General features: G+C 47.3%; 1 protein-coding gene and 1 pseudogene across 5 annotated transcripts; both read left to right on the top strand.

Moving 5' to 3' along the window:
- Positions 1-103345: 103345 nt before the first annotated feature.
- PRR5 (proline rich 5) lies at positions 103346-276167 on the top strand. Of its 5 annotated transcripts, XM_063928908.1 has the most exons (11): positions 103346-103602; positions 170779-170896; positions 178163-178543; positions 178727-178840; positions 240746-240826; positions 252461-252509; positions 252767-252824; positions 253715-253806; positions 255817-255957; positions 262370-262508; positions 275511-276167. In XM_063928908.1, exons 4-11 carry the CDS (start codon positions 178737-178739, stop codon positions 276056-276058), a joined length of 1212 nt encoding a protein of 403 aa, XP_063784978.1. In that variant the 5' UTR covers positions 103346-103602; positions 170779-170896; positions 178163-178543; positions 178727-178736; the 3' UTR covers positions 276059-276167. The 5 variants fall into 5 exon arrangements, with proteins under 5 accessions (XP_063784978.1, XP_063784979.1, XP_063784975.1 ...); XM_063928909.1 differs by lacking the exon at positions 178163-178543; XM_063928905.1 differs by having other exon boundaries at positions 178163-178840.
- Positions 246043-250863, top strand: LOC134933923 (serine/threonine-protein kinase 31-like; annotated as a pseudogene).
- Positions 276168-288358: the final 12191 nt, after the last annotated feature.

Raw genomic sequence — 288358 nt, 5'->3', positions numbered from 1 at the left:
TTGCGCCACACAGTATGAGCCGAAATCCACATTGCGCCACACAGTATGAGCCGAAATTCAGATTGCGCCACACAGTATGAGCCGAAATCCACATTGCGCCACACAGTATGAGCCGAAATTCAGATTGCGCCACACAGTATGAGCCGAAATCCACATTGCGCCACACAGTATGAGCCGAAATCCACATTGCGCCACACAGTATGAGCCGAAATCCACATTGCGCTACACAGTATGAGCCGAAATTCAGATTGCACCACACAGTATGAGCCGAAATTCAGATTGCGCCACACAGTATGAGCAGAAATTCAGATTGCGCCACACAGTATGAGCCGAAATCCACATTGCGCCACACAGTATGAGCCGAAATTCAGATTGCGCCACACAGTATGAGCCGAAATCCACATTGCGCCACACAGTATGAGCCGAAATCCACATTGCGCCAAACAGTATGAGCCGAAATCCACATTGCGCCACACAGTATGAGCCGAAATTCACATTGCGCCACACAGTATGAGCCGAAATCCACATTGCGCCACACAGTATGAGCCGAAATTCAGATTGCGCCACACAGTATGAGCCGAAATCCACATTGCGCCACACAGTATGAGCCGAAATTCAGATTGCGCCACACAGTATGAGCCGAAATTCAGATTGCGCCACACAGTATGAGCCGAAATCCACATTGCGCCACAAAGTATGAGCCGAAATTCAGATTGCGCCACACAGTGTGAGCCGAAATCCACATTGCGCCACACAGTATGAGCCGAAATCCACATTGCGCCACACAGTATGAGCCGAAATCCACATTGCGCCACAAAGTATGAGCCGAAATTCAGATTGCGCCACACAGTATGAGCAGAAATTCAGATTGCGCCACACAGTATGAGCCGAAATTCAGATTGCGCCACACAGTATGAGCCGAAATCCACATTGCGCCACACAGTATGAGCCGAAATTCAGATTGCGCCACACAGTATGAGCCGAAATCCACATTGCGCCACACAGTATGAGCCGAAATTCAGATTGCACCACACAGTATGAGCAGAAATTCAGATTGCGCCACACAGTATGAGCAGAAATTCAGATTGCGCCACACAGTATGAGCCGAAATCCACATTGCGCCACACAGTATGAGCCGAAATTCAGATTGCGCCACACAGTATGAGCCGAAATCCACATTGCGCCACACAGTATGAGCCGAAATCCACATTGCGCCAAACAGTATGAGCCGAAATCCACATTGCGCCACACAGTATGAGCCGAAATTCAGATTGCGCCACACAGTATGAGCCGAAATCCACATTGCGCCACACAGTATGAGCCGAAATTCAGATTGCGCCACACAGTATGAGCCGAAATTCAGATTGCGCCACACAGTATGAGCCGAAATCCACATTGCGCCACACAGTATGAGCCGAAATCCACATTGCGCCACACAGTATGAGCCGAAATTCAGATTGCGCCACACAGTATGAGCCGAAATCCACATTGCGCCACACAGTATGAGCCGAAATCCACATTGCGCCAAACAGTATGAGCCGAAATTCAGATTGCGCCACACAGTATGAGCCGAAATCCACATTGCGCCACACAGTATGAGCCGAAATTCAGATTGCACCACACAGTATGAGCAGAAATTCAGATTGCGCCACACAGTATGAGCAGAAATTCAGATTGCGCCACACAGTATGAGCAGAAATTCAGATTGCGCCACACAGTATGAGCCGAAATCCACATTGCGCCACACAGTATTAGCCGAAATTCACATTGCGCCACACAGTATGAGCCGAAATTCAGATTGCGCCACACAGTATGAGCCGAAATCCACATTGCGCCACACAGTATGAGCCGAAATTCAGATTGCGCCACACAGTATGAGCCGAAATCCACATTGCGCCACATAGTATGAGCCGAAATCCACATTGCGCCACACAGTATGAGCCGAAATCCACATTGCGCCACACAGTATGAGCCGAAATTCAGATTGCGCCACACAGTATGAGCCGAAATCCACATTGCGCCACACAGTATGAGCCGAAATTCAGATTGCGCCACACAGTATGAGCCGAAAATCAGATTGCGCCACACAGTATGAGCCGAAATTCAGATTGCGCCACACAGTATGAGCCGAAATTCAGATTGCGCCACACAGTATGAGCCGAAATTCAGATTGCGCCACACAGTATGAGCCGAAATCCACATTGCGCCACAAAGTATGAGCCGAAATTCAGATTGCGCCACACAGTATGAGCCGAAATCCACATTGCGCCACACAGTATGAGCCGAAATCCACATTGCGCCACACAGTATGAGCCGAAATCCACATTGCGCCACAAAGTATGAGCCGAAATTCAGATTGCGCCACACAGTATGAGCAGAAATTCAGATTGCGCCACACAGTATGAGCCGAAATCCACATTGCGCCACACAGTATGAGCCGAAATTCAGATTGCGCCACACAGTATGAGCCGAAATCCACATTGCGCCACACAGTATGAGCCGAAATCCACATTGCGCCAAACAGTATGAGCCGAAATTCAGATTGCGCCAGACAGTATGAGCCGAAATCCACATTGCGCCACACAGTATGAGCCGAAATTCAGTTTGCACCACACAGTATGAGCAGAAATTCAGATTGCGCCACACAGTATGAGCAGAAATTCAGATTGCGCCACACAGTATGAGCCGAAATCCACATTGCGCCACACAGTATGAGCCGAAATTTAGATTGCGCCACACAGTATGAGCCGAAATCCACATTGTGCCACACAGTATGAGCCGAAATCCACATTGCGCCAAACAGTATGAGCCGAAATCCACATTGCGCCACACAGTATGAGCCGAAATTCACATTGCGCCACACAGTATGAGCCGAAATCCACATTGCGCCACACAGCATGAGCCGAAATTCAGATTGCGCCACACAGTATGAGCCGAAATTCAGATTGCGCCACACAGTATGAGCCGAAATTCAGATTGCGCCACACAGTATGAGCCGAAATCCACATTGCGCCACAAAGTATGAGCCGAAATTCAGATTGCGCCACACAGTATGAGCCGAAATCCACATTGCGCCACACAGTATGAGCCGAAAACCACATTGCGCCACACAGTATGAGCCGAAATCCACATTGCGCCACACAGTATGAGCCGAAATTCAGATTGTGCCACACAGTATGAGCCGAAATCCACATTGCGCCACACAGTATGAGCCGAAATTCAGATTGCGCCACACAGTATGAGCCGAAATTCAGATTGCGCCACACAGTATGAGCCGAAATCCACATTGCGCCACAAAGTATGAGCCGAAATTCAGATTGCGCCACACAGTATGAGCCGAAATCCACATTGCGCCACACAGTATGAGCCGAAATCCACATTGCGCCACACAGTATGAGCCGAAATCCACATTGCGCCACAAAGTATGAGCCGAAATTCAGATTGCGCCACACAGTATGAGCAGAAATTCAGATTGCGCCACACAGTATGAGCCGAAATCCACATTGCGCCACACAGTATGAGCCGAAATTCAGATTGCGCCACACAGTATGAGCCGAAATCCACATTGCGCCACACAGTATGAGCCGAAATCCACATTGCGCCACACAGTATGAGCCGAAATTCAGATTGCGCCACACAGTATGAGCCGAAATCCACATTGCGCCACACAGTATGAGCCGAAATCCACATTGCGCCAAACAGTATGAGCTGAAATTCAGATTGCGCCACACAGTATGAGCCGAAATCCACATTGCGCCACACAGTATGAGCCGAAATTCAGATTGCACCACACAGTATGAGCAGAAATTCAGATTGCGCCACACAGTATGAGCAGAAATTCAGATTGCGCCACACAGTATGAGCAGAAATTCAGATTGCGTCACACAGTATGAGCCGAAATCCACATTGCGCCACAAAGTATGAGCCGAAATTCAGATTGCGCCACACAGTATGAGCCGAAATCCACATTGCGCCACACAGTATGAGCCGAAATCCACATTGCGCCACACAGTATGAGCCGAAATTCAGATTGCGCCACACAGTATGAGCCGAAATTCAGATTGCGCCACACAGTATGAGCCGAAATTCAGATTGCGCCACACAGTATGAGCCGAAATCCACATTGCGCCACAAAGTATGAGCCGAAATTCAGATTGCGCCACACAGTATGAGCCGAAATCCACATTGCGCCACACAGTATGAGCCGAAATCCACATTGCGCCACACAGTATGAGCCGAAATCCACATTGCGCCACAAAGTATGAGCCGAAATTCAGATTGCGCCACACAGTATGAGCAGAAATTCAGATTGCGCCACACAGTATGAGCCGAAATCCATATTGCGCCACACAGTATGAGCCGAAATTCAGATTGCGCCACACAGTATGAGCCGAAATCCACATTGCGCCACACAGTATGAGCCGAAATCCACATTGCGCCAAACAGTATGAGCCGAAATTCAGATTGCGCCACACAGTATGAGCCGAAATCCACATTGCGCCACACAGTATGAGCCGAAATTCAGATTGCACCACACAGTATGAGCAGAAATTCAGATTGCGCCACACAGTATGAGCAGAAATTCAGATTGCGCCACACAGTATGAGCCGAAATCTACATTGCGCCACACAGTATGAGCCGAAATCCACATTGCGCCACACAGTATGAGCCGAAATTCAGATTGCGCCACACAGTATGAGCCGAAATCCACTTTGCGCCACACAGTATGAGCCGAAATTCAGATTGCGCCACACAGTATGAGCCGAAATCCACATTGCGCCACACAGTATGAGCCGAAATCCACATTGCGCCACACAGTATGAGCCGAAATCCACATTGCGCCACACAGTATGAGCCGAAATTCAGATTGCACCACACAGTATGAGCCGAAATTCAGATTGCGCCACACAGTATGAGCAGAAATCCACATTGCGCCACACAGTATGAGCCGAAATCCACATTGCGCCACACAGTATGAGCCGAAATTCAGATTGCGCCACACAGTATGAGCCGAAATCCACATTGCGCCACACAGTATGAGCCGAAATTCAGATTGCGCCACACAGTATGAGCCGAAATCCACATTGCGCCACACAGTATGAGCCGAAATTCAGATTGCGCCACACAGTATGAGCCGAAATTCAGATTGCGCCACACAGTATGAGCCGAAATCCACATTGCGCCACAAAGTATGAGCCGAAATTCAGATTGCGCCACACAGTATGAGCCGAAATCCACATTGCGCCACACAGTATGAGCCGAAATCCACATTGCGCCACACAGTATGAGCCGAAATCCACATTGCGCCACAAAGTATGAGCCGAAATTCAGATTGCGCCACACAGTATGAGCAGAAATTCAGATTGCGCCACACAGTATGAGCCGAAATTCAGATTGCGCCACACAGTATGTGCCGAAATCCACATTGCGCCACACAGTATGAGCCGAAATTCAGATTGCGCCACACAGTATGAGCCGAAATACACATTGCGCCACACAGTATGAGACGAAATTCAGATTGCGCCACACAGTATGAGCCGAAATTCAGATTGCGCCACACAGTATGAGCCGAAATCCACATTGCGCCACACAGTATGAGCCGAAATCCACATTGCGCCACACAGTATGAGCTGAAATTCAGATTGCGCCACACAGTATGAGCCGAAATCCACATTGCGCCACACAGTATGAGCCGAAATCCACATTGCGCCAAACAGTATGAGCCGAAATTCAGATTGCGCCACACAGTATGAGCCGAAATCCACATTGCGCCACACAGTATGAGCCGAAATTCAGATTGCACCACACAGTATGAGCAGAAATTCAGATTGCGCCACACAGTATGAGCAGAAATTCAGATTGCGCCACACAGTATGAGCAGAAATTCAGATTGCGCCACACAGTATGAGCCGAAATCCACATTGCGCCACACAGTATTAGCCGAAATTCACATTGCGCCACACAGTATGAGCCGAAATTCAGATTGCGCCACACAGTATGAGCCGAAATCCACATTGCGCCACACAGTATGAGCCGAAATTCAGATTGCGCCACACAGTATGAGCCGAAATCCACATTGCGCCACATAGTATGAGCCGAAATCCACATTGCGCCACACAGTATGAGCCGAAATCCACATTGCGCCACACAGTATGAGCCGAAATTCAGATTGCGCCACACAGTATGAGCCGAAATCCACATTGCGCCACACAGTATGAGCCGAAATCCACATTGCGCCACAAAGTATGAGCCGAAATTCAGATTGCGCCACACAGTATGAGCCGAAATCCACATTGCGCCACACAGTATGAGCCGAAATCCACATTGCGCCACACAGTATGAGCCGAAATTCAGATTGCGCCACACAGTATGAGCCGAAATTCAGATTGCGCCACACAGTATGAGCCGAAATTCAGATTGCGCCACACAGTATGAGCCGAAATCCACATTGCGCCACAAAGTATGAGCCGAAATTCAGATTGCGCCACACAGTATGAGCCGAAATCCACATTGCGCCACACAGTATGAGCCGAAATCCACATTGCGCCACACAGTATGAGCCGAAATCCACATTGCGCCACAAAGTATGAGCCGAAATTCAGATTGCGCCACACAGTATGAGCAGAAATTCAGATTGCGCCACACAGTATGAGCCGAAATCCATATTGCGCCACACAGTATGAGCCGAAATTCAGATTGCGCCACACAGTATGAGCCGAAATCCACATTGCGCCACACAGTATGAGCCGAAATCCACATTGCGCCAAACAGTATGAGCCGAAATTCAGATTGCGCCACACAGTATGAGCCGAAATCCACATTGCGCCACACAGTATGAGCCGAAATTCAGATTGCACCACACAGTATGAGCAGAAATTCAGATTGCGCCACACAGTATGAGCAGAAATTCAGATTGCGCCACACAGTATGAGCCGAAATCTACATTGCGCCACACAGTATGAGCCGAAATCCACATTGCGCCACACAGTATGAGCCGAAATTCAGATTGCGCCACACAGTATGAGCCGAAATCCACTTTGCGCCACACAGTATGAGCCGAAATTCAGATTGCGCCACACAGTATGAGCCGAAATCCACATTGCGCCACACAGTATGAGCCGAAATCCACATTGCGCCACACAGTATGAGCCGAAATCCACATTGCGCCACACAGTATGAGCCGAAATTCAGATTGCACCACACAGTATGAGCCGAAATTCAGATTGCGCCACACAGTATGAGCAGAAATCCACATTGCGCCACACAGTATGAGCCGAAATCCACATTGCGCCACACAGTATGAGCCGAAATTCAGATTGCGCCACACAGTATGAGCCGAAATCCACATTGCGCCACACAGTATGAGCCGAAATTCAGATTGCGCCACACAGTATGAGCCGAAATCCACATTGCGCCACACAGTATGAGCCGAAATTCAGATTGCGCCACACAGTATGAGCCGAAATTCAGATTGCGCCACACAGTATGAGCCGAAATCCACATTGCGCCACAAAGTATGAGCCGAAATTCAGATTGCGCCACACAGTATGAGCCGAAATCCACATTGCGCCACACAGTATGAGCCGAAATCCACATTGCGCCACACAGTATGAGCCGAAATCCACATTGCGCCACAAAGTATGAGCCGAAATTCAGATTGCGCCACACAGTATGAGCAGAAATTCAGATTGCGCCACACAGTATGAGCCGAAATTCAGATTGCGCCACACAGTATGTGCCGAAATCCACATTGCGCCACACAGTATGAGCCGAAATTCAGATTGCGCCACACAGTATGAGCCGAAATACACATTGCGCCACACAGTATGAGACGAAATTCAGATTGCGCCACACAGTATGAGCCGAAATTCAGATTGCGCCACACAGTATGAGCCGAAATCCACATTGCGCCACACAGTATGAGCCGAAATCCACATTGCGCCACACAGTATGAGCTGAAATTCAGATTGCGCCACACAGTATGAGCCGAAATCCACATTGCGCCACACAGTATGAGCCGAAATCCACATTGCGCCAAACAGTATGAGCCGAAATTCAGATTGCGCCACACAGTATGAGCCGAAATCCACATTGCGCCACACAGTATGAGCCGAAATTCAGATTGCACCACACAGTATGAGCAGAAATTCAGATTGCGCCACACAGTATGAGCAGAAATTCAGATTGCGCCACACAGTATGAGCAGAAATTCAGATTGCGCCACACAGTATGAGCCGAAATCCACATTGCGCCACACAGTATTAGCCGAAATTCACATTGCGCCACACAGTATGAGCCGAAATTCAGATTGCGCCACACAGTATGAGCCGAAATCCACATTGCGCCACACAGTATGAGCCGAAATTCAGATTGCGCCACACAGTATGAGCCGAAATCCACATTGCGCCACATAGTATGAGCCGAAATCCACATTGCGCCACACAGTATGAGCCGAAATCCACATTGCGCCACACAGTATGAGCCGAAATTCAGATTGCGCCACACAGTATGAGCCGAAATCCACATTGCGCCACACAGTATGAGCCGAAATTCAGATTGCGCCACACAGTATGAGCCGAAATTCAGATTGATCCACACAGTATGAGCCGAAATTCAGATTGCGCCACACAGTATGAGCCGAAATTCAGATTGCGCCACACAGTATGAGCCGAAATCCACATTGCGCCACAAAGTATGAGCCGAAATTCAGATTGCGCCACACAGTATGAGCCGAAATCCACATTGCGCCACACAGTATGAGCCGAAATCCACATTGCGCCACACAGTATGAGCCGAAATCCACATTGCGCCACAAAGTATGAGCCGAAATTCAGATTGCGCCACACAGTATGAGCAGAAATTCAGATTGCGCCACACAGTATGAGCCGAAATCCACATTGCGCCACACAGTATGAGCCGAAATTCAGATTGCGCCACACAGTATGAGCCGAAATCCACATTGCGCCACACAGTATGAGCCGAAATCCACATTGCGCCAAACAGTATGAGCCGAAATTCAGATTGCGCCACACAGTATGAGCCGAAATCCACATTGCGCCACACAGTATGAGCCGAAATTCAGATTGCACCACACAGTATGAGCAGAAATTCAGATTGCGCCACACAGTATGAGCAGAAATTCAGATTGCGCCACACAGTATGAGCCGAAATCCACATTGCGCCACACAGTATGAGCCGAAATTTAGATTGCGCCACATAGTATGAGCCGAAATCCACATTGCGCCACACAGTATGAGCCGAAATCCACATTGCGCCAAACAGTATGAGCCGAAATCCACATTGCGCCAAACAGTATGAGCCGAAATTCAGATTGCGCCACACAGTATGAGCCGAAATCCACATTGCGCCACACAGTATGAGCCGAAATTCAGATTGCGCCACACAGTATGAGCCGAAATTCAGATTGCGCCACACAGTATGAGCCGAAATTCAGATTGCGCCACACAGTATGAGCCGAAATCCACATTGCGCCACAAAGTATGAGCCGAAATTCAGATTGCGCCACACAGTGTGAGCCGAAATCCACATTGCGCCACACAGTATGAGCCGAAATCCACATTGCGCCACACAGTATGAGCCGAAATCCACATTGCGCCACACAGTATGAGCCGAAATTCAGATTGTGCCACACAGTATGTGCCGAAATCCACATTGCGCCACACAGTATGAGCCGAAATTCAGATTGCGCCACACAGTATGAGCCGAAATTCAGATTGCGCCACACAGTATGAGCCGAAATCCACATTGCGCCACAAAGTATGAGCCGAAATTCAGATTGCGCCACACAGTATGAGCCGAAATCCACATTGCGCCACACAGTATGAGCCGAAATCCACATTGCGCCACACAGTATGAGCCGAAATCCACATTGCGCCACAAAGTATGAGCCGAAATTCAGATTGCGCCACACAGTATGAGCAGAAATTCAGATTGCGCCACACAGTATGAGCCGAAATCCACATTGCGCCACACAGTATGAGCCGAAATTCAGATTGCGCCACACAGTATGAGCCGAAATCCACATTGCGCCACACAGTATGAGCCGAAATCCACATTGCGCCACACAGTATGAGCCGAAATTCAGATTGCGCCACACAGTATGAGCCGAAATCCACATTGCGCCACACAGTATGAGCCGAAATTCAGATTGCACCACACAGTATGAGCCGAAATTCAGATTGCGCCACACAGTATGAGCAGAAATTCAGATTGCGCCACACAGTATGAGCCGAAATCCACATTGCGCCACACAGTATGAGCCGAAATTCAGATTGCGCCACACAGTATGAGCCGAAATCCACATTGCGCCACACAGTATGAGCCGAAATCCACATTGCGCCAAACAGTATGAGCCGAAATCCACATTGCGCCACACAGTATGAGCAGAAATTCAGATTGCGCCACACAGTATGAGCCGAAATCCACATTGCGCCACACAGTATGAGCCGAAATTCAGATTGCGCCACACAGTATGAGCCGAAATTCAGATTGCGCCACACAGTATGAGCCGAAATCCACATTGCGCCACAAAATATGAGCTGAAATTCAGATTGCGCCACACAGTATGAGCCGAAATCCACATTGCGCCACACAGTATGAGCCGAAATCCACATTGCGCCACACAGTATGAGCCGAAATCCACATTGCGCCACAAAGTATGAGCCGAAATTCAGATTGCGCCACACAGTATGAGCAGAAATTCAGATTGCGCCACACAGTATGAGCCGAAATCCACATTGCGCCAAACAGTATGAGCCGAAATTCAGATTGCGCCACACAGTATGAGCCGAAATCCACATTGCGCCACACAGTATGAGCCGAAATTCAGATTGCACCACACAGTATGAGCAGAAATTCAGATTGCGCCACACAGTATGAGCAGAAATTCAGATTGCGCCACACAGTATGAGCCGAAATCCACATTGCGCCACACAGTATGAGCCGAAATTCAGATTGCGCCACACAGTATGAGCCGAAATCCACATTGCGCCACACAGTATGAGCCGAAATCCACATTGCGCCAAACAGTATGAGCCGAAATCCACATTGCGCCACACAGTATGAGCCGAAATCCACATTGCGCCACACAGTATGAGCCGAAATTCAGATTGCGCCACACAGTATGAGCCGAAATTCAGATTGCGCCACACAGTATGAGCCGAAATTCAGATTGCGCCACACAGTATGAGCCGAAATCCACATTGCGCCACAAAGTATGAGCCGAAATTCAGATTGCGCCACACAGTATGAGCCGAAATCCACATTGCGCCACACAGCATGAGCCGAAATCCACATTGCGCCACACAGTATGAGCCGAAATCCACATTGCGCCACACAGTATGAGCCGAAATTCAGATTGCGCCACACAGTATGAGCCGAAATCCACATTGCGCCACACAGTATGAGCCGAAATTCAGATTGCGCCACACAGTATGAGCCGAAATTCAGATTGCGCCACACAGTATGAGCCGAAATCCACTTTGCGCCACAAAGTATGAGCCGAAATTCAGATTGCGCCACACAGTATGAGCCGAAATCCACATTGCGCCACACAGTATGAGCCGAAATTCACATTGCGCCACACAGTATGAGCCGAAATCCACATTGCGCCACAAAGTATGAGCCGAAATTCAGATTGCGCCACACAGTATGAGCAGAAATTCAGATTGCGCCACACAGTATGAGCCGAAATCCACATTGCGCCACACAGTATGAGCCGAAATTCAGATTGCGCCACACAGTATGAGCCGAAATCCACATTGCGCCACACAGTATGAGCCGAAATCCACATTGCGCCACACAGTATGAGCCGAAATCCACATTGCGCCACACAGTATGAGCAGAAATTCAGATTGCGCCACACAGTATGAGCAGAAATTCAGATTGCGCCACACAGTATGAGCCGAAATTCAGATTGCGCCACACAGTATGAGCCGAAATTCAGATTGCGCCACACAGTATGAGCCGAAATCCACATTGCGCCACATAGTATGAGCCGAAATCCACATTGCGCCACACAGTATGAGCCGAAATTCAGATTGCGCCACACAGTATGAGCCGAAATCCACATTGCGCCACAAAGTATGAGCCGAAATTCAGATTGCGCCACACAGTATGAGCCGAAATCCACATTGCGCCACACAGTATGAGCCGAAATTCAGATTGCGCCACACAGTATGAGCCGAAATTCAGATTGCGCCACACAGTATGAGCACAAATTCAGATTGCGCCACACAGTATGAGCCGAAATCCACATTGCGCCACACAGTATGAGCCGAAATCCACATTGCGCCACACAGTATGAGCCGAAATTCAGATTGCGCCACACAGTATGAGCCGAAATCCACATTGCGCCACACAGTATGAGCCGAAAATCAGATTGCGCCACACAGTATGAGCCGAAATTCAGATTGCGCCACACAGTATGAGCACAAATTCAGATTACGCCACACAGTATGAGCCGAAATCCACATTGCGCCACACAGTATGAGCCGAAATCCACATTGCGCCACACAGTATGAGCCGAAATCCACATTGCGCCACACAGTATGAGCCGAAATCCACATTGCGCCACACAGTATGAGCCGAAATCCACATTGCGCCACACAGTATGAGCCGAAATCCACATTGCGCCACACAGTATGAGCCGAAATCCACATTGCGCCACACAGTATGAGCCGAAATTCAGATTGCGCCACACAGTATGAGCCGAAATTCAGATTGCGCCACACAGTATGAGCCGAAATCCACATTGCGCCAAACAGTATGAGCCGAAATTCAGATTGCGCCACACAGTATGAGCCGAAATTCAGATTGTGCCACACAGTATGAGCAGAAATTCAGATTGCGCCACACAGTATGAGCCGAAATCCACATTGCGCCACACAGTATGAGCCGAAATTCAGATTGCGCCACACAGTATGAGCCGAAATCCACATTGCGCCACACAGTATGAGCCGAAATCCACATTGCGCCAAACAGTATGAGCCGAAATCCACATTGCGCCACACAGTATGAGCCGAAATTCAGATTGCGCCACACAGTATGAGCCGAAATCCACATTGCGCCACACAGTATTGTTAGGGTCTCCTGCCCTGTGCTGCCACGTCGTCATGGCAACCGGGAGACAAGTGCTAGTGGAGTAACCTGAGCGCAGCTGATACTCCGGTTCGGGTCTTTTGCTGTGCAGTGGTTATAGGCTCTGTGCACGGCAGGGGATCCGGTGCTGGTTTTTGTGCTCACAGTCTGTGAGGTCTGAGTGGGGCGTGGACAGCACCTGCTTTATAAGGCCTCTTTTCAGGGTAAGCAGATGCTGCTGAATCTTTGTTGGTTAGTCAGTTCATGAAAGTTAGCCAGTACTGTGTAGCTTTGTATTTGTTTGTTGCTTACTGCAAATAGGCCTGGGAATTTGGTATTACACTCTGCCAATCCAGACCTAGCAGTAAGACTGGAGTCAGTCGTTTAGCTTGCTGGGGTTCTGTTACTACTCTGTGAACTTAGCAAGTTTGCGGCTGTATTCTAAGACTTGCCTGTCTAATCCTGTCTCACTGTGCTAGGTGTCAGGGGTCAGTTTAGTGGCAGTAAGCTAAAACCTGTGCACTGCAAGTGAGAATTAGGATTGTGGAGATTCTCCTTGTGTCTATCATTCCATCTCTGACCAAGGAGTTTACTGCCACACCCGTTGGTAACCCTTTAGGGTTTTGCTGTTGCCCTTAGCAACAGCATTTCGGGTTCTCTACGTATTAAAACACAACATCTTGCTTTTTCCATCTTAGCAGTTCTAATACAAGGGAGATACCCAGTTCCTTAGCCTCTGGGCTTCTCTATTCACTTTATGTGTATTTTGTTACCCTATCACCTTCTGTGTACGTTATGTCATATCCCCCAGTTTGTCTGTGAGTCCATCTGTTTTGCATAACAGTTCAAACACCAGTACATTCCTGCAGACACTGGAGTGCATAACAGTTCTGACACCAGTACTTTCCTGCTGGCACTGGTGTGCATAACATATTCAGCAGCCTAATACTCCTGTTGAAATTTTGTGGGAATATGGAGCATACCCCTCAAAATACGTTGCAACAGGTGGTCGATCAGGTGCAGGTCCTGACTCGACAATTTAATGATTTGTCCATTAAAATGCACACCTCCCAGGCTGCTGGCGGAGCTCCCGCAGCAGCAGCACCTGCAGGGGTTAAGGAGCCGAAAGTAAATCTCCCGGATCGTTTTTCTGGAGATCGCTCGCAGTTCTTTTGTTTCAAGGAGAGCTGCAAGCTATACTTCTGGCTTAGGCCTCAGTCTTCTGGGTCGGAGATTCAGCGGGTGGGCATAGTGATTTCCTTGCTACAAGGAGACCCACAGGTCTGGGCATATGGGTTGCAGCCTGACTGTCCGTCGCTTAAAAGTGTTGATGCTTTTTTTACGGCACTGGGCATGTTGTATGATGACCCTGACAAGACGGCCTCAGCCGAGGCTCAGATTTCGATCCTTAAGCAAGGGCGAAGGCCAGTTGAGGTTTACTGTACGGAGTTTCGGAGGTTGGCCCATGATACCCAGTGGAATGACCCAGCCCTGAGACACCAGTACCGAAGAGGTCTTTCTAACCAGATAAAGGACCAACTGGTACAATATCCCTTGCCTGATAGCTTGGATCAGCTCATGCAGTTATCCATCCGGGTGGATAGACGGCTGAGAGAGCGTAGGCTTGAAAGGGAGACTGAGATTTCCTTCCTTCCCAAGGGAACCTCAGACTCTGAGGAATTTTCTGAGGAGCCTATGCAGATTGGGGCTACCCGCCTCTCCTCGCGTGAGAAGACGCGGAGGAGACAGCAGGTGTTGTGTTTGTACTGTGGGAATAAAGGTCATGTGGTAGTATCATGCCCAGAAAAGCCGGAAAACTTCAGGGCCTGAGGGTGATGGGAAATATCCTGTCAGGCCAGAAGTCAGAATTTCCCAAGAAGACTTTTATCATTCCGGTGACCTTGAAGATCCTCGGTCAAACTGTCAAGACTGAGGCCTTTGTGGACAGTGGGGCCGACGGGGTTTTTATGGACCGCCAATTCGCCCTGAAACACTCTGTTCCCTTAGTACCCTTGGCATCGGAAATTGAGATTTGTGGGTTAAACGGGGAACCATTATCCCAAGGTAAAATTACCTCTTGCACTAGCCAGATTTCTTTGTTTATTGGAGCCACACACTCTGAAAAATTGTCCTTTTATGTGACTGTCTGTACTTTTGCCCCATTGGTGTTGGGGTTACCCTGGTTAAGGGCCCACAATCCTCAATTTGACTGGGTCTCTGGGGAGATTCTTAGTTGGGGTACTGATTGTTTCAGGAGTTGCTTGAGCCTTCCAGTCAGGCTCTCGCAGCTAAGTTTGCCAGGATTGCCAGGGTGTTATGCAGATTTTGCGGACGTGTTCTCCAAAAAAGTTGCAGAGATACTACCTCCCCATCGCCCCTATGACTGTGCCATTGATTTGTTGCCAAATGCTAAGCTTCCCAAGAGCAGGTTGTACTCCCTGTCACGTCCTGAGACTCAGGCTATGGCAGAGTACATTCAGGAGAACTTGGCTAAGGGATTTATCAGACCTTCACAGTCTCCAGTTGGGTCGGGGTTCTTCTTCGTGGGTAAAAAGGACGGTTCGTTGCGACCCTGCATCGACTTCAGGGAATTGAACCGTATCACGATTAAAAACTCATACCCACTGCTTCTCATTTCGGTCTTGTTTGACCAGCTTCGTACTGCCACCATTTTTTCTAAGATTGACCTACGCGGTGCGTACAATCTAATACGAATAAGAGAGGGGGATGAATGGAAGACTGCCTTTAATACCCACTCAGGGCATTATGAATATTTGGTGATGCCTTTTGGGCTCTGTAATGCCCCGGCAGTCTTCCAGGATTTCATGAATGATGTGCTCAGGGAATATTTGGATAGATTCTTAGTTGTATACTTAGATGACATCCTAATCTTCTCCCATTCCCTGGAGGAACATCGGAAGCATGTACGCTTAGTCCTCCAGAAACTCAGAGACCACCGGCTTGGGGCGAAGCTGGAGAAGTGCGAATTTGAAGTTCAGCAAATCGCATTTCTAGGATATATTATCTCCCCAGAAGGTTTCCAAATGGAGGGTTCCAAGGTACAGGCAGTCCTGGATTGGGTGCAGCCCACTAGTTTGAAGGCGCTTCAGCGTTTCCTGGGCTTTGCGAATTTTTATAAACGATTTATCGCTGGATTTTCGTCTATAGTGGCGCCCTTGGTGGCACTCACTAAGAAAGGGGCGGATGTTGCTCACTGGTCTTGTGAGGCTAAAGCGGCTTTTGCCCGTCTCAAAAGGGCATTTGTTTCGGCCAAGGAGCTGCGACACCCAGATCCATAGCGTCCTTTTGTGGTGGAGGTGGATGCCTCTGAGATGGGTATTGGGGCAGTGCTTTCTCAGATGGGAGTGTCTGATAATCGCCTTCATCCCTGTGCTTACTTTTCCCGTAAATTTTCGCCTGCCGAGATGAATTATGATGTGGGTAACCGGGAATTGTTGGCTATTAAGGATGCACTCGAGGAGTGGAGACACTGGCTTGAGGGGGCTAAGTTTGTGGTCTCAATTCTCACTGACCATAAGAATCTGGCATATTTAGAGTCAGCGAAGCGTCTCAATGCCAGGCAGGCACGATGGGCTTTGTTTTTTGCTCGCTTTAATTTTTTGATAACATATCGCCCTGGGTCAAAAAACATCAAGGCTGATGCGCTCTCGCGGAGTTTTGCTCCAATCCAGGAGACCACCGAGGAGCCGTTGCCCATTGTTTCCCCATCATGTATTAAAGTGGGCATTACCCAGGACCTCTTATCATTAGTCCTTAGAGCACAGGAGCAGGCTCCTCCAGACCTTCCGGTAGGTCTTTTGTTTGTGCCTCCTAGATTAAGACAGCGAGTGTTCCTGGAATTCCATGCCAAGAAGTCGGCAGGTCACCCGGGTATTGCCAGAACTCGGGAGTTGCTATCTAGGGCGGTGTGGTGGCCCTCGGTGGCTAAGGATGTGGATCAGTGGGTTCGGGCATGTGACATCTGTGCCCGAAATAAGACTCCTAGAGGGGTTCCTGTTGGCCCATTACATCCACTCTCTATCCCATCTAAGCCATGGACCCACATTTCAATGGATTTTGTGGTGGACTTGCCCAAATCCTCGGGGATGACAGCCATCTGGGTTGTCGTTGACAGGTTTTCGAAGATGGCGCACTTCGTTCCACTGGTTGGGCTGCCATCAGCCAGACGCCTGTCTGAATTATTTATGCTGCATGTTGTGCGTCTCCACGGGTTGCCACTTGATGTGGTCTCTGACCGCGGATCCCAGTTTGTGGCCAAATTCTGGAGGGCATTTTGTTCCGATCTCCAGATTTCTGTCAGCTTGTCGTCAGGCTACCATCCGCAGTCTAATGGGCAGACTGAAAGGGTGAACCAGTCCTTGGAGCAGTTCCTCAGGTGTTATGTCTCCAAGTGTCAGACTGACTGGGTTGCTCATCTGTCCATGGCGGAGTTTGCCTATAACAACGCGGCTCACTCTGCTACAGGGATCTCTCCCTTCCTTTGTGTGTATGGGCATCATCCTAAGGCCAATTCTTTTGACCCCCTGGACTCCACGCCTGGTGGTTCCTCTGTGGTTTCGGTCCTTAGAGGTATTTGGCGGAAAGTGAAGAAAGCCCTTGTGTCTGTGTCATTAGTGACTAAAAGGGTTTTTGATAAGCGGAAAAGACCCTGCAGCTTCAAATTAGGAGACTTCGTCTGGTTGTCTACCAAGAATTTGAAGTTGAGACAGCCATCTCATAAGTTAGGGCCCCGGTTCATCGGCCCTTATAAGATCACCAGGGTTATCAATCCGGTGGCATTTCAGTTAGATCTGCCCCGTTCTTTGGGTATCAATAAAACATTTAATTGTTCCCTTTTAAAACGGGCGATTAGTAATCCTTCTTCCAGTGGAAGACCTTCTCCTCTTCTGATACGTGGCCAGAGGGAGTTTGCTGTTGAAAGGATTCTTGACTCCAAGGTGGTTCGGGGTCGGCTGTCATTTTTGGTGCACTGGAAGGGGTATGGCCCGGAGGAGCGGTCGTGGGTGCGCAGTTGTGATCTTCATGCCCCCAGACTGATACGCTCTTTCTTCTCGCAGTTCCCCGATAAACCCGGTGGTAGGGGTTCTTTGACCCCTCGTCAGAGGGGGGGTACTGTTAGGGTCTCCTGCCCTGTGCTGCCACGTCGTCATGGCAACCGGGAGACAAGTGCTAGTGGAGTAACCTGAGCGCAGCTGATACTCCGGTTCGGGTCTTTTGCTGTGCAGTGGTTATAGGCTCTGTGCACGGCAGGGGATCCGGTGCTGGTTTTTGTGCTCACAGTCTGTGAGGTCTGAGTGGGGCGTGGACAGCACCTGCTTTATAAGGCCTCTTTTCAGGGTAAGCAGATGCTGCTGAATCTTTGTTGGTTAGTCAGTTCATGAAAGTTAGCCAGTACTGTGTAGCTTTGTATTTGTTTGTTGCTTACTGCAAATAGGCCTGGGAATTTGGTATTACACTCTGCCAATCCAGACCTAGCAGTAAGACTGGAGTCAGTCGTTTAGCTTGCTGGGGTTCTGTTACTACTCTGTGAACTTAGCAAGTTTGCGGCTGTATTCTAAGACTTGCCTGTCTAATCCTGTCTCACTGTGCTAGGTGTCAGGGGTCAGTTTAGTGGCAGTAAGCTAAAACCTGTGCACTGCAAGTGAGAATTAGGATTGTGGAGATTCTCCTTGTGTCTATCATTCCATCTCTGACCAAGGAGTTTACTGCCACACCCGTTGGTAACCCTTTAGGGTTTTGCTGTTGCCCTTAGCAACAGCATTTCGGGTTCTCTACGTATTAAAACACAACATCTTGCTTTTTCCATCTTAGCAGTTCTAATACAAGGGAGATACCCAGTTCCTTAGCCTCTGGGCTTCTCTGTTCACTTTATGTGTATTTTGTTACCCTATCACCTTCTGTGTACGTTATGTCATATCCCCCAGTTTGTCTGTGAGTCCATCTGTTTTGCATAACAGTTCAAACACCAGTACATTCCTGCAGACACTGGAGTGCATAACAGTTCTGACACCAGTACTTTCCTGCTGGCACTGGTGTGCATAACAAGTATGAGCCGAAATTCAGATTGCGCCACACAGTATGAGCCGAAATTCAGATTGCGCCACACAGTATGAGCCGAAATTCAGATTGCGCCACACAGTATGAGCCGAAATCCACATTGCGCCACAAAGTATGAGCCGAAATCCACATTGCGCCACACAGTATGAGCAGAAATTCAGATTACCCCACACAGTATGAGCCGAAATCCACATTGCGCCACACAGTATGAGCCGAAATTCACATTACCCCACACAGTATTAGCCAAATTCACATTGCGCACACAGTATGAGCCAAATTCACATTGTGCCACAGAATACAAGCCAAATTCACATTATGCCACATAGTATGAGCCGAAATGTATATTACCCCACGCAGTATTAGCCAAATTCACATTACCTCAGACCCCACAAGCTCCTTCCTAGTCTTCAGGCAGCAGGACAGGGGATGAATAGCTTCCGATTGTCACTTTTTGGGCCTGGATGGGTCCACTTCACGTCAGTCTGTGTGCTGGCAGTGTGGCTCACTCTGTGCTGGCAGCGTGTCTCAGTCTTTTTATGTTGCAGCAAAATAATAAAGGGATAATATAATAAGTGGCCGGCACGCCACACAGTATGAGCCAAATTCATATTACGCCACATAGTATGAGCCAAAATGTACATTACCCCACACAATATGAGCCGAAATCCACATTGCGCCACACAGTATGAGCCGAAATTCACATTGCGCCACACAGTATGAGCCGAAATTCACATTGCGCCACACAGTATGAGCCGAAATCCACATTGCGCCACACAGTATGAGCCGAAATCCACATTGCGCCACACAGTATGAGCCGAAATTCACATTGCGCCACACAGTATGAGCCGAAATCCACATTGCGCCACACAGTATGAGCCGAAATCCACATTGCGCCACACAGTATGAGCCGAAATTCACATTGCGCCACACAGTATGAGCCGAAATCCACATTGCGCCACACAGTATGAGCCGAAATCCGCATTGCGCCACACAGTATGAGCAGAAATTCAGATTGCGCCACACAGTATGAGCCGAAATTCACATTGCACCACACAGTATGAGCCGAAATCCACATTGCGCCACACAGTATGAGCCGAAATTCACATTGCGCCACACAGTATGAGCCGAAATTCACATTGCGCCACACAGTATGAGCCGAAATCCACATTGCGCCACACAGTATGAGCCGAAATTCACATTGCGCCACACAGTATGAGCCGAAATTCAGATTGCGCCACACAGTATGAGCCGAAATTCACATTGCGCCACACAGTATGAGCCGAAATTCAGATTGCGCCACACAGTATGAGCACAAATTCAGATTGCCCCACACAGTATGAGCCGAAATTCACATTGCGCCACACAGTATGAGCCGAAATTCAGATTGCGCCACACAGTATGAGCCGAAATCCACATTGCGCCACACAGTATGAGCCGAAATTCACATTGCGCCACACAGTATGAGCCGAAATCCACATTGCGCCACACAGTATGAGCCGAAATCCACATTGCGCCACACAGTATGAGCCGAAATTCACATTGCGCCACACAGTATGAGCCGAAATCCACATTGCGCCACACAGTATGAGCCGAAATCCGCATTGCGCCACACAGTATGAGCAGAAATTCAGATTGCGCCACACAGTATGAGCCGAAATTCACATTGCACCACACAGTATGAGCCGAAATCCACATTGCGCCACACAGTATGAGCCGAAATTCACATTGCGCCACACAGTATGAGCCGAAATTCACATTGCGCCACACAGTATGAGCCGAAATCCACATTGCGCCACACAGTATGAGCCGAAATTCACATTGCGCCACACAGTATGAGCCGAAATTCAGATTGCGCCACACAGTATGAGCCGAAATTCACATTGCGCCACACAGTATGAGCCGAAATTCAGATTGCGCCACACAGTATGAGCACAAATTCAGATTGCCCCACACAGTATGAGCCGAAATTCACATTGCGCCACACAGTATGAGCCGAAATTCAGATTGCGCCACACAGTATGAGCAGAAATTCACATTGCGCCACACAGTATGAGCCGAAATTCACATTGCGCCACACAGTATGAGCCGAAATTCAGATTGCGCCACACAGTATGAGCACAAATTCAGATTGCGCCACACAGTATGAGCCGAAATCCACATTGCGCCACACAGTATGAGCCGAAATCCACATTGCGCCACACAGTATGAGCCGAAATCCACATTGCGCCACACAGTATGAGCCGAAATCCACATTGCGCCACACAGTATGAGCCGAAATTCAGATTGCGCCACACAGTATGAGCCGAAATTCACATTGCGCCACACAGTATGAGCCGAAATCCACATTGCGCCACACAGTATGAGCCGAAATCCACATTGTGCCACACAGTATGAGCCGAAATTCAGATTGCGCCACACAGTATGAGCCGAAATTCACATTGCGCCACACAGTATGAGCCGAAATCCACATTGCGCCACACAGTATGAGCCGAAATCCACATTGCGCCACACAGTATGAGCCGAAATTCAGATTGCGCCACACAGTATGAGCCGAAATTCAGATTGCGCCACACAGTATGAGCAGAAATTCACATTGCGCCACACAGTATGAGCCGAAATCCACATTGCGCCACACAGTATGAGCCGAAATTCAGATTGCGTCACACAGTATGAGCCGAAATTCACATTGCGCCACAAAGTACCAAACATAGTATGATCCCCTGCATACCATCATCCCCCCTGTACATCAACATTATCTTGCTGCACATTAAAATGTCCCCTCTGCACAGCAGTATGATCCCCCTTGCACACCAACAGGCTCTCTCCCTCCAAACCCCCCCCCACAACAGCAGTTTAGTTCCCCAATATTTAATTTATTAACCTTTCAATGGTATTGGCAGTGGCTCTGCGCTCCAGCTCCCCGTAGTTCTCCCCCTCCGCTCTCTGCTCTCCACCTCCCTCCTCACCGCGGCCACAGCGCGTTGTCTCAGCCGCGCTCCCCCCCAATTCTCCTGCGCAGGAAGAGCGAGAAGAGATGAGTAGGCCGGGTGACGGCCTCTCATTGTCCCTCCTCCATGCGTCCTCTCGCCGCCGAACGTCTGCCCCCCCCCCCACCCCCCGCGCGCACGCATGCTGCGCGGTTGCCTAGTTACCCAGCGTTTGCTAAAATGCCAGGTCTCCCTCCTCACTCTTCTCCTGCGGCTGCGGTGCTATGAGCAGGCTCGGCGGGCCGGGGAAAGTGTCTTTGCGGGCCGTATACGGCCCGCGGGCCGGACGTTCCCCACCCCTGCTCTAGAAGATCTCCTTAAGAGTGAATCAAGAAATTGGTTAGATAGCACTAATTTACAGAACTATCTAGATAAGGGTATGGTTCCAAGGGGTCTTAGATTATTTAAAAACTCCATTCTTTCTGATTACCCTGAGTTCCAGAAAGAATGGGACAATACGCTGGATAATTGTTCGTTAGCACTTATGAAAATCATCATAAAATTTAGATTATTTAAGGTTCAACAAATAGAGAAAGAAATAGACTCCTTGAAAAAATCAATGGATAAATACATGTCTTTAACAGAATTTAAGGAGAAAGATAGACGTATTAATGAGAGAGTCATAAATTATGAAAAGAATCTGATGGATAATAAGTACAGAAAGTTTAAACGAGACTCCTTTGATTATAAGAACGACCAAATTAGAACCTATAGGAATAATTCTAAACAAACCCATAAACCAGGTACCCCCAGAAATAACCAGGGGAGGGAAAGGGAATATCCACACCAAATACAGGCCGCTAGACGGGAAACATTTGAGCACACCAATAGATATGAAGCTTTAAGCTACTCAGATAATCTGAGGAGGTCACCGAAACAACTGGGAGCTAGAAAGAAGGAATTCATTAATTCTTCGGGACACCACCCAGACCAGTCAGAATCCTCCATTACAGCCTCCTACAGAGGAAGAATAAGAAATAGGGAGGATCATTTTTTAGACAGGGAATACAGACACAACAGATGTTAATCACCACGAAGAGACAGAGAGCAGATTTTCGAAACAAAAGGGTCAGAAACCCAAGCGTAGAGGCACTAGAGGAGGACGTTTGAGACATAGACACCTTCCCAGGAGTAGAATAAATCACAGGGTAAATTCGGTTGTGACTTCTAAAAAAGTTTTCAATTTATCTTCAAAACAACTGACTGAATCAGAACTGTTACTCCTTGAGAAGGGCCTTAAATTCGCCCTTACAAGTGGACCCAATTTGTTTGATTTATATGTTGATTTGAATAAATTTGTTCGCACACTTTGTCACAAACGATATTTTGCGAACAAACGACTGAAAAGTATGCAGGACGCCTCTATCCCCATAGTTTTGGACAGTACAGACACTGTTCTTTTGAATACTTTGGAATGTCTATGGCAGGAAGGTAATATAGACCAAGAGGACCCCATCAGCACTGAAATTAAAATTTATGATATCAAAAACACAGACAGATTTAAGAAAAAATCTGAATTTTTTCCATTTAGTGCCAAAAGTAGTTCCATAGAAACCTTTTACCGTATTACCCTGGAAGATTTCAAGGATATGTGCCAAAAATACTATGATAGAAAACAACCATCAAATCTAACTAGGAAAGAGAAAGAAGCCCTCAAATCATTGGTAGACGATTCGACTATCATAATAAAAGAAGCAGATAAGGGGGGGAGATTGGTAATCCTCAACCGTAATGATTACATAGTGGAATCTCTTAGACAATTAAATAATCAGGAACATTATTGTATACTAAAGGGAGACCCGACATTAAAATTTTAGTCAGAATTAAAAAATCTACTTGAAGGAGCTTTAGACTCAGGTATTATTTCCAAAGACATATACTATGTTCTTTACCCCACACACCCCCACATTCCGGTTTTTTACTATCTTCCCAAAATCCACAAATCCATCACTGCACCTCCCCGGAGACCTATCATCTCAGGTATCGACTCTTTGACTTCAAATCTTTCTTTTTATGTGGATTCTTTTCTCCAATCCAGAGTGTCCTCACTGAGGTCTCATATCAAGGATACCACGCACTTCCTCAATTTAATTAACACTGTCACGTGGAAAGAAACATATGCATTTCTTACTTTAGATGTCTCTGCCTTATATACACACATTCCACATTTACTGGGCTGCGAAGTGATTAAAAGGAGACTTGATATGGATAATGACCTCAGTGAGGAACAAAAATCTTTTCTCACCACTTCGGTTTCTTTTATTTTGTCACATAATTATTTCATGTTTCTCAGTGTTTTTTATTTACAGGTAATGGGCACGGCCATGGGGACCAGATTCGCGCCCAGCTATGCCAACCTCTACATGGGGGAGTTTGAACAAACCCATGTGTGGGGCAGTGGCTGGGCGTCGAATCTGGTCCTCTATGGCCGCTACATCGATGACCTTTTTATTATTTGGGACGGGGACCTGCACTCTGCTACACAGTTTATTCAATCACTGGCCTGCAATAAATTTAACCTGACTTTCACTTCAACTTTTCACACCACCAAAATTAATTTTCTGGATGTTAATCTAGAGATTGTTAATAATAAAATAGTCACGTCTACATTTAGCAAAGAGACTAATACTAACTCTTATTTACACTTCACTAGTTCACACTTTAAACCCTGGAAGCAAAATATCCCCAAGGGACAACTTATTCGTCTCAGGAGAAACTGCTCCAGCTTTATCACTTTCACGGAACAGGCAGACACCCTTCTTACTTCTTTCAGGGAATGTGGGTACCCGGAAAATGTTTTACAAAAAGCCCTTATGGAGGTTTCTGAGTTAGATAGAGATAGCCTTCTACAATATCACTCCAAGAAAGATGAACATGTTGCTAATAAGGATAAGAGTTTTGCTTTTATATGTAAATTCAATAGTTGTGCGGGTCAGATCCGTAGCATAATAAACAGAAATTTCAAAATTCTGAAACAGGATCGAATCCTGGTGGAAACACTCCCCCAGGCTCCACAAATAATCTATAGAAAAAATAAGTCTTTAAAAACTCTTTTAGCTCCCAGCCTTTTGAAAAAAGTAGAGAATGAAGATACTAACAGTAAACAACAAAAATTAGGATCCGAGTGGCTGACAAATAAGCCACTAGGCTTCTTTCACTGTGGCAAGAATAAATGCCAAGTTTGTCTACATACACCTAGGAAAACAGTGTCGATAGAGTTACCAAATAAATTAGATGTTCATTCTATTAAATCATTCATGAATTGCGATTCCTCATATGTCATTTACCTCCTTTGGTGTAGTTGCCATTTATACTACGTGGGTCGAACCACTAGAAAATTACGCACTAGGTTCATGGAACACAAAAGAAATATTGTTAAAGGCTTCCTACAACATAGCGTGTCCTGTCATTTTTATTCCACACATCAAAAAGATCCTGGTTGTCTCTCTGTCCTGGCACTGGAACATGTGGCCCCAACTATAAGGGGGGGGGGGGGGATAGATTTTCACTATTATGTAAGAGAGAAATCTACTGGATGCTCCAGTTCAGCTCAGTACATCCCACCGGTCTAAATGAGACAATGGAATTGAATGTAGTGGTATAAAACTTGGAGGAGTCTCAATGAGACAAGGGAATTGACCATGGGGGTTTATAACCATTGAAAAGGGTCCTATAAATATTTGTCTGATCTCCCTGCATAACCAGCTCCTATTATTGACCCCTCCCCCCGCACCCAGATGGTACAGGTGACAACTCCGTGTCACCTGTGTGTGGTATGCGTGGCCCTGGAGGCTTCCACGTTTACCCGTGACGGGACAGTGGATCTCACTGTCAGCACGGCTAGGGTTATCGGTCACTCGGTGGTCATCCGAGTGTTCAGGCAACTCCTGCCAGCTGGAGTTCCTCCATAGCTGTGCAGCCACCCATTGGTGGCGGTGGGACTAATGCTAGATGGGTTTTGAATGTTTATTAGGTTTATTAATCATCATCTGCATGTAAATTCCTCTGTTTACTCTTCACTGTTACTTGTGTCATTATAAGACATGCTATACTTTTATCGTATATTAGTTAAATACAAACTGATCCCCATCCTGACTATCCAGTATAGGAGGAGGGCATATATAGTATGGTGGGGTTAATTAATAAATATTTCATTGCCCCTGTGAGGGGCCTGGGTGCTAGGATCTACCATGTACTCCAATTAAGATTTGCACTAAGTACAGTCCCGGTTCCTGTGGCTGTCTAACAATATCTGTTGATTGTCTGATTTTTAGTGATAATGTGTATATGGGTTCTATTATATTAAACCATATAGTGTGATTTTTAGTGCGTATTGATTTGCCCACGAGTGGGAATAAACACACTTTTCCATGTAACTGCAGCACTTCGGGCTCCCGGTCACGTGACTGGGGAATGACGCCATCACGCACCGCATTTGTGTGCGCCAAGGTTGCCTAGCAACCAGGGCGCCTCTGACGGGAAACTGCTATTGGCCCCCGCCTGTCACGTGACCCGGAAGGAGCGTCTAATGATCCACGGAGTCCCTTCGATCTGCCTGTCCCCCCACTTCTGATCAGGGGCACCTCTGTGAGTAATGTGGGCTGCGGAGGTATTATGCCCCCGTAAATGGGGAGGGGGGGGGAATATAAGTGAATAATAAATAAATAATATAAATCCCACTCTAGATGATGTATCTGGTGGCTGGGGGTGAGTCATGTGACTGCACTGGCCTTTGACCTCCTTTATTTCAAAATCATGTCTCATTGTTCTTCTGTATATATATGAAATGAATATCTTTTTTACTGTGGGTTTGCCTCCTACTAACTCCTGTATACATTTTAAGTAGATAGATTATATTGAATGCGTGTTTTTATTACTACTGTGGATAATTAAATGGTATTTTCATCACACCTGCTGGGCATCAAATGGGGTTTAAATAGATCCAACATTCAGATTGAGCTTTACTTCTGATGAAGCTAGTTGACCGAGCCTAGGGAAACGCGTTATAATAGCACAGCCTGCTTGCTGGCAATTCCAAACCTCTGGAAGTCTCCATCGTCACGGGTAACACCAGCTGTTTGTATTCCTTCTCCCCAGGGAACTCTGCATATTCTCTCAGTCCGGGATCCTTTGTGGACACTTATTAGCAGCCATTACCAATTATTTTCAAGCTCCATCAATGCCCTAAACTATATGTTTACATTGGAATTCATTCTTGTTTTTAGCATGTGATGTTTAGTTAATTAATAAACTACATGTTATTTTATTGAAATCTATCCACAGTTTTTATTATTGGAGAAACACGTAGCGCCAGTTCATATTTTCTTTTCACAATTTTCTACTGGGACTGACAATCCCTACTGGCAGCTGTGACAGCGCGTCTGGGCCTGCTTGCTTATGATTGGAGGTAATACTCCATATAATAAAAATATTTCAAGCCCCAAGTATTGCAGGTTCAGGTCTCCTCTGTATCAACCCCACTGAAAATAAGGACACATGGGCTCCTTATAAACTGAGGTGATAATCTGATAATTGTATTTGCAGTCGCTGAAGTGATGAAGTAAAAAAACTCAAATGGGGTATAGCATAATGTAGGCTGAATAGAATAATTCCAGTAAAGATTACCACCAAGGCTTCCACCTGTTTCCAGCGGCAATCCCCAGTCCTCAGCTCATGGGCGTGTGCAGGGTGTTCTTGTGGGTTGTGCATGGCATAGCCACACCTCTGCATAGCCACGCCTTCCAACACAGTCCGCTCACCCCTTCCTAGGTCCGGCTGATGATGTGGCAGCACTGGATTGGAGCACCCACCGAAGTCACTGCCAGTGCCACCCTGCCCCCTGGTACACAGTACAGTCTAAGTGGTGTGCGGGTCCACCGCCTGCAGACCTCATGCGCACACCTGTGCCTCAGCTGCACTCTACTTTTCTACATTTTAGTTATTTAGGGGTCTATTTACTAAGCATTGCGGAGAGATAAAGTGGAGAGAGATTTTGAAAAGGCCACACTGTCCTCTCTTAGCATTTTTTTCTATCTATTCATTGTAATCGTCTACATTTTAGATAGTATAGTCAACGTCAACTGTTGCCTGAATCAAAGCTGAATAATTCAGACCTGATTGCACACTAGCTTTATTCGCTGCACTGCGATCAGGTCAGAACTGCGCATGCGTATGCACCGCAATGCGCAGGCGCGTCGCTCGGGTACAAAGCGGATCGTTGCTGTGCAATAGGTTTTACGAAGAATCCATTCTCACAGCCGATCGCAAGGAGATTGACAGAAATAAGGCGTTTGTGGGTGTCAACTGACCGTTTTCTGGGAGTGGTAGGGAAAACGCAGGCGTGTCCAAGCGTTTGCAGGGCGGGTGTCTGACGTCAATTCTGGTCCCGGACAGGCTGAAGTGATCGCAGCGGCTGAGTAAGTCCTTGGCTACTCAGAAACTGCAAAAGATCTTTTTGTACTGCTTGGCTGCACATGCGTTCGCACACTTGCACAGCTAAAATACACTCCCCTATAGGCGGCGACTATCTGATCGCAGCGCTGCAAAAAACTGCTAGCGAGCGATCAGGTCTGAATTAGGCCCTTACTTGTTTATTAACACAGTTAACTATATATCGTCAGTGTATTTTGTGCACTTTACAATTGGGAACATAATAATACTGTAAATAGAAACTGGGGAATAATAGCCAGACAGAGAGGTAAGATGACCCTGCTCTTAAAATGCCCATACACTAAAAGATTTATCTTCCAATCTGGCTGGTTGGAACGAAAATCTGGTAATCTGGTAACTCTTCCTATAGAACCTAAACCAAAACCCCCACCCTTCCACAGCCTAACCCTAACCTTCCTGCCCCCCCCCACAGCCTAACCCTAACTGCTTCCTCTAGTACCTAAACCAACCCCCCCCCCTTCCAAAGCCTAACCCTAACCTTCCTGCCCCCCACACAGCCTAACCCTAACTCTTCCTCTAGTACCTAAACCAAAATCCCCACCCTTCCACAGCCTAACCCTAACCTTCCTGCCCCCCCACAGCCTAACCCTAACTGCTTCCTCTAGTACCTAAACCAACCCCCCCCCCCTTCCAAACCCTAACCCTAACCTTCCTGCCCCCCACACAGCCTAACCCTAACTCTTTCTCTAGTACCTAAACCAAACCCTCCCCTTCCAAAGCCTAACCCTAACCCGCCTGCCCCCCCCCACAGCCTAACCCTAACTCTTCCTCTAGTACCTAAACCAAAACCCCCACCCTTCCACAGCCGAACCCTAACCTTCCTGCCCCCCCCACAGCCTAACCCTAACTGCTTCCTCTAGTACCTAAACCAAACCCCCCCCCTTCCAAAGCCTAACCCTAACTTTCCTGCCCCCCACACAGCCTAACCCTAACTCTTTCTCTAGTACCTAAACCAAACCCTCCCCTTCCAAAGCCTAACCCTAACCCGCCTGCCCCCCACACAGCCTAACCCTAACTCTTCCTCTAGTACCTAAACCAAACCCTTCTCTTCCACGGCCTAGCCCTAACCTGCCCGCCCCCACACAGCATAACCCTAACTCTTCCTCTAGTACCTAAACCAAACCCTTCTCTTCCACGGCCTAACCCTAACCTTCCTGCCCCCCACACAGCCTAACCCTAACTCTTCCTCTAGTACCTAAACCAAACCCTTCTCTTCCACGGCCTAACCCTAACCTTCCTGCCCCCCACACAGCCTAACCCTAACTCTTCCTCTATTACCTAAACCAAACCCTTCTCTTCCACGGCCTAACCCTAACCTTCCTGCCCCCAACACAGCCTAACCCTAACTCTTTCTCTAGTACCTAAACCAAACCCTCCCCTTCCAAAGCCTAACCCTAACCTGCCCACCCCCCACACAGCCTAACCCTAACTCTTCCTCTAATACCTAAACCAAACCCTTCTCTTCCACGGCCTAACCCTAACCTTCCTGCCCCTCCCCCCCCAACACACACACACAGCCTAACCCTAACTCTTCCTATAGTACCTAAACCAACCCCCCCCCCCTTCCACAGCCCAATCCTAACCTTCCTGCCCCCCACACAGCCTAACCCTAACTCTTCCTCTGGTACCTAAACCAAACCCTTCTCTTCCATGGCCTAACCCTAACCTTCCTGCCCCCCACACAGCCTAACCCTAACTCTTCCTCTAGTACCTAAACCAAACCCTTCTCTTCCACGGCCTAACCCTAACCTTCCTGCCCCCCACACAGCCTAACCCTAACTCTTTCTCTAGTACCTAAACCAAACCCTCCCCTTCCAAAGCCTAACCCTAACCTGCCCACCCCCCACACAGCCTAACCCTAACTCTTCCTCTAATACCTAAACCAAACCCTTCTCTTCCACGGCCTAACCCTAACCTTCCTGCCCCCCCCCCCCCCCCCAACACACACACACAGCCTAACCCTAACTCTTCCTATAGTACCTAAACCAAACCCCCCCCCCCTTCCACAGCCAAATCCTAACCTTCCTGCCCCCCACACAGCCTAACCTTAACTCTTCCTCTGGTACCTAAACCAAACCCTTCTCTTCCACGGCCTAACCCTAACCTTCCTGCCCCCCCACACAGCCTAACTCTAACTCTTCCTCTAGTACCTAAACCAAACCCTTCTCTTCCACTGCCTAACCCTAACCTTCCTGCCCCCCACACAGCCTAACCCTAACTCTTTCTCTAGTACCTAAACCAAACCCTTCTCTTCCACGGCCTAACCCTAACCTTCCTGCCCCCCCCCCCCCCAACACACACACAGCCTAACCCTAACTCTTCCTATAGTACCTAAACCAAACCCCCCCCCCCCTTCCACAGCCCAATCCTAACCTTCCTGCCCCCCACACAGCCTAACCCTAACTCTTCCTCTGGTACCTAAACCAAACCCTTCTCTTCCACGGCCTAGCCCTAACCTTCCTGCCCCCCACACACACACACAGCCTAACCCTAACTCTTCCTCTAATACCTAAACCAAACCCTTCTCTTCCACGGCCTAACCCTAACCTTCCTGCCCCCCCCCCCCACACACACACACAGCCTAACCCTAACTCTTCCTATAGTACCTAAACCAACCATCCCCCCCCCCTTCCACAGCCTAATCCTAACCTTCCTGCCCCCCGCACAGCCTAACCCTAACTTTTCCTCTGGTACCTAAACCAATCCCTCCCCTTCCAAAGCCTAACCCTAACCCTCCCCAGCACACTTACGGTCGGGATGCCTGTAGTCAGGATTCCAGTGCCATCACTGTGATCTGTCGGCATCCCGATATCAGCCTTCTAACCAGTTTCGGGATTCCGGCATCAGGATTCCAACTGCTGGCATCCCAAATGCCAGTATGCTAACCGGATTCCATATGTTGTACATATATATATATATATATATATATATATATATATACAGTACATATGATAAAACTGTAAGGGTTGTGTCTGTACATAGCAATTTTTATTTGAGAAATATACTTCTATGGAGACAAAAAAATAATAATAATCGTTTTTGTCTGTTTGTTTGTTCGTTCCGGCATCACGCAAAAAATACTAGGTGAAGTTGGATTGCATTTTCACTGTTGTATAGCTTAGTGACCTAGAAAGAAACTGAGGTATGTATGATCTCGATGTGACATCAGGGAGAGGAGCAATAAAGAAAAAGATGCTTGACACTCGGCGCACTGAGAGTTGCTGTTCCGATCATGCTTCTGCGGAACTTCACTCCACACAAGTTATGCAACGGAACCCAACTTAAACTGACTGCTCTGCAGAGGAGCCAAATTGAGGCAGAGATTCTACCGGGATGTGGCACAAGTGAGACTGTGTCTATTTACCACGTATACCCCTTATCCCCAACTATTTTCCTTTTCAATTCAAGCACCTGCAGTTTCCGGTAAGTGTCTGCTTCGCTATGACATCAACAAGTCACAGGGACAAACAATCTTCAGATTGCAGTAGCCTGTTGTAGACTATGAGCTACACTTCGGGGGATGTAGTTCCGGCAGGGTTCCCCGGCGGCACAATGACCGCGCATGTGCAGCGGCCCCGACACTGCACTCTGTGAATCGCAGGGACTAGCTCCTTTCAGAGCCCCTGTCCCTGTGTATGCCGGGTGATATATTTGGCCGATGTGATTGCATTATGCAGTGTGATCTGGGTGCGGGGGTCATTGCAAATATGATCATTCATAAATGGGCCCCTAAGTATGAAAAGGCCAGAAAAACCCATTGTCCGATTCCAATCTGCCCACGGCACACAGCTTTACCAGAATTTTTTGGGTCATACACGCGTTTGTTGTTGCTTTGTTCTTGTTTTAAAGATTACATGGGAAGTTTCTCATTTCAATAACATTCATTTGAGACGTTGCAGCAACAACCCAACTTTTTCCCTGCTATTATATTCCATCCTCCCTATCTCTATCAGTCACCGCGTCATTAATCATCACTATTGCTTGACTTATCATCATCACCACAAAAACAGCGGCCAGTACTAAGGGAGCTGATCCATCACTGTCATCCATACTAGGGGTAGTGGCAGGCAAAGCAGCAGCAGCAGTTATATTATCACAATCATTATCTTCACGCCAAGCACCACTACTGTATATAGGGGGGTGAGGCGGGCAGAAGTGATGCATGCTGGGGAACGGGGTAGGGTCTTTGCCTTGGAGATACAGAGAGAGGGGGTTTGGAGAACATTATTGTGACAGGACGATACCGTACGGAAGCACTCGCAGCTTCCGCGTCCCGTTGACTGCGCACAGAATGGAAGGTCAAGCCGCACGAGGCCTGACCACATAGGGGATTCCCTGCTTACCGTCAGTAACCGCCTGTTACTGACTCCACCCACTGCGCTGTGGGCGGGTTCTCGCTGCCACCACCAAACTCCTAACCTGCCGTGGCGTTTGGAACCACGGTTCTGCTCTGTATGTGCCGACGCACTGCTTTACCACACCTGTGTGGTGTCGACGAATCCCCACTAGCCACTTGCTAGGCCTCTACCGGTAGCTGGCGGAAGGCGGAGCTTGGAGACGTCAGGTGCTTCCCTGGACAGCCGGAGGACGGGGCTAGGTTTGGCCTAACCCTGTTGGTCACAAGATGAAGCAGTCTTCTTGAGGCAAAGGTGTTTATTGCTCAAATAACCTTTAAAAAGGCTCCTCCCTATTGCTAGGGGCAACAGCATACAATTAAGATGTTTCAGCAGAAGAAGATGTTACAATACACCTCCTATGGGCCAACTGCCCTTCTTTTATCCCTCTCCAAGACCCCTTACCACAGGGGGTAAGCCCGCCCTGTGGTGCACAACCAATCAATGTTTACCCATGAGCTGTGCATGCTCTGGTCTCATGCACACCTTTATTTTGTTCCCTATGGACAGTGGGGAGTGGTCGGTCTCCTTTGACCCTCCTATCTGGGAGAGTCAGGGCACTCCCCGGTGCCGTTCAGTCTGGCTGGGGGGAAGTTTTTCCCTCCTAAACTGACTTCCAGAAACCTGCCCGGGACCCCTCTCACTGCCTGCAGCCTGGATTTGGGCTCCAGAGCTGGGCAGCCTGGCTCCCCGGTCCAGGTTTCCTGGCCACTACGGCTGATCTCCATGGAGCTCCAAGAAACCACTCAGCTTGTTTTATAGCTAAGCTGCTTCTCTTTCTCCCTGTGCCCATTGGAACTGTGAGGCTGGATGGGAAAGCATTCCGTTTTTAGGGAAAAGGTCTGGGAGAATCCATCAGCCTGCACAGCCATGGATTCCCCCCTCCTGGGACACACAATCAAGTAAGTGCAATTTCTCTTTAAATACATTACATTTTAAATCACACTGTACATTTCCCTGTAACTATACACTGAGCCTGTGCCCTGCACAGACTCTACATACTCAGGCACTGCAGTGCCTTCCCTAGCCCTGCAGCCTGGCTGCTAGGGCTCTCTGTGTGCTGGAGGTATGGGGCTGGCTTCCCCCACCCTCCAGCCTGTCTGCCTGCCACTGGGGTCCAGGGAGCTGGCTCCCCCTGTCCCCCCAGTGTGGCACTACCTTTGTGGCCTCGCCGCACGCAGCGGCGCACCCCCCTGTACCTAAGCCCGGCGGCCCGGGACACTTGTCCCGGCCGCCGTGACTCTGGCTTTGTTTCAGCGCTGAGGCGCCGGGAGCGTAGCTCCCGGACCCCAGCGCTCACCATCCTGCTGGGCAGCCTAATGTCCCCCACACCGCTAGGGAGCCGGCTAGCCCGGTCCCCCATGCGCGGCGCTGACTGGTGGCCTCGCCGCACAGGAAGCCGGCTAACTCGGTCCTCGTGTGCGGCGCACCCCCCTTGCTGCCCGGCAGCCCGGGACGTCCATCCCGGCTGCCGCGGCTGGCCGCTTCCAGTGTGCTGAGGCGCCGGGAGCGGAGCTCCCGTCCCCAGCACAGGCAGACCCAGAGCGCGCTGCAGCGGGAGCTGAGCTCCCAGCCGCAGCGGCTCACCCTTCTTCCCCCCCCGGCGCACACACAGCTCAGTGCGCCGGGGGGCTGTGCCCACCGCTGCCGGGAGCGGAGCTCCCGGACTCCGGCGGTGCCCATCTGAAGGCTGCAGCGGGAGCTGATCTCCGGCATGCAGCAGTCCCCGTCTCCCCCGGCGCGCACACTCCAGTGCGCCCGGGGGTGCACCGACCGCCGCCGGGAGCGGAGCTCCCGGACTCCGGCGGCCAGCGGCTGCCCTCTCCCCCGGCGCGCACACTCTGCTGAGCGCGCCGGGGGCTGCCCTCACTGCCGTGGTCTCCGGAGGGGTCCGGGACCACGGCACAGTTTAAAAAAAAGAATACAATTTTTTACATTAATAAAACACGGCGCCTAGCGCCCACAATACAATTCAAATTTGGCGCCAAGCGCCCCTTTGTCTTTAAAAATGGCGCCGGGCACTAGGGGTTAACCCCTTCAGTGCCGCAGGCGGCCATTTGCCTCGTGGCTGGGGCTCTCCGGCCACACTCCTCCCCCCCCATTCAAGCGGGTCAACCAGGGACCCATGTCCCAACGATTTGGGTCCTGGTCCCGCAGTCCGTTGGGGTGAAGGGGACGCTACCTGGGGGGTGTAGGCTCTGGCCTAGACAGTTCATCCATAGTGTAGTGGGCCTCTCTTCGTGGGTGCACAATGTTCAAATAGTCCACCTGAAGCCCAAGTTCAAGGCTCCACCACAAAAGTCTGTCCAATTCCCCCAAGGTCGGTTGCAGCCACCTAACAGGTAGGTGGTAAGTCACCACGGTGGGGGGCCGGTTACAAACAAGTGCCACCCACGGTGTCCCAACTGTGGCATACCCCACCTCCCACAATAGCAGTTTTCTGCTCAAACAGGCCACAGGGTGCTCCTGCCCATATGGCTCTTTCTGGCTCGGTACTGCTCCCAGTCCGTGCAGTGGCGCAATAGTTCGTAACACACAGTCCTGGTCAAGAATGTGCGCCATCAGCACTGGAGCGGGTACCCGAGCCTCCTTCAATGACTGGAATGCCAACTCGCAAGCAGGTGCAAAGTCCACTGACTTGGGAATGCCCTTCCTAGCCATCTCTGTCAAGGGGTTCACTACAGGACTAAAGTCAATGACAACATGTCCGTAGGGCCTTACAGGTTCTAAGGTCAGTACCGGTCTGGGTGATGTGGGTCGGGGACAGCCTCTGGTTGCCTCCACCCCCTCTGGGTTGGGCCTACCCCTGTCTCCTCCCACATGGTGCCCCAGGCACTGCACCTCCGTCATACCTATCTGGCAACTGTCTGCCCTAACTGTCAGACCTGCCCTCCAATCCTCTTCTGTCGACCTATGACTCGGGAAACCTACCCTGTCACCTAGGCCTACTCTTTCCTCCTCGTCCGCTACCTGTGCCGCAGTGATGGCGGCCAGACCACCAGCCTCTGGATCCTGTGTGGCAACCACTACAGTGAGGCTGCGTGTCTTCCCCGATCTACTGCGCACAGGCAGGGGACCTGCTATGTCCACAGCAACTTGCTGCAAGGGTTCTCCTATGGGCAGAGGCCCAGAGACAACACAACCGCGGGAGTGCCCCGGCTGCCAACGCATGGCACCAGCCTTACAGTTGGTCTGGGCGTCATCCGACATTCCAGACCAGGGTAAGCTCTGTGTCAGGCACTTCAGGGTACGGTCTGTCTCCGGGTTACTGTCCAAAGGGGTTTCGCTGGCAACCGACACCGGTTGCGCAGGAAAGTTCCCTGAGGGGACCAGTTGGACACATTCCCTATCTGGTCTATCCCCTCCCACTTTCCTGGCTACCCTGTACCTTAACCCTTCCCGCCAGGTCAAACTTCCCGCCCCAACCCGGTCAAGGCCGCTGCCAGAGTGGCGCCTCATGCCTTTCGGGGATGGGTCGGAGAGTTGAACCTCCCTAAACTCCTGCCTGTGGCCCTCAATCTCTCCTAAATTGGGACACTCTACAGGGGGATCTAGGTGGGGACTACTAGGGTCAGTCTGGTAGGGGTCAGTCATGGAAAAATCAGTGTGGTTTCTCATACTCACCGCCGGAGTTGGCAAACCACTTGGGTCAGGAGCATCATTGGGCACCCCCACAGGATCAAACGAGCTGGAACCGACATCCTCTGCGTTGCTAGTGGACGTGGGCATACCAGAGGCAAAAGGCATGCGGGGTAGATGTGCTGATCTAGCCGCTGTAATCTTTTCCTCTGGGCTGGTTGATGCTGTGGTTGGCTGTGCTGGCAGTTGTCTAGCAGCTGTAGTCTTTTCCTCTGGGCTGGGCGGTGCTGGAGTAGCTGATGTCAATGGTGGTTTTGGAACTTGACTCCGGGGAATGGCGCCAACAAACATAGTGACGATCCCACCACCCAGATCATTTCCTAGGACCACATCAGTTGGGAGACCATCCATGACGGCAACTTCTCGCAACTCGGGTCCAGCTCCCCAGTCCAGGTAGACTCTTGCCATGGGAACCGCTTTTTCTGTTCCTTCTGCCAGGGTGATCGTGGCAGTGCGACCCTGCAATACTGCAGCAGGATCTATAAGGTGGGGGCTCACCACAGTGATTGAGGCCCCAGAGTCTCTTAGGCCTTCTCCCTGCAGGGGTCCCACGTGGACTGGCTGCAGGTGCCTCCACAGGTTGTGTAGGGGCTGTTTGGCCATGCAGGTGACTCTCTCCGCAGAGTGCACCTGTCTCTCGCCACACTCCATCGGACTGACTGGAGGGGGAACAGTCTCTGTAGGCTCATCTCCTCTCGTCAAACAAGCGATCCGGGCTCCAGCACTCGGATTTGGGGCACGAGTCTGGGGTGCTTGGGATGCAGGACAGTTCATCCTCAGATGTCCGATTTTCCCACAGCCGTAGCACTTCTTCTCCAGTCGTGGCACCGATGATCTCTGATCAGTTGCAGGGACGCTGCGGTGCGGTTGCTGGCCAAGAGCACCCGGGTTGGAAGATGCTTGTCTTTGGGGGTGATGAGTTGAAGAGGGGGGTCCCCCTGGTGGTACAGTCTTTTGGAGCTGGCTGCTCGCTGGGCGCTTCTGGCCCCGTGGCCGAATTGCCACATATTTGTCGGCTAATTGGGCAGCCATTTTTAAGCTGGGTGGCTCCCGATCTAGCACCCACTCCTTCACTTCTTGGGCGCACCTGCGGTAGAACTGCTCCCTGCAGATCAGGTTGATCAGTGCGTCCCATGTAGTGGCTTCCGAATCCTTCACCCACTTCACCACGTACTGCCGCAGCTGGGTGGCGAACTGCTCATGGGTGCTGCTAGGATTCTTAGGCAAGTCTCTGAATTTCTTCCTGTAAGACTCGGGAGTGATGAAGAATCGCTGGAGGAGGGCCTTCTCGACTTCGTCATAGTTCCCACAGTCCTCCGTCGCCACTCCTCGATAGGCCTCCAAGGCCTCTCCATGCAGAGTGGGCACAAGGTGTCTCACCCACTCTGACTTGGGTAGATCATGTAGTTTACAAGTCCGTTCAAAAACTTGCAAATGTCCATCAATGTCCCCATCACTGTCTGCAAACTTGGCAAACTGAACTCGTCCTGATCTGTGTACAACAGCTGACAACGGCTCCCGGGGTACCACGGCCTGTGGTGCCCGCTCATCACGCCACATCTGGATGATGATCAAGCGTTCTTGCTCTGTTGCCCTTTCCCCCAATTCCGCTAGCCGATCTGCTAGGGTATCCGGGCCGCCCCCCCTGGGACGTTGGGATCCTGGCCCTGCTAGGGATTGTTGGGAGACATGGCTGTTGTGAGAGAGGGAGGGGCTTGTGGTTCTCACCGGTTCCTCATGAAGGTCCACTGCTGGGCCGTCCTCTGCGTTGCTGACGCCGTCAGTGCTTTCCACCTCCGCCCGATGAGACTCCTCCACGCTTCTGAGCGCCGCCTGCATGACGCTCCTGGACGCGTTGAAAGGGATTTCCACACCCTTCCCCTGGCATACGATCTCCAGATCCTCCTTGGACATTCCGCTGAATTCCGCCATCTTGTGCGTTCTCCTGCGCTGCAGTTACTCCTCTCCTGAGTAACTCGGCTTCTCCAATCAGGTGATGAAAAGCCGCCTGGGATAATCCCACCACTATGCCACCAATTTCTGTGACAGGACGATACCGTACGGAAGCACTCGCAGCTTCCGCGTCCCGTTGACTGCGCACAGAATGGAAGGTCAAGCCGCACGAGGCCTGACCACATAGGGGATTCCCTGCTTACCGTCAGTAACCGCCTGTTACTGACTCCACCCACTGCGCTGTGGGCGGGTTCTCGCTGCCACCACCAAACTCCTAACCTGCCGTGGCGTTTGGAACCACGGTTCTGCTCTGTATGTGCCGACGCACTGCTTTACCACACCTGTGTGGTGTCGACGAATCCCCACTAGCCACTTGCTAGGCCTCTACCGGTAGCTGGCGGAAGGCGGAGCTTGGAGACGTCAGGTGCTTCCCTGGACAGCCGGAGGACGGGGCTAGGTTTGGCCTAACCCTGTTGGTCACAAGATGAAGCAGTCTTCTTGAGGCAAAGGTGTTTATTGCTCAAATAACCTTTAAAAAGGCTCCTCCCTATTGCTAGGGGCAACAGCATACAATTAAGATGTTTCAGCAGAAGAAGATGTTACAATACACCTCCTATGGGCCAACTGCCCTTCTTTTATCCCTCTCCAAGACCCCTTACCACAGGGGGTAAGCCCGCCCTGTGGTGCACAACCAATCAATGTTTACCCATGAGCTGTGCATGCTCTGGTCTCATGCACACCTTTATTTTGTTCCCTATGGACAGTGGGGAGTGGTCGGTCTCCTTTGACCCTCCTATCTGGGAGAGTCAGGGCACTCCCCGGTGCCGTTCAGTCTGGCTGGGGGGAAGTTTTTCCCTCCTAAACTGACTTCCAGAAACCTGCCCGGGACCCCTCTCACTGCCTGCAGCCTGGATTTGGGCTCCAGAGCTGGGCAGCCTGGCTCCCCGGTCCAGGTTTCCTGGCCACTACGGCTGATCTCCATGGAGCTCCAAGAAACCACTCAGCTTGTTTTATAGCTAAGCTGCTTCTCTTTCTCCCTGTGCCCATTGGAACTGTGAGGCTGGATGGGAAAGCATTCCGTTTTTAGGGAAAAGGTCTGGGAGAATCCATCAGCCTGCACAGCCATGGATTCCCCCCTCCTGGGACACACAATCAAGTAAGTGCAATTTCTCTTTAAATACATTACATTTTAAATCACACTGTACATTTCCCTGTAACTATACACTGAGCCTGTGCCCTGCAAAGACTCTACATACTCAGGCACTGCAGTGCCTTCCCTAGCCCTGCAGCCTGGCTGCTAGGGCTCTCTGTGTGCTGGAGGTATGGGGCTGGCTTCCCCCACCCTCCAGCCTGTCTGCCTGCCACTGGGGTCCAGGGAGCTGGCTCCCCCTGTCCCCCCAGTGTGGCACTACCTTTGTGGCCTCGCCGCACGCAGCGGCGCACCCCCCTGTACCTAAGCCCGGCGGCCCGGGACACTTGTCCCGGCCGCCGTGACTCTGGCTTTGTTTCAGCGCTGAGGCGCCGGGAGCGTAGCTCCCGGACCCCAGCGCTCACCATCCTGCTGGGCAGCCTAATGTCCCCCACACCGCTAGGGAGCCGGCTAGCCCGGTCCCCCATGCGCGGCGCTGACTGGTGGCCTCGCCGCACAGGAAGCCGGCTAACTCGGTCCTCGTGTGCGGCGCACCCCCCTTGCTGCCCGGCAGCCCGAGTCGTCCATCCCGGCTGCCGCGGCTGGCCGCCTCCAGTGTGCTGAGGCGCCGGGAGCGGAGCTCCCGTCCCCAGCACAGGCAGACCCAGAGCGCGCTGCAGCGGGAGCTGAGCTCCCAGCCGCAGCGGCTCACCCTTCTCCCCCCCCCGGCGCACACACAGCTCAGTGCGCCGGGGGGCTGTGCCCACCGCTGCCGGGAGCGGAGCTCCCGGACTCCGGCGGTGCCCATCTGAAGGCTGCAGCGGGAGCTGATCTCCGGCATGCAGCAGTCCCCGTCTCCCCCGGCGCGCACACTCCAGTGCGCCCGGGGGTGCACCGACCGCCGCCGGGAGCGGAGCTCCCGGACTCCGGCGGCCAGCGGCTGCCCTCTCCCCCGGCGCGCACACTCTGCTGAGCGCGCCGGGGGCTGCCCTCACTGCCGTGGTCTCCGGAGGGGTCCGGGACCACGGCACAGTTTAAAAAAAAGAATACAATTTTTTACATTAATAAAACACGGCGCCTAGCGCCCACAATACAATTCAAATTTGGCGCCAAGCGCCCCTTTGTCTTTAAAAATGGCGCCGGGCACTAGGGGTTAACCCCTTCAGTGCCGCAGGCGGCCATTTGCCTCGTGGCTGGGGCTCTCCGGCCACAATTATCATATATCACCACCATGACCATCTTGTCAATGTGTAAAGCCTATTTGCAGCCTCCCTCTTAACTTATCATTGCAATTCTCTTCAGGATCAGGACATTGTATTACTTCTGGAGAATTAGATATCTGTCCACTTTCCTCTGACAAATGCTATGAGCTTATTTTGAATAATGGACACACTAGTCACCATCATCATCATCATCATCATCATCATCATCATCACTGTGAACTTGAATCTACCCTATACCAGGCACAAAAACTACAACGCCAAACTGGAGCATTGGGACAGATTTACACTGCTCAAAAAAATAAAGGGAACACTTAAACAACACAATGTAACTCCAAGTCAATCACACTTCTGTGAAATCAAACTGTCCACTTAGGAAGCAACACTGATTGACAATCAATTTCACATGCTGTTGTGCAAATGGAATAGACAACAGGTGGAAATTATAGGCAATTAGCAAGACACCCCCAATAAAGGAGTTGTTCTGCAGGTGGTGACCACAGACCACTTCTCAGCTACTATGCTTTCTGGCTGATGTTTTGGTCACTTTTGAAAGCTGGCGGTGCTTTCACTCTAGTGGTAGCATGAGACGGAGTCTACAACCCACACAAGTGGCTCAGGTAGTGCAGCTCATCCAGGATGGCACATCAATGCGAGCTGTTGCAAGAAGGTTTTCTGTGTCTGTCAGCGTAGTGTCCAGAGCATGGAGGCGCTACCAGGAGACAGGCCAGTACATCAGGAGACGTGGAGGAGGCCGTAGGAGGGCAACAACCCAGCAGCAGGACCGCTACCTCCGCCTTTGTGCAAGGAGGAACAGGAGGAGCACTGCCAGAGCCCTGCAAAATGACCTCCAGCAAGCCACAAATCTGCATGTGTCTACTCAAACGATCAGAAACAGACTCCATGAGGGTGGTATGAGGGCCCGACGTCCACAGGTGGGGGTTGTGCTTACAGCCCAACACCAAGCAGGACGTTTGGCATTTGCCAGAGAACACCAAGATTGGCAAATTCGCCACTAGCGCCCTGTGCTCTTCACAGATGAAAGCAGGTTCTCATTGAGCACATGTGACAGACGTGACAGAGTCTGGAGACGCCAAGGAGAACATTCTGCTGCCTCCAACATCCTCCAGCATGACCGGTTTGGCAGTGGGTCAGTAATGGTGTGGGGTGGCATTTCTTTGGGGAGCCGCACAGCCCTCCATGTGCTTACCAGAGGTAGCCTGACTGCCATTAGGTACCGAGATGAGATCCTCAGACCCCTTGTGAGACCATATGCTGGTGCGGTTGGCCCTGGGTTCCTCCTAATGCAAGACAATGCTAGACCTCATGTGGCTGGAGTGTGTCAGCAGTTCTTGCAAGACGAAGGCATTGATGCTATGGACTGGCCCGCCCGTTACCCAGACCTGACTCCAATTGAGCACATCTGGGACATCATGTCTCGCTCCATTGCACCACAGACTGTCCAGGAGTTGGCGGATGCTTTAGTCCAGGTCTGGGAGGAGATCCCTCAGGAGACCATCCGCCACCTCATCAGGAGCATGCCCAGGCATTGTAGGGAGGTCATACAGGCAGGTGGAGGCCACACACACTACTGAGCCTCATTTTGACTTGTTTTAAGGACATTACATCAAATTTTGATCAGCCTCTAGTGTGTTTTTACACTTTCATTTTGAGGGTGACTCCAAATCCAGACCTCCATGGGTTAATAAATTTGATTTCCATTGATAATTTTTGTGTGATTTTGTTGTTAGAACATTCAACTATGTAAAGAACAAAGTATTTAATAAGAATATTTCATTCATTCAGATCTAGGATGTGTTATTTTAGTGTTCCCTTTATTTTTTTGAGCAGTGTATTAAGCCTGGAGAAAGGCTAGAGCAGTGATAAGTGGAAGGTGATAACGCACCAGCCAATCATCTCCTGTCATTTTTCAAATCCGTAATGTCATCACCTTCCACTTATCACTGCTTTATCACTTCTCCAGGTTAATTAATCTGCTCATTTGTTTCCTATGTGCATGGACTCGCTCTCACTGTACCCACAAGTGTAGGTGCTACTGTATTGGAATGTGTATGATTCTGCATCGCCTTCACATCGTTCTTGTGATGCATTTGTTCTGTTGCACAAAAATGTTTTGTTTTGTTTCTCATTGAGTGCCCCAAATGTGTGAACGTCAAAAAAATAAATGTCCGCCTGATGGGAGGAGCCGCCATATGCAGGGGTCTGATGACATAATAGAGACATGTGTAGGGGTTTGATGGCATATGGGGCCTGTGGAGGAGTCACATGGCATATAAGGGGCGTGTGGAGGAGTCTCATGGTATATAAGGGGCATGTGGAGGAGTTTCTTGGTAAATAAATGACATATAAAAGACATTTTAAGGCATGTTAGGGGAATGTTGTTGGGAGTCTGATGGCAAGTAAGGAGCATGTGGTGGGTTCTGATGGCATCTAAGGGGCATTTGGAGGGATATGATGGAGTAGAGGGGCATGTGAAGTGGTCTGATGGCATACAAGGGGCATGTGGATGAGTTTTATGGCCTAGAAATGGCATATGGAAGATATCTGATGGACAGTAAGGGGCATGATGGGAGTCTGATGGCATGTAAGGAGCATGTGGCGGATTCTGATGCCATGTGGAGGGGCCTCATAGCATATAAGGGCTATTTGGAGGGGTCTGATGTCATATAAATGGCAAGTGGAGGGTGGAGTCTAAAAGCATATAAGGGGTATGTGGAGGGGTCTGATGGCAAATAAGTGTCAGACTTTCAATGGGAAGCCTCTGTCAGCCTTTAAGGGCCTTTTCCATGGGAAAGCAGGCTACTAGGCACAATCAAACCAATGTACGAAGGGCATCGTTAAAGTAATTTTCTCAATCAGGAAAGAATAATGAAAGATAGGGCAATTATGAAAATCATTTAAATTATTTACATACCTTTAAGCTACTTCTAAACTTAATCACCACTAAGATTTAAACACTTGCAACGTGATGCCAGTTTGTCAATACCCCTACTGTACACAAACATGACCTTGGAGACACGATTTCATCCCAGCCCTCTCCTTATCATCACAGTTGGAACCCTTGCTGCCACATTGTTCTTTGAGCGCTAGAAACAGATGAAAATTGCTCAGCGAGGTAGGAAAGTACGGTGGATAACCAAAAATTTCCCATCTCCTTGCTATACAGGAAGTGTTTGCTATACAGGAAGTGCCTCTCAAGCCATTGCTCAGCATCACTGTGTAAAGACACACTTGTGCAGCTCTCTAGAGTCCTGTGGGGATTTGCACACAGTCCGCTTTACAGTGACCCCACCCTCCCAATCCATGCCACAATTTGCGGCATGGGGCAGCAGGGTCATAGCTCTTAATACGCGATTATTTGTGTCATCGAGCTGAAGGACCGATAGATGATTACAAAACACTTAAGTCCGTTCGTTTGCTCTTACGCATCACATGTATTTTTATATTTACACAACCAGACTAATGTGGTTTGTGAAACGATTTGTCAAAAGACTCATGGTTCCCCAGGAATTAGTGTTCTGCTCATTATGCTGCACACTGTACGGATGATGGAGTGTGTTTACTATGCAGGAGATTACTCTTGTTGTTTAGAGGAATATTAATAGGTGCATTTTCCCATTTTTTTCCTGTCTCATTACAATCAGATAGTGGGTTATGAATTGTGGTTATAATATATTCTCACACAATCTGTATGAAAACCTCAGGCAGATTAACAGACATTTCAATCTGTAGACTGAAAATTAATTTTTACTGCACTATAATAAAAAATATACAAGTAATATTCCAGTTCCGAGTGAGTGAAACCCATCCTAAAAATCGCACAGGCTGCACGGTTCCCAGTACAGGCACACCTCCTCGGTTCACCTTAAACTACAGGTCATTTGGTGTCACATGGGTGTTTCAGAATTACGCACATCGCACAATAGGGGGCATTCCGATTTGTACGCTTGTTGCCGATTTTCGCAACGGAGCGATTAAGGCAAAAATGCGCATGGTACGCAGTGCGCATGCGCTAAGTAATTTAGCACAAAACTTAGTAGATTTACTCACGTCCGAACGAAGAATTTTCATCGTTGAAGTGATCGGAGTGTGATTGACAGGAAGTGGGTGTTTCTGGGCGGAAACTGACCGTTTTCTGGGAGTGTGCGGAAAAACGCAGGCGTGCCAGGATAAACCGCAGGGGTGTCTGGAGAAACGGGGGAGTGGCTGCCCGAACGCAGGGCGTGTTTGTGACGTCAAACCAGGAACGAAACGGGCTGAGCTGATCGCAGTGTAGGAGTAAGTCTCGAGCTACTCAGAAACTGCTAAGAATTATTTATTCGCAATTCTGCTACTCTTTCGTTCGCAATTCTGCTAAGCGAAGATACACTCCCAGAGGGCGGCGGCCTAGCGTGTGCAATGCTGCTAAAAGCAGCTAGCGAGCGAACAACTCGGAATGACCCCCAATGTACTACTTAGAGATTTACTAAATATTTTTGCGCATTTTGTAAAACAAAAAACGAGGCATTTACAATTCAATGGAACCACGCCACCATTCCACATAACTACATCCCAACTTTCTTCCACATACAGACTCCTCCCTTAGAAATAGGTTTTGTCTTGTAAAAAGATGGAAAATAAAAAAAAAAACACTCTGGGAAAGAGTTATCAAAGCTTGGAGAAAAATAAAGTGGGGAGAGATAAAGTACCAACCAATCGTCTCTTAACTGTCATTTTTCAAAAACAGCCTGTAACATGGCAGTAAGGAGCTGGCTGGCTGGTACTTATCTCCGGGATCCGGTCTGAAGGTCGACACTGTCTAGGTCGACAATGTTTAGGTCGACCACTATAGGTCGACAGTCACTAGGTCGACATGGATGGAAGGTCGACAGGGTTTCTAGGTCGACATGTGCTAGGTCGACAGGTCTAAAGGTCGACATGAGTTTTTCACATTTTTTTCTTTTTTTAAATTTTTTCATACTTAACGATCCACGTGGACTACGATTGGAAAGGTAATCTGTGCCGAGCGAAGCGGCAGCAGAGCGAAGGCACCATGCCCGAAGCATGGCGAGCGAAGCGAGCCATGCGAGGGGACGCGATGCACTAATTGGGGATCCCGGTCACTTTACGAAGAAAACTACACCAAAAAAAAAAATTAAACCTCATGTCGACCTTTAGACCTGTCGACCTAGCACATGTTGACCTACAAACCCCGTCGACCTTCCATCCATGTCGACCTAGTGACTGTCGACCTATAGTGGTCGACCTAAACATTGTCGACCTAGATACTGTTGATTTGATGAACCACACCCCTTATCTCCAGGGCTGCCATCAGACAACGTGGGGCCCGGGACTGATAAAATACATAGCCCCTCCTCAGTAAACTCACGCACACATATGCTCCCCGCAATAGTCACATTTCCCTCTGTCTCTGTGACACCCCCCCCCCCCAACACACACACACACACACACACACACACACACACACACACACACACACACACACACACACACACACACACACCACTCTGTCTATTAGTAATTCCCCACAGTCCTCTGTCTCTCAGTGACTCCACTCTCCACATTCCCCTGTCTTTCAGTGACCCCCCCACCAGGGGCGTTTTAAGAGAGGAGGGGTGGGCCCCCTCCTCTTCACAGCAAAGTAGGTTGCGGAATTGTGCCAGATGTTACTGCGCTTACACAGGTCTCCGGTAACATGGCGTCTGCCATGTTCTGGAAACTAAATTCTTTCTGCACATGCGCGGCAGCCATTTTGGCAGTAATGTTCATGGTGTTCATCTGCGACTTTCCCCAACCACAGCCATCCCCTCAGCGCGATCTGGCTGCTTGGCTCCCGAGCCGGGGCTGTACAGCAGTGTAGAAGTCAAATGAGTATCAGCCGGCGGGCACTCTTCTGCAGGGCTGTGGATGTCTACGGCACCTAGCAGATGCATGCTTCACATAGCGGGCCGCGGGGTGCACTGGGGACGGAAGAGAGGGCAGTCCCGGGTCACATCTGAGTTGGAAGATGGGTCAGAGGTTCAGTGCAGCCCTTACCTTAGGAGCCAGGGATAGGCCCTTCTCATGGTTCGGGCCCGGGACTCCTGTCCCTGCAGTCCCCCCCTTGATGGTGGCCCTGCTTATATCTGTACACTTTATCTATCCCCAAACTTGATAAATCTCCCCCATTAGTGACAGTAAGTGTCTGCATGTACATTCAGTATTACTAGAGGGGCCATAGTAAATGCAGCCAATTGGTGGGCTGAAGTAACATCCAGCCTATCAATTCACTAGGAAATGCTCAGTGATGTCATTAGTTCCTGGGGAATTAGTGGGCTGCATTCTCCTAAAATGGCGGTTTAGACTACAAAATGGCTGCCTCTACTGCCTCCGCTCTGTTCCCTGGTACAGATTACATTCCCAGTGCTTACATGTGTAACTCATACCTTCGCAGGGGACCCCATGATCATCTTTTCAAAACAGCAATGTTTGTCACAGAGAACATCAATATATTGACCTGATTCCAAGTACTGTCTACTTTATTGTATGGCGATTTATGGCGTTTACTGTACACTCCTTGCTAGGTGCATCTAAACACAGGAACAACATGGCCCCTTTGACATTGGGGTTTTTAGCTTTGACAATTTTAATCATATGTAATGACGTATTAAACCACATTATTCTTTAGTGATACGAGCCTCCAGACTAGCGCCCAATATCCATTTACACTGGGAAGGAGAAAATAACGGAATCTCAGTGTTGTAGTAGTGCTGGACAGGAGAAACTGTGTCTGTAGAAGATAATTGATAAGTCTACACAGCCCGCCTATCATACTTCAGCTGCTTCTTTTCTGGTTTATTTTATTGATCGATTAAATATTTATTGATTTTCTTATGCTTTATTTGTGTGTATAATGTGTTTTAGATTTATGTACATCCTGATATTTGGCTTGTGGGGTGAACAACGGAATACGTATGTTTTACCGGCAGCCGGGATCCCGGCTGTCATGAACTCGACAGCGGGATCCCGGCCCGCAGTATACCAGCAGCGGGGCGAGCGCTACAAAGCCCCTTGCGACGGGATTTCACTGCCTGTCGGGATTCTGGCGTCGGCATTGTGAACGCCGGGATCCCGACAGGCGGTCTCGTGATCAACTCCCATGTAAAAAATTTGACTGGATTCCCAGGGGCAAATGTACTAAGCCTTGGAGAGTGATAAAGTGGAGAGAGATATATGGGCTCATTTATCAATGAGTGATAAAACTTGTGAATGATAAAACTCATTGATAAATGGTGCTCCTGTCAGCTGCTCCCAACTGCCACTTTTCAAACACTGCCTGTAACATGGCAGTTAGGAGATGACTGGATGGTGCTTTATCTCTCTTCACTTTTATCTTTCTCCAAGCTGTAATACATCTCTCCCATTAATGCGCTATTTGAATACATCCTGAGAATGTATTAAAAATCGAATGCAAGGACAGAGCTTGCGAGAACTACCTCCCCGGCTACCCCTCTACTAAGCTAATTCTTACCTTCATTCAGGGGATTGGTGATCCAGTGAGTTCCTCAGTGATCCGGTCAGCTGATCGCTGTGCTCCTTCTCTGTGACCCTGGTCATGTGATCTGTTCTGTCTGCCAACTGAGATGCTGACTGGGACTTTCACTGCATCTCACAGCACAGATCAGATGACCGGGGTCACACAAGGAGCACAGCGATCAGCTGACTGGGTCACAGAGACACTCACCGGATCACCGATCCCTGAATAGATGGGCAGAGCAGGAGTAGGGGAAACAGAGGGAAGCCTCTAGAATGCTGTCTGAAGATGGCATTATTATCACAAGGCTCCCCTCTGGTATTCTTTCACAATTTATTTTAGTAAATATGAAACAGATCACATTGCATATTACAAGTATGAGAAATGCAATCTGCTTACTAAAAGAATAGGAATTTAAGTGTTTGGATGAGTAATTACGAAAACTCCTCCAAAAGCCCCTTTGATTCATTTAAAGGATACTGGAAAAATGTGAAATGGGTGTGAAAACACCCATTTTCACATTACATAGTAACATAGTTTTTGCGGTTGAAAAAAGACAATTTGTCCATCTAGTTCAACCTGTTAGTGATCTCCTACACCAGCGGTTCCGAACCTGTGGTACGCGTACCCCCGGGGGTACGCTACGGACTGCTCGGGGGTACTTAAAAACAAAGGCAGTAATGGCGGAAGTCTCCTGTGTCCCCCCGGCACATGCGCAGACGCGCTTGGAGGACGCCGAGCAGTCCTGAAAGTGTAGCGCCAAACATCGCCTCCATTTCCTGGCCTGTTGGGAGTGTGACTGTGATATAATCATGCTCCCACGGCTGGCACAGAGAGGACCCTGGGGGCTGGCTGGACATGTTGCATAGGTCGCAGCGTCTCTGTCACTGCCGTGTCTTGTTTTCTTCTTGCTGGCGGGGGGTCGGCAGGGACCAGGGCGGCAGGAGTCAGGACTCGGAGGTAATTGAAAGAATTTTAATCATTCAGCGTTGTAAATTCTGTGGCATTGAATATATATATATATATATAATATTTATAGCTAACAAAAACAAACCTTTCTGGCGAGGACGGATGGGTGGGGTGGATTTCTGAGACGAGGGTGTACTCATAAATGAAAAGCCTAATCAAGGGGTATGGGAGAGAAAAAAGGTTGGGAACCGCTGTCCTACACTATAATATTTTAAAACTAATTTTAACTGTGGTGAATGTTTAGCCGTTATGTCTATTCGCCTTTTTATTTTTATTTACTTTAGTGCATGATTCCCCCCATATCCCTGTATATCCTTATCTGTTAGGAATTTATCTAGCCCATTCTTAAAAGTAATGATCAAGTCCGCCATTACTACTCTCTCAGGCAGGGAATTCCAAATCAGGGTGCAAAATCTCCTCTACTCTAACCTAAGCGGGTGTCCGCGTGTCCTTTGTGTTGATTTTACCAAAAACAAATCCCCTGCTAGCTCTGTATATTGGGGGTCATTCCGAGTTGATCGCTCGCTAGCAACTTTTTGCAGCACTGTGATCAGGTTAAATCTCGCCAAAACTGCACATGCGTATGCACCGCAATGCACAGGCGCGTCGTACAGATACAAAGAGGATCGGTGCAGGGCAATGGATTTAACGAGGAATCCATTCGCACAGCCGATAGCCAGGTGATTGACAGAAAGAGGGCGTTTGTGGGTGTCAACTGAGCGTTTTCTGGGAGTGTTTGGAAAAACGCAGGCGTGTCCAAGCGTTTGCAGTGTGGGTGTCTGACGTCAATTCCGGGACCAAAAAGACTGGAGTGAACGCAGCGGCTGAGTAAGTCCAGAGCTACACAGAAACTGAAAAAACTTTTTTGTGCCGTCGGCTGCAAAAGCGTTCGCACACTTGCAAAGCGAATATACACTCCCCCATAGGCGGCGACTATTTGATTGCAGCACAGCTAAAAGTTGCTAGAGAGCGATCAACTCGGAATGACCCCCATTGTCCCCTTATATATTTGTAAATGTTAATTATGTCCCCTCTAGTAAAAAGGAAAAAATAAATAAATAAGATTTTACTCACCGGTAAATCTATTTCTCGTAGTCCGTAGTGGATGCTGGGACTCCGTAAGGACCATGGGGATTAGCGGCTCCGCAGGAGACTGGGCACAACTAAAGAAAGCTTTAGGACTACCTGGTGTGCACTGGCTCCTCCCACTAAGACCCTCCTCCAGACCTCAGTTAGGATACTGTGCCCGGAAGAGCTGACACAAATAGGAAGGATTTTGAATCCCGGGTAAGACTCATACCAGCCACACCAATCACACCGTATAACTCGTGATACTATACCCAGTTAACAGTATGAAATATAACTGAGCATCTCAACAGATGGCTCAACAATAACCCTTTAGTTAGGCAATAACTATAAACAAGTATTGCAGACAATCCGCACTTGGGATGGGCGCCCAGCATACACTACGGACTACGAGAAATAGATTTACCGGTGAGTAAAATCTTATTTTCTCTGACGTCCTAAGTGGATGCTGGGACTCCATAAGGATCATGGGGATTATACCAAAGCTCCCAAACGGGCGGGAGAGTGCGGATGACTCTGCAGCACCGAATGAGCAAACTCAAGGTCCTCCTCAGCCAGGGTATCAAACTTGTAGACTGTTGCAAAAATGTTTGAACCCGACCAAGTAACAGCTCGGCAAAGTTGTAAAGCCGAGACCCCTCGGGCAGCCGCCCAAGAAGAGCCCACTTTCCTCGTGGAATGGGCTTTAACAGATTTAGGGTGCGGCAGTCCAGCCGCAGCATGTGCAAGTTGAATCGTGCTACAGATCCAACGAGCAATAGTCTGCTTAGAAGCAGGAGCACCCAGCTTGTTGGGTGCATACAGGATAAATAGCGAGTCAGTTTTCCTGACTCCAGCCGTCCTGGAAACATATACTTTTCAGGGCCCTGACTACGTCCAGTAACTTGGAATCCTCCAAGTCCCAAGTATCCGCAGGCACCACAATAGGTTGGTTCACATGAAAAACTGATACCACCTTAGGAAGGAATTGGGAACGAGTCCTCAATTCCGCCTTATCCATATAAAATACAGATAAGGGCTTTTGTATGACAAAGCCGCCAATTCTGATACACGCCTGGCCGACGCCACGGCCCACAGCATGACCACTTTCCACGTGAGGTATTGTAGCTCCACGGATTTAAGTGGCTCAACCCAATGCGGCTTCAGGAAATCCAACACCACGTTGAGATCCCACGGTGCCACTTGAGGCACAAAACGGGGGCTGACTATGCAGCACTCCCTTAACAAAAGTCCGAACTTCAGGCAGTGAAGCCAGTTCTATTTTGGAAGAAAATCGATAGAGCCGAAATCTGGACCTTCATGGAACCCAATTTTAGGCCCATAGTCACCTCTGACTGTAGGAAGTGCAGAAATCGACCTAGCTGAAATTTCTCCTTTGGGGCCTTCCTGGCCTCACAGCACGCAACATATTTCCACCATATGCGGTGATAATGGTTTGCGTTCACTTCTTTCCTAGCTTTAAATAGCGTAGGGATAACTTCCTCCGGAATGCCCTTTTCCTTCAGGATCCGGCGTTCAACCGCCATGCCGTCAAACGCAGCCGCGGTACGTCTTGGAACAGACAGGCCCCCTGCTGCAGCAGGTCCTGTCTGAGCGGCAGAGGCCATGGGTCCTCTGAGATCATTTCTTGGAGTTCTGGTTACCAAGCTCTTCTTGGCCAACCCGGAACAATGAGTATAGTTCTTACTCCTCTCCTTCTTATTATTCTCATTACCCTGGGTAAGAGAGGCAGAGAAGGGAACACATACACCGACTGGTACACCCACGGTGTTACCAGAGCGTCCACAGCTATCGCCTGAGGGTCCCTTGACCTGGCGCAATATCTTTGTAGCTTTTTGTTGAGGCGGGACGCCATCATGTCCACCTGTGGCCTTTCCCAACGGTGTACAATCATTTGGAAAACTTCTGGATGAAGTCCCCACTCTCCCGGGTGGAGGTCGTGTCTTCTGAGAAAGTCTGCTTCTCAGTTGTCCACTCCGGGAATGAACACTGCTGACAGTGCTAACACATGATTTTCCGCCCATCGGAGAATCCTTGTGGCTTCTGCCATCGCCATCCTGCTTCTTGTGCCGCCCTGTCGGTTTACATGAGCGACCACCGTGATGTTGTCTGACTGGATCAGCACCGGCCGGTGTTGAAGCAGGGGTCTAGCCTGACTTAGGGCATTGTAAAAGGCCCTTAGTTCCAGGATATTTATGTGTAGGGAAGTCTCCTGACTTTTCCATAGCCTTGGAAGTTTCTTCCCTGTGTGACTGCCCCCCAGCCTCGAAGGCTGGTATCCGTGGTCACCAGGACCCAGTCCTGTATGCCGAATCTGCGGACCCCTAGAAGATGAGCACTCTGCAGCCACCACAACAGCGACACCCTGGCCCTTGGAGACAGGGTTATCCGCCGATGCATCTGAAGATGCGACCCGGTACCACTTGTCCAACAGATCCCACTGGAAAATCCTTGCATGGGACCTGGCGAATGGAATTTCTTCGTAAGAAGCTACCATCCTTCCCAGGGCTCGCGTTCATTGATGCACCAACACCTGTATACTGTCAAAGTCAAAAATATTACATAGAGAGAACATACAAACTACACACATTTAAGTCGCTATACTTGCAAATATGCGCAGCGAGCACAGCAATATATGGTAACACACGCATTTGCTCAGACATGGCACGGAGATGGATTCGGCGCTTGTTTCATACAGTACATGGTTATGATAATGTCGGGCACCAGACATCATGGAGATTTAGAATTGGCTGATGAATTGATGTCATGAATGTGTATTATTTGAACAGAACCAGATGCGCCCGTCATGTTTGGTATTGAAGCAAGCAGATTGATGTGTGGGTTAATTTGAGGCTTGTTGTGAAGTTGTGGGACATTGCAGCGGATAGATATGATTATATGTATAAAAGCTAAGATCATTTTGTTAGAACAATGAATGATCAAGCCAACCCTTTACTAAGATTTCAGGGCTGAACCTGATTCGCATATACAAAGCAAGAGAGACCCCTCCCCCAGGAACTAGGAAAACAGGCATGGCTAGAAAAGAAGTCAGTTTCAGTTTGCTTGGGGCCTCTGAGGACAGATATACTGTAGCTACTCACACAGCTACCTGGCACCCAGCAGCATGGCGGCTACATCCCCAGGACTGACCTCCAAACTAAAGGCTAAGTATTGAATTTACATGGCTAGATAAGGAAATATAGACAGATTGCTTTAAGGTCAATGGTGCTGGTTTAAATAGGATATTGTAACTTGTTTGTGTGATAGATCTGGGAATATGTGCTGGTAGCAATGGCAGGCTGATATGTGTGGTTACATTGTGATCTGGTCTTGTGATGAATATGCTCTGGTTATTGAGATACTGAAGTTGTTTGGAATGTGAAATTGAATAAGATGGTTCTAGGAAGTTGGATTGTAATTGTGAAAGGTGATTTAGATGGTTTGGAATTGTAAAATCAGAACATATGCATTGTTTTGAGGCTTGGACATTTTGGAATAAAATGGAGTCTTGTGTCTTCTGCTATGTGATTGTGGTGTAGCAGAGAGTGCCATGTGTTTGGACCTGCAAATCTAAAATGGCTGCTGCCGGGTATTTTCCCCTCCCCCTTTCAACCATGTGGTGCAGTCTTTGGAATCATGGGAGTTTTCCCAAAATGGAGTCTAGCTTCTGTCCCATGCGGTATTGTAGGGTTGTGTATATAGGGACAGCCAGTATGGGTAAGGTCAAGTATTTTCTCCACAAAGATTCTCAGCATTGACTAACTGCGCAGCGATTGTCTCTCACATGTGTAGTTTTATCTGCAATCATATTGTTCTTATTGTTATTGTGAGCCATATCTCTCTCTCTCTCTCTTCTCCTCTTTCTCCCTCATTTTCCCTTAAACGTAAATTGTATTGTATTGTATTGTATTTCCTGTGAAGTTATCTGGTTAGTTAGTCTATGTTATATTGGTAGTGTATAATTGTATTGTATTATTCTTTTGCAAGCATACCATCCATAATATATATATAAGGCGTTAGACCCTAAGCCCAGGTATCTGTGTATTTCTTATAGTGTTAAGTATTCTCAGAGCGTCGGTGACGCTCAAACAGCTTTTAAGTTAATAAGGTTACACTGCATTACATCTACACATTGTCACTGCACAAATGGTTACAGTATAAGTACATTCCTTAAGGTATAGTTAAGGGAGTACCCTTGCGGTACTTTTTGCGCCAATTGCGTACTGTGTTCTTTAACCTTTAACGTGTTTTTAATAGGACAAATATTATAGACATTGTCAATTGGCGGCTCCTCCGGTCTTCACATATCTGCACTAGGTAACTTCAGCAGACATTATCGGTCAGCAAAGAGTGGAAGGTAGTATCCCTCGTTAAACCGTTTGGAGGTCGGGGATACTGCAGTGCTGACCAGTTAATTGTCTGCTTCACTTGGTAAGGAGCGCTGAGGGAATTCGGGAACTGGAAGGTAGGAACAGTACGTTATTGTCTTTGAAAATCTGTTTTTTTTTTATTATTTCTATTTGGTGCCAACTACACACGCAGATTGGATGGTTTGTCTGTTTAAATAGGTTTAAAATTATTTTTAATCGCTCTGCATAGCCTTGATATAGTTTAAAAAAAAAAAAAAAAAACCTCAGGCCTAGAATAACTTTAGGAGTTTGAATGATGACTTTCTTTGTGACAAGAAGCAGCATGGTCTGTCCACCATTTTGTGTGACCCTCATGGAGGTGAAAGGGGGAGGAGCAGCGGCCATTTTGGGAAGGTCAAAAAAAAATTTCTTTCTCTCCCCTAAGCGGCTGATTTTCAGTTGACTCAGGAAATAATCAGCCATCCACTGTCAAAAAGAAATCATCATTTAATGAGTTTTTTTTAATGCTTTTATTTAATCTATATCATAGTCAATCATAAGTAATAGTGATTGGTACTTATATGTAAAATCTATATGCGTGTGCTTACATCAATGTATGTTATTAGATTAAATTTAGAATTGCATGTTCATTTGTGTAAGTTTCACATCTCACCTTCCTGTTTGTCATTTGCATTGATAACGTGCTAAGAAAGATTTGTTGCTATTAGTAGTTAAAAAAGATAAAAAGTAATATTTAAGGGTATAATTGTAAAAAGCACACACGCAGCTCTACCTAAAGGTACAAGGAGAGATTGGTGTGGTGCTCGGTAGACGATCGAGGATCATCTACATTGATAAACGTGTTAGTTGTGTTACGATGGATAAAAGACTGGTGTACACGTGTCTCTAACAAAGGGTGAGACTCGCGTGCGCAAAGGCCGACGCACGCAGCGTAAATTACGCAACGGAGCGTCTGGGTACGCCCAAGTAACTCAAGTCACACGATAGTGTTATTTTAGCAGGCGAAGAGGTGGCAACGCGATAAATAGCGCAAGTCGATTTTAGTGTCCGAAATTTAAATTAACAGATCCTTCTCCAAATTTACAACACATCTGGTGTAAAGGAAATTTCTGCGCAGAAATAGAAATAGAAACAAAAGTGTACATGTGTTGAGTGAGTGTTTGCATATAAGTTTTTTTACAATATTGGGGATTGAACCAAAGAAATCATCGAGTTCTCGTGAAGGTACATACGTATAAGTGACATACGTGGTGGCTAGGGAGGCATCTCTGGTTAAACATACAATTTGAGCATTAGAGTGTAGCGGACCAGGAGGTATAGCAGACCAGGAGGTCAGACCAGGAGGTCGTATAACAGACCAGGAGGTCTAGGTACAAAGAAGTCCGCTATAGAGACAAGGCACAACACCAAGAAGGGTTGGTGCAACACCCATATAGGCCAATAAAGCTCAGGCTGAAGGAATTCGCAGCTGCCGAATGTCGATTCCACTGGTCGCTCCGTACATAAGATTAGTTGCTTATGTACTGAACGATTGTACCGCACGTAATTGTGTGCATTAGTTAGTAACCTGACCAGTACCATTTGTGTACGAACCCGGTCACAAACGCTATTTGTACATTCTAACGTGATTTGTGTAATTTTTTATTTTTTTCAAAAAGGGAAGTTCGCTGGTCACTCAGGAATTATCCGACAACCCCACCTTTACTGGAAAGGGTTAGTGCTCTTCGGATCACACTCACATGTTCCAGTAAACTAAGGTTAATAGGGGCCCTGGGTCGAGTACGCCAGCACTATATCAGTGTGAACAGGTCGTATTGGTCGGCGTGGGCAGAGTGAGTAAGGTGCTCTGTAAACCTTACCGTCAACCTATCTTTGAATATTTTGGTTTTTTGTACGGGTTCGCTGAAGACCCTGATATAAAGGTCAGAGGTAGAGCAAGCAACACCTGCAAATTATGGGGGCCAGTTGTTCAGGAAGGGGGCGATCAACCTCGGTTCGGGTTGATTCAGTGAACCGACCAGTCGGGTCGGCAAGGTACGTAATGTGTGAAAAATACGGGTCACACACAGAAGTTTTATGTGATGAATGGGAGAGAATGACTGTACATGACGGGGAGAAATCCCCAAGAGTAGGCAGCTTTAGCCCAGAAGTGTTACAGAACCTAAGGAGAAGGATAGGTCTCATTAAATCAGTAAAGAGACGGATCAAACATTATGATTGTTTAAAATTGTGGCAACAGGAAAGTGAAATGCAAAGAGAGTTAACTGACATATCTGACCCTCATCTTGGGAGGAGAGACATGGCAATGGAGAGGATTATGGTTGCGGAGAAAGGCACAATGTTGTACAATAAAAATGCACTTAGCAACTGTATTATAGATGATAAGAATAATTGTAATAAACATAACAATGATAATTGTAATACTGTTAAATGTACAACTATTAACCTATGCAAGTTGCACCCCATGTTAAACTTCCCTCAGGAATACAAGCAAGAAAGTGAGCTCAGCATGATGTCGGCACCTCTTCCAGCAGCCATCACACAAGACATCCAGGTGGACGCGACCGAATCGGTAAAGGCAATACTCAAACCCCCTAACGGAGGGTCAGGTGAGGTCGCGTCCACAGGTACGTACGGTGTTATATATCACGCGCAAACAAATGTACCCTATATTGTAAGACCAACACAAGGTGATGTAATTGAATTTAGTCCTGTCAGGGTGATCACAGTCCCCAATGGGAAGACTGACGATCAGGGAACCATTCCCGTCAAGGACAGTGCAATGCGCCATCCCTGGTCCCGGACAGAATTGAGATCAATCATGTCTGATTTCCCAGATCCTAGGAAAGATCTAAGTGTATGATCAAAGATTCACAGAAGGTATATCAACTCCCTAGACAACGACATAATCATGGTATCCAAGGAATCAGGTAGGTACAGGGAAAGCGATTGATGGTGATGAGCATCCAAGCATTAGAGGAGGCATCAAATCAACCAAGACCCCATTTCACTGACACTTGGAGGAAGCCCAGGGTTTGTGATCTTTGCAAAAGAGAAGGGCATTATGCCAGTAACTGCAACAGCCCACATAAAGTCAGACCCCCTAGACATGAATATGAGCATGAATATGACACACCAAATTATAATCAGGGATCATATAGGAAGAATTTTGGGCCACACCCATAATATATAGTCAGGAAAGGGGATCACTAGGACTGATAGTAAGCCTGAGGTTACAGTTAATGAAATGGGAGGTCAGTTCCTTGCAGGCACAAGGACGGCCGGGTAGACGTTGTAATTTATCTGTAAATGTTCTTTTCCCCATCTCTGACGTTCATCGGCAGGACCCAAATATCACATAGCTATTTGGTCCTTGCAGAAGTCTACCTAACCCCAGTATGACCTGCCAGCATCGATGTATCCTGGCCAGATACAGTGTAGGTATGGAAATGCTGGTGGGAGAGACTATGCAAGGATACCATTGGACATGTAGATGTGACAGCCTGATGAACGGAAGATCTGACAATGTTTTTTTTTTCTTTCCTGAAGAAAAAAAAGAATGTTTGAAAAATGCTTTTTTCTGTTGTTGTTTATTGTTGATTTATGTGATGCACCTGCTGGAAGTACAGCTTGTGAATTGCCGCCAGTACTACCTTTCTCCGAGGGCAGCAGGCAAGGCTGATGTGAGGTAACGGCAAGGGGGAGTCGCCTCGAACTCCAGCCTGGATCCCTGTGATACTATTTGCAGAACCTAGGGATCCACCTGTGGGCAAGCCCACTGGTCCCTGAAGTTCCCGAGACGCGCCCCTACCGCACCTGTCTCCACCTGTGGAGCCCCAACGTCATGCGGTGGACTCAGAGGAAGCGGGGGAAGATTTTTGATCCTGGGAACTGGCTGCTGGTGCAGCTTTTTCCTTCTTCCCTTGTCTCTGTGCAGAAAGGAAGCGCCTTTGACCCGCTTGCTTTTCTGAAGCCGAAAGGACTGTACCTGAAAATACAGTGCTTTCTTAGGCTGTGAGGAAACCTGAGGTAAAAAATTTTCTTCCCAGCTGTTGCTGTGGATACGAGGTCCCAGAGACCATCCCCAAACAATTCCTCACCCTTATAAGGCAGAATCTCCATGTGCCTTTTATAGGCAGCATCACCTGTCCACTGCCGGGTTTCTAATACCCTCCTGGCAGAATGGACATTGCATTAATTCTGGATGCCAGCCGGCAAATATCCCTCTGTGCATCCTTTATATATAAGACGACGTCTTTAATATGCTCTATGTTAGCAAACTATTATCCCTGTCTTAGAGTATTAATATTATCTGACTGGGTATCAGACCACGCTGCAGCAGCACTATTTATGCTGAGGCAATTGCAGGTCTCAGTATATAACCTGAGTGTGTATATACAGACTTCAGGATAGCCTCCTGCTTTTTATCAGCAGGCTCCTTCAAGGTGGCCGTATCCTAAGACGGCAGTGCCACCTTTTTTGACAAACGTGTGAGCGCCTTATCCACCCTAAGGGATATCTCCCAACGTGACCTATCCTCTGGCGGGAAAGGGTACGCCATCAGTAACTTTTTAGAAATGACCAGTTTCTTATCGGGGGAACCCACGCTACTTTACACACTTCATTCATTCATCTGATGGGGGAACAAAACACTGGCTGCTTTTTCTCCCCAAAAATAAAACCCCTTTTATGTGGTACTTGGGTTCATGTCAGAAATGCGTAACACATTTTTCATTGCCGAGATCATGTAACGGATGTTCCTAGTGGATTGTGTATATGTCTCAACCTCGTCGACACTGGAGTCAGACTCCGTGTCGACATCTGTGTCTGCCATCTGAGGTAACGGGCGCATTTTTGAGCCCCTGATGGCCTTTGAGACGCCTGGGCAGGCGCGGGCTGAGAAGCCGGCTGTCCCACAGCTGTTTTACGTCATCCAGCCTTCTATGTAAGGAGTTGACATTGTCGGTTAATACCTTCCACCTATCCATCCACTCTGGTGTCGGCCCCACAGGGGGCGACATCCCATTTATCGGCCTCTGCTCCACCTCCACGTAACCTTCCTCATTCCACATGTCGACACAGCCGTACCGACACACAGCACACACACAGGGAATGCTCTGACTGAGGACAGGACACCACAAAGTCCTTTGGGGAGACAGAGAGAGAGTATGCCAGCACACACCAGAGCGCTATATAATGCAGGGATTAACACTATAACTGAGTGATTTTTCCCCCAATAGCTGCTTGTATAAACAATATTGCGCCTAAATTTAGTGCCCCCCCTCTCTTTTTAACCCTTTGAGCCTGAAAACTACAGGGGAGAGCCTGGGGAGCTGTCTTCCAGCTGCACTGTGAAGAGAAAATGGCGCCAGTGTGCTGAGGGAGATAGCTCCGCCCCTTTTTCGCTGACTTTTCTCCCGCTTTTTTATGGATTCTGGCAGGGGTATTTATCACATATATAGACTCTGGGGCTATATATTGTGATGATTTTGCCAGGCAAGGTGTTTATATTGCTGCTCAGGGCGCCCCCCCCAGCGCCCTGCACCCATCAGTGACCGGAGTGTGAGGTGTGCATGAGGAGCAATGGCCCAGTGCTGTGCGCTACCTTGGTGAAGACTGAAGTCTTCTGCCGCCGATTTTCCCGGAACACTTCTTGCTTCTGGCTCTGTAAGGGGGCCGGCGGCGCGGCTCCGGGACCGAACATCAATGGCCGGTTCCATGTAGTCGATCCCTCTGGAGCTAATGGTGTCCAGTAGCCTAAGAAGCCCAAGCTACCACCAGTTAGGTAGGTTCGCTTCTTTTCCCCTTAGTCCCTCGCTGCAGTGAGTCTGTTGCCAGCAGATCTCACTGTAAAATAAAAAAACCTAAAATATACTTTCTTTCTAGGAGCTCAGGAGAGCCCCTAGTGTGCATCCAGCTCAGCCGGGCACAAGAATCTAACTGAGGTCTGGAGGAGGGTCTTAGTGGGAGGAGCCAGTGCACACCAGGTAGTCCTAAAGCTTTCTTTAGTTGTGCCCAGTCTCCTGCGGAGCCGCTAATCCCCATGGTCCTTACGGAGTCCCAGCATCCACTTAGGACGTCAAAGAAAAAAGATTAATATGGCCCTTGGTCACAGATGTTAGTGGCTAAATAGGATAGAACAGGGCGTCTGGCAAAATAGATCCCTGATGGGCCTTTTTATCAACATTTGTTTTCTGTCCCCGAAAATGTACATTCCTTATCGATATGAACATTTTTGGGAGGGCTATTTGTGAAGGACCAGATGTAGGACACAGGCTCTGATAAAAGCCAATCCCAGCTATGAATAAAAAGTAAAATCCCAGGCCCCTTCTACATTTGAATCCCTTTGTCGGAATCTTCCCCCTCTACCAGAGGTACTCAAATGTGGTCCTCAAGGCAACCCAACGGTCCAGGTTTTAATTGTATCCATGATTGGCCATCGGTGACGAAATTAGCACCTCAGTCGTTTTGATTTAACCATCTGTGATGAACCATGGATAAACCTAAAACCTGGACTGTTGGGGTGCTTTGAGGACTACGTTTGAGAACCTCTGGCCTAGACATTTGGTTTCTCAGTTCTATCAACTCTGTCTTGCTATCCTAGCCCAGGCTATGCCACCCTATGTCTCAGCATGGAATAAACAGTAGCATGGAGAACTGACAGAAGACCAATGGTCCCACACATTTGCTAGCTATTCTTCACTCCAGGTAGTAGAAAAACTTTATCTAGGTGGTATCGGTGTTCCATTCATATCAACCTGATGTTTCTGAGTATTTCAGCTCTCTGCTGGCGGTGTGGCCGAGCACTGGGCACCCCATTTCATGTTTGGTGGCAATATCTAGTAGAGATGTGCACTTGAAATTTTTCGGGTTTTGTGTTTTGGTTTTGGGTTCGGTTCCGCGGCCGTGTTTTGGGTTCGACCGCGTTTTGGCAAAACCTCACCGAATTTTTTTTGTCGGATTCGGGTGTGTTTTGGATTCGGGTGTTTTTTTCAAAAAACACTAAAAAACAGCTTAAATCATAGAATTTGGGGGTCATTTTGATCCCAGAGTATTATTAACCTCAAAAACCATAATTTCCACTCATTTTCAGTCTATTCTGAATACCTCACACCTCACAATATTATTTTTAGTCCTAAAATTTGCACCGAGGTCGCTGGATGACTAAGCTAAGCGACCCTAGTGGCCGACACAAACACCTGGCCCATCTAGGAGTGGCACTGCAGTGTCACGCAGGATGGCCCTTCCAAAAAACACTCCCCAAACAGCACATGACGCAAAGAAAAAAAGAGGCGCAATGAGGTAGCTGTGTGAGTAAGATAAGCGACCCTAGTGGCCGACACAAACACCTGGCCCATCTAGGAGTGGCACTGCAGTGTCACGCAGGATGGCCCTTCCAAAAAACACTCCCCAAACAGCACATGACGCAAAGAAAAAAAGAGGCGCAATGAGGTAGCTGTGTGAGTAAGCTAAGCGACCCTAGTGGCCGACACAAACACCTGGCCCATCTAGGAGTGGCACTGCAGTGTCACGCAGGATGGCCCTTCCAAAAAACACTCCCCAAACAGCACATGACGCAAAGAAAAAAAGAGGCGCAATGAGGTAGCTGTGTGAGTAAGCTAAGCGACCCTAGTGGCCGACACAAACACCTGGCCCATCTAGGAGTGGCACTGCAGTGTCACGCAGGATGGCCCTTCCAAAAAACACTCCCCAAACAGCACATGACGCAAATAAAAATGAAAGAAAAAAGAGGTGCAAGATGGAATTGTCCTTGGGCCCTCCCACCCACCCTTATGTTGTATAAACAGGACATGCACACTTTAACCAACCCATCATTTCAGTGACAGGGTCTGCCACACGACTGTGACTGAAATGACGGGTTGGTTTGGACCCCCACCGAAAAAGAAGCAATTAATCTCTCCTTGCACAAACTGGCTCTACAGAGGCAAGATGTCCACCTCATCATCATCCTCCGATATATCACCGTGTACATCCCGCTCCTCACAGATTATCAATTCGTCCCCACTGGAATCCACCATCTCAGCTCCCTGTGTACTTTGTGGAGGCAATTGCTGCTGGTCAATGTCTCCACGGAGGAATTGATTATAATTCATTTTAATGAACATCATCTTCTCCACATTTTCTGGAAGTAACCTCGTAAGCCGATTGCTGACAAGGTGAGCGGCGGCACTAAACACTCTTTCGGAGTACACACTTGTGGGAGGGCAACTTAGGTAGAATAAAGCCAGTTTGTGCAAGGGCCTCCAAATTGCCTCTTTTTCCTGCCAGTATAAGTACGGACTGTCTGACGTGCCTACTTGGATGCGGTCACTCATATAATCCTCCACCATTCTTTCAATGGGGAGAGAATCATATGCAGTGACAGTAGACGACATGTCCGTAATCGTTGTCAGGTCCTTCAGTCCGGACCAGATGTCAGCATCAGCAGTCGCTCCAGACTGCCCTGCATCACCGCCAGCGGGTGGGCTCGGAATTCTGAGCCTTTTCCTCGCACCCCCAGTTGCGGGAGAATGTGAAGGAGGAGATGTTGACAGGTCGCGTTCCGCTTGACTTGACAATTTTGTCACCAGCAGGTCTTTGAACCCCAGCAGACTTGTGTCTGCCGGAAAGAGAGATCCAAGGTAGGTTTTAAATCTAGGATCGAGCACGGTGGCCAAAATGTAGTGCTCTGATTTCAACAGATTGACCACCCGTGAATCCTTGTTAAGCGAATTAAGGGCTCCAACCACAAGTCCCACATGCCTAGCGGAATCGCTCCCTTTTAGCTCCTCCTTCAATGCCTCCAGCTTCTTCTGCAAAAGCCTGATGAGGGGAATGACCTGACTCAGGCTGGCAGTGTCTGAACTGACTTCACGTGTGGCAAGTTCAAAAGGTTGCAGAACCTTGCACAACGTTGAAATCATTCTCCACTGCGCTTGAGACAGGTACATTCCACCTCCTATATCGTGCTCAATTGTATAGGCTTGAATGGCCTTTTGCTGCTCCTCCAACCTCTGAAGCATATATAGGGTTGAATTCCACCTCGTTACCACTTCTTGCTTCAGATGATGGCAGGGCAGGTTCAGGCGTTTTTGGTGGTGCTCCAGTCTTCTGTACGTGGTGCCTGTACGCCGAAAGTGTCCCGCAATTCTTCTGGCCACCGACAGCATCTCTTGCACGCCCCTGTCGTTTTTTAAAAAATTCTGCACCACCAAATTCAAGGTATGTGCAAAACATGGGACGTGCTGGAATTTGCCCATATTTAATGCACACACAATATTGCTGGCGTTGTCCGATGCCACAAATCCACAGGAGAGTCCAATTGGGGTAAGCCATTCCGCGATGATCTTCCTCAGTTGCCGTAAGAGGTTTTCAGCTGTGTGCGTATTCTGGAAACCGGTGATACAAAGCGTAGCCTGCCTAGGAAAGAGTTGGCGTTTGCGAGATGCTGCTACTGGTGCCGCCGCTGCTGTTCTTGCGGCGGGAGTCCATACATCTACCCAGTGGGCTGTCACAGTCATATAGTCCTGACCCTGCCCTGCTCCACTTGTCCACATGTCCGTGGTTAAGTGGACATTGGGTACAACTGCATTTTTTAGGACACTGGTGAGTCTTTTTCTGACGTCCGTGTACATTCTCGGTATCGCCTGCCTAGAGAAGTGGAACCTAGATGGTATTTGGTAACGGGGGCACACTACCTCAAGAAATTGTCTAGTTCCCTGTGAACTAACGGCGGATACCGGACGCACGTCTAACACCAACATAGTTGTCAAGGCCTCAGTTATCCGCTTTGCAACAGGATGACTGCTGTGATATTTCATCTTCCTCGCAAAGGACTGTTGGACAGTCAATTGCTTGGTGGAAGTAGTAAAAGTGGGCTTACGACTTCCCCTCTGGGATGACCATCGACTCCCAGCAGCAACAACAGCAGCGCCAGCAGCAGTAGGCGTTACACGCAAGGATGCATCGGAGGAATCCCACGCAGGAGAGGACTCGTCAGAATTGCCAGTGACATGGCCTGCAGGACTATTGGCATTCCTGGGGAAGGAGGAAATTGACACTGAGGGAGTTGGTGGGGTGGTTTGCATGAGCTTGGTTACAAGAGGAAGGGATTTACTGGTCAGTGGACTGCTTCCGCTGTCGCCCAAAGTTTTTGAACTTGTCACTGACTTATTATGAATGCGCTGCAGGTGACGTATAAGGGAGGATGTTCCGAGGTGGTTAACGTCCTTACCCCTACTTATTACAGCTTGACAAAGGCAACACACGGCTTGACAAATGTTGTCCGCATTTCTGGTGAAATACTTCCACACCGAAGAGCTGATTTTTTTGGTATTTTCACCAGGCATGTCAACGGCCCTATTCCTCCCACGGACAACAGGTGTCTCCCCGGGTGCCTGACTTAAACAAACCACCTCACCATCAGAATCCTCCTTGTCAATTTCCTCCCCAGCGACAGCAACACCCATATCCTCCTCATCCTGGTGTACTTCAACACTGACATCTTCAATCTGACTATCAGGAACTGGACTGCGGGTGCTCCTTCCAGCACTTGCAGGGGGCGTGCAAATGGTGGAAGGCGCATGCTCTTCACGTCCAGTGTTGGGAAGGTCAGGCATCGCAACCGACACAATTGGACTCGCCTTGTGGATTTGGGATTTCGAAGAACGCACAGTTCTTTGCTGTGCTTTTGCCAGCTTGAGTCTTTTCATTTTTCTAGCGAGAGGCTGAGTGCTTCCATCCTCATGTGAAGCTGAACCACTAGCCATGAACATAGGCCAGGGCCTCAGCCGTTCCTTGCCACTCCGTGTGGTAAATGGCATATTGGCAAGTTTACGCTTCTCCTCCGACAATTTTATTTTAGATTTTGGAGTCCTTTTTTTACTGATATTTGGTGTTTTGGATTTTACATGCTCTGTACTATGACATTGGGCATCGGCCTTGGCAGACGACGTTGCTGGCATTTCATCGTCTCGGCCATGACTAGTGGCAGCAGCTTCAGCACGAGGTGGAAGTGGATCTTGATCTTTCCCTAATTTTGGAACCTCAACATTTTTGTTCTCCATATTTTAATAGGCACAACTAAAAGGCACCTCAGGTAAACAATGGAGATGGATGGATACTAGTATACTTATGGATGGACCAGCGACTGCCGACACAGAGGTAGCTACAGCCGTGGACTACCGTACTGTGTCTGCTGCTAATATAGACTGGATGATAATGAGATGAAATTAATATATATATATATAATATCACTAGTACTGCAGCCGGACAGGTATATATATTTATTATGTAATGACTGATGACGGACCTGCTGGACACTGTCAGCTCAGCAGCACCGCAGACTGCTACAGTAAGCTACTATAGTAGTATGTATCAAGAAGAAAGAAAAAAAAAATACGGGTAGGTGGTATACAATTATGGATGGACGAGCGACTGCCGACACAGAGGTAGCTACAGCCGTGGACTACCGTACTGTGTCTGCTGCTAATATAGACTGGATGATAATGAGATGAAATCAATATATATTATATCACACTAGTACTGCAGCCGGACAGGTAGATATATTTATTATGTAATGACTGATGACGGACCTGCTGGACACTGTCAGCTCAGCAGCACCGCAGACTGCTACAGTAAGCTACTATAGTAGTATGTATAAAGAAGAAAAAAAAAAAAAAAACACGGGTAGGTGGTATACAATTATGGATGGACGAGCGACTGCCGACACAGAGGTAGCTACAGCCGTGGACTACCGTACTGTGTCTGCTGCTAATATAGACTGGATGATAATGAGATGAAATCAATATATATTATATCACACTAGTACTGCAGCCGGACAGGTAGATATATTTATTATGTAATGACTGATGACGGACCTGCTGGACACTGTCAGCTCAGCAGCACCGCAGACTGCTACAGTAAGCTACTATAGTAGTATGTATAAAGAAGAAAGAAAAAAAAAACACGAGTAGGTGGTATACAATTATGGATGGACGAGCGACTGCCGACACAGAGGTAGCTACAGCCGTGGACTACCGTACTGTGTCTGCTGCTAATATAGACTGGATGATAATGAGATGAAATCAATATATATTATATCACACTAGTACTGCAGCCGGACAGGTAGATATATTTATTATGTAATGACTGATGACGGACCTGCTGGACACTATCAGCTCAGCAGCACCGCAGACTGCTACAGTAAGCTACTATAGTAGTATGTATAAAGAGGAAAGAAAGAAAAAAAACCACGGGTAGGTGGTATACAATTATGGATGGACGAGCGACTGCAGACACAGAGGTAGCTACAGCCGTGGACTACCGTACTGTGTCTGCTGCTAATATAGACTGGATGATAATGAGATGAAATCAATATATATTATATCACACTAGTACTGCAGCCGGACAGGTAGATATATTTATTATGTAATGACTGATGACGGACCTGCTGGACACTGTCAGCTCAGCAGCACCGCAGACTGCTACAGTAAGCTACTATAGTAGTATGTATAAAGAAGAAAGAAAAAAAAACCCACGGGTAGGTGGTATACAATTATGGATGGACGAGCGACTGCCGACACAGAGGTAGCTACAGCCGTGGACTACCGTACTGTGTCTGCTGCTAATATAGACTGGATGATAATGAGATGAAATCAATATATATTATATCACACTAGTACTGCAGCCGGACAGGTAGATATATTTATTATGTAATGACTGATGACGGACCTGCTGGACACTGTCAGCTCAGCAGCACCGCAGACTGCTACAGTAAGCTACTATAGTAGTATGTATAAAGAAGAAAGAAAAGAAAAAAACCACGGGTAGGTGGTATACAATTATGGATGGACGAGCGACTGCCGACACAGAGGTAGCTACAGCCGTGGACTACCGTACTGTGTCTGCTGCTAATATAGACTGGATGATAATGAGATGAAATCAATATATATTATATCACACTAGTACTGCAGCCGGACAGGTAGATATATTTATTATGTAATGACTGATGACGGACCTGCTGGACACTGTCAGCTCAGCAGCACCGCAGACTGCTACAGTAAGCTACTATAGTAGTATGTATAAAGAAGAAAGAAAAAAAAACCACGGGTAGGTGGTATACAATTATGGATGGACGAGCGACTGCCGACACAGAGGTAGCTACAGCCGTGGACTACCGTACTGTGTCTGCTGCTAATATAGACTGGATGATAATGAGATGAAATCAATATATATTATATCACACTAGTACTGCAGCCGGACAGGTAGATATATTTATTATGTAATGACTGATGACGGACCTGCTGGACACTGTCAGCTCAGCAGCACCGCAGACTGCTACAGTAAGCTACTATAGTAGTATGTATAAAGAAGAAAGAAAAAAAAAACACGGGTAGGTGGTATACAATTATGGATGGACGAGCGACTGCCGACACAGAGGTAGCTACAGCCGTGGACTACCGTACTGTGTCTGCTGCTAATATAGACTGGATGATAATGAGATGAAATCAATATATATTATATCACACTAGTACTGCAGCCGGACAGGTAGATATATTTATTATGTAATGACTGATGACAGACCTGCTGGACACTGTCAGCTCAGCAGCACCGCAGACTGCTACAGTAAGCTACTATAGTAGTATGTATAAAGAAGAAAGAAAAGAAAAAAACCACGGGTAGGTGGTATACAATTATGGATGGACGAGCGACTGCCGACACAGAGGTAGCTACAGCCGTGGACTACCGTACTGTGTCTGCTGCTAATATAGACTGGATGATAATGAGATGAAATCAATATATATTATATCACACTAGTACTGCAGCCGGACAGGTAGATATATTTATTATGTAATGACTGATGACGGACCTGCTGGACACTGTCAGCTCAGCAGCACCGCAGACTGCTACAGTAAGCTACTATAGTAGTATGTATAAAGAAGAAAGAAAAAAAAAACCACGGGTAGGTGGTATACAATTATGGATGGACGAGCGACTGCCGACACAGAGGTAGCTACAGCCGTGGACTACCGTACTGTGTCTGCTGCTAATATAGACTGGATGATAATGAGATGAAATCAATATATATTATATCACACTAGTACTGCAGCCGGACAGGTAGATATATTTATTATGTAATGACTGATGACAGACCTGCTGGACACTGTCAGCTCAGCAGCACCGCAGACTGCTACAGTAAGCTACTATAGTAGTATGTATAAAGAAGAAAGAAAAAAAAAAAACCACGGGTAGGTGGTATACAATTATGGATGGACGAGCGACTGCAGACACAGAGGTAGCTACAGCCGTGGACTACCGTACTGTGTCTGCTGCTAATATAGACTGGATGATAATGAGATGAAATCAATATATATTATATCACACTAGTACTGCAGCCGGACAGGTAGATATATTTATTATGTAATGACTGATGACGGACCTGCTGGACACTGTCAGCTCAGCAGCACCACAGACTGCTACAGTAAGCTACTATAGTAGTATGTATAAAGAAGAAAGAAAAAAAAACCCACGGGTAGGTGGTATACAATTATGGATGGACGAGCGACTGCCGACACAGAGGTAGCTACAGCCGTGGACTACCGTACTGTGTCTGCTGCTAATATAGACTGGATGATAATGAGATGAAATCAATATATATTATATCACACTAGTACTGCAGCCGGACAGGTAGATATATTTATTATGTAATGACTGATGACGGACCTGCTGGACACTGTCAGCTCAGCAGCACCGCAGACTGCTACAGTAAGCTACTATAGTAGTATGTATAAAGAAGAAAGAAAAAAAAAACACGGGTAGGTGGTATACAATTATGGATGGACGAGCGACTGCCGACACAGAGGTAGCTACAGCCGTGGACTACCGTACTGTGTCTGCTGCTAATATAGACTGGATGATAATGAGATGAAATCAATATATATTATATCACACTAGTACTGCAGCCGGACAGGTAGATATATTTATTATGTAATGACTGATGACGGACCTGCTGGACACTGTCAGCTCAGCAGCACCGCAGACTGCTACAGTAAGCTACTATAGTAGTATGTATAAAGAAGAAAGAAAAAAAAAAACCACGGGTAGGTGGTATACAATTATGGATGGACGAGCGACTGCCGACACAGAGGTAGCTACAGCCGTGGACTACCATACTGTGTCTGCTGCTAATATAGACTGGATGATAATGAGATGAAATCAATATATATTATATCACACTAGTACTGCAGCCGGACAGGTAGATATATTTATTATGTAATGACTGATGACGGACCTGCTGGACACTGTCAGCTCAGCAGCACCGCAGACTGCTACAGTAAGCTACTATAGTAGTATGTATAAAGAAGAAAGAAGAAAAAAAAACCACGGGTAGGTGGTATACAATATTATATATATATTATATACAATTATATATATATATATATATATATATATATATATATATTAAACTGGTGGTGATTATTAAACTGGTGGTCAGGTCACTGGTCACACTATCAGCAACTTGCAAGTAGTACTCCTAAGCAGACAATCACAATATATATTATACTGGTGGTCAGTGTGGTCACAATGGCAGTGTGGCACTCTGGCAGCAAAAGTGTGCACTGTACGTTATATGTACTCCTGAGTCCTGCTCTCAGACTCTAACTGCTCCCCACTGTCAGTGTCTCCCCCACAAGTCAGATATACACGTCACACTATCTATCACTTCAGCAAGTAACTAGTCTAGTACTCCTCCTAATGCTCCCCAAAATTACTACTGTGTCTCTCTCTGTCTCACTCTCTTCTCTATAAACGGAGTGGACGCCAGCCACGTCCTCTCCCTATGAATCTCAATGCACGTGTGAAAATGGCGGCGACGCGCGGCTCCTTATATAGAATCCGAGTCTCGCGATAGAATCCGAGCCTCGCGAGAATCCGACAGCGGGATGATGACGTTCGGGCGCGCTCGGGTTAACCGAGCAAGGCGGGAAGATCCGAGTCGCTCGGACCCGTGTAAAAAAAAATGAAGTTCGGGCGGGTTCGGATTCCGAGGAACCGAACCCGCTCATCTCTAATATCTAGTTCTGGCTGACTTTTAGTGAACAGTTCAGAGATTTATCTAAAACAATAACAGGCTTGCCGTCTCCAGATACCCTTGTATATGCCGCTCTCCCAATTTAAAAAAAAAAATCACTACCTCGGCATCTCTTAAATGAGTGAAGGTAACCACCTCATATTTGTGGAGATCCCCTGTTTTGCCCCCTAACTCTCGGTGGTTCCAGAGGGTGGATCACTACACGTCCGTCGTCCATGATGATATACATTCTATCCTCTACCAGGCTGTCTTCAACTGTCTCACTGCCACCTAGTATGCTTGGTTGAGATTTAAAGAGTCCTGATCAGGCTGCCCATATTACACCTCCTTCTGCTGCTGTGCCTTAACAGATACAGTCGACACCACATCCCCCCTTCCTCCTCTTTTCCTTTCCCGGTCCACGTTATGATCATGTTCCTGCATCCCATTCCCAAGTGAAGCACCACGCCACAACTGTCGTTATCACTCCTAGTCGCACTGTGCACTATTCAGGGCCCTGCAGCAGGGGGTTAACCGAACCCCCCACCCAGCGGCTGCAGACAATGGCAGCTGCTGGGAAAGTGTAAAACAACTCCCCCATGCCACCCCAAGACCCCCCCCCCCCCCCCCCCCTGTGTACCAGGCAGCTGTCTTGGGTATAAAAAGTAATGTTGCGATGTTACTGATGTTACCTATTTCCCCAAACGATGTTCCGATGTTTGAGAAAAATGATTGAAAAAATAAAAATAAGAAATAAACTTTTTAAAAAAATTTTTAAACTAAAATAATTTGGGATAGGGTTAAATTCATGTTCTTCACCTATTTCACTCATATAAAAACCCGACAATTTCGGCGCAATTTTTTTGGGGAAAATCGTCAGTTAAGTAGCAACGGACGGACCCACTGTCATTATGTCAGCCTCTTCTCATTATATTGTTCCCCGGCAAAACTGGCTCACTGATAATGCCCTACCACTGCCACTGGCTATCACTGGGTGTTTCGGGGCCATGGGAATCTCGGAGCCTCATGGGCCGGATACAGGTGTCCCCTCCTGTCGCAAGGCCTGATCATGTACTATAGGGCAGGTGGGTGAGGTCACATTCATCGGGAAACTATGGCATTTCCCGGAGTATCTTGATGATGGTTAGAATGGCTGCACAGGTGCTGCGGCTCTCCGCCTTTGTGCCGGCGACAGCAGGTGGTTTTGCTGGCAATCTGTCTTTAATCACTACGCCCTATGAATGGTTTGTATCACTACCTGCTGCTCTGCGATATTGAGTATTATGTTGCATAACATATATCTCACTGTGGACCTAATTCAGATCTGATTGCAGCAGCAAATTTGTCAGCAAATGGGCAAAACCATGGGCACTGCAAGTGGGGCAGATGTAACATGTGCAGAGAGAGTTAGATTTGGGTGGGGTGTGTTCAAACTGAAATCTAAATTGCAGTGTAAAAATAAAGCAGCCAGTATTTACCCTGCACAGAAACAATATAACCCACCCAAATCTAACTCTCTCTACACATGTTACATCTGCCCCCCTGCAGTGCACATGGTTTTGCCCATTAGCTAACAAATTTGCTGCTGTGATCAGGTCTGAATTAGGCCCTGTATGCCTGTATGCAACATTCTGCAATTGGGAGGGGGGGGCAGTGACTGTCAGCAAATCCTCTGGCGGTCAGTGAGGGAATATATTTAAGGTTCCCCGGGAATGGATCACCCATACATACAGTGACTTCTCTTTCCTATGTCCTGTGGCTGCTCTGTACTGCACGGCTCCTTGCCCGGCCAGTGATATATACCAGAGATCTGGCCATGCATTTTAATACCCATTTAAACTGCACAATTTAAATCAAGAGTGCACATTGGAATAAATCAGCAGCACTTGAGGTTTTTATTTGAGAACAAAAATGCTGATTACGGAACTAAGCTCCGGAGATCTCCTGAGCCGTAAATCAGGCGCGGTACCAGGGCCGGCGTGTTATTCCACAGGTGTAAGAGGATCAGGCGCTTTCATTTCTTGCGCAATAAATTTTCAGGCGTGAAACCTAATAGTCTCTCCCGGAGTTGGTATGATTTCATGCCCCTGTAAAATGTGTCAGGAACGATTTTACACCTTGGGGATACTGGTATCCGGCAAACGGCATTGTAAAAATTTGCTTGTTAGTGATCGGGATCAATAACTGTTCATTATGACTGCGGACATATAATCATAACCTTTATTATCCCACAGTACATACACTTTTATATAGTGCTGCTCACAGTAGGGAGAGGCTTCTGAAAACTGCTGCGTGCCATCAGTCAGATTCTATCTAAGTCAAAATACAGACTTTTAAAATGACGACAGGACAAAAAGTTGACACAAGTTTTCCGTTGGTTTTTGTTGTGTATGTCGACATAGGTTGACATGGACACCGTATAAGTGTCCCGCGTCCCGTCGCATGCGGGCACGGTACCTCACTATTATGTTCTGCCTACAGGTCAACTGGGATGGTATGAAGTCGGTTTCAATGAAAAAATCATGAAAAACTCAAGCCGACTTTTTGAACTGCCGACATTTTAAATGTTGGTATTTTGACCTTGTCGGTATTTTAAATGCCGGTATTTTGACCATGTCGGGATTTTGATCATCGGTCAATGGTTGCCGGGATTTTGATTGTAGGTAAATTGACCGCATGCCGTACCTAGCGCTACAAGTGCTATATATTAAAGCAAGGATCGGCAATTGAATCACCCCCCCCCCCCCCAAAAAAAAAAAAAAATCCTTCTCTAGGCTTCCTAACTCTCACTGCATCGTTGGGTGTTACTGTTCGGTGATGCAGTTTGAGCATGAATATTCTTTGGTGAACCACACAGTGGGGGGAATTCAATTGTTTGAAAAGTCGGTTGGGTGTCTGTTTTTTTCCTGTCTATTAGATAAGAAAAAAACAGACACCCAACTGACTTTTCAAACAATTGAATGCCCCCCAGTATGTCAAGTGGTGCATTCATTTCCAGTGAGAAGAAACATTATTTCATGCAAAGCTTTTATCAACGTAGGAGTCACGTGCCTGAGGCAGAGGTTTCAAGTGGCAACAAAGAAAAGATTTAATGTACATTTATTTTTTCCCTTTTAATTACTTTCACTTATTTATTATTGACTACTCGGCCATCATATTTTTCCCAGTACAAATAGCAGAGGATTGGGTGTTGGGTAAAGAGAACTCTCTACAGTGGGGGATACAAAACTAATCATTTAGAGCGCAGTCACTGTAACGCCCTAGAGCAATGCTAGCTGTACATAGAGCTCTGTTCATACTGTAGGTAGGTACCGTGGCTTTGAGTCGCCTGCGTTTAATAAATTTCCAGTTTATATTTATTCTCATTTTAAAAGGTCAAACTGACCTTTAGTAAATGTGGTATTTTGGGCTTAGAAAGAACCCAACACCAATCCGTGTCGGGCCTCAGCGGTTTCTAAACTCCAGAAAGCCCATCCTTTAGTAAATTTAGCCCCTTGAGGTAAATTTTCTAAAGATCTGTTTTTAGATCGATTTAAAATCCGTCTAAGGGTGTGTACACACGGGGCGGGATGTACTAATGGGCCGCCCATCACCGCCCTGCGCTACGTTGCTGATCGCATATGTACTAACATATGCGATCAGCATTGCGGAGGACAGCTCTTCCGATAAGAGCTGTCCTCCGCGATACGCAGCGGCAGCCTGACTTCCGGGATTCGGCCCCAGAAGTCAGTCTGCGCATGCGCGGGGTGACGGGGGCGGCCGCAGGGCATGCTGGGAGGGATCCGATCGGATCCCTCACACAGCGCCGCGGAGAGAAGCCCATAGGCTTCTATGGACGTACGCCAGCTAAAGCTGGCGTACCCCACCGCGGCGCTGTCCTGCCGGCCGGGGGTTAGTACATCCGGAAAATGCGGTAAACAGGGAGTTTACCGCATTTTTCGTTTAGTACATCCCGCCCACGGTGAGATATTTTCTTTCGATTTTGACTAGTCAAAATCGCAAGAAAGTTAGTGCAGATCGCAAGGTGAAAGTCACCATGCGATTCCGATTCAATCCCGATGCGCGGTCCCGCCAGGTCGGCATCGCAAGAAAAGATAGACTGTGCAGCAAGTCAATCCTTGCTAGATCAGCGTACTATCTAGTTCATCTCACATGTCAATGACATCTCACATAAGCCAAAATCTCATATAAGCCAAAATCGTAAGCACACATAGTCCATATCTCAAGAAAAGTTAGTCAAAATCGGTGGTGCTGGGCTCCAGGGAGTTCAAGGGAAATCGCAAGTGAAAATCAGCCATAGCAAGGATCTCACCGTGTGTACACACCCTAAAAGTGGTCAACTTCGATAGAGCGTTTCATGGTCAAAATTCCATATTCACTATCAGCTGATTATAAGATCGATTTTATGCTTCAGTTTTTGTCAGTTCCATTCAAAATCGACTGCAGGTAGACGTAAAAATCGGTTAAAAACTGACAGGTAACTGTTTGGTTCCGGTCACGAGTCTGTGTTTTTTGTTGGTCAATTTTTGCCTTTAGTAACTCTCCAATTTGCAAAATTGACAAAAAATTGGTGGAATGTCTCAAAATCAGTCCAAATCGACCTTTAATTAATATACCTCCTTGTCTCTACACAGCAACATTATTATTGTAGATGTTATATAACGCATACTGTAATATAAAAAAGTCCTTATCCCCCCCCCCCCCTCCTTCACAAAAAAACAAACAAAAATGCAATCAAAATAAATATGTACAGTACTTGACAGTTTAAAACAGGTTTTCTTCCTTGGCACAGTTGTGTGCCCTTAGGACAGCATTGGGTTTATTTCCTGTTTCTTTTAAATATAAGTCAATATGCAGATTGAATCTGATTCCTTGACAATGCAATTCTGACAATTCTGCCAATGCTAAATTCCTTTGTCGTATAAACAACCCTTTATGAAGCTAAGAACACTGTACGCTGTTTACTTAAGAAGTACCGTAATGGTACGCTAGTTGCGTAACGATCGCTCAGCCGTAGGCGAGACGCTCAAGCGTCACGTTCGCTCACGGCCCAGGGATCACAGGACACGTTATTGGCTATGACTAGAGTAATGATTCGCTATGGCGTAGCTTACGCTCGAGACCACGAGGAGGTCACCAGCGGCGCAGACGCTCACAACGCTATACCTTAATGTTTAAACCTTATACCAAAGAAATACACAGAATACCTTAATGTGAGTACAGGGTGTAAGTGCAACCTTGTGTAACCTGACTAACTACAAAGCTGCTTGAGCGTCACCGACGCTCAAGTGAACACTTAACACTATAGGAAATACACAGATGCTGGTTTAGGTTCCAAAGCCTATTAACTGTATTATATCTAATATACTTGTAAAAGGGGATAACAGTACAAATGATACACTACAATATAACAGAGACTTCCTAACCACAGAACTAAACAATAAATACAAAAAGACAATACTACACTGACCTAAATGCAATACAATACAATACTATCTAATACAATACAATACTAGCCTAGTCTAGGGGAGATATGAGAGAACAGAACAGAGAGAGAGAGAGAGAGAGAGAGAGAGAGAGATGAGATGAGAGAAATTTGCTCACAGAAAGACAATGATTACGGAGAGAAACTTACGCACAAAGGGTATGATCGCCTGCGCCTCGATATCCAGCTCCCGGCTATCAGCAGATAACCGTTGATGAGAGAGTGAGAGCTGGATGTGGTCGGCCTGCCTATTTATGCCCCACACACAATGCAATCTCCTGGTCCTACAATCCCATTGTCCATTGGCCGAAGGAATTCGGCCCTGCATCATAACAAAAGGTCATAGGGTGATTCATACAGGTGGGCTGTGACGATTTCCAACAGCTCAGGTGGGTGGGAAACTGGGTTTCCCGCCGCATACCTGAGTATGTGTAAATAATAGAAATGGACATAAACTTCTTATGTCCATAACTATTCGCACGAGCGATTAATACGCTCCAAACCAACACCGGAATATTGCTAATTAAATACTCTTCCGATGGGTACCAAACACTGCTGTATGATTCCTGTTAGACCCTTCGTACGATATAAAGAGGGATTCCTCAGCTCTGGGACATTGTATTTTAACCAAACTTTCAGAATCTATCAAAGGGACCATGATCTATAAACTACATTAATTGTGAACATTTGTAACGAATGAGTCGCACGCTACGACTACATAAACTCTACCGTAAATGCGCATACCGCGCCTGCGAGTGCACGCTATTGCGGGTATGCGCCTCCACGGGAGAGCGTACGCACGCGCAGCGCGGACCAGTGTGCGGTGCAAATATGGCAACGTGCATTGAGACATTTTTCTGACTTTGACAGTCCACCCTTTGGCAGTCAATAATAACTGCCACAAAACATTTAAGGAGAAAAATGTAAGTCAGGGGTTAATTGATTTCCATGGTTGGGTAGGGGAGGAGAGAGGAGAAGGTGTGAAGAGGGTATGACCTAGTGAGATAGCAGAAGCATGTGTGTATGAATCCATGTTTGGGGGGGTCATGTATCATCGTGCCGTACGTGTTGTAAATCAAGCTTCGAGGTATTGCGAAGTATACATTTGAATTCCTTCTTATCCTGTGGTACAGGTCTGTGGATGGGCTGTCAAACTTTACCGAGCTCTTTTCGGATTTTGAACAAAATGGGGAGCACATTTTAGTTGATGATACATGAGTGGGGGAGGTATGTGGTTGCTGATATCTGTGCCTGTATTCCCTATCGTCTATGTGTGTCATTACCTGAGGGTTGTAGAGATGAAGATAAAGAACACTTACGAAAAATGCAATGATATTCTATGTCAGGGAAATGTACATCTGTTGTTGAAGTTGTGTTCGGTATCTGTTGAGAGTCGTCTTCTTTGCGCTGTTTTGCTCCTTAGGCATGAGCAACAAGCTTTGTCAGTGCCATCAGATTTACAAAAATGTTGGGCTAGCGTGAGTTTAAAAATACTAGGGAAACTGGGGATCCATGGCAAAGTTCATCAAGTGTCCATATTTAAAGTTGTCAAATCTTCTTCTTTGGTCAATCCGTTGTCTGTATACATCTCGTCTCGTCTCGTCAGCTTCCTCGTCCAAGGGGGTCTCTGTATCTGGGAGAAAAGCAGAAAAACAGGTGAAAGAAACGGACCGTATAATCGCATTTTCATCACATCCTGGTTTCTATCATTGGGTCATAAATCAAATCCAGGTTAATTACGGTTTCCTCACTCCTCAAGCTCATCACTTTTGTACTTTGTTTGCACCTCATTAAAGCCTGCCCGCATCTAAATATCAATCCAATCGAAATAACGACACCCAAGATACATAGTAGAAACTTTCCAACATCCATTATGACTCCTTGAGCCCAGTCTCCTAAACCGGAGAACCAATTTCGCGGGTTCAACCATGACACCCAACCAGTCAGCTCATTACCTACAGCAGCAAGGGTGAGATTGTGTTTTCGACGAAATTCCCACTTCAATTGGAGAATATCGTCCATCTTTTGGTCTATGACCTCTACCGGATCCTCGGTGCTATTTGTGATATACGTGCAACACTTTATGCCGTACTGTGTTGCCAATGTAACACAATATCCGCCTGTTACTGCTGTAAGATAATTAAGAACCATCCTATGCTGAACTAGTTCTGTTTTATAAGCTTGAAGTTCTCTTCCAGTGTATCTAAACGTGTCATCATACATTTCAGTGATATTATCTAACAAATTGGCGAGTGCGGAAATGTATTTATAATTCATCACACCTCGAGCGGTGCGAGTGAAATCTAACGCTACCAGAACCTGAATCCCGGTGGATTCATGGATAAGATCAGAGGCCGGATGCTCTAACCTTTCTGACAGTTGTCTTTTAACTCGGTGCTCGTAATGAGTGTGAGTATAAGGAGCTTGGGCACCACGGTGTATGTCCTTCATTTTGTCATGTGTAACAGTCATCACTTCAGGCAATACCTTTCCAATATAACACAATCCTTCAGAGTTTGGGGCAAGCCACTTGTACGCCTTTCTCCCGCATATGAAATATGCATCATCGGGGAGAACATATGGGACGGAGAAGGACATGACCATGTTACAAACCTTCCAGGTGAAATCTCCTGACCCTAATTCTTCCATCTGCCTAATGCACGTATCGGTTTGTACGATATGTGCACAGTATCCTGGTGATACCTCTCCAACTCTAGTAATCCTATTTCCTAAGGTATATCGATACCGGAAAGATTTTCCTCTACTGGCTATGTGGCGTACGAGCTCTGTATCTGTAGGCATTCTATCTGCTCGGTGTGAAAAGGTCATGGTAAGGTTGCTCCATGACACTTCCCAATTTCCCGGTTTTCTGGGGTTGGAGATGTTAAAACATATGAGGGACCTATCCACATGGTATTGGTGGAGCTTCAAACTAGGAGGGCTGGAGATATTAAACCTCCGGTCCACCGGTCTCCCACCACTTAGCTCAAGTACCTCCCCTAACGTTAAAGGAAATGGTACTAGCCCTGATTTGCTGTGACCCTGAGGTACTTGAGAGCATACCCAACAATCTGTTTGGTTTAACACGTTACCCACTAAGGAGTGATAGTCACTCAATGGATGCCGGTCTATATGGATATTAAAACTAGATTGGCATTTCTTTATGCATCCATCTTCAACCAGATTATCACAGAGCCTACAGATACAATTTTCTTCAGCTAACAATCCATCACAATTTCTTCTATCGGATCGTTTTCTGATACTCGCCTTTGCTTGTTGGTTTGGTTGATCTTGGAAAACTACGCCTCCATCATCATAATCGGAACCCATTCCAGAACCTCTCTCGACCTCTATGGTACTCTCGCCGGAACAGACTGCTCTGGTCAACATCATGGTTAACATCAAAATCCGGATCACAGTCTCTTGGGGCAAGTCCATCTTTGAGGAGGAAATAGAGAAGAATGAGAAGGGGGAAAAAGAAATTTTAAGGGAGAGGGGCTGGGAAGTGGAGAAAAACAATAAAAGGGAGAAGGGAGTCGACAACTGTTTTCGGTCTTCAAGGCTCAGGTGCCGCCTCAGTCCTCCTGGAACAGACACTCTAGTGATACAACCTCTACCGTCTGTTCCTTATCACGGGACTTCTCTGGATCAGCAACCTTTTTGCAGTGGGATGAATGGACCCAAGTCTCTCTCTCAGCAACCTTCAATGCTGTGGTGCTAGTCAATAAGACCTGGTATGGTCCTTCCCATCTATCAATAAGACAACCTGAGCGTAGAAAATTTCGTATCATTACATAATCCCCAGGTTCAATGTCATGACAATTACTATCTGGTAAATCAGGAATCACCAACTTCAGATTATCATTTTGATTCCTCAACTGCTTACTCATGTTAATCAAGTATTTTACAGTTACTTCATTGTTACATTTCAAATCATCCTGAGGGTTAATCATGACATGCAGTTGTCGACCAAACAGAATTTCAAAAGGGGACAGGTTAAGAGGGGACCTGGGAGTGGTTCTGATGCTATACAAAACAATGGGTAAAGCTTCTGGCCACGTCAATCCTGTCTCTGCCATTACTTTACTCAATTTATTTTTAATAGTGCTGTTCACTCTTTCGACCTTCGCACTCGCCTGTGGACGGTACGGAGTGTGCAGCTTGCTATCAATACCCATCAACTTACACATTCCTTGAAAGACATCACCTGTAAAATGGGTACCCCTATCACTTTCAATGATTCTAGGGATACCATATCTACATACAAATTCCTGCACAATTTTCTTAGCTGTAAACATAGCGGTATTTGTAGCTGCTGGAAAAGCTTCGACCCAATTCGAGAAAACATCTATACAGACAAGTACATATTTCAAATTTCTACATGGGGGTAATTGAATGAAGTCAATTTGTATTACCTGGAAAGGGCCGCCGGCAGGTGGGATATGGGATGGTTCTGTAGGTATTGCTTTTCCAATATTCTTTCTCAGACAGGTAAGGCATGACATTGCTCTTTTACCCGCATGAGAGGAGAATCCTGGGGCGCACCAGTATGCTCTTACCAATTTGCACATCCCCTCCTTGCCTAGATGAGTCAGCCCGTGAGCTGCTTCAGCCAGACATGGAAGGTATGCCCTGGGGGCCACTGGTTTACCATGTCCATCCGTCCAGAGCCCTGAGGACTCCTGGCCATATCCCTTTGCCTTCCAGACTGCTCTTTCCTGTGTGGAACACAAATTCTGCATCTCACACAACTTCTGTGTGTTGATGGTATTAAATACCATCAACTGTGTGGTGTCTGTCTGTATGGGGGTAGCAGCTGCAAGCTTTGCGGCTTCGTCTGCTCGGCTGTTACCAAGGGATACTGGGTCTTGGCTATATGTATGTGCTTTACATTTGATAACAGCCACTCTATCGGGTTCCTGTATCGCTGTTAGAAGCCTTTTTATATGAGCTGCATGCGCTATCGGTGTACCAGCTGCCGTCATGAAATTTCTGAGACGCCATAGCGCTCCGAAATCATGTACTACCCCGAACGCGTATCTAGAATCGGTGTAGATATTGGCAGACTTACCCTTAGCCAATTCACATGCTCTGGTTAGGGCGACCAGTTCAGCAACCTGGGCTGAGTGAGGTGGGCCTAGCGGTTCCGCTTCTATGGTGTCTTGGTCATCTACGACTGCGTATCCAGTACACAAGTCTCCCGAGTCTGACTGTCTATGACAACTACCGTCCGTGTAGAACGTGAGTTCTGCATCTTCCAGTGGATTGTCACTGATGTCAGGCCTTGCGGTAAAATTTTGGGTCAAATATTCCATACAATCATGTGTATCTTCCTTTGCATTAAATCCTCCTTTCCCATCACTCTCACCTCCCACCCTTTGTGCCTGACCAGGCACACCTGGGAGGAATGTTGCAGGGTTTAATGCGCTGCATCTCCTTATGGTGATGTTTACTGGGGCCATTAATGCCAATTCCCATCTCGTAAACCTTGCTGATGAGACGTGTCTGGTTTGGGCAGAATTCAATAAGGCAGATACCGCATGCGGTGTATGGATTGTGAGGTTGTGGCCTAGCACAACATCTTCGCTTTTTGTCACTAGCAATGCTATCGCCGCAACGCTACGCAAGCATGTGGGGAGGGATCGCGCTACCGTATCTAGCTGAGCGCTGTAGTATGCAATTGGCCTGCTGGCGTCACCGTGTTTTTGTGTTAGTACACCTGCTGCGCACCCAGCACTTTCTGTTCCGTATAGTTCAAAGGGTTTCCCATAGTCTGGCATACCTAGTGCTGGTGCCTGCGTTAGACACTGTTTGAGTCTCTCAAATGCTGTTTCGGATTCGTCTGTATGCGAAATCCGATCAGGTTTGTTTGAAGAGACCATTTCCTGCAAAGGTAGCGCCAATATGGAAAACCCTGGGATCCAATTACGGCAATACCCACACATTCCTAAAAACGTCCTGATCTGTTGTTGGGTTTGTGGCAGTGTCATGTCTCTAATGGCTTGGATTCTATCAGCGGTCAGGTGTCTCAGTCCTTGTGTTAGACAGTGTCCCAAATATTTTACCTTAGCTTGGCATAATTGCAACTTGTCTTTGGAAACCTTGTGACCTGTGTCTGAAAGATGAAACAGGAGCTGTTTCGTATCCTTCAGGGAAGCTTCCAATGAATCAGAACACAGTAGTAGATCATCCACGTACTGTATCAACACTGATCCACTCTCCGGTTGGAAAGACTGTAAACAATCATGCAAAGCCTGAGAAAATATACTTGGACTGTCTATGAAACCTTGGGGTAACCGAGTCCACGTGTATTGGACTCCTCTGTATGTGAATGCAAACAAATATTGGCTGTCAGGGTGCAGAGGTACCGAAAAGAAAGCGGAGCAGAGGTCAATAACAGTGAAAAATTTGGCAGTGGGAGGAATTTGCATTAGGATGACAGCTGGATTAGGCACTACGGGGAACTGACTCTCAACTATTTTGTTAATCCCCCTTAGATCCTGCACTAGCCTGTAACCCCTCCCCCCACTCTTTTTAACAGGGAAGATGGGACTATTTGCGGTGCTGGACGTTCTTACTAGAATGCCCTGTTGTAGCAAGCGCTCTATTACGGGAAAAACTCCTAGCTCCACCTCTGGCTTCAGAGGATACTGTGGGATTTTTGGAGCTATCCTACCATCTTTTACTTGCACAACTACTGGAGCTACGTTTGCCATTAATCCAGTGTCCTGTCCATCTTTTGTCCAAAGCGACTCTGGTATCTGAGATGTCATCTCTTCTACTTGGGATGGATTCCTATTTGTCATAATGGAATGTGACATTAATTTTGATGGGGAGTCTAGCATGTCTCGTACTTCCTGAGCGTGATTCTCAGGAATGTCCAAGAATACACCTTCAGGAGTACAATAAATGACGCAACCCATTTTACATAGTAAGTCTCTTCCCAGGAGATTAGTTGGTGCCGATGCAGCCAGCAAAAAGGAATGCTTGGTATGCAAAGGCCCTATTGTAATCTCGGCTGGTTTGCTAACAGGGTAGTGCTGGACTACTCCTGTTACTCCCATGGCTGGAATTGTCCTACCAGTGGTTCTCATGCCCACTGTCGAATTTATCACTGACTTGGCCGCCCCTGTGTCTACAAGAAAGTTTAAAGTTTTACCAGCTACATTGATTGCAATTTCTGGTTCGCTTCCAAGACTAGCAATCAACTTAACTGGGTGCAGATTACAGGTATGGCCACACCCCTATTGGGTATGCTGACCTCCCTGAATCCCGCTGGCAGCAACTACTTGTGCGGGGGTTAGCTGGGAACTACCAGAGGCATGCCAATCTCTGTTCGGGGGATATCTTTTTGTTTCCCCTGTATGTGGCTCAAAACTCCGCCTCTGTGGACCCTGCTCCCAATGTCGTGTGTTGTGTTGTTGTCTAGGGGGTTGAAAAGATCTTTGTACATTCTTTGTTCTACATTCTCGTGCATAGTGTCCCGGTCTGTTACAAGAAAAACATGTTATTACACTTGCCTTACCCACAGGATTCGGTGGTACATACGCAGGTTGCCTTGTGGTCAGCGCCTGTATACTTACGGACATCAACTTATCACTTTGCGACTCCCTGTGCCTAGTGATGTTTCTGTCGTGATCAATAGCAGCCTCTCTCAAGCCGGACACTGACAGACCTCGCCAGCATGGTTGCGTGGTCTGAACCCTAGTCTTTAATGTTTCCTTTAAACCATCCATCAGTACAGATACTGCTACTTCTCGATGGTTTGGGTTGGTCTTAATGTCTTCTATACCAGTGTACTTTGCCATTTCTAATAGTGCCCGGTGAAAATACTCTGTTGCCGTTTCGGACTCCTTTTGCTTAATGGAAAATATCTTGTTCCATTTAACAACGGCTGGGAAATACTCTTTTAGCTGTAAATTTATCCTTTTTACATTATCCTTGTTGTACACATCTGTAAGCGGTACATCTTTATCCAATGCACAATCAGCTAAAAATTGAGTTGCGTCGACATTGGAAGGTAAACAAGCTCTTAGCAGTATCTGCCAATCCTTGTTGTTGGGTTCTACAGTGTTACCTAGATCCCTGATGTATTTTTGGCTAGCAACTAAGTCCTTCCTGGGGTCAGGAAATTCGGACACTATTGTTCTTAATTCCATTCGGGAAAATGGAGTGTACATGGCAATGTTCCTTATGGGAGTGGCTCCAGACACATCTGTTTTTCCATTGGGAACTGCTATTACCCTTACAGGAGCAATTCTAACAGCCTCTTCCTGTGTAGATTCTACTGCTTGTTGTGGTACAATTGTTTCAGTGTAGTGCATGGTGCCGTACTTACCCGTTGACACGACCTCACCTATCCCTCCGCTAGGGGCTTTCACTAATCTCGTGGGTGTCGCTGTGCCTACTGTGGTCTCTGCTATGGTGGCTGCAAGAGAGAGAGCTGAAATTGTTGCTGAATCGTCTTCTTGATCACACTCCTGAGGAAGGTTCAAAACAGGGTACATCTTGCACGGGTTATTACTTGCATGAGTTATTTGGTTAACATCATTAACATTTACAGGGTTACTAAGAGTTTGTGTTTTACAACCCAGTGCGTTTCTCTCCGCAATCAACTTCTCTCCTGCAATGTATGGTGGAGGAGGAGCTGTGGCTATCAGCTTCCTGACTGCCCCAGATCCTGCCGCCAGAGCCAAACCTCTCTGTATCTCACCTTCCTGGTGCCATAACTGTAAATAATCATGATGTTGAATTCGTCTCTTTGCTGATTTTACGAGACATATCCTCCTCCTTAAATTTTGTAACACTTCTGGACTAAAGCTACCTATTCTTGGGAATTTGTCCCTGTCTTGTACAGTCATTCTCTCCCATTCATCACATAAAACCTCTGTGTGACTACCGTATTTTTCACACATTACATATCGTGCCGACCCAACTGGTCGGTTCTCTGAATCAACCCGAACCGAGGTTGATCGCCCCCTACCTGAACAAATGGCCCCCATAATCTGCAGGCGTTGCTTATTCCTCCTTGGATCTTTATCTCAAGGTTTTCAGCGAACCCTTACAAACAAACCAAGATGTCCTTGGGCAGGCCGGCGGTGGTGGTTTATCAAGTACCCCACTTACTTCTCGCCCACGTTGGCCAGTACTGCAATCACTGTAACCAGAGCTGCTGTACCCAACCTAGGGCCCCTGTGAACCTTTATTTACTGGGGCGCGTTCCCCAGCAAGTATCGGTTGTTAGATAGTTCCTGAGTGACCAGCGAACTTCCCTTCCAAAAATAAAAAATTACACAAATCACGTCAGAATGTACAAATAGCGTTTGTGACCACTTTACTCTAATGGTATTAGGTCAGATTACTAACTACTGCACACAATTACGTGCGGTCCAATCGTTCAGTACACGAGCACTACTTGTCATGTACTGAAAGATCAATGGAATCGATGTTTCCGGCCGCGATTCCTTCAGCAAGAGCTTGTATGGCCTATATGGGTTCTGCACCAACACCCCAGGCGTTGTGCCACTGGACTTTTATAGCGGACCTCTTTGTCTATTTTACCTGTTACCTTATGACCTCCTGGTCTGTTACCTTATGACCTCCTGGTCTGTTACCTTATGATCCGCTATACTCTAATGCTCAAATATTATTTAACCAGGGATGCCTCCCTAGCCACCGTATATGTCACTTACACGTGTGTCCCTTGACGAGTACCCGGCTTTCCTTTTGGTTCCACCTTAAAGTTATATAAACTTTTGTATACAAAACACACTCACTCAACACATGTACACTTTTGTTTCTATATCTATTTCTGCGCAGAAATTGTCTTTAGGCCAAAAGTGTTACCAATTAGGAGCAGGATCTGTTAAACTAAATTTCAGATTTTTCCAAAAATAGATTTGCGTTATTTACCGCGTCGCGTTATCTACCGCTGTGCGTTAATTATCGCCTTTGCGTTACTTCACTTTATCACAGCTTGAGCTACGTGGGCGTAACCGGACGCTACGTTGCGTAATGAACGCTGCGTGCGTCTGCCTTTGGATTGCGTACGCTAGTCTTTGTTAGCGACACGTGTACGCAATATAAGGATCCACCGTAACACAATTTCTATTTTTATCAATGTAAATGATCCCTGATCATCTACCGCAATCCACACTGACTGCCTTGTATCTCAGACAAACCGTGTGTTTGTTCTATACTTTAACTATCACCTCTACTATGAAATAACAGCAAATCTCTTTTTAGCACTTTCTATCAACTATAAAATTTGGCAAACAGGAATAGTGATATACGAAAATGAAACAGAAAATGCAGATATATGTATGCGTGCGTGTATACGCAAGACAGAAGAGAAATAAACAGTTTTAAAAGACACAAGCGTTTTGTTCTTACTTCCGGTTCCCGGATTCCTTCAGCACTCTTTATCTAAGCGAAGCAGACGCTTATCCCGTCAGCACTGTGAGACAACCTCCCACCCTTTGCTGGAGGGATAATGTCTGCTGATCTACCTAGTGCAGATATGAGAAGGATAGGACGAGTCCCCAATTGCCAATGCTAAATTCCTTTGTCGTATAAACAACCCTTTATGAAGCTAAGAACACTGTACGCTGTTTACTTAAGAAGTACCGTAATGGTACGCTAGTTGCGTAACGATCGCTCAGCCGTAGGCGAGACGCTCAAGCGTCACGTTCGCTCACGGCCCAGGGATCACAGGACACGTTATTGGCTATGACTAGAGTAATGATTCGCTATGGCGTAGCTTACGCTCGAGACCACGAGGAGGTCACCAGCGGCGCAGACGCTCACAACGCTATACCTTAATGTTTAAACCTTATACCAAAGAAATACACAGAATACCTTAATGTGAGTACAGGGTGTAAGTGCAACCTTGTGTAACCTGACTAACTACAAAGCTGCTTGAGCGTCACCGACGCTCAAGTGAACACTTAACACTATAGGAAATACACAGATGCTGGTTTAGGTTCCAAAGCCTATTAACTGTATTATATCTAATATACTTGTAAAAGGGGATAACAGTACAAATGATACACTACAATATAACAGAGACTTCCTAACCACAGAACTAAACAATAAATACAAAAAGACAATACTACACTGACCTAAATGCAATACAATACAATACTATCTAATACAATACAATACTAGCCTAGTCTAGGGGAGATATGAGAGAACAGAACAGAGAGAGAGAGAGAGAGAGAGAGAGAGAGAGATGAGATGAGAGAAATTTGCTCACAGAAAGACAATGATTACGGAGAGAAACTTACGCACAAAGGGTATGATCGCCTGCGCCTCGATATCCAGCTCCCGGCTATCAGCAGATAACCGTTGATGAGAGAGTGAGAGCTGGATGTGGTCGGCCTGCCTATTTATGCCCCACACACAATGCAATCTCCTGGTCCTACAATCCCATTGTCCATTGGCCGAAGGAATTCGGCCCTGCATCATAACAAAAGGTCATAGGGTGATTCATACAGGTGGGCTGTGACGATTTCCAACAGCTCAGGTGGGTGGGAAACTGGGTTTCCCGCCGCATACCTGAGTATGTGTAAATAATAGAAATGGACATAAACTTCTTATGTCCATAACTATTCGCACGAGCGATTAATACGCTCCAAACCAACACCGGAATATTGCTAATTAAATACTCTTCCGATGGGTACCAAACACTGCTGTATGATTCCTGTTAGACCCTTCGTACGATATAAAGAGGGATTCCTCAGCTCTGGGACATTGTATTTTAACCAAACTTTCAGAATCTATCAAAGGGACCATGATCTATAAACTACATTAATTGTGAACATTTGTAACGAATGAGTCGCACGCTACGACTACATAAACTCTACCGTAAATGCGCATACCGCGCCTGCGAGTGCACGCTATTGCGGGTATGCGCCTCCACGGGAGAGCGTACGCACGCGCAGCGCGGACCAGTGTGCGGTGCAAATATGGCAACGTGCATTGAGACATTTTTCTGACTTTGACAATTCTTAGTCTGGAAACACAATATGGCAGCCATCTTTCTGAGTAATGAGCACTGCAGTAGCGTTTCCCTAGTAACCAGATGGACAAACATACAGCCAGCTGCATGTGACTGTGGTATCCAATCATCTACTAACCCTCTGAGACATGATGGGGTAAATTTATTAAGATGGGAGTTCTATTTAAGATGGGATGTTGCCCATAGCAACCAATCAGATAATACTTCTCAATTATCTAGCACATTCTATAATATAATACCAGGATCCTGATTGGTTGCTATGGGCAACATCCCATCTCAAACAGAACTCCCATCTTAGTAAGTTTACCCCATCTGTTTGGTTTGTGCTTATCTACCAGTGAAGCCTATGGCTGCTCAGATTATCTGGCGGTATTTGGATGCCGGTGTCAGTGGAACTGCATCAAAACGACTCAGGGGTCTATTCATGAAGCAGTGAAAAGAGTGGAGAAGTGAGCCTGTGGAGAGGTTGCCCATGGCAACCAATCAGCTGTGCCGTACAATTGTATAGTATGCAAATTATAAATGCTACTTCAATGCTGATTGGTTGCCATGGGCAACTTCTCCACTGGCTCACTTCTCCACACTTTTCACTGCTTCATGAATAGACCTCTCCATCACTTACACCAGCATGCCCCCCCCCCCCCCCCCCCCACCGCAACTTCCCAACACAACTGCTGATACGCCTGCCAGCTTTGCAATCCACTGCCTCTTCCCCCGTTTCCATTACGGTCCAGAAACAACTATTGGAACTGCGTGGATCTCCATGCTGTTCCAGTATTAATCTGATGGCGTTAGCCACCGGGACATATGCATACTGCTCCTCGGACCCATGCGCATAAGTAAAACAGAGCAGCAGACAAGAGGGATGGAAAAGTGTGACTGTGCCCAAAAAGGGGGACTGTCACGCCAAAAATCGGGACGGTTGGGTGGTCTGCTGTATTGTATTGTATCATGCCATAGCAACTGTAGGAAGAATAATCTGTGTGTATGACCTACAGCATCAATGCTTTACTCTTACTTTCTAGCTTTAGGTTCTCCCTCTCTCTATCCCAGCTCTTACAATGTGTCCCACACACTGCAGTAATATTAATACGTATGAGGAGAACACAAGTGCTGCCAGGGAACACTGCGAGACAGGAAATCTGCTCCGAGCAGCTGCCATTTGGCTGCCATCTTGCACTCATAGCAAAAATGATCTGCATGACAAGCCCAAAAGCTGAACTTCCCAATGTGTCAGCCAGGAATATGCACGGCTCTGACCTGCCTGCAGGATTTCTGCATATTCCTAAACAGCACACATTTACTGCAGCGCTTTCTCAGTGTAACCTGCAGCAAACTGGATAGATTATATATACTGAATATATACAGTATATATACAATATTACAATTAAATAAAACACGATACTTGTATAAAACACACAGGCATCACCTTTATTTAGTGTCAGAAGAAACTAGATTTACTTTTACAAATAATTTGATAAATAAAGGCAAAGAGCTACAGTGGCACAGTGGCTACCATTGCTGAGCCACAGCTCTGAGCTCGTGGATACTAATAATACTAGGGCAATATAATGTTAGTAAAAGAGAAAAATCAAATTTAAGCACATCAGTTTTAAAGTAAATTCACATAGGATAATATTTAGGCAGAATATATAAAATATAGTCCAAAAAGAGTTCAGAAAACTGCCTAGCCCAGTGGCGGAACAATAGAGGCTGCAAGGGTGAATATATTAATGTTTCTTATCTAATATGTTATAGACTTAGAAACTCGAACAGACAATAATCCTTTGCGCTTTCTCACTGCTCATACTTAAGATGTATGACTGCCACAAACGTTTGCCTGCCAGTAAATCATCCATACAGTGCACCCAGAAAGTATTCACAACGCTTCACTTTTTCCACATTTTGTTATGTTACAGCCTTATTCCAAACTGGAATAAATTAATTTTTTTTCCCTCACAATTCTACGCACAATACCCCATAATGACAACGTAAAAAAAAGGTGTTTTTTTTGTAGATTTTTGCTAATTTATCAAAAATAAAAAACTAAGAAATCACATGTACATAAGTATTCACAGCCTTTGCTCAATACTTTGTTGATGCATTTTTGGCAACAGTTACAGCCTCAAGTCTTTTTGAATATGATGCCACAAGCTTGGCACACCTATCTTTGGCCAGTTTTGCCTATTCCTCTTTGCAGCACCTCTCAAGCTCCATCAGGTTGGATGGGAAGCGTTGGTGCACAGCCATTTTCAGATCTCTCCAGAGATGTTCAAAAGGACATTCACAGAGTTGTCCTGAAGCCACTCCTTTGATATCTTGGCTGTGTGCTTAGGGTCGTTGTTCTGCTGAAAGATGAACAGTTGCCCCAGTCTTAGGTCAAGAGCACTCTGGAGCAGGATTTCATCCAGGATGTCTCTGTACATTGCTGCATTCATCTTTCCCTCTATCCTGACTAGTCTCCCAGTTCCTGCTGCTAAAAAACATCCCCACAGCATGATGCTGCCACCACCATGCTTCACTGTAGGGATGGTATTGGTCTGGTGATAAGCGGTGCCTGGTTTCCTCCAAACATGATGCCTGGCATTCTCACCAAAGAGTTCAATCTTTGTCTCATCAGACCAGAGAATGTTGTTTCTCATGGTCTGAGAGTCCATCAAGTGCATTTTGGGAATCTCCAGGTGGGCTGCCATGTGCTTTTTACTAAGGAGTGGCTTTTGACTGGCCACTCTACCATACAGGCCTGATTGGTGGATTGCTGCAGAGATGGTTGTCCTTCTGGAAGGTTCTCCTCTCTCCACAGAGGAATGCTGTAGCTCTGACAGAGTGACCATTGGGTTCTTGGTCACCTCCCTGACTAGGGCCCTTCTCCCCCGATCGCTCAGTTTAGATGGCCAGCCAGCTCTAGGAAGAGTCCTGGTGACTCCTAACTTCTTCCATTTACGGAAGATGGAGGCCACTGTGCTCATTGGGACCTTCAAAGCAGCAGATATTTTTCTGTACCCTTCCCCAGATTTGTGCCTCAAGACAATCCTGTCTCGGAGGTCTATTCCTTTGACTTCATGCTTGGTTTGTGCTCAGACATGCACTGTCAAGTGTGGGACCTTATATAGACAGGTGTGTGCCTTTCCAAATCATGTCCAATCAACTGAATTTACCACAAGTGGACTCCAATTAAGCTGTAGGAACATCTCAAGGATGATCGGTGGAAACAGGATGCACCTGAACTAAATTTTGAGCTTCATGGCAAAGGCTGTGAATACTTATGTACATGTGATTTCTTAGTTTTTTTATTTTTTTATAAATTTGCAAAAATCACAATTTTTTTTTTTTTTTTCATGTTGTCATTATGGGGTGTTGTGTGTAAAATTTCTGAGGGAAAAAATGAATTTATTCCAGTTTGGAATAAGGCTGTAACATAACAAAAAGTGGAAAAAGTGAAGCGCTGTGAATACTTTCCGGATGCACTGTATATTACTTTTACGTTGTACTGATCTTGAGCATAAGTTCTTTCACTTACGTGTTTCATCACATTATGAGTTTACTTCCCGGAGGGAGACAAATGCTGCTCGTTCACTTCTATGACTCCTAATGTGCCATCATCGGCACAGGGCAGCCCTATCACATGTGGAAAAACCACTGGCCAATCAAAGCACTTAGATGTTTTGCAAGCCACGCAGCTGTAACGAGGGTGAGTATACCCTTAACATCAGGAGTCCCAGCCATTGTTGCTGAACAGATGCAACTAAACGCGTCATATATATTATCTACATAACATGGTTATAATGTAATTTTGCCTCTTTTAAAACAGTTCTCTTTAACCACTTAACTGACAATTTTTTCCTTCCAAAACCGCGCAGAAATTGTTAATAAAGTTTACAAAGTATTTTTAATAATATATTTTAATATTGTATTATTTTTCAAATATATCAAGGGGATGCTTTGCACCCACCATCCCCTCAGTGTCCATAAGCCCCCATTATAAAATAACTTCCCACCCACCCATTGGCAATAGGCCGCCCAGTGTTCTTAAATCCTAATAACAGTACCCCTCCCCCTACACCCCCTTAGCAGTTAATGAAAATTCCATGTTTTATTTACCAACCCCCCCGTGTAATAAGCCCCTCTTTTGCACAATAGTCCTCCTACCCTATGACCAATATATTTTGTAATTATTATTTTACCCCCCCCCCCCCAGCATTAATTATCAATCATTGACAGCCTGATGCTGGACTGCTTTGATCACCGCAGGTACCGTTTTGCGCATACGCAGGTGATAGCTGATATTAGCATTTGAATATTATCGCCGGCAACAGACGCAGAGCGTTTGTGTGATACCCTGAAACTGCAGCCCAAATCAACTGTGGCACTACAGGTGCCAGCATGACCTTAATAAAAGTAAAATGTTTGCTGGAGTTGCATAGCACTGTGCCAGCAGCCTACGGCTTGCAGCACAGAAGGAGTTAACAGCACAGCTCATAGCTATACAGATTAGTCTGCAAAATGCAAAGGGCATGACTCACTCATTTGCAGACTCAGAGCGGGAAACTGAGAGCGGGAAACACAGAGCGGGAACTCCCAGATAGAATGTGTACCTGGGAATGCAGGGTTATAAAAAGGTTGTCCTGCAGCAGCCTAGGGAGAGGACAGTCAGTGAGGAGAGGACAGTCAGTGAGGAGAGTGAGCAGACAGTGAGGTGAATTTAGCCAGAAAGATGTAGCCCCAGTGAGGGCTCCCCACATGTTTAGGTGGGGAGTGATGCCAGCCACAGCAAAGCACCTGATGACAGAGGGAGACATCGCAGTGTAAGAGCAGCAGTATGCAGAATCCAGTGAAAGGGTGATGCCAGGAGAAAAGTGTGCTAATGGTGTGAGTCTCAAGAGGTATCTGGGTGAAGTGGTCGGAAGCCACGCGGCGTGAGTAAGGGCCCCCATGGAAAAGTATCTCGAGAGGTATCTGGGTGAAGTGGTCGGAAAGCCACGCGGCGTGAGTAAGCGCCCCCAAGGAAAAGAATCCTCGCTAAGTAAGAGAGAGAGAGACGGTCACCTGATGTGTAGCACTACTGGTCACAGAATGCCCTGGTACGTAATGCTGTTTGCCATGTATATGCCGCTGCGACTAAGCGATGCGCTGGAGGAGGTGCCCTGATGTGTGATCCACTGTAACTTATGCTTTGTGCTGGAGGAGTGTTCACAAGTTATCCCTGCAATCTCCCTGTTTGATGTTTGAATAAACTTTATGCTGTTTATCTGAGATGGGCTGGCGCCCAATTCTTTATGCGCTGCACCGACACCTGTAGTCCACACCCACAATGTACTTGTAGTTAAAGACCTGATTCTCCAGGGGACCCTCTGGTAACTGTGCCTGAACCCATGACAAGCCGGGGCAAGGTAAGGGTGATGTACTATACACAGTGACTGCAGATCTTGCATACCTAATACTAGTGGGTTATCACATTTGGCGTCACGAACAGGATACGAGCAACCATGGTTACCAACGTGGGGCTCTAAGGGCAATATTTGTGGAGGTGGAACTCATGTAACAGGACATCGGGACTATGCAGTGCACCCGGTCGGAGCAACACCCTTGGGGGCACTGTGTTTGGCCATTTCTGAGTGTCCGAAAGAGCCAAGGATCGCAAGGGGAATGTAGTCCCCTATATCTATTTTCCTAAAGTTGGAGAAACTTGTTTAATGGGAGGGGCCCACGAGAGCCACCTGTCTCTTTTGACCCAGACGTGGGGGGAGACAAGGGCAGGCGAGGGCAGGTTCTCTGTGTTTGGCGCAATTGCCACAAGATGTCTGGAACATTTTACTATCACATGTGACTCTGGACTGTAACTCGTTTGAAAACCGCAACAGAATATGTGATGTATGTAATGTGATGTTTGACATGCCATGTTTTCCTGAATATGTGATTGTTGTTTTTTTGTCACATGTACTGTCATTATATGTTATGTTGAAAACTGCTGTTGCGTGAGGACACGCAAGATTTCAGCAGGGGTGCATGTGATACCCTGAAACTGCAGCCCAAATCAACTGTGGCACTACAGGTGCCAGCATGACCTTAATAAAAGTAAAATGTTTGCTGGAGTTGCATAGCACTGTGCCAGCAGCCTACGGCTTGCAGCACAGAAGGAGTTAACAGCACAGCTCATAGCTATACAGATTAGTCTGCAAAATGCAAAGGGCATGACTCACTCATTTGCAGACTCAGAGCGGGAAACTGAGAGCGGGAAACACAGAGCGGGAAATCCCAGATAGAATGTGTACCTGGGAATGCAGGGTTATAAAAAGGTTGTCCTGCAGCAGCCTAGGGAGAGGACAGTCAGTGAGGAGAGGACAGTCAGTGAGGAGAGTGAGCAGACAGTGAGGTGAATTTAGCCAGAAAGATGTAGCCCCAGTGAGGGCTCCCCACATGTTTAGGTGGGGAGTGATGCCAGCCACAGCAAAGCACCTGATGACAGAGGGAGACATCGCAGTGTAAGTGCAGCAGTATGCAGAATCCAGTGAAAGGGTGATGCCAGGAGAAAAGTGTGCTAATGGTGTGAGTCTCAAGAGGTATCTGGGTGAAGTGGTCGGAAGCCACGCGGCGTGAGTAAGCGCCCCCATGGAAGAGAGAGAGAGACGGTCACCTGATGTGTAGCACTACTGGTCACAGAATGCCCTGGTACGTAATGCTGTTTGCCATGTATATGCCGCTGCGACTAAGCGATGCGCTGGAGGAAGTGCCCTGATGTGTGATCCACTGTAACTTATGCTTTGTGCTGGATGAGTGTTCACAAGTTATCCCTGCAATATCCCTGTTTGATGTTTAAATAAACTTTATGCTGTTTTTCTGAGATGGCCTGGCGCCCAATTCTTTATGCGCTGCACCGACACCTGTAGTCCACACCCACAATGTACTTGTAGTTAAAGACCTGATTCTCCAGGGGACCCTCTGGTAACTGTGCCTGAACCCATGACAAGCCGGGGCAAGGTAAGGGTGATGTACTATACACAGTGACTGCAGATCTTGCATACCTAATACTAGTGGGTTATCACATTTGCAGTAGGGTCCGCCTCTTAATCAGGCCCAGTATCTTTATTTGCCTCTAATTCTTACACAGCCCCACAGGCAACATTGGGGGTAATTCCAAGTTGATCGCAGCAGGAATTTTTTTAGCAGTTGGGCAAAACCATGTGCACTGCAGGTGTGGCAGATATAACATTTTGCAGAGAGAGTTAGATTTGGGTGGGTTATTTTGTTTCTGTGCAGGGTAAATACTGGCTGCTTTATTTTTACACTGCAAATTAGATTGCAGATTGAACACACCCCACCAAATCTAACTCTCTCTGCACATGTTATATCTGCCTCCCCTGCAGTGCACATGGTTTTGCCCAATTGCTAACAGAATTCCTGCTGCGATCAACTTGGAATTACCCCCATTAATACTATATAAATTATCATTGGTATTCACACACTGCAATCACCAGTCTTCCAATTGTCCTGGAATGTTCTGCAGCTATATTGAGCTGCTAATTACCCTGCATAATGCTGAACTAATTATTGCCATAATTATACTAATTATAGTTATACTGTCTTATCATTAATGACTTAACCATTAATGCTTCTTCCAACCTGCTAGGAGGATTTATTAATAAGTTTTGAGAGAAAAAAAAAATCTTCTGAAATCAAAATAGTCAGATTATTATTGTATCTGGAAGGAAAGATGTTTCCTGCACATATGAAAGGGATTGTCCGTTTCTTAAGGTCCCTACACAATTAACGATCCGCCGCCGAGCTGCCCGACGGCGGATACGGCCGACGGGCGACCCGCCGGCGGGGGGGGGGGGCAGTGACTGGGGGAGTGAAGTTTCTTCACTCCCCCCGTCACACGGCTCCGTAGAAGTGCAGGCAAATATGGGCGAGATCGTCCATATTGGCCTGCATGCACAGGCGACGGGCACCAGCGATGAACGAGCGCGAGGTGCCTCCACACTCAAAGATATGAACGGTATCTCGTTCATTAATGAACGAGTTCGTTCATATCTTTGAGTGATATCGCCCAGTATGTAGGGCCTATTAGTTAAATCTCCAATTAAGGGACTAATTTAGACCTGATCGTAGATGTGCTAAATTTAGCACATCTACAATCAGTTACTCTGACATGCGGCGCAACGCCCAGCACAGGCCTAGTCCGCCCCGCATGTCAGGCCCCTCCACCCACCAAGGGTGCAAAAGCATCGCACGGCGGCGATGCTTTTGCACCCGCTGAGTAGCTACCTGCCAGCGCAGCTCCTGTGCAGCTTCACGTCGCGGTGGCTGCATGTGACATCACGCAGCCACCGCTGCCCACCCCCGCAACTGTCCGGGCACGCCTGCGTTGTCCGGACCGCGCCCTGCCAATGGCGTTCTAATGCCGCTGGCACGCCCAATCCCACCCCGCGACCCCCTAGGTGGACCCTACTGGATCCTAGGTGGACCCTACTGTAAATGCTCTGCATCAATCAGGCAGAGGCAATCGCAGACCTGAGATGCTCTCAGCATCTCAATGGGCCTCCCGGGGTGCGCACACAAAGGGCTTCAGACTGCGATCGCTGCCGCTGCAGCGATCCAGTCTGAATTACCCCCTTAGAGCGTAGCTTGAAGTCACAACAGCCCATTTATACCAATACGCTTTATGTAGTCTCTGTAACGTCATCTCTAAAGCTATCGACGGGAAGTAATGGAGTCTGAGATCACTGGAGGTGCAGGAAGCCTGCCGGCCTGGGACATTTGTTTAAAGTGGCAATCACTTACTTCCGGGGCCTTAAGTGTATCCAAAAATGTCGGAGGTCTGCAGGTTTGGGACTTTAAACAGCCACCACGAGTCACCTCTTCTGCAGCCATATAGGGGGTCTGCGGTCTGCAGCAGCACAGCAGGAATTGCAGCTTGGAGGAATCGCAGACCGGAGCAGTACCAAACTTTGCCACCTGCTGTGGCATGAACCGGCAACTAGGGGCAGTGGCATCAGCCCATGGTAGGCTGCAACCTGAAAATATAGGTAAGATGCATCTGGCCACAGGGAGTAACAGTCCCGGGTACAGCAGACAGTGAGAGGGCACTAAGGTAAGAGGGTTGGGGAAGGGGAAACCCCATATTAGTGCTCGAAAGTGGTCAAGCCGCAGGAGCTAAACTGAAGCAAGTCTGCTTCCCGTGCCAGCCAGGCCACACCCCCTGCTACTATTATATATTGCACAGTGGGCAGTACCTAGCAGCTGGCGGTGGCGCACACACTATGCGGCCAGTTCTGACCACATGGCAAATGCGCTATGTGCAGAGCACCGTCCACACCACCCTAGATATGGTCCTGCGTGTTCAGATGTAGCCATTCGTACAGATGTAGCCATTTGCATGAGTGGGAGTGTCTCTGCCTCGGCTAGCAGTGCCAAGAGTGCCTGCCTGCGATGTAGCCACGCTAGATCTATAGACCACAAATGTTAGACAGCTTTATTTTTACACTGCACTTTAGATTTCAGTTTGAACAGGGTGTGGTATGGAAGGTCGACCACACTTAGGTCGACAGTGTCTAGGTCGACCACTATTGGTCGACAGTAACTAGGTTTACAGGGATTCTAGGTCGACAGGGTTTCTAGGTTGGCATGTTCTAGATCGACAGGTCAAAAGGTCGACATGAGTTTTTTTATGTTTTTTGAGTGTCGTTTTCTCCGTACCGTGACCAGGAACCCCAATTAGTGCACCATGTCCCCTCGCATGGCTCGCTTCGCTCGTCATGCTTCCGGCAAGGTGCCTCACTCTGCTGCCGCTGCGCTCAGCACAGGTTACTATTCCCAATCGTAGTCCACGTGGATCATAAACTATGAAAAAGTTCATAAAAAGAAAAAAAATTGTGAAAAACTCATGTCAACCTTTTGACCTAGAACATGTCGACCTAGAGACCCTGTCGACATAGAAACCCTGTTGACCTAGTTACTGTCAACCAATAGTGGTCAACCTAGACTTTGTCGACCTAAGTGTGTCCGACCGGATACCACCCATATCTAAAGTGTAGCATGGGTTTGCCCAGTTGCTTGCTTTTTTGGTTTGCTTCCACATCTGAATAACTCCCTATGTGTATGTCTTGGACAAAACATGGATCATGTAGCCTAATCGTCTCACTTTCCAAACTAGGGATATATTAGCAGACGTGACCATTCATCTTCATTCTCTGCCCATCAATGTGGAGCAATGGGTTTTGGTAACCTCTTTGCTAACTTTTTTCCAACTTGTGGAACCCACACTACGCTACCCACACTTAAGGGGGGTAAACACGGAAAGATCCGTGTTTAAAATCTGACTAGATTGCTTAGATTTTGAGCACGGATCTGTCGTGTGTATGCCCCCCAGCGATAGCGATGCGCGGCTCCGCGCGTCACTATCGCTGGTGCTAGATTGGCCTGCGTGCAGGCTCAATCTAGCGGGTCGCTCACTTCAGCGCTGTGTGAAGTGAGCGCCCCCTCACTCAGCACTCATCGCGCTGTGCTGAGCGGGGGGAGAGATGTGTGCTGAGCGGTCTGTGTTAAGATCGCTCAGCACACATCTCTCCCGTCAGTACTGGCCTTTACTTTCGCTCACTCATATTAGCCTCCAGTTTATTGGAGAGCAATACGCCTGAACTGACAAGTTCCTTGGTTCTCCTCTATGAACCAGGGAAACCTGTGTAAGTTGTATACAGCTGATTAGTTACTACACTGTAAAACACCCCCTTTCTCCATCTCCCAGCCATGTGACCACTTCCGCAAAGCCCTCATGAGCGTCGCTGAAAGAGGAAGTGTAATGGCGTCATCACCCAGGTTTTCTACCACACAAGTTACTAGGTCAAATCACATGATCAAGCGTCAGAAGACAACTTTGCAGGACACTGAGAATAGCTATTGGTTATGCTCATCATATAAAGCAGGCATGTCCAAACTGCGGCCCTCCCAGCATGCCTTGACACAGTTTTGCTGTCAGAGAATGCTAAAGCTGTGTCAGGGCATGCTGGGATGTGTAGTTTCACAACAGCTGGAGGGCCGCAGTTTGGACATGCCTGATATAAAGTGACATTATAGCTTTCTGTCCTCTGTCCATGTGAGTATTAGCTCATTTATATAGGATAACTTGTATTTTGCATTTATTGGCCCTCAAAATCTGCGTATACGCCACAGTGCGCACCCAAAATCGGTGGCACTCCCGGACCCCCGGGGAAGTGGGCAAGCCTCCCACATCCCGCACCCCCCAGCTGCACCCCCGGCTCGCGCCACCCGCTCCCGGCCGACATCAGGTCACAGGAGAAGAGGGCAGGGCAATGATGTGATTTGCGTTAAATTGCATAATTGTTGCCCCACCCGCGCTTCACAATGCCGGTAATGTAGGCACTGTAAAGAGGAGGGCGGGGCTACGATGATGCAATCACATCATCACGCCCCCTTACTGCCTCCTCCACGCCCCCCTCCTGTGTGACTCGGCTGCTCCCGCCCGGAGGGAACAGCCAAAAAGTAGGAAAGTATGAATTGTAGTGACGGTCACAAAGTGGCACTCAGACTCTGTGACATGACCCCATTTGTAACGATGGTACTGATATATCAGCAATTATACGCCATCGGACGGAAATGATGCAACAGCAGTGGGTGTTTCCTATGCTCAGGTTAGCGTCTACCCATATAAGCATATAGTTGCAGTTGCGTACGGCAAAAGACAGTAACGGTGGCAGCAAGGACAACCGCACCTGAATTAGGCCCAAAAACGCCTGCTGACATCTTAACATTATATAGTCACGTTTATGGTAAACTAGTGTACTGTAATCACCTTCCAAGGGGCTCAACTGGAAAATCGGGATACACAAGGTCATATCCCCGACCCTACCACACCACAACACAACACGCAGACCGTCATTACTAGCTGTCTGCAATATATTATTATGTGAAAGGTCATGATAGGTTGCAGTGAAAACCATAGCTGGCTGGGAAATAAGAACCAAGGACATTATTGGTTAATACCTTACTATTAGGCATTCCTGGGATAGAGACAGAGGCGAGGAATAAATTGCATCCTTACAAACAGGCTTCTGGCCAGTAAAGCTTACCAGGGCGGGGTGTACTAAAGGGAAAATTCGGTAAATTCGGTGGGGGTTTCACCGCATTTTCATATGTACTAAGTTAACTCCCGGCCGCCGGGTTTTCAACGCCGATGGTATCGCCAGCTTTTTATGGCGATACCCTATAGAAGCCTATGGGCTTCTTACCACATCCCGCCGCCGCATCCCGACACCTCCGCCGCGACGCACCGCTCATGGTGAACCCCCTCCTGCGGATGTACGAAAATAAGCAAATGTCGCTGCCGTCTGAATTTGTAATGAGATGCCCACCGGCGGCTTCACAAATCCCAGTGGCTACATACAAAGAGCAATAAAACACTTTTCCCGGACTAGTCTAACTGTGGGGGCCTATACCTGGGCCTAGTGATGGCCTTTGATCATCGATGGTTAGGAAACATCAATGTTTGTCACAGAAGGGCAATGGTTTGGTCATCAATGGTTAATATCCGATATGCTGATGTTTTTCTTTTTCTGGAGTCACACAGCCTTTAGGGCCACCCTACTGTTCAATGGGCCTAATTCAGACCTGATAGCGGCTTATTATCGAATGACTGCGCATGCGTATTCGCCGCAATGCACAGGCGTGATGGCAAACAGCGACAGAATGGTGCAAAAATTTAGATAGCAAAGCGTTCGCAAGGTGATTGACGGGAAGCCGCAGTTTGGGGGTAGTAACTGTCCGTTTTCTGGGAGTGTCAGGAAAAACGCAGGCGTTCCCAAGTGTTTTCAGGTAGGGTGCGTGACGTCAGCTCCAGCCCCGATCAGCCTGATTCTATCACAGAGCGGGATGTACTAAAGGCAAAATACGATAAAGTCCCCGTTTTTGGGTGTTTTATCACATTTTTGTATGTACCATCACCCGACCGCCGCATTTTCACCGCACAGGATATCACCATCTATGGATGGCGATACCCTATAGAAGCCTATTGGCTTCTTATCACCAGTCGCCGCAACCCGCCGCAGACCCCCCTTCCCCCCCTCCCCCGGCATACCTTCCTCCAGGAAGCCTGGACCCGGAAGGTAATCTCCTCCTCCCCCTAGCAACGCAGCCTTCCAGCTGCAGGGGGGAAGAGGAGGCGCCGGGTACAGCGTGCTGCCTGCTTCCCGGCAGGGGAGCAGGTGAAGAGCCCAGGGAGGTGATGGAGACCCCCCGCACACCACCTCACAGGTATCGCGGGGGCCTCCGCCACCGCATTGCGATATTGATCTCATATGTTAGTACATATGCGATCAACATCGCTGCGAGGGCCGGCGATGTATGTTAATACATCCTGCCCTGGAGGAGTAAGTCCTGGGCTACGCACAGACTGCACAGAGTGGAAAAATCCTTCGCTGGTGAGTGAGCTGCGAACGGATTTGCAGATGTCCGCTGTCTGACGAAGTTTTCGCACGGCGTACGCATACAGTCTACACTTGCACGAGGCAGGTTTTCCCTCTCTATGGACGGCGACTATCTGATCGCAGAGGAGCAATTGGGTCTGAATTAGGCCCAATGTCAAAGCCGGCCCTAACCAATATGATGCCCTAGGCAAGATTTTGGCTGTTGCCCCCTAGGCACCGCCGCTAGTTCTGCAGGAGATGCCTGGCATGAGTCAGCTGGCAGCTCTGTTACGTCGGGCGCCTTTTTCATGAAAATGTGTCTTATTTGCATTACTATGTGGCTAGAATGCACAAGCAGCTTCTGCTGATTAAAATGATATGCAGCATGCCTATATTCTGTGTGCGACCGCGGCTGTATCTGCATACAAAATGCTACATTACAGTGATTTCCAGGAATACACTGCAACATAGCATTTCGTTTACAGATACAGCCGCAGTCACACACAGAATATAGGCATGCTGAATATCATTTTAATCAGCAGGCGCTGCTTGTGCCCCGAAGCATGCCAAATGCCCTAGGCATTTGCCTAGTTGGCATATGCCTAGGGCCGGCTCTGCCCAATGTCCCAAAGCCCTTTTCTCCAATTGGCTCCCCAATGCCAGCGCTACCGCTAGCCACATTCATCAGTGGTTTGAACCATCAATGATTTTCTGTTGATGGTTTCCTGTCATCGATGAAAATGTTAGATGTTGCCATAGATGGAGACCATCAGTGGTTGACCATTCAATGGCCATATTTGCCACATTCCAGATTGGGTCGGGCATGGGGCATCAAATTTAAATAGTGCAGATTTAAATGTTTATGATTTGATTTAGCGTATACAGCCAGGATATGCTGCAGAAAAGATAATAAATATCAGATGATTTATACAGACATACAAGGTTCTGAACTGGATTTAAGGAATACAAACCAGGTCTGATTTATAAAGAACTAGCGATAGCTGATAAATATTTCGGGCTGTGGGAGGAAGCTGGGGCACCTGCAGGAAACCACAGGAGCAGGGTACATGCATAGAGGACTGTATGCAGGGAGCCCCGGGGCTGCAAGCCATGTATCGCTTGTCCTGCCAGTCCTTGCCCTATAGGCATGCATGCAGTATTCAATGCATTTCTGCATGGATGCAAATACCACAGTTTGCAAGACTGTATCATGCATCCAGTGCTGGAGGAACATAAGTTGCAGCAAGCCTCCACTGTGAGGCAGAATTCCCTCATCACTGTGTATTATTATGATGTGTTGTTTATTTAACAAGTGCCCCAGATGCTGCTGTCCCGGTGCCCATAGGCTGAGCTGATATCCCCCCACACAGCCTGTGTGCTGTGCTGCTGAGTGGTACTGTGTGCATATGACAAGGAGGGAGGGGAGTCAGCCACTGGCCTGGGAGGAGGCAGGGGGAAGGGAGTAACCCACTCACAGCAATAGACTAGAGGAGGATGGCAGCAGCAATGCACAGAGAGCAGATCTGAGGCAGCTCTCTCCACCAGCACCTGGGGTGACTGTCCTGCCTGGTACACGTGGGTCTCTATGAGTGCCTACACCCATCTCTGCCACTGGATCCCTCTGACAGATCCCACAGATCTCCTGCTAACCTCCCCTCAGCCTGGGATAGACTGCTGGACTGTGCAAGCCTATTGAGCCAGGTGAGTGCCCCTCATGAGGGGGATCCCTTCTGCAAATGACCTGTCATTCTGCTATTGTATAGGAGGCTGCTGCTGCATCCTTGTGCCCTCCAGCACTGAAGAGGTTAAGTGCAATCTATTCCCCTAGGCTGGGTGTCTTCCATAGATACAGGGGTTTTCCTGTGCTCCCCCCTCCTGGCTTGTGCATAGGGCTGATATTTACAGACAATTTCACCACACACCAGCCCTGACATTTCCTAATAAGAGTCTAGGGCAGGGTGTGATCTAGGGCACATGGATATGGTGGTATTTGTAGTTCTTGGCGGTGCTGTGCATCCCCAGCCCAAACATCGCTTAATGCAGATCATTGCTGCCTACATAAATAAGAGGGGCTGTCGTGTTCATGCTGTGGCGTCTGATTTTTTTAAAATTTTATTTTGGCTGCTGTTACTTCCATGTGAGCCTGGTATAAATATTATAGGTATTACTGTATATTTGATTGGGTTACTAGTAGTACTAATGCCACAGTGAGTACAAATCAGTTTTGGCAAATCCCCATGTCACTAGTGTCATTTAAGCAAATTTCTGCATTTTTAGCCAAATACCAAATGAGTGATGCACTCTAGAGCCCCCCGAAATCACATTTTGGGGTCAGTTCTACCAGTCTGTCTCGCAGGTCCCAGGTAGCCAAAACTGCTGCAGAACTGCTTGGAAAAAAACATCAGTCCTCATACCTGTGTTATTTTTGTTCTCCCCTCTGGAAATATAGATTATAAATCATACAAGGTCAGACTTCAAAGCGGTTCTGCAGCAGCCAATTATATGTTTTTTTTTTGGGGGGGTGACAGGTGTCTTTGATGGACAGGTAAGCCCGCCCTGCCGTGTACATAGCACCTTGCCATCCCCAGGGCTCCGATTTAAGCTATTTCTTCTGGAAAAGACAAGAGCCGAAAGTTTATTCTCGCAAGAGCTGAGTCTGGAAGAATCTGCTGTTTAGTGCAACCTTGCACAGTGTGTTTGTTTTCCCCTAACCGCCGTGCAGGGCTTATGGTGTAAAATGAGAAGCTGTTTCGTATTGTGGTGAACATACTGTATGTGGCAGTTCTGGTTGGCAATTTGTCACCGTCCTGTCATTATGTTAGGAAGTGCTCAGCTGGTGTCTGTGCAGATATTAGAGAATTTATGATATCCGATGACATACAATGTTCAAGCTATTGTGGTGCTTCCTGATACTGTTTTAGGGAAATGTCCGATTGATTTATGGAAGCTACAGATAAAATTCCCTGCAGCATTGTTCCTCTCAGAATTTTATGTATTTTCCCGTAGTCTGTCAGGTAGAAATTAAACTTTACATTTAAAGTTCTTAGTTAGGAGTGACCACTGTCTGATAACATTAACACTTGTACAAGCAAGCTCTTAAACACATTTTGCGACTCCATAAATTTGTAAAATGACACCAGCACCCAGATGTTATAGCCTTCGAGTTGCGACATTTTGACCATCTACGCTTGAGGTTTACAGCGCCATGTATTATTATTTTTTGAAAGCCAAAATCTGCCTTAAAAAAAAAATTGCTGCTCTAAATTGTGAGGCTACTTCGCCAAAATCTCCTCGCGGCCCATAAGTTGCAGTGAGGCGTGATTGACCCACGAAGCTGACAATCTGTGGGCTGAACCGGCATTCAGCCTTTCTATTTGCTAGGAATTGAGGCATAAGACTGAAGTGTTATTTGTTAAACCAGCCTTCAGCCTATTCACTAAGAACTTGTAACATCTCTGAGAAGTGAGGTACAGAGTGCCTCGTGCCTCTCTGGCAACACCAGTTGTGTGTGGACTTATAGTCTCAAGATTGGTGCAATAAATGAAATACTTGAATGCTTTATGTAGTAATGTGGGCTACACACTCAAAAGATGTGAGGGGCAACCGACCGATTTAACGATTTAGGAAACGATGCACAACAACATCTTTCCTCCATATTTACCAATCGGGCACACGATAGGTCTGGTCTGAAGAAGACATTTAAATATGCCCAGTTTTGATGCTTCCAACATGTTGTGCGGCCGTTTGGACATCCGTACTCACAACAATATGTGGACGACAATATCTGTGGGCTATATTGCATCTGCCGTGCGATATATTGATAAAGGACATTGTTCAAAGATGTATAGTGTGTACACACAAAAGCTGGGTACACACTGATAGATATACAGTATCTGCAGATCAATGGATCTGCAGATATATCTATAGGTGGATTGGGCAGTGTGTTGTGCATACACACTGCCCGATCCGTCATGACTGACGCCACAAACTGGACGGGCATTTACATGCGCCCACTCAGTTGAGCTGTCAATCAATGCCGGCTGATGCAGCATGTGTAGGCGCACACACAGCCCGATGCACAGATCTACAGATATATTGGTCAGCGGCCGTGCTGCAGGACCGACGCGATATGTCTGTGAACGACGGCGTTCACAGACATATCGCTGGTACACACTGGCCGACTGACCCACAATATATTAAAGGGCCGATACTTCGGCCAGTGTGTACCCAGCAAAAGATGACATATTGCTTGTACAAACCTGCAGATCAGCAAAAGATATATTGGCCGATTAATTGATTGGCCAATATAACTGCCAGTGTGTACCTAGCATTACAGTTGACCGAGACGATCTATTGTTCATCTGCTGTGTGGGCAGTATATCGTCTAATGTGTATAGCATAAGACTGCTGGTGTGTCCTACATCCTGCACAACTAGACTGCACTAATAAATACTGCTTATTGCCAAACAAACATCCATAGCAATCAACAACAAATAGAATGTAAGCTCTTTTGGCAGGAAATTCCTGCTTATGGTTTTGCATTCATTGCCGATTCCTTGTAACGATGAAAGTATTTCAGGCACCCCAGTGCCCATTGGGCCCTAGGCAGGAGCCTAGCCTGCCTAGTGGATAATTCGACCCTGGGCTGTTGCAACTTTTCATTGAGTTTTCTGTAAAACGCATGTATCAGCGTCTCTGATGTTGATACCCAACTAGCAGTAGTATCTGCAACAAGTCAACACTTATAGCTATGGAACAAAAAAATATATATATTTGGTCGAACTATGGGCCTAAATCACAGCTGATCGCTGTTTTGCGAATTCGCAAGGCGGCTGATTATTGATCAACTGCACATGTGTACGGATCGTAGTGCGCAGGCACGAGGCCAAACTGCGAAATAATCCAGCGTCTTTTTTGATCGCTATGTGTTCGCAAGGTGATTCACAGGAAGCCGCCGTTTGGAGGTAGTAACTGGACGATTTCTGGGAACGTCAGGGAAAACGCAGGCATTCCCAAGCATTTTCAGGGAGGGTGTGTAACGTCAGCTCCGACCCCGATCAGCCTGATTCTATCGCACTGTAGGAGCAGGTCGTGGGCTGCGCACAGACTGGAAAAAACATTCTATGGTGAATGAGTTGTGAACGGATTTGCAGCTGACCGGGCGTTTGCAAAGCTTTTTGCACGGAGTACGCAGACTTGCACGGGGCGGGTGTTCACTCTGTCTGGGTGCCGACTATCCGATTGCAAAACTCGCAGAGGAGCGATCAGGTCTGACTATATACAATGAAAATACCATAAGTTCAAACGGACGTTGTATGTGGGGTATGTGATTACTTTCATCCTGATGCAACTTGATTTGGAACTTTAATTTATTTTTACTTTATATAGCAAAATATTTTTTGTTCCATTAGCAACAGACACTCAGACTGTGAGCGGGATGTGTTAACATACATCGCCGCACCTCGCCGGTTACTGCAGCGATGTTGATCGCGTATGTACTAACATATGCGATCAACATCGCGATGCGGTGACGGAGGCCCCCCGCGATACCTGTTAGGTGGTCTGCGGGGGGGGGGTCTCTGTCACCTCCATGGGGTCCCCACACTGCCTTGATGCCGGGTAGCAGCAGCAGGCTGCCCCCGGCGCCTCCTACTCCCCCCTGCAGCCGGAAGGACGTCCGGCTGCGTTGCTAGGGGGAGGAGGAGATTACCTTCCGGGTCCGGGGCATCATGGAGGAAGGTAAGCTGGGGGGGAGGGTGTCGGCGTCTGCGGCGGTGTCGACGGTGTCGGCGGGTTGCGGCGGTCGGCGAAAAGAAGCCCATAGGCTTCTATAGGGTATCGCCATCCAGAGATGGCGATACCCTGGACGCCGAAAACGCGGCGGTAGGGTGTTAGTAAATATGAAAATGCGGTAAAACCCCCGTTTTCGGGGGTTTTACCGCATTTTTGCTTTAGTACATCCCGCCCTCTGTCTGACTTGCTTAGTTGTTATTATTGTTAGTTATCTTGTATCAGGCACATATGTAGAAATGTGAGTTCCCGTTACATGTCCGGCGATACGTTACTATATGTTATTGGTGTCTGTTATCAGTTATTTTAGGCTGTGGGTTCCCGTGCTATGTAGACTTCAACCAAACTGTCCATACTGCAGAGATGCGGACACCAGGGTGAGTGAATGGACCCAATGTGGCTGCTCTGCCACCTATTGGTCAGGCTATGACCCCCAGCCAAGGAAGGTTGTTAGCCAACTCACGCAATATACACTGCTCAAAAAAATAAAGGGAACACTTAAACAACACAATGTAACTCCAAGTCAATCACACTTCTGTGAAATCAAACTGTCCACTTAGGAAGCAACACTGATTGACAATCAATTTCACATGCTGTTGTGCAAATGGAATAGACAACAGGTGGAAATTATAGGCAATTAGCAAGACATCCCCAATAAAGGAGTTGTTCTGCAGGTGGTGACCACAGACCACTTCTCAGCTCCTATGCTTTCTGGCTGATGTTTTGGTCACTTTTGAAAGCTGGCGGTGCTTTCACTCTAGTGGTAGCATGAGACGGAGTCTACAACCCACACAAGTGGCTCAGGTAGTGCAGCTCATCCAGGATGGCACATCAATGCGAGGTGTGGCAAGAAGATTTACTGTGTCTGTCAGCGTAGTGTCCAGAGCATGGAGGCGCTACCAGGAGACAGGCCAGTACATCAGGAAACGTGGAGGAGGCCATAGCAGGGAAACAACCCAGCAGCAGGACCGCTACCTCCGCCTTTGTGCAAGGAGGAACAGGAGGAGTACTGCCAGAGCCCTGCAAAATGACCTCCAGCAAGCCACAAATGTGCATGTGTCTACTCAAACGATCAGAAACAGACTCCATGAGGGTGGTATGAGAGCCCGACGTCCACAGGTGGGGGTTGTGCTTACAGCCCAACACCGTGCAGGACGTTTGGCATTTGCCAGAGAACACCAAGATTGGCAAATTCGCCACTGGCGCCCTGTGCTCTTCACAGATGAAAGCAGGTTCTCACTGAGCACATGTGACAGACGTGACAGAGTCTGGAGACGCCAAGGAGAACATTCTGCTGCCTGCAACATCCTCCAGCATGACCGGTTTGGCAGTGGGTCAGTAATGGTGTGGGGTGGCATTTCTTTGGGGGGGTCGCACAGCCCTCTATGTGCTCGCCAGAGGTAGTCTGACTGCCATTAGGTACCGAGATGAGATCCTCAGACCCCTTGTGAGACCATATGCTGGTGCGGTTGGCCCTGGGTTCCTCCTAATGCAAGACAATGCTAGACCTCATGTGGCTGGAGTGTGTCAGCAGTTCCCGCAAGACGAAGGCATTGATGCTATGGACTGGCCCGCCCGTTCCCCAGACCTGAGTCCAATTGAACACATCTGGGACATCATGTCTCGCTCCATCCACCAACGCCACGTTGCACCACAGACTGTCCAGGAGTTGGCGGATGCTTTAATCCAGGTCTGGGAGGAGATCCCTCAGGAGACCATCCGCCACCTCATCAGGAGCATGCCCAGGCGTTGTAGGGAGGTCATACAGGCACGTGGAGGCCACAGACACTACTGAGCCTCATTTTGACTTGTTTTAAGGACATTACATCAAAGTTGGATCAGCCTGTAGTGTGTTTTTCCACTTTAATTTTGAGGGTGAGTCCAAATCCAGACCTCCATGGGTTAATAAATTTGATTTCCATTGATAATGTTTGTGTGATTTTGTTGTCAGCACATTCCACTATGTAAAGAACAAAGTATTTAATAAGAATATTTCATTCATTCAGATCTAGGATGTTTTGTTTAAGTGTTCCCTTTATTTTTTTGAGCAGTGTATATAAAACAATCCAGTTGCACCTGATCCGTGTGACATGACTGAGCCACAAACTACAGCAATCAAATCAATTTGTGAACACTTTTTCTTATTCCATATTGAAACAACTAAATCTGTCAGTGTTTGGCCTACTTTAAAGACCAGCCCTAAAGACTGATCTAAAGGTGTGTACACACGGTAAGATATTTTCTTCCGATTCTGACTATATAGTCAGAATCGGAAGAAAAGATAGTGCAGATCGCAAGGTGACAGTCACCTTGCGATCCCGATCCGATGCCGATGCGCGGCCCCGCGCGGTCGGCATCGGCAGAAAAAATAGGCTGTGCAGGCAAGTCAATCCTGACTATCTCTATAGAAGAGATAGTCAGGATTGACATCGCACATAGCCAGCATCGCAAGCACACTCATTATGTGCTTGCGATACTGGCTAAGTGCCGACCCGGCCCCCTGTCGCACGGTGAGAATCGGATAAGTCCGAATCTCACCGTGTGTATGCACCCTTAGAGAAGGACTCTATCCATGCAGGGAAGAGAATATGGCCGCAACTTTTATTTAAATTTGAAACCCTTTAAGCTCAAGGGGCCCAAAGCAATCAAGTGTCTGATAACCAACCCCTATGGGCCACCTACAGTATGCCCAACCAACTGGCCACCTAACACTCAAGCTGACGACCATAACCAACAGCAAGGGATACTGTGCCCTGGCGACTCACTGTAATCACAATAATTATCTCCGGCCAATTACCAAAGGTTACCACCTTTTGCCAGGGACGACCAATATGTCCATCCCAGTAACCAACACCCCCCCCCCCCCCCCCTTTCCCCATGTTATCTCATTAGGAGAAAAAAAACAGTTAAAAAAAGTGTCGGCAAACACTTTACGCTGTCCCCACTTGTTCCAATGTCGGCAGCAACAGATGGCGCAGTGTGTTAATTGAAATAGGACATGTTGGACAGTATCAGGTGACCTTTCTTGACCTGTATGTGCGATCACCATCCCAACACACTGAACAGACCTCATAGAGGAGGAGGTGTATCAAACCTTACAGAGAGATAAAGTGGAGAAGTTGCCCAAAGCAGCCAATCAATCAGCTTCTAACTGTCATTTCGAAGGCTGTGATGACAAAAAATGACAGTGTGAAACCGCTGTGGGCAACTTGTCCACTTTTTTCGCTCTCCGAGGCTTGATACAGTTCCCCCGGAGAGATTATCAGTCTGTAACTGCTCATGATTATTGTCCCTTGTTCACTCTTTCTTAGTGGAAAATGTTGGTACTCCCTAATAAATACTGTAGATTGATCTGACAATGTCTTCTACATTGTGCCCCGTTGTGGTTAGCAGGAGGCATTCAGCCAAAACTTAGCGAGACCTTTGATCCACAATCCTGCTGAAATATAACAAACAGTAAGCCACAGGTCGCATGTGGTTATCGGAGACGGGTAGGTGCTCTATTTCTCTTTCCCAAAAAACTGTAATTCTGCCACCTTATTACACTTGCAAATCTCTGTTCCACAGCTATTGGTGCTGGACAAACTGAGTTCATCTGTGGGGCTGCCCAATTTCATTAGCGTATCCCCCTGGCACATAGGAAGGTGGTACCGGGTTATCAGAGTGGGAAACACAACTTTACAATCACTTTATAGAAATTGGATTCGTCCCTTAAAGCTGGAAGAATTTTGTCCTAAATTGTCTTTTTTTTTCCAATAGCTGATCAGCTGGATCCGTGACAGTAACCATCCCAAAACAACAACAATGACTTGCTGCCCTTAAAAGCAAACGCATACAGTATCTCCCAACTGCCATTAAGAATATTTACAAATAACTGGTATTGTTGTATTATTCTACTGCAGTATGGCTGAAATACAGTACTTACATTTACCATATTTTCTGGCGCATACAGGGTTATTCAATATTTGTCGTCAAATGCATGAAGAGTGAATATATTTACTGCCCGCCTACCAAGTCCTGTGATTCTGCATAACAAGGAGGGGTTGTGGGGTAGATATGTTAAAACAGCTTTATAGTATGCCTTATTTCCACCAGAAGGCAGCAAAAAAATGAATAACAGCAAAAAGGAAAAAAGGATGTTATTAATGGGATCTTATGTAATGTAAAAGTAGCCTTTTTCCCTTATTGTAAAGTAAGGAAAATTACATGGCGATAATAATGAAATATATAAAAGGAGCGTTAATACGGAACTGGTTCGTACTATGCTGCACAGAAATTAGAGGACATAGATGAAGTGAAAAGGTGACATTCACAAATATGGGTACTTTAATGCTAGCTCAGGCTGCCTTGGTATATAGGTTTTTAGCAGCCGTGCAAACGCTATGCCGCCGCCCACTGGGAGTGTATTTTAGCTTAGCAGAAGTGCGAACGAAAGGATCGCAAGAGCGGCTACAAAATTATTTTGTGCAGTTTCAGTGTAGCTCCAGACCTACTCAGCGCTTGCGATGACTTCAGACCATTCAGTTCCTGTTTTGACGTCACGAACACGCCCTGCGTTCGCCCAGCCACGCCTGCGTTTTTCCTGGCACACCTGCGTTTTTACGAACACTCCCTGAAAACGGTCAGTTGACACCCAGAAACGCCCACTTCCTGTCAATCACTCTGCGGTCAGCAGTGCGACTGAAAAGCTTCGCTAGACCTTGTGTGAAACTACATCGGTCGTTGTAATAGTACGACGCGCGTGCGCATTGCGCCGCATACGCATGCGCAGAAGTGCCGATTTTTTGCCTGATCACTGCTCAGCGAACGAAAGCAGCTAGCGATCGACTCGGAATGACCCCCATAGTGTTAAAATAATCTGTTTCAGTCACAGGCGGCCGTCCGTTCCGATAGGCGCTGACTCAGTCCAGACGTACAAATTAGGAAATGCTTCTACATGTGACTTAAAATCTATGGCAATAATTTATTAGCACTAGACAAATTAAAACGCACATACAGCACTGAGTCATTATTTAATGACTGTGTTATATAATATTTAGTAAATTTGATATTTGATCAAGTAAAGAAAAAACAAACTTTTACTAAGTAAGAAAATTTGAAACTAAGGGGGTCATTCCGACCTGATCGCACGCTGCGGATTTTTGTAGCGCAGCGATCAGGTCCGAACTGTGTATGCACTGCAATGCGCAGGCGCGTCGTATGAGTGCAAAGCGGATCGGCGCCCAGCGATGGATTCTACGACGATTCCGTTCGCACAGGGGTACGCAAGGAGATTGACAGGAAGGAGGCATTTCTGGGTGTCAACTGATCGTTTTCCGGGAGTGGTTGGAGAAATGCAGGCGTGTCCAGGCGTTTGCAGGGCGGGTGTCTGACGTCAATTCCGGGACTGAACAAGCAGAAGTGGTCGCAGTGGCAGAGTAAGTCTTGGGCTACTGAGAAACTGCACAAATTGTGTTTGCATCTATCGGCTGCAAAAGCGATCACACCCTTGCACAGCAAATATACTCTCCACGGTGGGCGGCGACTATACGTTCGCACGGCTGCTAAAAACAGCTAGCGAGCGATCAACTCGGAATGACCCCCCAAATCTAATCGTAAAAAAAAAAAATGTTTTCCAAACTTTTGACCAGTCTATATAATGTAATTTATTACAGTGGGTAATTTTCTCAGAAATAATAATATTTTGGTTTTAGTCAATGTGTATTAATAACAGTCACTTATGTAGTGCCACCATATTACGTTGCGCTTTACAATTGGGATCAAAACAAAGTAATAAGACAAGACTGGCCAATAACAGGCAGACAGGGAGGTCGGAGGGCCCTGCCTGCAACACTCTATAGGGAAATATTGAGGTGTCTGGAACTAGATTAATTTAGCAAGAACTGCGATCAACTCTGAATAACCTCCATAGTCTATGGGCCTTATTCCGGTTGCACCACCGCAATTTCTCCGAGCACGCGCCAGTGTGCATGCACTGGTCCGGTCCTGCACGTGCGTGGATTGGATCGCTTTGGGTGCGAATGCCTCTGCCTGATTGACAGGCAGAGGCGTTTGCGGGGTGGCATTGGGGTGTGGCAGGTCGCTACAAGTGGGGGCGGGTCAGCACCGTTTTTTCAGGGCGGCTGCGTGACGTCACACTCTGCCGCTCCAATAAAAATAAATGTCTTGTCGTCTGCCTTCGCTGACAGGCTGCTTTGGCAGGGGGTCATCCACAGCTTTTGCGACCGCAGTTAAATTGCGGTCGCAGCCGCTGGACGACATGTTCAGCATGGTGTGTGGCCTTGCCCTGCACTTGGCGGACCCCAGCATGCGATAGAAAGGATTCCAGATTCTGCAGTCCAACCTGAATAACACCCTATGGGGCAGATGTATTAACCTGGAGACGGCATAAGGAAGTGATAAACCAGTGATAAGTGCAAGGTGATAAATGCACAAGCCAGTCAGCTCCTGTCAATTTGCATATTGGAGCTGATTGGCTGGTGAATTTATCACCTTGCACTTATCACTGGTTTATCCTTCTCCAGGTTAATACATCTGCCCCTATATTTGCTGTTCTAAATGTAAAAATCATGACAGAGTTGCCCTAGCCTCTCATTTGTACATCCCAGATCTGACTGCCTCCCGCCATTTACCCATAACTCCCAACATTCTGGATTGGAAGAGAGGTGATGAGAGTAATCCCCCCCCCCCCCCCCCCAAATAACCCCTCAACCAATGGGAACACTGCGGCCCGCGGGTGGCACTCTGGGACAGTCCCTGAAAAACAGGACAGTTGGGATGCATGATTTACCAGTAGCCACAAATGTACTTAAATACAAAATCGGGACAGTGTGAGGGGAAGGGGTGGTAAGTCTGTATACGATACACAGCTATCACTTTAGAATAAGTCACTTTTTATGCCTCGGAGCTATCAAGGCCATTATAGCTTTTAAAAACATGACAAAAATGTTGACTTTCCCGGTCGGACTACTTTATAACCAGTTGTTTGTTTCTTCTCCTGGGTGTGTAACCTGTAGTACTACAAGATATTGCATTAAGGAGAGTCCCAACCTTATACAATCCACATTGTGTCAAGCAGTCGAGCAGATTATGTGGCGGGTGAGTAATGCGCCAGCTTGCCCCATTGTGCTGACGAGAGAGGAGCTGCGCAGTCTAATGTGCAGTAAAGGCGGCACATACAGACCTGCTGACACACGTATACTGTACTGTATATACCGCCTGTGAGGCATCATATCCTTGTCAGCAGCATCAGTGCTCCACAAATGCATGCCGCCTCTCCTCCCAGCTGATTACTTCCTCCCAGTGCCTGTGTGCTCCCTACCGCTGGAACTCTCTCTCTATATCAGACTCTATATCAGACTCTCCACCTCTCCACAAAGTATCAAACGGCCTCTTAAGATCCACTTATTTATCAAAGCCTCCCAGCAGTAATCCTAACCTACTGTCCAATGTGACCCTCGTCTGTCTTCCTTTCCCCTATAGATCGTAAGCTCTCACGAGCAGGGCCCTCTTCCCTTGTATGTGAAGCAATGCCTATATATCTTGGCCCGCAGTGTTCTTCTGTACTGTGAGTCTCTTTTTTTTCTTGTTCGGAACCCGTTTGGCGCCATATAAATAAATTATATTATTATTATCATTATTATTAATAATAATAATAATAATAATAACAAGCTAGTATAGGTTTCCACTGATGAAGATGGTGCAAAACCAAGAGTATATTGTTTTCCGTGAGTACAATAGAGGTCATTCCGACCCGTTCACACGCTGCGGTGCGAACGGGTCGGAAATGCGCATGCGCGGCGGCCGCAATGCGCACGCGCGCCGCTGGGCAACGACCAGAAGAAAGAAGAAAGTGATCGCTGGCGTGATTGCAAGAAGATTGACAGCGGAGAGGCGTTCCGGGGCGGATACTCACCGTTTTCCGTGCGTGGATATCCGAACGCAGGCGTGTCTAGGCGTTTGCAGGGCGGATGTCTGACGTCAATTCGGGGTCCTTCATCGCTGGATCCATCGCACAGGGTAATTATGTCCAGGGCTAGTCTTGTTCTGCACAAAACTTTTTCAGCCTAGCAGGGCTGCACAAGCGATCGCAGCCCTGCTATGCAAAAATACACTCCCCCATAGGCGGCGTCTAGTTGATCGCACCAGCAGCAAAAAATTGCTACGTGCGATCAACTCGGAATGACCCCCAATGAGCACAGGCGTCTGCTGTCTGTCCGGCTCTGCATAATAATGGGGTAATTACTGCCCTAGCAGAAAAATATACATTACACGCCCGTTTAGCTGCATCCATATCTTACAAACCCTGTGTTATTAGTCTGTTCCGCTCCTGGAATGTGGATAATCTGTGCTGCGCAGTGATGTGTAATAGGCACTACACCATAGCCTGCCGGGGTATGGGTCATTAGGGCGACCACACTTTGGTCGACCACTATTGGTCGACATGCATTAGGTCGACATGAGTTTTTTAACTTTTTTCGGTGTCGTTTTCTTTGTAAAGTGACGGGGAACCCCCATTAGTGCACCGTGTCCCCTCGCACGTCTCGCTTCGCTCGCCATGCTTCGGGCAAGGTGCCTCGCTCAGGTTACTATTCCCAGTCGTAGTCCACGTGGATTGTAAAGTATGAAAAAGTTCAAAAAATTTAAAAAATGTGAAAAACTCATGTCGACCTTTTTCCATTTTGACCTAGTACATGTCGACCTAGTGACCATGCCGAGCTAATGCATGTCGACCAATAGTGGTCGACTTAATGACTGTCGACCTAATGACCGTATCCCGCCTGCCCATATTACCTATTCCTTGTTATGTAAAGTTTTGCACCCCGCTAACCACCGCAGAGCGGAACTGTCACCTGTCCTTCCCAACTGCACCATTACCAGTCACACTGCGCGGAGCTGAGCCATGTTATTGTTACAGCATGTACGTGAAAATCGCCAAAAACTCCTACGTCGCATGTGTCACACAGAGTACACACACAGGCGCTGGTGCGATTGGGATGCCCTGTATCAGAGATGCTCGTTCCGGGGAGCTGTACAATGTAACCACTGTACAATGCAGAGAGCGCTCTGGTGATCACTGTGCAATGCAGAGAGCGTTCTAGTGATCACTGTACAATGCAGAGAGCGCTCTAGTGATCACTATACAATGCAGAGAGCGCTCTAGTGATCACTGTGCAATGCAGAGAGCGCTGTAGTGATCACTGTTCAATGCAGAGAGCGCTCTAGTGATCACTGTGCAATGCAGAGAGCGCTCTGGTGACCACTGTACAATGCAGAGAGTGCTCTAGTGATCACTGTGCAATGCAGAGAGCGTTCTAGTGATCACTGTACAATGCAGAGAGCGCTCTAGTGATCACTATACAATGCAGAGAGCGCTCTAGTGATCACTGTGCAATGCAGAGAGCGCTGTAGTGATCACTGTGCAATGCAGAGAGCGCTCTAGTGATCACTGTGCAATGCAGAGAGCGCTCTAGTGATCACTATACAATGCAGAGAGCGCTCTAGTGATCACTGTGCAATGCAGAGAGCGCTGTAGTGATCACTGTGCAATGCAGAGAGTGCTCTAGTGATCACTGTGCAATGCAGAGAGCGCTCTGGTGACCACTGTACAATGCAGAGAGTGCTCTAGTGATCACTGTGCAATGCAGAGAGCGCTCTAGTGATCACTGTACAATACAGAGAGCGCTCTAGTGATCACTGTGCAATACAGAGAGCGCTCTAGTGATCACTGTGCAATGCAGAGAGCGCTCTGGTGACCACTGTACAATGCAGAGAGCGCTCTAGTGATCACTGCTATGCAGAGAGCGCTCTAGTGATCACTGTGCAATGCAGAGAGCGCTCTAGTGATCACTGTGCAATGCAGAGAGCGCTCTGGTGATCACTGTACAATGCAGAAAGCGCTTTAGTGATCACTGTGCAATGCAGAGAGCTCTCTAGTGATCACTGTGCAATGCAGAGAGCGCTCTAGTGATCACTGTACAATGCAGAGAGCGCTCTAGCGATCACTGTGCAATGCAGAGAGTGCTCTGGTGACCACTGTACAATGCAGAAAGCGCTCTGGTGACCACTGTACAATGCAGAAAGCGCTTTGGTGATCACTGTACAATGCAGAAAGCGCTCTAGTGATCACTGTGCAATTCAGAGAGCGCTCTAGTGATCACTGTACAATGCAGAGAGCGCTCTAGTGATCACTGTACAATGCAGAGAGCGCTCTAGCGATCACTGTGCAATGCAGAGAGCGCTCTAGTGATCACTGTGCAATGCAGAGAGCATTCTAGTACCTTCTATACAATGCAAAGATAATTCAAGTGACAACTGTACAATGCAGATAGCATACTAGTACCTTCTATGCAATGCAAATATAATTCTGGTGACCACTGTACAATGCAGAGCGCATTCTAGTACCTTCTATACAGTGCAAAGTTAATTCTGGTGACCACTGTACAATGCAGAGAGCATTCTAGTACCTTATATGCAATGCAAAGATAATTCTGGTGACCACTGTACAATGCAGAGAGCATTCTAGTACCTTCTATACAATGCAAAGATAATTCTAGTGACCACTGTGCAATGCAGAGAGTATTCTAGTACCTTCTATACAGTGCAAAGATAATTCTAGTGACCACTGCAGAGAGCATTCTAGTACCTTCTATGCCATGTGGTGACCACTGTACAATGCAGAGAGCATTCTAGTACCTTCTATGCAATGTAAAGTTACTTCTGGTGACCACTGTACAATGCAGAGAGCATTCTAGTACCTTCTATGCAATGTAAAGATACTTCTGGTGACCACTGTACAATGCAGAGAGCATTCTAGTACCTTCTATGCAATGTAAAGATACTTCTGGTGACCACTGTACAATGCAGAGAGTTTTCTAGTGAAAACTACAGTACAATGGGTGATAGAGGCTGCAATCGCATTGCTGGTCCTGCCCCCAATATTTTGCCATGTACCTTCCCTATGTGGTGATTCCATGAGTGACGCACGGGACCGTTGCATGTTTTCAAGTACGTCAATTGTTTCTATACCACAAATATTTTTTGGCTTCTTGTGTCCAAGTCTTAAATACTTTGTTGGTGGAAAACATACACCAGAAAAATCCACTGCAGTGAACGGTTCCTTCTGGAATTAATGAAAACTGCGTGAGGCACGGGAATCTCTGAGAGTTTTTATTAATTCTAGAAGGAACGGTTTATTGTAGTGATTTTTTTCTGGTATATTTTCTAACAATGAAGTATTTAAGACTTGGGGGCATATTTATCACATATTTATCACAATCAATTATCACATGCAGGGACAGAGCTTGCGGGAAAGCTCTGTGCCTGCAAATGCACTTCACATACTTCTCTGGGTATTTTTCACAAAAAATACCCCAAGACATTGCCGAAACTGCCGAAACTGCCGACACACCCCTTTGCACTTACCTGGTGACCGGTGATCCGGTGCACCCCTCTGGCTCTAATCATCTGATTGCCCGCTTCCAGCTCTGTGGCCCCATCATCTGATGTCTGCTGTAAACTGAGTGCAGGAAGCTGGCAATCAGATGACTGGAGGCACGGAAGAGTGCACCAGGGACACAAAAAAACCCACCTTTGTTTTTTAGGGTGATCAGCCCGTTGTCTTACTAGACACACATGGCTGATCACTGGCAACGGCTCCCTACTCTGCTCTGCCTGTCAGAGCTGAGAACGGAGCTGGGAACCGGAGGGAACCTGTGGATAACGCTGTCTGAAGATAGCGTTATTATCACAGGGCTCCTCCGGTATATATTTGTTCTCTTTTTTTTTTTTTTTTTTATTCGTCCAGATGACATTTCCCATTACAATTATGGGAAATGCAATCTGATTATTAAAAAAATGGGAATTGAAAGGTTTGGAGCAGTTTTTCCCAAGAACTGCTCCAAAAGCCCTTTAATACATTTCAATAATACTATAATAATGTGAAAATAAAAAATAATATTAATAAATATGTCCCTAGAAAACAAAAAGTATTTGTGGTATACCGTGGAAACAGTTCATGTACTTGTATGAATGTAAATGTCCCGTGCGTCACACAGAGAATTACCCTATGTTTACAGCTTTCGCTTGTATATGTTAGATCTATTGTAAATAAATAATCTATATCCGGAGCTTCTTTTAATTTAATGCATATAGGGGGTGATTCCGAGTTGTTCGCTCGCTAGCTGATTTTAGCAGCATTGCACACGCTAGGCCGCCGCCCTCTGGGAGTGTATCTTCGCTTCGCAGAATTGCGAACGAAAGATTAGCAGAATTGCGAATAAATAATTCTTAGCAGTTTCTGAGTAGCTCCGGACCTACTAACGATTAGCGATCACTTCAGTCAGTTTCGTTCCTGGTTTGACGTCACAAACACGCCCTGCGTTCGGCCAGCCACTCCCCCGTTTCTCCAGACACTCCCGCGTTTTTCTCTGGCACGCCTGCGTTTTTCCGCAAACGCCGTGAAAACGCTGAGTTTCCGCCCAGAAACACCCACTTCCTGTCAATCACACTCCGATCACTTCAACGATGAAAATTCTTCGTTCTGCCGTGAGTAAATCTACTAAGTTTTGAGCTAAAATACTTAGCGCATGCGCACCATGCGCATTTTCGCATTAATCGCTCCGTTGCAAAAATCGGCAACGAGCGATCAACTCGGAATGACCCCCATACATACAGTAACAAAGGATTGTCCGTATGTCTTATGTAGCCCATACACTTGTGAGATATCAGGTACAATCCTTCGATTTCGTCCGCATCTGTGAGATAAATCGAAGGATTGTATGCACATTTTAGGTACCATGCGACGCGATGCGCGGACACGCCGGTCGAATCTCGCGTCCCAAGATATTAAGTGCTGCACTTAATATTTATCGCATCGCAGTGCGATTGCATGTGTTTTTAAAAACACACGAAATATATCGCACTGCGATGCGCGATGGGCACCCGCCGGGCCGCTCCCACTCAATGGTGAAGTGCCCATCACGTGATTACCATGCGATCTATCGAATGATCGCATGTAGGGAGGCCAGTCCCGGGATAGGGATCAGCGTGATTCGGGGATTTAGGTCCAAAATATGTCCAGGATTCAATCCCGGGATTGAGGGATCAGCGTTGAGCGTGCACATGACGCTCAGACGCTGCCTGGCTTCCTCCTTCCGGCTCCCCCGGCGCAGCATGAGGTCACGCTGCGCCGTTAGCCGCTGCTGGGGGAGAGAATGTGGAGTTTCCCGCCCGCCCGTGGTATACGGTTAGTTATGTGTGCGGGATGGGCGGGGCGGGGCGGCCACATAGTTAAAAGCCAATTCCAGGATTGGCCATTTTTCAATCCCAATACCCGGGATTGAAAAAATGGCCCGGGGTTGGCTTCCCTAATCGCATGGTAATCATGAACTGCCGCTGCGATGCCCTGTGATGTTGCATCGTGGGGCATCACACAAGTGTATGGGGGCCATTAGTCTTCAGTTAATAAGGAAGAGTTCCCGTTTAGAGAAGGAGTATATTTTTCTTGCAGTTGTTGCCCCCAGCCATATTACTGTATTACATTGCGGCAAAGTCACATCACCCTAACCTAGAGGTGCGGAATCTCTGACCACTGGTGACCGAATGAAGCTGCAGCAATGGTTAGAGGGTCAGTGTGTTCCGAGGCTGGGAAGCCTCAGACCATATTACGGCTGCTGGCGTCTTGCCACTGGGTGCTGTGTTTTAAAAGTGACCTGAATTAGAAATGGAAGGCTGCAGCCAGTTTTATCAGACTCATCCATCCCCTCCGACTGCATGCCAAGCCGCAGTCACAAGTGACGGATTATTATACAGGTGCTGGGAAAGGCCAGGATGTCAGGGTGCAGTAAGTTACTACGTGGCGTGATATTACATCTATCCTATGTGAATGTCGGGTGTGGTTCGTTTTATCGACAGTGTCTAGGTCGACAATGTTTAGGTCGACCACTATAGGTCGACAGTCAATAGGTCGACATGGATGGAAGGTCGACAGGGTTTCTAGGTCGACATGTGCTAGGTCGACAGGTCTAAAGGTCGACATGAGGATTATTTTTTTTTTGGGTGTCGTTTTCTTCGTAAAGTGACCGGGATCCCAAATTAGTGCACCGCGTCCCCTCGCATGGCTCGCTTCGCTCGCCATGCTTCGGGTATGGTGCCTTCGCTCCGCTACCGCTTCGCTCGGCACAGATTACCGTTCCAATCGTAGTCCACGTGGATCGTTAAGTATGAAAAAATCCCCCCCCCCAAAAAAATGTGAAAAACTCATGTCGACCTTTAGACCTGTCGACCTAGCACATGTCGACCTAGAAACCCTGTCGACCTTCCATCCATGTCGACCTAGTGACTGTCGACCTATAGTGGTCGACCTAGACATTGTCGACCTAGACACTGTCGATAAAACGACCGGATCCCGTGAATGTCTCTGCTCCTCTATATCAGAGCTCTTCTGGTATAATCAGTGATTAAAGGGGATTTCCACATCGGCTCAAATTATTCTTACAACCGCCCCTCCCCTACATGAGACGTTCGGTGGGGGCTCCTCTCATGTGACTCCTGTTTGGGGGAGAAGCATGACCACAAGCTGCCGTGAGTAACACTACTGAGTATGACTATGGTGATCAATTTATCACTGATGTGACAGCCTGCGAGGCTGCTTTTACCTCCCGGGGGCTCCCTCACAGTTACCGCACAGAGGTACAGAACAGGTTAGGTACCCTTACTTAGGGGTCTATTCATGAAGCAGTGAAAAGGGTGGAGAAGTGAGCCAGTGGAGAAGTTGTCCATGGCAACCAATCAGCATTGAAGTAACATTTATAATTTGCATACTATACAATTGTACAGAGAAGTTGCCCATGGCAACCAATCAGCATTGAAGTAACATGTATAATTTGCATACTATACAATTGTACGGAGCAGCTGATTGGTTGCCATGGGTAACTTCTCCACAGACTCACTTCTCCACACTTTTCACTGCTTCATGAATAGACCCCTTAGTGTTACAGTAGTGAAAGCACTTAGGTGGAGGATCGACGGGCCAGTGTAAGCCGGTGTGGTATAATATATCTACAATGTCTAGATAGTCAATAGGTCGACAACATATCGTCAACAGGTACAAAAGGTTGACATGGTTAAAAGGTGACACAACAATGGCCGACACAGAAGTGGCCGACATAAGTTTTTGTGTTTGTTTTTTTTAATGCCAAATCTTGTATATTCACTGGTGCATCTATAATGGGTGCAGTATGTGCGGCGGGGCCCACACCGCACAACCTGCACCCATTATTTTTCATACTTACCCTTCGGAGTCCCGCGGCGCTGCAGCAGCGCTGCCGAAATCACTGGTAAAATGGTGCGGCGCCATTTTCCCAGTGTTTCGCCCATATGCAGTAGAAAAATCACTGGGAAAATGGCTGCCGCACCATTTTGCCAGAGATCTGCGCATGCGCTTTAGACTCTGGTACAGCTGCCAGCTAGAGAGGAGGGGGCTGCACACAGGCCTCCTCCTCTATAGAAACGCATCTGTGTATATTCCATGTTATATGACCACCATTAGTTCAAACGTGTACTTTTTCCTCCCGGAAAAAAGGTCAATTACTCAATTCAATTTATCAAAGTGTTAGCGCCGGAGAAATCAGAGATTTCATTTCTCCTGTCATAGCCCGTTTACCGGGGTCCCAGGCGTTTTATCAGGTGGCAAAAAGCAAAGCAGAATTACCCATCATCCTTTGTGTTATTTACAGCACTACCTGTTGTCTGCACACAGGACAGGCAGTCATCCTATGGGCTGCACCTACGGTATATTCATGAGGCAATTAATATTCATGAGCTCTAACAAATATGCATGAGGCACTCTTCCTGCTAATTTCACAGGCTGCATCCCTAAGAATACTGATGAAGGCAGCAACATGTGTTGAAGTGGCAGGTGCACCTTTAGGTGAAGTTCAGGAGAGTAAAGAGAATATTTTAAGTTTCATATGTGCATCTCTCTGGTTCTGCAGCAAATAAATAAGAAATAAACTGATTTTAACATTATAAAAAAAGTGAGTGGATGCGATGATCTGCAGAGCCTGGTGTGGGGGTGTGCATTATTATCCCCCACTGTGAGCTTCCTGCAGTCCTCCTCGCAGTGATGAGCTGTCTGGTTTTCAAGTGGAAACTTTTTAAACCGCCGCGTTAAGGTTCAGCAGGTTCTTGATTCACTACTGTAGTTTAATGTTCGGCGAGGAACGGGCGCCCACGTGCTGGAAGCTAGCCCTGCTGTGACGAATCGGCCTCAGGTAGCACACAGGCCCCGCAATGTCATGAAATACTCACTGTCGCCTTGTAAACCACTATTGATGTGATATGCTTAGGGGCTGTGCACCAGCGACGTTACTGCAGCTCTTGGATGGAATGTTTTAACCACACACCACAACCAGGTGCATGGAAACTAGAATACAGAATATGTGCTGCATTTAATGTGAGTGGATATTATGGGTCTTGTGGTTGTTTATAGAAGAGGGTCACTGATTATAAAGAAAAACACATTTTCGCCTCTGCCTAGTACTCCTGTTTCCCATAGAAGATCCCAAAATGGCTGCAAGCAGTAATGGTATTGGGTCGTACGTCCCTGCATGTCAGCTCTTACGGCAGTGCAGATCATTATGGATGGAGCACTATGGGCTGTGGCCTGCAGGAGGGTGGTGGGACCGTAGAGAGCAGGGCCGGATTATAGGAGGGGCGACAGGGGCAGTCTCCCCAGTGGCCTCCACACATTAGGGAGCTCCACACCCTGTCCTCAAGACTTGGCCACTGCTATTTGCCAGGTGAGCCCGTGCCATTACTGGCTCCTAACCCACACACTGGTGAGGTCACTGCTCCTTGGACCCTGACGGATCCACCGAAGTGACGGTATGGAGGACAGCATGGTCTCACTACAGGAGCAGCACTGCTGAGGGCAGCACATTGGGAACAGCAGGGGGCCTAGCAGCAGAGACAAAGCGGCACTGCAGAGAGCAGTGCAATGGGAACAGCAGGGCGCCTAGTAGCAGAGACAGAGCGGCACTGCAGAGAGCAGTGCAATGGGAACAGCAGGGAGCCTAGTAGCAGAGACAGAGCAGCACTGCAGAGGGCAGTGCAATGGGAACAGCAGGGAGACTAGCAGCGGAGACAGAGCAGCACTGCAGAGGGCAGTGCAATGGGATCAGCAGGGGGCCTAGTAGCAGAGACAGAGCAGCACTGCAGAGGGCAGTGCAATGGGAACAGCAGGGAGCCTAGCAGCGGAGACAGAGCAGCACTGCAGAGAGCAGTGCAGTGGGAACAGCAGGGGGCCTAGTAGCAGAGACAGAGAGGCACTGCAGAGGGCAGTGCAATGGGAACAGCAGGGGGCCTAGTAGCAGAGACAGAGAGGCACTGCAGAGGGCAGTGCAATGGGAACAGCAGGGGGCCTAGTAGCAGAGACAGAGAGGCACTGCAGAGGGCAGTGCAATGGAAACAGCAGGGGGCCTAGTAGCAGAAACTGAGTGGCACTGCAGAGGGCAGTGCAATGGGAACAGCAGGGGGCCTAGAAGGGGAGACAGAGCGGCACTGAAGAGAGCAGTGCAATGGGAACAGCAGGGGGCCTAGCAGCGGAGACAGAGCGGCACTGCAGAGGACAGTGCAATGGGAACAGCAGGGGGCCTAGCAGCGGAGACAGTGCGGCACTGCAGAGGGCAGTGCAATGGGAGCAGCAGGGGTCCTGCCAGGTGGGCGGGACAGACTGTGGATGCTGGAGGTGAGACATGCTGCTCTTCCCCCCCCCCACCCCTCCCCCAGGTGTAGATGGGGACCCCCACACGTTTGTTGCCCCCACAGACCTTAATCCGGCCCTGGTAGACACACAGCTGTTCCTGGCAAGAACTAAAAAGTGATGAGCGTATCCTAGCTTATTGATGGGCAACAGGTGGTCCTGGGGCACCATTCTGCCCCTGGGGCCTTCACCCTGTAGCCACAGATCCTTCTTGCTTTTTTTGTGTCATATTTGTTTGTTATAGCATGTAACGCTTGTTTATAATGCATTGCTGCTATTTTATTACATACTAGTTACCAGCCCGTGAAAATGACAGAACAACATCACTGTAATGTCAGTAATGAACTGCGCCATCGGGAACCATCGAGTGGGCGCCGGTGCACAAAATACTTGAATTCCCCCAATAGAGGGTAGAAGTAGCGTTAGCCTTTTATTATATAGGATAGGTGTCTCTTTCATTGGTTTAATATATTATATTAATGTATTACTGAGATTAATAATAGTAACGTGTGGCCCTTGTCATGGCTAGAGGCCCCCTAAGTGTATATGTGAGATATACAAGATCTGTATCAGTGTTGAACTGGCTGAAATTAAAATACGATAAACTACTTGCTTTTGTTTCCTGTTTTTTGCATTTTAATCGTATTGTTATCACATTTTTATTGGCTTTAGGCAAATGTGATAACAGTCTGATTACTGCACAATGAGCTTAGGACCTAATTCAGACCGATCACTGCAGTGGCAGCGATCGCGGTCTGAAGCCGTTCGGGGAGTGCGCACGCACACCCCGTGAGGCCCAGTGAGATGCCTGTCAATCAGGCAGAGGCGGTAGCGGGGCGGGAGGGGGCGTGCCAACGACGCTAGAACGCCGTTGGTGGGCCACAGTCCGGACAATGCAGGCATGTCCGGACCGTTGCGGGGGCGGGCCGTGGCGGCTGCATGACGTCACACGCAGCCACTGTGACCCGGAACGCGGCGGTAGCCTCCTGCCAGTGCAGCTAGGCTGCGCCGGTAAGAAGCTACTTGGCGGGTGCGAAAGCTGGAAATGAGGAAAAATACATTACCAAAAAAAGTTACAATATTATCTTTTTTAGCTTATGATTATTACATTAACATTACAGGAAAAGGTTACAAAAACCCACTTCTGTTCAAAATGACACCTTCAAACCGATAATTACAGAAACCATGAGGTGAAAAAATAAAATCAGAGGTAAGATTTTGATACATATGAAAATTGTTGCAGTTCAGGTAATTTTTATGGTTCCAGAATTGTTCTGTGTTATTACAAACGTGGGCAAAATAATGCGATAAAAATACGATAAAACATATGATACATCTGACGGAAGAAAAAAAAGTTATTAAAACACATACAACGCAAAAACAGCTTTGATACATATGCCCTTATGTATGATAAATACCACCTATAGGTCATCGCTTCCAGTGCTCAAGTGGTGTTTGGGTGGGGGGTGGCATTGCAGTACTTAGGGGTCTATTTACTAAGCCTTGGACTGAGATAAAGTACCAGCCAATCAGTGTCTAACTGCCATGTCACAGGCTGGGTTTGAAAAATGTCAGCGATGAGCTGATTGGCTGGTACTTTACCTCTCTCCTCCAAAGCTTAGTACATAGCCCCCCTAAAATACTGCTCAGTTTTTCCTCATGTTTGGCTCAGCTTAATCATAAGGCTGTGGAGACATCAAATCATTACTCCATGTGTGTTCAAGGCTTGTTTTAAATTGGAAAAACGTTTCTCCGCCCAAATGTGTCTGGAAGCTGTGAAATGTGTCACATTAAAAGTATAGGATGAGGCCTGCTGGTATATTTAATAAGTGGCCTTCTGCTCAGTGCCCACTAATATGCGCCCTGGCTAAATGTTTATCATATTTCAGCTATTTTGCTCTGTAAAATGTTTTTTTTATTTGATGCAATGCTGCCCAAAGCGCGGCTTGCCCACTTTGTACCATTGCTCCGTCACACACGCTGTGTTCTTGCGCCACAAACGCGCGCTGGCAGAAATCCTGTATTGCCTGCTTTAAAAATGTTATGTTTTTAAGCAGATCTCCAATGAAACATGCATAGAGCTATACTAGCTGTACCGTATCATGGGCATAGAGTACTGACGTGTTCAGAGACTCTCAGAGACGTTCCGCTCACATCTCTTCATAATTCATAACATTACGCACAGAAAATGTAACACTGAAAGCCTGATGGAGAATAGAGGCTCGTACAGCAACACAGCAACTCGTGTCTCTTACCTTCCTGATGGATGAAGAAAGCAGAGGTTACATTTGCAAGCAGTGAAATGGAAAATATTTCTCTGAGCGCACAACGACAGCAGGAGGATGTAGATTGTCGACGTTTCCCGCACATTTGTAAACACAAATGCCGTTGGGTCGCTTTTAAGGGTATTTGTTGGCGTATTTAATTTACTGAGCAAATGAGGAGAAGAGGAAAGAAGAGGAGATCTAGTTACAAGCTGATTGGTTGCTTTGGACAACGTCTTCACTTTATCTCTCTTTCGGAGGCTTGATACATCCCCCCTATCCCGTGTGGCTTACAGTTTAATTCTCTACAACACAAATGCCCACTAGAATTAATTTCCTCAGAAGCTAATTAACCTACCAGTGTGATTTTGGACTGCGTGAGCATATTGGAACCCCTGAAGGAATCACACCTAAACACGGGGAGGTCGTATCGATTTTACACAGAGAGACCCTGGTTGGAATAGAGCTTAGGGCCACAGTGCTGTAAGACAGCAATGCTAACCACTGTGTAACTTAATGCATGCCGTCCAATGTTCAGGTATGCAAAATCAGGAAGAAAATAAGACTGACGCACGATGCTCCCAAATCCTGCCTTGATCCATATAAACCTCGGCCTTATATGCCCAGAAACGCCCGCTTTTCGATGAGACCCCGACCTTCTAGAGTTCCGCGAATCGGTCCTGACCCGCCAAAATCGAGACAGTTGGGAAATTCGCCAATGTTCCAATTGTGTGAGGATCGCGGGCACATCTGTACGTTAACCTGCCAGGTTCATGAATTAAAACTGTATTCACTCTATACCGTAATTGTGTTGTTTACTACAGAGTATCCCAACACACAGGCTAATGAATATTCATTACTCATCCAACGGTGGCAGCGTCAAGCACCGGAACGTGTTCGCAGCATCTGTTTATTAACGATTCCATTCACCGTCTCAGTGGACTGGAAGAATAAAACCAGAAGAATAAGATTCCGTAGTAATAACGTAACGCCTCTTACCAGAAAGCTGTAACAAATAACTGATGTGTAATATTACTGTGGAGGTCTAACCGATGGGGTGCAGATGGGGCAGACTGTATTGCCGCACGTTCCTCTCCTGATACATGGCTCTCACGCCTTAAGGCGAGACATGTGCTGAATCCAGCTGCATCCATATACCAGCAGCACCAACCACAGAGTACAGGAGACCGCCATGTAAAGAGATGCGCAGCCACTCCTGTCCTCAGAGATCTCAGCGCTGTTTAGTAAACGCACGACAGACGCCAGACCCTGCGCAGCGATGTCCCCATTATCTTTATTGTCACTAATAACAGCCGTCTGGTTTACAGACACTTCACATTTATCTGATCTCTGACAGAAAAAGCAAGTTGTACAGTTTAGAGGAGATTATCCTCTTATCCACATTTGTTTTGCCTTCGCTGACGGCTGTAAACTACATTGTAGAAGATTCTTAAACTCGTTTTATCAGCAGCCTATTAAAAATACCTTGACGGTGGTCAGACCACTGCCCCTAACATTGTACAACATTTTTCCGTGACTGTTCATCAATAGTAGCCCTGTCTAACTGTCACTAGAGCGCACAGATAGGGAGCGGGATGTACTAAGCATCACAGTACATCCCGCTAGTTATCGTATACATACCTATCGGGTATGTACTTATTAGTATTGCAAAGGACGGCTCTCCCAATAAGAGCGATCACTGAACTTCCAGGTTTATGACTCGGGAACCATTCTGCGCATGCGTGGGTGCTGGGAGGGATTGAATCCCTCTCAGGGGGAATTGTGAAGAGAAGCCCATATGGTTCTATTGGGTTATGCCAGCTACAGGTGGCGTTAAGTTTGGTACATATGGGAATACAGCATTTTGTGCTTTAGTACATCCCTCGCAATGTATTGGTTAGCATTATTGCCTCATGGCACTGATTTAGATTCCCACCACAGCCTTAACTGTGTGGAGTTTGTATATTCTCCTCGTGCTTGTGTGGGTTTCCTCCGGGTAACCCCGGTTTACTCCCACAATCCAAAAATATACTGGCAGGTTAATTGGCTCCCAACAAAAATTAGCCCTTGCGTGTGTGGGTATGCAATAGGGAATTTAGGGGGGGATTCAATTAGCCATAGGGTTTAACCCGTGACTAATTGACGCACTGGAGGTATTCAGTTAGTGGAGAATACCCTGCTCGCGAGTGCCCGCAGTCGCCTAAACCTACCAGCTCATGGAGCTGCAAGGTAACGTCTGCGTAAAAACCACAAAATCGTGTTCACGCGTGGGAATAAAACATTGATTACGCAGACTCAGTGGGTTTCTGCATCTGAATCCTGATTTTTTTTTTGGTGCGAGACAAAGTCTATTTCATTGAATAGCCTTTCCCTGCGCTGCTGGGATTTTTGCCGGCAATTAGTTGCGGGGTAAACAACATACAGCCCTCCAGCTGCTGTGGGACTACACATGCCAGCATGCCATGCCACAGTTTTAGCATATTTGCATCTGCTTTGCTTCGCATTTTATATGATCCAAGCCACTTTGGTATTTATTTAATCCATTATACAACTATTATCTGTAATGCAGCCATTATCTATAGGCATTATTTTTCCAAATATTTCCTTTTTTTGTACATAGATGTAGAAACAAAGTGTTGTGGGGACCTGTTTGGTTATTAATTAAAACTTTCTTGAACATTGTCATGACATAATCCCAAATATCCCCCAGTCCTCTCCATCCTCCCCCATAAAGGCATTTTAATGAGTTCATTCCGTTCTATATATTTACTAAGCATGGTATTGGTGGTTTGGCTGTGTTGCCTATAGATTTCAGGTGAAAGCACAGTATACTGTGACTGAGCAGAGGAAATTGGCTACTGATTAATAAATCTGACCATTTACTGCCAAAGCACCTAGCCTGGATCTGGTAGATTATTGGAGGAATAATGGAATTCTTTTCCGGGAAGGGGGCACGGAGGTCACAAAGGCTGAAATAAAGTCTGAACTGGCTGTTTATTAACCATAGGTGCGTGGCATTAATGTTCTTAAGTGTTGGCCATCTCGCTTTTTCTTTTTTTACCCTAACTAGGATAACAAAATTCAAAATGTACTCTTAAGTACATCTGTTAGATGCTTGTGAGTTTCTGCGGCATCTCATTACGGGCTCTCTGACAGTCGCTGGCTGCCATGTTGGATTCCATTCACATATAATTTTCCGTTAGCCGTAACAAATCAAATACATCAAAGAGAGGGAGATAATCAATGTTTAAAACAATGGAGTGTGGAGTTGCAGGATACATCATACGTCAACATTCTACCCATGTCAGCATTTTCGAGGTATTGACATTTATGACATTGTGACATTGTGCAGCAGGGTCACAATGTTCCAATTCACAGTTGATGGTATTCAGGATTTGGGAGGCTGGTCTACTCTCCTGGGAGTCTGGGAGAGCTATCTGAAATTCAAAAGTCTCCTGGACATTCAAGGAGATTATTAATGTTCAGCCAGGTATGCCCTGAACAATAATCTCCTTCCTTATGCAAAACCAGCTGCAGACATGATCACACTGTTAAATTGCAAACAAGATTCCTGGTAGACTGTACACTGTAACAACAAAGAGAAATTACAACAATGACAAGCTAGGACACAGCGCCATCTACTGTTACTCCTGTATAGATTCTCAAGCAATACTCAGCCTGCAGCTGATGACATATTCACCACAAAGCTCTGGCTGCAATGTTCCAAGATATAGAAACATAGAAACATAGAATTTTACGGCAGATAAGAACCACTTGGCCCATCTAGTCTGCCCCTTTTTTATTTTATCCTTTAGGCAATCTCAACCCTTTTTTAACCTTAATTCTTTGTAAGGATATTCATATGCCTGTCCAAAGCATGTTTAAATTGCCCTACAGTCTTAGCCTCTACCACCTCTGATGGGAGGCTATTCCACTTATCCACTACCCTTTCTGTGAAGTAATTTTTCCTTAAATTTCCCCTGAACCTCCCCCCCTCCAGTCTCAATGTATGCCCTCGAGTTCTAATACTTCTTTTCCTTTGAAGAATGTTTCCCTCCTGAACTTTGTTAAGACCCTTGATATATTTGAAAGTTTCTATCATGTCCCCCCTTTCCCTTCTCTCCTCCAAACTATACATGTTAAGATCTTTTAGCCTTTCCCGGTAAGTTTTGTGATGTAGGCCATGCACCATTTTAGTTGCCCTTCTTTGTACACTCTCTAATGTATTTATATCCTTCTGGAGATAGGGTTTCCAGAACTGGACACAGTATTCCAGATGGGGCCGTACCAATGACCTATACAGTGGCATTATCACTTCTTTTTTCCTGCTACTGATTCCTCTCCCTATGCAACCAAGCATCTGACTTGCCTTTCTCATTGCTTTGTTGCATTGCTTTCCTGCCTTCAAGTCACTTGAAATGGTGACTCCTAAATCTCTTTCCTCCTCAGTAGTTTCCATTATAGTACCCTTGATACTATACTTAGCCTTTGGGTTTTTGAGACCCAAGTGCATGATTTTGCATTTTTTAGCATTAAACTGTAGTTGCCACGTTCTTGACCATTTCTCAAGCCTACCTAGGTCATTAATCATTTGTTTGACCCCTCCCGGTGTGTCTACCCTGTTGCATATCTTTGTATCATCTGCAAAAAGGCATATCTTCCCTTCAATACCATCTGCAATGTCACCAATAAAGATATTAAAGAGAACTGGACCAAGTACAGATCCCTGGGGTACTCCACTGGTAACATTTCCCTCCATAGATTGCACTCCATTAACTACGATTGTCTGTTTCCTATCCTGCAACCAGGTTCTTATCCATTTAACTGATTTATAATCCACCCCCAGGCTTTCAAGTTTATTTAGCAGTCTGCGATGTGGGACAGTGTCAAATGCCTTACTAAAGTCTAGATATGCTACATCTACAGCTCCCCCTTGATCTATTATTTTCATCACAGAGTCAAAAAAGTCAATAAGATTTGTTTGGCATAATCTCCCACCAGTAAATCCATGCTGTTTTGGATCCTGTAAGTTGTTTGATTTAAGATATTCCACTACTCTTTCTTTGAATAGTTTTTCCATTACTTTCCCTACTACTGATGTAAGGCTTACTGGTCTGTAGTTACTTGCTTCTTCCTTGCTTCCACTTCTGTGCAGTGGAACTACATTTGCTCTTTTCCAATCCTCTGGAATAGCACCTGTATTTAGTGACTGGTTAAATAATTCTGTTAAAGGTGTAACCAGCACATCTTTTAGCTCTTTGAGTATCCTTGGGTGTATCCCATCTGGTCCCATTGATTTATCCACTTTTAGTTTTGAAAGTTCTGTTAGGACCTTCTCCTCTGTAAATGTATTTTCATCTACCTTATTTTTATGAATGTCCTTGCAACTTAACTGTGGCCCCATCCCTTCTTCTGTAGTAAATACTGAGCAAAAATAATTATTTAGGTGATCTGCTATTGCCTTGTCTCCCTCCACCAAATGCCCACTCTCTGTCTTAAGTCTTATTATTCCTCCATTTGATTTTCTCCTTTCACTTATATACTTAAAAAAAGTTTTGTTCCCTTTATCTACTGACTGGGCCATTTTCTCCTCAGCTTCTGCCTTTGCACGTCTGATCACTTTCTTAGCATCCTTCTGTCTGTCCAGATACACCTCTTTGTCGTTATTATTTTGAGTCTGTTTGTATTTCCTAAAAGCCATCTTTTTTGCTTTCACACTAGTTGATACTTCTTTTGTGAACCACACTGGCTTCCTTTTCCTGGTGCTTTTCCTAACCATTTTGATACAAAGGTCTGTTGCCCTTAGTATTGCACTCTTCAGTTTTTCCCACCTCTCCTGCACTCCTTCCAAGTTCCTCCAGTCCGCCTGTCAAAGTCAGAAAAATATCTCTATGCACACTACCATATTTGCACCTCACACAGGTCCGTGCTGCGCATGCGTACGCTCTCCCGTACGTGCGCATACTCACAGTCGCGGGCACCCGCAGGCACACGGTATGCGTATTTACGGTAGAGTTTATGTGATCGTAGCGTGCGACTCAATCGTTACATATTTTCACTATATAATGTATTTTGTAGATCATGGTCCCTTTGATAGATTCTGAAAGTTTGGTTAATGTAGAATGTTCATGAACAGAGAAGTCCCTCTTTGTTTGATACGAAGGGACAGACAGGAGTAATACAGTGGTGTTTAGTACCCATCGGAAGAGTATTTAATTAGCAATATTCCGGTGTTGGTTTGAAGCAGATTAATCGCTCGTGCGAATAGTTATGGACATAAGAAGTTTATGAACATTTACTGTATTTGCACTTACTTATCCATGCGGCGGGAAACCCAGTTTCCCTCCCACCTGAGCTGTTGGAAATAGTCACAGCCCACCTGTATGAATCAACCTATGACCTTTTGTTATAATGCGAGGAGGAATTCCTGTGTCCAATGAACAATGAGATTGTAGGGACCATTGAATTGTGTTGTGTGTGGGGCATAAATAGACAAGCCGATCACATCCAGCTCTCACTCTTCAACGGTTATCATTGCTGAAAATCGGGAGCTGGATGTCCAGAGGCGCATGCGATCGTTTCCCCTTGTGCGTAAGTGTTTCTCCGCAACCATATTGTTCTTACTGTTATTGTGGGCCATTTCTCTCTCTCTCTCTTCTCCTCTTTCTCTCTTATTTTTCCCTTAAAACGTAATTGTATTGTATTGTATTTCCTGTGTAGTTATCTGGTTAGGTAGTCTATGTTATATTGTAGTGTATGATTTGTATTTGTATTAATTCTTTTGCAAGTATATCATTCATAATATATATATTAGGCGTTGGACCCTGAGCACGGTATCTGTGTATTTCTTATAGTGTTAAGTATTCTCAGAGCGTCGGTGACGCTCAAACAGCTTTTGAGTTAATAAGGTTATACTGTGTTGCATTTACACTCTATCATTACACTAAGGTTTTACTGCACAATACACTGTTTATGGTTTAGATACAAAGGTTTAACATTGTTAGCGTCAGCGCCGCTGGTGATCTCCTCGTGGTCCCGAGCGTCCGCTACGCTATAGCGAATCATTACGTTAGTCAGCAGCCAATAGCGTGCCTGCCTGTGATCTCTTGGCCGTGAGCGAACGTGACGCTTGAGCGTCTCGACTACGGCTAAGCGATTGCTACGCAACGTGCGTACCCTTACGGTACTCCATACGTAAATAGCGTACAGTGTTCTTAGACCTCATAAAGGGTTTTATATAAGATAAATATTCAGCTTTATCAATTGGCGGCTCGCCCGTCCTTCACATATCTGCACTAGGTAATTTCAGCAGACATTATCCAGCAGCAAAGGGCGGGAGGTCATATTCCTCGTAGTGCTGTTTGGATAAGCGTCTGCTTCGCTTAGTAAAGGGTGCTGAAGGAATCCGGGACCGGAGGTAAGAACAAAACGATAGTGTCTTTTTAAAACTGTTTATTTTTCTGTCTTGCGTACACACGCACGCATATCTGCATTTCTTTTCATTCGTGTATTTTCATATATCACTCTCCTGTTTGCCTTTGTATAATTGATAAACGTACTAAGAGAGATTTGCCGCTATTTCATAGTTAAAGAGTAAAGGTAATACAGTTAAGGTATAGAAATACACACAGCTCTACCTAAAGGTAAAAGGAGAGATTGGTGTGGTGTGCGGCAGATGATCGAGGATCATCTACATTGATAAAACGTGTTAGTTGTGTTACGGTGGACAAAGACTGGTGTACACGTGTCTCTAACAAAGGGAGACTCGCGTGCGCAAAGGCAGACGCACGCAGCGTAAATTACGCAACGGAGCGTCTGGGTAATGCAAGTATTAACCCGTGCAAGTTGTACCCTGTTTTGAACTTTCCTCAGGAGTGTGATCAAGAGGACGAATCGGCAACAATTTCAGCGCTCTCTCTAGCAGCCACCATAGCAGAGACCACAGTAGGCACAGCTCCACCCCCGAGATTAGTAACAAAGGCCCCTAGCGGAGGGATAGGTGAGGTCGTATCAACGGGTAAGTACGGCACCATACACTATGCTGAAACTATTTCACCACAGCCTGTAGAATCTACACAGAATGAGGTTGTTAGAGTTAATCCTGTTAAGGTAATAGTAGTTCCAAATGGGAAAACAGACACTTCAGGAGTCACTCCTGTTAGGAACATTGCCATGTATAGCCCATTTTCCCGAATGGAATTAAGGACCATAGTGTCTGAATTCCCTGACCCTAGAAAAGACTTAGTTGCCAGCCAAAAATACATCAGAGACCTAGGTAACACGTTAGAGCCCAACAACAAAGACTGGCAGATATTGCTGAGAGCATGTTTACCCTCCAATGTTGACGCAACTCAATTTTTAGCTGACTGTGGATTAGATCAGGATGTACCTCTTACAGAAGTGTACAACAAAGACAATGTAAAAAGAATAAGCTTACAGTTAAAAGAGTATTTCCCAGCGGTAGTTAAATGGAACAAGATATTCTCCATTAAACAAAAGGAGTCAGAAACAGCTACAGAGTATTTTCACAGAGCATTATTAGAGATGGCAAAATACACAGGCATAGAGGACATTAAAACAAACATAAACCATCGAGAAGTAGCAGTATCGGTACTGATGGATGGTTTAAAAGAGTCATTAAAGACTAGGGTACAGACCACACAACCATGTTGGCGAGGTCTGTCTGTGGCTACTTTGAGAGAGGCTGCTATTGATCACGATAGGAACATCACCAGACACAGGGAACAACAAGGTGATAAGTTAATGGCAGTAAGTATACAGGCCTTGACCACAAAACAGCCTGTGTTAATATCACCAAACCCTGTGGGTAAGTCAAATGTGGTAACATGTTATTTTTGTCACAAACAGGGACACTTTGCACGAGACTGTAGATCGAGAAATATACAAAAATCTTATCAACCCCCTAGACAACGACACGATACACGACATTGGGATCAGGGTCCGCAGAAACGGAGTTATGAGCCACATGCAGGGGAAACAAAAAGATATCCCCCGAACAGAGACTGGCAAGCCTCTGGTAGCTCCCAATTAACTCCATCACAAGTAGTTGCTGCCAGCGGGATTCAGGGAGGTCACCATACCCAATAGGGGTGTGGCCATACCTGTAATCTGCAGCCAGTAAAATTGATTGCAAGCCTTGGAAGTGAACCCGAAGTTGCAATTAATGTAGCTGGTAAATCATTAAACTTTCTTGTAGATACGGGGGCGGCCAAATCAGTGATAAATTCGACAGTGGGCATGAGAACCACTGGTAGGACAATTCCAGCCATGGGAGTGACAGGAGTAGTCCAGCATTACCCTGTTAGCAAACCAGCCGAGATTACAATAGGGCCTTTACATACCAAGCATTCCTTTTTGCTGGCTGCATCGGCACCGACTAATCTCCTGGGAAGAGACTTACTGTGTAAAATGGGGTGCGTCATTTATTGTACTCCTGAAGGTGTATTCTTGGACATACCTGAGAATCACGCTCAGGAAGTACGAGACATGTTAGACTCCCCATCAAAATTAATGTCACATACCATTATGACAAATAGGACTCCATCCCAAGTAGAGGAAATGACATCCCAGATACCAGAGTCACTTTGGACTAAAGATGGACAGGACACTGGATTAATGGCAAACGTAGCTCCGGTAGTTGTACAAGTAAAAGATGGTAGGATAGCTCCAAAAATCCCACAGTACCCTCTGAAGCCAGAGGTGGAGTTAGGAGTTTACCCAGTAATGGAGCGCTTGCTACAACAGGGCATTCTGGTAAGAACGTCCAGCACTGCCAATAGTCCCATCTTCCCTGTGAAAAAGAGTGGGGGGAGGGGTTACCGGCTAGTGCAGGATCTAAGGGGGATTAACAAAATAGTTGAGAGTAAGTTCCCCGTAGTGCCAAATCCAGCTGTCATCCTAATGCAAATCCCTCCCACTGCGAAATTTTTCACTGTTATTGACCTCTGCTCCGCTTTCTTTTCGGTACCTCTGCACCCTGACAGCCAATATTTGTTTGCATTTACATACAGAGGAGTCCAATACACATGGACTCGATTACCACAAGGATTCATAGATAGTCCAAGTATATTTTCCCAGGCTTTGCATGATTGTTTACAGTCTTTCCAACCAGAGAGTGGATCAGTATTAATAGAGTACGTGGATGATCTACTACTGTGTTCTGATTCATTGGAAGCATCCCTGAAGGATACGAAACAGCTCCTGTTTCATCTTTCAGACACAGGACACAAGGTTTCCAAAGACAAGTTGCAATTATGCCAAACTAAGGTAAAATATTTGGGACACTGTCTAACACAAGGACTGAGACACCTGACCACTGATAGAATTCAAGCAATTAGAGACATGACTCTGCCACAAACCCAGCAACAGATCAGAACGTTTTTAGGAATGTGTGGGTATTGCCGTAACTGGATCCCAGGGTTTTCCATTCTAGCGTTACCCTTGCAGGAGATGGTCTCCTCAAACAAACCTGATCGGATTTCGCATACAGACGAGTCTGAGACAGCATTTGAGAGACTTAAACAGTGCCTAACGCAGGCACCAGCATTAGGTATGCCAGACTATGGGAAACCCTTTGAACTATACGGAACAGAAAGTGCTGGTTGCGCGGCAGGTGTACTAACCCAAAAGCACGGTGATGCCAGCAGGCCAGTAGCCTATTACAGCGCTCAGCTAGACACGGTAGCGCGATCCCTCCCCACATGCTTGCGAAGCGTTGCTGCGATAGCATTGCTAGTAACGAAAAGCGAAGATGTCGTGCTAGGTCACAACCTCACAATTCATACACCACATGCAGTGTCAGCCTTGCTGAATTCTGCCCAAACCAGGCACGTCTCATCAGCGCGGTTTACAAGATGGGAATTGGCACTAATGGCCCCCGTAAACATCACCATAAGGAGATGCAGTGCATTAAATCCTGCAACATATCTCCCAGGTGTGCCTGGACAGGCACAAAGGGTGGAGGATGAGAGTGGTGGGGAAGGAGGATTTAATACAAAGGAAGACACACATGATTGTATGGAATATTTGACCCAAAATTTTACCGCAAGGCCTGACATCAGTGACAACCCACTGGAAGATGTAGAACTTACGTTCTACACAGACGGTAGTTGTCATAGACAGTCAGACTCGGGAGACTTGTGTACTGGATACGCAGTCGTAGATGACCAATGCACCATAGAAGCGGAACCGCTAGGCCCACCTCACTCAGCCCAGGTTGCTGAACTGGTCGCCCTAACCAGAGCATGTGAATTGGCTAAGGGCAAATCAGCCAATATCTACACCGACTCTAGATACGCATTCGGGGTAGTCCATGATTTCGGAGCCCTATGGCGCCTCAGAAATTTCATGACGGCAGCTGGTACACCGGTAGCGCATGCAGCTCACATAAAAAGGCTTCTAACAGCGATACAGGAACCCGACAGAGTGGCTGTTATCAAATGTAAAGCACACACATATAGCCAAGACCCAGTATCACTTGGTAACAGCCGAGCAGACGAAGCTGCTAAGTTAGCAGCTGCTACCCCCAGACAGACAGACACCACACAACTGATGGTATTTAATACCATCAACACACAGAAGTTGTGTGAGATGCAAAATTTGTGTTCCACACAGGAAAAGGCAGTCTGGAAGGCAAAAGGATATGGCCAGGAGTCCTCAGGACTCTGGACGGATGGACACGGTAAACCAGTGGCCCCCAGAGCATACCTTCCATGTTTAGCTGAGGCAGCTCACGGGCTGACTCATCTGGGCAAGGAAGGGATGTGCAAGTTGGTAAGAGCATATTGGTGTGCCCCAGGATTTTCATCTCATGCGAGTAAAAGAGCAATGTCATGCCTTAACTGTTTGAGAAAGAACATCGGAAAGGCAATACCTACAGAACCATCTCATATCCCACCTGCCGGCGGCCCTTTCCAGGTAATACAGATTGACTTTATTCAATTACCCCCGTGTCGAAATTTGAAATATGTACTTGTTTGTATAGATGTTTTCTCAAATTGGGTCGAAGCATTTCCGGCGGCCACAAATACCGCTATGTTTACTGCTAAGAAAATTGTGCAGGAATTTGTATGTAGATATGGTATCCCTAGAATAATTGAAAGTGATAGGGGTACCCATTTTACAGGTGATGTCTTTCAAGGAATGTGTAAGTTGATGGGAATTGATAGCAAGCTGCACACTCCATACCGTCCACAGGCGAGTGCGAAAGTGGAAAGAGTGAACAGCACTATTAAAAATAAACTGAGTAAAGTGATGGCAGAGACAGGATTGACATGGCCAGAAGCTTTACCCATTGTACTGTACAGCATCAGAACCACTCCCAGGTCCCCTCTTAATCTGTCTCCCTTTGAAATCTTGTTTGGTCGACAACCGCATGTTATGATTAACCCTCAGGATGATTTGAAGTGTAACAATGAAGTGACTGTAAAATACTTGATTAACATGAGTAAACAGTTAAGGAATCAAAATGATAATCTGAAGTTAGTGATTCCTGATTTACCAGATAGTAATTGTCATGACATTGAACCTGGGGATTATGTAATGATACGGAATTTTCTACGCTCAGGTTGCCTTATTGACAGATGGGAAGGACCATACCAGGTCTTATTGACTAGCACTACAGCATTGAAGGTTGCTGAGAGAGAGACTTGGGTTCATTCGTCCCACTGTAAGAAGGTTGCTGATCCAGAGAGGTCTCGTGATAAGGAACAGACGGTAGAGGTTGTATCACTGGAGTGTCTGTTCCAGGAGGATTGAGGCGGCACCTGAGCATTGAAAATCACAAGACCAAAAACAGTTGTCGATCCCCTGTTCCCTTTTATTGTTTTTCTCCAACTTCCCATCCCCTCTCCCTCAAATTATTTTTTTCCCCCTTCTCATTCTTCTCCGTTTCCTCCTACAAGATGGACTTGCCCCAAGAGACTGTGATCCGGATTTTCCTGTTGACCATGATGTTGACCAGAGCAGTCTGTTCCGGCGAGAGTACCATGGAGGTCGAGAGAGGTTCTGGAATGGGTTCTGATGACAGAGATGGAGGCGTAGTTTTCCAAGAACAACATAATCAACAAGCAAAGGCGAGTATCAGAAAACGATCCGATAGCATTGACCATAGAAGGAATTGTGAAGGATTGTTAGCTGAAGAAAACTGTATCTGTAGGCTCTGTGACAACGTAGTGGAGGATGGGTGCATTAAGAAATGCCAATCCAGTTTTAATATCCATATGGACCGGCATCCATTGAGTGACTATCACTCCTTAGTGGGTAGTGTGTTAAATAAAACAGATTGTTGGGTATGCTCTCAAGTACCTCAAGGTCATAGCAAATCAGGGCTAGTACCATTTCCTTTAACGTTAGGGGAGGTACTTGAGTTAAGTGGTGGGAGACCGGTGGACAGGAGGTTTAATATCTCCAGCCCTCCTAGTTTGAAGCTCCACCAATACCATGTGGATAGGTCCCTATTATGTTTTAACATCTCCAATCCCCGAAAGCCGGGAAATTGGGAAGTGTCATGGAGTAACCAAACCATGACCTTTTCGCATAGAGCAGATAGAATGCCTACAGATACAGAGCTTATACGCCACATAGCCAGTAGAGGAAAATCTTTCCGATATAGGTATACCTTAGGAAATAGGATTACGAGAGTTGGAGAGGTATCACCAGGATACTGTGCACATATCGTACAACCTGATACGTGTACTAAACAGATGGAAGAATTAGGGTTAGGAGATTTCACATGGAAGGTGTGTAATATGGTTATGTCCTACTCTGTCCCATATGTTCTCCCCGATGATGCATATTTCATATGCGGGAGAAAGGCGTATAAGTGGCTTGCCCCAAACTCTGAAGGATTGTGTTATATTGGAAAAGTACTGCCTGAAGTAATGACTGTATCACATGACAAAATGAAAGACATACACCGTGTTGCCCAAACTCCTTATACTCACACCCATTACGAGCACGTAGTTAAACGGCACCTGATAGAAAGAACAGAGCATCCGGCCTCTGACATGATCCATGAATCCACCGGGATTCAGTTTCTAATCGCGTTAGACATCACTCGCACCGCCAGAGGAGTGTTGAATTATAAATACATATCTGCGCTTGCAAATTTGTTAGATAATATCACTGAAATGTATGATGACACGTTTAGGTATACTGGAAGAGAACTTCAAGCTTATAAAACAGAACTGGTACAGCATAGAATGGTTCTTAATTACCTCACAGCAGTGACAGGCGGATATTGTGTCACACTGGCAACACAATACGGCGTGAAATGTTGCACATATATTACGAATAGCACCGAGGATCCGGTCGAGGTCATAGACCAAAAGATGGACGATATTCTCCAACTGAAGTGGGAATTTCGCAGGAGACACAATCTCACTCTTGCTGCTGTAGGTAATGAGCTGACTGGTTGGGTGTCATGGTTGAACCCACGAAATTGGTTCTCTGGTTTAGGAGACTGGGCTCAAGGAGTCATAATGGATGTTGGGAAGTTTCTTCTATGTATCTTAGGTGTTGTCATATCAATTGGTTTGATATTTAGATGCGGTCAGGCTTTAATGAAGTGCAATCGTCGTACTAGGGTAATGAGTCTGAGGAGTGAGGAAACTGTAATTCCAATGGACTTGATTTATGACCCAACGGTAGAAACAATGATGTGATGAAAATGTGATTTCTAGTATTTCTACGGTCCGTTTCTTTCACCTGTTTTTCCGTTTCCTCCAAGGTAAAAAGACCCACTTGGACGAGGAATTTGATGAGCCGATATACAGACAACAGATGGATTAAAGAAGAAGTTTTGACAACCTGATACACAGATTTTTGATGAACTTTGCCATAGATCCCCAGTTTCCCTAGAAATTTTAAAATTACGCTAGCCCAACACTTTTGTAAATCTATGGACATTGACAAAGCTTTTGCTCGCACCTTATGGGCAAAAGCACAAAGAAGACTGCATTCAACAGACACCAAACAAGACCTCAATCGACGAATGTACATTTACCTGACATAGAATACCACCGCATTTACCGTAATTATGTCTTTTCTTCATTTCTACAACCCTCAGGTAATGACACACATAGTCGATAGGGAATACAGGCACAGATATCAGCAATCACATATCTCCCCCATTCATGTATCATCAACTAAAATGTGCTCCCCCATTTTGTTACAACCAAAGCCGAAAAGAGCTCGGTAAAGTTTGACAGCCCATCCACAGACCCGTACAACGGGATAAGAAGGAATTCAAATGTTTACTTCGCAAATGCCTCGAAGCTTGATGTACAACACGTACGGCACGATGATACATGACCCCCCCCAAACATGGATTCATAAACACATGCTTCTACTATCTCACTAGGTCATACCCTCTTCACACCTTCTCCACTCTCCTCCCTTACCCAACCATGGAAATGTATTAACCCCTGACATATATTTTTCTCTTTTTGAAATGTTTTAGAAGGTGGCAGTTATTGTTGACTGCCAAAGGGTGGACTGTCAAAGTCAGAAAAATATCTCTATGCACACTACCATATTTGCACCTCACACAGGTCCGTGCTGCGCATGCGTACGCTCTCCCGTACGTGCGCATACTCACAGTCGCGGGCACCCGCAGGCGCACGGTATGCGTATTTACGGTAGAGTTTATGTGATCGTAGCGTGCGACTCAATCGTTACATATTTTCACTATATAATGTATTTTGTAGATCATGGTCCCTTTGATAGATTCTGAAAGTTTGGTTAATGTAGAATGTTCATGAACAGAGAAGTCCCTCTTTGTTTGATACGAAGGGACAGACAGGAGTAATACAGTGGTGTTTAGTACCCATCGGAAGAGTATTTAATTAGCAATATTCCGGTGTTGGTTTGAAGCAGATTAATCGCTCGTGCGAATAGTTATGGACATAAGAAGTTTATGAACATTTACTGTATTTGCACTTACTTATCCATGCGGCGGGAAACCCAGTTTCCCTCCCACCTGAGCTGTTGGAAATAGTCACAGCCCACCTGTATGAATCAACCTATGACCTTTTGTTATAATGCGAGGAGGAATTCCTGTGTCCAATGAACAATGAGATTGTAGGGACCATTGAATTGTGTTGTGTGTGGGGCATAAATAGACAAGCCGATCACATCCAGCTCTCACTCTTCAACGGTTATCATTGCTGAAAATCGGGAGCTGGATGTCCAGAGGCGCATGCGATCGTTTCCCCTTGTGCGTAAGTGTTTCTCCGCAACCATATTGTTCTTACTGTTATTGTGGGCCATTTCTCTCTCTCTCTCTTCTCCTCTTTCTCTCTTATTTTTCCCTTAAAACGTAATTGTATTGTATTGTATTTCCTGTGTAGTTATCTGGTTAGGTAGTCTATGTTATATTGTAGTGTATGATTTGTATTTGTATTAATTCTTTTGCAAGTATATCATTCATAATATATATATTAGGCGTTGGACCCTGAGCACGGTATCTGTGTATTTCTTATAGTGTTAAGTATTCTCAGAGCGTCGGTGACGCTCAAACAGCTTTTGAGTTAATAAGGTTATACTGTGTTGCATTTACACTCTATCATTACACTAAGGTTTTACTGCACAATACACTGTTTATGGTTTAGATACAAAGGTTTAACATTGTTAGCGTCAGCGCCGCTGGTGATCTCCTCGTGGTCCCGAGCGTCCGCTACGCTATAGCGAATCATTACGTTAGTCAGCAGCCAATAGCGTGCCTGCCTGTGATCTCTTGGCCGTGAGCGAACGTGACGCTTGAGCGTCTCGACTACGGCTAAGCGTTTGCTACGCAACGTGCGTACCCTTACGGTACTCCATACGTAAATAGCGTACAGTGTTCTTAGACCTCATAAAGGGTTTTATATAAGATAAATATTCAGCTTTATCAGCCAATGAGTCACTTAAACATCTCCCCATTTTTGCAAAGTCAGCATTTCTAAAATCCAACACCTTTGTTTTTGTGTGGCAGGAGTTGGATCCTGTCTTTATACTAAACCATACTGCTTGATGATCACTGGATCCCAGGTGCTCACCCACATATATATCAGATATCCTATCACCATTTGTAAGAATTAGATATAAACAAATATAATATTGTACTATAGCAGTTAATGGACACATACATAGATGTAATGGTAATAGTCTGCAACATGCAAGCACTGACAAGTTCCTGTGAGCCTGCCCGATGTTTTAAAGGGCCAATCATTTAAAAGGCAAAACCAACCTTTTAAATGATTGCCCTTTTAAAACATTGATCAGACTTGCTGGGAACTCACCGATGTCTGCAAGTCGCTGGCTATAACATTTACCTTTAACATATTTTCTCTAACGTCCTAGTGGATGCTGGGAACTCCGTAAGGACCATGGGGAATAGCGGGCTCCGAAGGAGGCTGGGCACTCTAGAAAGATCTTAGACTACCTGGTGTGCACTGGCTCCTCCCACTATGACCCTCCTCCAAGCCTCAGTTAGATTTCGTGCCCGGCCGAGGTTGGATGCACACTAGGGGCTCTCCTGAGCTCTTAGAAAGTTATAGTCTTAGAATTTGTTATTTTCAGTGAGACCTGCTGGCAACAGGCTCACTGCAGCGAGGGACTAAGGGGAGAAGAAGCGAACTCGCCTGCTTGCAGCCGGATTGGGCTTCTTAGGCTACTGGACACCATTAGCTCCAGAGGGATCGACCGCAGGCCCAGCCTTGATGTTCGGTCCCGGAGCCGCGCCGCCGTCCCCCTTACAGAGCCAGAAGCAAGAAGATGGTCCGGAAAATCGGCGGCATGAAGACTCTGTCTTCACCAAGGTAGCGCACAGCACTGCAGCTGTGCGCCATTGCTCCTCTCACACACTTCACACTCCGGTCACTGAGGGTGCAGGGCGCTGGGGGGGGCGCCCTGAGGCAGCAATAAAAACACCTTGGCTGGCTAAAATACCTCAATATATGGCCCCAGGGGCTATATATGAGGTAAATACCCCTGCCAGAATTCCATAAAAAACGGGAGAATAGGCCGCGAAAAAGGGGCGGAGCCTATCTCCTCAGCACACTGGCGCCATTTTTCCCTCACAGCTCGGCTGGAGGGAAGCTCCCTGGCTCTTCCCTGCAATTCTACAGTACAGTAAGAGGGAAAAGAGAGGGGGGGCATTAAAATTGGCACTGTATACAGTATATTATATAAAAGCTATTAGGGACATAACTCAGTTAGTCCCTGTATATATATAGCGCTCTGGTGTGTGCTGGCATACTCTTACTCTGTCCCCCCAAAGGGCTTTTGTGGGTCCTGTCCTCGTTTAGAGCATTCCCTGTGTGTCTGCGGTGTGTCGGTACGGCTGTGTCGACATGTTGAATGAGGAGGCTTATATGGTGACAGAACAGAGGCCGATATATGTGATGTCGCCCCCTGTGGGGCCGACACCAGAGTGGATGGATAGGTGAAAGGTATTAACCGACAATGTCAACTCCTTACATAAAAGGGTGGATGACGTAACAGCTGTGGGACAGCCGGCTTCGCAGCCCGCGCTTACCCAGGCGTCTCAAAGGCCATCAGGGGCTCAAAAACGCCCGCTCTCTCAGATGGCAGACACAGATGTCGACACGGAGTCTGACTCCAGTGTCGACAAGGTGGAGACATATACACAATCCACTAGGAACATCCGTGACGTGATCCCGGCAATAAAAAATGTGTTATACATTTCTGACTTTAACCCAAGCACCTCTAAAAATGGGTTTTAGGTTTGGGGAGAAAAAACAGGCAGTGTTTTGTTCCCCCATCAGATGAATAAATGAAGTGTGTGAAAGCGTGGGTTTCCCCGTTAAGAAACTGGTAATTTATAAAAAGTTACTGATGGCGTACCCTTTCCCGCCAGGTGGATAAGTTACGCTGGGAGATATCCCCTAGGGTGGATAAGGCGCTCACACGTTTGTCAAAAAAGGTGGCACTGCCGTCTTAGGATACGGCCACTTTAATAGGTACCTGTTGATAAAAAACAGGAGGCTATCCTGAAGTCTGTATTTACACACTCAGGTACTAGACTGAGACCTGCAGATAGTGCTGCTGCAGCGTGGTCGGTGACCCTGTCAAACAGGGATACTAGTTGGAAAACATAAAAACATATTAAAGACGTCGTCTTATATATGGGGGATGCACAGAGGGATATTTTGCCGGCTGGCATCCAAAATAAATGTAATGTCCATTCTGTCAGGAGGGTATTAGAGACCTGTCACTGGACAGGTGATGCTGACTTAAAAAGCGCATAGAGAGCCTTATAAGGGTGAGGAATTATTTGGGGATGGTCTCTGGGACCTCGTATCCACAGCAACTGCTGGGAAGAAATAATTTTACCTCAGGTTTCCTCACAGACAAAGGTACAATCCTTTCGGCTTCAGAAAAGCAAGCGGGTCAAATGGCGCTTCCTTTCTGTACAGAGACAAGGGTAGAGGGAAAAAAGCTGCACCAGTCAGCCTGTTCCCAGAATCAAGATTCTTCCCCCGCCTCCTGTGAGGCCACACCATGACGCGGGTGCTCCACAGGTGTAGCCAGGTACGGTGGGGGGCCGTCTCAAAAAATTTCAGCAATTAGTGGGCTCGCTCACAGGTGGATCCCTGTTTCTTTCAAGTAGTATTTCAGGGGTACAAGCTGGAATTCGAGATGTCTCCCCCCAGCCGTTTCCTAAAATATGCCTTGCTGACAACTCCCTCAGGCAGGGAGGCTGTGCTAGAGGCAATTAATAAGCGGTATTCCCAGCAGGTAATACTCAAGGTGCCCCTACTTCAACAAGGACGGGGTTACTATTCCACACGGGTTGGGGTACCGAAACCGCATGGTTCGGTGTGACCCATTTTATATTTAAAATCCTTGAACACAAAAATTCAAGTTCAAGATGGAATCGCTCAGGGCTGTTATTCCAAGCCTGGACGAGGGGGATTACATGGTATCCTGGGACATCAAGGATGCTTACCTGCATGTCCCCATTTACCATCCTCGCCAGGAGTACCTCAGATTTGTGGTACAGGATTACCATTACCAAGTCCAGACACTGCCGTTTGGACTGTACATGGCACCGAGGGTGTTTTATCAAGGTAATGGCCGAAATGTTGATACTCCTTCAAAAAAGGGGAGTTGTAATTATCCCGTACTTGGACAATCTCGTTATAAGGGCGAGGTCCAAGGAGCAGTTGGTAGTCGGGGTAGCACTATTTTGGAAAGTGCTACAACAGCATGGTTGGATTCTAAACAGTCCAAAGTCACAGCTGGTTCCTATGACACGTCTACTGTTCCTGGGGATGGTTCTGGACATAAACCAGAAATAGTGTTTCTCCCGGAGGAGAAAGCCAAGGAGTTGTCATCTCTAGTCAGAGACCTCCTGAAGCCAAAATAGGTAGCGGTGCATCATTGCACGCGAGTACTGGGAAAAATGGTAGCTTCCTACGAAGCAATCCCATTAGGCAGGTTCCATACAAGAACTTTTCAGAGGGACCTGTTGGACAAGTGGTCCGGATCGCATCTTCCGATGCATAGGCTGATAACCCTGTCTCCAAGGACCAGGGTATCTCTACTGTGGTGGCTGCAGAGTGCCCATCTTCAAGAGGGCCGCAGGTTCGGCATACAGGACTAGGTCCTAGTGACCATGGATTCCAGCCTTTGAGGCTGGGAGGCAGTCACACAGGGAAGAAATTTCCAGGGACTTTGGTCAAGTCAGGTTATTTCCCTACACATAAATATTCTGGACCTGAGGGCCATTTACAATGCCCTGAGGCCGGCAAGGCCTCTGCTTCAAAACCAGCCGGTACTGATCCAATCAGACAACATCACGGCAGTCGCCCATGTAAACCAACAGGGCGGCACAAGAAGCAGGATGGCGATGGCAGAAGCCACAAGGATTCTCCGATAGGCGGAAAATCATGTGTTAGCACTGTCAGCAGTGTTCATTCCCGGAGTGGACAACTGGGAAGCAGATCTTCTCAACAGACACGACCTCCACCCGGGAAAATGGGGACTTCCTCCAGAAGTCTTCCAATAGGATTGTACACCATTGGGAAAGGCCACAGGTGGACATGATGGCGTCCCGCCTCAACAAAAAGCTATAAAAGATATTGCACCGGGTCAAGGGACCCTCAGGCGATAGCTATGGACGCTCTGGTAACACCGTGGGTGTACCAGTCGGTTTATGTGTTCTCCCCTCTGCCTCCCATACCAAAGGTACTGAGAATAATAAGAAGGCGAGGAGTAAGAACGATACTCGTGGATGGCCAAGAAGAGCTTGGTACCCAGAACTTCAAGAATTTATATCAGAGGACCCATGGCCTCTGCCACTCAGACAGGACCTGCGGCAGCAGGGGCCCTGTCTGTTCCAAGACTTACCGCGGCTGCGTTTGTCGGCATGGCGGTTGAACGCCGGATCCTGAAGGAAAAGGGCATTCCGGAGGAAGTCATTCCTACGCTTACTAAAGCCAGGAAAGAGGTTACAGCAACTCATTATCACCGCATATGGCGAAAATATGTTGCATGGTGTGAGGCCGAAAGGGCCCCAACAGAGGAATTTCAACTAGGTCGATTTCTGCATTTCCTGCAAGCAGGAGTGACTATGGGCCTTAAATTGGGTTCCATTAAGGTACAGACCTCGGCTCTGTCGATTTTCTTTCAAAAAGAACTAGCTTCAGTACCTGAAGTTCAGACATTTATAAAAGGAGTGCTGCAGAGTCAGCCCCCGTTTGTGCCTCCTGTGGCACCTTGGGATCTCAACGTGGTGTTGAGTTTCTTAAAATCACATTGGTTTGAACCACTAAAAACCGTGGATCTGAAATATCTCACGTGGAAGGTGGTTATGTTATTGGCCTTGGCTTCTGCCAGGCGAGTATCAAAGTTGGCGGCTTTGTCTTGTAAAAGCCCTTATTTGATTTTCCATATGGATAGGGCAGAATTGAGGACTCGTCCCCAGTTTCTCCCAAAGGTGGTGTCAGCGTTTCACCTGAACCAGCCTATTGTGGTGCCTAGGCTACTAGGGACTTGGAGGACTCCAAGTTGCTAGACGTTGTCAGGGCACTGAAAATATATGTTTCCAGAACGGCTAGAGTCAGAAAATCTGACTCGCTGTTTATCTTATATGCACCTAACAAGCTGGGTGCTCCTGCTTCTAAGCAGACTATTGCTCGTTGGATTTGTAGTACAATTCAGCTTGCACATACTGTGGCAGGCCTGCCACAGCCAAAATCTGTCAATGCCCATTCCACAAGGAAGGTGGGCTCATCTTGGGCGGCTGCCCGAGAGGTCTCGGCTTTACAATTTTGCCGAGCAGCTACTTGGTCAGGGGCAAACACGTTTGCAAAAATTCTACAAATTTGATACCCTGGCTGAGGAGGACCTGGAGTTCTCTCATTCAGTGCTGCAGAGTCATCCGCACTCTCCCGCCCGTTTGGGAGCTTTGGTATAATCCCCATGGTCCTTACGGAGTTCCCAGCATCCACTAGGACGTTAGAGAAAATAAGAATTTACTCACCGGTAATTCTATTTCTCGTAGTCCGTAGTGGATGCTGGGCGCCCATCCCAAGTGCGGTTTATCTGCAATACTTGTACATAGTTATGGTTAACTAAATCGGGTTATTGTTGAGCCATCTGTTGAGAGGCTCTATTGTTTCATACTGTTAACTGTGTTTCATATCACGAGTTGTACGGTGTGATTGGTGTGGCTGGTATGAGTCTTACCCGGGATTCAAAATCCTTCCTTATTGTGTACGCTCGTCCGGGCACAGTACCTAACTGAGGCTTGGAGGAGGGTCATAGTGGGAGGAGCCAGTGCACACCAGGTAGTCTAAGATCTTTCTAGAGTGCCCAGCCTCCTTCGGAGCCCGCTATTCCCCATGGTCCTTACGGAGTTCCCAGCATCCACTACGGACTACGAGAAATAGAATTACCGGTGAGTAAATTCTTATTTTTTGTTTTCTTTCCGCTATGTACTTTGTACCTTTCCAACTTGTTATTCTGTTTGGATTCCATGTTATTGTATGTAGAAATATTATTTAGTGTCAGCAAACTTCTCTGTCTCTTTTTGCATTATACTGTAGCTATCATTTATGTGCAGAGTCAGGTTACTCAGAAATAGTCCACCTTGACATAGTCACCAGAGGACAAAAACCAACAACACATTTGAAGAGTGAATACTGTTTAGTGAAAATATTGTTTTACTTAATCAATGTATGGGTGAAATTCAATTGTTTGAAAAGCCGGTTGCGTGTCTGTTTTTTCCTGTGTATTAGATACTCCCAACTGACTTTTCAAACATTTGAATCTCCCCCTATATGTACAAAATCAAATTACCTATAAAACATCCATCTTTAAATTTTACCTGACATAGTAGTGGAGGCAGCCATTTTGTAAGCTGAACCAGTGTTTATAACAATACATCCTAGCAATTTCCTTAGACCTTGTGGGGTCTAGTTATTAAAGTACCTCAGAAAAGGTTTTCTATATCTGCTCGATAGATAGAGAATCTTTTTGAGTATTTTTCTACAAAAAGTAATTGACACCGACCGGCATCAGTAAGATTGGGCTTACTGCTTGCCAGCCCAGTTAGGTGCCGGTTTATTAGATGCGCACAGGAACTGCAAGGCCGGACTCAAACTTCCGGATTCCTAAGATTTTTAAAATGAGTTTAAAAATAAAAGAAGTAAAATATAGAAAAATACATAAAAAAAAGACAAAATGCTTTGTGGTACAAGTAGCATGAATGTTCTCGATGAGGGCTATATCTTTCAGTAGCTGACTATAGGCTTTACCAGCAAGGAAGGCTTTGATAAATAGGTAAAAACCCTAAATCCTGCCTTTGATAAATAGACCACTGTGATTTCTTCAGTAATACCCCTTTTCCACTGACATGAAAATCCCGTGTTTTGGCACATGAACACATGAAGCACATGCCCGTGTGCAGGCTTTGATTGGGCACCCTCCTCTCCTGCGGTGCAGCAGACTCTGGCATTGTACCACAGTTTACCGTGCATGCCCAGGTCTCCGAGAACATGGCGCCTTGTTCCCGGGGACATCCCTAATGCGCTTGGGAGAATCACAGGGAAAATGGTCACAGCGGCCATTTTCCCAGTGATTCCTGCAGCTAGCACCGAGCCCACAGAGTGGTAAGTATAATTATATGTGTGGAGGGTGTACCCATTATAGATAATCAAGTGATTGGAGGAAAAGAGGGTATTTAAATGGGTTGGTAATGCGCTGCCGGCGCCTGGGATCCCGGAGGTCAGCATTCCGACCGCAGGATCCTGGCAGCAGAATGCCGCCGGAGGGAGGGGGGGGCGAACGCTACAGAGGCCCTATTGGGCAAACCTCCCAACATGACCCTCTCCAGGAAGGACATAATGCTCTGGTTCTGGACTTCCCTCTTACTGTATGATTACCATCACCTGTGTTGAAAAGGTTAATGGATAAGAAAGGTGTTTCAGCACAGGTGATAGCAATCATACATTAAGAGGGAAGTTCAGTAGCAGAGCATTCTGTCCCTCCTGGAAAGGGTCACGTTGGGAGGTATGCTTGTGGGCTTGAGTGGGAATAGACCCTGTGTGTTGGCATTCCGTCACGCGGCATAGAGATCGTTCGGGATTCCAGCGTCGGCATGTTGACCATCGATCACATGACCACGTCCCACTTAAATTCATTTTTAAAAGAGGAACCATCCCCCTGTTAAATGTACAATAACACCAAGCATGGCTGTGAGTAAAATTACTGAAATGTGCTATGCTGCAATGCAAATATTGCAAGCTCGGCGTTGAAAAGGTCAGAATAGGCTTAGCTGCCCCCCCCCCCCTCCCCTCTCTCTCTCTCTGATATATTAAATAGCACCAAGATTAAGGGCAGCCCACCACTATTATGGATAATCTCTTGTAATAGGGCTGGCTGGGTTAGAAGGGGCCTAGTGTACGACATGTAACATAACAGATGGTAATCACTCGGCGCCCGTCAACTAACAGCAGTGAGAGAGAAGATAAAAGGCTAGCCCAGATGTTCTTATCGGACGGACGCCGCTGTCCAGCACAAGGGTTAATCAGCACAAACAGCATTGCAATGATTTATTTAATTGTATATACATATAAGGGCTGATGCAGAGTGAGTACTGCCCCAATTTGCGTAGCTCATCTTCCCTAATTTCCCATGCAGCGTGCTATGTACTGATACCGCACAACCCAGCTATCTATGTGGTTTTTTAGGGGAGGGAATTAGGAATGGCCAGGTGCTTCAGAAACGTTAGACACCCCTGCTGGAATGGGATGCGGTCATGTGACCGGTGCTCGGGATCGCATGCCGTTTTGGTCATGGGTTTAGATTGTCCGCATATAAATGTTGGGAGGTACGGAATGACAGACGTGTGCTGACTTTCCCTGGTCACACTCGGTCTGATCCTGATTTGCAAGCAAAGCATGGCCACTGGCAATAAGACGTTGGAGCCACTGCAACTGCGTACGGGATCACAGTCGCAAGCTGAGACACGCCCCCGAAAACAGTTGCAACATGTCTCGTTACCGTGCACAAACGTCCCCTGCCTGTCACTCGCTATGGAATCCATCCTCTCTGCGACCGTCGTTGCAAGACCGTCTTGGAACATACGCGTCCATCTCTGAATCAAGCCCTGAGTTCCACCACTGAGGGTTATATTCTATAGTACATTCAATATATTCTGTTATCGGCACTTTTAAAAAAAATAACAATTACAAAATGTGTCGTCTAACCAAAGTAAACTCTCAAAGTCAGTACAATATAATGACTGTTTTTAGAGATTGTTCGGTTGAGGTCATCTATGGTCGGTTGAGGTCATCTATGGTCGGTTAAGGTCATTATGGTCGGTTGAGGTCATCTATGGTCGGTTGAGGTCATCTATGGTCGGTTGAGGTCATCTATGGTCGGTTGAGGTCATCTATGGTCGGTTAAGGTCATTATGGTCGGTTGAGGTCATCTATGGTCGGTTGAGGTCATCTATGGTCAAACTCATCACTGCTCCATCAGCCTCCCCCATTAACTCCTTGTGACTTGATGGGAGGATCTGCGCTATAAACAGCTGATGAACTGTCACTGCCATGTGGTTTGCCTCATCTACTGTTTATAGTAAATCCTTTCCTGTATACTCAACACAATGTTGAGTCACGGTTGGTAGGAGGAAATAAAAATGCATTTAATTTGTGTGTTTTATTGCCGGGTTTTCTAGTTATCAGGGATAAGTATCGAACAGCAAATAGCCTCGTCACAGACCCCCCCCCCCCCCCCGGCCCTCTTCACTGATGAAGAGGACAGGATTCGGGAGGGCGGTACGCCTGCCTGATACTCCAGGGGAATTCTACACAAATTGTGAGTCTATCTATATAATAATCGTGTATGGTCTGTGCCAAGGTCAGAAATGCGCAGCGGGAGCTGGGCGTGCACCCCCTCTAACCCGCTCCCGGGGCCTGATTCAGGTCCCGTTGCATTAGCCGATGTTTTTTTTGCCACAGTATGGCATCAGACTATCAGTGGTTGACAGTCTGATGCTGTTTGGGGGCTGCAGCGGCCTCCGTTGGGCAGGGACGAGGCCAGGATTTCCTGGCATGTTTGTTGCAGCTGTGGTGGGCAGCGCGCGGGAACCCAACGAGTTCAAACACTGCCATGTAACACTGCCATGTTACATATTTAATAAATGACAGGTGTCACAACTGAGGGTTTTGGCTGACAGGAGAAAGCCTCAGTTGTAGGGGCTGAGAGGAACTTAAACCGGGGAGGTTTAATCAGACCCCTGGACATGTAAGTGTTAAAAGGAAACCCGAAGGTGTGACCATGACAACCAGGTAAAAGTCAAAATAAAAGTTTATTAACAGACTCCGTGTAAACAAACAGCATTCACGGTAAATAATGGCAATGATAAATAATATGATTCCTGGAGCACTCTGACCATGAAATGGTTACACAGGACACTGGTAGGTAAGAACAGCTGTTACAGTCCTTAGATGGAATAACCTTACCAGGCCTGGCTGTAGTAGTGAAGATATCCAAGGAACATGCCAGTAGATGGAACAGATGAAGCTGGTAACTTGAATCAGCTGTTGTAATTGCTGGATGGAACCAGCCAGGTGGTAAGACACGGAGTGGATGCGGAATGGAATCAGCCAGATGATAAAGTCACTGAATGAATGCTGGGTGGAACCAGCCAGGTGATGAAACACGGAGTGAATATAGTAAGATGCTAGGGAGCGTGGAAACAGAGGAGTTGAAGGATGATTACCGGTGGTAGTGGATACTGCTGGAAGCAGATGAAATAGCTGGAAGTTGGAAACTGGATCAGCCACGGAGGACTGCAGAGTCAGGCTGCATCGCAGGATGGTAGGCAGGTGCGGGTCTCTTTAGTGGATGCTGGAGACAGGAGCTGGAACCACAACCACAGGAGAGAGACTGGAACAAGGTATGACAAACAAAGCACTGACCATTTGCTGGCCCAGGCACAGGATACTTATACCTGCAGCAATGCAGGTATTGGCTGGGCAATTATGCAGATTTCCAGGCAGTGGATTGGAGGAACTGAAACATGTGATTGAATCCAACATGGCTGCGCCCATGTTAGAACTTGGAGGGAAAACTGGTTTAGGAAACCATGTGGAAACATAACTGCAATGGCGGCGCCGGCCGCAGAGGACAGGAGACGCCAGACTGAGAAATGTATGCTGATACTCGTGGATGACAACGGAGGCCGCGGCAGGCATGGAACACCACACTGACAACCTTCACCTATAACACAGGAGCGGAGGCCGCGGAGGACGGGAGACGCCCTGCAGGATTCAAACATGGCGCCGCTGTGACAGCATCTCAGCGTGACAGGAGGAATGTGCAGTATGTGGACACAGATGAGATCCGGCCTTGGAACGCTGAGCGAGCCTCAGGAGACATCTGAAAGGCAGGTAATGGAGTCCAGATACCCGGATCGTGACAACAGGAGCTGATTGATTGGTACTTTATCTCACACAAGGCTTAGTACATAGAACCCATTGTCATTTCATTTGATATTAGTATTTCATGTTTTTCAGCGGTAACTGGTCTAAAATAAATCTTTTTGGATTCTGTAGGAAAATAAGATCTGAATAACGCTGAAGCGGTGAATAGTTTCTTCTAGCCACCACAGTAATGTATAGAAATTTTTTTTCCGACTGTGCTGATTGCTGTGCCGCAGAGTTATATGTTGTTTATGGGAGGGGATCGTATTGTTTGTGTGTGGGCGTAAAGAATGACAAAATCTTAAGCTGGGTGCACACTTGTAGATATATCTGCAGATCAATGGATCTGCAGATATATCTATAGGTGGATTGGGCAGTGTGTTGTGCGTACACACTGCCCGATCCGTCAGGACTGACGTCACGAACTTGGCGAGCATTTACATGCGCTTGCCCAGTTCAGCTGTCAGTCACCGCCGACTGCTGCAGCATGTGTACGGGCTGACCACCCGTACACACACAACGATGTACCAATATGTCTGTAGATATATTGGTCAGCGGCTGTGCTGCAGGGCCAGCGCGATATGTCTGTGAACGACGGCGTTCATAGACATATCATTGGTACACACTGGCCAATGGACCTGAGATATATCAGCTGTTCAGTAGAACGGACGATATATATCGGCCAGTGTGTACCCAGCATTAGACTTTACTAGAAGTCAGGCTATTTATGAAGTGCAACGTTACAATCAGAATTATCCACTTTTTATACCTTCATCCCTGGAGAAGAGTATGGTGAGGCTTCATAACGTGATTTGAATCATAAAGTGGGCCGGGTAAGTCTGTGATGACGCGTTTCGCCTCATGAGGACCCATTTTGCCTCACCATGTGATTGTTTTAAGGCTTGTTCTTTCTACTTCATAAGCTGGGTACACACTAGACGATTTTTTGAAAAATTGGTAGTTTTCCGACTGATCAGAATGACGAATCATTCACTAGACACATAGGGGGAAATTTACTAAGCTCCCGATTTTGACCGAGATGCCGTTTTTTCATCAAAGTGTCATCTCGGTAATTTACTAAGCAATAATCACGGCAGTGATGAGGGCATTCGTAATTTTTTGCAAGTCCATGGTATGAATCTCGGTAATTTACTAAGAAGTGCAAAGCAAAAAAGAAACAAACACTGCCGTGAAAAATTACAACTCGTAAAAAAGTGCTAAAAAAAAACAGACCTACTTTTTTTTTCCGTGATTGGATAGGCATGCAGGGATCCATGAGATCCGTGCATGTATATCAGTGGGAAGGGGTGGGAAAGTTGTTATTTTATTAAAAAAAATTGCGTGGGGTCCCCCCTCCTAAGCATAACCAGCCTCGGGCTCTTTGAGCCGATCCTGGTTGCAGAAATATGGGGGAAAAATTGACAGGGGTTCCCCCATATTTAAGCAACCAGCATCGGGCTCTGCGCCTGGTCCTGGTTCCAAAAATACGGGGGACAAAAAGAGTAGGGGTCCCCCGTATTTTTAAAACCAGCACCGGGCTCCACTAGCTGGACAGATAATGCCACAGCCGGGGGTCACTTTGATATAGTGCCCTGCGGCCGTGGCATCAAAAATCCAACTAGTCACCCCTGGCCGGGGTACCCTGGGGGAGTGGGGACCCCTTCAATCAAGGGGTCCCCCCCCCCAGCCACCCAAGGGCCAGTGGTGAAGCCCGAGGCTGTCCCCCCCCATCCAATGGGCTGCGGATGGGGAGGCTGATAGCCTTTTGTGATAATGAAAAGATATTGTTTTTAGTTGCAGTACTACAAGGCCCTGCAAGCCTCCCCCGCATGCTGGTACTTGGAGAACCACAAGTACCAGCATGCGACGGAAAAACGGGCCCGCTGGTACCTGTAGTACTACTACTAAAAAAATACCCAAAAAAAGACAACACACACACACCGTGAAAGTAAAGATTTATTACATACATCCACACAAACATATACACATACTTACCTTATGTTCACACGCAGGTCGGTCCTCTTCTCCAGTAGAATCCAAGGGGTACCTGTTGAATAAATTCTACTCACCAGATCGCGGGTCCCAGGGTCCTCGGGGCATCCATTTGTAATCCACGTACTTGAAAAAAATAACAAAACGGACACCCGAGCCACGCACTAAAAGGGGACCCATGTTTGCACATGGATCCCCTTTTCCCGACTGCCAGAAACCCACTCTGACTGATGTCTAAGTGGGTTTCTTCAGCCAATCAGGGAGTGCCACGTTGTAGCACTCTCCTGATCGGCTGTGTGCTCCTGTACTGAGTGACAGGCGGCACACGGCAGTGTTACAATGTAGCGCCTATGCGCTCCATTGTAACCAATGGTGGGAACTTTCTGCTCAACGGTGACGTCCCCCGTATTTTTGGAACCAGGACCAGGCGCAGAGCCCGATGCTGGTTGCTTAAATATGGGGGAACCCCTGTCAATTTTTTCCCCATATTTCTGCAACCAGGATCGGACCCCACGCAATTTTTTTTAATAAAATAACAACTTTCCAACCCCTTCCCACTGATATACATGCACGGATCTCATGGATCCCTGCATGCCTATCCAATCACGGAAAAAAAAAGTAGGTCTGGTTTTTTTTAGCACTTTTTTACGAGTTGTAATTTTTCACGGCAGTGTTTTTTTTTTTTTTTGCTTTGCACTTCTTAGTAAATTACCGAGATTCATACTTAAACAGCCGCGTTTTGACCGATGGTGTATTCATTCGTAATTTTTTTCTTGGACTTGCAAAAAATTACGAATGCCCTCATCACTGCCGTGATTATTGCTTAGTAAATTACCGAGATGACACTTTGATGAAAAAACGGCATCTCGGTCAAAATCGGGAGCTTAGTAAATTTCCCCCATAGTGTTTACGCCCGTCAGACGCTCGTGGGGTCTTCAGGTTGGTCGTGCACGTAGCTCAATCTGATATCATCAACAATTTTAAGCAAACCGTTCAGTGTGTACGCACTGCCCGATATATATATATATATATATATATATGGGTGGTCTTCAGTATGCCAACTGTTGGGATCCCGGCGCACAGTATACCGGGTCCGGAATCCCGACAGCCGGCATACCGACAGATTTTCTCCCTCGTTCGGGTCCACAACCCCCCTGGAGGGAGAATAAATAGCGTGCTGCACGTAGCGCGCCACCGTGCCCGCAGCGAGCCCGCAAGGGGCTCGCCACGCTATCGTGATGCCGGCGGTTGGGCTCCCGGCGCCGGTATGCTGGTCGCCGGGAGCCCGGCCGCTGGCATACCATACTACACCCATATATATATATATACATACAGTAGCGGATCTTGCCACGGGCAAGCAGGACTTTTGCCCGGGGCGCCGCCTTCCGGAAGGCGCCGCACCATGGCAAGATCCGCCACTGCTGTGCCCTCCGCTGCTTGCTGTGTCCCCCGGCTGTGCGGCTGTGTCTCCTGTGAAGGGAACTAGGCGCGTAGCGTCTAGTTTCCCTTCGTGGAGAGGACCTTTGCTGAGCGGTGTGCGATGACCTCATCGCGCACCGCACAGCAAAGATCCTCTCCACGAAGGGAACTAGACGCTACGCGTCTAGTTTCCCTTCGTGGAGAGGACCTTTTGCTGTGCGGTGCGCGATGACGTCATCGCGCACCGCTCAGCATTTAAGCGGCGCTACTACTGTACAGGGGGCGTAACTGGCCACGCCCCCTGTATTAAGCCACACCCCCATTTCCCGCCCGGGGCACGGAGAGGGCTCGAACCGGCCCTGTATACATATACTGTATATCGTTAAAGACCAAACAACCTAATGATGCACGATATATCGTTCGGACGTTTGTGATTCAAATATTTTTGCACCATTTCCTCTCTGCTATGATGCTAAAAATATTGCCCGATTCATAATGAACTTGCCAATTGGTTTCACTATCCGGTGGCACTGAAAATGTAGTTGCCTAATAAAGGCCGCTTACCTGTGTGTGAGGTAATTGGCAGATTGCTGTACATGGGGCCTGGTTCATGTTTATAAGTAAAGCAAAAAAAGCCAGTAACTTTGTGTCTGGAACAAACCATGTTGCCATGCAAGGGGAGCAAATACATTTACATGTTGCTGTGCAGGCCGGGTATATACTTGCTTCTTTTTGCATGTAGCCCACAAATGTTATACAGCTTCATTTTTACACTGCAATTTAGATTGCATTTTGAACACACCCCACCCAAATCTAAATCTCTCTGCACATGTTACATCTGCCCCACCTGATCTAAATCTCTCTGCAGCATGGTTTTGTCCAGTTCGCTTTTTTGCATCACTTACAAACATGACTCAGTCCCATGGGTTTCTTCATCATTTTGTTCTTCAGCCTAGCCCTTACAATAAAAGATAACGAGGGTAAGCAACCGATTCACTGTGAACCTTCATTATAACTTGCCAGTTGTATTTTTTATCTTAAGGAAAACAAGTGAATGGGTCTGAGCACTTTGTCCTTGCATGTCTGTTGTCAAATTAAACTCTGATCCTTTTGTTGGTTGATTGATTGGTCCTGTCCGCATGTGGATAGGTTTTATTCAAGGCTGCAAAAGTGCGGCCTTATTATCAGGAATATGTGGTCACTAGGTGGCGCTACTGTATTCCAGGTTCATAGGGAGGATGTTTCATTTTACCACAGTACTGCAGCTTTCACAATACCATAGAGTATGCAAAAAAGAAATTAAAAGTGAGCAAAAGTTATAAATAAATGACTTTTAATCAGCCTTACACAGAGTACATGTCCCCTTAACCATTGGAGTGATAGTTACTTTCTGTCCTTAGATGACTCCAGACTGTAGATTAATGGTTAGTTATTTCTGTTTACCTGGTGAATATTCTCTGGTTGACATCACCTTTGTGGGTTTAATTGTTTACCTGTAGTGATTTTTTAAAGGTTCTAGGACTCCGGACCGCCTGTTATCACTGTTTGTTTTTGGAGATAATCTGTTCTTCGCAACAGATGGCGGCAGCTGCGCGTTCTATTATTTTAAAGGTAATGCCATGCCTGAGCCATGTGTGGTAGAAAAGGTGCCAGGCTGGCAAGGTTTCTACAATGTGCCATAAGGGGTCTATTTACTAAGCAATAGAAAGAGATAAAGTGGATGGAGATGAAGTACCAGCCAATCAGCTCCTAACTGCCATGTCATAGGCTGTGTTTGAAAAATGACAGTTAAGAGCTGGTTGGCTGGTACTTTATCTCCGTCCAAGGCTTAGTAAGTAGAACCCCAACTTAGGTAAACGCAGGGGGGTTTCCGATTGCCCAGAAACCCCCATCCTCTTGGTAACTGGCAAATTATGACAATACCAATGGTATATAATAAGATTAATAGAGCTGTCGCACATGCCCAGTGGTAGCATCTTTTTCTATCAAGTTTGCTGTGTGTGTGGTTCTGAGCCCTCATTCAGTGCACTGGACCAAAGAGTAGCTACCAGAAAGAAGATACAGGAGCCTTACCATAAGGTGGGAGAATGTGTGCTTAGAAAGTGCATTTATTTATTATAGTATGTTTAACCTTTTCCTGACCACTTATCTTATTTATATTATTTAAATATGTTTGATACATCTATACTGTATTCTATGTTTCGCAGTATGGGATATTTGCAGATTGCATTTGGAAACCCCCCTTTAGAAATCCCGCGTTTGCCACTGCCCAAGGCCACCAGTCGAATATGAAACTCAATATCCTGTATAATATAGTAATTCACTCTTTTTTTTCAGTTTAGAAAGTCATACAATTATAGAAATTGTATCTCTCTTCTATGCACGGTGAGGCTGGGTACACACTTAAAAGATTTGTCTGCCGACCCTACCTCGTGCCGACAGAGAGGACGATTAGGTAAGCGATACACATCTGCCAAACGGCCACTCAGTATGTCGGGCTAGACATCACAATCTGGACAGGCATTTAAATTTGCCCGCCCAGCTGTGATGTCAGTGTTGTCGCTCCCTGCAGCCAGGGTATGGGTGGTCGGCGGGTTGCCCGTACACACATGCAGATGCACCTATATACTGCATCTTTCAAATGTATGTGCATTGGCTGTGCTGCATGGCCGATCAGATATGTCTTTGAATGATTTTGTTCACAGGCATATCAGGTGTACACACCCGCCAATCAGTCCACAATATATCGGCCAGTGTGTGTCCAGCATGAGAAATTCTGGGCCGCAGTTCAGCCTACTCCTGGTTGGAGTATAGCAACAGCTACAGGCTGAGTGATGCTTGGAAGCTATACTGACCAGACAATTTACCAGGCTGCACATGTGGAAAGAAGGGTGTGACCAAATGGTTTCTCACCCCTGGAAGCTCCCCGCCTCCAGAGGCTACGTGTGAAGCTTTGGGGAAAAAAGTGGAGAAGTTGCCATAGTAACCAGTTAGTCTCTAGCTGTCATTTTATAGAATGTACTTGATAAATGATAGCTAGACTCATTGGTTGCTATGGGCAACTTCTCATCTTTGCAGGGTTGAGCCATCTCCGCTATTGTAATATATCCCCTTGTCATGACTTGAAAGTCCAGATCACCGCGAGAGCGTAACGGGGATTGGAGGTTTCGTTTTCGGGTATAGCTTGAGTAGTCTTTAATGAAGGGATAGATAATTGGAAAATGTCATGGAAAATAAGGGTAAGGTTGAGCCGTCCTATTTGCCTTCATACTTCATGGGGGTAATTTCAAGTTGATCGCAGTAGGATTTTTGATAGCAATTGGGCAAAACCATGTGCACTGCAGGGGAGGCAGATATAACATGTGCAGAGAGAGTTAGATTTGGGTGGGTTATTTTATTTCTGTGCAGGGTAAATACTGGCTGCTTTATTTTTACACTGCAAATTAGATTGCAGATTGAACACACCCCACCCAAATCTAACTCTCTCTGCACATGTTATATCTGCCTCCCCTGCAGTGCACATGGTTTTGCCCAATTGCTAACAAAAATCCTGCTGCGATCAACTTGGAATTACCCCCCATATACGAAAGTTTAATTTTAGGAGGGTTTATTGGCCCTTTAAAATTCAACACTACTTAAATTGCTTTTTGCAGGGATCACCTGTAGCAACCAAGAATCAGGTATATACCTTGTTGGCTGAAGACGATCTTAAGCCTTTAGCAGTAAATGTTTCTCTGTATGAGGGCGACACAGAACGCATCCCCCCAGCGTCCAATCACGTTGTCATGTGAAGTTTCGGCGTTGCTCCTTGTATTGTCCTATGCTGCCAGGCTGTGCCCTGTAGAGACCCCTTCGCCATCCCGGGAAATGTCCTATGTAATACATTTATTTTCCCGGCTTATTCTGTGCGCCTCAGGCTCACTCATTATCACTCTGTTAAATACACCAAGTATTACTGTACAGCTGTTAAAAATGTCAGAGTTGGAATAAAAATCTCTAGAGCGTGACATAGAATTATTAATAACGGCGCGAGAACGTGACTCTTTATATTAACACTCTCTTCAACAACTACTGTATCTGTAGGTGATCTCGTACAGTCTGGAACACCCAAGAGGCTCTCTAAAAGGGGGTTCGCTATAGTTTTGCGTTAATTACTAAACATATTGTTACCTATGTAATCTATTCCTGAATATGCAAAAAGCTAGCAACAAAAAGGCAATGTTTCCTATAAGGGGGTCCTTTCCTGAAGCTCCTTCTTTTGCTCGGACCCCCGCATTTTGGCATTCCTGGGGTACAAATTTTGAATCTGTGTGATTATTTCAGTGAGATTCAGGACACGTTTACACCTGTCTTTGGTTAGTGAGCTTTTTAACCACCAGATAGCACCTGAAACATCGGACGAATGGCGTCTTATAGGCTAACTCGCCATATTGACTCAACATTAAGTCTTTGAGGTCAGAGTGGGGGCATGGAGATTAGCGCGGTGTCAACTGGACTCTGCCCACATTTTACTATGGTGCCCAGCGATACACTGTTCCGATCCTATTTGCAATCCTCGGTATTTAAATTATCACTGGCCTCGTAATAGGTCAATCAAATGTTTACATTCCCTGATTGGCTAGTTCTGCTTTGAAATAGTAGGAGACTTACGAAGCACCTCTTTCTAGGGATCACCATTAGTGGATTAACCATTGATGGTGCCGTTGGGGGTTAACATAGATGGCTTGAACTATCAATGGTTTGCACCCATTGATGAACATCCCTGCTTTGGCCCAGGCTGTGGGCCACAGGGAGCATGGCTATGGTCCATACTTCCTGCACCTAGACCCAAAGAACCTATCGTTGCCTCACGTCAATGGGTTCTTTGGAGGAGGCAAAGCCATTGGCCATTGGTTGCTAACCATCAATGGTTGGAGGACATGCATACGTCTTTTTCACTATTGTGAAGCCATGGTGGAAATGTATGTTGCGGGGTACTGAGGCTGTACGGGACATCAGAGCTTGATGGTTCTGCACGATCAGCAGCGTATGGTATTGAGCACTCGCTGCTGGCACCAAACAGTAGCGCAATCATTTCCGTACTCTCCAGTCCGCCGGTTACTGGATAAGAGCTAATGAGGAAGACATTATGGGCCTGATGCAGCATGGAGTGAGCACCGTTGAATTCAGAGACGCACGCAATCCACCCAAATGCCGATGTTAGTGTAGATGAGCGATTATTTGCGCATGCCTAAAAATTCGGAAACCCTACGAGTGTCCGCACAGAGGTGCTGTTGCGTTCGGGGCAACGTTATCAGAAAGGTGGCGGAAAAGTGCTGCCCGTTCCTGGCTATCACGCAGTCTGGCAAAAATGCTCCATTGAGTGGGCGTGTTATAGAAATGTAGCTGGCGTGCCAATGTAGTGGCTGCCTACACAGACGTACCTCCGCTTCCACAGACTCCACGTTCAGACGGAGACACTGCAGCTGCCTGAATGCACTCAGTGCCGTAGTGCATACAGACCATGGGGGTAATTCAGATCACATCTATGATCAGTTTCTCTGACATGTGGGAGACGCCCCACATGTCAGGCCCTACCCCCCCCCCCCCCCACAAAGGTGCAAAAGCATCGCACAGCGGCGATGTTTTTGCATCCGCCGAGCACATCCCTGCGGCTACCCGCTGCGTCCCGGGTTGCAGCGGCTGCAGTTGCCACAGCCCGCCGCCGCAACAGTCCGGACACGCCTGTGTTGTCCGGACTACGTCCCCACCAACAGCGTTCTAACGCCCATGGCACGCCCCCTCCCGCCCTGCGACCGTCTCTGCCTGTCAATCAGGCAGAGGCGATCGCGGCGCCTTCCGGGGTGCGCAAGCGCACTCCACACTAGGCTTCAGGCTGCGAACGCTGCAGCTGCAGCGATCCAGCCTGAATGACCCCCATATAGTTATGGTTTTGTGTAGTGGGCCTGGATTCATGAGGTATATGTGGAATCTGGTTTATTTGAGATAACAGAAATGTAAAAACTTGCGGTTGCCGTGGGGACCAGACACTACAGCAAAACATATTATTTGAACAAAATCTATATAATCTCAATCAAGAGGAGGAACAAACTGGTTTAAATGAAGATATTTAAGTAACATGGAATGAATTAAAATACAGGGATCAGCAATTGCATATTTGATATCAGAGGAATATAAGAATAAGGAGTGTATATACTTTAGTTTCTGGGAGGCTGTGTATATAACATTCCAATATAATTTGGTTTGAGAAGTAACAGAAATATAATGCCCATATAATACGCAGAGTTAGTGCTCTAATATTTTTCAGTATAAAGGGACCCTTTATGTTATGCGATATGTACTATAATTAAAATAAAGTAAACTTTTATTAAGCACTTACAAGTGTCACTAGGAAGACAGCAGGCTACAGAGGACGCTAGACAGCCATTAATAATACTCATGCAGAGAAAAAAAAAAAAAAATATATATATATATATATAAATATATATATATATATTTTTTTTTTTGTGGAGGGGTTTTTTCTGGGTGCTTGGAAACCCCCCCCTGCGTGCGCCACTGGGCACCTCCATGGGGTGCAAAGGAAAATCCATGAAGATGGTCGCGTAGTGATACTCACATTGGAGGGATCTGTACCATCGATGGTGGAAAACCATTGGTTCTCAGCCATCGATGTAAAAACTTTCTATCGATGTTTGACACCACTAATGGCCGATTGGCCAAACCTACTGATGTCTGGATTTTGACTGATTACAAAAAAAACATAGCGCATGATTCAGAGATGTCCGTAAATTCGATATTTGATGATTGATGTGCTGCTTTCGCTTGGGAGCGGCGTCGGACAGCGTCATAGAAACTGGTGGCATGTCAGCCCCATTTGCTGGCATGTTGAAGCCAGTGAATGCATCCTTGGACGCGCAGATTCACGTGGTCCCGGCTGCACGATTTTCCCGGACATCCTGAGAGAGCTGATGGTCACTCAGATGTCCAGTGGTCACACAGATGATCTGATGATGGGTCTTTGGACGCAGCAGCGGATCAGAGAGGTCGGCAGGAGGCGTCTTCTTACGCAACCCTCTCCTGCTGCAACAGTTATGCAAAGATGCGGAAGGGGAGTCCGTAGTGTTCTCCTGTGAATCAGGTTCCATAGTCATGTTATATACACAGATCACATCATACAGATTGCGATAAACTGAATGAATGGAATTAATGCCGCATTCTCCACAGCACCACCTACTGGCCAAAGCTGTTTATTTTTTTGTTATACCATCTAGTGGGGCAGATGTATTAATCTGGAGAAGGCATAAAGAAGTGATAAAGCGGTGATAAGTGCAAGATGATAAACGCACCAGCCAATCCAATTTACATATTGCAGCTGATTGGCTGGTGCGTTATCACCTTACACTTATCACTGCTTTAAAAAAGATAAATACTTTATTTGTCATTGATCAAACAATAAAATATTGGGGGTCATTCCGAGTCGATCGCTAGCTGAAAATGTTCGCTGCGCAGCGATGATGCAAAAAAAACTGCACTTCTGCGCATGCGTATCCGGCGCAACGCGCACGCGCCACGTACTTTCACAACGGCCGATGTAGTTTTACACAAGGTCTAGCTAAGCTTTTCTGTCGCACTGCTGGCCGCAGAGTAATTGACATGAAGTGGGCGTTTCTGGGTGTCAACTGACCGTTTTCTGGGAGTGTTTGAAAAAACACAGGCGTGCCAGGAAAAACGCAGGCGTGGCTGGGCGAACGCAGGGCGTGTTTTTGACGTCAAATCCGGAACTGAACATTCTGAAGTGATCGCAAGCGCTGAGTAGGTCTGGAGCTACTCTGAAACGGCTCAAAAATATTTTGTAGCCGCTCTGCGATCCTTCCGTTTGCACTTCTGCTAAGCTAAGATACACTCCCAGAGGGCGGCGGCATAGCGTTTGCATGGCTGCTAAAAACATCTAGCGAGCGATCAACTCGGAATGACCCCCATTGTACAGAACACTTCTTTATGCCTTCTCCAGGCTTAATACATCTGCCCCAATCTTTGGTACCTTTTATATATATATATACCTTTATCTTGCTGCAAAAAAAATAAAAACCAAGGACACTGTCATTCCCAAGAGATGCTTTCTTAAAAATATATATTGGTTTGTAAAAGCAAGTACTGGCAGATCGTTAGTAATCTTGAGTTTTAATAGAAATATGTAGAAAATGATCTTTATACAAATGTTTTCCAAGGGGTGTGTTTTGCAGTCATCGAAGTGGTCCCTTGAATTTCCTTCTGCGTATTCATCCTGTTGGTCTTCTGCTCCTCTATCTGTTAGTCTGCAGCATTCGGATTTTCTCCTATTATTGTGGTGTGTAGGTTCTGCGCAGCGTTTAATCCTGCAAGATAACCGTCTGGCTGAGCTAGACGTCTGGGCTGCCGTCCTCCGTGCAGCTGCTGGTGTAACGTGTTGCTGCGCTATTATTAGTCTATATTTTGCATTTACAGACCTGACTTGCATCCTTCCGGTTGTTTCTGTAAATGTAATATCAAACCCCTTTGGTGGGACAGCTGTGGAGATGTTTGACTCATCTGGGCACTCAGGTGGAGCTCATCTGAGTCTAGTCTATAAATACTGTACATCAGTGATTGTATACTATTTCTCAAAGGTTTATATATGACATTACTCATCCAAAGTTTCCCCATCATTCAGGATATGACAAAGTCCTGGTGCTCTGTATCTAGCAATTATACTAAACTTGCAGACTGACGGAGATTTCTGCTGACAGGTGACCTTAATTCATTGGCTTTACAGCTAACTTTACTGCAGGCATGGTTTTGTCTGAACGTTTCAGCAAAGTATTTACATCATCAGGCAAAATATGATCTCTCCGGGTAGAGCTGTAGGGGTCTGGGACTGAGGGTCGACAGCACAAAGGTCGACACACCTTAGGTCGATGCCAATTGGTCGACACACCTTAGGTCGACATGGACAAAACGTCGACAGGAACAAGGTCGACATGGAAAAAGGTCGACATGAGTTTTTTATGTTTTTTTGGTGTCGTTTTCTTCGTAGAGTGACCGGGAACCCCAATTAGTGCACCGCGTCCCCTCGCATGGCTCGCTTCGCTCGCCATGCTTCGGGCATGGTGCCTTCGCTCCGCTACCGCTTCGCTCGGCACACTTTACCATTCCAATCGTAGTCCACGTGGATCGTTAAGTATGAAAAGGTTCAAAAAAAGAAAAAAATCGTGAAAAACTCATGTCGACCTTTTTCCACGTCGACCTTGTTCCTGTCGACCTTTTGTCCATGTCGACATTTTGTCCATGTCAACCTAAGGTGTGTCGACCAATTGGCGTCGACCTAAGGTGTGTCGACCTTTGTGCTGTCGACCTTTGTGCTGTCGACCTGGAGTCCGGATACCGAGCTGTAGTTAATGCTGTATAGAAATACAGGCTGAAAGCCACTAGTAGTCCCGCAGGACCGCTCAGAACGGGACCAGGCTTCATGAAAAATAGGGCATTATCTGTATGGTTTGGGCGGCTAAGGGGAAGGGTTTATTCTGCAATAGTTTTACATTTTAAACATGTTGTTGGGTCTGGAACACGTAACGTTTTGTATCGCCTGCGTGTGTTGGTCTACAGAGCTGCTGTGTCATGCCATGGAGCGAGAAAAAGTGGAGACGTTGCCCGTGGCAACCATTTTATGTACTGGGGGGACGGGGTCTATGTACTAAAGCCTAGAGAGAAATAAAGGGACGTATGTAAAGTATCAGCCAATCAGCTCCTAACTGCCATGTCACAGGCTGTGTTTGAAAAATGACAGTTGGGAGCTGATTGGTTGGTACTTGATCTCCGTCCACTTTATTTATCTCCAATGCCTAGTAACTAGACCTCTATGTGTCCGAGAGCTCAGCAGTTATAAGAATCAGAAGTCCTGATAAATTCGGCACCGTCCAGCAGGTGGACCTCTTAACCATTTCATTTATAAAGTGTAATAAATGTATTTATCAAAATTCTCCATCACGAAAAGCAGAGTAACAGCAGTTCCCGCATGATTTAAGTATTACTGCTATTAAACAAAAGCCCAACTCGGGGTATCAGAGATCGCGCCTGCTTCCAGCCAAGTCATTTATCCAGTTTATCAAGTTGTGAAAAGCAAACTGTGCACAGCTACGATCAACTCGTAATCACCCCCATAATGTGGCCACGCCCTGGGCATACTGTGGCCACGCCCTGAGTATACTGACACCACCCCTGGGCACACTGTGACCACGCCCTGGCCATACTGATGGCATTGCCTACTGGGTCCAAGCCATACTTACCGACTTTATGGCTGCTCTCTCCGGGAGAGAGCAGCCAGGTCGGTTCGGCAGGGGGGCGGGCTGCGATGTGAGTGCAGAGGGGGGCGGACCGGAGGCGTGATGTAGGCGGGCCAGGGGCGTGTCGGAGGCGGGCCGGGGCGTGACTACGGGATCATCCTGTGTACGCCCCCCCCCCCCCCCGGGTAATGCCGCTATTACCGGCATTATACAGCAGGGGGCGTGGCTATGATGACGCAATTATTCAACAAGAATCGCGTCATCGCCTGCCCGGACCGCCCACTTTACACACTAAGTGGGCGGCCGGGCAGGGGGGGACCCCTGTAATCGGGAGACTTGCCTGCTCTTCCGGGGGGCCGGGAGGGTCACCCGATTTTCGGGAGCCTCCCGGCCATTCCGGGAGAGTAGGCAAGTCTGGTCCAAGCATTGCATTCTGGATCTTGGTGCAAATGAGAAATGTGGCCAAACCTCCAAAAATGGCATTTTTACATCCCACACTATAGATCTAGTTGCTTTTCCTGATATAATTTGTTGCAGTATGTTCCAGTTTAGTAGCCACTTTCTGAATTTTGTCTAGTAACGTCTTTGGAGATAAGGCCTCCACTGTACACAGAGCTTGACGTGAGCCCGTTCTACTAGACCAACTCTGTACTAGCCTATTGGCTGCCAATATAAACTTTGGTGGTCATTCCGAGTTGATCGCAGAAGGAATTTTTTTAGCAGTTGGGCAAAACCATGTGCACTGCAGGGGGGGGGCAGATATAACATATGCAGAGAGAGTTAGATTTGGGTGGGTTATAGTGTTTCTATGCAGGGTAAATACTGGCTGCTTTATTTTTACACTGCAAATTAGATTGCAGATTGAACACACCCCACCCAAATCTAACTCTCTCTGCACATGTTATATCTGTCTCCCCTGCAGTGCACATGGTTTTGGCCAATTGCTACCAAAATTCCTGCTGCGATCAACTTGGAATTACCCCCTTTCTCTTCTTGCTGCATGAGAGCCATGTTGTGTAGTGCACATGTATTGTGACTGTGTATAGTTATTGTGTATCCAGTGCTGCAAAAATCTAGCTGTACATGTTAAGTTAAAATTAGTAATGCAACCCAAGGGGATAATTCAGATCTAATCGCTAGGCTGGGTTTTCTCACAGCCTGCGATCACATCTGAACTGCGCGTGCATATGCACCGCAATGCGCAGACGCGACAGACCGCAGCCACGGAGATCGCCGGTCAGCGACGAGATGGTGCGAAATTTCCGAACGCACTATATATATATATATATATATATATATAGTGACCCGTATACAGTATATTTTTTTTATTTTGCAAACTTCCTAAATGCTTGTACCAGAATTTCATACTTTCTATTTGCCTTTTGCAGATTCTCCTTCAGATCAGATGTGAGTCCTCTGTTGAGTGGGACGCAGATGCCTTGGCGCTTAGGGTGGCACAGATTTACTGTAGATTCCCTGATTTGCCGTCCTGGTGATTTTTATAAGGTAGGTTCATGTAGCACATATAGAAATGGAGCACTAATGAAATCTGTTGATAAATCGCCATAGATTATAACTGTCGGGGTTGGCCTATGGCTACGCAGACTGAACGCAGCAGTAGCGACTATATTTACGTTAATTTCTCGCCACAGGCCAGGAACAGCCATCACTTTTCCACAGCATTCCTTACCTTTGTACGGACACACTGCGTAACGTGCGCACCGTAGGAACTTATAGAAATTTTCACGCATGCGCAGTTACAAAAAATCACTTAACTAAGTGAACATCAGCTTTGTGTGTGGATGGCTAGTGGCTGTGATTCAGTCCCATGTCTGCGGTGCGCTAAACGGAGCTATTTGGCGCGATTTGTAGATACAGTATGCGTATTTGGACACATCAGTAACATGGGGGGTTGGGGGCAGGGTGTTGCTATAGCAATGGGTGGAGCTTAGCATTGTGACAGGGAAGCTCACTAGGCTAAGGGCCTTATTCAGACCTGATCGCAGCAGCAAATTTGTTAGCAGTTGGGCAAAACCAAGGGGGTAATTCCAAGTTGATCGCAGCAGGATTTTTGATAGCAATTGGGCAAAACCATGTGCACTGCAGGGGAGGCAGATATAACATGTGCAGAAAGAGTTAGATTTGGGTGTGTTATTTTGTTTCTGTGCAGGGTAAATACTGGCTGCTTTATTTTTACACTGCAAATTAGATTGCAGATTGAACACACCACACCTAAATCTAACTCTCTCTGCACATGTTATATCTGCCCCCCCTGCAGTGCACATGGTTTTGCCCAATTGCTAACAAAAATCCTGCTGCGATCAACTCAGAATTACCCCCCATGTGCACTGCAGGTGTGGCAGATGTAACATGTGCAGAGAGAGTTAGATTTGGGTGGGGTGTGTTCAAACTGAAATCTAAATTGCAGTGTAAAAATAAAGCAGCCAGTATTTATCCTGCACAGAAACAAAATAACCCACCCAAATCTAACTCTCTCTGCACGTTACATCTGCCCCACCTGCAGTGCACATGGTTTTGCCCGTTAGAGAACAATTTTGCTGCTGTGATCAGGTCTGAATTTAGGCCCAAAGACTCAACGTAAATAGCTTAAATTCCTGGTGAGGTACAAACAGCCACAACACATACAAACAAACAATAAAGACACATACAAATAATAATAATAATAATAATAATAATAATAATAATAATAATAGAAAGCTTGCAGGTTCATTCAGATCTTTTATTACTTTTAGAATACTGATTTTCACAGTTCATTTTAACCAACGTGCACAGCCTTCCAAGTGGCACTGCTGCTTTAGAGAACGGGAAGGGGAAGTATAGGTGAGCCCGTGATGACAGATGCTGAGTGATGGGACCATAGTTGGACTTTATGGTTTGTCTTGGCGAGATATTGCTCTTCCTCACAAGAGAAACATTTCTGTGTGTGTTTTGTTTAATAACAGAGACACGATAAACCCACGGAGAACACAGACCCCTTGGTAATGTGTTTAATACTACTTCCACAGTTCTAAATGATTATAAACCAGTACAGGTGCTGGGGCTGCAGTGTAACAGTTGTGCTATATAGTATCAGGTGTGAACGTCTTATCCTGGTCACAACGCAGTGCGACTAGGACGCACCAGGAGACTGCGCTGATTAATGTGATATATGATACTTGTATATTGTGTGTGACTGAGTCTGTATACGGAGCAGAACAGAACTTGTATTGGGAAAGAGCTGCGGCTGCTGCATTGTAGCACTTTGTGTATTGATTCAGATACTCAGCCGCATACAGATACTGTATACAAGTGTCATAGATTAAATTAATCAGCACAGTCTCCTTGTGCGTCCTAGCCGCATTGCATAGCAATTAAGATGCGCTTTCATCAAAAAAGATGCCCAGTACTAGAATATTCTTACGCGACCTGGCATGCCAGAGGGGGTGGTTTGGTGTGACTGCAGCAAAGATGTATGAGGACATTTCTGTACTATAGAAACAGTATAAAGAAACACAGCCAGAAGTCAGTCACCATCATAGAGTAAACAGAGTATCCCTGTAACAGCCATACAGTAAACAGAGCATCCCAGTGACAGCCATACAGTATACAGCATCCCAGTGACAGCCATACAGTAAACAGAGCATCCCAGTGACAGCCATACAGTATACAGCATCCCAGTGACAGCCATACAGTAAACAGAGCATCCCAGTGACAGCCATACAGTAAACAGCATCCCAGTGACAGCCATACAGTAAACAGAGCATCCCAGTGACAGCCATACAGTAAACAGCATCCCAGTGACAGCCATACAGTAAATAGCATCCCAGTGACCACTGTACAGTAAACATAGCATCCCAATGACCACCATACAGTAAACAGAGCATCCCAGTGACAGCCATACAGTAAACAGCATCCCAGTGACAGCCATACCGTAAATAGCATCCCAGTGACCGCCATACAGTAAACAGCATCCCAGTGACAGCCATACAGTAAACAGCATCCCAGTGACCACTGTACAGTAAACATAGCATCCCAATGACCACTGTACAGTAACATAGCATCCCAATGACCACTGTACATTAAACAGAGCATCCCAGTGACAGCCATACAGTAAACAGCATCCCAGTGACCACTGTACAGTAAACATACCATCCCAATGACCACCATACAGTAAACAGAGCATCCCAGTAACTGCCATACAGTAAACACAGTCTCCAGTGGCCATCAAAGAGTACATACAGCATTACATCACAGCATACTTGGCGACTTTAAATGTCTCCTCTCTGGGAGAAGCCCGGAAGAGGAGACACTGCAGGAGACTTCAGGGGGCGGGGGCGGGCTATGACATCATTAAGCCCCCCTCCCCCACACCGGGAAACGTCATGATTTGCGGGTCCACGGGAGGGGGCGGGGCTAAAATGATGCAATTTGCTTTAACCCCTTCCCCACCCCACGGACTCGCATATACGGGAGTTTATCTCTTCATCCTGCCCGCATCACTAGGGTGCGAGCAGGATGCGGGAGACCCACTTACTCTTCCGGGAGTGCGGGGGGGGGGGGGGGGGGGCTACACCAAAAAACGGGAGCCTCCCGCAGCTTCCGGGAGAGTAGGCAAGTATGCATCACAGCGACCACAATACAATACAGTCCTGACACCCATGTCCTCTGATATGCACTATCTTTATACTTCTTTTCTGTGGGGGAGTTGTCACTTCCCCTGCACCATAGTAATGCCCTAATTTATTTTACGGAACATAGTGGTGCCCTATTTTACGAATTGTCACATTAAGGGGCTATCAGTATACATTATGCCACGCAGTACCCCCAATTGACATTATGACAGCGTACCCGGTTCATATTATGCCACACTTTACTGCGTCCACTTCATACCACATTACAGTGCCCCAGTTCTTATTATGTAACATTATATTGTCCTCCAGTTCATTTTATACCACATTACAATGAGCATGTCCAAGGGAATAAGTATATTGTATGCACTAAAGCAAACGTTTGTAAGGGCCCCTATGTATATATCAATGGTTACAAATATATAACACATGGAACTTTACGGTGAATGTGGGCCCCTCTCAGCTCTGGGCCCCATAGCAGCTGCACTCCCTGCACCTATGGTAGCTACACCCCTGTATATAACACATGGAACTGTGACAGGGAAGGTGGCCCCTCTCAGCTCTGGGCCCCATAGCAGTTGCACTCCCTGCACCTATGGTAGCTACACCCCTGTATATAACACATGTAACTGTGACAGGGAAGGTGGCCCCTGTCAGCTCTGGGCCCCATAGCAGCTGCACTCCCTGCACCTATGGTAGCTACACCCCTGTATATAACATGTAACTATGACAGGGAAGGTGGACTCCTCTCAGCTCTGGGCCCCATAGCAGCTGCACTACCTGCACCTATGGTAATTACACCTCTGTGTATAACACATGTAACTGTGACAGGGAAGGTGGCTCCTCTCAGCTCTGGGCCCCATAGCAGCTGCACTCCCTGCACCTATGGTAGCTACACCCCTGTATATAACACATGTAACTGTGACAGGGAAGGTGGCTCCTTTCAGCTCTGGGCCCCATAGCAGCTGCACTCCCTGCACCTATGGTAGCTGCACCCTGTATATAACACATGTAACTGTGACAGAGAAGGTGGCCCCTCTCAGCTCTGGGCCCCATAGCAGCTGCACTCCGTGCACCTATGCTAGCTACACCAGTGGCGGAACTAGCGAGCGGTGGGCCCAGGTGCGACAAAATGCATTGCCCTACCCCTCCCCTCATCCCATCCAAGTCCACCCCCTCACCCCTGGAGAGGATCTGGTGAGGGGGACCTGCTCAGGGCCAGAGAAATGGATACCTAGCAACAGTGCCGTAACTAGACACTTTAGCACTGTGTGCAAGAAACGGCATCGGAGCCCCACCCCTGCATGCAAAACAGGGGCAGTGCGCGCTGTAGGCGCGCGCAAAAATACATAGGGGCATGGCTTCGTGGCGAAGGGGTGTGGCCACAAAATAATACCAATTCATAAAACGGTGCACAGTAGTCTCCATTATTCAAATTACGCTGCACAGTAGCATCACTACACCAGGTAGAGACCCTTTTACACCTTACGGCGGACAGATTCCCCTTTTTACACATTACGGCAGACAGCGTCCCCTTTTTACACATTACGGCAGACAGCGTCCCCCTTTTTACACATTACGGCAGACAGCGTCCCCCTTTTTACACATAACGGCAGACAGCGTCCCTTTTTACACATAACGGCAGACAGCGTGCCCTTGTTAAACATAGCGGCAGACAGCGTGCACTTTTTGCACATAACGGCAGACAGCGTGCCCTTGTTACACATAGCGGCAGACAGTGTGCACTTTTTACACATAACGGCAGACAGCGTCTCCTTTTTACACATTACGGCAGACAGCGTCCCCCTTTTTACACATAACGGCAGACAGCGTGCCCTTGTTACACATAGCGGCAGACAGCGTGCACATTTTACACAACGGCAGACAGCATCCCCTTTTTACACATAACGGCAGACAGTGTCCCTTTGTTACACATTACGGCAGACAGCGTGCCCTTGTTACACATTACGGCAGACAGCGTGCCCTTGTTACATCTTACGGCAGACAGCGTGCCCTCGTTACACATTACGGCAGGCAGATTCCCCCATTTTACACATTACGGCAGACAATCCCCCTTTTTGCACATGAAGAAAAAAAGAAAGAAAGAGAAAGAATGAATTATACTTACTGTCTTCGCTGGCTCAGGCTCCTCGGTGCAGCTTCTGGCAGAGATCCCGATTCCCGGGCAGGAGAGAAGGAGGAGGGAGCCGCAGCAACGCTGTGTTATTGGTGGAGGCGCTGCTGCTGCTGTCCCAGTCCTTCACCATAGGCTGTCCACCGCAGCTGTGAATGCTGGGATGCGCCTTACAGCGGTGGAAGACAGCCTATAGTGAAGCAGAGGGACAGCAGCAGCAGCAGCGCCTCAACCAATAAAACAGCGCTGCTGCGGCTCCCTCTTCCACCTCCCTCCTCCTCCTTCCCCCCGCGTCCGCTGCGCTCCTCTCCTCTCCGGGCGGCTGTGTGCTGCGGGCAGCGGTTGCCCGCAGCACACAGCGGCATGTAATGAGTCAGTTTGACTCATTACATGCTTTGGGCCCCTGGACAGTGGCGGCCCCAGTGCAACGCACTGGTTGCACTGGCGGTAGTTCAGCCTCCGAGCTATACCCTTGGTGTAGTCTGTGTTATTGGACCCCCTCCTCCCCCCTTGTCTTCAGTCATGGATGTGAAAACAAAGCCGGGACATCTGCAATGACAGTTGCTGGAGCTGTGTCTGTAGAAAGCCAGGCACGTGAGACAGGTTTCCCTTTAATGCCCGGATTAAATTTCTTCCTTTCCAAGGCAGCTAAAATAATAAACGTTTGCAACTCTCAAAGTTCCATAACAAAAAAGTGCAATGTGAAACCAGAAAGTAAAGGTTGCAGGAGTGCGCATATTTAAAGTCCTCTAAATTTGAAAAGAAACGTTCATTTGCATCGCTAGAGCTAGAATATCTACTATCACTATTTCATGCCTTTATGCAGATGTTGTTACTCGTGTTGTCACTTTTATCTGTTATTGTACTGTGTTTTTTTTTTCATTACCACTGTTTTCAGTTTATTAGTATTATTATTATTATTCCTTGTTGATGTGTTGCTTGTTTGCAAAACGTTTGTTTGTTCTTTAAAATCTTATAAGTCCCTATGATCCCCACCTCTAGCTGTAGACTAAGGGGGTCATTTCCGAGTTGATCGCTCGCTAGCTAGTTTTAGCAGCCGTGCAAACGCTATGCCGCCGCCCACTGGGGAGTGTATTTTAGCTTAGCAGAAGTGCGAATGTATGTGCAGCCGAGCTCTGCAAAAACAGTTTGTGCAGTTTCTGAGTAGCTCTGAACCTACTCAGCGCTTGCGATCACTTCAGCCTATTCGTGTCCGGATTTGACGTCATACACCCGCCCAGCGAACGCCCAGCCACGCCTGCGTTTTTTCAGACACGCCTGCGTTTTTGTAAACACTCCCTGAAAACGATCAGTTGACACCCAGAAACGCCCCCTTCCTGTCAATCTTCTTGCGGCCGTCAGTGCGACTGAAAACTTCGCTAGAACCTGTGCTAAACAACAAATGCCTTTGTAAGCGTACGTCGCGCGTACGCATTGCGGAGCATATGCAGAAATGCCAATTGTTAGCCTGATCGCTGCGCACAACGGCAGCTAGCGATCAACTCAGAATGACCCCCTAAGTCTTTTCTACAGATAGCAGTTGACACACTGACACCTGTAGGCTAAATGACGTTACTGCACTCTATTCAGAAAAATCCTGCTGAGCAGCTGAAAAGTAAAGATAATCAAAAGGACTAATTAAGTTCTAATTAACTCAGTAGCAAAGTAGAATTGCATTTAATTATGCACAACACCTAGAACAACCCTAGCTTGGTAATAGCATCTTTTTATAAGGTTTACTTTGTGTTGGAAGTGGCAGACACTTGAAACAAAAAAGGTTAAACAAGTTCAGACTGCTGTGTGATTTCCCACCGTACCCCCCTCCGCATTCGCTATAGAGATGCAAATTGCAGGGTGAGATTAGCTCGTCTTGGATATGGGGAGATTTCATACATTGCAGCCAATCAAAGTCTATTTCTCCCCATACTCTCCCTGCTGTCTTTGTCCTGACGCCCTGTTTCTTTTCTCTCTCCTTGTTTCCTTCTCATTTTCATGCTTATCTGATGGCAGGCGAGCACATTTTGATTCTCTGTGAAGAAGCCGAGGTTGTGCACTTTGTGAATGTTGCCACATCTGGCCGCCCTCGCTTGTGAAACTTTTCTTTTTCTTTTCTGGTTCTTCCTTTTCTCTCTTTTTCTTCTCTCTTACAACTGAGCTTCCGCCGTCTCTTTAAAAGAAAAAAAAAGCTTAAAAAACAGGAACTCCACTGTGACCGAAGACAGAAGCTGACTGTGAACTTGAGAAGCGTTCCGATCAGCTAGAACCAGCAAACTCTAGAAACAACAACCCCAAAAATTGTAAAAATGCCTCCCTGGGTTGGAAGACAGCGCATTTGCTAGTACGGCGGGGGAGAATGCAGCGTTGCTTCCGCAGGATTCTCTGGGACTGAAGGTACGCTGCAGCTTTATGACGCCTGGGCTGTACATTGCTCAGAGTAAAGGTCCTGCCTTGGTTGGGCTGTGCTAAGACGACTTGCCTTACCTCTTTTTTTCCAATGCAAGGCGTGGGAGCTTGCAGGATTATCTGTCATTAGCCAATGCTCAAACTCACGTTGACCATGAGGACTCTCCGCAGGTCGAAATTCATGAGTTCGCCCAGCCTCAGTGACCTGGGTAAGAGAGAACAGGCATCCTTAGATGAACGGGGGACACAACAGAAGCAGGCGGGTTCCAACGCCACCTGGAACAGGTAAGTCTCTTCTCTCTGTATAAAAGCCTGCATGCAATTTCTTATATCCAGTAAAAACAAGAAACAAACTCATTTGTGGAAAATAGCAAAGTTGTTAGACACAATTAAGTCTAAAGAATATAAAATGAATGTAGCTGGCATGCCTATATATATGTAATGCAGATGAACTTATATTGTAAGCCACAGTCCTGCAACCGCTGTGGTGCTCGTCTGGCATTTCATTGCACCTTTATCATGGTGCGGTCACGTTAGGCGGCACTCTGCTTGAGGATTTATCCTGCCCAGTGATGTATCATGTACAGTTGGCCAGAGGTATTCAATGTGCAGCCCTCCATCTGCAGTGGAACTATAAAGCCCAGCATGCCCCGCCATAGTTTTGCTTTTACAGCATGCTAAAACAGGGCATGTTGGGCTTTGTAGTTCCACAGTAGCCGGCGAGCCGCATGTGAAATAATCCTGATGTTGGCTAACCAGATAAGTGCCTAGGGCTGCACTGTATGGGGGTAGAAACACAGATGTGTCCGCATACGCCTTTGCTCAAGTCGCAGCAAATCGCCTTGTTGTGCGCACCACAAGCTTTGCGGCTAAGCCGCGACAAGCGTCCCGCGGGGACTTTTTATCAAAATAAATCTTATTCTTATCACTAATGCAACAGAAGTACAAAGCGAGAGGACACGGACTACTGGAGCTGGCAGCTCATGTACAATTGTGTGCGACTCAGTCGCTAATCTGGGTGAAGAAGGCAAACGACGGTTCTGAGGTGAGGCTGCAGCACAGTCCAAAATTCATATAGGGGAGCCGCACCAACTGCCACCCCAACTGCTGCCCCACATCGCCGGCCGGCACTCCCTGGCAGTTGGTGAGGCTCCCGTATTTGAAGTTTGGACTGCGCTGTAGCCCCGCCTCTGGAGCCGCCCCTGGCGCCACGCATTTTGCGCCATATGGAAGTAAAGCACTAGGCGAATGAGCACACAGCTGTATTAATAGCTTAGTTATTTCAGTGCTTCTTTTCATTCTCTCTGTTCCTCGGTTACTTTATCATAAACTAGTTTTCCCAGTAATGATAATTAGATTGGGAGTCATTGGATAGTCCGGTCAAGTGTGAGTGTTTGGGGTCCATGACTAGAAATATACGGTATATTGATGCATAATACTTAGGACAGCATTAGCAAAGATGCAGCCAAGATTATCCCTGAGGTCAAAGTTCAGACACACAAGCTACACGTCACAATTGTGTTTTTTTCCAATGACTCATACGCCCATAAATATCTTTACAGTGAGTCCACACATAGGGGTCTATGTACTAAGCCATGAAGAGAGATAAAGTGGAGAGAGATAAAGTATAAAGTACCAGCCTAGTCAGCTCCTTTCATTTTAACTATGTCCAGATGGGATCCGGATTGAAAGTCGACAGTAACTAGGTCGACAATGTCTAGGTCGACCACTATTGGTCGACAGTAACTAGGTCGACAGGGTGTCTAGGTCGAGAGGGTCTTTAGGTCGACATGTCAAAAGGTCGACATGAGTTTTTCACAATTTTTTTCTTTTTGTGAACCTTTTCATACTTAACAATCCACGTGGACTACGATTGGAACGGTAATCTGTGCCGAGCGAAGCGGTAGCGGAGCGAAGGCACCATGCCCGAAGCATGACGAGCGAAGCGAGCCATGCGAGGGGACGCGGTGCACTAATTGGGGTTCCCGGTCACTCTACGAAGAAAACGACACCAAAATAACATTAAAAACTCATGTCGACCTTTTGACCTGTCGACCTAGAACATGTCCACCTAAAGACCCTGTCGACCTAGACACCCTGTCGACCTAGTTACTGTCGACAAATAGTGGTCGACCTAGACATTGTCGACCTAGTTACTGTCGACTTTCAATACCACACCCGTCCAGATACGCAGTTTCCCGCATGTGAATGCAGTTTCCAGAGACACGTTGCTGGTGTTGACAGAGACTCCTGGGGGTAAAATCCGGGATTTGTATACAATACACAGATAAAGGTGCCTCTCTCTGCTTTCCCTCCTGTTACTGTATGTACTGTGATGTGTTATTGACCAACATCAGCAATTAGTGGATAACGAGCCCCGCAGTCTGGGAGAGACAATGGCCTTGTATCCATACCCCAGAATCCCAGGATTTGCAGCCTCTATGGAAGCGTAACACAGTCTGTACCCCAGTATAAAGCCATACAGGCAATGCAGATAACCGTAGTGGAGAGAATGAGTAACACGTGACGGATTGCTATCTGTGTGTACACAAGCATTCTATGCATATAAGCAATACAGCAGGGACGGTTGTTATTTAAACCCGCATGTGGACTACACATGTTACCTGGCTGCATTGCAAGCATTCACAGAGATAGGGCCTTGGTCAGGAAGCAATCTCGTGACCCCAGTGCTGTGAACCAACAATGCGCTCACCACTGTGCCACTGTGTCAGCGTATGAGACTTGTCTTATATATAAACAAGGGATCCTCGTGGCTATAAAAGAACCAGGAGTGTTACATTAGGGAAATGGGCATAATAAGTAAATGTAATGGGGAACTGTTCTTCGCTGGTTTTCATTTGGCTCTGCCAGGTTTCTCTCAGTGGAAATGTTTGGATAAGAAAGCGGAATGTTATGGACCCCAGAGGTTTATACACCAAGAATAACTGTGGAGAACAGATGCTAGAACTTTTATTGAAAGAAAAAAGGGATATACATTAAAATAAGGGCCTGCCCCAAGAAAACAGGGACATGTGCGGGGGAGGGGTGCACAGAAGGGTATTTTGCAAAACACTTATACCCCTTTCAGACAGAAACCTAAAACACTGTTTATGCTCGTGAATGGGCATCGATATGGGCACAGATTATGTCTACACATGTTGAGAATCCCGGGTCTGCAACCCTGCTCGCTTGCAGAGTTTTTTCTGGGACTTGCAACCCGGGTTGACGACCCGGCTCAGGTCTGATAGGTGCGACCCGAGACTTGATGACCCGGGTAACGCCTAAAACAAATTGATTGGCCGGGGACAGTAGCGTTTAGAGATGAATGCCGGAAGACCCGGGTCACTGGAAGACCCGGGATCAGTGTGAAGGGTGACGATGCGGGAATAACCCTGGTCGTCACCCACATGTGAAAGGGGTAACCCCAACTTCAACCCGTGATCTGTGGCCTGAGTCCTAGCCAGGTTGAAGCCGAGTAATTATACCTCAAAGGGGATTTATGTTGGCTGAGCACTGGAATACAGGATTCAGCCACAACTCCTCCAAGTACGATTCCATGGGGTGTATTTACTAAATGTTGATTTTCAGTGATTTAAAATTGGTCTAAAATTATGTGGTGTTTCAGGGGTTAAAACGCAAATTTGTGAACAGACAATTTTTAAAAAAATTTTTAGTAAATGTGCAATTTAGCGCCTGCAGGATCTTTCTTATCAATGGGCACCAAAGCTCCTGCTATTTTTCTTTAAATGTTTATTCGCATGGCAGACGCAGCAAAACACCATTCATTCACTAGAGATGCCGGACTGCGACTTTAACTGCACAGGAATTTGTTTTAAACACGTACTTCATTTAGCTATATACCCCGATCTGTGTTAACACATATAAGAAATCAAAGTTAAGTGTAAAATGTCACAAAATGCCATTTGCGCCGCAATCCTGCATTTTTTGCTCTTACGTAATTGGCCCCCGGTGTATTTTTATGAGCGAGTGTCAGGTCCAACTTTAACCTGAACTCATGTTATCGTTGTTGGCTCCTGCGGAAAGTAAGAAACATCTGCACGCCATATGGATGACAATTGTGGGAGTGATACGTATCTTACAAACATCTTTATTTTTAGCCAGCAAGTGGTATTCATTAACACGAGAAGACTTCATGTACAGGATCTGCCGTGTGAGAGCGCCAGACATTCCCTGGAATCAGTGTATCAGCTTATAGCGCCATATGTTCCGCGCAAGTGTCAGTCACATGGCTTGTGCGCGGCAGCTTGATCAGTGCAGGATCAGTGATGTGTCCAGAACAGTCGGGAACGGACATTGTCCTGATGTGGGGATTTTTGTCCAACTATCTGTCACCCACAGCTGTGTAGGGGTCACACCAGGACTGTTCCGCCTAAACGTTAGGAGTACATGACAGGGTTGCCGGGGCCGCGTGATGACAGATAAGTAATATAAAGTTATAGATGTTTTTAGTCTTCTCAACTTCCTAAATACATAAGTAGTTAATATAACATTGTACTAACACCTTGCACAATCTGCACATTTGCAATTTGCGCATGGCCACAAAATGAACGCAAGCTTATGCATGAATGCAGATTTGTTAGCGTCTGACACTCGCGCCTCCTTATGCGTGGAGAGGTGGAATGGGGGAGGGAAGAGGTGAGAGTTCTCCCAGCTCCCCGGGAAATAAGGCAACACTCCCGCATTCGGCCTACTGCTCCGCTGAAGTGTGCGGCGACCTGAAGATGCAATTCATTATGAATTATGTCATTGTAGCCCCTCCCCCTGTGACACAATGCCATAAATCATGTATTGCATTGCAGGGGCGGGCCCGCCGTGATGCATTTTGCAGTACCACGCCCCTGCCCCTCCCACCAGGACATGACCCTCCTCTTATAGAACAATTGGCTGCAATACTCTTTATAGGTCAATGCATTGCATCAGTGCTGCTACACATTTATACAGATTACTGCTACATTTGATAACTAATGTCAATAATACAATATATTTCTTCACACTCTACTGCAGGCTGCCTTAACAGTGACATTGATATGTCAGAAAATGGCAATCCTATGTAATGAAATGCTAACGTTGCTCCTTACCTCTATGGGGGGAATTCAGGTGTTTTGCACACAGTCAGCCACTAGATGGCACCCAACAGAGCAATTCAAGTGTTGCTCCGTCTGGGTGCGCGCAGCCGTCGTCGCTGACATTACTGTTATGTTGTTCCGTCATTTTGACGGGCAGGTAACTAGTATGTATATATTTGTAAACTGAACGTACAAGCTACATTTGCATATAAATGGATATGTGCCAATTTGCAGTTACATTGTTAATAGCAGGCATCCCGTATTCCGAGTATTGCACCTCAGTATGCGCTATGGAGAACCCAGGGACAGTCACAGTTTTCACCACACCGGGTACTTAGCTAAGTAGATGCAGGAGAGATCTTCATCAGGAGTTTGAAGCAGCAGTGTAAGGGGGAGATGTACTAAGTCTTGCAGAATGATAAAGTGGAGAGTGATAAACTACCAACCAATCAGCTTCTGTCATTTTTCAAACACAACCTGTAACATGGCAGTTAGGAGTTGATTAGCTGGTACGGTATCTCTCTCCACCTTATCACTCTACAATAATTAGTACATCTGCCCCTTAGATTCAGTGTAACCGGTATATATAACACATGCTATAATCTGTAAGCGAGGGCAGTGAGTTTTACAGACAGTACCACATACCACACGCACACGCTATGCTTCCAGTTCCTGAACTGTATAACATTTGCCGCAGCTGTGTTGTGTCTGATGGATCCCAGCTCTGGCTGCATGTAGGGTGATAGTCAGTGACAGCTGAGTATGTGTCTGCATTATTCCAATGTTCCTATAGGGAACAGCTAGTACCACCCAAAACTGAAAATGTAGTTTGGGGTGAAATGAGGTGAGATGTGTTTCTTACCAGCCTTGTGGCAATCCAGTGGTCCATCATTGTGTCTGATGGTCCCATGTAAGGGATATGGGCCCTCATTCCGAGTTGTTCGCTCGTTCTTTTTCATCGCATCGCAGTGAAAATCCGCTTAGTACGCATGCGCAAAGTTCGCACTGCGACTGCGCCAAGTAACTTTACTATGAAGAAAGTATTTTTACTCACGGCTTTTTCTTCGCTCCGGCGATCGTAATGTGATTGACAGGAAATGGGTGTTACTGGGCGGAAACACGGCGTTTCAGGGGCGTGTGGCTGAAAACGCTACCGTTTCCGGAAAAAACGCAGGAGTGGCCGGAGAAACGGTGGGAGTGCCTGGGCGAACGCTGGGTGTGTTTGTGACGTCAACCAGGAACGACAAGCACTGAACTGATCGCACAGGCAGAGTAAGTCTGGAGCTACTCTGAAACTGCTAAGTAGTTAGTAATCGCAATATTGCGAATACATCGGTCGCAATTTTAAGAAGCTAAGATTCACTCCCAGTAGGCGGCGGCTTAGCGTGTGTAACTCTGCTAAATTCGCCTTGCGACCGATCAACTCGGAATGAGGGCCTTGGTAAGGTCTGTCCAGTCTGCTACATGCGCCACCCCTCCAATGGCTCCCACTACAGCGCAGCGGAACAGACCTTAGCTGGAGGACGTCACTACTCTGAGCCAGGAAAGGATACGTATATAGCGGGGACGGGGCAGGACAGTGTGGGGGCAGGGCAAAGCAGGGGCGAAGTGGAGGGTAGGACGGACTGAGGTGACCCGGCATATGCCCTGTCCCTTTACTAGTAATAATGATGATGACCCATTACCCTCATCAGTCATTCACAGATGAAGCTAATCTGGGCATATTTTAAGAGAATAAGAGAAAAGTTTAATTAGTAAAAGGAGAGGTGGTAAAGTGAAAGGAAGGGTGGTAAAGTGAAAGGAGGGTGGTAAAGTGAAAGGAGGGTGGTAAAGTGAAAGGAAGGGTGGTAAAGTGAAAGGAGGGTGGTAAAGTGCAAAGAGTGGTGGTAAAGTGAAAGGAGGGTGGTAAAGTGCAAGGAGGGGAGGTAAAGTGAAAGGAGGGTGGTAAAGTGCAAGGGGGGTGGTAAAGTGAAAGGAGGGTGGTAAAGTGCAAGGAGGGGAGGTAAAGTGAAAGGAAGGGTGGTAAAGTGCAAGGAGGGGTGGTAAAGTGAAAGGAAGGTGGTAAAGTGAAAGGAAGGGGAGGTGGTAAAGTGAAAGGAGAGGTGGTAAAGTGAAAGGAGAAAGGAAGGGTGGTAAAGTGAAAGGAATGGTGGTAAAGTGAAAGGAAGGGTGGTAAAGTGAAAGGAAGGTGGTAAAGTGAAAGGAAGGTGGTAAAGTGAAAGGAAGGGTGGTAAAGTGAAAGGAAGGTGGTAAAGTGAAAGGTCAGGTGGTAAAGTGAAAGGAAGGGTGGTAAAGTGCAAGGAGTGGTGGTAAAGTGTAAGGAGGGGTGGTAAAGTGAAAGGAGGGTGGTAAAGTGCAAGGAGGGGTGGTAAAGTGAAAGGAGGGTGGTAAAGTGCAAGGAGGGGTGGTAAAGTGAAAGGAGAGGTGGTAAAGTGCAAGGAAGGGTGGTAAAGTGAAAGGAGAGGTGGTAAAGTGAAAGGAGAGGTGGTAAAGTGAAAGGAAGGGTGGTAAAGTGAAAGGAGAGGTGGTAAAGTGCAAGGAGTGGTGGTAAAGTGAAAGGAGAGGTGGTAAAGTGAAAGGAAGGGTGGTAAAGTGAAAGGAGGGTGGTAAAGTGCAAGGAGTGGTGGTAAAGTGAAAGGAGGGTGGTAAAGTGAAAGGAAGGGTGGTAAAGTGAAAGGAGGGTGGTAAAGTGCAAGGAGTGGTGGTAAAGTGAAAGGAGGGTGGTAAAGTGCAAGGAGGGGAGGTAAAGTGAAAGGAGGGTGGTAAAGTGCAATGAGGGGAGGTAAAGTGAAAGGAAGGGTGGTAAAGTGCAAGGAGGGGTGGTAAAGTGAAAGGAAGGGGAGGTGGTAAAGTGAAAGGAGAGGTGGTAAAGTGAAAGGAGAGGTGGTAAAGTGAAAGGAGAAAGGAAGGGTGGTAAAGTGAAAGGAAGGGTGGTAAAGTGAAAGGAAGGTGGTAAAGTGAAAGGAAGGGTGGTAAAGTGAAAGGAAGGTGGTAAAGTGAAAGGAAGGGTGGTAAAGTGAAAGGAAGGGTGGTAAAGTGAAAGGAGAGGTGGTAAAGTGAAAGGAAGGGTGGTAAAGTGAAAGGAAGGTGGTAAAGTGAAAGGAAGGGTGGTAAAGTGAAAGGATGGGTGCTAAAGTGAAAGGAGAGGTGGTAAAGTGAAAGGAAGGGTGGTAAAGTGAAAGGAAGGTGGTAAAGTGAAAGGAAGGGTGGTAAAGTGAAAGGAGAGGTGGTAAAGTGAAAGGAAGGGTGGTAAAGTGCAAGGAGTGGTGGTAAAGTGCAAGGAGGGGTGGTAAAGTGAAAGGAGGGTGGTAAAGTGCAAGGAGGGGTGGTAAAGTGAAAGGAGAGGTGGTAAAGTGCAAGGAAGGGTGGTAAAGTGAAAGGAGAGGTGGTAAAGTGAAAGGAGAGGTGGTAAAGTGAAAGGAAGGGTGGTAAAGTGAAAGGAGAGGTGGTAAGGAAGGGTGGTAAAGTGAAAGGAGAGGTGGTAAAGTGAAAGGAGTGGTGGTAAAGTGAAAGGAAGGGTGGTAAAGTGAAAGGAGAGGTGGTAAAGTGAAAGGAGAGGTGGTAAAGTGAAAGGAAGGGTGGTAAAGTGAAAGGAGAGGTGGTAAAGTGAAAGGAAGGGTGGTAAAGTGAAAGGAGAGGTGGTAAAGTGAAAGGAGTGGTGGTAAAGTGCAAGGAGGGGTGGTAAAGTGAAAGGAAGGGTGGTAAAGTGCAAGGAGGGGTGGTAAAGTGAAAGGAAGGTGGTAAAGTGAAAGGAGAGGTGGTAAAGTGAAAGGAGAGGTGGTAAAGTGAAAGGAAGGGTGGTAAAGTGCAAGGAGTGGTGGTAAAGTGCAAGGAGGGGTGGTAAAGTGAAAGGAGAGGTGGTAAAGTGAAAGGAGAGGTGGTAAAGTGAAAGGAAGGGTGGTAAAGTGCAAGGAGTGGTGGTAAAGTGCAAGGAGGGGTGGTAAAGTGAAGGGAGGGTGGTAAAGTGCAAGGAGGGGTGGTAAAGTGAAAGGAGGGTGGTAAAGTGCAAGGAGGGGTGGTAAAGTGAAAGGAGAGGTGGTAAAGTGAAAGGAAGGGTGGTAAAGTGCAAGGAGTGGTGGTAAAGTGCAAGGAGGGTGGTAAAGTGAAAGGAGGGTGGTAAAGTGCAAGGAGGGGTGGTAAAGTGAAAGGAGGGTGGTAAAGTGCAAGGAGGGGTGGTAAAGTGAAAGGAGGGTGGTAAAGTGAAAGGAAGACAGACTTTGATTTGACAGAACACATTTGTACAGTGAATCCTCATAATAGTATTTTAACATGCAATATAATTGTAATCAGTGCTTAAAGTGGTCCTAGAGAGGTGGTGGAACTCACCCTCCCCCCCGGCACCCACGTAATAAAGGTATTGCATGCACCCCCAAAAGGGGGTGTGGTCTCAAAAAAGGGGCGTGGACACACAATAGTAATAATGCCCACAGTAGTAGCACCCCTAATACACATAATGCCCACAGCAGTAGCGCCCCTTATACAATGCCCACAGTAGTAGTGCCCCTTATATCCCCAGGAGTGATGCCCCTTATGAAGTGCCCCCTTTACAATGCCCTCATTAGTAGTGCCCTTAATGGTAATGCCCCTGTGTAGTATTGCCCCCAGTAGTAATGTCGCCTGTAGTAATGCCCCCAGTCATTTAGCCCCAGTAGATATGCCCCCAGTAGTAATGCCCCCCGTAGTAAGGCCCCTGCAGTTATGACCCCAGTAGTTTACCCCCCCCTTTAGTTTAGCCTCCCAGTGGTAATGCCCCCAGTAGTTTAGCCCCAGAAGTTTAGCCCTGTTGTAGTTTGCCCCATGTAGTTTAGCCCCCCCTGTAGTTTAGCCCCTAGTGGTAATGCCCCCTGTAGTTTAGCCCCCATATAGTTTACCCCTGTTAGTAATGCCCCAGTAGTTTAGCCCCTGTAGTTATGCCCCCAGTAGTTTAGCCCCCCAGTAGTAATGCCCCCTGTAGTTTAGCCCCCATATAGTTTACCCCCGTTAGTAATGCCCCCAGTAGTTTAGCCCCTGTAGTTATGCCCCCAGTAGTTTAGCCCCTGTAGTTATGTCCCTAGTAGTTTAGCCCCCAGTAGTAATGCCCCCTTGCAGTTTGCCCCCTTGTAGTTTAGCCCCCAGTAGTAATGCCCGCTTGTAGTTTGCCCCTTTGTAGTTTAGCCCCCAAGTAGTAATGCCCCCAGTAGTTTAGCCCCTGTAGTTATGCCCCCAGTAGTTTAGCCCCCCCTAGTTTTCCCCCAGTAGTAATGCCCCCAAGTAGTAATGTCCCTGTAGTTATGCCCCCAGTAGTAATGCCTCCCTGTAGTTTGCCCCCAGTAGTAATGCCCCCAAGTAGTTAGCCCCTGTAGTTATGCCCCCAATAGTAATGCCCCCCTGTAGTTTGCCCCCAGTAGTTAGCCCCCAGTAGCTTGCCCCATTGTAGTTAGCCCCCAGTAGCTTGCCCCATTGTAGTTAGCCCCTTGTAGTTTGCCCCCTGTAGTTAGCCCCCAGTAGTTTGCCCCCTTGTAGCTTTCCCCCAGTAGAAGCACTCACACATATATAAAACAAAAAAAACCACAACACACCTTACTCACCAAGCCCCGCTCCTGCGCCCGACCGCTGCAGTCCTTCCGGCGCCCGCTCCTCGGCACTATGGGAGAGACGCACACACTGACAGAGCTGGAAGCCGGAGCTCAGTAGTGAGCTCCTGCCGCCGGCTTCCGCTGAGGAGAGAGAGCCGGGCGCCTGCTGGTAACACACTGTTATCGGGCACCCGGGATCTCCCTGCGGCGCCGGGCACACATCGGGTTAGGTGAGCCGGAGGAGGCGGAACTGCGTTCCGTCTCCAAATGAAACTGATGGAACGCAGTTCCGCCCCGTTCCGGCTCACTTTGACCCCTGATTGTAATTGCTCTGTAAACTCACTCATCCAATGCCACAACTCTGATTCCAACCAGACCTCATCATAATAATGTTCCTTTAATTCCACAAAGGATTTGTAGCTGTGATGCCATCAAACAGTTGAAACAAAATTCCTCATACTGAGGAATGCAACAGGCTGTAATCCTGTGACACCTAATCAGTTTTATGTTGCTAGGTGGAGAGCAGCGTTCTATGCTACAAGTGACGTTTCTGATTTTTGACGATTGGTGTGGAGATGTTTTTAGGGCAAGACAGCTGCCTTGTCTCAGGGATACAGTTACCCATTGCCAGATCAGCCGTTATGCAACCTAGGCTCCTGTCTAGGGCTCAGATTACCCTCATTTTTTTTAAACAAATAGAGGTGGGAAGAGAGCCCAAACCAGCTCTTACACTTCAGAGTTACCTATATGAGGCACTTTGTGCCTTGTACCTTAATTATGGCCCGGAATCAGTGGTGGAGTCGCTGGCTGTGACACGCCCACAAAGTGCTGATACGTCAGGGTTTGACAAGCCACCCCCTTTACCTCATCGCAATAGCGACCACCTCTGAATCAAACCCTATGTCATTGTTTTCAAATGGACAAATAGTATGCATATGCTCAGACCTCCGATGATGTCACTAGTTGTTGGTGAGTGGACAGGCTGCATTCTCATGAATACTGGATCATTCAGCACACAAAATGGCTGCCTCTGCTGTTTGTCGGTGACTGGTGCATTTTAAAGGCCAATAAATAGAAACTATAACTTGATTGACTAACATATCTGTAAAAGTTTCCATACCATGACAAAATTCGAGATGTTTGGGGTAAGTAAAAATACCCTCTCCGATTATTGGGATATTCAAAGTCGGGATACCACGGTCGGTCATGTGACTGCCGCTATTTAATATGTATTCATACAAAATGCAAAACACTCCTGGTTTTGCATTCAACATAAGAGCAAAAAAAATATAAAATCATTTTTTTTTTGTTGCTTTACGTGTCTCTAAAACATGATCACTATATTTACTAAGAGCAAATTTGTAAAAGTTTGGTCTAATTGCTCACACAAGATTTCTTCCATTGTATGGCCAAAGTTACAACAAATAATACATTATTCCTCAACATCAACCGGAATTACTCTTACCGAAACCTCCAGAGAATCCCGATCCTCACTCGCATTGTGTTAAAGCATTTTTTTGTTTTTGCCTCATTGATAATTGTAGTGGTAAAACGCGTTAAGAACTTACACGGGGGACCTGGTTCCCACAGAAAGAGCAACATCTAATTCATTGATCCTTGAGCTTATTTCTGCCTTGGCTGTAGTTAACTGGGAGAAATGTTGGACTCAGCTTTCTACACTTAATTAAAGAGCTGAACTTAGAGGCTTTAGGAATTAATCTGTTTGTGTAGTGAGGCTGTTTTCTTAAGATTGCAGCCAAGCCTGATGCTGGAGGTTGGGTCTCCAAATTCCTTTACTCGCAAGACTCTAAATGCCTTGAAAGAACCAGATTCAGCATTGAAACGTCTCTTATAGCTGTGAACCGATAAGGAATTCTAGGCTGTTCAATAAACGCACATAGTTACAGTAGCTTTGTACATGAGGGGCATTTCTAAGAACTGCTGCATAAAAAAAGGCGATTCCACTTCTCATTTTTATCTTTAAAACATCCAACTGCTTCCTATGCACCAGCTTTAATCAATTACCCCCCACCCCCCAGCCTCTATGTGCATTTAGAACAATGCATTAGACCAGGCTTGTCCAACCCGCGGCCCGCGGGCCGCATGCGGCCCAAGTCGGCTAGTAATGCGGCCCAGGAGCAGCGCTGCAGCAGAGGTTTTTTTTTTTTTTTGAGTACGGACACCACATGTGAGGCTGAGCCGGCCCCAGCAGGCTGTCAGCACATCCTGATTGGATTGCTGCTGCTGGGACCAGCACCAGCTCACGCCCTCTCCGCTGTCAGTCATAGTGTAGCCCTCCTCCGCTGCATAGCGGCACACGTGACTGAGCAGCGCGAGAGTAGAGGAGCCCAGCGGAGAAGTTGGTTGTACAAGAACACGTGGAGCGGCGGACGGAGACGGAGGCAGCGCTGCAGGAGCGGTAAGTATGTGTCTGTGCGTGTGTGTGTGTGTGTGTTTTTTTACAGCTACAAGAGGCACAGTACAAGGGCGCAGCTACAAGGGGCACAGTACAAGGGGGCAGCTACAGGGCCACAACTACAAGGGGCACAGTACAAGGGCGCAGCTACAAGGGGCACAGTACAAGGGGGCAGCTACAGGGCCACAACTACAAGGGGCACAGTACAAGGGGGCAGCTACAAGGGGCACAGTACAAGGGGGCAGCTACAGGGCCACAACTACAAGGGGCACAGTACAAGGGGGCAGCTACAAGGGGCACAGTACAAGGGGGCAGCTACAGGGCCACAACTACAAGGGGCACAGTACAAGGGGGCAGCTACAAGGGGCACAGTACAAGGGGGCAACTACAAGGGGCACAGTACAAGGGGGCAGCTACAGGGCCACAACTACAAGGGGCACAGTACAAGGGGACAGCTACAGGGCCACAACTACAAGGGGCACAACTACAAGGGGCACAGTACAAGGGGCACAGCTACAGGGGCACAACTACAAGGGGCACAGTACAAGGGGCGCAGCTACAGGGGCACAACTACAAGGGGCGCAGCTATAGTGGCACAGCTACAAGGGGCGCAGCTACAGGGGCACAGCTACTAGGGGCACAGTACAAGGAGCGCAGCTACAGGGGCACAACTACAAGGGGTACAACTACAAGGGGCACAGTACAAGGGGCGCAGCTACAGGGGCACAACTACAAGGGGCACAGTACAAGGGGCGCAGCTACAGGGGCACAACTACAAGGGGCGCAGCTATAGTGGCACAGCTACAAGGGGCGCAGCTACAGGGGCACAACTACAAGGGATGCAGCTACAGGGGCACAGCTACAAGTAAGTTTAATATGTTAACTATGTTTTCTATGGTTTTTTTGGATGATCAGGTATCGTTACTGTTGTTTTATTTTATGTGCGGCCCAAACCAAATTTTCATCTTCTAATGTGGCCCAGGGAAGGTAAAAGGTTGGACACCCCTGCATTAGACCATATCGTTTTCTTCCACTGCCTAGCCTGCACTAATGATCCTGGTATAATATACATATTACGACCCTGGAATGTGCAGAGTTACACATCACTGATGACGATTTCCCCTTGGGGTTCAATACTGACATCTGGGGCCCTAGACTAGATTCTGGCTTGGGCCTCCTTTTCCCTCTATGTTAATAAAAAAAGCTGTACAGTATAAAAGGTTTTAAATTTATCTGTTCCCCTAAATGCTCACTGGCCCTTAGACAGGAGGCTAGTTTGCCTAATGGATAATTCTGCTCTGCCTCTTGTATCCATAGTAACCATAGTTATAGGATGGATGGATAGATAGATAGATAGATAGATAGATAGATAGATAGATAGATAGATAGATAGATAGATAAAAAGCATCTATACATTGTAAACACAAATTATTCACATGTATTGAATTCATGCATAAAGTGAGACAAACATAGCTGTCACCTTAAAACCTCAGAATACAGCTAATAAAATAAAGACACTTTATATTTATCGGCGTGCACTTTTACCCTCCTGTGTGGTCATTAATTTTCACCTTAAAGCTTTAATCTATTATATACGTTTTGACATTTATTAATGCTGCTTATCTCCAGCCCACACGCAATAACCTGCAATCTCTGAGGAGAAGCGGGAGTTAATTTGCTTTTTCTCTTGGACGTCAATGGTTTGTACATTTGGAGACCAGGAGATGGAGAGATCCAGCTGACTGAGGTTTAGAATTCCCTACGTTACAACGTCTGCCAGATTTTGCAAAAGTTTTCTGTTGGATTCACTAATACCGCAGCTCGTTGCCCTGTTAGAGCTGATGGTTTCAATTAAGCGAGTGCGTCGTAGGAAAATGATTCATTTATGTGGTGTGCGAAAACAGATAAAAGTTGTTACTGAACTATGGAACGCAATATCCACAGCCGTGCAGGGATCTGGTAGAATAAATGGACCCGGTGGTTTTTATCTACGATAAAGGTTGTATTCACACTCTTAAATGGTAAATAGCAGTAGATTGAACACAACAGTGATTGAGGCCAGGTGACCCATAGGGAAGTGTAAATAATGTGTGGGAGGGGGCTGTACTACACACCCTAATTCTAAACATAATGAGAGGTTCTACGATGCTGAGACTTGTAGTGCCACACAGAAAGAAGATAAAGTGCAGGAGCACACTTTAAGTACTAAACACTGCTAATCAGAACAATTATTATCAACTCTGAAATTTAACATAGAGTAAAATTGAGGTGCTAAGCATAATTCTGGCCAAAAATTTCTGCAACCAGGTGACCTCATCAGGTGGGTCCAGAGCCAGCCCTAGGCATATGCAAACTAAGCAAATGCCTAGGGGCACAAGCAGCTTCTGCTGATTAAAATGATATGCAGCATGCCTATATTCTGTGCACGACTGCGGCTGTATCTGCATACGAAATGCTACGTTACAGTGTATTCTTGGAAATCGTTTCGTATGCAGATACAGCCACAGTTGCACACAGAATATAGGCATGCCGCATATCATTTTAATCAGCAGAAGCTGCTTGTGCGTCTTAGTCACATAGCAACGCTAATAAGATGCAATTAAAGCAAAAAAGGCTCCCAATATTAGCAGAGATGGCCGGGAGCTGCCACCTGACTCACGCCAGGCATCTCCTGCTGCATGGCGTATTGAGGCAAGATGTATGAGGATACATATGTATCCAAGCAGAGGCAGAGATCACATTGTTAGTGGCTATGTGTGTGCGGATGGGTTGATTGTGCAATAGTGTTTGGCATATGTGTAAGGGGCATTATGTGTGTCATGTGTATAATTGCATTAATAATGTGCGGCATATGTGTAAGGGGCTTTACGTGTGTCATTATGTGTATAAGGGCATTAATAATGTGCGGCGTATGTGTAAGGGACTTATGTGTATAAGGACATTAATAAAGGTTGACATAATGTGTAAAGGGCCCTACACACTGGCAGATAACACTGCACGATATGAACGTTCTCGTTCATATCCTGCAGTGTGTAGGCACCAACGATGAACGATGCGCGGCCCCGCGCTCGTTCATCGTTGGTGCCCCGTCGCTTATGCATGCAGGCCAATATGGACGATATTGTCCATATTAGCATGCATTGCTATGGTGCCTGGGGTCGCCTGTCTGCCGTATCGAGAGTCGGTCAGCTCGTCGGCGGGTCGCCCAGTTTGTAGGGCCCTTAAGGCGCATTATGTTTATAAGGACATCAATAATGTGTGTCATATGTGTAAAGGGCATTACTGTGTGGTATTAGGTGTATAAAAGCATTACTAATGTGCGGCATTATGTGTATAAGGTGCTCTACTGTGTGGCGTAATGTATAGAAGGGGCACTACTGTGTGGTCTAATGTAAATAAAGAGCAATGATATCATATTGCATGATATAATGTGAATAAAGTTGCACTACTGTGTGGTGTAATTTGAATTAGGGGTACTGTTGTGTGGCCATGCCGCTTCCCAGCAAGAACACGTCCCTTTTGTGCGCACTGTTCCTATTTAAAATGTAGGGGGTGATGGTGATGGGAATGGGGTGCAGGGTCAGAGGCGGAACTAGCAGCGGTGCTAGGGGGCAGCTGTGGGTGGGTCCCTAACATTCCTAAGGTTCAAGTCCAGAACATGGGTTCCCCCCTCCTGAGCCAGCACAACCGGATTTACCATTTGGTGCCCAGTGATGATTGGCGAATCGGTGGTAATTGGGGAAATTAAACAAGTTCAAAGTGTCTAATTTGCCAATCCTGACTATTTTCAGTCAGGATCAGGGAATCAGTAATTTTAAACAAGTTTAATATTCCCGATTCCCCGACCTGGCCGTCGGGGGGGATTGGGACATGTCTCCAATACATCTGTGATGTATGGGGGCCATTACTGTGATAGAAAGCTTTTTGCAAGTCATGTCTTTCTACTCCTTTATTTTCTATTCACTCATATGCGTTATCACTAAATATTGCACCATTGTAACATTTGTTTGTCCTGACAGCGTCAGGATGAAGTATGTAGGTAGCAGGTTAAATCAGCCTGAAACGTACTCTGTCCTCGCCTTGAGCCTTTATCCTCACCTAATAACTTACTTAACCACAGGGCCAAACACTTCTCCAAGTTTCTCCATAGAAAGCTGCGACCAGGGGAATATTTATACCTTATGCTCCAGTCACCACCTGGCCCAGCTTAATACATGTGAAGAAACAAAACAGGGTAAAATGGACAGTACTAGAATGAATGTATAAAACGCCTACAGCTTTGTTAATGCATGGGATGTGCGACTGCAATTATTTTTTCCACACTCATGCAGTTTGTTTCAGCCCCTCCCCCCAAAAAAAACTACTTTCAAGGGCTAACAAACATGAAATACGGGCTAATTCCATCAGAAAATGTATTTTATATATTTATAATGAACCATGATAGAGTTTTATATTTTCCTGTCAGCGTAGGCAGCCATTTTGTTCTTGATGCTTGAGTGTTGACATTAGATCCTGAATCAGTTGGCTGTATTCTCTCTATCAGTGTTTATTAGAGTTCATACCTTCCAGAATTGTATTTGTTTGGCGTTAACACACAATTAAAACCCCAATCAAGTTCTGTTTGCATTTTTACTGGCCAATTGCATGTACAGTGTATAAGCAATACTGGATATTTTCACAATGCATTCCCATTGAATTAAAATTAAAATTTTTAAGTGTATTACGTATACTTCTCAATACATTTTACTATGTAGATTATTACAGGGGAGAGTTATCAAATCTTGGAGAGAGATAATGCAGAGACTTTGCCAATACCAACCAATCAGCTCCTAACTGTCATATTACAGGATGTGCTAGATAAATGACAGATTTATTTGTTGCCATGAGCAACTTCTCCACTTTATCTCTCTCCAACATTTGATACATTCCCCCTTAATTTATGTAAATAAGATCCTCACAATTTATTTATTCTCCTATAAACCCCTGAGATAAGTCCAGCCTGGTGTATTTATGAACTGAGGTACATAAAAAAGAAGCACTTTAACCTGGTATCCGGATGATAGGTTGACAGTGTTTAGATCAACATTATATTGCCGACATGCTTTGGGCCGACAGGGTTAAAAAGTTGACAGGTAAAAGGTAGACGTATTTCTCAATTTTTGCTTGATTTACTAATCTAATCTAAACTGGGCTTGGTGAGATATAGAGGGGGAGGAGCCAGCTACACTTCCTGAAAAAAATGAAAGTGCCAGGCTCCAATTATCCACTCATCTATACCCCATTGTCTTTATGGTCCAGTGTCCCCTATGGAATCGGAGAAAGGGATTTATTGGTTAGTACGAAAATCCTATTTTCTCAACTTTTACTTGATTTACCATCCACGTGGACTACGATTGGGAATAGTAACCCGTGTTGAGCGCAGCGGTAGCGGAGTGATGCACCGTGCCCAAAGCATGGCGAGCGAAACGAATCCCCAAGGGTATACATATATGATGAAGCAAGAGGAGTCCAGACCAAGACTGTAAGCTCATACACCAGCAGTGGTGAATTTCCCATTAGTCACATGAGGCACCTGCCTAGGGGCAGCACCTGGATGCTTGTGTTGGTACTGCCAGACTGAAGAGCACTAGTAACTGCAACATATTTCCATTGAACTGTACCATATATCATCTTGAATGGAGTGTAAACGGGTAGGATATGCACATACTGCCCCTATAAGCGGTTCTACTTAGTAAAAACGTATAAAAAAAAAAAGTAATAGTGGATTTTATTTGTAATTCTATTAAATTGGCTATCATGTAATGAGAGCTTACAACCAATCAATTAAAATAATAAAATTGGTGATGTGGGGGGGGGGGGGGGGGGCAGGGTAGGTCTTTTGTGCCTAGGGGCCCCCTTGCCGCTAAATCCACCCCTGCATACCAGTGGGTATGGAGTCATTGGAAACAGCTGGTTCCATTTTCTGAGTTATACTCTGGACCAGCATTACCACTAGGTAGCCTCAGGTAGTCATCTAGGGCGTCAGGGTGTTAGAGGGGGTGGTCTTCAGTTTGCCGGCTGTTGGGATCCTGACGCACAGTATACTGGCGCCTGAATCCCGGCAGCCGGCATACCGACACTTTTTCTCCCTCTTGGGGGTCCATGACCCCTCTGGAGGGAGAATAAATAGCGCCACCGTGCCAGCAGTGAGCCCGCAAGGGGCTCATTTGCTCTTGCCACGCTGTCGGTATGCCGGCGGTCGGGCTCCCGGCGCCGGTATGCTGGTCGCCGGGAGCCCGAGCGCCGGCAACACATACTACACCCGTTAGAGGCACCAAACACACGGAATGAATGATACTGCGTCACATGGCATCTTAATTGTTACTTCGGCAACCAACAGCGATAATTCCAGTAGTAGACGTAAAAGATTCTGCACCTCCCCTACTGCGCACGTGGTAAAAATGATGGCGGTGGGGAAGGGGGGGTTTATGGTGCCCATCCACCGCATTTATGCCGTTGTTGGCAATGCTAATACAATGTAATGCCAGTGGAGGCCTAGCAAAGCTGTGTTGTTAATTAGTACATCATTATTATAATTATATTAAAGCCTGCGATAAACGATGTGTGCTTAATAACTACTTTGGTTTTTATTTACAGTCGCTGAGCGCATCATGTTTTAGTTAGAGATGTACAAAGCTGTGATGTTGCTGTAATAGATCTGTGTTCATAGAGTGATTTTATTTTGATGTCAACCGTTAAACTAATCTGGATCCAACTGCAAAAATGAGAATTTCACTTCCTTTTTGACGCTAAGTACAGTCACACCCGTGAGGACACATAAACGCTTTCACAATGTTTCATTGAGCCTTCAGGATATTCTTGTTAGCGATCGCTGGTGTATTCTGCCTGAGAGTCATCCTGAGAATTAGTATGAGACGACCTAAACACAAAAATCGTCAAATAAAGAAAACTGTCTAAAATAGTAAAAAGAATGAATAAATATTTAAACAATAATAATACAGCGGCTGTAAACAGTAACACTCGTTACTGAAACTAAACCTGTGTTTACCAAACTGGGTGGCGTGGTGGTACCCTGGGGTGTCTCGGGGCACTTACAGGGGTGCCCTGGGTTGATACTCCAGGGCACCGTGATTCAAGAAAGTTTGGGAACCAGTGGACTAAACCATTGAAGAGAATTTTGCCAATATTAAGTTTTTAAAATACAGTCGTGTTTTTGATAGAGGTTTTTGATATATATGTTGATATGGTTTGATATAGGTTTAAAATAAAAGCAATGACTTTATTTACATTTTTAGAATTATAATAAGAATTTACTTACCGATAATTCTATTTCTCGGAGTCCGTAGTGGATGCTGGGGTTCCTGAAAGGACCATGGGGAATAGCGGCTCCGCAGGAGACAGGGCACAAAAAGTAAAGCTTTACGATCAGGTGGTGTGTACTGGCTCCTCCCCCTATGACCCTCCTCCAAGCCTCAGTTAGGTACTGTGCCCGGACGAGCGTACACAATAAGGAAGGATTTATGAATCCCGGGTAAGACTCATACCAGCCACACCAATCACACCGTACAACCTGTGATCTAAACCCAGTTAACAGTATGATAACAGCGGAGCCTCTGAAAAGATGGCTCACAACAATAATAACCCGATTTTTGTAACTATGTACAAGTAATGCAGATAATCCGCACTTGGGATGGGCGCCCAGCATCCACTACGGACTCCGAGAAATAGAATTATCGGTAAGTAAATTCTTATTTTCTCTATCGTCCTAGTGGATGCTGGGGTTCCTGAAAGGACCATGGGGATTATACCAAAGCTCCCAAACGGGCGGGAGAGTGCGGATGACTCTGCAGCACCGAATGAGAGAACTCCAGGTCCTCCTTAGCCAGGGTATCAAATTTGTAGAATTTTACAAACGTGTTCTCCCCCGACCACGTAGCCGCTCGGCAGAGTTGTAATGCCGAGACCCCTCGGGCAGCCGCCCAAGAAGAACCCACCTTCCTTGTGGAGTGGGCTTTTACCGATTTTGGCTGTGGCAGGCCTGCCACAGAATGTGCAAGCTGAATCGTACTACAAATCCAGCGAGCAATAGTCTGCTTAGACGCAGGAGCGCCCAACTTGTTGGGAGCATATAGTATAAACAGCGAGTCAGATTTCCTGACTCCAGCTGTCCTTGAAATGTATATTTTTAAAGCTCTGACAACGTCCAACAACTTGGAGTCCTCCAAGTCGCTTGTAGCCGCAGGCACTACAATAGGTTGGTTCAGATGAAATGCTGACACCACCTTAGGGAGAAAATGCGGACGAGTCCGCAGTTCTGCCCTGTCCGAATGGAAAATCAGATATGGGCTTTTGTAAGATAAAGCTGCCAGTTCTGACACTCTCCTGGCCGAAGCCAGGGCTAGTAGCATGGTCACTTTCCATGTGAGATATTTCAAATCCACAGTTTTTAGTGGTTCAAACCAATGAGATTTGAGAAAGTCCAAAACAACATTGAGATCCCACGGTGCCACTGGAGGCACCACAGGGGGCTGTATATGCAGCACTCCCTTAACAAAAGTCTGGACTTCAGGAACTGAAGCCAATTCTTTTTGGAAGAAAATCGACAGGGCCGAAATTTGAACCTTAATAGATCCCAATTTGAGACCCATAGACAATCCTGATTGCAGGAAATGTAGGAATCGACCCAGTTGAAATTCCTCCGTCGGAGCACTCCGATCCTCGCACCACGCAACATATTTTCGCCAAATGCGGTGATAATGTTGCGCGGTTACTTCCTTCCTTGCTTTAATCAAAGTAGGAATGACTTCTTCCGGCATGCCTTTTTCCTTTAGGATCCGGCGTTCAACCGCCATGCCGTCAAACGCAGCCGCGGTAAGTCTTGAAACAGACAGGGACCCTGCTGAAGCAAGTCCCTTCTCAGAGGTAGAGGCCACGGATCTTCCGTGATCATCTCTTGAAGTTCCGGGTACCAAGTCCTTCTTGGCCAATCCGGAACCACTAGTATCGTTCTTACGCCTCTTTGCCGTATAATTCTCAATACTTTTGGTATGAGAGGCAGAGGAGGAAACACATACACCGACTGGTACACCCAAGGCGTTACCAGCGCGTCCACAGCTATTGCCTGCGGATCTCTTGACCTGGCGCAATACCTGTCCAGTTTTTTGTTGAGGCGAGACGCCATCATGTCCACCATTGGTCTTTCCCAACGGGTTACCAGCATGTGGAAAACTTCTGGATGAAGTCCCCACTCTCCCGGGTGAAGGTCGTGTCTGCTGAGGAAGTCTGCTTCCCAGTTGTCCACTCCCGGGATGAACACTGCTGACAGTGCTATCACATGATTCTCTGCCCAGCGAAGAATCCTTGCAGCTTCTGCCATTGCACTCCTGCTTCTTGTGCCGCCCTGTCTGTTCACATGGGCGACTGCCGTGATGTTGTCCGACTGGATCAACACCGGTTTTCCTTGAAGCAGAGGTTCTGCCTGGCTTAGAGCATTGTAGATTGCTCTTAGTTCCAGAATGTTTATGTGAAGAGACGTTTCCAGGCTCGACCACACGCCCTGGAAGTTTCTTCCTTGTGTGACTGCTCCCCAGCCTCTCAGGCTGGCGTCCGTGGTCACCAGGATCCAATCCTGTATGCCGAATCTGCGGCCCTCCAATAGATGAGCACTCTGCAACCACCACAGAAGAGATACCCTTGTCCTTGGAGACAGGGTTATCCGCTGGTGCATCTGAAGATGCGACCCTGACCATTTGTCCAACAGATCCCTCTTGATGTACAGACACCTTTCCTGGTTTTAGGAGGTTCCTGACAAGCTCGGATAACTCCTTGGCTTTTTCCTCCGGGAGAAAAACCTTTTTCTGAACCGTGTCCAGAATCATCCCTAGGAACAGCAGACGTGTTGTCGGAATTAACTGGGATTTTGGAATATTCAGAATCCACCCGTGCTGTTTTAGCACTTCTTGAGACAGTGCTAATCCCATCTCTAGCTGTTCTCTGGACCTTGCCCTTATTAGGAGATCGTCCAAGTATGGGATAATTAATACGCCTTTTCTTCGAAGAAGAATCATCATCTCGGCCATTACCTTGGTAAAGACCCGGGGTGCCGTGGACAATCCGAACGGCAGCGTCTGAAACTGATAGTGACAGTTCTGTACGACGAACCTGAGGTACCCCTGGTGTGAGGGGTAAATTGGAACGTGGAGATACGCATCCTTGATGTCCAAGGATACCATAAAGTCCCCTTCTTCCAGGTTCGCTATCACTGCTCTGAGTGACTCCATCTTGAACTTGAACTTCTTTATGTACAGGTTCAAGAATTTCAGATTTAGAATAGGTCTTACCGAGCCATCCGGCTTCGGTACCACAAATAGAGTGGAATAATACCCCTTTCCTTGTTGTAAAAGGGGTACCTTGACTATCACCTGCTGAGAGTACAGCTTGTGAATGGCTTCCAAGACCGTCACCCTGTCGGAGGGGGACGTTGGTAAAGCAGACTTCAGGAAACGGCGAGGTGGATCCGTCTCTAGTTCCAACCTGTACCCCTGAGATATTATCTGCAGGATCCAGGGATCTACCTGCGAGTGAGCCCACTGCGCGCTGAAATTCTTGAGACGACCCCCCACCGCCCCCGAGTCCGCTTGAGAAGCCCCAGCGTCATGCTGAGGTTTTTGTAGAAGCGGGGGAGGGCTTCTGTTCCTGGGAAGGAGCTGCCTGTTGCTGTCTCTTCCCCCTTCCTCTGCCTCGTGGCAGATATGAATATCCCTTTGCTCTCTTGTTTTTAAAGGAACGAAAGGGCTGCGGTTGAAAAGTCGGTGTCTTTTTCTGTTGGGGAGTGACTTGAGGTAAAAAGGTGGATTTCCCGGCTGTAGCCGTGGCCACCAAATCCGATAGACCGACACCAAATAACTCCTCCCCTTTATACGGCAAAACTTCCATATGCCGTTTTGAGTCCGCATCGCCTGACCACTGTCGCGTCCATAAACTTCTTCTGGCCGAAATGGACATAGCACTTACCCGTGATGCCAGTGTGCAGATATCCCTCTGTGCATCACGCATATAAAGAAATGCATCCTTTATTTGCTCTAAAGACAGTAAAACATTGTCCCTATCCAGGGTATCAATATTTTCAATCAGGGACTCTGACCAAGCTACCCCAGCACTGCACATCCAGGCAGTCGCTATAGCTGGTCGTAGTATAACACCTGTATGTGTGTATATACTTTTTTGGATATTTTCCATCCTCCTATCTGCTGGATCTTTAAGTGCGGCCGTCTCAGGAGAGGGTAACGCCACTTGTTTTGATAAGCGTGTGAGCGCCTTGTCCACCCTAGGAGGTGTTTCCCAGCGCGCCCTAACCTCTGGCGGGAAAGGGTATAAAGCCAATAACTTCTTTGAAATTAGCATTTTTTTATCGGGGGCAACCCACGCTTCATCACACACCTCATTTAATTCATCTGATTCAGGAAAAACTATAGGTAGTTTTTTCACACCCCACATGATACCCTGTTTTGTGGTACCTGTAGTATCAGCAATATGTAACGCCTCCTTCATTGCCAAAATCATATAACGTGTGGCCCTACTAGAAAATACGGTTGATTCGTCACCGTCGCCACTGGAATCAGTGCCTGTGTCTGGGTCTGTGTCGACCGACTGAGGCAAAGGGCGTTTTACAGCCCCTGACGGTGTTTGAGGCGCCTGGACAGGCACTAATTGATTGTCCGGCCGTCTCATGTCGTCAAACGACTGCTTTAGCGTGTTGACACTATCCCGTAATTCCATAAATAAAGGCATCCATTCTGGTGTCGACCCCCTAGGAGGTGACATCCCCATATTTGGCAATTGCTCCGCCTCCACACCAATATCGTCCTCATACATGTCGACACACACGTACCGACACACAGCAGACACACAGGGAATGCTCTTAACGAAGACAGGACCCCACTAGCCCTTTGGGGAGACAGAGGGAGAGTTTGCCAGCACACACCAAAAGCGCTATATATGACAGGGATAGCCTTATAATAAGTGCTCCCTGTATAGCTGCTTTAATAATATAGTTTTGCCACAATTTTGCCCCCCCTCTCTTGTTTTACCCTGTTTCTGTAGTGCAGTGCAGGGGAGAGCCTGGGAGCCTTCCTGACCAGCGGAGCTGTGTGAGGAAAATGGCGCTGTGTGCTGAGGAGATAGGCCCCGCCCCTTTTTCGGCGGGCTCGTCTCCCGCTCTTTAGTGGATTCTGGCAGGGGTTAAATATCTCCATATAGCCCCCGGAGGCTATATGTGAGGTATTTTTAGCCAAAAAAGGTTTTCATTTGCCTCCCAGGGCGCCCCCCTCCCAGCGCCCTGCACCCTCAGTGACTGCCGTGTGAAGTGTGCTGAGAGGAAAATGGCGCACAGCTGCAGTGCTGTGCGCTACCTTAAGAAGACTGAGGAGTCTTCTGCCGCCGATTCTGGACCTCTTCTCGTTTCAGCATCTGCAAGGGGGCCGGCGGCGAGGCTCCGGTGACCATCCAGGCTATACCTGTGATCGTCCCTCTGGAGCTAATGTCCAGTAGCCAAGAAGCCAATCCATCCTGCACGCAGGTGAGTTCACTTCTTCTCCCCTAAGTCCCTCGTTGCAGTGATCCTGTTGCCAGCAGGACTCACTGTAAAATAAAAAACCTAAGCTAAACTTTTCTAAGCAGCTCTTTAGGAGAGCCACCTAGATTGCACCCTTCTCGGCCGGGCACAAAAATCTAACTGAGGCTTGGAGGAGGGTCATAGGGGGAGGAGCCAGTACACACCACCTGATCGTAAAGCTTTACTTTTTGTGCCCTGTCTCCTGCGGAGCCGCTATTCCCCATGGTCCTTTCAGGAACCCCAGCATCCACTAGGACGATAGAGAAATATTGTATTATTTTAGTATTCACGCTAGGCTGTTTTAGCGATCTAAAATGTGCCCTGCCAGAGCCGGCCATAGGCATAGGCAACCTAGGCAAATCCCTAGGGCAGCGGTGGCCAACCCGCGGCTCTCGAGCTGCATGCGGCTCTTTCATCCTCCGCATGCGGCTCGATCCACTCCCGGCCACCGCTGCCCGACACACACCAACTTCTAAGGTCTCTCCGGCGTGGGAGGAGAGGGGAGGAGAGCGCAGCGCGCGCCTTTCCTGCCCCTCTGGCTCCTGCGGCGGTGTCTATCTTCAATTCGGTGCCGGCCCATGAGTCAATCAGAGCTCGTGGTCCAGCAGCTAAGGCTCCTGATTGGCTGCCGGGCCGCGAGCTCTGATTGGCTCACGGGCCGGCGCAGAAGTCAAAGGAACAGGAGAGGCGCGCGCTGTGATCTCCCCCACCTCCCCTCACAGCAGCAGCACGGTGAGCAGCACTTTGGGGGGGAATGGGGGGCACTTTGGGGACATGTGTATATAAGCAGCATGGTGAGCAGCACTTTGGGGGGGGGGGTAGGGGGGGAGCCACTGTGGGGACATGTGTATCTGCACTTGGGGCATAGCTTGCGCTGTGGGGGCATGTGTATCTGCACTGGGGGCATATCTGGCACTGTAGGGACATGTGTATCTGGCACTGGGGGCATATCTGGCACTGTGGGGGCATATCTGGCACTGTGTGGACATATGTGTATCTGGCACTGTGGGGGCGTATATGTAACTGGCACTGTGGAGGCACCCATTTTTTGGCATTTTTATATGTATGTGGCACTGTACTGGGGCATTATATGTATGTGGCACTGTACTGGGGCATTATATGTATGTGGCACTGTACAACATGACTAAAAACGGGGTTATGACACAAAAAGGGGTGTGGCTTTGTGACAACTAGGCCACACCCCCATTTTTGTGCATGATAGTGGCTCTTACCCTTTACTATGGATCTTTTCTGGCTCTTTGCCCCTGACTGGTTGGCCACCCCTGGCCTAGGGGCACAAAGGGGGTAATTCTGAGTTGATCGCAGCAGCAAGTTTTTTAGCAGTTGGGCAAAACCATGTGCACTGCAGAGGGGGGCAGATATAACATGTGCAGAGAGAGTTAGATTTGGGTGGGTTATTTTGTTTCTGTGCAGGGTAAATACTGGCTGCTTTATTTTTACACTGCAATTTAGATTTCAGTTTGAATACACCCCACTCAAATCTAACTCTCTCTGCACATGTTATATCTACCCCTCCTGCAGTGTACATGGGGGTCATTCCGAGTTGTTCGCTCGCAAGCTGCTTTTAGCAGCTTTGCACACACTAAGCCGCCGCCTACTGGGAGTGAATCTTAGCATAGTAAAATTGCGAGCGAAAGATTTGCAATATTGCAAAAAGACTTCTCTGTGCAGTTTCTGAGTAGCTCGAGACTTACTCTGCCAGTGCGATCAGTTCAGTGCTTGTCGTTCCTGGTTTGACGTCACAAACACACCCAGCGTTCGCCCAGACACTCCTCCGTTTCTCCAGCCACTCCCGCGTTTTTCCCAGAAACGGCAGCGTTTTTTCACACACTCCCATAAAACGGCCAGTTTCCGCCCAGAAACACCCACTTCCTGTCAATCACATTACGATCACCAGAACGAAGAAAAAACCTCGTAATGCCGTGAGTAAAATTCCTAACTGCATAGCAAATTTACTTGGCGCAGTCGCACTGCGGACATTGCGCATGCGCATTAGCGACTAATCGCTCCGTTGCGACAAAAAAATAACGAGCGAACAACTCGGAATGACCCCCATGGTTTTGCCCAACTGCTAACAAAGTTGCTGCTGCAATCAACTCAGAATTAGGCCCAAAGAGCTTCTGCTGATTAAAATGAAACACAGCATGCCTATATTCTGTGTGTGACTGCGGCTGTATCAATGCTACGTTACAGTGTATTACTGGAAATCACTGTAACGTAGCATTTTATATGCAGATAGAGCCACAATCATACAAAAAAATAAGATTTTACTCACCGGTAAATCTATTTCTCGTAGTCCGTAGTGGATGCTGGGACTCCGTGAGGACCATGGGGAATAGCGGCTCCGCAGGAGACTGGGCACAACTAAAGAAAGCTTTAGGACTACCTGGTGTGCACTGGCTCCTCCCACTATGACCCTCCTCCAGACCTCAGTTAGGATACTGTGCCCGGAAGAGCAGACATAATAAGGAAGGATTTTGAATCCCAGGTAAGACTCATACCAGCCACACCAATCACACCGTATAACTCGTGATACTATACCCAGTTAACAGTATGAAATATAACTGAGCCTCTCAACAGATGGCTCAACAATAACCCTTTAGTTAAGCAATAACTATATACAAGTATTGCAGACAATCCGCACTTGGGATGGGCGCCCAGCATCCACTACGGACTACGAAAAATAGATTTACCGGTGAGTAAAATCTTATTTTCTCTGACGTCCTAAGTGGATGCTGGGACTCCGTAAGGACCATGGGGATTATACCAAAGCTCCCAAACGGGCGGGAGAGTGCGGATGACTCTGCAGCACCGAATGAGCAAACTCTAGGTCCTCCTCAGCCAGGGTATGAAACTTGTATACTCTTGCAAAAGTGTTTGAACCCGACCAAGTAACAGCTCGGCAAATTTGTAAAGCCGAGACCCCTCGGGCAGCCGCCCAAGAAGAGCCCACTTTCCTCGTGGAATGGGCTTTTACATTTTTTGGGTGCGGCAGTCCAGCCGCAGAATGTGCAAGTTGAATCGTGCTACAGATCCAGCGAGCAATAGTCTGCTTAGAAGCAGGAGCACCCAGCTTGTTGGGTGCATACAGGATAAATAGCGAGTCAGTTTTCCTGACTCCAGCCGTCCTGGAAACATATATTTTTCAGGGCCCTGACTACGTCCAGTAACTTGGAATCCTCCAAGTCCCAAGTAGCCGCAGGCACCACAATAGGTTGGTTCACATGAAAAACTGATACCACCTTAGGAAGGAATTGGGAACGAGTCCTCAATTCCGCCCTATCCATATAAAAAAATTAGATAAGGGCTTTTGCATGATAAAGCCGCTAATTCTGATACACGCCTGGCCGACGCCAAGGCCAACAGCATGACCACTTTCCACGTGAGGTATTTTAGCTCCACGGATTTAAGTGGCTCAACCCAATGCGACTTCAGGAAATCCAACACCACGTTGAGATCCCACGGTGCCACTGGAGGCACAAACGGGGGCTGACTATGCAGCACTCCCTTAACAAAAGTCTGAACTTCAGGCAGTGAAGTCAGTTCTATTTTGGAAGAAAATCGATAGAGCCGAAATCTGGACCTTAATGGAACCCAATTTTAGGCCCATAGTCACCCCTGACTGTAGGAAGTGCAGAAATCGACCTAGCTGAAATTCCTCCGTTGGGGCCTTCCTGGCCTCACAGCACGCAACATATTTCCGCCATATGCGGTGATAATGGTTTGCGTTCACTTCTTTCCTAGCTTTAATTAGCGTAGGGATAACTTCCTCCAGAATGCCCTTTTCCTTCAGGATCCGGCATTCAACCGCCATGCCGTCAAACGCAGCCGCGGTACGTCTTGGAACAGACAGGCCCCCTGCTGCAGCAGGTCCTGTCTGAGCGGCAGAGGCCATGGGTCCTCTGAGATCATTTCTTGGAGTTCTGGGTACCAAGCTCTTCTTGGCCAATCCGGAACAATGAGTATAGTTCTTACTCCTCTCCTTCTTATTATTCTCAGTACCCTGGGTATGAGAGGCAGAGAAGGGAACACATACACCGACTGGTACACCCACGGTGTTACCAGAGCGTCCACAGCTATCGCCTGAGGGTCCCTTGACCTGGCGCAATATCTTTTTAGCTTTTTGTTGAGGCGGGACGCCATCATGTCCACCTGTGGCCTTTCCCAACGGTGTACAATCATTTGGAAGACTTCTGGATGAAGTCCCCACTCTCCCGGGTGGAGGTCGTGTCTGCTGAGAAAGTCTGCTTCCCAGTTGTCCACTCCGGGAATGAACACTGCTGACAGTGCTAACACATGATTTTCCGCCCATCGGAGAATCCTTGTGGCTTCTGCCATCGCCATCCTGCTTCTTGTGCCGCCCTGTCGGTTTACATGAGCGACCGCCGTGATGTTGTCTGACTGGATCAGCACCGGCCGGTGTTGAAGCAGGGTCTAGCCTGACTTAGGGCATTGTAAATGGCCCTTAGTTCCAGAATATTTTTGTGTAGGGAAGTCTCCTGACTTGTCCATAGTCCTTGGAAGTTTCTTCCCTGTGTGACTGCCCCCCAGCCTCGAAGGCTGGCATCCGTGGTCACCAGGACCCAGTCCTGTATGCCGAATCTGCGGCCCTCTAGAAGATGAGCACTCTGCAGCCACCACAACAGCGACACCCTGGCCCTTAGAGACAGGGTTATCCGCCGATGCATCTGAAGATGCGACCCGGACCACTTGTCCAACAGATCCCACTGGAAGATCCTTGCATGGGACCTGGCGAATGGAATTTCTTCGTAAGAAGCTACCATCTTTCCCAGGGCTCGCGTGCATTGATGCACCGACACCTGTATTTGTATTAGGAGGTCTCTGTCTAGAGACGACAACTCCTTGGACTTCTCCTTCGGGAGAAACCCTTTTTTCTTGTTCTGTGTCCAGAACCATACCCAGGAACAGTAGACGCGTCGTAGGAACCAGCTGCGACTTTGGAATATTCAGAATCCAGCCGTGCTGTTGTAGCACTTCCCGAGATAGTGCTACTCCGACGAACAACTGCTCCCTGGACCTCGCCTTTATAAGGAGATCGTCCAAGTACGGGATAATTATTTCGGCCATTACCTTGGTAAATACCCTCGGTGCCGGGGACAGACCAACGGCAACGGCTGGAATTGGTAATGACAATCCTGTACCACAATTTTGAGGTACTCCTGGTGAGGAGGGTAAATAGGGACATGCAGGTAAGCATCCTTGATGTCCAGTGATACCATGAAATTCTCCAGGCTTGCAATAATCGCCCTGAGCGATTCCATTTTGAACTTGAACCTTCGTATATAAGTGTTCAAGGATTTCAATTTTAGAATGGGTCTCACCGAACCGTCTGGTTTCGGTACCACAAACATTTTGGAATAGTAACCCCGGCCTTGTTGAAGGAGGGGTACCTTGATTTCACCTGCTGGAAGTACAGCTTGTGAATTGCCGCCAGTACTACCTCCCTTTCTCCGAGGGCAGCAGGCAAGGCTGATGTGAGGTAATGGCGAGGAGGAGTCGCCTCGAACTCCAGCTTGTATCCCTGTGATACTACTTGCAGAACCTAGGGATCCACCTGTGGGCAAGCCCACTGGTCCCTGAAGTTCCCGAGACGCGCCCCCACCGCACCTGTCTCCACCTGTGGAGCCCCAGCGTCATGCGGTGGACTCAGAGGAAGCGGGGGAAGATTTTTGATCCTGGGAACTGGCTGTCTGGTGCAGCTTTTTCCTTCTTCCCTTGTCTCTGTGCAGAAAGGAAGCGCCTTTGACCCGCTTGCTTTTCTGAAGCCGAAAGGACTGTACCTGAAAATACGGTGCTTTCTTAGGCTGTGAGGAAACCTGAGGTAAAAAATTTTCTTCCCAGCTGTTGCTGTGGATACGAGGTCCCAGAGACCATCCCCAAACAATTCCTCACCCTTATAAGGCAGAATCTCCATGTGCCTTTTAAAGTCAGCATCACCTGTCCACTGCCGGGCCTTTAATACCCTCCTGGCAGAATGGACATTGCATTAATTCTGGATGCCAGCCGGCAAATATCCCTCTGTGCATCCCTCATATATAAGACGACGTCTTTAATATGCTCTATGTTAGCAAAATATTATCCCTGTCTAGGGTATTAATATTATCTGACAGGGTATCAGACCACGCTGCAGCAGCACTATTCATGCTGAGGCAATTGCAGGTCTCAGTATAGTACCTGAGTGTGTATATACAGACTTCAGGATAGACTCCTGCTTTTTATCAGCAGGCTCCTTCAAAGTGGCCGTATCCTAAGACGGCAGTGCCACCTTTTTTGACAAACGTGTGAGCGCCTTATCCACCCTAGGGGATATCTCCCAACGTGACCTATCCTCTGGCGGGAAAGGGTACGCCAGCAGTAACTTTTTAGAAATTACCAGTTTCTTATCGGGGGAACCCACGCTTCTTTACACACTTCATTCACTCATCTGATGGGGGAACAAAACACTGGCTGCTTTTTCTCCCCAAACATAAAACCCCTTTTATGTAGTACTTGGGTTAATGTCAGAAATGTGTAACACATTTTTAATTGCCGAGATCATGCAACGGATGTTCCTAGTGGATTGTGTATATGTCTCAACCTCGTCGACACTGGAGTCAGACTCCATGTCTGCCATCTGAGGTAACGGGCGTTTTTTTAGCCCCTGATGGCCTTTGAGACGCCTGGGCAGGCGCGGGTTGAGAAGCCGGCTGTCCCACAGCTGTTACGTCATCCAGCCTTTTATGTAAGGAGCTGACATTGTCGGTTAATACCTTCCACCTATCCATCCACTCTGGTGTCGGCCCCACAGGGGGCGACATCCCATTTATCGGCCTCTGCTCCGCCTCCACGTAACCTTCCTCATCCAACATGTCGACACAACCGTACCGACACACCGCACACACACAGGGAATGCTCTGACTGAGGACAGGACCCCACAAAGTCCTTTGGGGAGACAGAGAGAGAGTATGCCAGCACACACCAGAGCGCTATATAATGCAGGGATTAACACTATAACTGAGTGATTTTTCCCCCAATAGCTGCTTGTATACACATATTGCGCCTAAATTTAGTGCCCCCCCTCTCTTTTTAACCCTTTGAGCCTGAAAACTACAGGGGAGAGCCTGGGGAGCTGTCTTCCAGCTGCACTGTGAAGAAAAAATGGCGCCAGTGTGCTGAGGGAGATAGCCCCGCCCCTTTTTCGGCTGAGTTTTCTCACGCTTTTTTCATGGATTCTGGCAGGGGTAATTTATCACATATATAGCCCTGGGACTATATATTGTGATGATTTGCCAGCCAAGGTGTTTATATTGCTGCTCAGGGCACCCCCCCCCCCAGCACCCTGCACCCATCAGTGACCGGAGTGTGAGGTGTGCATGAGGAGCAATGGCGCACAGCTGCAGTGCTGTGTGCTACCTTGTTGAAGACCGAGGTCTTCTGCCGCCGATTTTCCGGACCACTTCTTGCTTCTGGCTCTGTAAGGGGGACGGCGGCGCGGCTCCGGGACCGAACGATCGAGGTCGGGTCCTGTGTTCGATCCCTCTGGAGCTAATGGTGTCCAGTAGCCTAAGAAGCCCAAGCTATCTCCAGTCAGGTAGGTTCGCTTCTTGCTTCTTCTCCCCTTAGTCCCTCGCTGCAGTGAGTCTGTTGCCAGCAGATCTCACTGTAAAATAAAAAACCTAAAATATACTTCCTTTCTAGGAGCTCAGGAGAGCCCCTAGTGTGCATCCAGCTCAGCCGGGCACAAGATTCTAACTGAGGTCTGGAGGAGGGTCATAGTGGGAGGAGCCAGTGCACACCTGGTAGTTCTAAAGCTTTCTTTAGTTGTGCCCAGTCTCCTGCGGAGCCGCTATTCCCCATGGTCCTTACGGAGTCCCAGCATCCACTTAGGACATCAGAGAAATATAGGCATGCTGCATTTCATTGTAATCAGCAGAAGCTGCTTGGGCATACTTGTCACATAGCAATGCAAATAAGAAGCATATACGGCAAAAAAGGCGCCCGACATTAGCACAGCTGCCAGCCAGTAGCGGATCTTGCCACGGGCAAGCAGGACTTTTGCCCGGGGCGCCGCCTTCCGGAGGGCGCTGGCGCCATCCGGAGGGCGCCGCACCATGGCAAGATCCGCCACTGCTGTGCCCTCCGCTGCCCGCTGTGTCCCCCGTCTGTGCCTCCTGTGAAGGGAACTAGACGCTACGCGTCTAGTTTCCCTTCGTGGAGAGTACCTTTGCTGAGTGGTGCGCGATGACGTCATCGCGCACCGCTCAGCATTCAAGCTGCGCTACTAATGTACAGGGGGCTAACTGACCACGCCCCCTGTATTAAGCCACGCCCCATTTCCTGCCCGGGGCGCAGAGCGGGCTTGAACCGGCCCTGCTGCCAGCTGACTAACGCCAGGCATCTCCTACTGCATGGTGTATTGAGGCAAGATGTATGAGGACACATCTGTATCCAAGCAGAGACAGAGGTCACAGTGTTAGTGGCCATGTGAGTGCTGTATGTGAGTGGGTTGGTTGTGCAGTAGTGTTCGGCATATGTGTAAGGGGCATTATGTGTGTCATTATGTGTATAATTGCATTAATAATGTGCGGCATATGTGTAAGGGGCATTATGTGTATAAGGGCATATATAAAGGTTGGCATAATGTGTAAGGCGCATTATGTTTATAAGGACGTTAATAATGTGTGTCATGTGTGTAAGGGGCATTACTGTGTGGTATTATTTGGGGCATTACTGTGTGGCGTAGTTTGAATTGGGGGTGCTATTGTGTGGCTATGCCTCTTCCCAGCAAGAACAAGACCCTTTTTGGGCTGCGCACTGAATGTGCGCACTGTTTCTATTTAAAATATATGGTGTAGGTCGGAGAACCGAAATGAGGACTGCTTTGGCGAGGGGTGATGGTGCTGGAAAAGGGGTGCGGTGTCAGAGGTGGAACTAGCGGCGGTGCTAGGAGGCACCAGACAAAATCTTGCCCAGGACATCATATTGGTTATGGTGGCACCCCGCCGAAACAGCCTGCCAGGGGCCATCCCCACTCACGTGCCACAGTGTCCCACGGGGAGAGACGTTACGGCATCTGTTCACGCTGGTGGGAGAGCTTTGGGGCTGCCCAACATCTCCGTGAGTACTGGGCACACCCCCTACAGTGAGGAAAAGGGGATGCATCTTAAGAACAGGCCCCTTTTTTGAGTGGCCATTCCCCCTTGATGGCCAGGCACCCTACCCCACTCCAGATCTGTAGTGAACACTATATTTAGTATTATAATTGCTAGTAAATGGTCTCTGCAATTCCCATATCACCTCAGCCGTTCCTACAAAACCCGCCCCTTCATGCTATACTTACCGCTGTTCTCGGTGCAGCTGTTCTCTCCAGGTGGTCTGTCCAATCGTTGCGGTGGTAGACATTGGGGGGAGCGCACACCAGTAGCTCGCTTCCCAGCTCCCACTGCGCACATTGGAGATGTGCAGACCACTAACGATTATTATAGAAATTATAAATTCTAAGATCCTCACAATTAATTCTCAAATTAACCCTTCACAATAAGTCTATTATGGTATATTTATGTAATGATGTACAATTCTCCCCAATTTCCACAGTCCCGGGTTTGTGTCCCTGGAAAAGTCCTTATGTTTCAGTATTGAGCAACTAGATCATTTCGTTTTGCTAGCTCGATGTCACTTTCTATTCTATTCATGTTTCTTGGGCTTTAATGTGATATTTATTGAATGGGGAAAAAATAAAACAAAATAAGAATGTAATAGTGGAAAACAGTAAATTTGCTGGGTATTGTAGTACTCCGGTATTACTCCAGACAGCATCACAAGTGACGCGGTCAGCTAAGTGCTCCTACAAATCTGTCACCCACAGCGGCCAATCAGATTATGTTTAGTGCATGTTATAAACATCTGATTGGTTGCCATGATCTTTCCTGAAAGTCTGATTATATCTTGCCGGGAAAGGCTGAGACGTGTTTCTGCGACGTTGCGCGCCGGACAGACTTTAAAGTGAGAAGTGAATAATTCTGCTTTTACCTTCCCTTTCCAGGATCTGATTCATTTACGTTACTCACAAATGGGTCCTCATACATCACTTCGCCAAACAGCCCAGCTTGGCACTCCAGGTCACGTGAGACTCTGCTAGCGCTGGACGTCTTTTGTGCCTTAAATGGATCGTAGTCACAACGTGATGCGACTAGGACGTACAAGGACACCCTGCTGATTAATTTGATATTTGACACTTGTATATCTGTGTGTGACTGAGTCTCTGCATCTGCATACGAAGTGCTACAATGTAGCAGCTGCAGCTTTTACTTTATCATTCTCCAAGGTTTAGTAAATACACCCCTCAGTCACAAACAATATACAGTTGTCATATATGAAATTAATCGTCACAGTCTCCTGGTGCATCCTAGTCGCACTGTGTTGCGACTAAGATGCATGTAAGGCAAAAAAAAGACGCCCAACGTTAGCGGAGTTGCACGGGACCTGGCGGCTCGCTCACGGCAGGCATCTCGCGCTGCATGGCGTATTGAGGCTGGATGTATAAGGACGCATCTCTTCATCCAATAACCACAGCTAGCTTTATTCTGACAGAAGTATACATTAATAATAATTACAATGATACATATAATAAACTTTACACTTGTATGGGAAATCAAGGAGACTTGGGGGTATATTTTCTAAAGCTTCTAAGACAGAAAGGTGGTTGTGTTCCCCATATCAACCAATAAGATTCTAGTTAACATTTCTCTACTGCATTCTAGAAAATGGTAGACAGAATCTGAGAGGTTGCTATAGGCAACGCCTCCTCTTGCCTTTTTTAGAAATGTTAGTAAATCTACTCCTTGGGATCTATATCCTGTGCGATGATTCTAGCGACGGAGGTCCCGGAATTGACGTCAGATACCCGCCCTGCAAATGCCTGGACACGCCTGCGTTTTCCTACCACGCCCAGAAAACGGTCAGTTGACACCCATAAACGCCCTCTTCCTGTCAATCTCCTTGCGATCGGCTGTGCGAATGGATTTGTCGCTAGAAGCATTGCACAGTAACGATGCTCTTTGTACCTGTACACCGCGCGTGCGCATTGCGGTGCATACGCATGCGCAGTTTTGCCGGGTTTTTTTTTACCTGATCGCTGCGCTGCAAAAATCGGCAGCGAGCGATCAACTCGGAATGACCCCCTATACTCTGCATAATATCTGTACATCAGCACACACAGTTCTCCCGTTATTGCTTTTATAGAGTGAAAGTGATTGGTGCGCTAAGGCTGAATCACTGAATCAGGGGCTGATTGTGCTCCGGAGACTCTACACGTAACATCTTCTAGGGCGTAATCGCCCGAGTGTAACCAACAGAGCACTCCCCGTTCCCTTCAGTGTGTCAGCACTGGAGCGATGGACCTCTGTAGACACCAGCTGGGGAAACAGTATGGATAAGAACAAGCAAGGGAGGGGTGTACCCAACAGGGATGAAAAATATAATCCTATATAAATCCCACCACGATATCAAGGGTAAATAATTAGACCCTGGTTCCTGGATGGTGGGGGGGCTACTGGGAAACGTGTGGCACAAGTATGAAATGATGGAGGAATACTGTAGATTGCTGAGTAGCAAAGATCATAGGATGTGTGTGTGTGTGTGGGGGGGGGCACATGATAGTATGTTATGTAACATGTAATTTAAAACACAACCTATATTGTCAATCCATTAAAATAAAATGTACATGTATCTCAGCGTTATTCTGCCGTAACCGGCTATTGGGAATTCTACAGCAAAATGAGGTATAAAAACCATGAATAACATCAAACAAGTTTGTGTGGATATGGGCCCTCATTCCGAGTTGATCGCTCGCTGCCTTTTTTCGCAGCATAGCGATCAGGCTAAAAAACGGCTGTTCTGCGCATGCGTATGGGCCGCAGGGCGCACGCGCCAAGTACTTTCACACAAAACTAAGCAATTTTACACAGGGGCGAGCGACGCTTTTCAGTCGCTCTGCTGATCGGTGTGTGATTGACAGAAAGTGGGTGTTTCTGGGCGGAAACAGACCGTTTTCCGGGAGTGTGCTAAAAAACGCAGGCGTGTCAGGCTAAAACGCAGGAGTGGCTGGGGAAACGTGGGAGTGGCTGGCCGAACGCAGGGCGTGTTTGTGACGTCAAATCAGGAACCAAACAGTCTGCAGTGATCGCAATCTAGGACTAGGTCTGGAGCTACTCAGAAACTGCAGGAAAAGAATTTCGTGCAATTCTGCTAATCTTTCGTTCGCACTTCTGCTAAGCTAAGATACACTCCCAGAGGGCGGCGGCCTAGCGTTTGCACTGCTGCTAAAAGCAGCTAGCGAGCGATCAACTCGGAATGAGGGCCATTGTTGATTGCAAAATAGTATCAAACTTGCTTTTCTCCTCCCGCTGCCTAACACTAACCTTCCCCTCCTGCAGCCTAAGGCTACCCTTCCCTGCAGACTAACCTTAACCATCCCCTCCCACACCCTAAGGCTACCCTGCCCCTCCTGCAGACTAACCTTAACCATCTCCTTTCGCAGCCTAAGGCTACCCTCCCCTTCCTGCAGACTAACCTTAACCATCCCCTTTCGCAGCCTAAGGCTACCCTCCCACTCCTGCAGACTAACCTTAACCATCCCCTCCCGCAGCCTAAGGCTACCCTCCCCTTCCTGCAGACTAACCTTAACCATCCCCTCTCACAGCGTAAGGCTACCATTTCCCTGCTGCAGACTAACCTTAACCATCCCCTCTCGCAGCCTAAGGCTACCCTCCCCTTCCTGCAGACTACCCTTAACTATCCCCTCTCGCAGCCTAAGGCTACCCTCCCCCTCCTGCAGACTAACCTTAACCACCCCCTCTCGCAGCCTAAGGCTACCCTCCCCCTCCTGCAGACTAACCTTAACCATCCCCTCTCACAGCGTAAGGCTACCATTTCCCTGCTGCAGACTAACCTTAACCATCCCCTCTCGCAGCCTAAGGCTACCCTCCCCTTCCTGCAGACTAACCTTAACTATCCTCTCTCGCAGCCTAAGGCTACCCTCCCCTTCCAGCAGACTAACCTTAACCATCCCCTCTCGCAGCCTAAGGCTACCCTTTCCCTGCTGCAGACTAACCTTAACCATCCCATCCCGCAGCCTAAGGCTACCCTCCCCTTCCTGCAGACTGACCTTTACCATCCCCTCCCGCTGCCTAAGGCTACCCTCCCCCTCCTGCAGACTAACCTTAACCATCCCCTCTCGCAGCCTAAGGCTACCCTCTCCTTCCTGCAGACTAACCTTAACCATCCCCTCTCGCAGCCTAAGGCTACCCTCCCCTTCCTGCAGACTAACCTTAACCATCCCCTCTCGCAGCCTAAGGCTACCCTTTCCCTGCTGCAGACTAACCTTAACCATCCTCTCCCGCAGCCTAAGGCTACCCTCCCCTTCCTGCAGACTAACCTTAACCATCCCCTCTCGCAGCCTAAGGCTACCCTTTCCCTGCTGCAGACTAACCTTAACCATCCCCTCCCGCAGCCTAAGGCTACCCTCCCCTTCCTGCAGACTGACCTTAACCATCCCCTCCCGCTGCCTAAGGCTACCCTCCCCCTCCTCCAGACTAACCTTAACCATCCCCTCTCGCAGCCTAAGGCTACCCTCTCCTTCCTGCAGACTAACCTTAACCATCCCCTCTCGCAGCCTAAGGCTACCTTCCCCTTCCTGCAGACTAACCTTAACCATCCCCTCTTGCAGCCCAAGGCTACCCTCCCCCTCCTGCACACTAACCTTAACCATCCCCTCCCGCAGCCTAAGGCTACCCTCCCCTTCCTGCAGACTAACCTTAACCATCCCCTCTCGCAGCCTAAGGCTACCCTCCCCTTCCTGCAGACTAACCTTAACCATCCCCTCCCGCAGCCTAAGGCTACCCTCCCCTTCCTGCAGACTAACCTTAACCATCCCCTCTCGCAGCCTAAGGCTACCCTCCCCTTCCTGCAGACTAACCTTAACCATCCCCTCCCGCAGCCTAAGGCTACCCTCCCCTTCCTGCAGACTGACCTTAACCATCCCCTCCCGCTGCCTAAGGCTACCCTCCCCCTCCTGCAGACTAACCTTAACCATCCCCTCTCGCAGCCTAAGGCTACCTTCCCCTTCCTGCAGACTAACCTTAACCATCTCCTCTTGCAGCCCAAGGCTACTCTCCCCCTCCTGCACACTAACCTTAACCATCCCCTCCCGCAGCCTAAGGCTACCCTCCCCTTCCTGCAGACTAACCTTAACATCCCATCTCGCAGCCTAAGGCAACCCTCCCCCTCCTGCAGACTAACCTTAACCATCCCCTCTCGCAGCCTAAGGCTACACTCCCCTTCCTGCAGACTAATCTTAACCATCCCCTCCCGCAGCCTAAGGTTACCCTCCCCTTCCTGCAGACTAACCTTAACCATCCCCTCCCGCTGCCTAAGGCTACCCTCCTCCTGCAGACTAACCTTAACCATCCCCTCTCGCAGCCTAAGACTACCCTCCCCTTCCTGCAGACTAACGTTAACCGTCCCCTCTCGCAGCCTCAGGCTATCCTCCCCTTCCTGCAGACTAACCTTAACCATCCCCTCTTGCAGCCCAAGGCTACCCTCCCCCTCCTGCAGACTAACCTTAACCATCCCCTCTCGCAGCCTAAGGCTACCCTCCCCTTCCTGCAGACTAACCTTAACCATCCCCTCTCGCAGCCTAAGGCTATCCTCCCCTTCCTGCAGACTAACCTAAACCATCCCCTCTCGCAGCCTAAGGCTACCCTCCTTTCCTGCAGACTAACCTTAACCACCCCCTCTCGCAGCCTAAGGCTACCCTCCCCTTCCTGCAGACTAACCTTAACCATCCCCTCTCGCAGCCTAAGGCTACCCTCCCCTTCCTGCAGACTAACCTTAACCATCCCCTCTCGCAGCCTAAGGCTACCCTCCCCTTCCTGCAGACTAACCTTAACCACCCCCTCTCGCAGCCTAAGGCTACCCTCCCCCTCCTGCAGTCCAAGGCCAGTACTTACCTTTGGGATCCGTGAGCACATCACTTTACCTGGTGTCAGCCAGGTCTGAAACAATATTCATGAGAATGTACATCACTGATAATGCAGCCTTCCAGTGACGGTGCCTCATGCCACCACAGTTAGTCAATGGTACCTCATGTCTCAGCTAATAAGATACCTCCCAGTATGGAAAAAAAAAACAGGACACAAATAAGCCTCCCCACATATAAGCCTCCCCACTTAGGACTGTCAGGAGGTATGCGTAAGGGGTCTATTCATGAAGCAGTGAAAAGAGTGGAGAAGTTGCCCATGGTAACCAATCAGCATTGAAGTAACATTTATCATTTGCATACTATAACATTATACAGAGCAGCTGATTGGTTGCCATGGGCAACTTCTCCACTGGCTCACTTCTCCACTCTTCACTGCTTCATGAATAGTATTACCCGAGCGCACAAAATGGCTGCTCCCACTGTGTATAGAATCAGAATCAGCTTTATTGGCCAGGTATACTTGCGTATACTAGGAATTTGTCTTCGGTTTGCTATACAACAGCCAAATAGGTAACAGATAAGCAGGTGGGGGGATGGGGGGGGGGAATAAAGTCACGCATATAGGTATACGGTAGGGACACAAGTTAGTTACATGTACGTCTAGTCAATCAATGTTCAGGAGTTCAGCAGGTGGACCGCTTGGGGAAAGAAACTTTTGAGGCTTCTGGTGGACCTGGCGGGGACGGCCCTGTAACGCCTGCCTGAAGGAAGCAAGTTAAACATGCTGTGGCCGGGGTGTAGCTGGTCTTTTACTATCTTCATTGCCCGCTTTTTAGCTCTGGAAAGGTACAGGTCCTGGACTGAGGGAAGGTTGGCCCCGATGATCTTCTCTGCGGTTCTGACCACCTTTTGGAGCCTGCATCTGTCCCTCGCGCTGGCGGAGCTGTACCATACGAGTATCGAGGAGCACAGTACCGACTCCACAATTGCGGAGTAGAAGAGGAGCAGAAGCTTCTGTGGGATGTTGAAGAACAACCTCTGCTGCGCTTTCCCAACAGTGGCATCAGCGTTGGACCCCCATTTAAGGACCCGGGAGATTGTGGTCCCTAGAAACTTGAAGGAGTCCACTAGCGATACCACACTGTCAGCAATCATTAGCGGAGGTGCACTAGATAACTTCTTCCTGAAGTCTACTATCATCTCGACAGTTTTGAGGCGGTTGAGCTCAAGGTTGTTGTGGATGCACCACTGGGCCAACTGGTCTACTTCCCGTCTATAGGCCGATTCGTCCCCGTCCTTGATGAGGCCGATGACGGTGGTGTCATCGGCGAATTTGATGATCTTTACTGATTGCGCCTCTGAGGTACAGTCATTTGTGTACAGGGAGAAGAGCAGGGGTGAGAGGACACAGCCCTGAGGGGCCCCTGTTCTAATGGACCGCGCTTGAGAGGTGAATTCCCCTGCTTTCACCACCTGTGTCCTATCTGTCAGGAAGTCTACTATCCAGGAACAAGTAGCTTCTGGGACCCCTAGGCGAAGTAATTTGGGGTGGAGGATGTTGGGGACGATTGTATTGAAGGCCGAGCTGAAATCGACAAACAGGACCCTCGCATAGGTACCGGGAATGTCTAGGTGCTGTAGAATGTAGTGCAGGCCCAGGTTGACTGCATCCTCGACACACCGATTTGATCGATAGGCGAACTGTAGGGGGTCCAGTTGGGGGCCAGTCACAGTTTTCAGGTGATTCAAAACCAGACGCTCAAACGTTTTCATGACCACAGACGTCAGTGCTATCGGCCTGTAGTCGTTCAGGTTCGTGATAGAGGGTTTCTTGGGGACAGGGACGATAGTACCTTTTGAGGCAGGAAGGGACTTTCTGTAGCTCCAGCGATTTGTTGAAGATCTTGGTGAATATGGGGGCGAGCTGACCGGCACATGCTCTTAGGGCAGATGGTGACACTCCGTAAGGACCCGGAGCTTTCCTGGGTTTGGCCCTTTTGAACAATGCCTCCACCTCTTCTTGGGTGACTTGCAGTGCCTGGGGTTGGCCTTCGGTGTTCGGGGCATCGTAGAGGTGATTGTTTGGGTTGCAGGGGACTTCTTTTGCGAACCTGCAATAAAAGTGGTTCAGTTCGTCTGCTAGGTCTTGGTGCATGGTGGTGGACTTCGATGTTTTCCTATAGTTGGTTATGGATTGCATTCCTTTCCATACAGATACAGGGTCATTGGTGGAGAGATCGTTTGTTAGCTTGTCCGAGAACCGCTTTTTCTCTGACGTCCTAGTGGATGCTGGGAACTCCGTAAGGACCATGGGGAATAGCGGCTCCGCAGGAGACTGGGCACAAAAAGTAAAAGCTTTAGACTAGCTGGTGTGCACTGGCTCCTCCCCCCACGACCCCCCTCCAAGCCTCAGTTAGATTTTTGTGCCCGAACGAGAAGGGTGCAAGCTAGGTGGCTCTCCTGAGCTGCTTAGAAGTAAAAGTTTAAATAGGTTTTTTATTTTCAGTGAGTCCTGCTGGCAACAGGCTCACTGCATCGTGGGACTAAGGGGAGAAGAAGCGAACTCACCTGACTGCAGAGTGGATTGGGCTTCTTGGCTACTGGACATTAGCTCCAGAGGGACGATCACAGGTTCAGCCTGGATGGGTCCCGGAGCCGCGCCGCCGGCCCCCTTACAGAGCCAGAAGAGCGAAGAGGTCCGGAGAAAGCGGCGGCAGAAGACGTTCCTGTCTTCAAATAAGGTAGCGCACAGCACTGCAGCTGTGCGCCATTGCTCTCAGCACACTTCACACTCCGGTCACTGAGGGTGCAGGGCGCTGGGGGGGAGCGCCCTGAGACGCAATAAAAACGATATGTAAACCTTATATGGCTAAAAAAAATGCATCACATATAGCTCCTGGGCTATATGGATGCATTTATCCCCTGCCAGTTTCCTGAAAAAAGCGGGAGAAAAGGCCGCCGTGAAGGGGGCGGAGCCTTTCTCCTCAGCACACAAGCGCCATTTTCTTTCACAGCTCCGCTGGAAGGACGGCTCCCTGACTCTCCCCTGCAGTCCTGCACTACAGAAACAGGGTAAAACAGAGAGGGGGACACTATTGGCAGCTAATATATAAATACAGCAGCTATAACAGGGAGTAACACTTATATAAGGTTATCCCTGTATATATATAGCGCTCTGGTGTGTGCTGGCAAACTCTCCCTCTGTCTCCCCAAAGGGCTAGTGGGGTCCTGTCCTCTATCAGAGCATTCCCTGTGTGTGTGCTGGGTGTCGGTACGATTGTGTCGACATGTATGAGGAGGAAAATGATGTGGAAGCAGAGCAATTGCCTGTGTTAGTGATGTCACCCCCTAGGGAGTCGACACCTGACTGGATGGTGGTAATTAAAGAATTACGTGACAATGTCAGCACTTTGCAAAAAACTGTTGACGACATGAGACAGCCGACAAATCAATTAGTGCCTGTTCAGGCGTCTCAGACACCGTCAGGGGCGCTAAAACGCCCGTTACCTCAGATGGTCGACACAGACCCTGACACGGATACTGAATCCAGTGTCGACGGTGACGAGACAAACGTAATGTCCAGTAGGGCCACACGTTACATGATCACGGCAATGAAGGAGGCATTGAACATTTCTGACACTACAAGTACCACAAAAAAGGGTATTATGTGGGGTGTGAAAAAACTACCAGTGGTTTTTCCTGAGTCAGATGAATTAAATGAGGTGTGTGATAAAGCGTGGGTTTCCCCCGATAAAAAACTGCTGATTTCTAATAAATTATTGGCACTATACCCTTTCCCGCCAGAGGTTAGGGCACGTTGGGAAACACCCCCTAGGGTAGATAAGGCGCTCACACGCTTATCAAAACAAGTGGCGTTACCGTCTCCTGATACGGCCGCTCTCAAGGAACCAGCTGATAGAAGGCTGGAAAATATCTTAAAAGGTATATACACACATACCGGTGTTATACTGCGACCAGCGATCGCCTCAGCCTGGATGTGCAGCGCTGGAGTGGCTTGGTCGGATTCCCTGACTGAAAATATTGATACCCTGGATAGGGACAGTATATTATTAACTATAGAGCATTTGAAGGATGCATTACTATATATGCGAGATGCACAGAGGGATATTTGCACCCTGGCATCTAGAGTAAGTGCGATGTCCATTTCTGCCAGAAGAACGTTATGGACGCGACAGTGGTCAGGTGATGCGGATTCCAAACGACATATGGAAGTATTGCCGTATAAAGGGGAGGAGTTATTTGGGGTCGGTCTATCGGACCTGGTGGCCACAGCAACGGCTGGAAAATCCACCTTTTTACCCCAGGTCACCTCTCAGCAGAAAAAGACACCGTCTTTTCAAACCCAGTCCTTTCGTCCCTATAAGGGCAAGAGGGAAAAAGGCCGCTCGTTCCTGCCCCGGGGCAGAGGAAGGGGAAAAAGACTGCACCATGCAGCCTCTTCCCAGGAGCAGAAGCCCTCCCCCGCTTCTGCCAAGTCCTCAGCATGACGCTGGGGCTCTGCAAGCAGACTCGGGCACGGTGGGGGGCCGTCTCAAGAATTTCAGCGCGCAGTGGGCTCACTCGCAAGTGGACCCCTGGATCCTGCAGGTAGTATCACAGGGGTACAAATTGGAATTCGAGACGTCTCCCCCTCGCCGGTTCCTGAAGTCTGCTCTACCAACGTCTCCCTCCGACAGGGAGGCAGTATTGGAAGCTATTCACAAGCTGTATTCCCAGCAGGTGATAATCAAGGTACCCCTCCTACAACAGGGAAAGGGGTATTATTCCACGCTGTTTGTGGTACCGAAGCCGGACGGCTCGGTGAGACCAATTTTAAATCTAAAATCTTTGAACACTTACATAAAAAGGTTCAAATTCAAGATGGAGTCACTCAGAGCAGTGATAGCGAACCTGGAAGAAGGGGACTATATGGTATCTCTAGACATCAAGGATGCTTATCTCCATGTCCCAATCTACCCTTCTCACCAAGGGTACCTCAGTTTTGTGATACAAAACTGTCATTATCAGTTTCAGACGCTGCCGTTTGGATTGTCCACGGCACCACGGGTCTTTACCAAGGTAATGGCCGAAATGATGATTCTTCTTCGAAGAAAAGGCATATTAATTATCCCTTACTTGGACGATCTCCTGATAAGGGCAAGGTCCAGGGAACAGTTAGAGGTCGGAGTAGCACTATCTCAGGTAGTGCTACGTCAGCACGGGTGGATTCTAAATATCCCAAAATCACAGCTGATTCCAACAACACGTCTACTGTTCCTAGGGATGATTCTGGACACAGTCCAGAAAAAGGTCTTTCTCCCGGAGGAGAAGGCCAGGGAGTTATCCGAGCTAGTCAGGAACCTCCTAAAACCAGGACAAGTGTCAGTGCATCAGTGCACGAGAGTCCTGGGAAAAATGGTGGCTTCTTACGAAGCGATTCCATTCGGAAGATTCCATGCAAGAACTTTTCAGTGGGATCTGCTGGACAAATGGTCCGGATCGCATCTTCAGATGCATCAGCGGATAACCCTATCTCCAAGGACAAGGGTATCTCTCCTGTGGTGGTTACAGAAGGCTCATCTTCTAGAGGGCCGCAGATTCGGCATTCAGGATTGGATGCTGGTAACCACGGATGCCAGCCTGAGAGACTGGGGAGCAGTCACACAGGGAAGAAATTTCCAGGGCTTGTGGTCAAGCATGGAAACGTCTCTTCACATAAATATCCTAGAGCTAAGGGCCATTTACAATGCCCTAAGTCAAGCAAGGCCTCTGCTTCAGGGTCAACCGGTATTGATCCAGTCGGACAACATCACGGCTGTCGCCCACGTAAACAGACAGGGCGGCACAAGAAGCAGGAGGGCAATGGCAGAAGCTGCAAGGATTCTCCGCTGGGCGGAAAATCATGTGATAGCACTGTCAGCAGTGTTCATTCCGGGAGTGGACAACTGGGAAGCAGACTTCCTCAGCAGACACGACCTCCACCCGGGGGAGTGGGGACTTCATCCAGAAGTCTTCCAAGTGATTGTAAACCGTTGGGAAAAACCAAAGGTGGACATGATGGCGTCCCGTCTCAACAAGAAACTGGACAGATATTGCGCCAGGTCAAGGGACCCTCAGGCAATAGCGGTGGACGCTCTGGTAACTCCGTGGGTGTTCCAGTCGGTATATGTGTTCCCTCCTCTTCCTCTCATACCAAAAGTACTGAGAATCATAAGAAGGAGAGGAGTAAGAACGATACTCGTGGCTCCGGATTGGCCAAGAAGAACTTGGTACCCGGAGCTGCAAGAGATGCTCACGGAGGACCCGTGGCCTCTACCTCTAAGGAAGGACCTGCTCCAGCAGGGACCTTGTCTGTTCCAAGACTTACCGCGGCTGCGTTTGACGGCATGGCGGTTGAACGCCGGATCCTGAAGGAAAAAGGCATTCCAGATGAAGTCATCCCTACCCTGATCAAGGCCAGGAAGGATGTAACTGCAAAACATTATCATCGCATTTGGCGAAAATATGTTGCGTGGTGTGAGGCCAAGAAGGCCCCTACGGAGGAATTTCAACTGGGTCGTTTCCTACATTTCCTGCAAGCAGGATTTGCCACAGCCAAAATCTGTAAAAGCCCATTCCACAAGGAAGGTGGGCTCATCTTGGGCGGCTGCCCGAGGGGTCTCGGCTTTACAACTTTGCCGAGCAGCTACTTGGTCAGGGGCAAACACGTTTGCTAAATTCTACAAATTTGATACCCTGGCTGAGGAGGACCTGGAGTTCTCTCATTTGGTGCTGCAGAGTCATCCGCACTCTCCCGCCCGTTTGGGAGCTTTGGTATAATCCCCATGGTCCTTACGGAGTTCCCAGCATCCACTAGGACGTCAGAGAAAATAAGAATTTACTTACCGATAATTCTATTTCTCATAGTCCGTAGTGGATGCTGGGCGCCCATCCCAAGTGCGGATTGTCTGCAATACTTGTATATAGTTATTGTTACAAAGAAATCGGGTTGTTTATTGTTGGAAGCCATCTTTTCAGAGGCTCCTACGGTTATCATACTGTTAACTGGGTTCAGGTCACGAGTTGTACGGTGTGATTGGTGTGGCTGGTATGAGTCTTACCCGGGATTCAAGATCCTTCCTTATTATGTACGCTCGTCCGGGCACAGTGTCTTAACTGAGGCTTGGAGGGGGGTCGTGGGGGGAGGAGCCAGTGCACACCAGCTAGTCTAAAGCTTTTACTTTTTGTGCCCAGTCTCCTGCGGAGCCGCTATTCCCCATGGTCCTTACGGAGTTCCCAGCATCCACTACGGACTATGAGAAATAGAATTATCGGTAAGTAAATTCTTATTTTTGCTAGCCTGATTCCTTTAGTCAGAGAGCTCCTAGTACGGTTGTATAGTGCTCTGTCACCGCTGCTATAGGCCTCCCCTTTGGCCCGACGAAGCTGCCTGAGCTGGGCATTGAACCAGGGCTTGTTGTTGTTGTAAATGCGGTAAGTCTTGGTAGGTACACACATGTCCTCACAGTAGCTGATGTAGGATGTGACAGTGTGACAGTGTCTGTCAGGTCATTCAGGTCAGTTGCCGAGGCTTCGAAGACCCCCCATTCCGTGCAGTCAAAGCAGGCCTGGAGCATCATCTTGGCCTCATTGGTCCATTTCTTAACAGTCTTGACAACAGGCTTAACCGCTCTCAGCTTCTGTGTATAGGTAGGGAGTAGGTGGACGAGGCAGTTGTCAGATAGGCCGAGGTGCAGCACATGGGATAGACCGGAAGGCAGACTTGAGGGTAGTGTAGCAGTGATCAAGGGTGCGCCCTTCTCTAGTGGGACACGTGACTTGTTGTTTGTACTTAGGTAGCTCCTTGCTCAGGTTAGTTCTGTTGAAGTCACCCAGTACTATAAGCAGAGAGTCTGGGTGTTTTTGTTCTATGTCGGATATGCATACGGCCAGGTGGTGCAGGGCTTCGTTCGCGCAGGCGAGGAGGGGGGTGTAGGCTCCCACAAGGACAATTGAGGCAAATTCCCGGGGGGAATAGAGGGGGTTGCAGTTGATACTCAGCATCTCCAGGTGAGGGCTACATGATTTGCCTATGATCGTGACATTGGTGCACCATCCATCGTTGATGTAGAAGCAGATGCCACCACCCTTCGTTTTTCCTGAGAGAACCTTGGAGCGATCGGCCCTGAAGAGACTGAAGCCCGGCAGTGACATCGGGCTGTCCGCAATATGGTCGTCAAGCCACGTCTCCGTAAAGCAGAGGACGGACGACCCGGTAATGCCTGACCCTGCGCTGCCCAGAAGGAGGGACAATTCGAAAGCAGGAGCGCACATTCGAAAGCAGGATCGCGGAAAGTGCAGACCGAGGCCCTCGCCGCCACCTCACTAGGGCACCTGCGCGACAGCCTCTCCTCTGAGCCCAGGTCCTTCTACTAGGGCTGACATGAGGGCCTCCGTCAATCTCTTTCTGGGGCCGGCGATCCACCCGCCAGTCGCCACCCGGGCTGCGGGAGGGTGCGGCCTCTCGGTCATCCACTTCGGTGTCCACGACGTCTGCATCCTTGCCACACAGGGCAGCGAGGGCTGCAAGGGCCGCTGATCTGCCCGCCAACGGGCCCGAACGTGTGGTAAGCACCTCAGGAGCGCTCCAACTTAGGAGGGCTTCCCTGCTGTATTTGGTCACCGGTGGGGTAGACAAGGGCAGGGGAAAACAAGGGGAAATGTTAGGGTCTCCTGCCCTGTGCTGCCACGTCGTCATGGCAACCGGGAGACAAGTGCTAGTGGAGTAACCTGAGCGCAGCTGATACTCCGGTTCGGGTCTTTTGCTGTGCAGTGGTTATAGGCTCTGTGCACAGCAGGGGATCCGGTGCTGGTTTTTGTGCTCACAGTCTGTGAGGTCTGAGTGGGGCGTGGACAGCACCTGCTTTATAAGGCCTCTTTTCAGAGTAAGCAGATGCTGCTGAATCTTTGTTGGTTAGTCAGTTCATGAAAGTTAGCCAGTACTGTGTAGCTTTGTATTTGTTTGTTGCTTACTGCAAATAGGCCTGGGGATTTGGTATTACACTCTGCCAATCCAGACCTAGCAGTAAGACTGGAGTCAGTCGTTTAGCTTGCTGGGGTTCTGTTACTACTCTGTGAACTTAGCAAGTTTGCGGCTGTATTCTAAGACTTGCCTGCCTAAATCCTGTCTCACTGTGCTAGGTGTCAGGGGTCAGTTTAGTGGCAGTAAGCTAAAACCTGTGCACTGCAAGTGAGAATTAGGATTGTGGAGATTCTCCTTGTGTCTATCATTCCATCTCTGACCAAGGAGTTTACTGCCACACCCGTTGGTAACCCTTTAGGGTTTTGCTGTTGCCCTTAGCAACAGCATTTCGGGTTCTCTACGTATTAAAACACAACATCTTGCTTTTCCATCTGTGCAGTTCTAATACAAGGGAGATACCCAGTTCCTTAGCCTCTGGGCTTCTCTGTTCACTTTGTGTGTATTTTGTTACCCTATCACCTTCTGTGTACGTTATGTCATATTCCCCAGTTTGTCTGTGAGTCCATTTGTTTCGCATAACAGTTCAAACACCAGTACATTCCTGCAGACACTGGAGTGCATAACAGTTCTGACACCAGTACTTTCCTGCAGGCACTGGTGTGCATAACATATTCAGCAGCCCAATACTCCTGTTGAAATTTTGTGGGAATATGGAGCATACCCCTCAAAATACGTTGCAACAGGTGGTCGATCAGGTGCAGGTCCTGACCCGACAATTTAATGATTTGTCCATTAAAATGCACACCTCCCAGGCTGCTGGCGGAGCTCCCGCAGCAGCAGCACCTGCAGGGGTTAAGGAGCCAAAAGTAAATCTCCCGGATCGTTTTTCTGGAGATCGCTCGCAGTTCTTTTGTTTCAAGGAGAGCTGCAAGCTATACTTCCGGCTTAGGCCTCAGTCTTCTGGGTCGGAGATTCAGCGGGTGGGCATAGTGATTTCCTTGCTACAAGGAGACCCACAGGTCTGGGCATATGGGTTGCAGCCTGACTGTCCGTCGCTTAAAAGTGTTGATGCTTTTTTTACGGCACTGGGCATGTTGTATGATGACCCTGACAAGACGGCCTCAGCCGAGGCTCAGATTTCGATCCTTAAGCAAGGGCGAAGGCCAGTTGAGGTTTACTGTACGGAGTTTCGGAGGTTGGCCCATGATACCCAGTGGAATGACCCAGCCCTGAGACACCAGTACCGAAGAGGTCTTTCTAACCAGATAAAGGACCAACTGGTACAATATCCCTTGCCTGATAGCTTGGATCAGCTCATGCAGTTATCCATCCGGGTGGATAGACGGCTGAGAGAGCGTAGGCTTGAAAGGGAGACTGAGATTTCCTTCCTTCCCAAGGGAACCTCGGACTCTGAGGAATTTTCTGAGGAGCCTATGCAGATTGGGGCTACCCGCCTCTCCTCGCGTGAGAAGACGCGGAGGAGACAGCAGGGGTTGTGTTTGTACTGTGGGAATAAAGGTCATGTGGTAGTATCATGCCCAGAAAAGCCGGAAAACTTCAGGGCCTGAGGGTGATGGGAAATATCCTGTCAGGCCAGAAGTCAGAATTTCCCAAGAAGACTTTTATCATTCCGGTGACCTTGAAGATCCTCGGTCAAACTGTCAAGACTGAGGCCTTTGTGGACAGTGGGGCCGACGGGGTTTTTATGGACCGCCAATTCGCCCTGAAACACTCTGTTCCCTTAGTACCCTTGGCATCGGAAATTGAGATTTGTGGGTTAAACGGGGAACCATTATCCCAAGGTAAAATTACCTCTTGCACTAGCCAGATTTCTTTGTTTATTGGAGCCACACACTCTGAAAAATTGTCCTTTTATGTGACTGTCTGTACTTTTGCCCCATTGGTGTTGGGGTTACCCTGGTTAAGGGCCCACTATCCTCAATTTGACTGGGTCTCTGGGGAGATTCTTAGTTGGGGTACTGATTGTTTCAGGAGTTGCTTGAGCCTTCCAGTCAGGCTCTCGCAGCTAAATTTGCCAGGATTGCCAGGGTGTTATGCAGATTTTGCGGACGTGTTCTCCAAAAAAGTTGCAGAGGTACTACCTCCCCATCGCCCCTATGACTGTGCCATTGATTTGTTGCCAAATGCTAAGCTTCCCAAGAGCAGGTTGTACTCCCTGTCACGTCCTGAGACTCAGGCTATGGCAGAGTACATTCAGGAGAACTTGGCTAAGGGATTTATCAGACCTTCACAGTCTCCAGTTGGGTCGGGGTTCTTCTTCGTGGGTAAAAAGGACGGTTCGTTGCGACCCTGCATCGACTTCAGGGAATTGAACCGTATCACAATTAAAAACTCATACCCACTGCCTCTCATTTCGGTCTTGTTTGACCAGCTTCGTACTGCCACCATTTTTTCTAAGCTTGACCTACGCGGTGCGTACAATCTAATCCGAATAAGAGAGGGGGATGAATGGAAGACTGCCTTTAATACCCACTCAGGGCATTATGAATATTTGGTGATGCCTTTTGGGCTCTGTAATGCCCTGGCAGTCTTCCAGGATTTCATGAATGATGTGCTCAGGGAATATTTGGATAGATTCTTAGTTGTATACTTAGATGACATCCTAATCTTCTCCCATTCCCTGGAGGAACATCGGAAGCATGTACGCTTAGTCCTCCAGAAACTCAGAGACCACCGGCTTGGGGCGAAGCTGGAGAAGTGCGAATTTGAAGTTCAGCAAATCGCATTTCTAGGATATATTATCTCCCCAGAAGGTTTCCAAATGGAGGGTTCCAAGGTACAGGCAGTCCTGGATTGGGTGCAGCCCACTAGTTTGAAGGCGCTTCAGCGTTTCCTGGGCTTTGCGAATTTTTATAGACGATTTATCGCTGGATTTTCGTCTATAGTGGCGCCCTTGGTGGCACTCACTAAGAAAGGGGCGGATGTTGCTCACTGGTCTTGTGAGGCTAAAGCGGCTTTTGCCCGTCTCAAAAGGGCATTTGTTTCGGCCAAGGTGCTGCGACACCCAGATCCAGAGCGTCCTTTTGTGGTGGAGGTGGATGCCTCTGAGATGGGTATTGGGGCAGTGCTTTCTCAGATGGGAGTGTCTGATAATCGCCTTCATCCCTGTGCTTACTTTTCCCGTAAATTTTCGCCTGCCGAGATGAATTATGACGTGGGTAACCGGGAATTGTTGGCTATTAAGGATGCACTCGAGGAGTGGAGACACTGGCTTGAGGGGGCTAAGTTTGTGGTCTCAATTCTCACTGACCATAAGAATCTGGCATATTTAGAGTCAGCGAAGCGTCTCAATGCCAGGCAGGCACGATGGGCTTTGTTTTTTGCTCGCTTTAATTTTTTGATAACATATCGCCCTGGGTCAAAAAACATCAAGGCTGATGCGCTCTCGCGGAGTTTTGCTCCAATCCAGGAGACCACCGAGGAGCCGTTGCCCATTGTTTCCCCATCATGTATTAAAGTGGGCATTACCCAGGACCTCTTATCATTAGTCCTTAGAGCACAGGAGCAGGCTCCTCCAGACCTTCCGGTAGGTCTTTTGTTTGTGCCTCCTAGGTTAAGACAGCGAGTGTTTCTGGAATTCCATGCCAAGAAGTCGGCAGGTCACCCGGGTATTGCCAGAACTCGGGAGTTGCTATCTAGGGCGGTGTGGTGGCCCTCGGTGGCTAAGGATGTGGATCAGTGGGTTCGGGCATGTGACATCTGTGCCCGAAATAAGACTCCTAGAGGGGTTCCTGTTGGCCCATTACATCCACTCTCTATCCCATCTAAGCCATGGACCCACATTTCAATGGATTTTGTGGTGGACTTGCCCAAATCCTCGGGGATGACAGCCATCTGGGTTGTCGTTGACAGGTTTTCGAAGATGGCGCACTTCGTTCCACTGGTTGGGCTGCCATCGGCCAGACGCCTGTCTGAATTATTTATGCTGCATGTTGTGCGTCTCCACGGGTTGCCACTTGATGTGGTCTCTGACCGCGGATCCCAGTTTGTGGCCAAATTCTGGAGGGCATTTTGTTCCGATCTCCAGATTTCTGTCAGCTTGTCGTCAGGCTACCATCCGCAGTCTAATGGGCAGACTGAAAGGGTGAACCAGTCCTTGGAGCAGTTCCTCAGGTGTTATGTCTCCAAGTGTCAGACTGACTGGGTTGCTCATCTGTCCATGGCGGAGTTTGCCTATAACAACGCGGCTCACTCTGCTACAGGGATCTCTCCCTTCCTTTGTGTGTATGGGCATCATCCTAAGGCCAATTCTTTTGACCCCCTGGACTCCACGCCTGGTGGTTCCTCTGTGGTTTCGGTCCTTAGAGGTATTTGGCGGAAAGTGAAGAAAGCCCTTGTGTCTGTGTCATTAGTGACCAAAAGGGTTTTTGATAAGCGGAAAAGACCCTGCAGCTTCAAATTAGGAGACTTCGTCTGGTTGTCTACCAAGAATTTGAAGTTGAGACAGCCATCTCATAAGTTAGGCCCCCGGTTCATCGGCCCTTATAAGATCACCAGGGTTATCAATCCGGTGGCATTTCAGTTAGATCTGCCCCGTTCTTTGGGTATCAATAAAACATTTCATTGTTCCCTTTTAAAACGGGCGATTAGTAATCCTTCTTCCAGTGGAAGACCTTCCCCTCTTCTGATACGTGGCCAGAGGGAGTTTGTTGTTGAAAGGATTCTTGACTCCAAGGTGGTTCGGGGTCGGCTGTCATTTTTGGTGCACTGGAAGGGGTATGGCCCGGAGGAGCGGTCGTGGGTGCGCAGTTGTGATCTTCATGCCCCCAGACTGATACGCTCTTTCTTCTCGCAGTTCCCCGATAAACCCGGTGGTAGGGGTTCTTTGACCCCTTGTCAGAGGGGGGGTACTGTTAGGGTCTCCTGCCCTGTGCTGCCACGTCGTCATGGCAACCGGGAGACAAGTGCTAGTGGAGTAACCTGAGCGCAGCTGATACTCCGGTTCGGGTCTTTTGCTGTGCAGTGGTTATAGGCTCTGTGCACAGCAGGGGATCCGGTGCTGGTTTTTGTGCTCACAGTCTGTGAGGTCTGAGTGGGGCGTGGACAGCACCTGCTTTATAAGGCCTCTTTTCAGAGTAAGCAGATGCTGCTGAATCTTTGTTGGTTAGTCAGTTCATGAAAGTTAGCCAGTACTGTGTAGCTTTGTATTTGTTTGTTGCTTACTGCAAATAGGCCTGGGGATTTGGTATTACACTCTGCCAATCCAGACCTAGCAGTAAGACTGGAGTCAGTCGTTTAGCTTGCTGGGGTTCTGTTACTACTCTGTGAACTTAGCAAGTTTGCGGCTGTATTCTAAGACTTGCCTGCCTAAATCCTGTCTCACTGTGCTAGGTGTCAGGGGTCAGTTTAGTGGCAGTAAGCTAAAACCTGTGCACTGCAAGTGAGAATTAGGATTGTGGAGATTCTCCTTGTGTCTATCATTCCATCTCTGACCAAGGAGTTTACTGCCACACCCGTTGGTAACCCTTTAGGGTTTTGCTGTTGCCCTTAGCAACAGCATTTCGGGTTCTCTACGTATTAAAACACAACATCTTGCTTTTCCATCTGTGCAGTTCTAATACAAGGGAGATACCCAGTTCCTTAGCCTCTGGGCTTCTCTGTTCACTTTGTGTGTATTTTGTTACCCTATCACCTTCTGTGTACGTTATGTCATATTCCCCAGTTTGTCTGTGAGTCCATTTGTTTCGCATAACAGTTCAAACACCAGTACATTCCTGCAGACACTGGAGTGCATAACAGTTCTGACACCAGTACTTTCCTGCAGGCACTGGTGTGCATAACAGGAAACAGGTATTTTGGCTGAGCTGCGTAGCTCCGAGGCAGCCATCGTTGTTGCTGTAACCTATTGATGCTCCTTAATCTAGTATGCCAAGTGTTATCATGAGCTGGAATGGTTTGCGTATGATGGACCGGCGTTGGGGATCCCGGCGGTCAGCATACCGACCGCGGGATCCCGGCAGCAGAATGCTAAGTGTGTGTGTGTGGGGGGGGGGGGGGGTGCGAGTGCAACGAAACCCCTTGTGGGCTCGGTTCTATTCCCACTCTACGGGTGCCTGGGAATAGTCCCTGTTAGTCGGTATGCCGACTGTCGGGATATAGGGTGTTCGGGATGTGCCCGTCGGTGTTGTCTCCTGACCGCCGGTCATATAACTGCTTTCCGCTGTAATAGTGTGTTCCTCTGTGTGTGTTTTTAGTAGCAGCGACAATGTTGGAATGAATGAAATGTCATGTCTCATATCTCCCATCACTTGGTGTAATAGCCTCACTCGCTGTCACGGCTGGCTCTGTTTTGTCATTGCCATGCAGGCTTGCATTGTGTGGCGTTATTAAAGCAGAAGTCTTGGCTCAGGCAGAACGCCTCTGTTTATATTTATCACAGCTTTTCCCTGAGACTGTGCCCCTGTCCGTCTGGGGAGGTTGTGCGAAGAGACGTCTAATTTCTGCACTTTCATTCTGAGATCCTTCCTCACACCGGGGTCGGGAAACCAGTAATACAGCAGCTACGGCCAATGGTGACCGTCTGGACTGATGTGATTAATAGATCCGGTTCCCGTCATTGACATACTATGCATTGCATTCAGATTATGGGGACGATGTACAGTTAAGCGCAAGTCGGCTGTAATTGCTCTGGCACTGCGTACACAGGTTATTGGATGCTTATAGTATAGCGTTGCCCGCGTCTCTGCGGCTGGACCACCCCTGTCCTTTCAGAGCCACCGACATTAGGGGTAATTCAGACCTGATCGCTCGCTAGCGTTTTTTGCAGCACTGCGACCAGGTCAGACCTGCGCATACGTATGCATCGCAATGCGCAGGTGCATCGCACGGGTACAAAGCGGATCGTTGCTGTGTGATGGGTTTTAAGAAGAATGCATTCGCACAGCCGATCGCAAGGTGATTGACAGGAAGAAGGCGTTTGTGGGTGACAACTGACCGTTTTCTGGGAGTGGTTGGAAAGACGCAGGCGTGTCCAAGCGTTTGACGTCAATTCCGGCCCCGGACAGGCTGAAGTGATCGCAGCAGCTGAGTAAGTTCAGGGCAACTCAGATACTGCACAAAGTTTTTTTGTACCGCTCGGCTGCACATGCGATCGCACACTTGCACAACTAAAATACACTCTCCTGTGGGCGGCGACTATGTGAACGCAGGACTGCAAAAAACAGCTAGCGAGAAATCAGGTCTGAATTACCCCCATTATCAGAGCGCACTTGCACCAGCCGTATCCTTGGTGCAAAAGATGCAGCTGAAAGCAGGCGTAATTTAGTGTGCGCACTAATCTCCGTAGGCCACAATTCTGTCAGCACGCCCTCTCTGCTCTTTAGCCTGCAGGAAAACGCCCCACTACAGCCCGGTTATAACTACTCAGTCACAAGTAAGGTTGCGCCTGACAAGTGTACGACTCCGCATGGCCCAACACGCAGTAAACGTTCCGCAAATGGATTTGCGTTTAACTCCGCGTCAGGCCCCGTTTGTTTATCTGACTACATGACAAGATATTTTCTTCTTTAAAAAAAAATTAAAAAAATTCATATGTGCTAAAAATGTGAGCCCACAATTACCTAGAGGGCCACTAAAGTTGCTTGAGGTAAAAGTGCTTAGCAACCACTGTTGTTATGTAAGTACACATTAGAGGAACTGGTCGGAAGTAAAAATATTTGTCATGGAGGGGACTTTTTCTAGTATATACTAATAGCTTCCACTCTAGCATCTTAATGCTGCATTCAGACTGCAAATGCCGGATCCTACCCGGTAAGAGAAACGTGTACTTACCGGGTGGGATCCGGCATTTGCACTCTGCTGCTGGCTTTCCGACCCGGCAATATACCGGGTCGGTTGCCATAACAACGGAGCGCGCAGCAGGGGCGGGGGTGGAGGCGGTGTCGGGAGATGAGCTCATCTCCAGCGCCGCCTCTCCCTATCTTGTGAATGGGAACCGTGTCGCATCGACACGGCTCCCATTCACACCGCACCTGACCCGGTAATCAACCCGGGTAAAACCCTTCTTTTTTACCGGGTTGATTTACCGGGTCAGGCGACCCGCTAAATCGGCCAGTGTGCTTTCACATCGCACACTGACCCGGTTCGACACGGCAATATGCCGTGTCGGTACCGGGTTATTTGTGCGATGTGAAATAACACTTACGTAAAATTCAGCCAGGTCATGAGACATTATATAATTCTGTTTGTAGTAAAAAGTCTATTTGGTATTTTTGCATATTTGTTTTTATAGGTTCTTTACCTGTAAAGCTGGGAACACACTAGGGAAGGCCATCGACCATCGATGATTCGAAATCATCAATGGTCTCGGACCGATGGTAACTACTTTCACCATTGATGGGAGAGAACCAGATGGTTTCCTGCCATTGATGGTAAGAAGCTACTGAATATTTTTATTTTTATTTCTCTCCAGGGTGTTGGGGACATGGAGCATAGCCCCGCCCCCAACACCTATGAAGCCACGCCCCCATGTCTTGATTGGGCTACGCTGTGCTTAATACTAAAGTAGGGCTGACCATTGATGGCTGAAACCATTGATGGTTACCTTACAGATGGTTTCCCACCATCAAGGTTATCCATCAATGGTACCATCGATGGCAACCATTGATGGATACCCCACCGATGGCCATCCCTAGTACACACTGGTAGATATATCTGCAGATTCATGGATCTGCAGATATATCTATAGGCGGGTTGGACAGTGTGTTGTGCATACACATTGCCCAATCCGTCGTGATTGACTTCACAGACTGGGCAGGCATTTACATGCGCCCGCCAAGATGAGCCGTCAATCACTGCCGGCTTGTGCAGGAAGTGTCCGGGTGGTCAGCTGACCGCCCGTACACACAGAACGATGCACCAGTATGTCTGTAGATATATTGGTCATTGTGTGTGCTGCAGGGCCGACGCGATATGTCTGTGAACGATGGCGTTCATTGGCACACACTGGCTGATGGACCAGCGATATATCGGCCTTTCAATAGAATGGCCGATATATATCGGCCAGTGTGTACGCACCTATAGGCTTCAGTAGGACCTATCTTTATTTATTTCGTTGTAGGGGTAGGTTTACTAAAACTTCTAAAAAGGAAATAGGGCTTTGTTTTGTGGCATTATAATATCTGCTGAACTAATTTACTTGGCGCTGCAACCAACTAAGGGCCAGATTGAGAGGTGGGCGCTATTTGCATCCTCGCTGCGTCATTGACGCAGTACCTGATCACCGTCATGGTGGCAATCATCCCATATTTGAATAAGCCTAAATTTACTCAGACTGGGCAACAGGACTCCTGTGCTCGGGCCAGGAAAATCTGCGTGAGAAGATTGGCCTCAGCATGCGTACATAGGGGGTAATTCAGACTTGATCGTCACTTTCACAGACATGCGTGGGGACGCCCAGCACAGGGCTAGTCCGCCCGCATGTCTGGCTCTGCCCCCCTCCCCCCCGCACAGGTACTGAAGCATCACACGGCGGCGATGCTTTTGAACCTGAAGAGTAGCTCCCTACCAGCTCAGCTCCTGGCTGGAAGCTACCCATCGCTCTCCAGGGTGCCCGGACCGTGCTCCCCAAATGGCGGCGGCCCTCCCGCCCAGCGAACGCCTCTGCCTGTCAATCTCTGCAGCGCCTGTGCAGTTCAGACCTGAAAACGCACAGCAGCGATCGGGTCCGAATTAGCCATATAACGCGGCAACATGCACCGATTTTGAAAAATGGGCCCTGTCGCCACCCCTAAACAATATGGGGTCCCCGAATGCAATGACGCAGGACCTGATCTGCACAGTCCATCCTCCATTGTAGTTATATGTAAACCATTATGTTCACGTACAACTCTATTTTAGGCCAGTTAGCTAGGAACTAATACAAGAAAATGTCCATGTTTGTCAATATTCAACTGCTGAGTAAACTTCCTCTTATCCTGGATGTAATTCCCACTAACTACTCTTATTTCCAGGCATTAGAATTACTTACTGCAATGAAGTACAGTTACGGAACCTATTATCCAAAATACTTTGTTTTTGGGGGGTGGGGGCCCCGTAATTTGGAGCACCATGTCTAGTTTATTAAAACCCCACTGATGCTTAGTGAACTGATAGGCTGCATTACCATGACGATTGGTTCAGGCCGCAGAATGACCACCACTGCGGCGATTAGACGACAGGTGCATTTTATGTCCCTTTCGATGATTGGACGTATAACTGTATGTACATACTGAAACATGAAATGCCAGCCGCTGACAAAAGAGAATTTATTGCTATTCACAGATAATCTGATTATGGCCCTCATTCCGAGTCGTTCGCTCGGTAATTTTCTTCGCATCGCAGTGAAATTCCGCTTAGTACGCATGCGCAATATTCGCACTGCGACTGCGCCAAGTAATTTTACAATGAAGATAGTATTTTTACTCACGGCTTTTTCTTCGCTCTGGCGAACGTAGTGTGATTGACAGGAAATGGGTGTTACTGGGCGGAAACACAGCGTTTTCGGGGCGTGTGGATAAAAACGCTACCGTTTCCGGAAAAAACGCAGGAGTGGCCGGAGAAACGGAGGAGTGTCTGGGCGAACGCTGGGTGTGTTTATGACGTCAAACCAGGAACGACAAGCACTGAACTGATCGCAGATGCCGAGTAAGTCTGAAGCTACTCTGAAACTGCTAAGTAGTTTGTAATCGCAATATTGCGAATACATCGGTCGCAATTTTAAGAAGCTAAGATACACTCCCAGTAGGCGTAGGCTTAGCGTGAGCAACTCTGCTAAATTCGCCTTGCGAGCGATCAACTCGGAATGAGGGCCTATGTCATTATGCAATATTGTGCTGTAATCCGGTGAAAATCTCTGCAATTCGCTGCTAGACATTTATTTATTAACAGGTATTTATATTATAGCGCCTACATATTACACAGCACATTATGAACTCATTGGTCAGGAATTAAGAGCATGATCTGAAGACTGTGAGATAGTAATGCTAACCACTGTGCCAACCGTGTTGCTGGTTTCACTTCTTAACTATTTGAAAGTGTATTTGCTAACATAAATATTTTAATACATACTGTTTGACTAATATATTAAAGGGTCGCCTTTTCTTCCCCGCCACCTGCTCTGTCAGGCCCCGCCCCCTATTCCACGGCTCTGCACCCCGCACTGACTGCGGCAACTGCATTCATGAGACGCACAGACCTTATGGAATTATTATATAGATAAGTAATATTCAAACCAAAACCAGATGTGACATCTGCAGTATATCAGGGTAATGGGAGTCATTCCGGGTTGATCGCTCGCTGACGATTTTCGCAGCGCAGCGATCAGGTAAAAAAAATGGCAAAACTGCGCATGCATATGCACCGCAATGCGCACGCGCCTCGTACGGGTACAAACAGCATCGTTGCTGTGCAATGCTTCTAGTGACAAATCCATTCGTACAGCCGATCGCAAGGAGATTGACAGGGCATTTATGGGTGTCAACTGACCGTTTTCTGGGCGTGGTAGGGAAAACGCAGGCGTGACCAGGCGTTTGCAGGGCGGGTACATTGCAGAGAACTGAATTGCCCCTTAGTGTACTTACTGTATGTAGTTACACAAACTCATTATCTGTAGGTGCACCAACGAGCTTATTAAGCAGTAAGAACTAAGGGGGTCATTCCGAGTTGATTGCAACGCTGCCATTTTTCGCAGCACAGCCAACAGGTTACTACTGCGCATGTGTATGCACCGCAATGCGCATGCACGTCGTATGGGTACAAAGCGTATCGTTGCGGGGCGATGGATTTAACGAAGAATCCATTCGCACAGCCGATCGCAAGGAGATTAACAGAAAGAGGGCGTTTATGGGTGTCAACTGACCGTTTTGTGGGAGTGGTAGGGAAACGCAGGCGTGACCAGGCGTTTGCAGGGCGGGTGTCTGATGTTAATTCCGGGGACCGCTGTCGCTAGAATCATCGCACAGGATAAGTAATTTCAGGGCTGGTCTTGTTTCGCACAAAAGGTTTTTGTACCGCTTGGCTGCACATGCGATAGCACACTTGCAAAGTGAAAATACACTCCCCTGTGGGCGGCGACTATGCGTTTGCATGGCTGCAAAAAGTAGCTAGCGACCGATCAACTCGGAATGAGGGCCAATATACAGAGTACAGATATTTGTTGGTTTGGGGTTTTTTGATGCAGGTTATTTCTTCAGATGAGTAATTAGATTAACGAGTAACTGTCAGGACTGGGATTATAAGAGCAGTTATGCTGAATAATGCAGTAGGTGACCTTGGATACACAGCTGCAAGCACTGGTTTTAAATAACCATCCCTTCATAGTGCTGTACTTAAATTATGGGGGTAGCGACCCTGGGTCCCCATTTCACAACACTAGTGTAGTCCGGTCTCCACACAGAAGGGACCATTTTCCAAGCAGGCCACAGGGAGGCGCTATGATTAAAACCAGTTTTGTTGATTTACTATATTTGCATTAACCTGAGAATCATTGTTTTCTTTATCATCTGTAATGAAATTTAAGGTGGTAATTATATTGTGTGTATTTTTTCTTTAATTTCAGTATCCACAATGGAGTCATCTCTGTGTTTCAGAAGAAAGGGCTGCTTGATCATGAACTCTACCATTTAAATGAAGGAGTCAGGTGAGTGGGGATATGTAAACTGGATAATGCACCCAGTGGAGAGAGTACTGTATAATGCACCCACGAGTAACTGACAAATAATGCACCCCCTAGTGACAGCCCGGGATAATGCACCCAGTGGTGAGAGTCCTGTATAATGCACCCACGAGTAACAGACATAAATAATGCACCCCCTAGTGATAGCCCTGGATAATGCACCCAGTGGTGAGAGTACTGTATAATACACCCACGAGTAACAGACAGAAATAATGCACCCCCTAGTGACAGCCCTGGATAATGCACCCAGTGGTGAGAGTACTGTATAATGCACCCACAAGTGAGAGACATGGATAATGCACCCCCTAGTGACAGCCCTGGATAATGCATCCGGTAGTGAGAGTCCTGTATAATGCACCCACGAGTGAGAGACCTGTATAATGCACTCCCTAATGACAGTCCTGGATAATGCACCCAGTGGTGAGAGTACTGTATAATGCACTCACGAGTAACAGACATAAATAATGCACCCCCTAGTGACAGCCCTGGATAATGCACCCAGTGGTGAGAGTACTGTATAATGCACCCACAAGTGAGAGACATGGATAATGCACCCCCTAGTGACAGCCCTGGATAATGCATCCGGTAGTGAGAGTCCTGTATAATGCACCCACGAGTGAGAGACCTGTATAATGCACTCCCTAATGACAGTCCTGGATAATGCACCCAGTGGTGAGAGTACTGTATAATGCACTCACGAGTAACAGACATAAATAATGCACCCCCTAGTGACAGCCCTGGATAATGCACCCAGTGGTGAGAGTACTGTATAATTGGGGTAATTCCAAGTTGATCGCAGCAGGATTTTTGATAGCAATTGGGCAAAACCATGTGCACTGCAGAGGAGGCAGATATAACATGTGCAGAAAGAGTTAGATTTGGGTGGGTTATTTTATTTCTGTGAAGGGTAAATACTGGCTGCTTTATTTTTACACTGCAAATTAGATTGCAGATTGAACACACCCCACCCAAATCTAACTCTCTCTGCACATGTTATATCTGCCTCACCCTGCAGTGCACATGGTTTTGCCCAATTGCTATCAAAAATCCTGCTGCGATCAACTTGGAATTACCCCAATGCACCCACGAGTAACAGACAGAAATAATGCACCCCCTAGTGACTGCCCTGGATAATGCACCCAGTGGTGAGAGTACTGTATAATGCACCCACGAGTGAGAGACATGGATAATGCACCCCCTAGTGACAGCCCTGGATAGTGCATCCGGTAGTGAGAGTCCTGTATAATGCACCCACGAGTGAGAGACCTGTATAATACACCCCCTAGTGACAGTCCTGGATAATGCACCCAATAGCGAGAGTCCCCCGGGGCGTGGCCTTGGTCGCATTAGGCCCCCCCTCACTGAAGTTGCCATATGTCACACTGAGGGCACACCCAGCACTCTGACAACTGCTGTCTCCGGTGCGCTCTTTCACTCGACACCGCTGCTGTCTGCATAGCAGGGCATACAGCGTGTGCCGTCTCTCCAAACCTCCCGACTGCCCATGAGACACCGCGGTTCGGCCTCTCCGCATGCTGTAAATATATCAGTCTCCCTAATACCCTGCTTGTTATATCTAGCTGCAGATGAGTCTGAATAGGGGAAGCTGAATTATTGCCACCCTGTATGTATATAAAATCATTATTAGTAGTGCTCTGATCTAAGGAGATTTGCGTTTGAGGCCTAGTTAACCTCAGACACACAGGTACCACTGATCTACAGCCACAGTGTAAGTGTCGGTGGGGGCATCTTGGCTTGTGTGTAGATCATGATGTAATCGCACCATGACTTGCACAAACGTTTCGTATATTTCTCATGATGACATCAGCCAATAAGGTGTCACTGACAGGAAATGAAACCGTCAGTAGTCAGGAATGCAGTCATCTGTGTATTCTGTCTGTCGGTGACATCGTTGATGGTCACACAAACACATGACTCGTAGCAACAATGATTACGGATTCTATCTCTGTGTGTCATCATTTTCCATTGTTCTGGTTATTTTACTTTCCATTTATTAACCACGTACTGACCTACATAGATCATCACTATGCACAGTCTCCTACAATATAACCATGCAATTGTACTCTGGGGCTATGGGGCAGATGTATTAAGCCTGGAGAAGTGATAAAGCAGTGATAAGTGGAAGGTGATAACGCATCAGCCAATCAGCTCCTAACTGTCAATTTACATATTGGAGCTGATTGGCTGGTGCGCTATCACCTTGCACTTATCACTTCTTTATCACTTCTCCAGGCTTAATACATCTGACCCTATACATGATAAACCTACCTGGAATTTCTGGTTGGGGCTATGACATCTGAGCTGTCAGTGACTGATCAGCTAATGAACTCATTGGACTAGATAGATTTATGCGATGAGCCTCCGCTTTTCACTGTCATTTTCATTCCCATGTCTTGCTGAGCACACAATTAGGAATGTCGCTGATGATATAATCAGTAAATCGGTCCAACATCGCCACAACACTTTACTCAAAACAAGAATGATGCTCGGTAATTTTCTGATTGAACACCACAGGCCAGTGTCGGACTGGTGTATGAAGGGCCCACCAGGGGAATGCAGTGATATGGGCCCATATTTAGGGGTGTGACCAGCCTACAAAGGGGGTGTGGCCAGCCTCCACAGAGGCTTGAAATGCACAATAGTTTAGTGCAGTGTAATGCAACATATCTACCATGTATAATACAATTGTACAGTCTGGAACCTGATCCCTAGAGAAAGGAGTGGGCCCCCAGACAGTGGGGCCTACCTGTGGTTTAGCCTGTACCCCTGTGGGCCAGTCGACCCTCCCACAGGCCATTACTGATAAGGCTGGAAGATGTCCTAGGAAAGCGACTAGCAGTAACAGTCCCTTATGTGTTCCGAGGTCGTCCGGCCGAACGGAGTGATGGTATCTAATTATGAATAGTGGAAAGTCATTCCGTTGGTCGATTCTTGAGCCAAGTGGTCCCTCTGTGGCCGTAATAACAGTCGTGATCATTTTCATTAGTCCTTCAACATGGTTGATAACAGAGGGTAATAGCGATCACTCATCTGCATAAAAAATGTAAATCCCACCCCAAAAAATCAATAATATTTTAAATGGTAACAACTATGGTAGCCAATCCCGGGATCGGCGGTATCCCTGGATTTCGGGCCAAAAACGGCCGGGATTCAATCCCGGGATTGGAAGCCCCAATCCCGGGGATTGAGGGATCAGCGTTGAGTGTCCACAAGACACTCAGACACTGCCCACCATCCTTCTTCTGGCTCCCCCAGCGCAGCGTGAGAGGTCACACTGTGCCGTCACACGCCGCTGGGAGCCGCCAGGAGAGAGTGGAAGATGTTCCCCACCCGCTTTCCCCCGGTATATGGTGAGTTATGTGTGCGGGGCGGGGGGTGGCCACAGAGTTAAAAGCCAATCTCAGGATTGGACATTTTTCAATCCCCATACCCGGGATTGAAAAAAAGACCCGGAATTGGCTTCCCTAGTAACTAATGCGGCCCATACAGATACCGAAACAATTTGCCAATCAGGGGTCTCCGATGAGCAGTGATTTCTCGGGGGGATCAGCAAATACCACATATCGTAAACCCCAGACTCGCTAGTTCCGATAATTGGATCATAACCGGCGAATTGAGATTGTCCAACCTGTTGGATTATGTTGATCCTCTGGCCCAGGCATTGGCAGAACAAGGGATTGCCCCAAGTAATTACTGCGGTACGGGGCCCCTTAAGACAAACGTTTAATTCAGCATTGCCGGTATTTCTTGAGTTTAGAAGTAATACAGAGTTTTCCTAAAGAATAAAAACATTTTTAAGAAAATTCTTATTCAGATTTTTCTTTTGCTATGAATCTAGAATTTGTGTATTTGGAAATATCTAATTAATGGTCAGTAATTTCCCACAAGGGCGCAGATCTATATACAGAGACGCTATCTGATATAAGAGGAAATTTGGCAGGTCCAGGGGAAATCATAAATCTTTTGCCCATGTTAAATATTTCGACAATGGGGAATTGCACTCAAGATGTTGTTTACTTGTCTGAGAATACAGGAAGAAATTGAATGAATAGTTTATGTCGGGGGGTGATCCGGATTTCCAGGCAACGTGTATTTATAGATATTTATCTGATGAGTTTCGGATTCCTAACTGCAAATAATAGTGATTATTCTAGTCACTAGGATGGTTGCATTGCTAGAACATGTAAGAATTGCCAAATCTTCATGAAAACATTGGTATTGAGTGGTACTGATATGTTTAACCCTAGTAAGGGCGCTTTTGGGGATGGGTAGCAGTTGATTTGCCGACAGACACAATCCCGACAGCCATTGACCGACAGTCAAAATACCAACACGGTAAAAATACCGACATTCATTATACCAACATGTTCAAAATGCCGACATAGGGGTATATTCAATACCTGTCGGAAACTGCCGTCTTTCAATGAAATTCCTCTAGATGGACTATCTGTCATCACTGTGATGTCCAGCCGGACACATTACCATACAACAACCCCCTGATCACTGTTACTGACCACAAATATTACAGCCAATATTAAGAAAATTGGCTCATGTGTCCGTTTGCATTCACCTTCAGGCCTCAGTGAGCGTTAGTTATACATTTATTTATAAATGTATATTAGAATTTGATATGGATGTTAATGGTTGTGCTGATAAATTGCATTATTTCCCAGAATACTCTGCCTCAGTGGAAGCCATTACACGTATTTCTTCTGCAGCATCTCATTGTAACCATGTCATGTTATTACCCAGAACCCTCCGGATCTGTAGCGTCTCAGTAGCCTACAGCCATGTCATATCATTACCCAGAACCCTCTGCTTCTGTATCATCTCAGTAGCCTACAGCCATGTTGTGTCATTACCCAGAACCCTCTGCTTCTGTAGCATCTCAGTAGACTACAGCCATGTTGTGTCATTACCCAGAACCCTCTGCTTCTGTAGCATCTCAGTGGCCTACAGCCATGTTGTGTCATTACCCAGAACCCTCTACTACTGTAGCATCACAGTAACCTATAGTCATATCATTATCCAGAACCCTCTGCTTCTGTAGCATCTCAGTAGCCTACAGCCATGTCATGTCATTACCCAGAACACTCTACTTCTGTAGCATCTCAGTAGCACATAACCATGTCATTTCGGAGGTGATCCGGGGGCGGCATACCGGCGAGAGCTGAGGGACTAGACTGACTGACAGTGCGGGAACCGGTCTCTGGAGCTGGGAGAACGTTCTTATGCAGCGCCCGGATCTGTGTATTATAAGCATGGAAGGAGAATCTGGGTATAACAAAGTGGAAGATGTGTTGGTTTCTCATGTGGAGGATGCTGTAACAGTCGATGAACAGAATCCATGACATATCAAAGCTGACGGAATCTTTGGCCAGAGTTTGCCCTATCATGAATACTGTTTTTGGAACTCCTGATCTTGAGAAGGTTTATGGTGGGTTGTTTTCAGCAGATAAGTGCTGGTACAGATGTACGTTACAGCATGTGCTCAGTGATGAGAAGTGCGCGGTCATAGGGACTATGGAAATTCAGAAATTTTAAATAGATCCACCATTGTCGAACTTCCTGACGACTTACAAATACCAGCTGTGGCACAGAAATATAGACTCTGTGGACTTCAGCGGTTGATATCGAACAGGGCCTGAAAATTCTAGCCAAACTCATAAGTAGCAAACAAATCACTGTGCAGCAGAAAGCAGTCTACAAAGATGGCACGCTTATTGGACATGCTGTACATGGTGACCTTGATATTGGAGAGGTAGTGGTGCAACAGGGTTTTGCAGAGAGATGTAAATTTTCCAGTCCTCCAAACGGCCCACGGGAACCAGTGGAAGCTTCGGCAAACAGTGGAAAATCACGCCTTCTCTGGGCTAGTAGAAACATAGAAAGGCCTCCTATACATGAGCCAAAATCTATACATATGTTCAACCGATTTAACAATGACCTCAAAGTATTTGACTTGATGAAGGGAGATGACGGAAATAACAACTTTCAAGATCGAAGATTGTGTTCTACTTATACGAATGGCGTTAAAAGGGATCAGAGATTGTTGTTGGATGAGATTAAGCAATTGAAGGATGAGAACAAGCAATTGAAGGATGAAAAAGAGATCTTGTTGCAAAAATCAAGGGCTCTAGATCTACGGATTCTACGGATTCAAAATGATATTCAGAGTGAGAAGGTGAACTTTGAGCAAACTATTAATGAAATGGAAAAAAGTTTGAAGATGGCCATAGGAACCATATTTAAAGATTTAACAAACAAGATGGACATGCTGAAAGCGGTTAGATGTGAAAATGAAAACCTGACAATAGCTGATGATCTTCTAGAGGCTGTGAGAGTGGTAAATGAGGAACAGTTTTCTGCCCCATGCTCTTTAAATATTCTAGAGGAGAACTGGACAGAATATAAATATTCCCAGGAAATGATCCAGGCTTGCTCAGATGTGGTAGAGCTAGACATGCTCATAGACAAACGGAACAAAGTTCAGCAAGCACTGACTTCTTCAGTAGATTCCTTTATTGTCGAGGTTAATCAAATGCCACTTGATGCACATTTTACAAAGTTACAGATGTTGCTACAGTCTCTTATGTCTGTATATGGAGCATCCAGTGACTGTGACATGTTCCAGGAGTTTTATAAATGGAAACAGGCGAAGTTGGAGAAGTTTAACAGTGTTATAAATGACACCACCAGCTCTCTTGAACACCTAACAACGTGGTTCAGTGACATCAAAGAGCTCTTTGATCTGACGTCAAACTCCTCCGAGGACTCGTCTGACGTTGTAGAGAATATTGACAATATTTTGGAAAAATTTGACTCTGACATATCCAAGGAACTGCAAGTGTCTGTCCTGGAACTAAGTGAAGACGATAAGAAAATAATAATAAATGCATACAATGAGGTTGTAAAGCGTATTCATGAACAGACTCATCTTACTATCCAGTGTTGAATTCAAAAAGAACATTGTTCAATGGATCAATACAAACCCGAATGTGGACGATTCAATGGAGATCAAAAAGACCATTGAGGGATTGAAAGCTCAGCTGCGATGGAAACTTCTTAAGAGTAGCACTATGGAAGAGTCAGATGAATACAGTGAAACTGCTCTTAGTGAACTGAAACATGACATCACAACCATAAGGGACAAAAATTTTTATGAAACGCAACGAGAACAAGAGGAATATACTTCGTTGAGTGTTTTGGTGCAGAAGTGGTTTCCCGAGCTGCCCCTAATGTACTGTGTTGGGGGAATAATAAAGTACATGAATTCAGGTGGTCTTCTTTCTGGGAGTATGGAGAGGGAGCTATTTCATGCAGAATCATTGAAAGAGCTTAGTAGCAAATGGCCACTGGTGTGCGCACAGGTCCAAAACAAGAAAGTCTTACTGAAGGGTTATTCAGTAGATATGGATGCAGAAGAACAATTAATTGTAAGGACTGAAAATATCACAACGTTTGGTTGCTAGAGAAGGAGGAATCTGGGATTATGCAGCTCCTTTACCTGTTTTTTTGTAAGTCCGATCCCATGGTATACTTGTTGGTTCCTTTCCATTCTGGTGAAAGTTTGAGCCATATCCAAGCCAACGATCAACTGAATTCATATGAAACTCTGAAAGTGATGAGTGGGGTAGCGCAAGGCCTGCATGCCGCAAGTATAACTGTGGGTTCTCTGCATTGTAACAATGTGTTTGCTGTAAACCGAACGAGAGGAATAGTTGGAGTAGTGGACTTCACAAGAGACGCAGAACAGCAGAGTTCAGCCACCTCCATTTGTTTCCCACTGTTGACCACTCCTGAATTAAAACTAGGATAGCCAGCTTCAAAATCCTCTGATGTTTATGCCTATGGGATGATCTTGTTGTGGCTCTGCGTTCCGTCTTGTTTAAATACAATATTTTTGTTTCTTACGCCCGATCTTTCGAAAAATTATATAAGTCGAATTGAGATGCGGGCAGAGGGGGAGAGCAGCTCCGGAGGAGACAGTGGGGGCACAGGGGCAGAGCAGCGCCGGAGGAGACGGTGGGGGCACAGGGGGAGAGCAGCGCCGGAGGAGACGGGGGAGAGCCGGGAGCGCAGCGCTCCCGGCTCTCCCCTGTCTCCTCCGGCGCTGCTCTCACCCTGTGCCCTGCGGCTCTCCCGTCTCCTCCGGCGCTGCTCTCCCCCTGTGCCCCCACCGTCTCCTCCGGCGCTGCTCTCCCCCTGTGCCCCCACCGTCTCCTCCGGCGCTGCTCTCCCCCTCTGCCCGCATCTCAATTCGACTTATATCATTATTCGAAAGATCGGGCGAATTTGGCCCCGTTTCCCTCAAAAGTACGTGAATCGGCAGCTATACCGCTGATTCACATACTATTCGACAAAAAAATCGAATTCCCCGACTTGTCGAATAACAAATGCTTGGGATTGAATAGGTCGACTCACGATTCGACCTTAAAAAGTCGAAAACTGACGTCTTTTCAACAGACGGCAGCTTTCGACACTAATTGAATATACCCCTTAGTGTGCTGCGGAGATTGCATGCCGACTGAGCAGACAAAGCTCATGAATATTTCCAGATTGCTGCTGATGTCCCAACTGTTTCACCAGAAAAAAAGTGAAGAGATTGCTTAGAATACGCCAGCAGACTTTGCTTGATGTCTTGCAGTGTGCCCAGCACATATATTTTTTGCAGCCGAATAGCTGCTGGTTAACACTCTTAAAACTGTAGTTTGAGAAAAGTTATGTTAATTTTTCTTTTTTTCATATTATGTTCATATGTGTTCTGTTCAGTGATTCTGTTTTCCTTTATCTGAATGGCATAAATACTTTGAAAGCGGGAAAAAAACAAAAATATGTCATTTCATTACCCAGAACCATCTGCTTCTGTAGCATCTCTGTAGCGTACAGCCATGTCATGTCATTACCCAGAACCCTCTGCTTCTGTAGCATCTCAGTAGCCTACAGCCATGCCATTACCCAGAACCCTCTGCTTCTGTAGCATCCCAGTAGCCTACAGCCATGTCATGTCATTACCCAGAACCCTCTGCTTCTGTAGCATCTCAGTAGCCTATAACCATGTCATTTCATTACCCAGAACCCTGCTTCTGTAGCATCTCAGTAGCAGACAGCCATGTCATGTCATTACCCAGAACCCTCTGCTTCTGTAGCATCTCAGTAGCCTATAGCCATGTCGTGTCATTACCCAGAACCCTCCGCTTCTGTAGAAAGTCAGTATAACCATGTCATGTAGTTTCCCAGAATCCACTACTGAGCAGCAGTCCCATCCATTTTTGTATCCATCCCGTAATTCCTTTGAGGGAATTAGCTGACCCTTGTTAGCTCAGCAGTGACACAACATGCCATAATTGCTGCTCCCAAGTGTAATTATTCCTTAATTGAAACTGTTTAATTTAATGGAGCAAATGTTCATTCTCTTTCTTCTGAGTTTTATTAAGCAGGCAGAATTGACTATAAATCTATAATTCTCCTCATTCCAAGGGCCATTGACTATACGACGGTTTCACAGGTTAATAGTATGTGGGATGTAAACACTTAAAGCTTTCGGGGCCTGTTTTTCAAATATTGTCACGGTCGAATTCACTATGTACCCTCACTTGGCCAATAATAAACCTAGTATAAACCGGAGGCTCGATATAGATGTTACATATGTGATAAAATAGACCAGTGTACACATGTATGTATGTTAATTTATGTGTATTTATCTTCTCGCTCACACCTCTGTGGGGTTTGGAAAGGTAGTGAAGAAAATGGTCGCCAAATGCCTTTGTCTAAGTAATTTCGCGACCATTGCCCTGAATTGAATTCCTGCTGTAGTGCTTGACATCCACACGTGCCAAGCTCTCTGGAAAAGGGTCACAGGGACTAAACTTATGCCTCTGACAGCTGATTGGCATTCGTGCCTCAGAGCTTTTGGTGGCATCGGTGGCGTTGGTCGGTGGCGTCGCCTCTTCAGCAACTGCAGAGCTGATGAGACTTAATCTTTCTGCTGCTCAAGTAGCAATTGTGCTGAATAGGAAGGGGTCCTAACTGAGGAAACTTGGCGGGAAGTTAAGGAAATGGGCTATTTAGTAATATAGTTCTCTATGCACAAGATGTCACCTAATGAGACATTTCCTGTCATCGTCTAAACCTGCTGTGAGAGTGACATTTGTGCATGTTGCACTGTCCCAAAGTGACTTAGCCAAAGAGCTGACAACAGCAACTGAAGTGGGGTTGTTGTTAGCTCCTAGTCCATTGATACACTGCACCCTAAGTGTTACTTCAGCCCACAAAATGGCCGCACCTGTGCTCTCCTTACTCAGCGTGTTATTCCCCCAGCAGGTGTATACACTGACAGGAAAGACATTACTTTATAAGAGCCTCTAAAGCATAAGGATTGTGGGTTGAATTTCTTTCTTTGAAGTCCTGGTTTCACCTTTCCAGTAAGCATGATCTTTAGAAAGTGCTTAATTAAATAATAAAACATTTATTGCTTTATTTTATTTATCCATTTGTACGGTTCCCAGGAGCCATTGCGGAGTTTACTGCATGACGGATATGTCTTATATTGCTGTTTATCACTGTATATAAGTGCTCTGTTATTTTACAATGGCAGATTTTATTATTGTTTTTAAGGTGTGTTTACATGCTGCGTTATTAAATGTTCTCCACCTTCAGATGACATTATTTTACTGGCTTTTACATGCCCTCAGGCAACGTGTACACAGTTTTTTTGTTCAGTCTGCTTCTGTGCTGTCATCCAAGCATGTCTATCATCAGGCAGAGTTACGTTGGACACAGTGGTATCTAGAGATCAGCTATATAATGGCGTCCAAGAGCCAACTACCATAAATAACTGTACTAGATAATATAAAAACGTGGCTGAAGGGGACAGAAGGGAGTTATCAATAAAAAAACAACATATTTTGTAAAAGTTGCACAAGAGCTTATAGTAGGCTGTACATTAAAGTCACCTGAAGGTGTAAAACTAACCGATGACTTGGTGTTTCAAACATGACATGCATTACCAAGTAATATATTGTCCTGACTATATTGGACTCAGCCCTGTCCACACTTTTATCTTCTCCATTCTAAGAATGGAGGATAGAGAGATAGATTTTGCCTATGACTTTACCCAGAATTCTAAGGGGTACATTTACTAAAGCTTCTAAAAATGAAAAGAGATGATGTTGCTCATAGCAACCAATCAGTTTCTGTCTATCATGTCTCTATTGCATCCTAGAAAATGATAAACAGAATCCGATTGGTTGCTATGAGCAACATCACCACTTTTCACTTTTAGAAGCTTGAGGGGGACATTTTCTAAGCAGTGATAAAAGTGGAGAAGTGAGCCAGTGGAGAAGTTGCCCATGGCAACCAATTAGCATTGACGTAACATTTATAATTTGCATACTATAAACATATACAGAGCAGCTGATTGGGTGCCATGGGCAACTTCTCCACTGGCTCACTTCTCCACTTTTATCACTGCTTAGTACATGTCACCCTTAGTAATTTACACCTAAGACTTTCATCCTGTGTAAAACCTTACGGTCTGCGTCCATTGGTAATTTTCTCATTGTTTTTCTGCCATAGACAACTGTTGAAAACTGAACTGGGATCATTTTTTACGGAATACCTTCAGGTATGTGCATCTACGTCCCTCTCTGAGTACTATACATTTAAATGTCTCTGTGGTCTAAATAATATATGGTTCCCATAAGGGCAAAGGACTTGGTGGGTAGACAGCTGGACTCAAGCTATAGCTTTGTCCACTGTTTATAGAATTATGAAAACTTCCGACGTCCTTTTCTTGTTTCCACAATGCTCTTATCGTATCGCCTAGAAAATCGTCACATTCCGACTTTATTCTTACAGTCTTATGACTCTCTCTCTTTTCAGAACCAGCTTCTCACTAAGGGGATGGTGATTCTCCGGGACAAAATCCGCTTTTATGAAGGTACGACAGTTCCGCTATTACTTTCCAGAAAGGATAGCATTGACGAGTCAGTATTGTAGCATAAGCGGAACATCACAGCCGTATCAGATCTAGGTCAAGTTGGATGGTCACCTTTGTGTTACCGCACTTTTATTTTTGCCTGCCCTTAAATATATAATATATGAGACACAGACTTGATGGGGAGCCTCCTGTCCTTACGCTCTGTGATCCATCTTAAGTTACCAACAGCATGACATCGGTACTAGTATTTTGGACCCATTATTTGTTGGGTCGCCAGCTATTGTGCCAGGCCTTGACAGGCTTAGTTACCTCTCTCGTACCTCCACATCCCATCTCTCCCACTGTGTCTCTATTCCTGTCTTGTCTCATCTGTCACTCTCCTCTAACACCCCCCCCCTCCATATTTCTCTGGGGTCTATTCATGAAGCAGTGAAAAGAGTGGAGAAGGGAGGGAGACAGTGGAGAAGTTGCCCATGGCAACCAATCAGCTGCTCCGTACAATTGTATATTGTGCAAATTATAAATGTTACTTCAATGCTGATTGGTTACCATGGGCAACTTCTCCACTGGCTCACTACTCCACACTTTTTACTGCTTCATGAATAGACCCCTGTATCACTGTCCTATCAGCCACTAAGAGCTATAATGGGGGAGGGGCCTAGCCTCATCTCAAGTGTGCAACTGCTAGACTGACATTAGGCTTATTATAATATTGAGTTTAACATTGGCGCATGTGTGGCAACAAAAACCATCCAGTCCGAGAACGGTTATTATTACTTGTCTTGGCACTCGGACGCTAGGGAGCCATCAGACAGGTCAGGAGAGTTTGGTTCGTGTATGTAGCGTGAATTATTATTATACTGTTAATATTTTGCTTTTGTGCATTTCAGGGCAAAAACTCCTCGATTCCTTAGCAGAAACCTGGGATTTCTTTTTCAGCGATGTACTACCAATGCTACAGGCCATTTTCTACCCTGTCCAGGTAAATATACCGTGTCCTATACAATGGGATTAAACGCTCCTGGTTCACTTTGTAATATCTATTTATTAACAGTTTTTTATATAGCGCCTACATATTACGCAGCACCTTACAGAGAGGCTATTTAGTCATTTACACCAGTGGCTTCACCGGCGAAGCTTACAATCTAGGTTCTTCAGAAGCCAATTCTCCTACCAGTATTTGATATTTGGAGCGCATATGGAAACCAGAGCGTAATTTAGAATTTGTTATGGCCAGTGACATCATTAGCAGTAAAAAGGAGATCTCCAGTGAAAATGAATATCTGTGAATACGCCGGCCAAATGGCGAAACCCTCAGCCCAGCACCTGCAGTTTGCGTCTTGAGTTTGCGCATAGCAGCATAAAAAATCTGGACTCTGAACAGAATCGGCCTCAGTGTCTTGGACAATTTTCAGGCAGCTTCCGTCAACACGAAGAGTCCACTCAGAGCAGAGCCGGCCCTAACCAATATGATGCCCTAGGCAAGATTTTGGCTGGTGCCCCCTAGCACCACCGCTAGTTCCACCTCTGACACTGCACCCCTTCCCCAGCACTATCACCCCTCACCCATAGCAGTCCTCATTTTGGTGCTCCACCCCCTGTATTTTAAATAGGAACAGTGTGCACATTCGGCGCACAGCTCAAAAAGGGGCGTGGTCTTGATGAGAAGGGGCATGGCCACACACTAGTACCCCCAATTCAAATAACATTGGGCACCTTTTTTGACGAAAATGTGTCTCATTTGCATTACTATGCGGCTAAGATGCACAAGCATTCTGCTGATTAAAATGATATGCAGCGTGCCTATATTCTGTGTACGACTGTGGCTGTATCTGCATACAAAATGCTACGTTACAGTGATTTCCAGGAATATACTGTAATGTAGCATTTCGTATGCAGATACCGCCGCAGTCACACACAGAATATAGGCATGCTGCATATCATTTTAATCAGCAGAAGCTGCTTGTGCCCTTATGCATACCAAATGCCCTAGGCCAGGCATGTCCAAACTGCGGCCCTCCAGCTGTTGAGAAACTACACATCCCAGCATGCCCTGACACAGCTTTAGCATTCTCTGCCAGCAAAACTGTGTCAGGGCATGCTAGGATATGTAGTTTCACAACAGCTGGAGGGCCGCAGTTTGGACATGCCTGCCCTAGGCATTTGCCTAGTTTGCCTATGCCTAGGGCCGGCTCTGAGTCTCAGAGTCAACACTTTCCAAACTGTGAGATCTGAACTATACATGGAGCAGAGGCACCAGAAGGCCTAGTCTTTTTGGTAGGTGAGATTTCGGTCAAAACTGGATCTTGCCTGGTGACCTTCTTTTGTGGGGTGTTAAACCACTGAAAATATTTAACACAACCCAACACACTTCTGCAAAACAAGAGTCACAGGACTCCTACTGTCAACACAATACAGCTCTTCCCCTATACAGTGTGTGCTTGTACTGGATACCTCTGCTGCAAATCTTCACTGTAGGAGACGTTTCATGACAAATGATTGGAGAAATGCGTTAGCTTTCTAATTGGGGGCCACATGTAATCTCTTGCTTGTGTGCCGGATGACCCATCTTCTGCCACCATAATACAACGATTGAGCTGGACACAAATAAATGGTGAATGCGCTAATGTTGGAGGACCCACGGGATGTACTATAAATGATATTCTAGTGTGGGGGATGGACAGAGTTTTGTATATCCTCGCCCAAAGAGTTAATGAACTTAAGTGAATATGGGGTCTATTCATGAAGCAGTGAAACATGTGGAGAAGTGAGCCAGTGGAGAAGTTGCCCATGGCAACCAATCAGCACTGAAGTAACATTTATAATTTGCATACTATACAATTGTACGGAGCAGCTGATTGGTTGCCCTTCTCCACAGACTCACTTCTCCACTCTTTTCACTGCTTCATGGATAGACCCCTATAAGTTTCATTTACTACTTTCCCCTATAATGGTGCTCGATTATTATAACGTGCCATTTTTGTCTTTGAAGGGGAAGGAGCCCTCCATCCGCCAGTTGGCCCTGCTGCATTTCAGGAACATAATCACCCTAAATCTCAAACTGGACGATGCCTTATCCCGGCCACGAGCTCGCGTGCCTCCCTCCATCATTCAGATGCTGCTAATACTCCAGGTATGAGAACTATTGGGGGAGGATTTCTCAGCCGAGCCCCGCGTAGCTCACTTGGCGTAGCAGAGAAATGATTTCCTTCACTTTCCACAATTAGTAGAACCAAAGTTGTTTTTTACTGTTCCACACATTTTCTGAGAGCATCATAATTGAGTATCATAATTAGGTTTTTTTTAATTGTTGCCACAAAGTTACATTTGGAATTGTTCCCGACGTTGGAGCACCATGTATCTGACAGTGTGGGGCGTCTTCTCTTTCACGCTGTTTATTTATTATCCGTTGTTTATATTGGGCCTCATTTTGAAGTAGTCGCAAAATGGCTGTTGTACACAAGTTGGTTGATGATGTATTACTGCGTATGCGTCTGAGCCGCAGTGCACGCGCAGCGTGTGATTTGCAATGGCGGTCGCAACAAGGAATTAGTTGCACAGTGAGTGACCAGAAGACAGCGCTTAGGGGTGAGAACGGGGAGCGGTCGGGTAAACGCAAGCTGTCATGGCTGTTCAGATTGTCTGAATCCGATTAACCTGCCCGTATGTTTTGGAATTGTGGGAGGAACCAGAGCACTCAGGGGAAGCATACACAAACAATGGAAGAACATACAAACTCCACACAATTAGGGCATTGTTGGGAAGCAAAGCCAGGAGCTGAGAGATAACAGGGGGGTGGCTTATGAGTTGCGGGCATGACGCCGTCTTTTGTTGCAGTTGCTCTAGCATCGGCGGCCATGTTCAGATGGACATTCTGCACCTCCATAGGGCTAGTGCGTTGTCTGATAGCGTGATTAGTGCCGCAGCCTGTGGAAAGCCAAGCAGCTGCGGCGTTATTCTAAATTAGACATAGCTACGGCTGCAATGGCGGCCCCCTTTCAATCAGGCCAATGGGAGGTATAATTATTAGCATAGCATATGGTATTTGTTGGTTTGCGCTGTATTTGTGCTTTCCTGTGACAGCCAGCATAGGCGCGGATCAGGAAAATGATGGGCAGGGAGAACAGCTCTTTATTAAAGTCATTTTCCCGGCTGTAACTGCACTTTACATCTGACCTTTACTAACGCTTGTCACGTCCCCGCACAGCTGTAATGTTATTATTAATGCAAGTTACACACTTCATGTACTTGGGATTAAATGGCTGGCCGCTGCTTTCAGGAGGATGTGAGTCAGTCAGTGCACGGTAATGTTTTCCTCATGGTGACTCAGTGTGGGCGCTTGTGAGGAAATACTGTGCAGGTATGCGGGCTCAGGTCACCTTACAGGGATCACATTCCCAAGGACAGAGAATAGAAGAATAACGGGGGTAATTCCAAGTTGATCGCAGCAGGATATTTTTTAGCAGTTGGCCAAAACCATGTGCACTGCAGGGGGGACAGATATAACATGTGCAGAGAGAGTTAGATTTGGGTGGGTTATTTTGTTTCTGTGCAGGGTAAATACTGGCTGCTTTATTTTTACACTGCAATTTAGATTGCAGATTGAACACACCCCACCCAAATCTAACTCTCTCTCTGCACATGTTATATCTGCCCCCCCTGCAGTGCACATGGTTTTGCCCAACTGCTAAAAAATATCCTGCTGCGATCAACTTGGAATTACCCCCAACATTCGTACCAAACTGCTAAGAATAACGTGGCATTTTATTTTTAGCATCTGCACAGTACCACTTCTCTTGTTTTGTATGATCTGTGTAATTTTAGGCATTTGTTTGTTTTCTATATTTATTGGCGGGGCGATTTACGGGGCAGGCTGCCGAGCATTATGGGGCGATGTTATCTTTGTACTGTATCCAAATAGTTGCCGCTCAGTTGGGGCACTGGAAATCTCTGATGCAGGGAAACCACTCGACCGCCCCTAGGTGGTATATTCAATAAGAATCAAGTCCATTCCGACATACAGTTGTCGGAATGGACCCGACAACCCCTATTCAATGGACGGCCAAATCCGACTGTCGGATTTGGCCGTACATAGGTCCTGTGCTGCCGCTGCTGTCAGCGGCTGCTGATGCGCTGACAGCAGCAGTGCAGATGTCGGCAGCGGGCGTGAGCGAGACGGCGGCAGGGGGAGCAAGCTGCGGGGGACATGTCTGCGGCGGGGGGAGCAGTGATCGGCGGCAGGAGCTGGCTGCGGGGGGACATGTCTGCGGTGGCGGGGGGAGGCGCTGCAAGGATAGAGGTGCCTGGCCCCGCCGCCGCAGACATTTCCCCCCGCAGCCTGCTCCTCCCGCCGCCCGCCGATCTCTGCTCCCCCCGCCGCCCGCAGCACCACTAGTCTCATCGCAATCTGACTTTTTTTAAAGTCGGATTGAGATTGTCGGAAACGGGGCTAAAACCTGTTAGGTTTGGCCCCGCTTCCGACAATGCACGTTGATCAGCGGCTGAAGCCGCCGATCAGCGTGCATTCCGACAAGTCTGGTTTCCCGACTTGTCGGAATAAACGGGGCACTAATGAATAGGTCGGAACCCCTACCGACCTAAAACTGTCGGAAGCTGCCGTCTTTCCGACAGTTATTGAATACACCCCTAGTAGTGCGCCTTGTGTGCATCGTGGGAGATCCAGCACTGTTTATCGATGCCTACACTTCCCTGCATCTGCTCTTAATTCTGTGTGTACTGACAGTGGCACAGTACTGCTTCTCAGATTCTGTTTGCTGGGTGTGCAATTCTCAGCTGTGCTTTTTAATTCTGTGTGTATGGACGGCTGCACAGGACTAATTCTCATGTTCTGCATGCTAGGGGTAATTCTGAGTATCTGCTGTTATTCTGAATGTTTCAACAGAAGTACACGACTTATGTTCTAAATGCAATTCTCAGAGGTGTTTTTTTAGTTTTGTGTGTATGGACGATTGCACAGTACCCCTTCTTATCTCCTGTATGCTGTGTGTAATTCAAAGCTCCTTCCCATATGTACAAAAATTAAGAATCAACTGCGAGAACTGCGTTCTGAAGAGCTGGATATACTGTATATCGCAGTGCATACTGTAGGTCAAACACATACACACCAGCAGACGGTCATGGTCTATGTTACCCCTGCAGATATTTCTGAGTTATCCTGTAGTAATTATGTGCTGTGGAAAAAAAAATTTTTTTTTTAATGAAAATCAGATTTTCCAGTCGGTGTTTCTCCCTATACATCTCCAACAGAGAATCCAAATATTACATCCCAGGAAGAAACTGAGAAATATGTTCAGAGATATCGTGTTATATAAATTACCCCCCCTGCCCCCCACCAGTCACGTGTTTACATTGCAGGATATAATGAGTCACATCTGTGTGGACTGATCTCTAACAGAGGTTATATGAATGATTCTGAGAGAGATTCAAAAAGAACGTCTGACAGTTATATTACTCTCTTTGGACGGGATGTACTAACCTTGCGGTGTACATCCCGCCACACCTGCCATAGATACTAATTGCCCACGCACTAATATATTTAGTATGAGCTGTCCTTTGCGATGCGGTCCAGTCCCTGGACTTCCGGGTATCGGCCCTGGGGGTCCGTCTGCGAATGCACAGAAGGACGCGGTATCCATGGGGCATGCTGGGAGGGATACGATTGGATCCTTCATACAGCACAATGCGGTAAGAAGAACATAGGCTTCTATAGGGTAAAACCAGCTATACCTGGCATTACCCTACGCATCGGAGCCCTGGCGTCGGGGCTTTAGTACATTTGGAAATGAGGTAAAAACCCTGAAAACAGGGATTTTACTGCATTTCTGCTTTAGCCCTGTATCTCCTGTAAATACGAGTGTGCCTATATAATGTACAGAGAACTCCCATGTTTCACAGGCCCTTAACCAGGCTGTGCGCTTCAGGATTAGTGGCAGGAGGGTATAGGTTACATTCACCCTCAGCTACTGTAGCCTTGGACCCCCCTAAAGCTAGGCCACACTATGGGTGGGTATATGCTAATGCTGTAGCCGCCCAGAAATGTATTGAGACGCCCACAGGTGACAACTGTGTACAAACAGTGGCGGTCGTAGATCTTTCAATAATCAACTCAATGTTTTTACAGAATAATAATTCCTCAAGTTATTTATGATTGAACAAACCTGGAATATCAGGAAATATATATGTTCCTGGCGTGAAAGCAAAGTGTGTTAGGTTTGTTTTCAAATAGCAGAATACCTGCTGAATCTGTCTCCTGCCCCTGTATCACAGTGTCAGCGACACTAAGGAGGGGTCTGAGGTAAAGAAGAATATAAATGCTTGCTAACAAGTGTAATGGCTTAGAGAATGTGTGATGTGCGCTTGGGACAGGTATATTGGATTTTGCTTCATTTTGGCAAATGCCCTATAACTAAATTGTGCATTGCCAGGTGGTAGATGTCCTGTCAGCTGGATTGGGCAGAGATATTACTCTAGCGGCTGATCTCTCCTGACTTCCTGCGTTGTCAGTCCTGCGTGAGCCATTTAATTACAGTCGCCGTGGCAACCGTCACCTACAGCGTCTGTGGGTTCCATAGGAAGACAAACACTTCAGACAAGTGCAGGATGTAAATGCAGGCGGGGCTGTGACTAGAAGGCCTTTGATTCCCAGCGGGGGCTGCTGGTAAACATTCCAGGACGTTCCAGTAGTGGTTCTTCAGCTCAAGTCCTGCGTACTGGTCCATACTGGTCTCTCATGATACGCACACCTAGCATTCTCCAGTATGCTGGACGGAATCCCGGATTTTTGGACGGCTCTTACACACAGGGCTTTCCAGCAACAAAGGTTGTACTCTAGACATCATCATATAGTATCCTGTAACGAGTATTAAGTTCATTTAAAATCCTCTTTTATATTTGAATTAATAGGCAGCCCCTGGGGCTAACGCAGAACCGGGCTCGCAACTCGCAGACCATTACATACGGGCATAAGGGGGACATTTACTAAGCAGTGATAAGAGCAGAGAAGTGAGCCAGTGGAGAAGTTGCCCATGGTAACCAATCAGCACTGAAGTAACATCTATAATTTGCATACTATAAAATGATACAGAGCTGCTGATTGGTTGATGTGGAAATGTCTTCACTGGCTCACTTCTCCATTCTTATCACAGCTTAGTAAATGTACCACTAAACCTGTTATGTACTGTAGGTGTAATAAGTCATATATAAATATAGCGCCACACCTTTATTCATTTGCCCTCTATATAAGTGGATATGACACAAGCACAGAGATTTGGTAAAGTGTGATAGACAAGATCAGGGAAGGATGTTTCCTGTATATATAAATATTACATAGCGGCACTGCATTAAACTGAGGCCTTTCCCCAAGAAGTCATCCATCTTGTGACAGCGTCTTAATAAACGTCAGAGAAAAGTCTATATTATTTCTAGCAGATAAAAACGCCCGCCTGGCAGATAGCGGCTTCTCCGCGTCGCTGAGGTGATTGGCGCCGGTTACAAAGACAAATGCAAACTGTAAGGGTAATTTATTTAGAGGCTTATCCGGGCTGACCCCCGGGGCTCCCTAGTACAGATCCAGACTTAATAAAAACGCCCGGTAACTCTTACAATTAACTCTCCTTGCGGCAGATAATTACAGTGTAAGCACAGGGAAGAATTACCATAAAAATAGGTTTTGTATTAGCCGGGGGTATAATTAGGGCACCACAGTATTTGGAAACTGAAAAATCAGATGTATTTGGAACAGGTTATGTTCAGTGTGTATATTATTATTACTGAGACAGCACAATATTGAGTGAGTTCTATGTATACTTTAATCATAATTATCCCAGCTGATTAACATTCCCGAGGGCACTATAGGCTAAACCCAAATCCAGGCAAACTTTGGCCTCACTCCCGTCTCAGACATTGGCAGTGAGGACAGAACTGGAGAAATTGGCAGGGGTTATAGGGGCTATTCTATATAAAGCTTTTAAAAGTTAGTTGCCTCAAGGCAGGGCAAGGGTATAGGCAACTGTTCCTCTCAGCATAAAATGTGATTGGTGTCTGAAAGAGAGCCTATCAAAAATAATGTGCTGTGCTCTGATTGGCTGGGCGTGATCAGCCAATCAGAAGGTTTTAAACTTTCATGAAGGGACGTGTACAGTTTGGAGATCTATACAAACAGCCTCAATATTCAGGGTAATGTTTTTTGGGGTGTTTTCTTCCATTTGACACATTCATTTGTTATTTTTTAACATTTTTTATTGTAATTTCTGTGGGTCTTTGAACCAGCCAAACCTGAGTGAGAGACTGCCGGTTCAGTTTCAGGCAAGATAGTCCCATAATCCTTCAGGCACAGCGGCATGATGATGTCAGACATAACACCTCATGGGTTCATGCTGGGAGTTGATCCTCCCAGCATGAGTTATCAGTAGAAAGTCCAGCATAATGGACAGTTGATAAGTCAGCTCTTCAGTTGCATTCCCGCGTCATGGATATTCCCGGGTGTCGCATGTTATCTGATTGCTGGCTTTCACTCTGTATTGCAGGGCGTTCACGAATCCAAAGGCGTGACGGAGGAATATCTGAACTTGGAGGGGCTCATTCAGAAGGTGGTCTCCCCGTATCTTGGTACATATGGACTGTACTCTAGCGACGCGCCATTCACACATTCCTCCTGCATCCTGGGTATGAGCCAGTAGTTGGCACAAATGAAATAAAGCTTGCACTTTAATCATGGAGGAGGTCTAATTCTCTGCGATGTCTGCAAAATGCCGCCGGAACACTGGCAGCTCTCAGCCAACAAGTCACCAACTTTCCGTCACGGCTGATAGAGGAGCGTAGGGAAATTACTGATATATGGCTACCATACTTCACGGGGGGGTGCGCAGCCAAACATCGCAGCAGCACATTGCAGAGAACTGAATTGCCCCTCAGTGTACTTACTGTATGTAGTTACACAAACTCATTATCTGTAGGTGCACCAACAAGCTTATTAAGCAGTAAGAACTATGGGGGTCATTCTGAGTTGATCGCACGCTGCCGTTTTTCTCTAACGTCCTAAGTGGATGCTGTGAACTCCGTAAGGACCATGGGGAATAGCGGCTCCGCAGGAGACTGGGCACAACTAAAGAAAGCTTTAGGACTACCTGGTGTGCACTGGCTCCTCCCTCTATGACCCTCCTCCAGACCTCCGTTAGAATTTTGTGCCCGGCCGAGCTGGATGCACACTAGGGGCTCTCCTGAGCTCTTAGAAAGAAAGTAATATTTAGGTTTTTTATTTTCAGTGAGATCTGCTGGCAACAGACTCACTGCTACGAGGGACCTAGGGGAGAGAAGCGAACCTACCTGCTTGCAGCTAGCTTGGGCTTCTAGGCTACTGGACACCATTAGCTCCAGAGGGATCGAACACAGGCCCAGCCTCGGTCGTCCGGTCCCGGAGCCGCACCGCCGTCCCCCTAGCAGAGCCAGAAGCAAGAAGACGTTCCTGGAAATCGGCGGCAGAAGACTTTGGTCTTCATTAAGGTAGCGCACAGCACTGCAGCTGTGCGCCATTGCTCCCCAGGCACACCACATACTCCGGTCACTGATGGGTGCAGGGCGCTGGGGGGGGGGGGGGGCCTGGGCTGCAATATAAGTACCTTACTTGGCAAATTAACACATAATATAGCCTTTAAGACTATATATGTGTAAAATCCCCTGCCATAACTGTATAAAAAAAGCGGGAGAAGCCCGCCGGAAAAGGGGCGGGGCTATCTCCCTCAGCACACTGGCGCCATTTTCCCTCAAGCCCGCCAGAGGATAGGTCACGTTGGGAGACATCCCCTAGGGTAGATAAAGCGCTCACACGCCTGTCAAAGAAGGTGGCACTACCGTCTCCGGACACGGCTGCCCTAAAGGAGCCTGCTGATAGGAAGCAGGAGGCTATCCTGAAGTCTGTTTATACACACTCAGGTATTATACTGAGACCAGCTATTGCTTCAGCATGGATGTGCAGTGCTGCAGCTGCGTGGTCAGATTCCCTGTCAGAAAATATTGATACCTTAGACAGGGACACTATATTGCTAACCATAGAGCATATTAAAGACGCAGTCTTATACATGAGAGATGCACAGAGGGATATTTGCCGGCTGGCATCTAAAATAAGTGCAATGTCCATTTCTGCCAGGAGGGGTTTATGGACTCGGCAGTGGACAGGGGATGCAGATTCTAAAAGGCACATGGAAGTTTTGCCTTACAAGGGTGAGGAGTTGTTTGGGAATGGTCTCTCGGACCTGGTTTCCACAGCGACAGCTGGGAAGTCAGCATTTTTACCCCATGTTCCCTCTCAGCCAAAGAAAGCACCGTATTATCAGGTACAGTCCTTTCGGCCCCAGAAAGGCAAGCGGGTTAAAGGCGCGTCCTTTCTGCCCAGAGGCAGAGGTAGAGGAAAAAAGCTGCAGCATACAGCCAGTTCCCAGGAACAAAAGCCCTCCCCCGCTTCCTCTAAGTCCACCGCATGACGCTGGGGCTCCACAGGCGGAGCCAGGTACGGTGGGGGCCCGTCTCAAGAACTTCAGCGACCAGTGGGCTCGCTCATGGGTGGATCCCTGGATTCTACAAGTAGTATCTCAGGGGTACAAGCTGGAATTCGAGACGTCTCCCCCTCGCCGTTTCCTCAAATCTGCCTTGCCAACAGCTCCCCCGGACAGGGAGGCAGTGCTGGAGGCAATTCACAAGCTGTATTCGCAGCAGGTGATACTCAAGGTACCCCTCCTTCAACAAGGAAGGGGTTACTATTCCACAATGTTTGTGGTACCGAAACCGGACGGTTCGGTGAGACCCATTTTAAATTTGAAATCCTTGAACACCTATATAAAAAGGTTCAAGTTCAAGATGGAATCGCTGAGGGCGGTTATTTCAAGCCTGGAGGAAGGGGATTACATGGTATCACTGGACATCAAGGATGCTTACCTACATGTCCCCATTTACCTTCCTCACCAGGAGTACCTCAGATTTGTGGTACAGGACTGTCATTACCAATTCCAGACGTTGCCGTTTGGTCTGTCCACGGCACCGAGGGTATTTACCAAGGTAATGGCTGAAATGATGATACTCCTTCGAAAAAAGGGAGTTTTAATTATCCCATACTTGGACGATCTCCTTATAAAGGCGAGGTCCAGGTAGCAGTTGTTGGTCGGGGTAGCACTATCTTGGGAGGTGCTACAACAGCACGGTTGGATTCTGAATATTCCAAAGTCACAGCTGGTTCCTACGACACGTCTACTGTTTCTGGGGATGGTTCTGGACACAAACCAGAAAAGGGTGTTTCTCCCGGAGGAGAAAGCCAAGGAGTTGTCGTCTCTAGTCAGAGATCTCCTGAAACCAAAACAGTGTCACAATCCTGACTGTAGGTTTATATTTGGTGACTTACCCCTGCCATCTGTCCTGGATCCTGTGTCTTTTCACTCACGGAGTTAAACAGCTTGTCAGCACTATGAGTTTTCCTGAGTTCTCTGCCTGAGAGGTAATCAGCTCCACCTGTGGTGATCTCCTGTGTGAGGCTGAATTCAGTAATCTAAAAGCAAGCATCCTGTGTTTTGCAGAAGTCCAGTCTTCAGTGTTCTCTTGGCCTGCTAGGCCTCATTCTACATCACAGCCTTGGCTAGAGTAGTCACATGACAGTGACATCACCTAATCCTGCCCACCAATCATCAAGGACCAGGAAGTATAAATCAGGAGGCTGAGTTGGAATCTGGGCCAGTTCCTTGTGTCACATACAGCCTTGTGTGGGTCTTAAGCTGAGCTCCCTAAAGGTAACCTTTGTACCTAAGTTCCTGTGGAAACTCTGTTCCCTTGTTACCGTTTGGTTTATTTGTGTGTTGCCATTTGATTTCACCATTTCCCTGAGTCTCAATGTAAAGGTACAGCTGCAATGTTTCGTCTTAAAGGCACAGTACTGAATTCCGTGTTCTCCACTGAAAACCACAGCTGTCGTGTTTCAGTTTTACTACTGTTGTAGTTGGGATCTCCAGGGCTCAGTACCTCGTGCCTCAGCACCTCCGTGCCTCAGTACCTCCGTGCTTCCAGCACCTCTGTACCTCAGTACCTCCGTTCCTCAGCACCTCCGTGCCTCAGTACCTCCGTGCTTCCAGCACCTCCATGCCTCAGCACCCCAGTGTCTCTACGCACCCCAGTGTCTCTACGCACCCCAGTGTCTCTACGCACCCCAGTGTCTCTACGCACCCCAGTGCCTCTACGCACCCCAGTGCCTCCACGTACCTCAGTGTCTCCAAGTACCTCAGTGTCTCCAAGTACCTCAGTGTCTCCAAGTACCTCAGTGTCTCCAAGTACCTCAGTGTCTCCAAGCACCTCAGTGTCTCCAAGCACCCCGTGCCCTTTAGCACAATTATACCTGGTATTCTTCACTGATTCATCAGTGCCTTTCCAGTTCTGTCTTTCAGGAGACCTTCAGCATGCCTCCTGTCTGCCGACCTAATCCTGCATGAGGAGAACCTAGATCCGGCCATCTCTGCTGCGGTTCCTCTTCCCAGTCACCGGAAGAGACCCAGAGTCCACAACATTTCCAAACCAGGTCAGTGGTAGTATTCACATAATCCTCCAGTCGCCCGCACAGACTTCACTACACCGGGTTCACAAAAACCTCAGTCATGACAGTAGGAACTGGCCACATGGACCCGGCCGAAAGTGTTAGTCTGACGCATGACCTCCTAAGCAATATTGCAGGACGCTTGGAAGGTCTGGAGTCGACTCAGCATCGATTGGCACAGTGTCTGCAGCGGAATTCGTCCTCCAGAGATTCTATGACCTTCTGCTCTAAGACTCCTGACCAACTGCAGATTTTCTACCAGATGTTACTACAGTTACAAGAACTTTTGCCTAGTATTCTCTCTGTGATGCCTGATCTCCTCAGGAATACTACCAACGTTGTTGATCCTGTTTTGTCCCATCCAGTTAATAGAGTCTCTTCCTCTGCGCAAGGGAAAGTTTTTCATCAGAGCTATCCACGGCCCAAGCTCTCTGAAGCTGAACGTCAGCGGCGTAAGGAGCTACATCTCTGTCTTTACTGTGGAAATTCTGGTCATTTTGTTAAAGACTGCATTCTTCGCAAGCCAGGTAATAGTGACAAATCTCAGTATCATAGTGCTCATGTCTACAAGTCATCCACAGTATCCGATCCTTCTGCTGCTGACGGGGGTATCAAGAAGGCTACTCTTCTGAGAGAGACTCAAATTTATGACTGGGGTCCGGTGGTTAAAAGACCTTATCCCAAGTGGGGTGTCCAGAGAAGAATGTTCAAGCCATTTACAGTCACAGAGGAGTCCGTGTCCACAGCCCCAGGAGGGGCGTCTTCAGAGCGTCCAGCCCCAGGAGGGGCGTCTTCAGAGCGTCCAGCCCCAGGAGGGGCGTCTTCAGAGCGTCCAGCCCCAGAGAGTCTTCAGAGTGCTGCCCAGCCAGTGAGTCTTCAGAGTGCTGCCCAGCCAGTGAGTCTTCAGAGTGCTGCCCAGCCAGAGATTCTTCAGAGTGCTGCCCAGCCAGAGATTCTTCAGAGTGCTGCCCAGCCAGAGATTCTACAGAGTGCTGCCCAGCCAGAGATTCTACAGAGTGCTGCCCAGCCAGAGATTCTACAGAGTGCTGCCCAGCCCCGTGAAGAGGGGGCTCTTGCCTCAGGCCAGCCCCGTGAAGAGGGGGCTCTTGCCTCAGCCCAGCCCCGTGAAGAGGGGGCTCTTGCCTCAGCCCAGCCCCGTGAAGGGGGGGCTCTTGCCTCAGCCCAGCCCTGTGAAGAAAGGGCTCAGCCCGTCCCGGTTCCAGCCGGTCCAGCAATATTCCAGGCCCTGCCTGGTCAGTCCGTCCCGGTTCCAGACGGTCCAGCAATATTCCAGGCCCTGCCTGGTCAGTCCGTCCCGGTTCCAGCCGGTCCAGCAATACTCCAGGCCCAGCCTGGTCAGTCCGTCCCGGTTCCAGCCGGTCCAGCAATACTCCAGGCTCCGCCTGGTCAGTCCGTCCCGGTTCCAGCCGGTCCAGCAATACTCCAGGCTCCGCCTGGTCAGTCCGTCCCGGTTCCAGCCGGTCCAGCAATACTCCAGGTTCTGCCTGGTCAGTCCGTCCCGGTTACAGCCGGTCCAGCAATACTCCAGGACCAGCCTGGTCCATCTCCTTTGGCTCCAGCCAATTCAAGTATCCTCGGATCCAATCCAGTCCTACTCGTCCAGCCAAAGCTTTCTTCAGTTTCATCCTCTAAGCCTGCCAAAGATAGTCCAAGTATCTCCTTCCGTAGGAATCCGACCATTCAGGTTGGTCATGTAGGAGTCTCTCCTAGCTCAATACTAAGTTCTCCGCCAAAGAATTTAAAGTTACAGTGCACTTCTAGGTCATTTTCAAACTGTGTATCTAAAGGAGATTCGTATTTTCCGTTAGACTTGGACTCAGACTCTGAATTTGATCCAGTTTATGATGCTACTCCTTTCCTGGGAGGTGCTGTTCCTTCCTGTTATGCTTCCATGCATGAAGAGGTTCCAGAATCACCAAAAAGCTCTACAGGTCTCTGTATGAAAAGTCCTCGTTATAGAACAAGATTTAATTTAAGCCTCAGTGGAGTGCTAGCTTCGAAAGCACAATCTTCTCGCACTACAAAACGAGGAGAGGAACCTTCTACAGTTTATTCCTCACTCCTTTCGGATGAAGGAAATTCCAGTCTTGTCTATGATGGATGGTCTACCTGTTCTGAAGATGAAGATCAGGAAGACTTCTAAAGAATCCAGCTTAAGTTTTGTTCTGGACCCTCTGGTTTCCACTTTTTAGAAGCTTTGTGTACAAGTTATTCATCAAGTTCCTCTAAGATTCAAGATGGGTGTCCGGAGTCCACCCTTGAAGAGGGGGATACTGTCACAATCCTGACTGTAGGTTTATATTTGGTGACTTACCCCTGCCATCTGTCCTGGATCCTGTGTCTTTTCACTCACGGAGTTAAACAGCTTGTCAGCACTATGAGTTTTCCTGAGTTCTCTGCCTGAGAGGTAATCAGCTCCACCTGTGGTGATCTCCTGTGTGAGGCTGAATTCAGTAATCTAAAAGCAAGCATCCTGTGTTTTGCAGAAGTCCAGTCTTCAGTGTTCTCTTGGCCTGCTAGGCCTCATTCTACATCACAGCCTTGGCTAGAGTAGTCACATGACAGTGACATCACCTAATCCTGCCCACCAATCATCAAGGACCAGGAAGTATAAATCAGGAGGCTGAGTTGGAATCTGGGCCAGTTCCTTGTGTCACATACAGCCTTGTGTGGGTCTTAAGCTGAGCTCCCTAAAGGTAACCTTTGTACCTAAGTTCCTGTGGAAACTCTGTTCCCTTGTTACCGTTTGGTTTATTTGTGTGTTGCCATTTGATTTCACCATTTCCCTGAGTCTCAATGTAAAGGTACAGCTGCAATGTTTCGTCTTAAAGGCACAGTACTGAATTCCGTGTTCTCCACTGAAAACCACAGCTGTCGTGTTTCAGTTTTACTACTGTTGTAGTTGGGATCTCCAGGGCTCAGTACCTCGTGCCTCAGCACCTCCGTGCCTCAGTACCTCCGTGCTTCCAGCACCTCTGTGCCTCAGTACCTCCGTTCCTCAGCACCTCCGTGCCTCAGTACCTCCGTGCTTCCAGCACCTCCATGCCTCAGCACCCCAGTGTCTCTACGCACCCCAGTGTCTCTACGCATCCCAGTGTCTCTACGCACCCCAGTGCCTCTACGCACCCCAGTGCCTCTACGCACCCCAGTGCCTCCACGTACCTCAGTGTCTCCAAGTACCTCAGTGTCTCCAAGTACCTCAGTGTCTCCAAGTACCTCAGTGTCTCCAAGCACCTCAGTGTCTCCAAGCACCCCGTGCCCTTTAGCACAATTATACCTGGTATTCTTCACTGATTCATCAGTGCCTTTCCAGTTCTGTCTTTCAGGAGACCTTCAGCATGCCTCCTGTCTGCCGACCTAATCCTGCATGAGGAGAACCTAGATCCGGCCATCTCTGCTGCGGTTCCTCTTCCCAGTCACCGGAAGAGACCCAGAGTCCACAACATTTCCAAACCAGGTCAGTGGTAGTATTCACATAATCCTCCAGTCGCCCGCACAGACTTCACTACACCGGGTTCACAAAAACCTCAGTCATGACAAACAGGTCTCGGTGCATCACTGCACGCGAGTCCTGGGAAAAATGGTAGCTTCCTACGAAGCAATTCCATTCGGCAGGTTCCATGCAAGAATCTTTCAGTGGGATCTGTTGGACAAGTGGTCCGGATCCCATCTTCAGATGCATCGGCTGATAACCCTGTCTCCAAGGACCAGGGAGTCTCTGCTGTGGTGGCTGCAGAGTGCTCATCTTCTAGAGGGCCGCAGATTCGGCATACAGGACTGGGTCCTGGTGACCACGGATGCCAGCCTTCGAGGCTGGGGGGCAGTCACACAGGGAAGAAACTTCCAAGGGCTATGGTCAAGCCAGGAGATTTCCCTACACATAAATATTCTGGAACTAAGGGCCATCTACAATGCCCTAAGTCAGGCAAGACCCCTGCTTCAAAACCAGCCGGTACTGATCCAGTCAGACAACATCACGGCGGTCGCCCATGTAAACCGACAGGGCGGCACGAGAAGCAGGACGGCGATGGCAGAAGCCACAAGAATTCTCCGATTGGCGGAAAATCACGTGTTAGCACTGTCAGCAGTGTTCATTCCGGGAGTGGACAACTGGGAAGCAGACTTCCTCAGCAGGCACGACCTCCACCCGGGAGAGTGGGGACTTCATCCAGAAGTCTTTCAGCTGATTGTAAATCGCTGGGAACGGCCACAGGTGGACATGATGGCGTCCCGCCTCAACAAAAAGCTAGAAAGATATTGCGCCAGGTCGAGAGACCCTCAGGCAATAGCTGTGGACGCTCTAGTGACACCGTGGGTGTACCAGACGGTTTATGTGTTCCCTCCTCTTCCTCTCATACCCAAGGTCCTGAGGATAATAAGACGAAGAGGAGTAAGAACTATACTCATTGTTCCGGATTGGCCAAGAAGAGCTTGGTACCCAGAACTTCAAGAGGTGATCTCAGAGGACCCATGGCCTCTGCCGCTCAGACAGGACCTGCTGCAGCAGGGGCCCTGTCTGTTCCAAGACTTACCGCGGCTGCGTTTGACGGCATGGCGTTTGAACGCCGGATCCTGAAGGAAAAGGGCATTCCGGAGGAAGTCATCCCTATGCTGATTAAAGCTAGGAAAGAAGTGACCGCAAACCATTATCACCGCATATGGCGAAAATATGTTGCGTGGTGTGAGGCCAGGAAGGCCCCAACGGAGAAATTTCAGCTGGGACGTTTTCTGCACTTCCTACAGTCAGGGGTGACTATGGGCCTAAAATTGGGTTCCATTAAGGTCCAGATTTCGGCACTATCAATTTTCTTCCAGAAAGAACTGGCTTCACTACCTGAAGTTCAGACATTTGTTAAGGGAGTGCTGCATATTCAGCCCCCTTTTGTGCCCCCAGTGGCACCTTGGGATCTCAACGTGGTGTTGAATTTCCTAAAGTCACATTGGTTTGAACCACTTAAACCGTGGTTTTAAAATATCTCACGTGGAAAGTGGTCATGCTGTTGGCCTTGGCTTCGGCCAGGCATGTGTCAGAATTGGCGGCTTTATCATGTAAAAGCCCTTATCTGATTTTCCATATGGATAGGGCGGAATTGAGGACTCGTCCCCAATTTCTCCCAAAGGTGGTTTCAGCTTTTCATTTGAACCAGCCTATTGTGGTGCCTGCGGCTACTCGTGACTTGGAGGATTCCAAGTTGCTGGACGTAGTCCGGGCCCTAAAAATCTATGTTTCCAGGACAGTTGGAGTCAGAAAGACTGACTCGCTATTTACCTGCATGCACCCAACAAGTTGGGTGCGCCTGCTTCAAAGCAGACTATTGCTCGCTGGATCTGTAGCACGATTCAACTTGCACATTCTGCAGCTGGACTGCCGCATCCTAAATCTGTAAAAGCCCATTCCACGAGGAAGGTGGGCTCTTCTTGGGCGGCTGCCTGAGGGGTCTCGGCTTTACAACTTTGCCGAGCAGCTACTTGGTCGGGGTCAAACATATTTGCTAAATTCTACAAGTTTGATACCCTGGCTGAGGAGGACCTAGAGTTCGCTCATTCGGTGCTGCAGAGTCATCCGCACTCTCCCGCCCGTTTGGGAGCTTTGGTATAATCCCCATGGTCCTTACGGAGTTCCCAGCATCCACTTAGGACGTTAGAGAAAATAAGATTTTACTCACCGGTAAATCTATTTCTCGTAGTCCGTAGTGGATGCTGGGCGCCTGTCCCAAGTGCAGATTGTCTGCAATACTTGTATATAGTTATTGGTTAACTAAAGGGTTATTGTTGAGCCATCTGTTGAGAGGCTCAGTTATATTTCATACTGTTAACTGGGTATAGTATCACGAGTTATACGGTGTGATTGGTGTGGCTGGTATGAGTCTTACCCAGGATTCCAAATCCTTTCCTTATTGTGTCAGCTCTTCCGGGCACAGTATCCTAACTGAGGTCTGGAGGAGGGTCATAGAGGGAGGAGCCAGTGCACACCAGGTAGTCCTAAAGCTTTCTTTAGTTGTGCCCAGTCTCCTGCGGAGCCGCTATTCCCCATGGTCCTTACGGAGTTCCCAGCATCCACTACGGACTACGAGAAATAGATTTACCGGTGAGTAAAATCTTATTTTCGCAGCACAGCGAACAGGTTACTACTACGTATGCACCGCAGTGCGCACGCGCGTCGTATGGGTACAAAGCGGATCGTTGCTGGGCGATAGATTTAACGAAGAATCCATTCGCACAGCCGATTGCAAGGAGATTGACAGGAAGAGGGCGTTTATGGGTGTCAACTGACCTTTTTCAGGGAGTGTTTGAAAAAACGCAGGCGTTTGCAGGGCGGGTGTCTGACGTCAATTCCGGGACCGGACAGGCTGAAGTGATCGCAAGGGCTGAGTAAGTCCTGGGCTACTCAGAAACTGCAAAAAACTTTTTCGTCCCGCTCGGCTGCACACTCTTTCGTACACTTGCAAAGTGAAAATACACTCCCCCGTGGGCGGCGACTATGCGTTTGCACGGCTGCTAAAAGTAGCTAGCGAGTGATCAACTCGGAATGACCCCCTAAGTTGGCCAGAAAATAAATGGTTGCACGAAGTGTGGGGGAGATTTATAAAATCTTGGAGAGATAAAGTGAAGATTTCCCACAGCAACTAAACGGATTCTGTCATTTTCAAGGCTGTGCTAAGTAAATGAAGCTGATCGGTTGCTATGTGCAACTTCTCCACGTTATCTCTCCAAGATTTGATTAATCTCCCCCCTGTAATTTTCTGGCAAATGAGTAGGTATAGTTTTGTTTTAGACAACTTACATATGATGCATATTTATTCGAGTTCATAAACTTGAAGTAATCAAATTCTCGACGTTGCTTCCACAAAACTACTTTTTATTTTAACTCATCAACCAGTCAAACATCATCAGAAAAATATACGTATAAAATGTTTGCAGTCTTTCTATAAATATAGCCATCTTATTGATGCAAAAATTCACTAGTAGCACTGAAATGTATTTATTATGGCCCTCATTCCGAGTTGTTCGCTCGCTAGCTGCTTTTAGCAGCATTGCACACGCTAGGCCGCCGCCCTCTGGGAGTGTATCTTAGCATAGCAGAATTGCAAACGAAAGATTAGCAGAATTGCTACTAAATAATTCTTTGCAGTTTCTGAGTAGCTCCAGACCTACTCCTAGATTGCGATCAGCTCGGTCCGTTTAGTTCCTGGTTTGACGTCACAAACACGCCCTGCGTTTGCCCAGCCACTCCCCCGTTTCCTCAGACACTCCCGCGCTTTTCCCTGACACGCCTGCGTTTTTTAGCCAACGCCGTGAAAACGCTGAGTTGCCGCCCAGAAATGCCCCTTTCCTGTCAATCATTTACCGAACAGCAGTGTGACTGAAAAGCGTCGTACGAACAGCAGCAAATCTACTAAGTTTTGTGTTAAATAATTTAGAGCATGCGCGCTGCGTACCATGCACATTTAGCAACAGATCGCAGCATAGCAAAAATCGGCAACGAGCGAACAACTCGGAATGACCACCTATATACCATATAATACTTCAGTCTTACGTTTTTGGAATCCGTTCATATTTTGTTATAATGGATTTGGTGCCACCTAGTGGGCATTATGGGTACATACACAATTAACCGTTTAGGAATTTCTCAATTTCATAACTGGTTTTTATTCAGTTTGTAGACTCCAAAATTATTGCAGTACCTAGTGAGGTATACAGCTCATATAATATCTGCGACATTTCTGAGCTAGAACTTTCTTATGAAACTAATTACAGTATTTCCTGGCTCTGTACTTTTTCACTTCCAGCCATAAGTTGAGCTAAAAGTTTATTTGTCCTTTATATTTTGAATATTTGTTTAAATAAGAGGTAAAGGCACATGAATGAAATGTATATTATTGCCTGCCTGTAGTTTGGGACCTTTATGCTCATTAAAATGTGTAATTTTAGTTACATAATTGACCCAAACAAACCTTTGCACTATTAAGGGATATAGGGGGTCATTCCGAGATGATCGTAGCTGTGCTAAATTTAGCACAGCTACGATCATTCACATGTCCCCGCATGCCAGTGCCGCCCCCCCCCCTCCCCCCGCAAAAGTGCAAAGGTCATTTCAGCATGGGATTAAGGGGGTCATTCCGAGTCGATCGTAGCTGTGCTAAATTTAGCACAGCTACGATCATCTTCCCTGATGTCAGTGCCGCCCCCCTTCCCCCCCGCAGAAGTGAAAAGGCATCACACAGCGGCGATGCCTTTGCACTTCAAGAGTAGCTCCCGGCCAGTGCAGCTTTAGCGTGCTGGCCGGGAGCTACTCATCACTCCCCAGCCCGCAGCGGCTGCGTGTGACGTCACACAGCCGCTGCGGCCCACCCCCCCGTTTGGCCGGACTGCGCCCACGAAACACCCCCCCCCCTTGTCCAGCAACCGCCTCTGCCTGTCAATCAGGCAGAGGCGATCGTAGCGGCCCGACGGCCTTCGGCCATCTGGCATGCGCCGGAGCACTGCGGCGTCGGCGCATGCCCAGTTCTGACCCGATCGCACCGCTGTGATAAACGTCAGCGTGCGATCGGGTCAGAATGACCCCCATAAACTTAATTTTGAGCTTACTTTGTCCATTAGGCAGCTGTACCTTGCTTCTAGCTCCCTGTCACTCTGCTGGTTTCTATGTCAATGGGTCAGCTGATAAAATGCTGCATGCTTAGCTCTGTTGCTAGGGGTTACTCTTACAGGAGAAGGCTTAAATCCACCCAAGTCGGAAAATGCAGTTTTGGGTGGAATCCCCGCAACTATACACTAGTTCTCAGGTTATTGTAGCAAAGGGTCCTTCATTTTACGGATCCAGTGGGACCCTCAAACACAGCCATTACTGTCAACCCAGTTGTTGAGATGCACCACAATTTATACATAATGGATTAGGAGGTGAGGCAGCGTCCTACCGGTTGTCACCGCACCTGTCCCGACACAAGAGGAAAAGCTGATGTTATTTTTAGATATAGTACATGTTTTTTTTATTCCTAATTTTGCTCTCTTGGCGTTAAGACGCCTTAAATGTTCTGTCACTTTTTCCTAGCACCTGATTTATTTTTTACCCCCTACAGAGAAACGAATGTTCAGGCGATGCCCGAAGTCTGGCGAGATCATCACTAAGAACCCGGTGGTGCGGTCCAAGAGCTACAATAATCCCCTGCTGACTCCGGTGGCCGAGTACGAAATGGAAAACCTTGCAACCAACGGGACTGGTATCCGGAGACACTCAGTGTCGGAGATGACCTCTCTCCTAGAGATGCAAGGATACTCCAACCTGACCACCATCCTGGACTCCAGCTCCAAACTCTCCATGTCTGCCACCAAAACACAACCACCGTGTGAGCTGGAGCGGCCCGCCATGGCCAATGGACAGTTCCCACAGATACATAATAATAACAGCGAACCTCAACAAGGACTTCTACACAGCCAGCGCTCAGGAGACGACCTGTCCAGAGACTCCACAATGCTTCCCGCTCCTTCCTCCAGCCCAGAGACAATAGTCGACCAGATCTTAGAATCCATAGACTCGGACTCTGAAGGGATTTTCATAGATTTTGGACGGGGCTGCTCTAAATCTTCCGGATACACCGTGGACGTTGGCAGACAGAGCCTTGTATAGAACACTTCTTAGATTTCTTATTTTTCTTTTTATACGTTGCCCTTACTTCGGGTGAGGTTGGGTGTGAGATATAGGTTCCTGCCCAATTAAAGAAGAACTACACTCAAAATAGATTCCAGACTCCACTTTTCTTCTATGGGATCGGTGTAGTGTAATATCAGTATAGTGGGGGTAATTCCAAGTTGATCGCAGCAGGAAATTTTTTAGCAGTTGGGCAAAACCATGTGCACTGCAGGGGGGGCAGATATAACATTTGCAGAGAGAGTTAGATTTGGTTGGGTTATTTTGTTTCTGTGCAGGGTAAATACTGGCTGCTTTATTTTTACACTGCAATTTAGATTGCAGATTGAACTCACCACACCCAAATCTAACTCTCTCTGCACATGTTATATCTGCCTCCCCTGCAGTGCACATGGTTTTGCCCAACTGCTAACAAAGTTCCTGCTGCGATCAACTCAGAATTACCCCCTATGTCCACAGACCTTGGGTGGTACATTATAAATGCAGGGTTTTGAAGGCCTATATATGCAGGCTATATTGGTACCGTCTATATAAAGGCTACAGTATATGGCAGCGTCTATCAGACAGGCAAGTAGGAAGCTCCTAGGTCCACTGATACAGAATCCTTGAGTGGTGATTGCTCATTTCAGAGGGAGCCGTATCGGGATGGAATCCCAGGCGGATATGCATTTTAATAAAGTATGGCCAACTGGAACAGATCAGTGTTCTTCCTAAGCTGTACAAGGCTCAAAAAATAGTTATGTTTAACATTCTATCTTTTCAGAAGGTGCTTTTTCTCTCCCAAAAGTAGATGGTATTTTAAAGAACTAATATTGGCCCATCTAGTCTGCTCATGTACACGCACACACTAGGGCTAATTTTTGTAGGAACCCAATTAACCTACCAGTATATTTTTGGATTGCGGGATGAGACCAGAGCACCTGGAGGAAATCCACGCAAGGACGTTGAGATACCAGAATCTGGCTAATGAAAGGTAAGTATTGTGTGTTCTTCAATAAAAAAGCCTATCATAAAAAAGCCTATCATTTTTAAAAAAAAATTCATTTGAAGGACACACAATATTTACCTTTTATAAACCAAATTCTGGTATCTTACTTACTACACCATACCTCCCAACCGTCCCGACTCTGGCAGGACAGCAGTGCTTTCTGGTGCTGTCCAACCCGTGGGCAGCAGTGTCCCACGGTGGGAAGGGGTGGGGGATTGTGAGGTTCCCTCTCATGCGCTGCTCTGCTTAACAGAGCTAGCGGTGAATAGATGCCCTGCGCGTAGCGGCTATTCAGTGGAGAGGGGGACTGGGGGGATACCCCCAGTGTGAAAAAAATGGGGGCATGTCTTCAGGGTCCGGCATTCCCCCACAAGGCATACCCTGCTTTTTGGTCAAGTGCTAAGGTCCTTATTTTCGCTCTGCAAAAGTTGGGAGCTATGCTACACAATAACCACCTTTATGTTCCGTTGTCATATATATATATATATATATATATATATATATATATATATATACATAGATGTAGATGCATACACATTTTACTCACTGAGTGATCTTTGATGGTACTGTAGAGGTCTCATCTAATTAACAAGTACAGAGAGAATGCAGTAATAAGACCTAGACATTTACTGTGAGAGTACTTTGGTGTTAATGAGCCTTTATGGGTTTACTCATTTGTAATATTCCTGTAAGTACCATTGCCAAAAGTCATGCTTGCTGTTACTATGGGGGTAATTCAGACCTGATTGCTAGACTGCGTTTTCACACAGCGGCGATCAGCTTCAAACTGCGCATGCATCACAATGCGCCGTCGCACGGGTACAAAGCGGATCGCCGCTCAGCGATGGGTTTGTGCGACGGATCCGTTCGCACGGGCCATCGCAAGGAGAGTGACAAGAAGAGGGCGTTTGTGGGTGGCAACTGACCATTTTCAGGGAGTGTCTGGAAAAACGCAGGCATGTCCATGCGTTTGCAGGGCGGGTGTCTGACGTTAATTCCGGTCCCGGACAGGCTGATGTGATCGCAGCGGCTGAGTAAGTCCTGGGCTGCGCAGAGACTGCACAAGATCTGTTTGTACAGCTCTGCTACATATGCGATCGCACACTTGCACAGCGAAAATACACTCCCCTATAGGCGGTGACTATCTGATCGCAGGGCTGCAAAAATCGCTGCCCAGCGATCAGATCTGAATTAGGCCCCATAACAGTACTGAAATACAGGTTTTTCTATGCCATAGACCAGTGGTTCCCAAACTGAGTGCCGTGGCTCCCTGGGGTGCCTCGGGACACTTGCAGGGGTGCCTTGGATTGGTGGTCCAGGACCAATTCAAACTATTTATGGTCAATATAATAGGCAAAACTAGTGCTAGTAGCTGTCAGTCATAAAATATGGGGACAAACAGAAGCAAATCTTGTCCCTCACCACACGATTGAGCCTAAGGATGACATATAAACACAATCTACTTAATTTAATATTTCTTTCTAAATTTCTCAAAAAGATATTTTTGGCCTAGGGGTGCCGTGAAAAAAATTCTGATACTCTAGGGCGCCGTGATTCAAAAAAGTTTGGAAACCACTGCCATAGACACTAATTGTCCTCAAGAGGTATACACCTAGCTTTATCAAGCCTTGGAGAGTGATAAATTGCACCGTGATAAAGTACCTACCAAACAGCTCCTAACTGCCATGTTATAGGCTGTGTTTGAAAAATGACAGGAGCTGATTGGCTGGCACTTTATCACCCTGCACTTTATCACTCTCCAAGGCTTTATAAATCTGGGCCTATATATTTGCGTTCCAGTACATTCGTTTTGTGGGGAAGGGGCTGACTGCAGTGTCCATTATTAACAGGAAATCTACTGTGCATAGGAAAAAGTCTTCCCCCCTGAATTATAAATATTATCAGTTCCCAGTTACTCCTGAAGCTATTACATATACAGTATAAGTTTGCTGTATGCTATCAGTAGCCATTTACGTGAGGGCACCTGTATTTTATGTATGGTTACTGGTCCATCAATGCCTAGTGTTAAATTATATATCTCTATCTTTTTTTACTTGAGTTGGGTGCAGTAATCTCAATACTTTTTGCTGCATTAATTGCGTCAAACGGGAGTTAAACACATTGGTGTGCATTTAGCAGTGCACACAGGAACAATTGCACATGGATATGTCAAATCGCATTACGATGTGTCCGGCCCAAAGCAGCTGCCTTTGTGCCAGATGTACGTCATACAGCATATCAGTGTGTGTACTTACAACGACGGAGAGAAGGAACTTGACAGCGTTAGTAGATACTAATGTCTCATTATTCCAAAACTCAATATCCCATTTAAAATATACTTAATTAAATACACCTCCTCATCCGTAGGTTTAACACTTTAGTTCTATATATATAATTCTTATATATGCTCAGCAAAATATTCAACACCAGTCTATGGGAAAATAAGCTTTTAGAAATCTATGTTAACCAGTCATTTGCTAGAGAAGGCAGTTACGTGACCAGTGCTGGAATCCCGCCCCCTTACAGTCCCGACAGTCGGCGTGCCGACTAACAGGGACTATCCCCCCCCCCCCCCCCCCCTGCCGGCCATCTGCAAGCCTGGAATCCGGCGTCGGCATGGTGACTGGTGGTCATTTGCTAGTCCCACCACTGAGATATGTTTAACATCCCTGGGTTATTCCACATCCAATCAACACGTTTCAGACTGACCGTTTCAGATTGGGATGAAATTTGGTATAACAAATGCTACCATGGGTGTAAAGATATAATAAAACTTTAAACATGATGGTAAAGCCAAAATACCGACACAGTTACACATGAGCTACTAAGGGCCAGTCACTATCCCCACAGACACAGTTGGTTTTGCACAGCTGCACCTCTGCGGGACCATCATCCGTCTGTGTAACCTTCAGAAAACGCACACCTTGGTTATGGAAGTGCCGCGAGCGTATCACACAACAGGCTGCCCACTTAGGCGCCTGAGAGGCCATACTGCAATGCAGAATCTGTAGCTAGCATGGGGCAGGCGCAAGTTTAGATGATGGAATTGATGACTGGGAAGACGCATCAAGCCGGATTGTTGGGTATAATGACGCACAATATGGGCATCACAGTCCTTGCAGTCAGGGGCACACGTATACCTCAGGGAAGGTCCTATACTAGCTTCAGCATAAAGTTGCAGACCTGACTGCGACAAAGACATTATGCTCCTCAGAATCGGCCCCTTAGGGGGTATATTTACTAAGGTGTGAGTTTTTTTGGAAGTGGAGTTTCCCATAGCAACCAATCAGATTCCACTTAACATTTATCTAGCTACTTCTAGACGATAATAACTCGAATGTCATTGGTTGCTATAGGCAACATCTCTCGTTCTAAAAAACTCACACCTTAGTAAATATACCGCTTAGTGTTCATTTTGGCCAATTAAAAAACTTGATGACTCTCTGATGTTCATAAAGCCAAACACACAGAGAAATCACGCGAACACACACACACGCACGCGTGGAAAGTGGTTGCGTAGCAGCAGATTTAGTCCTTGGAGTGGTTTTCGGACAAGACATTTGCAGGAAGGTACCAGCATAGCAATCTTCCTGGCCATTAAGTGCGCATCCACCAGCTGGGGGCATATGGTGATTTAAGGACAGCGCGGAGAGCCTCACTCTGCCAGCGCTTGGTACCCGGCAGGAGAGGACCTCATTAAACATGCCGCTGCAGCACAGGTCAGACACAACAGCAGCAGAGACGTCTTAATGGGCTGACAATGAGCAGTCTGCAATGCAAATGTCTAACCACAAGGTCGAACGGCAGCTGTTCTAGGAGGCCAAAATAATGAAGCGCTGATGGGGAAAAACGTTTGTTATTTCCTAATGTAGTGAAAAGACTCATAGCCGTGCTTACTAGCAAAGTATAGAAAGAAAATAAAAGTATATACAGTTGGATGCAAGAATTTTGTCTTGAGGCTACATCACACTCTATCAGTACCAAGTGTGACAGGAGCATAACATTATCGCTTTCGGATGGGATGAGGGAGGGGCGGTCAACAGTTACCTCGCACAAGATAGTGGTAGGAGTTGGCTGAGCTGAAATACTCTGTGCTTCTGTTTAACATATTCTCTTCTGCCCTGACGTTCCAGTCCATTACACGCCATCTCCACTACATTCTTGTGTGCCCGGCTTTGAAGAATGAAAGCAATATGTTAATAAGCACATACAGATGGGTCCACGGTTATCTTGGCTAGTTTGCTGCGCCTAGGCACAACATGCTTTATTAACATACACCCTTCATCTATTGTTCTCAGCTGCAATACAATACAGGGAACAATACAGCAGGGGATTTAGGTGGTCATTCCGAGTTGATCGCAGCCAGCAACTTTTTGCTGCTGCTGCGATCGACTAGTCCACGCCTATGGGGGAGTGTATTTTAGCTTAGCAGGGCTGCGATCGCTTGTGCAGCCCTGCTAAACTAAAACATTTTGAAGCAGAACAAGACCAGCCCTATACCTACTTACCCTGTGTGATGGATCCATCGATGATGGGCTCGGCTTTGACGTCACTCCTCCGCCCTCCGTTCTGCTGGACACGCCTGCGTTATACTCACCACTCCCCAAAAAAGTCTCCAAACGCTCCGGATCCACCCAGCCATGCATCCTTCCTGTCAATCTTCTTAGCGGTCGGCTCTGCGACCGCTTCCTTTGTAAGTCGCGACGTAACCTGGCGATCACTGTCGCCGGGCAATGTTGCTCACGCACACTCCGCCCGTCACTCATGCGCATTCCACACCCGTTCGCACCGCAGCGATAAACCGCTGCGTGCGAACGGGTCGGAATGACCCCCAAAGTCATTACAGCAGGGGATTAAGTCCTACTGCCCAGTCTCAGTTAATCCTATTAAAGGTCAAGATAAACATGGACCCATCTGTACATGCTCTGAGCTTAGTCACAAGAAATGAGGATTAATATATTACAGTCACATATGATGCATCTCTGTACGCACGTTCCTATTCATTCAGTGCACTGCGTATTAAAGTGCTCATGCCTTTTTCATGGGTTTAGTTAGGCTCCATTCTATTGGACAGTGCATCAATAAATCTGTCCTAATATCATAATGCTTTATTTGTCTAGTATAGCGCCAACATATTACACACCCCTGTAGATTCAAATAATTTTATTCAGGCAAATCCATTTCTGTGTCAGAAAGCTTACAATCTAATTTCCCCTAACTCAGACACACATACACCAAGGACAGTTATCCTACCAGTGTGTCTTTGGATTCGCACACAATGTGGGAAGCACATCCAAACTCTGCACAGAGAGCACCTGGGGTCAGGATTGGATCCAAGGACCTACTGTTGAAATGCAACGGCACTGACATTGACTGCATCGTGCTGGCTCTGTTACAGGTCCCAATCCCATCACATGCACCTCTTACGGACAAAACAAAGCTGGGAAAGAAGTTAGAATAAACCAACTTATAGGTGCAATGATCTAGCACTACAAACTTCCCATTCCACACTGTACTAGTCTATGCCACATTCCGCAGACTTTATAGTCCATACATAGAGCACCAGGGGTGGATTCAGCCACTGGGAAAGTGGGTAACAACCCGCTGGGCCAGTCCAATCCCCCCCCCCCCATCCTCTGCCAAGATGGCTTACCCTGCCTGCTGGACTGGCATACCCTGCCTGCTTTACTGGCTTACCCTGCCTGCTGAACTGGGCTGATTCATGTATCTGCCGGCGCCATGCTTCCAGGATTTGCATTTTACTGTGGAACGCAACTCGGAAGCTGTCACCTGCTCTGGCTAGCGGGCAATTCCAGGAGCCGCTAGCTGGGAGCAGCAGTGTAGAGGCGGCTGAGGATGTCCCTTTGAGCCGGGAGCCACCCCTGAGTACTGGGGCTGTCAGTCTGAACAATCCATGGACTAACAGTCTGTGTGCCCCAGTAAGCTCTGTGGCTGTGCACTCCAGTCAGGGGCAGATTGCGATGGAATCCTACTTTGTCTTTAGACGCCAACATCAGATCCATCATGGAAACTTTCACCAGCCCTATGCTAGGTGCAGATCATCCGTCTGAGTATGGCCTCCAATGTGAGAGATTCAACATCTCTATACACAACTGCTATCAGCAACACGTCCATGTCACTTCAATAACACGCACATGCTATACTACATCTGTGTCTGATTAGCCATCTCCTGTAACCGCATACGAACATCCAACATATTTCTAATACACTTCTTTGTGCCTGCATCTGAATCTATACTGCGACTCTACAAACACAATTAGTACGCATGCACTATGCAACTCAAATGCATGCGCAGATGAAAAACATGGCACAAAAAAACACGTTGGACCCCACAGGTAAAAATCAAATACATTAGCCCCCACAGGAAAAAAAAAGTTGTACAATATTTTTCATCTGCGCAATGCATCTGAGTTGCAAAGTGCATGCGTCCCAATGGTGTTCATACAGAGTTACAGTACAGTTTCAAACGCATCGAGATGTGTATTAGAAATGCGATTACAGGAGGTTGACTTTCAGATGCAAATATAACGTAGTATGGGCATATTGCTGAAAGAGCCACTGAATCTCTCTCATTGGAGGTCGTACAGATGATCTGCACCTAGCATAGGACTGTTGAAAGTTTCAATGGTGCAACCGATAGTGTCGTCTAAAGACACACAAAGCATGATTGTAGCACCTGTAGACACTGACAGTGGGTGTCTCAGTCCTTGCATATTCAGACAGATGGATGTACACCAGAGAAGCGTGTGCGTATGTCTAAATATGTAATGCAACTCTACAAACACAATTGGGACGCATGTACTGTGCAACTCAGATGCATGCGCAGACGAAAGACATGCCACAAAGAAACACATTGGACCCCACAGGAAAAAAGTCAAATGCATTAGCCACCACAGGAAAAAAGTGCAGTATTTGTCACCTGCACAATGGTGCAACTGATAGTGCCGTCTAAAGACACACAAAGCATGATTGTAGTGACTGTAGACACTGACAGTGGGTGTCTCAGTCCTTGCATATTCGTACACATGGATGTGCATCAGAGAAGGGCTGCATTAGCATAAATTCACAGACATAGCTTCTGCAAAAGACGCAAGGAAGGCTACAACTGCGTCCAACTCAGATTCAGGTCTTATGAGGAGAGATCCCGCCCCCCTCAACAGACCACACACCCCTTAGGGCTGCTTCCATAAATTTCTCAGGCTGGTTGGCCATCCCAATCCGCTGTAGAGCCGGGACAGCAACAGCGTTAGTTTAATCTGCTCTGTGGTGCGGTTGGAGCAAAAATATTTCTGTACGGAACACCTGAGGATGAATTCACTCAGCGAACCGGGAAAATTCCCTGGGAAAGTTCCAGGGAACCGTTGTGAAGATTGCACTCATCTCTAGTGAAACTTTCTCGGTATTCCCAGGTGACTCCAAGAGCATACCAGCCCTAATTAATATTTAACCATAAAGTTAATAAGTCACGTTTGACATCCAGACGCACTAGCACTGTGATATTTACACTGAATGACTTTATATTCTCTATTCTACAAGAATTGGAGACCAATGTCCGGTTCCAGGAAAAACTAATACATTAATCCAAGCTCTGCCAGCATATATGCTATATATAATCAGGATGGGCATTGCAATTTAGCCAGAAGGAAATTAAAATTATAATTAAGGCTCCTTCAAAAGGACATCACTTTGCAAATTACTGCATGCTCAAGAGACGTTATTGAAAACTGGTTCATAAATAAAAGTTACTGTAACTCATAGAAACCTATCAGACTCTGGGGGTCCCATTCCCTGTGAAGGGTGCGAGTTACTATTGCAGTGCAGGGGCAAACGCAGGATTTCTAGAGGGGGGGTTTCCAAATGCATTCCACAATCTCCCACTCTGCAGAACATTGGAGCAAGGGTGGGAGTCTGGGGAAGTGGTTGACGAACCTAAAACCGACCCTGGACATATATGTACACATCAGTCTTTTTATACTCTGAATATATAAGTGGTCTATAGTATAGGCTGTATCAAACATATTTACTATAAAAAAAAAGTGGTCAGGAAAAGGTTAAAGATCCCATAATATATAAATACACATATATATTAGAACCTGTAGGAGACAGAACTGGACATTATGAGTACGCATTCTCCCACCTCATGGAAGGCTCCTGTCTCTACTTCCTTGCAGCTACTCTCTGGTCCAGTGAGGTGATTGAGTGTTCAGATCCACACACATAGCAAACCTGGTAGAAGAAGCTGCTATCATTGGGCATGTGCAGCAGCTCCGCTCTGTCCCTTAAACTGCATGATGTTGTGGCAGCTCAAGAAATCATATTATATACTGTTGCTCAGTGGCGTAACTAGAAATTTATCTCCCCCAAGCCAAAAAATTCTTCGGCGCCCCCACCCCCTTCCCATCCCCCATAATTGGGAGCAATAAAGGTCTAAATATGGGGGCGTGGCTTCGTTGGAATGGGCGTGGCATTGCAGGAAAAGACTACCTTATACCCCAGTTTTGCAACCTGCACGCCCAGACGTTGGCCACCACAGGAAAGAAAAATAATCCTGATTCATGCCCCTTACATTATTTGTCATTTTTCCTCCTTATAGTAATGCCCAGTATACATTATGCCACATACTGCAATGGCCCTTAGACATTATGCCACACACAATAATGCACATGACACAGTATGCACACACCATAATGCCCCCGACACATTATGCCACACACCATAATGCCTGTGACACATTATGACAGGAATCGCAATGCCCGTTATACATTATGCTACACACTGCAATGCCCCTGATACATTATAGCACATACAATGTCTGTGACACATTATGACACACTCTGCAATGCCCGATACATTATAGCACATACAATGCCTGTGACACATTATGCCACACACTGCAATGACCCTGAGACATTATACCACATATCACAATGCCCGCGATATAGTATACCATACACCGTAATGCCTGTGACACATTATGACACACACCGCAATGTCAGTGATACATTATGCCACACACCGTAATGCCCATTACACATTAAGTCCTACAGTAAGGCTTCTAATTACTTTTCAATTACCTGCTCGTTGTCAGGGGTTTCATGCACTGGGTGTCATGCTCGTTGCCAGGGTTTTCATGCTCTTGGTTCCATGCACGGTGCCAGGGGTTTTCATGCTCAGGGTGTCATGCTCGTTGCCAGGGGTTTCATGCACTGGGTGTCATGCTCGTTGCCAGGTGTTTCATGCACTGGGTGTCATGCTCGTTGCCAGGTGTTTCATGCACTGGGTGTCATGCTCGTTGCTAGGAGGTAGTCCTTGTTGCTAGGGCTGTGCTCCCAGTGCCACATATGTCCCCAGTGCCAGATATTCCCCCACGGTGCCAGGTACTCACATGCCCCCAGTGCCAAATATAGCGCCCCCCCCATGTGCCAGGTACACATGTACCCCCCCAGTGCCACATATGCCCCCAGTGCCAGATATTCCCCCACAGTGCCACATATGCCCCCAGTGCCAGATATTCCCCCCCCCACCCCAGTGCCATATATGCCCCCAGTGCCAGATATTCCCCCCCAGTGCCACATATGCCCCAGTGCCAGATATTCCCCCAGTGCCAGATATTCCCCCCCAGTGCCATATATGCCCCCAGTGCCAGATATTCCCCCAAGTGCCACATATGCCCCAGTGCCAGATATTCCCCCCCAGTGCCACATATGCCCCAGTGCCATATATGCCCCCAGTGCCAGATATTCCCCCCCCCCCCCCAGTGCCATATATGTCCCCAGTGGCAGATATTCCCCCCCCCCGTGCCAAATATGCCCCGAGTGCCAGATATTCCCCCCCAGTGCCAGATATGCCCCCTCAGTGCATCACCCCCCCCTTCCTCCGCCGCCGCCGCTCCCCGCTCCCCTGCTGTAAGGAGGGACACGGAGGGCACAGCGCGCGCCTCTCCTGTGTCCCTCCTGGGTCTCCGGCGGCCACGGGTCTAATAAAGGAAGTGCTCACGAACTTTATTAGACCCGCGGCGCATATTTAGCCCTTTATTGCTCCCAATTATGGGGGATGGGGGGGGGGGGGGGCGCCGAAGAATTTTTTGGCTTGGGGGAGATAAATTTCTAGTTACGCCACTGACTAAATCAGTGGCGCCCCTGCAGCCCCTCACCCCCAAGCCACCGCGAGGGCTGCGGGGGCAGTAGTTACGCCACTGCTGTTGCTATTGTGGTCATAATTTGAGCCACTGGCCAAAAGGAAGGGGGGTTTCCAGGAGACCAGAACACAACCCCCCCCCCCCCTGCGTTTGCCTATTCTAGGGCTGGGCTCGCACATCATTTTTAACAGCACTATGGGGTGGCAAACTAAAATCTTCGAGGCGCCAGAGGTACGTAAGTGCGGCATACAGAGTACTTACTCTCACCTGTGAGTTCATTGCGGTTGAATAGGGTTACCCCCTAGGAATAAGTTATGGGTTACAGCACCTGTTTACTGTGCACCATCTTCTATAACCCACACCATAATCCCAGACAGAATACTGAAACAGAGGTAGATGCTCAGTTTTATGGACAACACAACCTCTGTGAGCCACCACGACAGGCGATAAGGTTTATGTCCAGATAAGTCAAACATATTAGTGGGATTGTAAACGAATATGAAATGCATTTTGTGTTTCTTCAGCAATGAGCATGTGTAAAGCCGCCCATATAGTAGCCGGGGTGGGCGCTCATTCCCAGGTGGAGTCATTGTCTGTCCACTCCTTACATCTATCCCATCTGATATCTGGTAGCTCGCCATCAGATGTAAATTGGGACCGGTAGACTGAAGTAGCCCAATGGGCTATTCAACTTGCATTTTAAGCTATACTGGAGAGAACATGGGTAGAACAAACCTGTAGCCAATCAGAGCCTAAGAACAGTCAGAGAGAGAGACCAACCGGTGGCCAGTCAGGGGATTAGAATGCTCATGGGGTTAGGCCGAATTGTAGCAGAACATTTGAATATTTTTAAGGCAAGACCAACCTCTAACCAATCAGATCAACACTTTGGGTGGGTTATATTGTTTCTATGCAGGGTAAATACTGGCGGCTTTATTTTTACACTGCGAGTCAGATTTCAGTTTGTACACACCCCACCCAAATCTAACTCTCTCTGCACATGTTACAGCTATATCACCTGCAGTGCACAGAGTTTTGCCCATTAGTGTGCTTTTTTGGTTTGCTAACAAACCTTTATAAAGTTCATAGTTATTAGTTATTATACAGCCATTCAGGCCTAGGGCAGAGGTTC

This window comes from Pseudophryne corroboree, chromosome 6 (assembly GCF_028390025.1).
Source record: "Pseudophryne corroboree isolate aPseCor3 chromosome 6, aPseCor3.hap2, whole genome shotgun sequence".
Lineage (NCBI taxonomy): Eukaryota > Metazoa > Chordata > Amphibia > Anura > Myobatrachidae > Pseudophryne > Pseudophryne corroboree.
The sequence above is the reverse complement of the archived record's forward strand: the minus strand, read 5'-3'. Positions and strand labels throughout refer to the sequence as shown.

What these genes read in the sequence shown, in the direction of transcription:
- PRR5 (XM_063928905.1), top strand. Translation starts at nt 178,689, where the DNA reads ATGCTCAAACTCACGTTGACCATGAGGACTCTCCGCAGGTCGAAATTC. An exon ending in TCCAACGCCACCTGGAACAG is followed by an intron (nt 178,841 to 240,745) that starts GTAAGTCTCTTC and finishes CTTTAATTTCAG; the next exon opens with TATCCACAATGGAGTCATCT. An exon ending in ACATTCCTCCTGCATCCTGG is followed by an intron (nt 262,509 to 275,510) that starts GTATGAGCCAGT and finishes TACCCCCTACAG; the next exon opens with AGAAACGAATGTTCAGGCGA.